Source organism: Microcaecilia unicolor, chromosome 6, assembly GCF_901765095.1.
Source record: "Microcaecilia unicolor chromosome 6, aMicUni1.1, whole genome shotgun sequence".
NCBI lineage: Eukaryota > Metazoa > Chordata > Amphibia > Gymnophiona > Siphonopidae > Microcaecilia > Microcaecilia unicolor.
Window position 1 is genome coordinate 132,013,513 of NC_044036.1, and position 216,291 is coordinate 132,229,803.

At 44.7% G+C, this 216,291-nt stretch overlaps 1 protein-coding gene across 3 annotated transcripts; it reads right to left on the reverse strand.

Moving 5' to 3' along the window:
* Positions 1 to 2,414: 2,414 nt before the first annotated feature.
* SRGAP3 (SLIT-ROBO Rho GTPase activating protein 3) lies at positions 2,415 to 157,706 on the reverse strand. Of its 3 annotated transcripts, XM_030205440.1 has the most exons (24): positions 157,330 to 157,706; positions 66,350 to 66,545; positions 57,414 to 57,576; positions 54,119 to 54,181; positions 52,913 to 53,098; positions 51,795 to 51,923; positions 48,063 to 48,284; positions 45,698 to 45,799; positions 43,970 to 44,167; positions 43,234 to 43,318; positions 41,314 to 41,341; positions 38,213 to 38,315; positions 36,774 to 36,834; positions 36,269 to 36,346; positions 34,839 to 34,973; positions 32,939 to 33,044; positions 29,671 to 29,898; positions 20,875 to 20,954; positions 16,765 to 16,945; positions 15,033 to 15,182; positions 12,574 to 12,901; positions 7,457 to 8,714; positions 4,342 to 7,420; positions 2,415 to 3,842 (listed from the first exon to the last, which is right to left on the reverse strand). In XM_030205440.1, the coding sequence occupies exons 1-22, from the start codon at positions 157,394 to 157,396 to the stop codon at positions 8,295 to 8,297; spliced, it is 3,309 nt and encodes a 1,102-aa protein (XP_030061300.1). In that variant the 5' UTR covers positions 157,397 to 157,706; the 3' UTR covers positions 2,415 to 3,842; positions 4,342 to 7,420; positions 7,457 to 8,294. The 3 variants fall into 3 exon arrangements, with proteins under 3 accessions (XP_030061300.1, XP_030061301.1, XP_030061299.1); XM_030205441.1 differs by lacking the exon at positions 38,213 to 38,315 and adding an exon at positions 37,871 to 37,901 and having other exon boundaries at positions 4,342 to 8,714; XM_030205439.1 differs by having other exon boundaries at positions 4,342 to 8,714.
* Positions 157,707 to 216,291: the final 58,585 nt, after the last annotated feature.

Here is a 216,291-nt window from a genome sequence, read left to right on the forward strand (position 1 = left end):
CAACCATTTATTTAACCATCTGAGAGTCAGTATTTCCCAGTTGCTGCTCTATTGCAGTGATCTTCTGGTCATGCTCTGCAACCTTTTCCTTCTATCCTCTCTGCAAACTTCAGATCAGAAGCCAGCTTCTCAGAAAAATGTTTAATACCTTAACTACATCTCAGAGGAATGTATTAAAGAAAATGGAAGATTATAGAAAAAAAGAAAAAGAAAATGTCAGAACACATTATGTCCATATTACGAGGAAGCTCTTTAGCACATTAGAAAATGCAAAAGGAAAAAAAATCATAAAAGGGTTAATCGACGCTGAAAATTTTGCAAGCTGAGAGCTATTCTAGACAGAGTACATGTCCGTTAGAGCAGTGTTTCCCTGGGTTCATTTCCGGCTGCAGCTTCTTGTGACCCTAGGCAAGTCATTTAACCCTCCATTGTCCCAGGTACAAAAACAGATCATGAGCCCACAAGGGGCAGGGAACGTACCTACATATAACAAGAATGTAAAACTGCTTTGATTGTACCACGGAAAGACAGTATATCACATACCGCTTAGACTTATAGATTTCTCTCTGTTTGATGTTTTGCTTATTTAGTTGTTTTTTTTTATCTATAAGCTCCTTAGCACTGTCACTTCGTTTTATTGTGGTGTGTGATTATTGTAAAGTGCTTTGATACATTGTGAAAGGCGGTATATGAAATAAAGTCAAGAAAACAAACATAGCCTACAAACTACTTAAACAAATCACACAATTACCACAGCTCACCTCTAACTTACCTAACACTTCCCGTCTATCCTCCCCCACCCAATCTTTAAACAGCAAAAATTGTACTTGTCATCATGAAACGACTATGCTTATCTTCTATTACCAACATTCAAACTATAAGAAATGTACCAGTTAACACGAAATGATTATGTCATAACCACACTCTGTAAGCCACTTTGAGCCTACAAATAGGTGGGAAAAGGTGGGATACAAATGCAATAAATAAATAAACAAACATTGCACTGTTGAACTGGCTACAGACACGGAGAAGTTGTCCTCAATTTGCATATAGGAACTTCACCTATCATTATAGGCAAATGTGATAGAGAGAAGTCTGGACATGAAGGATCTCTGCTCTTATTTCATCCTAACAAACTATAGGCTTTATTCAAAAAGGACATTTTCCTCATTTATGCCGAAGCAATTTATTAAGTAAAGTCCTATGTTTAATTTTTTAAACTATGGATTATAAGGAAATACACTTCTGCACCCCCTCCACTGAGACCTGAAATTCTAGAAGTAACAGGCTCTGTATCCTTGTGCCCATCCCCTGAACCCTCCAGTCCTAGAGATGACAAGCTCTGTATCCCCGTGTCCATTCCCTAAGCTCTCCAGTCCTAGTGGTGACAGGCTCTCTTTCCCCGTGTCCATTCCCTAATTCCAGTGGTAACAGGCTCTTTATCCCTGTGTCCATCCCTTGAGCCCTCCAGTCCTAGAGGTGACAGGCTCTGTATCCCCATGTCCATCCCCTAAGCCCTCCAGTCCTAGAGGTGACAGGCTCTGTATCCCCATGTCCATCCCCTGAACCCTCCAGTCCTAGAGGTGACAGGCTCTCTTTCCCTGTGTCCATCCCCTGAGCCCTCCAGTCCTAGAGGTGACAGGCTCTCTTTCCCTGTGTCCATCCCCTGAACCCTCCAGTCCTAGAGATGACAGGCTCTGTATTCCCGTGTCCATCCCCTAAGCCTTCCAGTCCTAGAGGTGACAGGCTCTCTCTCCCTGTGTCCATACCCTGATCCCAGAGGTGACAGTCTCTGTATCCCTGTGTCTATCCCCTGAACCCTCCAGTCATAGAGATGACAGGCTCTTTATCCCCGTGTCCATCCCCTGATCCCAATGGTGACCATCTCTTTATCCCTGTGTCCATCCCTGAGCCCTCCAGTCCTAGAGGTGTCAGGCTCTGTATCCCCCGTGTCCATCCCCTGAACCCTCCAGTCCTAGAGGTGACAGGCTCTGTATCCCTGTGTCCATCCCTTGAGGTGACAGGCTCTGTTCCCTGTGTCCATACCCTAATCCCAGAGGTAACAGTCTCTGTATCCCTGTGTCTATCCCCTGAACCCTCCAGTCATAGAGATGACAGGCTCTTTATCCCCGTGTCCATCCCCTGATCCCAATGGTGACAGGCTCTTTATCCCTGTGTCCATCCCTGAGCCCTCCAGTCCTAGAGGTGATAAACTCCATCCCCCTTGCCATCCAGTGCTCTCTGGATCCGATTCCTTTTCTCCATCTTAGAAGTAATGAAAATGCTGATTTGTAGCGTTTAAGTCCTTGGAAAGTGGACAGAGTGTGACCTCTGTGTTCAGAATGGTGCAGCTGAAGAGCCCCTCTATTCATACATGATCACATGTGCAATGATTCAAAATCATGACTATAATATTCTGAGAAAATTTACACTTTTATTCACAGGATTCTGGATCCAACCAGTGGTTTTGATCTACATGGCATCATCAGCATACATAAGATTCAACCTAATATGTGTAACTGAAAAGGTGTTATTAATACAAGACAGAAAGCATGTGCACAGCCATGACATCAAGCAGTACATAAGAAAAACCTGTCCTCATGTCAACGAGAAACAGCCCAGAAGAGCAGGGGGTCTGCTGCAGCCACGCCGTGGACACAGGAACATGGCGGTTTCGTTAGATACTCCAGGAGTCTGCTTGTTACTGGGTCTAAGAAAGCGCAAACAGCCATCAAGGTGTCAGCAGAGGACTCAGGATTAGGTGCTGTAGGGAAGGAACATCACAGGGTACCAACGTGCACCCGACTAAGAGAGCAGATGGCACAGGGCTGGAAGGGCTCCCAGCTCCCAGGCAACTCTGTCCGTGGCTCAGCACTTAGCAGAGTTACTTTTTACAATGGTGGGTTCCCAGCCAGAATCAGGCTGAGCAAATTCTACTTTATCTCTACAACGTGTAAGGACTTGAAATTCTGATTTCCCTGAGAAAACCAGACGTGCATTAATGCAATGACAGGCGAATTTTAAAGCTGAACTGGCTTGTCCCTATCCCTACAAACCTGGAGTCACATAGGAAAGATATTCAGGGGTGTGGGTATGTTAGAAGGACTTTCACCTGTATTCTCTTCACATGGATACGGTTACCTCAACACTAGTTTAACAAGGTTCAAACAATCAGGAAATTTTCATTCTCATTGTCACAGACCTATTCAAACCTCAGCAGCACTGCTGTGCTGTTTGTTATCATAAACTTGTACCAGTTCTACTGCCCTCTCTTGCTAGCACAGCTGAATTATAAACCAGCACCAAACAACCCTTTTTAATGGCTCAGCAGTACAATTTAGCATCATGCAAGTTCCTTACCTAACTGAAAGTAAATATGCTACAATGGGAGAAATGTACAAGTATTTGGAGTGGGCTGGATATGGACACTGCCCTGCACCCTCCACAAACCTAATCAAGGAAAGACTTGGCTATACTTCTGCATCTCCCAAATCTGCCCTGGCCCTTCTTTTTGTCCCTTCCCAAAAATGTCACTTTTACTGGAAACTCAATACAATACCACATGTATAGAATGACTCCCTGGTGGTACTTTAACACTTAATTCTATTCCATTATATAGAGTCCATGCAGGTTAATATATAATTGTAAGGCCTCTGTGCATTTTAGCAGCTCTGCTCCCCTCCAAAGTGCAAACAGGAGCACTTTTTAAGTGATATAATTAATTTGCATCTGAAGGGCAATAAATGAATAAATGCCAGCATCAGTAAATCTCTGCACTGAGCTTTAGCTGGGTCTCACTTTGGTTTTCCGCCAGCCATACACCCAAAGTGGACAAAGAAAGGCTATGAGGAAAGGCTAACGTGTCTAGGCTCTTCAGCTTGGAGAAAAGGCGGCTGAGGGGAAATATGATAGAGGTCTATAAAATAATGAGTGGAGTTGAACGGGTAGATGTGAAGCGTCTGTTTACGCTTTCCAAAAATACTAGGACTAGGGGGCATGCGATGAAGCTACAATGTAGTAAATTTAAAACGAATCGGAGAAACTTTTTCTTCACTCAACCTGTAATTGGGCTCTGGAATTTGTTGCCAGAGAATGTGGTAGGGGCACTTAGCTTAGCGGAGTTTAAAACAGGTTTGGACGGCTTCCTAAAGGAAAAGTCCATAGACCATTATTAAATGGACTTGGGAAAATCCACTATTTCTGGGATAAGCAGTATAAAATGTTTTGTACTTTTTTGGGATCTTGCCAGGTATTTGAGACGTGGATTGGCCACTGTTGGAAACAAGATGTTGGGCTTGATGGACCTTTGGTCTTTCCCAGTATGGCAATACTTATGTAAACTCTGAAAGGACATTGGAAAGACACTTAAAGGTAAGAGCAAGCAAACTGACAGAGAAAGAAAATGTGAAGAGAGCAGCAGCATAGTGTTCTCCCAGGAAAGAAAAAGCAGCATCTGGGAACTCAAGATCCAATGTCCAACACCGAGTACATAGGACGTGTGCTCCACAGCTGGTGCATTCCCAGAACAGTTTACTCAGCAGCACCCAAATGCCTCCAATCCCTTCCCCCTTCTCCAAAAATGAAAAGCCTTTCCATTGCTTAACCCTTCAAGTACTTATTTCTGAGAGACTGTCTGGAGATCACTGTAGACCTCTGGAAGAGCCATGATGGCAAGATGGCCTTACAACATACCCACAGCACACCGCTGGTTCTGGCTGTACAGGGGACATTGTGCTTTCCCAGTACCTGACTGCTGTCCTCTGCACGGTACCAGATTGGCTGACCCACACAGCAGTGTCCTGACCTCAAGCACAAGAGTATTAACCCCATGGAAGGGAAATAATTTTGAGTTTAGCTCAGGCTTTTTTCAGTTGAAGCTCCAGGTAAATTACATTCAGGTATTTCCCTGTTCCTAGAGGGTTCACAAACTAAGTTTGTACCTGAGGTAATGGAGGATTAAGTGACTTGCCCAAGATCACAAGAAGCTTCGGTAGGATTTGAATCAGGCTTCCCTGGTTCTTACCCTGCTCCACTAACCATTAAACTACTCCTCCACTCCACATACAGGAGGCGCTGTGATCTTTGGTGGTGGTGGGTAACAGTGCCACATATAGGGGGAGCTGTGGTCTTGGTAGGGTAGGTAACACAGTCAGAGAACTCCATACCTTGGGATGGACACTGAAAAGCTGAAAGGGGGCACAATTTAGCAAGCAGTACCAGCTGGCTCTTATTTCGTACCTTTTGTTTTACACCTTACATTAAGGCAGAAATAGAAAGAGATATCTGTAAAGTACATTTATTTACAAAACAGAACAGGCAAGATCCAGGTAAGGACAAAGGGACTGTTAGTAATACAGGCAGTTGTACTGGACCTGAAGACCAAGACACTGGTGGACCTGCGGTCCCATGAGATGTCTTATATCTGTTTCCTGACCTCTCCGAAACGGCAAACTCCAAGGTCTTCTTATTGTGCGTCTTGTGAGAATTATGGACGGCTTCCCAGAGCATTGTCCATATTTTTATTTGTTTTTGGGGGGTTTTGTTTTTTTTTGGAGGGGGGGGTCCTTATAAGCCCAACAATACAATATTTCAGCATCATAAGAAAGCTCTTTCCTCTCTCATCATGTGCTTCTCCTTGGTTAGACTGACACCCTCTAAGAGAGGGTGCTAGGCTCCATGAACTGTACACCTCCATGCCCCCTCCCCAAAAAAAGGTATTACGAAGCTTTCCTTAAAGTTATTCTGATCATCTAATGTTGTCTAGCACTACAACGGCAATCTATCCCAGGGCTGTACAGCGCCACCTTGTGTAGGGATGTTGTAAGGATGCTTTCATGCAATCCTAGTCTCTCTCGGAGTTCCCCACTGCTTCTCTGATACACCAGTTCATGCCCTGTCTCCCTCACATGACTGGGACTGCCCTGGTGCAGAATTCAGCAAAGTAATCACAGAATGAGATTGTTCAGATGACACCTGTACATGCCCTGTGATGCCTGTGTGGCTGGCAGCTGTCTGATCCTCCGCTGGGCTTTGTATGGACTGAGATACTTTTTTAACTGGCCCAACACAAGAATCACCCAAAGAAGGGCTGTATATAGCTTCTGAAATCCAATAGACCCTATAAGGTGGTTGGAGAGAGAGGGCCAAAAGTGTCCGAAAGAAGCAGCAGGTCACTTGAAACTCATTATCCCTGCAGGTGTGATTTCCAACATTTTAATCCTTAGCATTAAAGAATTCTACACATTTCAGGGAGGACAGAAAGGGCAGCAATTGTAGAATAGGAAATACAGGAACAGAGAGGTTATGAAAGGCGCCCCCATTCTAGCCAAACTATTCAGAAAAGCTTATTCAACAAGCAGCTCCGTCACTGCCACATGAATAACCCCACAACCGTTCAGAAACTGAGAACAAACAGCATGTGGCATTTTTAAAGGATCTGTGGATGTGCCCAGGAAGCAGGATTCACATAGCCAGGTCCGGAAGAAAAATGGCTGGTGGTCACACCCTAAAGGGCTGGTGTCCCACATCCCTCTAAGCTGTTCTCTGCTCTTGGGATTCTCAGTCTCAATCTCATAACCTGCCTTCTCCCTGGCCCAAGCAGATTCCAACAAAGACAACCAGTGCCGCAGAGAGTAAGACAATTTTATAAATAGCGCTGACAAAAATGCGTAAGTGTTATTTATAAATGGCGCTCAAAGTTAGGTATCGCGATGGCCGGGAACTGCGGCTACATTTATGCGCTACCACTTACAGCAATGAAACCTTGATGTAAATCTGCACAGATCCCCCTTCACTCTATAACCACACACAGGAGATAAAGGAACATAAGTGATCCACTCATGACCCTCAAATGGATTCTGCCCTCTTCTTTGATCTGCGCATATTTATGCACACAGGGGTCCTTTTACAAAGGTGTGCTAGCGTTTTAGCATGTGCATTAAATGCTAGAGACGCCTATATATTCCTATGGGTGTCTCTAGCATTTACCATGCTAATCATTAGCGCACATTAAAAACACTACCGCAACTTTGCAAAAAGAACCCTCAGCGTTTAATGAAGGCCAATTAGCACCAATAATTGATTTCCAGGGCCCAATTATTTTGGCGCTAATTGGCTTGTTATTTGATTTTTAATGGAGTGGGCCATCACTGCGGGGTGGGAAGTGGGGGTGAGTGGTAGAGGAAGAAGGAATAAGTGGATAAAGAGGAAGGGGCTACAGGGTTGGAAACTATTGAAAATGTTAAAACATTATTGTACCTTTCTATGAGCTGCACCAGCTGTCATCATATTTTGTTAATAAAGAGATTTAAGCTAAAGCATTTTACATAAATCCAACCCATGCTATTCTGTGACAGAAAACACGTGCAGAGAACCACGACCCCACACACAGATCCAAGAAACAGCTATGAGCGTGGGGCTCCTGAGGACGATTGCCTCCACCCGCTGCCAAATAAACCCAAGGGCTGCATCCCAGGATGCTTTACTCACAGTGGGACACCGTGCACTCAAACTGCCTGTTACATAAAGGAGATTTCACAGTTTTCAATCACGTGTAGTAATTTGTAGAGTGGGAAAGAAAGAATCTAACCGCACAACTGTGCTATGCTGTACGGCAGGGTAATCAGCTCCTTAACTACTTGTAAACAGAAAACCACTGTCCACATGTCTAGATGCCCTGCATCGTGCTGCACCATACTGCCAGGGAACCATAGGGCTGTAGTTTCATACTTTCACTATTCTGTCACGAAGAGCGATGGAGTCTGGGTGAACTGAACAACCTTCCAAACTTTCCAACAGTGAAGAATCTGAGCAGAGCTCAACCAGTGCATCAAGTCTTGGGTGTTGGTCTGGTATTGCTCGATATACAGGTAATGCAGACCATCTGCCCCTTTCCAACTACGCTTCCTCCCTCCCCAGGTAAGTCAACACGCAGGATGCTGGAGGGCTCATTTCGGAGGTAACTAAAAAGGAATCGGTAATCATTTTGTTTTATATATATTATATATATATGTATGTATGTATGTATGTATCCATACATACACACATGCACTCACACGCACATACACACACACACACACACACATATATATATATATATATATATGGTATACATTCCAGTGAAAATATATAGAACCATATTATACCACGATACAGTTTTTACTTCCAGCTTATGAAATGTTTCTGCTCACGTGTTCCTACAGAAGTAACACTAGGCCTCCCTGGGAGACCGACTCATTAGTTCGTAAACACTTTAGATCAGAGCATTGGTTACGTATCCACTGCCTGGACACCAGCTACATAGTCCCTGATTTATCAGAGGAATTACTGGGGAAAATCTTTTCCGTGGGGGTCACTGCTGGGCTGCCCACCCCTGAGCTGCTGCTGCTGCTGCCGGATCGGTGCTGCGTCATTGGTCTGACTGGCCTCATGGGTGGGGGTCTAAGCTGAGCACCTGCCAGCCTCGCGGAGAGGGCTGGCTTGAAAGTGGTCATCATTTCTGTGCAGGAGCTGCTGCTACGCCTCATGACGGCGTCAGGGTCCCGTATCATAATGGTGTGAAGGGGGCTGGCGGGCTCCGAGTTTCCTGGCCCCACCTGGGGATTTTTCAGAGGCTCCAGGGTGTCCAGCACGACATCTGGGGCCTGCTTCACAGTATTCTGTCTCTCCAGCTCACGCAACTCATTCAGAGCTGTGCTCATCGTCTTCTCGATGTCCTGCAACCCAGACAAAAAGGTAGGAAGGGATCAGGAGAAACACTTTGTTCTAGACTGATTGTTGTTGGGTTTTGCAGTAATGAATGTCAGCTCTTAATGACCATCTTGAACCGGGTAGGTCTGGGGGTGGAGTTAGGGAAGGTTGGCAGTTATGTGGGTGCTGGCAATATTAAGTGCTAACTTTGGCCACATGACTCTACTGCTCTCACAGCTCCCACACACAATATCAGGTGGTAATACCATGAGACTACCACTAAGACTGTGGCAGCAATCTTGCATCATGAGCAAGAGAGGTTTCTCCTGCCCACCTTACTCACTGGACCACCAGGAATGGTCAGGTAAGCCTCAGGAGGGTCTACTGGGAGGTGGGGGGCTTCTATGTTGGGGGTGGATCCTGGAGGGGGATCAGAATGTGGGGAGCTGTGTCATGTGGGGTGGGGGCTTCTATTGTTAGAGAACTAGTCTGGGGGGGGAGTTAGAATGGGGGGGTCATGTCATGTGGGGGGTGGGGCTTCTATTGTTGGGGTCAGGTCCAGGAGGGAGGATCAGAATTGGAAAGGGGTTCTGGGGGGTGGGGAGGAAGATCTGATATCTTCTTATGCAGGTCTCTGCAGATATCCAGCCTGAATTTTGGCTGAAACTCACATAAGAAACCACTGGGCCAGTTCATATCTACATAGCCCCAGATAATCAATGCTGATGCCCGGCCATAGCCCGACATTCAATATCTGGGGCTAATTTAACTGATGACGGTCAGCACTTAAAAAAAACTACTGACTGCTCCCAGCTCAGTATTGACAGATAAATAACACATTGCCACATAATTAAAGTCTTCACTACCGTACCTCTCCTCACTAATCAAGATAAATTTACTCGGATTCATCAGATGGAAACGTTTTTATAACTCAGTTCCAACCTTGCATCCCTAAGCCTGCTGTTCCAGGCTGGGTGGCATCACTGAAACCATCCTTGTCCTCCATCGCTTTCCATGTACCCCTTTCACTATCAGGATTCTCAACAAACAATCCTCACTCAGTCTTAAACTGAGGAAATACTTTACAGAAAGGGTGGTGAATTTGTGGAACGGCCTCCCGGTGGAAGTGGTGGAGAGGAAAACAGTATCTGAGTTCAAGAGAGCTTGGGACAAGTCCATAGTATCTGTAAGGGAGTGACAGGGAGAGTAGATGACATGGATGGGCAGACTGGGTAGGCCACATGGTCTTTATCTGCCTACATTACTAAATGGACTTGGGAAAAATCCACAATTCCAGGAATAACATGTATAGAATGTTTGTACGTTTGGGAAGCTTGCCAGGTGCCATTGGCCTGGATTGGCCGCTGTCGTGGACAGGATGCTGGGCTCGATGGACCCTTGGTCTTTCCCAGTGTGGCATTACTTATGTACTTATGTACATTATTCTCTGTTTTTCTATGGCCTGGCAAGCAATTCTGTATCTTATTGATGAGAGTCCTGGATGCAAACAGATGGACAGACATACAGACAGACTGCCCCTCAACGATAAGCTCTATCACCTGATGCAAAATACACCTTTAAAAACACCCCTTGAATTTGGACTGATGCACCTTGTTCTCGGCTTCCGCAGCTGGTGTCATGAGTGTTGCAGTTGTCTGGGTCGTGTCACGTCCAAGTAGTGGAATCAATGTTTCAGCTGTTATGCTGTGGCTTTTTTGAAGGTAGGCTATAAGGTCTGTAATTTGTCTTTATGATTGGTTAGGGTTTGAGGTGGGCAGTTTCCTCAGAAAGGTGGCAGATTTTGATGGGAAATTGAGGAAGGAAATTTAAATGTGTGAAGGTGGACAAAGCCATGGGACCGGACGGGATCCACCCCAGAATATTGCGGGAGCTCAGAGAGGTTCTGGCGGGTCCTCTTAAAGATTTGTTTAATAAATCCTTGGAGATGGGAGAGGTTCCGAGGGACTGGAGAACGGTGGAGGTGGTCTCTCTTCACAAAAGTGGTGATAGGGAAGAAGCTGGAAACTACAGGCCGGTAAGCCTCACTTCGGTTATTGGAAAAGTAATGGAAGCGATGCTGAAGGAAAGGATAGTGAATTTCCTGGAAGCCAATAAGTTGCAAGATCCGAGACAACATGGTTTTAGCAGAGGGAAATTGTGCCAAACGAATCTCATTGAATTCTTTGATTGGGTAACTGGAGAATTGAATCATCGACGTGCTATAGACGTAATCTACTTAGATTTTAGCAAAGCTTTTGACACGGTTCCCCACAGGAGGCTCTTAAATAAACTAGATGGGCTGAAGATAGGTCCCGAAGTGGTGAACTGGATTAGGAACTGGTTGACGGACAGACGACAGAGGGTGGTGGTAAATGGAGTTCGCTCGGAGGAGGGAAAGGTGAGTAGTGGAGTGCCTCAGGGATCAGGGCTGGGGCCGATTCTGTTCAATATATTTGTGAGTGACATTGCCGAAGGGTTAGAAGGTAAAGTTTGCCTATTTGCGGATGATACTAAGATTTGCAACAGAGTGGACACCCGGGAGGGAGTGGAAAGCATGAAAAAGGATCTGAGGAAGCTAGAAGAATGGTCTAAGGTTTGGCAATTAAAATTCAATGCGAAGAAATGCAAAGTGATGCATTTAGGGAGTAGAAACTCACGAGAGACTTATGTGTTAGGCGGTGAGAGTCTGATAGGTACTGAGGGGGAGAGGGATCTTGGGGTGATAGTATCCGAGGATCTGAAGGCGATGAAACAGTATGACAAGGCGGTGGCCGTAGCGAGAAGGTTGCTAGGCTGTATAGAGAGAGGTGTGATCAGCAGAAGAAAGGAAGTGTTGATGCCCCTGTACAAGTCGTTGGTGAGGCCCCACCTGGAGTATTGTGTTCAGATTTGGAGGCCGTACCTTGCAAAGGATGTTAAAAAAATGGAAGTGGTGCAAAGAAAAGCTACGAGAATGGTATGGGATTTGCGTTCCAAGACGTATGAGCAGAGACTTGCTGACCTGAACATGTATACCCTGGAGGAAAGGAGGAACAGGGGTGATATGATACAGACATTCAAATACTTGAAAGGTATTAATCCGCAAAAAAATATTTTCCGGAGATGGGAAGGCGGTAGAACGAGAGGACATGAAATGAGATTGAAGGGGGGCAGTATCAAAAAAGATGTCAGGAAGTATTTTTTCACGGAGAGGGTGGTGGATGCTTGGAATGCCCTCCCGCGGGAGGTGGTGGAGATGAAAACGGTAATGGAATTCAAATATGCGTGGGATATGCATAAAGGAATCCTGTGCAGTAGGAATGGATCCTCAGAAGCTTAGCCAAAATTGGGTGGCGGAGCAGGTGGGGGAAGAGAGGTTGGTGGTTGGGAGGCGAGGATAGTGGAGGGCAGACTTATACGGTCTGTGCCAGAGCCAGTGATGGGAGGCGGGACTGGTGGTTGGGAGGCGGGAAATACTGCTGGGCAGACTTGTACGGTCTGTGCCCTGACAAAGGCAGGTACAAATCAAGGTAAGGTATACACATATGAGTTTATCTTGTTGGGCAGACTGGATGGACCATGCAGGTCTTTTTCTGCCGTCATCTACTATGTTACTATGTTACTAACAAACCTTCCCATCCTAAATTCCTGTCAAAATTCACGTTTGTACCAGCGGACTTTCCTACCTCAAATTCCTGCCTTCCTGAGGAAACTGCCCATTTCAAATCCCAACCAATCAGTTTAGAGAAACTAATACATAACGACAAACTGAAGACCTGACAGCACCATGGAAAAAAAGCCACAGAATGACGGCTGAAGCATCGGTTCCACTTACTCAGATGCGGCAAGACCCAAATGAGCAGAACCATCACAGGTACCTTCGTGGGCACATAGTGCTCCTCTTACCTCAGCAAGAGCTTCTGCTTCCAAGGACTTGTGGTCTCCCAGGCTGCTGTGCCGCGTGGACCCAGAGGCTGACCGCAGGGGCTGCCCATCAGACAAGGTCTTCCTGTCAGTATAATTGATGCTTCCAGCACTTCCGAACGTAGCCATCCTGCGTTTCTCGGGGCTTTCCATCCTTCCTCTGCTGAGTGGGATCTTGTGGGGACTGCTTGGACAGGCTGCTGCTCTGGGAGGGGTATCTATGCCAGGACCCAGCCCTCTGGGCGGGCTGTGGGTATCGCCACCACTCCTGCGACGCGGTATTGCAGCTCCATCAGATCGCAGTCTTACCCTGCAAACAATTCATGGCACATGTAGTAAAGGAGCATTTTGTAAGACATTCCTAACCACTAAATAACTTATGGAGGTCAAAGGGGAACATGTGAACCATTCAGAATTCAGTTCCTGAAATAGGAATGTCTACAGATGATATTCCAGCTCCCTGGACTGTTGGGATTTCCTCACAGTTCACTACTGACACAGAAATCAGCACTGCATTACATTGCTTCCCACTAATTATCAGGTAAGACCTAATTTCTCCTCTTCATTTTTAAAGCCAACACTATTTAAATAAAATAATTAAGTGGCGTTTAAATTATTACGGTTGCTCTCACTGCTGAACAGACCCCAGCCAGTTTTCAAAAGGAAATTATCCACAGGGTTCCTAAGATTGTCCCGTAAGGCGGTAATCTGGGTCAGTTCTTGAATTAATGAGTGACGCTCTGCAGGCATCTGCTTAAAGCAATTAATGGTTATGTAGCAGTTCATGAAAATTACCGTTATGGACGAGGATTCTAGCCTTCTTTATAACTCTGCAAGCCGAGCAGCTGACGGCACTTCTCTGTTTGAAACTTGTGAACATGAAGGAGGGATGGGACGATTTCCCTACAAGGAAAGGCTGAAGTGGCTAGGGCTCTTCAGCTTGGAGAAAAGACGGCTGAGGCGAGATATGATAGAGGTCTATAAAATAATGAGTGGAGTGGAACGGGTAGATGTGAAGCGTTTGTTTAAGTTTTCCAAAAATACTAGGACTAGGGGGCATGCGATGAAGTACAAAGTAGTAAATTTAAAACTAATCGGAGAAAACGTTTCTTCACTCAACATGTAAAAAACTCTGGAATTTGTTACCAGAGAATGTGGTAAAGGCAGTTAGCTTAGCAGAGTTTAAAAAAAAGGTTTGGATGGCTTCCTAAAGGAAAAGTCCATAGACCATTATTTCTGGGATAAGCAGCCTAAAATATTTTGTACTTTTTTGGGATCTTGCCAGGTATTTGTGACGTGGACTGGATACTGGGCTTCATGGACCTTTGGTCTGTCCCAGTGTGGCAATACTTAAGAACACTTTTTACTGGGTTAGAAAGAGGAAACTCATGGGTGTGTTTTTTGGGTCCGCATGTGCATGGGATTTTCAAAAGCATGTGCGCTCTTTTACCCTTCCCACAACCCACCTGCACATGGAGCACTTAAAAAGCACTTCTCTCTCCTTCTCTGCTCATATCCAGCAGATTGCCAAGACCTGTCGTTTCTTTCTTTACAACATCCGTAAAATCCGCCCCTTTCTTTCCGAGCACTCTACCAAAACCCTCATCCACACCCTTGTCACCTCTCGTTTAGACTACTGCAATCTGCTTCTTGCTGGCCTCCCACTTAGTCACTTCTCCCCTCTCCAGTCGGTTCAAAACTCTGCTGCCCGTCTCATCTTCCGCCAGGGTCGCTTTACTCATACTACCCCTCTCCTCAAGACCCTTCACTGGCTCCCTATCCATTTTCGCATCCTGTTCAAACTTCTTCTACTAACCTATAAATGTACTCACTCTGCTGCTCCCCAGTATCTCTCCACACTCGTCCATCCCTACACCCCTTCCCGTGCACTCCGCTCCATGGATAAATCCTTCTTATCTGTTCCCTTCTCCACTACTGCCAACTCCAGACTTCGCGCCTTTTGTCTCGCTGCACCCTACGCCTGGAATAACTTCCTGAGCCCCTACGTCTTGCCCCATCCTTGGCCACCTTTAAATCTAGACTGAAAACCCACCTCTTTAACATTGCTTTTTACTCATAACCACTTGTAACCACTCGCCTCCACCTACCCTCCTCTCTTCCTTCCCGTTCACATTAATTGATTTGATTTGCTTACTTTATTTATTTTTTGTCTATTAGATTGTAAGCTCTTTGAGCAGGGACTGTCTTTCTTCTATGTTTGTGCAGCGCTGCGTACGCCTTGTAGCGCTATAGAAATGCTAAATAGTAGTAGTAGTAGAAGTAGTAGTAGGCTGCCCTGGTAGCTTCTCTCTCACAAGTCCTGTGTACTTATGCATGCTACTCAAAATACACAGCCCATGTGCACAGACATTTGTGCAATTTCTGGAGTTCCCGGAACGGCTGCCCTCCTCACTAGCTTAAGCCTGCCACAGAGTTCTTACCGGCCTATCACTCCTCCAAAGCTGTAATCCACGGCGTGATCCGTCGGAGACTGCAGGTCATTCTTGGAAGAAGCTTTGTCATCCAGCAGAGGTCCGCTGCTGGCCTCACTGTCCGCCTTTTGACTGAGACTGTCTGAGAACGCATCGTCCCTAAATGCAAATGAGATGAAAATCAGACAAGAAGAATTCCCACTGAAAGTTGCCCACCGAAACTGCCACTATGAAACGGTGAATTTAAATAAACATATATCCTACTTTAGTGAAAAGCAGGAGGAAATATAAAATTCTCATTCTGTGAGCAGTTTTAGGAATCATTGAGAAAATTCACATTTTCTAAACCAAAGAGTTTCCAAACAGTTGAAGACAAATCTATGAAGAGGCCTATCTGAAGCCTCACACGCTAATTTTTGTTAATGGCTGAGTGCTAATTAGCACATGCAAATAATGAAAAAAAGGGCAAAATCTTGTACACAAAATAATGTGATGATACAGAACAACAAAACAGTGACAAATGTAACAGAGCAGTGATAACTGACATAAAATCAGCAAAATGAGGAAAAATAAAGTACCTCAGATAACCCAAACTGATATTACAATGTCTTACTGGGGTAAGGATTTCATTCATTGGTCCAAAAACCTCATTTTTTTTCCTTCAATTTTTTCTAAATGCAGGAAACACCTAACTTAACAGCCAACGGTGGCCCAACTATTTCACTCAATGGGCTTCTTCTTAGGAGTAGTGTTTGAACTGGAATGTAATAAAAGTTGCACACAGACAAATGCCCTCAAAACTTCAAAGGGCACGTGGTGAAATTCTCGATCTTCAGCGAATCATTTACAAAAGAGAGTACATTTTGACATGTTCTCATACTAGCTTCAACATCATTCAGAAAATGGAAAATCTGCTGTTCTCTGGATGCACTAGAAATGGCCTTAACTTGTGGGAAGACCTGTGTTAAGGGTGACCTAAAGTCACTTTTAACCGCAGCTTAGTAAAAGGACTGCTAAGGGCCACATTCTAGACATGGCACCTAAAAAATCCACGAGGAAAACTTTTCCAACTAAGCATTTTCTATAAGGGGCATCTACCTATAAGTGTCTATGGCTGCAGAAATCACAACTTACATGAAGTTGCATTTATTTATATCTGTTTGGGTGCAGGTGTAAAACATCTGTAAATATTTTACTATTTGGACACTTACATCACAAGTCCTTCCACGCTCCCACCACAATCCAGCCCCAAACACCCCCCACACCCAAGCGATATAAAAACAAAACCTTCAAATCTTCTGCAAATACAAATATCACTGCAAGACAGTGCATTTTTTTCTAGCGAAAAAGGTGCTAGTATTCAAATGCCAGGCCACCCTTCAGGGTGGGGAGATCACTGAGGGACCCACCCCACAATAGCCAGGCCCCCTGCAAACAGTCACAGAATCTATGACAAGGCAGAATTGGTGTATAGAGCCTGAGCTCTTTCATTAAAACTTGGGGACCATGGGTCAATTTTAGCAGACAATGGAAAAGGTGCCAGTACTCAGTGCCCCCAAGTACCCCCTCAAAAAAAAGCCTTGGTGCAAGCTCAGTGAGAGCCAAATACAGGATTAAAGAGGTCCACGCAAGATGGGAAGGCTGATGATGTCATCACAATGACTCTGCTCTGCCGTACTGGCGTCATACCCATGGCAAATCCTGTTACAAACTAAAGGTGGTCATAGCATGCAGTACTCACATGTCCTGTACTACAATGTACTGGTGAGGTATAAGACCGTCCACTCCATTATGTCGACCTTCCCACCAGTCATCTGATGCTCTGTGGTACAGCAGGAGGGACGCCCCCTTCTTGAAGGATAGTTCTCGTGGTGACCGTCCAATATAGTCAAACTTAGCAATGGCTTCAATCTGTTCCACTTCTGGGGAAAAGAGACACAGTATGGACTGATAATTAGACTACACTCTATGCAGTGATCAGACAGTCAAGAGACAGGCCACCCTAGCTAAGGAGAAGAGAGAAGGAGAAAGCAAAGTACAGTGCACAGCATTGACGTAAATGCAGAAGGAAGGCTACGGGCAGATGGGAGCATCACTCCCAGAATTGAGGAAATGTAACTGTGGCATCAGGAAAACAGCAAGCTAGTGTAGAGTTAAAGGAGGCTACCTTGGGGGAATAAGATAAAACATTTTCCATGTTTAAAGCCTATAGGCTTTTCCAGAGACAGTTCCTTTTAATTTAAAACAGGGGCGTATCTGCGTGGGGCCACAGGGGCCTGGGCCCCCGCAGATTTCGCCCTGGCCCCCCTCCCCGCCGTCAACCCTCCCCCGCTGCTTACTTTTGCTGGCGCCGAGGTCCGACCCGCAATCTCCGTTTTTCGTCTTCCTCCGTGGCCATGCTTCCAGGAAGTAACGCTGCAGTGCTGATTCGTTGAATCCAGTTCGGCGTCTGACGTCAGACATCGAACTGGATTCAACGAATCAGCACTGCAGCGTTACTTCCTGGAAGCATGGCCACGGAGGAAGACGAAAAACGGAGATTGCGGGTCGGACCTCGGCGCCAGCAAAAGTAAGCAGCGGGGGAGGGTTGACGGCGGGGAGGGGGTGGAGAGAGGCGGCGGCGGCGGCGGGGGGGGGGGGAGGGAGGCAAAAATGTGCCCCCCCTCTCTGGCTGTGGCCCCCCCTACCGCCGGATTCCAGATACGCCCCTGATTTAAAACATATATATTCCATTCTTTCATCCAAACAGAACATACAGGGCAAATTACAGGGTGCAGCAGGAGCTCAGTTGTGGTTTACTCGCAAATTGGATCAAATATTTATTTATTTATTTTATTGCTCTTGTATCCCACATTTTCCCACCTCTTTGCAGGCTCAATCTGGCTTACAAAAAACCTGTCATGGCATCACCATTACAGGGTACAGAGATACATTTGGAGATATGAAGGTATCTGTCAGGATACAAAGATACATTTGGAGATATAAAGGTATTGGTAATAACAAGGCTAACAGTCAATCTGTTCAATTAATTATAGAAAGAAAACGATCAAAGTAAGAGGATGTGTTGATGTGTTGTAGCACTTGCTGACTTCTTCTCTTTAGTAAGTGTCTCTCTGGGTGTGAGGGATTTGTGAACTCTGGTTCTAGGTATTTATTTTATGAGAGCACATAATAAAACTGACACAAATAAGTGCATTTTTTTTACACTCCCCGTAGGCAACCCTGTTATAAAACCAAGCGCAGTTGACGTAGAGACATGCGGTAGAGTCACACAAGCAGGAACAAAGTGCCCCCCCAGTCACGGGAGACCTCAGGACCACAGTGAGAAGGCAGATGGTCCTTAGTGAGTGAAGGGAGTCCAGATGTCAGAAGGTAAATGACTCAGGTTTGGGGAGGAGTGAGGGAAGTGCTGTAGACACTGTTCAACAACCAAATTAAATGTGAACCAAAAGGAAGGCTATCAGACCCTCTGTCTCCCCTTTCTTTCTCACTGCTCAGACCCCCCCCCCCCTCCATTGCCAAAATTGTAGAAACAGAGAAAATGACAGCAGATAAAGGCCACATGATCCATCAAGTTTGTCCATCCACACTGTCCACTATCCCTTCCTCTCCCTCAGAGATCCTATGTACTTATCCAAGCTTTCTTGAACTCAGATACAGTTTTCATCTCCACCGGGAGGGTCGTTCCACAAATTCACCACCCTTTCCCATGTAGAAGTATTTCCTTAAGATACTCCTGAATCTGCCTTCTTTCACCTTTATCCTATGTCACGTCTGTGGCCGTGTCCACCCTCAGCCTTACCTTCTTTCTGGGGGTCAGCAGCTCTGCTGGCTTCTGTCTGTGTTTGTGTTAGTCTTGCCTCTAGTCTCTGCACTGATTATCTTACTGTCTGTGTCTGTGTTTGTGTTAGTCTTGTCTCTAGTCTCTGCGCTGATTATCTCACTAGACCTCACCTGTGTGGGCTATGCCTCCCTGCCTGGCCAGTTTCCAAGATGGCTTCCATCTGTTCTGTTCCAGCTTCCAAGATGGCTCCTGCTTGTCTTTCCTGTGGGCTCTCTTCCTATGTGTGTCAAGCCTCTCTTTGGGGTCAGTGTACTTCCTGCTTCTGTCCTGCTGCTGGTGACTCATCAGTGAGAGCCTTCATAAGGAAGTGCTGTGCTTGCAGTCAGGGCCTTTGCATGGTGTTATGCTCTTAGGCCAGGTCAGGTTAGTAAGTGTCTGCTGCACTACTGCTTAGCCTCTCTCTGGGTTTCTGCCCAGCTTCTTTCTGTGTCTGTGTGTCTGTGTCTGTTGTCCTTCCGTGGGGGGTCTTCCCTGCCACTGTCTGTCTGTGGACTGTGGGTCCTTCCTGGCTTACCCTGAGTTGGGGTGAAGCCTCTGCTCCAGGCTTACCCTGTGTTGGGGTGAAGCCTCTGTCCCTGGCTTACCCTGTGTTTGGGGTGAAGCCTCTGTCCCTGGCTTACCCTGTGTTTGGGGTGAAGCCTCTGTCCCTGGCTTACCCTGTGTTTGGGGTGAAGCCTCTGCTCCAGGCTTACCCTGGGTTGGGGTGAAGCCTTTGTCCGGGTTTGTTCTCTGTCTGTAAGCGAAGCCTCAGCCTCAGCCTTTGTGAGTTCCCCAGTCAGTGTGTGGAACGGCTCTGGCTTCAGACCCTTGGCCTGTATTCCTGGTTACTCTGTTTGCTCTGCTGCCTGTCAAAGACCCTTGGCCTGATATTCCTGGTTACTCTGTTTGCTCTGCTGCCTGCCCAAGACCCTTGGCCTGTTCTTCCTGGTTACTCTGTTTGCTCTGCTGCCTGCCCAAGACCCTTGGCCTGTTATTCCTGGTTTGCTCTCTTTACCCTGAACCCTGCCTTGCCTAGCCTGTGTGCCTACCCTGCTTGTATATCCTGAGGGTATATCCTGAATCCTGTATCTGTCTGGCTAGTGTGTATTTCCTGGGTGATTATTCCTGTATCCTGTCTCCACCTAGCTAGAGGGTTTACCCTGTGGGTATTCCCGGATTCCCGTTCTGCCTAGTGTGTATGCTGCCCTAGTCCTTGCTCCTGCTAGCTTCTGTACGCCTTGTGTTCCTTGGTCTGTCTTCTGGGTCTGGCTAGTGGCTATGCAGCAGCACACTGTCTGAGTGTAGTTCCTAGTCTAGTCTTCCTCGTGTTTCCTAGACCCAGGGTGGGTCCTCTGGTTCTCCAGTTTCGGCCCTGTCCTGCAAGTCCTGCCAGCCACCTGCACGTTGGAGCTCAACTCTAGTGGAACGGTGGCCAAGCGCAGGTGAAGCGGATCCTGTCCTGCCGGTTCCAGTTGCCTACTTCCAATCCAGAGTTCCTGTCCGGCCCTTCCGTATGCCCAGCTCCAGGGTGGTCTTGCCTGCCGCTGCCGCTCCTCGGCAGTGGCCCAAGGGCTCACGAACTTCAGTTCCGCCTCGAGAACCTAATAGAATGCCAAGGCCCTCGAGAACGCGACAGAATGCAAAGGCCATGAGTCCGGCAAGATCAGCCATCCAGGTGGGCTTCCTGCCCATAGCTTCGTTCCCTATGGACAAACCGGGTGTAATTTTTCAACTACTGGACTGGCCACTTAAGCACAGCTAAGCTGTTTGCGGTTCCGTGGTACCCTGCGTTGCATAAGTGCATCCATCATGCCTAATCACGTGACAATTGGATGCAAAATTTTGCACAACAGATCAGGGGGTTTGTGGATAGCGACACTGAAGATATGGATTAAATTAAACCCAGCGACCAACGTTTAATTTACTCTGGTCACTGTCCTGGCTGAATATTGAACCCTCTGAGCATAACAGTAATGAAAAGACAATCTCTGTGGACCAGCTAATGCCTTTCAGTGTCTGACAACTCACCATCATCACTGGTGTGCAGTTCTGTGCCATTGTCACGATCCATTTCATCAATGGTTCCTGGTTCACTGTGAGGGCTGTCACTGCGGACAAAGAAGAAAAGTGAGAAACCAGCGTCACAAGCATCAAACCGGGCTCCTATCTCAGCCACTCACTCAGAAGCTGACAATAAAAGGAAATCTTTGCTTGCAAGGGCTGAAGATGCGGCCTCTCTGTTCTGCGCTCGCTAGGCGGCCACAGTCCGATGAGTTATAACCAAGAGAACCAGGACTACGTCAAACAGTCAACTTAAGATTGCTCCCTCACATCTGGAGGGGTTTTCTCTACAACACTAAAAAGGTCACAGAGCAGATGCAACATGGCCATCACATATCATGATGGCAACTGACATAGGCATTCAGACGCCTCATACACAATACATTCTAAAAAAAATACCAAAAAACACTTAGACCTGTGTTTACAAAGACGCACTATAGGTATGTTAGCGTTTTTAATGCACATTATATGCTAACTAGTATAAAAGGCCCGTTTCGGTAGGCAATGAAACGGGCGCTAGCAAGGTTATCCCTCCCCTGCAGCGTCCTTCCTGTCTACCCTGCCCCCCCGCAGCCACTCATGTCCTGCGACCCTCCTCTCCCCCTGTCCCCCCCTGCAATGTCCCTTCTGTCTCCCCTGCCCTCCCCTGCAGCCACCCATCTGGTCTCAGGACCCCCTCCCCACCTCCCTCTTCCCTGCCCCCCCCCTGCAGCCACCCATGTCCAGTGACCCTCCCCTCCCCTGCCCCCCTCCAGCCACCCATGTCCAACGACCCTCCCCTCCCCCCTCGGCGCATTACCCAAACCCCTACCCCCTCCCCCCCCAGCACATCACCCAAGCCCCTACACCCCCCCCTTGGGCACATCAACCCCCTCGCCACCTGCAGCCACCAATACTAACGCTGTCCGGCCGCTGCTGCGTCTCCTGTTGAGCAGCAGTGGCCGGTACAAAAAGAAAAAAGCCAAAAAAAGATTTTAAACCTGAAACACACGGCTCCGTAGACAGCCATCTGGCATTGGCTGTCATCTCTGCAGCCGCTGCTCCTCTCCCCTCTGACGTCGCTGTGCTCCTCCGGGATTTTCCTGCAGGGGCAGTGACGTGGAGGGGAGTGGAGGAGCAGCCGCAGTGACGACAGCCAATGCCAGATGTCCACAGGAGAAGCAGCAGCGGCCGGACAGCATTAGTATTGGCGACTGCGGGTGGCGAGGGAGTTGATGTGCCCGAGGGGGGGGTAGGGGCTTTGGTGATGCGCCGGGGAGAGGGTCTTGGGTGATGCGTCGAGGGGGGGTAGGGGCTTGGGTGCTGCGCCGGGGCGGAGGGGCTTGGGTGTTGCGCCGAGGGGGGGGCACTGACAGCTGTTTCCCAGGCAGGGGGAGTAGTAGGGAAAACACGCTCCGCGTGTTTCCCTACTCCTCCCCTTGCCTAGGAATCAGCTGTCAGTGACATCACTGACGTCAGTGCATTCTAAACTGCCTAGCAGACCACCTCCGAGCGAGCCACGGTCCCAGGCACATTAGAACGTTGGAGGTGAGAATTATTATATAGGCTGCGCCTATAGGAATGCATTGGTGCGTTAGCGTTTAATGCGTCCTAACTTTGTAGATGAGTTAAAAATACTAACACCTTCATAAACATACCATTTAGGCATGTGGCAAAACTTAGGCCGCACCTTTATTAATTCCTTTAGCAACATTTTGGCTCACTTAATTAGCTCTAATTTTCTAATAATAGATTAGAAAATAAGTTACAAGAAGTAAAAAAAAAAAAAAAGAGGAAAGAAAACTTTTTGGGAGGTTAATGATATACAGAGCCAATTAAGTGAGCCGAAAGAATTGGCGTGTCTCACCAGCATCTGGCTCAGCTGAAATTGTACAGCCTATACTGAATCTTCCCTTATTTCCTCATAATAAAAATACTTTCTTTGATTAAAATTGGCTTCACTCCAGTTTCTATTGCATAAGGATTAGTGGGATTGATTCTTTTCAGTACTGAACTTTAGAACAGACATTCAGGGGAAGATTTTGGGCGGGGTGTGGGAGGAGTTATGATTTCGGTGTACGTCATGTTTGTCAACTATTCCGTAAACATCTCACTATTGTGGAGATATGAATAAGCAGGACAGGGGACCTGCTAGAATTAGCAGGAACAATATAGGGAACAGGAACAGTCGTCACTACAGTGACAGACCAGGTATCCAGGTTTGCTTCCATCTTGCCTCCATGGAAAAAAAAAAAGCGGTGGAGATGTCAGGATTGCTGGATATCCTCTTGACATACTTAGATTAATATTAAACCAGCTTCTGACTTCTGATAACTCTCCCCCTCCCTCAGGAATCACTGAGGATGACATGGACCAAATGGTGTTGAGCTGCCTGCTAGCCCTGGGTATTCTTAATTGCTCCTGATTAACATACCTTTTGTCATATGGGGAGCAGGGATCTCTAAGAACAAAGGAAGCCAGACAGAGAGGCTCCCATAATTGGGACTTCAAACAGGAGAACCTGTGAAAATGCTCACCTTTCCTGACTTCAAAAAGTAATCTGGAGTTTTGTAAAGGAAATAACTGGGAAGGAGAGAAGTTTTTGATCTCTCTCTGCTCCTGTTCCCTCTCTGTTCTTATTAGGTATAAAGCTGGGGCACTTCTCTCTGTCCAGGGGCACTTCTCTCTCTGTCTCTCTGCAGCAGAGCACAGGGCTCTGCTTGCACTACTTCTCTCTCTGTCTCTCCCCTGCACCTACCCATCTCCAGCCACCAGAGCTCCGGCTCTGGCCCCCCCTTTCTTCCCCAAAGTCTTCTCTCCCAGAGCCCATGGCTTAGCTTTCTTAGGCCCTTCTCTCTATTCCTTTCTCTCTGCACACATACAGTGGGGGAAATAAGTATTTGATCCCTTGCTGATTTTGTAAGTTTGCCCACTGACAAAGACATGAGCAGCTCATAATTGAAGGGTAGGTTATTGGTAACAGTGAGAGATAGCACATCACAAATTAAATCCGGAAAATCACATTGTGGAAAGTATATGAATTTATTTGCATTCTGCAGAGGGAAATAAGTATTTGATCCCTCTGGCAAACAAGACCTAATACTTGGTGGCAAAACCCTTGTTGGCAAGCACAGCGGTCAGACGTCTTCTGTAGTTGATGATGAGGTTTGCACACATGTCAGGAGGAATTTTGGTCCACTCCTCTTTGCAGATCATCTCTAAATCATTAAGAGTTCTGGGCTGTCGCTTGGCAACTCGCAGCTTCAGCTCCCTCCATAAGTTTTCAATGGGATTAAGGTCTGGTGACTGGCTAGGCCACTCCATGACCCTAATGTGCTTCTTCCTGAGCCACTCCTTTGTTGCCTTGGCTGTATGTTTTGGGTCATTGTCGTGCTGGAAGACCCAGCCACGACCCATTTTTAAGGCCCTGGCGGAGGGAAGGAGGTTGTCACTCAGAATTGTACGGTACATGGCCCCATCCATTCTCCCATTGATGCGGTGAAGTAGTCCTGTGCCCTTAGCAGAGAAACACCCCCAAAACATAACATTTCCGCCTCCATGCTTGACAGTGGGGACGGTGTTCTTTGGGTCATAGGCAGCATTTCTCTTCCTCCAAACACGGCGAGTTGAGTTCATGCCAAAGAGCTCAATTTTTGTCTCATCTGACCACAGCACCTTCTCCCAATCACTCTCGGCATCATCCAGGTGTTCACTGGCAAACTTCAGACGGGCCGTCACATGTGCCTTCCGGAGCAGGGGGACCTTGCGGGCACTGCAGGATTGCAATCCGTTATGTCGTAATGTGTTACCAATGGTTTTCGTGGTGACAGTGGTCCCAGCTGCCTTGAGATCATTGACAAGTTCCCCCCTTGTAGTTGTAGGCTGATTTCTAACCTTCCTCATGATCAAGGATACCCCACGAGGTGAGATTTTGCGTGGAGCCCCAGATCTTTGTCGATTGACAGTCATTTTGTACTTCTTCCATTTTCTTACTATGGCACCAACAGTTGTCTCCTTCTCGCCCAGCGTCTTACTGATGGTTTTGTAGCCCATTCCAGCCTTGTGCAGGTGTATGATCTTGTCCCTGACATCCTTAGACAGCTCCTTGCTCTTGGCCATTTTGTAGAGGTTAGAGTCTGACTGATTCACTGAGTCTGTGGACAGGTGTCTTTCATACAGGTGACCATTGCCGACAGCTGTCTGTCATGCAGGTAACGAGTTGATTTGGAGCATCTACCTGGTCTGTAGGGGCCAGATCTCTTACTGGTTGGTGGGGGATCAAATACTTATTTCCCTCTGCAGAATGCAAATAAATTCATATTCTTTCCACAATGTGATTTTCCGGATTTAATTTGTGATGTGCTATCTCTCACTGTTACCAATAACCTACCCTTCAATTATGGGCTGCTCATGTCTTTGTCAGTGGGCAAACTTACAAAATCAGCAAGGGATCAAATACTTATTTCCCCCACTGTATACCTCTTTCAGCACAACCCCAAGGCTTCTCTCTTCCTCTGAACAAACACCATATCCTTTCTTTCTACTACTACTACTATTTAGCATTTCTATAGCGCTACAAGGCGTACGCAGCGCTGCACAAACATAGAAGAAAGACAGTCCCTGCTCAAAGAGCTTACAATCTAATAGACAAAAAAAAAATAAAGTAAGCAAATCAAATCAATTAATGTGAACAGGAAGGAAGAGAGGAGGGTAGGTGGAGGCGAGTGGTTACAAGTGGTTACGAGTCAAAAGCAATGTTAAAGAGGTGGGCTTTCAGTCTAGATTTAAAGGTGGCCAAGGATGGGGCAAGACGTAGGGGCTCAGGAAGTTTATTCCAGGCGTAGGGTGCAGCGAGACAGAAGGCGCGGTCTGGAGTTGGCAGTAGTGGAGAAGGGAACAGATAAGAAGGATTTATCCATGGAGCAGAGTGCACAGGAAGGGGTGTAGGGAAGGACGAGTGTGGAGAGATACTGGGGAGCAGCAGAGTGAGTACATTTATAGGTTAGTAGAAGAAGTTTGAACAGGATGCGAAAATGGATAGGGAGCCAGTGAAGGGTCTTGAGGAGAGGGATAGTATGAGTAAAGCGACCCTGGCGGAAGACGAGACGGGCAGCAGAGTTTTGAACCGACTGGAGAGGGGAGAGGTGACTAAGTGGGAGGCCAGCAAGAAGCAGATTGCAGTAGTCTAAACGAGAGGTGACAAAGGTGTGGATGAGGGTTTTGGTAGAGTGCTCAGAAAGAAAGGGGCGGATTTTACGGATGTTGTAAAGAAAGAAACGACAGGTCTTGGCAATCTGCTGGATATGAGCAGAGAAGGAGAGAGAAGAGTCAAAGATGACCCCAAGGTTTCGAGCTGAGGAGACAGGGAAAATGAGAGAGCTATCAACAGAAATAGAAAACAGGGGGAGCAGGAAGGTGGGTTGGGGGGGGAAAATGAGAGGCTCGGTTTTGGTCATATTTAATTTCAGGTGGCGTTGAGACATCCAGACAGCAATGTCAGACAAGCAAGCTGAAACTTTGGTTTGGATGCACGGTGAGATATCAGGGGTAGAAAGGTAGATTTGAGAGTCATCAGCATAGAGATGGTAGGAAAAGCCATGGGATGAGATTAATGAACCAAGGGAAGAAGTGTAGATAGAAAAGAGGAGGGGACCAAGAACAGAACCCTGAGGTACGCCGACAGGCAGAGGGATAGAAGTAGAAGAGGATCCACCAGAGTGAACACTAAAGGTGCGGAGGGAGAGGTAGGAAGAGAACCAGGAAAGGACAGAGCCCTGGAATCCAAGTGAGGACAGGGTATCGAGAAGTATGCTGTGATCGACAGTGTCAAAAGCAGCGGAAAGATCAAGAAGAATGAGGATGGAATATTGACCTCTGGATTTAGCCAGTAATAGGTCATTGGAGACTTTAGTAAGCGCAGTTTCGGTTGAGTGGAGAGGGCGAAAACCAGATTGTAGTGGGTCAAGAATAGCATGTGAGGAGAGAAAATCAAGGCAGCGGTGGTGAACAGCACGCTCAAGTAATTTGGAGAGAAAAGGAAGGAGGGAGATGGGTCGGTAATTAGAGGGACAAGTAGGGTCGAATGAAGGCTTCTTAAGGAGAGATGTGACCACAGCATGTTTAAAGGCAGCAGGGACAGTCGCAGTGGAAAGTGAGAGGTTGAGAATGTGACAGATAAAAGGAATAAGAGCAGGAGAGATAGCATTAAGAAGGTGGGTGGGAATGGGATCAGAGGAACAGGTGGTACATTTTGAGGATGAAAGGAGAAGTGTAGTTTCCTCAATAGTAACTTCAGGAAAGGAGGAAAGGGAATGAGGGGAAGGAGAGAGAGGGGAATGGACTAGTGGAGGGAGAGGTGGTGAGGTAGAGAAAGCAAGGTTTATCTTTTGAACCTTGTTGTGAAAGAATTCAGCAAGGGTCTGAGGAGATAATGAAGGGGGAGTTGGGGGAGGGGGCACCTTGAGGAGAGAGTTCAATGTGGTGAAGAGAAGTTGAGGATTAGAGCCAAGAGAGTTGGTCAGTTGGATATAATAATCCTGTTTGGCACGTAAAAGAGCAGATTGGAAGGAGGTCAGCATGAACTTAAAGTGTAAGAAATCAGCAAGGGCCCAAGATTTCCGCCAGAGGCGTTCGGCGGAACGGGTACAGGAACGTAGGTAGCGGATATTAGAAGTCAGCCAAGGTTGGGGTTTTGTACGCCTTACAGGGCGGGTCATCAAAGGTGCAAGAGTGTCTAAGGCAGAGGATAGAGTATTGTTGTAAGAAGAAACAGCCTCGTTGACAGACATGGATGGTGCCACAGTAGAGAGGAAGTTTGAAACATGGGAGGATAGAGGTGAAGGGTCAATATCGTGAAGATTCCTAGATAAATTAGATAAGATAGGACGGGACTGGGAGGGAGGAGATTTAAGTGTGAAAGTTATAAGATGGTGATCAGAGGAGGGAAGATCAGAGGCAAGGAAACTAGAGGGTGAACAGTTGGAGGAGAAGATGAGATCAAGACAGTGACCATTTTGATGAGTGGGGGAGGTGGAGCATAGCTGGAGATTAAAGGAGGACGTTAAAGCGAGTAACTTGGAAATATAAGAGTTGGAAGGATCATTAGCAGGAATATTAAAGTCACCAAGGATGAGAGAGGGGGAGGAAGGATCATGGAAGAAGGCAAGCCAGGCGTCAAAGTCACTGAGAAAGGATGAAAGGGACTTATCAGGGGGACGATAAATGACCGCTATTCGAAGAGGCACAGGAGAGAAAAGGCGGATAGAGTGGTCTTCAAAGGAGGAAAAACAGTGAGATTGAGGTGGAAGAAGGGGTTGAAATCTGGAGGAGGGAGAGAGAAGTAGTCCAACACCGCCCCCCACGGCCAGCAGGGCGAGGAGTATGTGAAAATAGATAACCACCATGGCACAGGGCTGCGACTGAAGCAGAGTCATCAGGGCAGAGCCAAGTTTCTGTTATGGCGAGCAGATGGAGGTGACGCGAGATAAAGAGGTCCTGGATATAGGCGAGTTTGTTACAGATAGAGCAGGCATTCCATAGGGCGCAAGAGAAGGGCAGAGGAGGGGAGTAGAGAAATAAAGATGAGGTTAGAGAGGTCGCGGTGAGATCTGTAGAGTTGGGATAATAGTTGGTGAGGGGGGCCAGGATTGGGATTGATGTGATTGATGGGATTGACTAAGCTCCTGAGGATCCATTCCTTCGGCACAGGATTCCAACATGCGTGGGATAAGCATAAAGGAATCCTGTGCCGAAGGAATGGATCCTCAGGAGCTTAGTCAAGATCGGGAGGCAGGGCTGGTGGTTGGGAGGCGGGGATAGGGCTGGGCAGACTTATACGGTCTGTGCCAGAGCCGGTGGTGGGAAGCGGGGCTGGTGGTTGGGAGGCGGGGATAGTGCTGGACAGACTTGTACGGTCTGTGCCAGAGCCGGGGTTGGGAGGCAGAGCTGGGGAGGTGAGGATAGTGCTGGGCAGACTTATACGGTCTGTGCCTGTGCCAGAGCCGGTGGTTGGGAGGTGGGGCTGGTGGTTGGGAGGCGGGGATAATGCGGGGCAGACTTATACGGTCTGTGCCCTGAGGAGCACAGGTACAAATCAAATCAAAGTAGGGTATACACAAAAAGCAGCAAATATGAGTTATCTTGTTGGGCCGACTGGATGGACCGTGCAGGTCTTTTTCTGCCGTCATCTACTATGTTACTATGTTACTATGATGTCACCAGCTGAGAGTAAGAGACGGAGTAAAAGAGATCGGAGGAGAGTAGGAGAGGTGTGGCCACGAAGGCGTCGAAGGCGAGAGGTATTTAGGTGGAATGGGGAAGGCAAACACACACCCAGAGACAGCCTTGTACCATTTACCTGTACTAAGTGCTGTAAGCCTATACATATATGCAAATATAATATACTTTATATATCCAAACTCATGTGGATTGTGTATTCTTTGGGAACCTACTGCCTCTACAAACTCACTGCCTCTGTGAACTGGACCCTGGGACCAAACCTAGACAACGATTGCTGACAATGTTCAGCGGAAGATTTTGGGCGGGGTGTGGGAGGAGTTATGATTTCAGTGTACGTCATGTTCAGGGGAAGATTTTGGGCGGGGTGTCTACGTGTCTTTATAGAACAAGCTAAAAATACACATAGGTGACCTGTTATAATATCTACCCTCAAGGTGTGCTCACTCTGGTTTATTCTCTGATTAATTCGTAACATTCTGGTGCTCCAAAAAGCAAACACCACACACTGTAAAATATCTAGCTGTGTAAAAATCTGTCAGAACATACCAGTAGTCCTCACTGCCGGTCATACATTTCTCATACATGGGCCCCTCCAGCTCCTTGTGGTTTGGGAAGAGGACTTCATGGTGGATAATGATGGTTTTCATGACCTCATTGACATGTGCCTGACAGGATACAGGATCTTGTCCCTCCGGAATGGGCATCAGGGTTGGTCCAAAGCAGATGGCAAGGTTATAGGGATCCATCATGTTTTCATCACTATATTGCGATAAACTAGAAAAAAACACAAGCCCTGAAAATAAAGTCTCTCTGGGACAGTGAGATGTTACAGAGCATTCAGAGAACTGACACTGAGGGGAGATTATGATACCTCGGTGAAGATCTTCATAAAGACGGTTAATAAATCCCAGTCAATCAATAAGGAAAAATGATCTGAGATGCAGGACCCAGCTCATAATGCAACATATTACTGCACACAGCAAGGATATGTCTTATTCCTGTGCAAATACACACTGGGCTACCCCTAGAGAGAGACATGGGGTCAGTTTTTCAGTGGTGGTTACAAGCAGGTTAATTTAAACCCTGGTGCTTACATTAATATAATATATTCAGCAGTGCTGATATTTATTGACTGATTGATTGGTATTTATTATCTGTCTTTATGTCACCACTAAACGCTGTACAGCAGGGCTAGACTAAAAATACTGTGTATCCAGACAGCAGCAGCTGAAAATCGATGGATGCTCTCCAGATAATTCTGAGGTCCTTCCTCCTCCTCACTGTATGGAGAGTATGGGACAGTTAGACAGATTTTCGGCCACAATACCATCCATACACTGGCCAAAAATCGATGGATAGTGAACTTAAATATTCACCTGCCACCGGTCAGACCCCTTTAACAACAGCAATTTCTAAAACATCCATGTTCAGACAAAACCTGCCAGAATATTTAGCCTGCTGGCTTAGCTCCAAATTTCAAAGCAAAAATATGTGTGTACTACACTGAAAATACAACGTTCCAGGAACATTACCAGTGGTACCCATTTAGGCTCTGAGGCAGGGACTTACTGTAACAGAAAACAAAATGCTGTAGGTTGTAGAAATACAAAATTTTGTATCGTATCATATACAGAGAGGGAAAGATTCAACTTTGGAAATTACATGGGTTGTTCTTACCTACAGGATTGGCATCAAATAAGAAAGCAAAATGAGGACCTTTCAATTTAGCCCCTGGAAAATGTATAGAGAATTACACCTGCTTTTTCTCTGTGTAATATTTTTAGCCAAAGCAATGCGCTTAGTTTTCAAAATCCAAAACTATGCATTTTGTTGCATCCCCTTACCTATCCTCACCCCTGGGGACACTGCTGGATATGGATAAAACAACACAATTTTCAAAAATCCTATTTTGGTGGCTAAAATGCTGTTTTACCTCAATATAGTTTTAAAAATTGCTGTCCCAATAAATAATGCATGGAGATTTGAAAATGCAATCTATAGATATCATTTTCCTCCACCGACACAATACTGTGAATGTGTTTCCTTAACACACTTACGTACAATCACTTTATAGAATATGTCTAATTTTATCTGTACTGAGGGCTGCAATTTTCATACCTCAAATGGCTTTGAAAATTGTGCTCTGAAGGGCAAATAATCAAACTAGTCATAGTAAGACAGGCTTTATCTGTGAGATTTGTTGTGATAATCAAAGAAACCCTAGGCAGTTCTGCTTAATTACCCAGTTATTTGACCTTGTTTTCTGCAATTGTTTTATGTGTTTGACTCTCCCAACCTAACCCTACCCTGAGAACCCCTTCTCATAAGAACGTAAGAATTGCCAGACTGGGTCAGACCATCTAGCCCAACAGTGGCCAATCCAGATCACAAGTACTAGTAGTACCATTCCAAGCTACCAATCCCACAGCAAGCAGTGGCTTCCCCATATCCAGCTCAATAACAAACTATGGACTTTTCCTCCAGGAACTTGTCAAAACCTTTTTTTTTAACTCACATACGCTAACTGCTGTTACTACATCCTCTGGCAATGAGTTCCAGATCTTAAACATTTTTCTTTCTTTATTAGGATTTATTTGCTGCCTTTTTGAAAGAATTCATTCAAGGTGATGTACAATAAAAATAAATCAAACAATCAATAGACAATTACAGTAGTAAAAATATTCAAATAACAATACAAAGTATGACATAGTACACTATCTACAATGTCAACATAGTACGTAATAGAACATTTTAATAGCGTAGGGTATAAGCAAAGACGGAACGTTTAGATAGGTAAGTGCACATGAGGTCAGAGATATGATAAAATGTGATAAAATTTGTTGCGTGAAAAATATTTATTCTATTTGTTTTAAAATTATTACTATGTAACTTCATGGAGTGTCCCCTAGTCTTTGTACTTTTTGAAAGAGTAACAATTGATTTACGTCTACCCCGTTCAACTCCAGTCAGTACTTTGTAGACCTCTAAGATATCCCCCCCACAGCCGTCTCTTTTCCTAACCTCTTAAGCCTTTCCTCACAAGAGGAGTTCCTTCCCTTTCTCCCCCCACAAAGACCCCATTTCTGAAAATAGAACAGCATTTTACTCATGGACAGGGCTTTTAGCACTGCCCTCTAAATCTTTCTTTACACCAGAATGTTAATATCAAAGGTGAGAAGGTCTAGTGGAGCAGCTCCCTCATCTCATGCCCAGAAGTTGAGGGAATGCAAAAATGATGCCCGAGGAAGAAATAAAAGGTTGCTTTTCTTCTCAATCCTTTTACCCCCACCCTAAGGATAGGTAAAGAGCAGGGGAGTCAGGGATACCATAAGTGAAACCACCTAGCACAAAAGAAATTATTCAAATGATGATGCAATAAGATATTAGAAAATCACCTTCCCTGTCCTATCTGGGTTAATATTAGTTTGTCACAATAAAGAAGACTAAGCTGGGGGAGTTGAGCTCAATGGTCTCCTTCTTCTCTTTTGGGCTTCCAGTTTGACTGGAACCAGCCTCCACTGGATGACAGCACAATGAACCTTCATTTACAAGTACTGAGGATTGGCCAATGGCTCCTTGCAAAAACCTAGCTGAGATAGATCCTAAGCTTGGCCAATAGGTGTCACTACTGAGCAATGAGCAAGATGCCCTCTAAAAGCCATGAGCACTACATTCACAACATCCCCAGCTCTGGTTGGCCATGAAGTAGAAGACGTGGCCCAGGAATCGAATGCAGGTCTTTCTCATGGCAACGCATAGCATTTACATTGAGCCTCCAGGCTGCTCTAAAGAAGGAAGTGTTGAGACAACTTACTGGTTGAGGAATGCAAAGAGGTATCTCATGACAACCACGACAGCTCGTGGGAGGGTAATGAGGATCTGCTGAATCTGATGTACCTTCTCCAGCGGGTTCTCAATTTCTGTCAGAAGAAAATCGCTGTTATTGGACACAGGTCTAGAAAAACTGCTTTTCCAAGAACTAATTCCTAGTATATGGATGTTAATATACTTTCTATGTCTGGCAACTGCAATACTTTCCTTGTGCTGCACAGTAAAAATATGTATTATTATTTGCTATAAATTTGTGAAGTGTCTGTTCTATAAATAAGAGAGATAATTTATATGAGGAACAACAACATTTTGGGGAAAACAGATTTACCATAAACAAAATGATGAAATAACAGAAGTGCCCTACATACATAATTCAACAGAGAACGCAGAGAGGATGTGGAAAGCATACTAACAGGAAATTCTAGAACCTGCACTATTTTTCAGATATGCACATGGTTATAGTTTATTAAAATGTTATACACAGCCTTTCTTTGCTGAAAAACAAGGCGGTTAACAATGTGCACAATACATAAGTACATAAGTATTGCCATACTGGGAAAGACCAAAGGTCCATCAAGCCCAGCATCCTGTTTCCAACAGTGGCCAATCCAGGTCACAAATACCCGGCAAGATCCCAAAAATGTACAAAACATTTTATACTGCTTATCCCAGAAATAGTGGATTTTCCCCAAGTCCATTTAATAATGATCTATGGACTTTTCCTTTAGGAAGCCGTCCAAACCTTTTTAAAACTCCGCTAACCACCTTTACCACATTCTCTGGCAACGAATTCCAGAGTTTAATTACACGTTGAGTGAAGAAACATTTTCTCCGATTTGTTTTAAATGTGTACTACATTGTAGCTTCATCGCATGCCCCCTAGTCCTAGTATTTTTGGAAAGCGTGAACAGATGCTTCACATCTACCCGTTCAACTCCACTCATTATTTTATAGACCTCTATCATATCTCCCCTCAGCCGCCTTTTCTCCAAGCTGAAGAGCCCTAGCCGTTTTAGCCTTTCCGCATAGGGAAGTCGTCCCATCCCCTTTATCATTTTCGTCTCCCTTCTCTGCACCTTTTCTAATTCCATTATATCTTTTTTGAGATACGGCGACCAGAATTGAACACAATATTCGAAATGCGGTCGTACCATGGAGCGATACAAAGGCATTATAGCATCCTCATTTTTGTTTTCCATTCCTTTCCTAATAACACCTAACATTCTATTTGCTTTCTTAGCCAGAGCAGCACACTGAGCAGAAGGTTTCAACGTATCATCAACAACGACACCTAGATCCCTTTCTTGGTCCGTGACTCCTAACGTGGAACCTTGCATGATGTAGCTATAATTCGAGTTCCTCTTTCCCACATGCATCACTTTGCACTTGCTCACATTAAACGTCATCTGCCATTTAGACGCCCAGTCAGCCTACACACTGTTCTGGAACCTGGTGTAGTTTAATGGTGGACGGACACATGGCTTGGGACTCACAGTTACACATGTAAATTGTAGAATGCTATCATTTGCATGCATGCGTTAGCAATCTAGGAATGAACATTTACGGCTGGTGAGTAAGCTGTGCCTGAAATCCAGGCGTGTGTTTGCCCACGTACACCAGTATTCTGTGAAGAAAGGAGGTGCGCACTTTTCCTTACACAAGACATTACTGGTACCCTAAACACAGGCTCACTGTTACAGGAAAATCCCTCTCAAAGCTTGGCAGATAGTACAGAACTTAGTCAGCTACACTTCTTCCGCGCATTAACTGCATGGCGCCATCCCCATCCCTTCCTTACCCCAACATGGCATTTTCCCTGGGATTTACCAGTCATGCTGTAAGCAACAATAATTCCCACAGAAGTAAATCTGTCACATACTTACTAATAGTGGATATCAGATCCTGAAACCTTTCCTTAGGAAAGAGCGGGTTTTCCAGTCCTCGGAAATAGAGCTTTAGAACGCCAGCTACGGAATTAATGTCATGCTCATTCTGCTCATCCACCAGGGGGTCTTCACCTGGAAAGGGAAATGATATACTGCCTTCTGTTCTTTTTGCAACTACATTCAAAGCGGTTTACATAGTATATACAGGAACTTATTTGTACCTGGGGTAATGGAGGGTTAAGTGACTTGCCCAGAGTCACAAGGAGGGACTTGAACCCAGTTCCCCAGGATCAACGTTCACTTCACTAACCACTAGGCTACTCCTCCACTAGCAACATTCCATGTAGAATCTCAAATAGGGAAAGGGAAATGGGACTTGATATACCGCCTTTCTGTGGTTTTTGCAACTACATTCAAAGCAGTTTACATAGTATATACAGGTGCTTATTTGTACCTGGGGCAATGGAGGATTAGGTGACTTGCCCCGAGTCACAAGGAGTTGCAGTGGGAATCAAACCCAGTTCCCCAGGATCAAAGTCCACTGCACTAGGCTACTCCCAGTGAGCTTGTATACTATGGAAAAGGTGCGGGTCAGGAGACAGCAGGGCCACACATGCGGAGGCTTCATCTCCCTATGTCTCAGGCATGAACTTAGCTCTGAAGCTCTACAGGACAGGCAACCAGTGTACATGAATGTCATTTCTTGTATGGGGAGTTGAAATCAATCCTACAGTGGGTAAAATGCCCAGAGTCCATGATACTAAGCTGACAAGCCTGCTAGATTACAGTGGCTGTGCAAGAGTTAATCCCTGAATTTGGACCCAATATTCAGACCTCGGCAGGCAGGCCCAGCTAACTCCCACGGTCAGTGCCGAACCTGAACATTCAATGTTGGGCCATTTCTGGTGAGCAGTATTAAATATATGGTTTATTTTTAACCAGTTTGAACCAACCAAGCCGATATTCAGCCACTATTTCACGTGATAACAGCCACTAAGTGCTAATATTCACACTGAAAATTAGTGCTTAGCCGACTAAGTACCATTTAACCGACCACAAGCCGTTCATGGCTGGTTAAATGGTTTTCAGTATGGATGGTCTGTGCTTATAATGTGTTGTTGGTATAAAGGAGTTTCCAGTGTGAGACCTCTGTGAGTTGAAAGGTCAAGTGAGGCATCCATTGTTCAGTTGATGAGGCTACAACATGCCACACGTTCCACAGGGAACAAGTGTAGCCTGGATGATGAATTCAGTGTTTAATATGTTTAATGAACTAATGACTTTAAGGATAATCTCAAAACTCCAGCAGCTGGATTTTGTTTTTTGAAATGGGGGAACATAAATCATATTTCTTAATTGTATGATGAGCTAGTACTAAGCTTAAGAGCTTGACTCAAGATGGTTCTTGAATTGTCCTGAGGCTGTACCTCGTTCAAATGAATTCTTGATGTCATTAACTTCAACTTGAGATCCAGGAACTCTGAAAATGCCCTGTTGCTGAAGACCTAATAAAAGAAAGACAGTGTAAGATATGCAGATAAATGCACTCAGGGTTGAAGAGCCTGCGGGAGACCTGGACATCTTCAGTGCCAGTCTATGCGTAGTTCACATTCTACATCGCTAAAGTCCATCCCTAACATCTCCCCACCCACTCTTTCATTTTGCACATGGATAGGGTAGGAGCAGATGGGGACAACTACCTCCCTGTATCACTAAACCTCCAGGGGTGGCCCTCTAATATGTCTGGGGGGGAGGGTTGGGTAAACGTTAGGGGATGGATGGTGGTGGGGCGTCTTATGGATGCATGGGTCAGGTGGGAGGAGCATCCTGAGGGGGGTGGGAGAGTACATCAGGGATGGGGGATCTGGATCAGATGATGTACTTTAATTCTGCTACCCAGGATTCTGATTTAGCTGGCGAGAATGAACTTACCATACAAATTGATATATCGTATGCAGCTTTCAACTACAAGTGGTATCACCTGTCCCGAATCCTGAAAACAGAATTAAGAACTTATTGATATTCCAGTAATTTACATCTTCATCACAATCCTTTTGAAAAGCCAGAAGTTGAATATTAGTAGGGCAAAGTGATTTCTATGAGCACAATACAGGCTTCACTCCAGACCTGGGCTTCCAACACCCTTCCCCAATCATCCTAAGTATTGTAATCTGACAGTACAACTCAAAAGTCAGGACTTCAAATCCCATAATGCTTTGGAAAGGAAAATTCAAAGTCACACTGAAGGAGAAATGTGACCCAGGTATTTATGGAATTATCTGTGGCCAAGCTTGCCAAAGTTGTACATTCTGGACCACCGTAGGTGTGAGACTGCAAATCCCAAGACCCAGCTAAAAAAAACTAAAAGATTCTAATAACTACCATTTCAAAAATACATTCTAGCTAGAAGATTAAAACTGCTTACTGCTGTCTAGTCTAGCTTGTATGTCCCCAGCAGTGGCTCTTCTCAGCCCATCATCCATAAATAATAAATTCTAACCTAGTCTGGGGAGCCCAGGCCACCCTGCTGCAGATGCAATCTTTCATTAAAGCTGTGAGGTACAGGGCATTCTGGGATTTGTAGTCCTCTCTATCCCACTAAGAAAATGAGCTGTAGTTTAAAAGACAGGTGTCAGGAGACAGGTGTGACGCTCTCCTTCAATTTAATATCAAACTATTAGCCAGTCCCACGGCTGCAGCTCACACCGTAAAAGAAAGAAAAGATCACAATATGGAGCTGAATTCATTATTTTATGAGGACCTGGCTGCGAGACACAGTACAAGCAGAATGTTACTTCCAGGTCAGTGAATAGATATGATCTCACTTTCATAGGTAAAGACCATCTGGACCACAGTCAATATAGACTAATGGACCATTTCAATTAACAGAACATGCTTTTCCCCTCTAGGGCAAGCTCCATAATTTTAGGGATCCCGAAGGAAGAAGGTGTGCTTTGAAATATCAAGCCCGAACTGTCTTTCCTAATCTGGGCTCTCTCTCAGCAAAGGAAAGCATGTGTTGTAAATACCTGGTTCCTGGTTCGAGTATTTCTTCTTCCTCTAATAAAAGAAAAAAAGCAAGAGAGCAGGAGAAAAAGAGAAGCCAAAAGCATGAATAAGATGAATAAAGAAAAGAGGAAACCAAAGCAAAACATTTCTGCAGAGACATGAAAGTTTGGAGACCCGTGAAGATCCCCAGCAGGACCTGATGCTCAGTAATAGCGCACTGCAAACCCCCAAATCCCCTAAAAGACAAAGAGACCATCAAAGCGCAAAGGACAGAGGATGGAGGCAGGAGAGTGAGCCAGCAAGGAGACAGGCTGCAGAAGAGGCCCCATCCCATTCCGCATCAGCCTCTCACAGCCAAGTACCTTAATGAACGTTTCCATATTGCCATGAAAGAGTTTATGATTATAGACTGAGCGAGGCCTAGCTCTTCTCATTTTCTGTGGTTTAGGGGGAAGAGATGGGGGCCTGGGAAAAATGGAACAAAACAAATCAACACAACACAAAAACTTCACAGAAAAACGCAAATCTCCCTCCTCTATATCAGCAGATCTAACTTCCAGTTCTTGCAAGGGCCAATGCAGAAAGCCTAGCAGTAGAGCCAGCTTAACACACAGCATCTACTGTGAAATTAGCAACCAAAAATCCAAATTACTGCCTCGTTAAAATCGCAGCAGTAATTTGCAGCTCATTGCAAAATGTCACCCTTCCTGTCAGTGCCTGAGCAGTGACTGGCTCATATGCTGACAGAATGACATAAAAAAGGAAAAATTGTGGGCAAAGAAAATATTCTGCCCCCCCCCCCTTCCCCTAAACCATGCCTCAACAAACCGTCCCCATAACCCAACCCAATCACTTCCCTCCCCCCAATATTTTAAAATAATATTCCTGGAATCTAATGCACTCTACCACCCCTCCCTCCCCTCCTGCCCCAACCCAACTTTAAAAAAAAAAACTTTCTCTGGTGTCTAATGCATCCCCTGAACCCCTCCCCTACCCCCTCGAGGCATATTTTAAAGCGGCAGGAGCGATGCCCCCTTGCTTCTGCCTTTGGGGCTGCCATCTTGACCCTACACTGTACATCCTGGCACCAAGCAGGGTTAGTCTGCCATATAAGGAAATTTTTTCCTTATTTGGTAGTTTCCACCTACACAAGGTCAACCCTGCTCAGTGCATCCCACGATGCACCACATGGGGTCAGGTACCACCATTTTTGAAGACAACAGACTGGAGGCAATTGTAAGTGGGCACAGCGGAAGGGTCAGGGGGTTCACTAGACGCCAGGGAAATTTTTATTTTGTTTTGTTTTTACATTTGGGGTGGGGGATGTGATGGGAGGGTGGGATGCTCTAGACACCAGGGAATTTTTCTTTGTTTAAATATTAGGAAGGAGAGTAGGAGACTGGCCGGATTGGGTCAGGGGTTGCTGATTACAGAAAGCTATCAGGACAGGGGAGTCGGGTCAAGCTATGATGCCATGAACCTGGCAAAAAAATTCTAGCATCAGAAGCCCCTGTTTTTCTCTCTGCATTGAAGCGGAATGCCTAATGGCCTTATCATCCAATTCAATACACTGCTCTCTGCACGGCCTCTCAGCCCTCAGGCACTGATGATGGTGGTCACAGAATAAACTATCACAGTTGTCTTATCCCCTTCCACTTACAACACATGAGTGGAAGCTCAAACCCTACAGACTGCAAGGGTTTTTTAAGAGATCTCACACCCTACCCTCAGCCGAAGCTTCCCTTCCAGTTCTACACTTAGGTTCTCCAACTGTTTCCCAGTGTTCAAGCCTGCAGGGACCAAGCAGCCGTAACATTGTGTGCTGCTGAGAATGGTTGCCACAGGACAGTATCCCAGGCCAACTAGAAGAACCGGCAGAGCCAGGCCTGGAAAAAACCAGGTCACACAGGACCTTTCACAATGCTGAGATCCTGGGTTCAATAATCAGAAGGGCCTTGTATTTAAAGGAAAAAAATACAATGAACAAATGGGATTGGTGTGATGGATCAGCAGTGTGAAAGAGCTGCACTGTGTTCCCTGAGTTGTCCAGGGCAGGGGAGGCCACATAGGCAGCAGTCACAGCACCAGGTGGTGACACCTACTGGTCAGACTTAGGGCCTGCTGCATGTACCATGTTCAGGACTGTCACTGCCATGATTGGGGGTCAAAGGAGCTTTTCAAAAATGCAAGATAAACCTCGAGTAGTTGTGAATGTCTATGTTTATTTACAATTTTCTAAAGCGCTTAACTGATACAGAAAACTCAGCAGTTTATAAAAAAATGGAGGGCTCACAATGCTGTAACCCCAGCAGAGGCCAGTTGAATTTCAGCTGGAAGCCAAAGGAGCAAGAAAAAAAACTGCTGGAAAAGAAATTCTAGAACATTAAAATGTAAAGTGTGTTTTGTTTGTGGTTACTTCTGTCCTCACTGAGAGAGTGTTACAGAGAATCTATGCTTGGATATTTTGAACTCAGCAGGATGCACTGATAAGGCACTCAGATGCAGCCCTCTGGGAGGTCCCTTTCAGCACATCCTGGTGCACAGTGACAGCAAGAAGAGCTCAGTATGGAACATCTTCAAAGACTCATACAGCCATGCGTAGTCTAGATAAACAGAAGCGTTTCCAGGTGCCCATCATTCACATTTACTCACATACCCCCTGATTTTGAACCTCGGAGTATGACAGTATCTTGTGAAAACTCCCTGAATTCTCTATGGGCTTCCAAGCAAACACATAACATTTCAGTGAGGAATCTTAAGGGAAAATCTACTGCAGTATGTCCACAAGTGATTTAACAGTTACCAGAGCCTTTAAGAGTACAATTTTCCAAATCAGGGGTTCTCAACCCAGTCCTCAAGCCAGTCAGGTTTTCCACCATGAATATGCATGAGAGACATTTGCATGCAGTGGTTCCATTGTATGCAAATCTCTCTCATGCATATTCATTGTGGATATACCGAAAACCGGACTGGCTGTGTGAGTTCCAAGCACTGGGTTGAGAATCTCTGCTCTGAAGTGAGCACGGAAAGCAGAAAGTGGTTGGGGTCAGTGAGGTTTCCTGTGAATATGGGAGCTGAACCCTGTTCCTGCTGCTGTATCCCTGGATTCGTGCAAACTTCTGATACCTGCAGAGAGACTGTGTTGCAGCATGCTGATACAGGCTGCCTGAGCACATGCACAGAGGAGCCAAGAGGAACCCTGAGCTAGGGTTACCATATGGCTCCAGAAAAAGGAGGACGGAGCCATATGGTAACCCTACCCTGAGCCCTGCGGTAACATGAGATAAAAGTACCATCTGTGTCATCAACACACGGGCCCCAGTGTAATACAACAGTGTTATCAGTGTCACTAACACGCAAGGCCCACTGTAACAATATTATTATCTGTGTCACTAGCACAACACCCTCTACTTAAGGTTCCCAGGATGTGGGGTATCTGTCAAATTTCTGAGTCTCCTCTTACCTTGTTGTTCCACACTCAGCTCTTTCACCTGCAAAAAAAGCCACAGAAAAATGTCTATTGACGTAGATACTAAACAAGTAAATTCACTGTTTTCTGTTTTGGGGAAGCTCAGTGGTTTCTCAGCTTTCTGCCAGCAGATGTCGCCATTCTGCCAACAAGGATGTCTGTGGAAGTGAACAGGCAGAGGGCCATTGGCTCCATGTGCTGTGCACTCCTGGTTGCCATGTTAGTTGCAAGTGTATTAGGCACTCGAGACAAACCTTCCGCTCTACACCTCCTCATTTAACTTTTAGCCTGTAGCTCCTCCCACTCAGATTTGAAATAATTAAACTCAATAATCAAGATCACCTCAATAGCACAATACTTATAATGATCCTGTAAAATGCATTAAAGTGTAGCATGCACTGATGGCCTTTAAATCAGTGGCGTAGGAAAGAGGGGGGCGGTGGGGCGGTCCGCCCCGGGTGCACGCCGCTGGGGGGGTGTCGACTCTGTTGGTTCCTTGCTCCCTCTGCCCCGGAACAGGTTACTTCCTGTTCCGGGGCAGAGAGAGCAAGGAACCAATGGAGCCGACGCAGCTCCCAGCGACGTGGACTCGGGGGCGGATCGGCCCGCCCCTCGCTTCCAAAGTAACAATGCGCTCCGGGGGGGGGAGGGTGCACACCGAGGGGGGGCGCCGTGCTGCACCCGGGGGGGGGGGGTGCACAGCGGCAACCCGCCCCGGGTGTCAGCCGCCCTCGCTACGGCACTGCTTTGGAGTGTGTGGCTGTGACTGCAGCTGCTCTTTGCTGCCCCCTCCCTGCAGGTAGAAGTAACTGCTGAAGCTTCTCTGAGTTTCTGTGTTGGATAGGTTTCATTGTTTTGCTGCAGCTGCTCTCTGCTACCCTCCAGAAGCTGCTGTCCTAGGTGACTGCCGAGTCTGCCTGATAGTTAAGCCGGCCCACACATTAATGCACAGAAATTATGGTCAATAAACATTAAAAAAAATAAGGTGGTGCCTTACATTAAACTCTGGAATTTGATGCCAGAGGTTGCAGTGAAAGCAGTTAATGCAGCTGGATTTAAAAAAGGTTTGGACAAGTTCCAAGAGGTAAAGGCCGCAAGAGGAGAAAAATTTTCTTCACCCAACGCGTAATTAAACTCTGGAATTCGTTGCTGGAGAATATGGTGAAGGCGGTTAGCTTGGCAGAGTTTTAAGAGGGTTTGGACAGTTTCCTAAAGGACAAATCCATAGGCCGCTACTAAATGGACTTGGAAAAATCCACAATTTCGGGAATAACATGTATAGAATGTTTGTACATTTGGGAAGCTGCCAGGTGCCCTTGGCCTGGATTGGCCGCTGTCGGGGACAGGATGCTGGGCTTGATGGGCCTTTGGTCTTTTCCAGTGTGGCATTACTTATGTACTTATTATTAAGGTAGACCTGGGAGAAACCCACAGCTTGTCCCTGGGGTTAAGCAGCATATAATCTTGCTACCCTTTGGGATTCCGCATGGAATGTTGCTACTCTTTGGGTTTCTGCCAGGTACTTGTGACCTGGATTGGCCACTGCTGGAAACAGGATACACTGGTCTGACTCAGTATGGCTATTGTTAGTTCTATTTTAGGTTAAATTTCTGTGTATAAAATCAATCCCCACTTCCTCCAGAGGAGGTAACACTTCAGCCTTCACTCAACCTATAGGCTCCCCACACTCACACTCCAACACCACAGGTCTTGCAGATAATAGACCCAAAGGGATTGAAAAACAGGCTGCAGTCTTACAGGGCTTTGTAGAGAACCTGATCTCTTCCCATATGTTAACCAGCACCCAAACCAAATCACCCCACAAAACCAGTGCAACTAGCAATTCCTGGGTTCACAAACAGCAGATGAAATAACATCCAAAAACCTGAGCAGCAGCATTCTCTCCTCTCTCACCTTCACCAAGGGTCTGCTTGAGTAAGTCATGCTTAGCTTGCAGCTTGGTGATAAGGTTACTGCCATTCAAATACTCTTTAAACTTCTGAAAGAAAAGAAATGTGATTAGTAACTGGAGGAGAAACAGCCTCCAATGTTGCCCCGAGGAAGGGTGTAAAGAGAACAATGCATGCCAGAAAAAGTTTCTGCTAAAGGCTTTGTTGGCATCTCTCACAAGGGCTCCAGATGTTCCAGGTTCATTATGACCACAGCCTGCATCCGTCTCTTGCCACTCACATCAGGAGCCATCGCACAAAAAACAGTACGAGAAGCTTCACCCACAACATAATCACCTGACTGCAACATCGATGACTTTATTAAAATAATAGCTCTGTTGGTCATTTACATGTTAACCCTGATTCCCTCGTTCATTTGTGCTGTGGCAAGCAAGAGAACCAGTGGAACACCAAAAATATCCCATAAGCAAACAGCCCAAACAGAGCAGGTTTGGTCAAGTTCTAGGAATCAGCCTGACTAGGAAAGAAATTGGAAACAGGCAAAACTCAGAATAATATCAGTGTCATCCAACTGATCCAACATTTCTATACCTGACATATCGGCACAGAACAAGAGATAATGGGGAGAAAGGGATTCTGCCTCCAGCAGTAGCAACAGGGAAAAGTAATACACCACCAACCCTTAACGCTGGAAGCAGTGCAAGTCCCACATACAGAAATAAAGAGAGCAGCTCACTTACTGTGAAATAAAACATTTCTGTCTCCCACTGGTTGGCTCTCCGCTTGGCTATGTTGACTTTATTCATGTATGTCTCAGAAGTCACTGACTTGATGGAGTCTGTGGAACGACTGTGCTGAAAGGCATCCGACACGTCAAAGTCCTCCACCGTCAGCATGTCCTGCAGTGTCTGCATGGTGGCATCCAGAGTTTTCCGCACCTGAGTGGGTTGGAGACAAAGTTAAACCAGCAATCTCAATCTTTCTGTGGCCGTGACCCCATTTGCGTAGATACTGAAGGCACCAATCCCCCAGGCCAATGACATCTTTATAGCAGGCCCATCTAGATGGCAACCTCAACGGTGGGCTTCAAAATGCCATTTGGGGTTAGAACCCACAGTCTGGAAGCCCCGAGTTAAACCATTTGCTAGAGCTGTGCTATGGTTAGATATCTCCAGTACAACAGATGACCAACTTCACTGCTAACTCCAGACTCTGTTCCTTTTATCTTGCTGCACCATATACCTGAAATAGACTTCCTGAGCTGGAACGTCAAGCTCCATCTCTGGCCGTCTTGAAATCTAGGCTAAAAGCCCGCCTTTTTGATGCTGCTTTTAACTCCTAACCCTTACTCACTTGTTCAGTACCCTTGTTTTATCATTCCCACCTTAGTAATTCCCTTATCCCTTATCTGTCCTGTTTGTCTGGCCTAATTAGATTGTAAGCTCTGTCAAGCAGGAACTGTCTCTTACACGTCCAGTGTACAGCACTGCGTACGTCTAATAGCGCTATAGAAATGATAAGTAGTAGTAGTGGTGGTAGTCTTTGGGATTCCGGAATCTTGCTACTCTTTATCCTTATCCCTTATTTGTCCTATTTGTCTGTCTTGATTAGATTGTAAGCTCTGTTGAGCAGGGACTGTCTCTTTATGTTCAGTGTACAGTGCTGCGTACGTCTAGTAGCACTATAGAAATGATAAGTAGTAGTAGCAGTAGTAGTAAGAAGGGTAGAAACAAGCTCCACTCTTCTTAGCGGGGTCCAGGCACCAACCCAAGATAGGAGGGAAGGGAAGCCTGCACTCTTATGCTAGACCTGTTCTGCAGTAGGGCAATGTGTGACCTGGGGTGGAGTAAGTGGTGGGGGGGGGAGAAGGAATGTATGGTCTACTGCTGTTATCATTATCGTGAAACATTTATATAATGCTACAAGGTTAAGCAATGTACAAACACATAGCAAGACAGACTGTGCAATTTACAATCTAATGAAGACAGAGAGAGAAGAGACAAAGGGATAACATGTAATCACAAAGGAGGGGTTTATTTGAAGACAGGGATCACTTTATGCACCTGAGAACAGAGGCAAGAAATCAGGCCTCTGCCCAGCTCACAGATCATATAAGAGAATGAGGAAATGGGAGTAGGTGAAGGGCAGAGTAGGAGGGGATCTTAGGTTACAAAACGGAGACCCATTCTCAACTTCTAACAAAGATCAAGTCACCTAGAAACTGATATTTGGTGTAAACAAATTCTGTTACATAACTAGTTATCTGCTGAAGCAAAGATCAATGCAAATAAGTTAGACCAGTGCCCATGTGGTTCTCATTCTGTGGGAAAATGGAAAGCCTTCATTTCCGGTGAAAATCTCTTACTCAGATTCGTAAGGATTTTGTAGTTACTGAGCTGGTGCAGAAGTGCTTGTCCTAGAAACCTTTCCCACTCCCCAACCCCCTCATGCACACATGCAGCACTCACCTCTTCATTCTCAATCTTCAATGTGGCAAGTCTGGACTGCAACTGATGGTATCGCATGAGCAGCTCTGTCTGTACAGGCTGCTGGGCGCTCACCTGGCACACCTGTGGCAAGAACAGAGCAGGTCACTACACAGCTTCCAAGGACAGAAAAAAGTGAGTCCAGGGGGCATTTGCACATCACCAGGCACAGGGAGAAAGCCTCTGAGCCCCTTGTACAAAGAGAAGGATTACAGCATGAGACCCCAACACACGAGTGCTTTAACCCCATTTTCAGAGGAGGACTCTATCAGATTCCTTTCAAATCACCTGGTCTGTAACTGTTCAGCACTTCGTACATGGCTGGATTCTGCAAACTCAGTGCACAGAGGACACATCTGAGGTCTGGGCATAAACTGACATGGTATTTTCTTCAGATTCAACTGGCAATGTGCAAAAATCTCCTTGACTCTGGAAGGGCAGGAAGGAGGAGTAGGGGAAGATGATCTTGCTGTTGTTGGGGGAGGGTGGAATTGTTATGTTTGCTTTCTATTTCTTAAATAAAAATTTATTGATAAAAAATAATAAAATTTCCTTGACTGATTAGGAAGCAGTTTTCAAACGGGCCACACTCTGTCGTTTTAACCACAAACTTTGTACCATAAATGCCTCTGAACATTTACACCTGTGTTTCCTGCCAGTGCTCTTATGGAATTTGAAAATGGCCATCTGTGGGTGCTATTTACCCCCCACCCCATTCACACTGGAGCATGCCCCTGGGGAAAACCTCTTCCCAATACAGACAGAGCTGGGGTTTCAAAACATGTCTCAAAGGTTCCGAGCAGCTTGGTTTTTCAGGATTCTCCTCCAAGAATATACATGGGATAGGTTTGCATGCCATGCAGTCACAGGGCAAGCAGATCTCTCTCATGCGTATCCATTCTGCAAATTCTTAAAACCCAAACAGAACAATCACAGCTGAAATCAAAACTATATAAATTCCAGATATATTTTACAGAAGGAGAGGAAAGACCTCAAAAGTCCAATACTGGTAACTTTAAAAATCTCATATACCAATGTTCACGAGACTCCATTCTTATCATCGGTCTTAAAAACCTCCTCTGATTTTTTAACCAATCACATGCACAAAAACTTCCAAAATGCAAAAATGTTTCAAGAACAAGACAATGAATAAATCATATGTAAACACTCAGCTTACAAAATACATCCCGACGGAGATCGCCGTTTCACTTGACTGAAGCTTCATCAGGGGATCTAAGAGCATCATTAGTCAGCTTACAGACTTTTTCCCCATGCCCCTAAAGGGTACACTGCCAAATTTCTGACTGAACAGGAGCAGTAGCAGCACATCTCCAGTCACATCCATGGTGCCTCAGGCAGAAACATGGGGAACAGGAGCTGCCTCCACTGCTCTTCCACATGTGCATCACAAAGGATTTAAGTATCCAGAAAGGGAGAACAAGGACAGCAGGGTGAGATATTCCAGTCCCTGCTCAGGACTAGCCTTAGGACTGCAAAAATACCATTTAACATTATTTAGTTTGACACCATTTAGATCTGCTCATTAGATATAAAGTGGCATATTAAGCATAAATAAACAATAAATAAATAAATAAATAATAAGCTATAAATTATAACTATAAACTACTGCAGAGATGAACAGCATCCCACTCGCCTACTTTTCAAGTGCTAGTTTACTACCATATGTCCGGGTGGGGTTTTCACACCTACAGACTTTGGCAGAATTAAGTGCAGGATCTTTTTAATGCATCCAGGGTATGACCCTGTCTCCCCCTCCCCCCTCCCCCACACACACACCTATGACTTATTGATTGCTTTTCTGCTACTGTGTCTCTTCCACTCTCTGTGACTACTCCTCCTCCTCCTCCTCAGTGCCCGAAACCACACTGGGTTCATCACATTCCTGCATCTTGGCCCTTAGAAGAAAATTATCCACTGAAGCCAAGATGGCTCCCCCCACACCACCACCATGCTTTCTCCTCCCATCCTGTTCAAAGTCTCTTTCCAAACTCACCTGTTAGTTATTCCAGCAATGTACCCTGTCCTCTGTCAGCTGGTGCCACCTTTTCTTTTTTTTTTTTACACCCTCCTCCCTGGAACCAGGCCACAATAAATAAATCAATAAAATAAATTCACAAGAAACCCCCTAGTCCCCCTTCAGGCCCATCTGCTATCAGCAGTTTTTCTCTGTGTTGACATTTTTAAATTGCAAATTCCATTACGAGGCTCCATGTCTGTAAGATCTAGCCACACACTGCACTTGAATTTGTAGGTTCTCAAACAGCAAAGCACCCCAGCTGGACAATCTCTGCCTGGTCGGGGCTTAGGTGCCACACATCCTGCCTACCTCGTCTCCCATATGGGGCTGAAACTCAAACTTCAGGGGAGGACAGAAGACCTGGTTACACATGTCCATGATCTTGTGCTTGTCACTCCGAGCATCCAGATTATCCACAGCATTCTCAATGATATCCAGGCCCTCGTGGCGTGATGTCTCCAGATTATATTCTGCTGAGAGATAGGTCCTAAAGGTTCGTGCCAGGCTTGTATGAAATCCAAGGTCACAGCACTGAAAGGAGAAAATAATGCAAATAGAATAAAGAATATCAGATGAAGGTCTGCTCAAAGAAGCCTAATGGACTTTAACTACTGAGAACCAGAGAGACCAGACCCCAAGCAAACAGCAATGTGAGAACCGAGGGGGGGGGGGGGGTCACACCCAAGGAAAGATCAAAACTGAAAACCGGGAGACCACACCCCAAAGAAAAAAGCAATGTGAGAACCAGGAAGGTAACACAAAAAGGAAAGAACAATGTGAGAACCAGGGAAACCACACCTCAAGGAAAGAACAATGTGAGAACCAGGGAAACCACACCCCAAGGAAAAAAGCAATGTGAGAACCCACGGAGATCATACACCCAAGGAAAGAGTAATGTGATAACCAGGGAGACCACACCCAAAAGAAAGAACAATGTGAGAATCACAGAGACCACACCTCAAGGAAAGAACAATGGGAGAACCAGGGAAACTACACCCCAAGAAAAAAGCAATGTGAGAACCCACAGAGATCATACCCCCAAGGAAAGAGTAATGTGATAACCAGGGAGACCACACCCAAAAGAAAGAACAATGTGAGAATCACAGAGACCACACCTCAAGGAAAAAGCAATGTGAGAACCAGGGAAACCACACCCCAAGGAAAAAGCAATGTGAGAACTGGACAGACCACATCTGAGGAAGAAGTGAGGATGGGAAGTGAGGAGGTCCTGCCCTGAGGAAGAAGTGAGGATGGGAAGTGAGGAGATCATGTCGCGAGGATGGAGAGACACTGAGAATCAATCAGTTAGATGTCACTTTAGCATCATTGGCGGATGGAGGAGGAAGCATGAAAATAATTAGATATTCTGTATGATGGAAATAGGACAAGAGCCAAATGGAAAAGCATGAGGAGTTTGTGCAGGGAGGAGTAAAAAGAACCAAAAACATACGGAGCATTTTTAGACTCTTTGCCTTGTACCTAATTATAAACGGTGTAGTAAGCAAATACTTTCAGTCTAAAAACTGTCAACAGGTAGAAAGGCCTCACAGACTTTGCCCCCAATCAGTCCCGCAACACCTCCCTCAGTTCAATACAGCTAAAAGCATTAAGGAATGGAGAAGCTGAACAAATACGCAATAAGACAGACCAAAAGATCATACTATAAAACTAAAATAGGGACTGATTACAAAGGCACGAAGAAACTATACCAACTCGTGAACAAACTCCTAGATACCAACTTGGTCACTACAACGAATACAGACATCCTACCTGCAGATAAACTTGCCTAGTATTTCAATGAAAAAATTGTAAACCTATGCAACACGCTACCTCAGGACAACATTGACATAGAAAAATTCCTTAATGAACTGGACCCAACCTCTGGAGCATACCCGGCTGACCGAACCTGGTCAAACTTTGCCCTCCTGACCGTCGAATCAGTTACCCAGGCGATCAGCAGGTTCTCCAACACTCACTGTAAACTAGATACCTGTCCCAGCTACCTAATGAAATCCGCCCCTGACCGCTTCATAGCAGACTTCACATCCCACCTAAATTACATGCTCCAACAAGGTCTCTTCCCTAAGGAAAATGGCAATATCCTACTCACCCCGACACCAAAAGATACCAAGAAAAAAAACTAATGAAATCACTAACTACCATCCAGTAGCATCTATCCCGTTGGTAGTCAAACTGATGGAAAGCATGGTAACCAAACAACTTACAGATTATATAAGCAAATTCTCAATATTACACGAATCACAGTCAGGATTTCACCCCCTCCATAGCATCGAAACAGTACTCCTAGCCAAATTCAAGCAAGAAATAGCAATAGGCAAAAACATCCTCCTCCTGCAATTCGATATGTCGAGTGCATTCGACATAGTAAACCACAATATATTAATAAGACTACTAGACAAGTTTGGGATAGGTAGAAACATACTCAGCTGGATCAAGGGTTTCCTAACCACAAGAACATATCAAGTAAAATCAAACTCAAACACATCATCACCATGGAAAGCAGACTGTGGAGTACCACAAGGATCACCGCTATCACCGACCCTCTTCAACCTAATGATAACCCCACTAGCCAAGTCCTTATCCAACCAAGGCCTTAACCCTTTCATCTATGCAGATGATGTCATAATATACATTCCTTACAAAACTAAACTGACAGAAATCACCAACGAAATCAAGCTCAGCTTGAACATCATGGATTCATGGGCAAATACATTTCAACTAAAACTTAATAAAGAAAAAACACACTGTCTCATCCTTTCATCCCAACACAGCGCGGACATCCCCACAAGTATCGACACCCCAGCCTGAAAATCCTCAGCGTCATAATGGACCACAACTTAACACTGGAGAGCCAAGTGAAATCCACAACAAAGAAAATGTTCCACTCAATGTGGAAACACGTGAAATAATTCTTCCTGAGGGAAACATTTCGCAACTTGATACAATCAATGGTAATAAGCCACTTAGACTACTGCAATGGAATCTATGCAGAATGCAAAGAACAAACCTTAAAGAAACTTCAGACCACTCAGAACACGGCAGCCAGGCTTATATTTGGAAAAACACGATTTGAAAGCGCAAAACCCCTCGCGAAAAATTACACTGGCTCCCAATCAAAGAACGCATTGCCTTCAAAATCTGGACCCTGGTTCACAAAATTATCTACGGCGAAGCCCCTGAATACATGACAGACCTAATCAACTTACCAACCAGAAACACATCCGAATCAACACGAACACATCTAAATCTACACTACCCAATCTGTAAAGGACTTAAATACAAATCTACCTACGCATCCAGTTTTTCCTACATAAGCACTGAACTGTGGAACGCGTTACCAAAAGCCTTGAAAATGACGTACGGCTACCTAAACTTCCGGAGAACACTAAAAACCAACCTGTTTAAAAAGGCATACCCTACCGATCCAACTTAAATGCCCGACCTCGGCCACACAACAAAACTAAAGCACGTAATGGACATAAAACAACTCTACCGCTCTACGATTCCTAATGTGGCTGTACTATATGAACTGTATCTTTCCACAACATCACACTGTATTTGTTCACACCGGAGTCTGCAAACGCCTCTCCGGTACTATGTAAGCCACATTGAGCCTACAAATAGGTGGGAAAATGTGGGATACAAATGTAACAAATAAATAAATTTGATTCCGGGGCATTAATATGTGGGTAATTTATAGGGAATTTACCCTGGATTACAGGAGTGCAGTGAAGACATGAGGGAGCTTTGTGTGACACTCGCATCCATCACTTTATCAGCGACCCTGTTCGATGCCACATCTGTGTCCACCTGAGCCCATGTGACCTGTCCAAATGGCACCTTTGGGTGAGGGGGGGCATAAATGTAGAAAGAGATGCAAGAATGGCGCAGCCTCAGACAACCCACTAATCATTCACATCAGTTTTCATTGGTGTGTGGCAATGCGGCTGAAGGGTCGGGAATCGTGGGCGGGTGGGAGGCCTTTAATGTTCTGGAAGTAGTGCAGACCTGGTTACTTACATCGATAAGGTCAGAGACATCATGGATATAATACTTGCTCACAGCTGCATTGGTCGCAGAAAGGTTCAGTAAATAATCATTTCTGGCTTTAGTGCACTTCAACTTATTTTCTGAATATTTGGCTTGTCTCTGAAAAGGAAGACAGAGAGCCCTCGGTTAATTCTAGTCTTAATTATGATCTAACATTAAGACACTGCCCTGAGTTCCACAGTACCTTCAACAGTGCAGGGGTTCCCTTGGTACTTCTTTGCAATATCAGCATAGGCTCAAATCTTGCCATGGCAAGTCGAGTCATTTAAAACATCTCCACAATAAGCCCGGGGATTAGGTACCTCCCCGTGTTTCAATGAGTTAACACCATAGCTGAAGCACTCTTGTCCCAAGTCAGCAAGTCCTCATGTCGGTACTAAAAAAGAAGAAAAAGAACTAGGAGCCTTCACACTACAGGTATTCCGTATATAAAGCTTATATCATTGACCCGACACGGGCCGTGTTTCGGAGCTGAGCGCCTGCATCAGGGGTCGTTCGCTTTTTGGTCATCCTCTTTGACAACTGAATCCAAATGGGACCAAACTTTAGTCTGAGCAAAACCAACCGTACAATAATCCCGCCAACCGTACACAGAGTCGTGGCTTCTTGCATACTTCCTTACCTACTATGTCAGAAGACCACAAGAAGCCACGACTCTGTGTACGGCTGGCAGGATTATTGTACATTTGGTTTTGCTCGGACTAAAGTTTGGTCCCATTTGGATTCAGTTGTCAGTGGACGACCAAATAGCGAACGACCCTTGACACAGACGCTCAGCACCGAAACACAGCCCGTGTCGGGTCAATGATCTAAGTTTTATATACGGAATACCTGTAGTGTGAATAAAGATTTTGTCCTGCTTGTGAAGGCTCCTAGAGCTTTTACTTCTTTTTTTTGATTGGATTTTGTTTTGTACTTTGCACCCTCTTTTTTGCTGTTGCCTGGACACATGTCAGTACTGTCATCCTTTCTCTTCACTGACACTGGCCCAAACCCAGATATGACCCTGGTGTCCCTAAGCTCCACCCTAGAATGCCTGTGTGCCCCATTTGCCCTTGAGCCCGCGACATGGAGAAATGAGACCATACCTTTTCCTTCATCTTCTCAATCTTTTTGACAGAGCTGCGTCTCTGGGGACGGTCTTCGAGGCGCAGCAGGTTAACCGGCGCATCCCCAGACTTGCTGATCTGTTTCTCCTCTTGCTTCTCCGCCTCCTTCAGTTTGCCTTCTGCACTGATGCTTTCCGCATGGTACATGTGATACGTTTTCATAACCTACAGTGATGGAGAAACAGCCTCAAAGGAATGTATAGCTGCAAAATCCATCTGGCGGGCAGTGGGGCTGTGTTCAGGTCACATAGACAGAAGACAGAACACAGATCTCTGTATGTGACCTGCACATGGTGCTGGCAGTCTGACTATCTCAGCAGCTTTGCAGGTGACAGCACAACACACAATAGGGTACAAGGCAGTTCAGCGACACAAAACACAGAGCCACAATCTTGTCGCACCTACGAGCTTCTGCAATCCCAGACTGCAGTGTGCCAACAAGAGAGCTTTATCAGAGGAAGCAGATCACAATACCAGCCATCTCTCTCCTCATCCAATTACACTCCCTTGGCAAGGCAGCTGCTAACATCTGTCCCAGGGGTTCTGCTGGGTCACTGAAGTGGTTGAGAGCTGACACATGAACCACATGAGCTGCCACTTCTGACCTTGCCATGGTTGTCTGCTAAGTTTTCCATCTGTTCCAGAGGCTGCACTCAGATTATATCGGCCCAATACTCAGTCCAGGTGGCCATTCAGTCCTGCAGTAAATATTCACTGACCACTAGCTGTTAAACATGTGATGGCTCAGTGGTTTAATTTAGGGTGGTCTTTTCTGTAAACTCAATTAAACCGCTTAACTGTGAGGACATCGGCTAAATATTACTACTGTATATAACTGGGCAGAACCCCTCGCTCCACCCTAACACATAACCAGCCCTCTCTATGTATATTCTATGTGCAGCACCGCTGAACAGACATATTTTTAAAATCCGCAGCCATCATTTCAAAAACCCCACTGGCTGCTCAGACTGAATATTGGGCCACAGAGTCTATGAGTTCAGCTTCTGGATTTAGATGCCAGACTTACAACCATGGAAGGGCCACAAATGCCAGCTCACGTGGTCCTATCTGTATATCACCAGGGTGTTTAACCAGCTTTGCAGCAGTGAGGCTGAGAATCAGTGACTCAGGGGCTGATATGTTTACTGACAACCTCACGTGTATATTACCCTAAGGGCTACTTACTGTGTACAGTTCATTGGTGACTTTCTGCAGTTCTTCGTGCATCTGAAGGCCTACTTCCTTGCTCTGAAAAGGGAAGAGAGTCAGTATAAAACTATTTTCCAAATTCTTCCACAAAACCCAAATCTGTGCAGTTTTGCACTGGCTCCAGTGCCTGTCGCATGACTACAACCCTTCCCTTGGCATGCTGTAAAAATTCATGAAATGAGCATCATTCTCTCCCGGCTGCCAAACATCGGACTCTCTCCTTCCTATGAGTCTCCCAGCTGGATCAGACTGCAAGACAGGTTCCAACTCTTTCAGCTTTCCTTTCTAATGAAAAGCAGAACCTCCATCCAAAATTATTTGAGGGTTTGGAGCATATCCCTAACGTGAAGAGAGGCTTAGCGCTCAGGCATTCCCTCTTCTGACCTTGCCTGGCTCCCTATCGAAATTGCCTGGGTGGAGTGGGGGGGGAGAGGGGGCTGAGTCCACTGCACCTCAGAGACTCTAATAAGAGCCTGGAAGCCATTTGTTTGCTGCTCTTTATGCTTCATCCGTCAGTTTCAGCTCAGGCAGACACTCCCTAAACTGAGAGCAGGCTCCTGAAAGCCAAAGCATCTGAGCCGAGAGCGAATCCAGCTCCACAAGAACCCCCTGCGACAGCCAAGCAGCGCCACACAGGTCCACTTGCGGTTTACAGTCAACACTATATCCTCACTTCTAGATCTGGAGCTTGGTTTTTTTTTTTTTTCTTAGTATCCCTGGTTGCTTTTGAATGCATTATGAATCCTCAATACTCTACCACACTTCAGACCTTGTTATGAAACTCTTTCTGCTGCAGCTGCAGAAAAACATTCTGCTCTGTTAACACTCCAAAGTCAGAACCAGGAAGTAAAGGGAAAGGGGGGAAAGGGAATGGGACTTATATACCGCCTTTCTGTGGTTTTTCCAACTACTTTCAAAGCGGTTTACATATTATATACAGGTACTTATTTGTACCTGGACAATGGGGGGTTAAGTGACTTGCCCAGAATCACAAGGAGCTGCTGTGGGAATCAAACCCAGTTCCCCAGGATCAGGGTCCGCTGCACTAACCACTAGGCTACTTCTCATCAGATCTCCTAGTGAGTCACTCTCCTTTCCCTCCCTCTCCCACTCCAAGAATATCTATCCCTTTCCCCAATCTATCGTCCTCTACCCTCTCTTGCTCACCCCTATACCAGAGGAAGCCCTCAGTGATACACATAAGCTGCTGATGCGCACGGATCTCATTTTTATTCTTTCTAATTCATCAGAATATTGAAAAGAAATTATACATAAAGGTTCAGCAGTGTCTGTCCAACTGTCTAGGGGCAAAATTACTCTCCAAAACCTTAACACAACGGGACCAAATTTGGTGGAGGAAGAAAACAGAGGAACTGATACATTAAGTTAAAAGAAATGGACTAGATCACATTGGTGATATAGTCTCCCCCCCCCCCCCCCTCCAAAAAAATGGGCCAATATATTTCAATAGGAGAAGCGCTGATACATAGCAGATAGGGAATTCTTTCAAACGGTCCTTTACCTCTCCTGTCTTAATCACAGACAGAGAGTGAACACAGATATACACACTCAAATGGAGGTTGGAAAGAATTCCATGAAACAAGCTCCACATGCTTTCCCTACTTTAGGGCATGGCAGACATTTTGAATGTGGAGTCATGATAGACAGGACTCATCTAGGCCACTAGACTATGTGCACATAGAAGAACACAATCTCCGCAAGTTGAAAGCAGCCAGGAACACAGCAAAGATGACACAAAAATAGTCTTAGACAATGTATAGAGGTCTTCTTTATTAAACAAGTTCAAACCAATGTAGTTCAAATCGAATCGACACGGCTGTGTTTCAGCCAATCGGCCTGCCTCAGGAGTCTTAATATTCTTTGGGAATGGTCTGTGAGGTTGAAGTATATAATCTGATACCAAGCAAAGTACTCACTCCTTGTTCAATGCTTAGAAAACGTTGTCCAGGGTCAGCAATACGCGTCGCCTATTGGAGGCAGGCCGATTGGCTGAAACATGGCCGTGCCGAGTCGATTTGAACTACATTGGTTTGAACTCATTTAATAAAGAGGACCTCTCTACATCGTCTAAGACTATTTTTGTGTCATCTTTGCTGTGTTCCTGGCTAGGCCACAAGACTGCCAGGGCTTCTAAACTATAACCATAATATGCACACACAAGCAATACAACGTACTAAGAGTGCATTCACATCACATAAAGTTCATAATTTGCATTGAATAGAAATTCAAATAAACTATCACATGAATTCTAAAAACATTACTTAATCAAAAGCCAGACTGTTGCCAAAGGCCTTTCGGAATAAGAATGTTATCAAGGCTTTTTTGAACATATCAAGAGATTTCATTGAGCACATATTGAAAGGCAATTCATTCCACAGTTTTGGCCCTGCAATATAAAAAATAGATGCTTTATACTCTTCAAGCCGAATTGAGCGAAAGGCTGGAACATCTATCAAATTTGCAGAGACAGAATCTCACCCAGTCTATTACTAAAATTATGCAGCTCCTACAGGACACAATAAAAATGTCTGCTTAGAGAAGATTCATGGTGCTGTTGCCCAATAGATGCCAGTTCTGATCGAGCCACCCTCCAAAATCTGTTACAAATTTACAAAAAATCAGGCTGGAATCATCTCTGAATGAAAGATATCGTATAAAACAGCTCTTGTTTTTCTTAGTTACAGACACCCTGCACATGTATTTATTTATTGCATTTGTATCCCACATTATCCCACCTATTTGCAGGCTCAATGTGGCTTACAGAATTTTATCGAAATGCAAGTGAAAGGGTAACTTTATCTCGGCTCGCTGCTTGTTCATTATCTTTGAAACACTCGGGTAGGGTAAGATCTCTGATCTCACATCGCTGCATCCAGGACAGGCCACTTTAACCTATCAATAGATCACCTTATTAATTCATAAGGCCGTATAGAAAATGCAAACAAACAGGGCTTTTTTTGAGGGGGTACTTGGGGGTAGTGAGTACCGGCACCTTTTCCATTGTCTGCTAAAATGGACCCCAAGTTTTAATGAATGAGCTCAGGCTCTACATACCAAATTGGTTGCAGGGGGCCTGACTATCGTGGGGTGGGTCCCTCAGTGATTACCCCACCCCTTAAGGGTGGCCTAGCATTTGAGTACCGGCTCCTTTTTTGCTAGAAAAAATGCATTGAACAAACTATAAAGTAAACTACAGCGACATATTTTCTTTTAAATCTCTTACAGATAATATATAACTTAGCACACTGACCTTCTTAAAGAGACGGATGACATCCTCACTGATCTGGGAGAGACGGACAATGACATTGTTCATGAAGATATCATTCAGTGTCGCATGGTCTTTGCTTTCCCGTCGGGTCTGGGTCAGTACCAGATACCAGCAGTTCACAGGAGAAAGGAGATGCTGATCTTTTCTGTGCAAAGGTTAAGAAAAGCGAGGAGCGTGACGGATTGTACTGCATTAGGACAGCATGAGGACTTTGAATCTCTCTGACAGCCAGGGCCTCAGGAGCCCAAGCATCAGAGTAATTTAATGCAGTGCACTAAAACAGGGTGTTTCAGAGTCAGTAAAGCAAGTGCAGTGATTTACTCTCTGGTTTTGCTCTGATTTATATTATTCCAGAATTTAAACTTTTGTAAAGCCCCTCTTGTCAGCTGATTCCAAATTTAGAATCCAGTCTTCTGCAAAGGTTCCAAGTAGGCTTCACACTGGTATGCAGAAAGCATGAGCATATCAAAAAGGCAAAACAACAGGAGAAACTCTGTCCTACAGACACATAGATTATGTGGGAATGGAAAGACCAACTGGTCACAAAAATATAGAAATTGTCAGTGGTGTTACAGGTACCATTGACGGACCGGTTTGGTCCTTGAGTAAGTATCAGAAAACTATTGTATCTCGTACCACGACCACCTGTGACTTTAAGTGTATGGTCTATGCTATATTGTGTCCCTGCAATCTTTAGTAGACCCATAAAATATTGTCTTAATGAGCATAAATCACGTATTAATTGTAAAATCATGACTGCACCATTGGTTGCCCATTGGGTACAGAAATTTGATATAAAATGGAAGATTACTGATAAACTTGAATTGAGGTGGGAGGGTTTTGATGCTGATAAGATATCAACGTGAAAGAAAAACGTTGGATTTATCAGTTGAAAACGGGTTAAATTTGGCGATAGACTGGTGGTCTCTTTTGTAAGTAGGGCATTCGATAGGCTGTAGTGAATGTCAATCAATGATGATGTCACTATATCGGTCAGCATTTTGTCCCAGGCACCATTTTGAAATATAATTAAGTAAGAACGAGCAGAGGCTATTGCGGTAAGAGGGATTTAGCGGGAGTTTTCTTATACAAATGAGGGTTTCTTTTTTTTACAAATTTTAAGGTCATTGTGTTCTTTTACACACACAATGCAGGTTCCTGAAACATGGACCATGTTGGTATGGGTCCTTCAGTGATACAATATTCAACTGATCAAGCTAAATAGCGTTTTATTAAAAATGAGAAAACAAATACAAAGTTTGATAGATATATTAAATAATTATGAAAAAGTTGTTGATGACCAATGGCGATCACTGAGTCGCTGGTCTATGTCTCGGTGGGAAAAGAGTCACTGCTGAGGTCAAGTGAAAGACATACTCACTTTATTAATTGTTGGTGGAGGTTTGGGGTTTGTTATTAATTTTATATTGGATACCCCAACCGTGAACTTTTTATAGACTGCATAAAGTTGATTTATCAAAAGGAAAGCATGAGCACAGCACAGAAACGTGAACAACAGATCCTCATCAGCTTCCCGTGCAGGTGTCACACGGATGTATGTACAGTATGAACACAGCTGAAGAGCAACTCATCAAAGCTCCATGTAAAGCATGAACACAGCAAGGACAGCTGAAGAGCGGACCTTCATCAGAATCCTATGCAGGCATTACACAAAAGACACCATGTACAGCATGACAGAATGAATACAGCACAAACAGCAGAGGAGCAAACCCTAGAAAGAAAACTTTTTTTTTAAACAAGGGTGTGGTCATGATAAAAATGTGTCTGCCTTTTATAGAAAAGAAGGCTACGGCCAGAATGAATGAAGTAATTATTAGACATTTCCATGCAAGTAATCTTACAAGTACCAGATGTGGGGACTTCTGGTAAGCAGCCATGGCATCCAGATGTATTTAGCTTAGCTCCACGGCTTCCCTCCCCCTTCCTCTCCACGGTGTGAAGATTACCGATACCCTCCAAACATTTTGTGACCTAAGTGGAACAGGTTTGGATACAGCGTGTTTACTCTGCCATACTGCAGTCATGCCGTAGCAAATTAAACCCAAACCGGGTCCGTCTATTAGAGATCTGTACGCTGCCAAGTCGGCCAGGCAGGCTAAAGATGGCGCAGGCAGCGGTAACATTAGTCTCCCTGGATCCAGCTCTCTGCCGCTGCTTTTAAAGGAATTCTGAGAGGCTGAGATGGTAGATGTGATAATTACGAGGCTGGAAGAGAAAATGGAGGCCTTTTCAGCCTGTTTAGAGACTGTGGAGTCTACAGTTATGGAGCTGAATTGCAAATGGGACAGGGAGCAGCAGGACACCAGAGGTTGGAGAAGCTGAGTGCAAAGCTTGAAGAGCAACAAAACAGGAAGCGGAGATCCAACCTGTGCATCTTGGGCTGGCTGGAGGATTATGAGGGTCCAAACGAGGTTGCCAATGTACAGAAAATGCTTCATGCTTGTTTTCCTGTCACAGTGGCAAGCCCGCCCTTTGTGGTGGAGAAGGGAGCATCGGTTTGACCTGTCTATACTGCCCAGAGTCTTAATTGTTAAATTGCTCCACTTTCAGGAAACTGAGCTGGTGCTAAAGAAGGACAGGCAGGAAAAGAGCTGTAAATGTGAAAATGCAGAGTTACATATATTTCCAGATCTCAGCCTGGCTACTGTGCACCGTTGCAAAGAACTGTGGCTTTTCAGAAAGGAGCTGCAGGAGAAGGGGATCCAGGTCGGGATTTGGTGTACAACCGCCCCTGTCCAGGTACAACAGGACAAACTCATCTGACAGTATCGACTCCCGTTAACACTTCCCTTATCAATTAGAAAAAGATAGGACAAATGTAGGTCAGAATGACAACTGGGATCCTTGTTAAAACTATATGATACCAGAAGGCTCGGTTTTGCTGTATCTTAAAATTTCCAGGCGCTTTTCTTAGAGTGAGAGAACGGTTTCATGTCACCTGTTTCACTGACAAAACCTCAAATTGCTGTCAAAAAGTCAAGACCTCCAAACTGCTTTCTGTTCCTTGCTTCAACGTTATCAGTGTGGAGATTTCTGTGGCCCTGCCAGCCTGTCTGCTCCCCAGTCACCGGTGAAACTGCTCCCTATTACTCAGATAAATCTACCCTATAGGGTTCACTTCCCGGCAGCAGGATCCAGTGATTTATTGGAATAAAATGGATTCAACAGGACGTAATGAAGTTGTTCTGGAAGAAAAGGGCTCCTCACCCTGCAATAATAGACATAAATCTAATACACAGCTAACTTATGATATTCCTCAGCCATTTCTTCAGTTTCCAAGGAAACTGTCACACTTGATTGCAATATTGGGACAGTTTTGTCTGCAACAGATTTGTCTCTTTGGTCTCTTTAGAAGGATTTTAATCTCTTCCCCCCCCCCCCAAAATAAGAAAAATATAACAAATGAGCCATGACCTTGGGCCAGGGTCAACAAATTCCAGGCACCAGGTTGTCATGGCGACTAGAAATTTCTATCTGATGCCTGGGATTCTCGTGCCCTGGTTTGTGGCCTGCTCCTTATGCACCGTGTGGTTCTGTATGAGTCTGAGCCATGGGCTGCACAAAGTCTTGCACTGGTTCTGTGAGATTTGAGAACTGAAAATCAATGTGGGTTCCTGCATCGAGAGGCAACATTCCTGCCCCAGTAGCAGGCCACATACCAGGGCACAGAGGATGACGTTCCTGCTCCAGCAGCAGCCGTAGCAGAGACAGCACGGCGATTGGTGGAGGAGAAGGGTGAGGCTGGATGCTGGCTTACTGGGGTGCGGATTAGAGGAATGAGGAGTTGCTGACTAGCTGGGGTGGGGTGTAGGAGCTGGGAGGTGGCTAATTTTAAGGGAAGAGGGAGGTGGTGGACTAGGGAAGAGAGACTGGTGTTGAGGAATGGACTGAAAGAGAGAGACTGGGTGAAGAAGGGTGGAGGGAAGGGAAAGAGCAAGGCTGAGTGATGATGGAGCAGGAGATAGAGAGTGAAGCTGGGTGATGACAGGGTGGAGTGGGGTGGGGAAAGGAGAGGGCTGCTGGCTTTGTATTTCTGCTAGTGGCCTTCCCTTAGAGATGGAATAGGAAAACAAAAAATCAGGTTCTAGAGGTATTGTGGTAGACCTCAGAAGAGATTCCCTTTCAGTGGAGACCACTCAATGCTGGGGAGCTCATTAAGGAAGGTCTCAGTCGCTAGCTCCTACGTTTTTGGCCTGGATCCTAAATGTAAAGAAAATCTGTCAACGTCTGTCTCACTAATTCATTACAGAACTTCAGAAACTGAAGTCAAGGCTACCAAGAGGTCTTCCAGAAAAACAGTCACAGGGTATTGCCACAACATGACTCCTTCCACTAGACAAATCTTTCCTAAGTGCTCAGACCACGTTGGACCTGAATCTCAGGGTCTAACGACACCCAACTCCAATGCATTTCTGTATGGACAGTGTTCCTGATCCCATCACAGCAAACCCTGCTTGTGTTTAACCCCTTCCTTTCAAGCTGTGCCCAAGCCCAATACCACCTTACAAAGGTAAGGAGTTTCTTAAGGTGGTACAGCCAGAGGTGACTGCTAGAAACTACTCTCTGAAGACGCAGAAAACGAAGGAAGCAGGTGGAGGCAGAAACATGTGAAACAAAGGGAAAACCAAATCAACAGTTTGTCCATTTTGTGTCAAAGCTGTTTTCACTAGTGCTAGTTAGGCCTATCCTGTCAGTGAATCTGAGCAGAGGTGTTGATTTTTCAAAACAAGTGGGGGCATAACACAAACCACCCCTCCATGAACAGTGAAGGAGTTTGCTTAATGTTGAGTGTGCTGAAGCAGCCATTGTTCCTGCAGAGAGGGACCTATGAATCTCAGGACTGATGCCTAGGGTCTTAGAAAGAGCAAGACGAGGTGGTGAAGTGTGTCTGAGCAAAAACATTAATCATTTCATAAAATCCCACATTTCAATCCATTAGCAGCACTTCCATTAGGTCAGTGCAGGACGTTGGTGGGGTGTGGAAAAGCTCACCGACATATTAATCTAGTCCAGTAAAAAGACTTCATCTACTCAAGTAAACCAAAAGGTCTCTGTAGATCAAGCTAAACCAAAACCTAGAAGACCAGGAGCCTGGTAGGACCTTTTCATGGAACCAGCGTCTACATTACATGACTGATCCTGCAGAAGGATGCGTCGATTCAGCCACTAGTTTGGTTGATGGCCTTTGTTACTTGACTGAAATTTCCTCCTCAGATGGTACAGGAAATCTTTCTGTCCACAGGAAGTAATGCCTAAAGCAGCTGCCAGCCTCTCTGACATTCAGAGGCTGCCGCTGACTCTCTCCAGTTTATCCACCGGGTATTCCAATTCCTGCAGCCGGCAGACCTACCAAATGACCCAATGGTGAGAGTCCAGGAAGCCAGACTCTGTAAGCACAGCAACACTGGAGAAACAGAAAGACAAATGCATTTCTTCCTGTGCAGGGCAACAATATCAGAGATGCACAAATTCGTAAAACTGAGAGTAAAAAAAATCAAAGGCTTCCCAAAAAGAAAGAATGAGCAGGAATAACTGAATGATCCAGGGGGAAAGAGGAGAAACAGCAGTGACAGCAGCAAAATATATCATATCCTGCCACCTACCAAGAAACAATACAGAAATTATTAACGCTTAATCCCAACAAAGAGGTCCAAGGCAGTTTACAATCGAAACTTAACCAATACAATCATTGGGAATTACAATATAAAACCAGGGAAAACATAAAATTTTAAGACAAACTAATTCCTAAAAATATAAAAATAAAATAAGTTCATTCTACTTTAATGGCCATATGCAGCATTGTTCAGAATTTGTCAAATAGAAAAGTTTTTAATTTCTTACAAAAGAATAAATAATTCTGTCTTACTTTGATGGCCGTAGGTAAACTATTCCAAACAAATATCGCTTAATATGAAAACAAAGAATTAAACAATCGCTCCAGTAATGTCTCTGTACACTGAAATTCTCTTTTACTGTGGTTTGCACTATTTTGCACATTCCTTCCACTTTTCACTCCAGCCAAATGAACAACATTTGCATATGAGGACTTAGGCTGTGAAACGAGCTGCACCTATAGAGGAGCTGTGACCCCGAGAGACCAGGGTTCAAATCCTACCGACTCTTCCTGCTAGAAGCTGCATCAGCCTTGGGGTTAGGGGAGGGAGAATTATAGTTTATTAAAATTTTATATACTGCCCTTCTTTGTCAAAAAAACTTTGTCAAAAAAACAAGGTGATTTACAATAAAGTAACATAGCCAACAGGGAGTTTGAGAGGAGGGATCAGATCCTAAGTTTCCAAGTTTATTAAAGCTCGATATACCATCTGTGTGGTTCACAATCAGACGAAAATACAATCAACTGATCAGGAAAAGAACACCATAAATTTGATAGGACAGTAAAGAATTTATCCCAATTCAAATGATGCTGCCTAAATCTTCTTTAAAAAAAAATCACTTTTAAGACTATGAGGATTCAAATTGAAGATAATGTGGAAGGGAATTGCAAAGAGTTGGCCCAAGAGTTGGGAGAGGCTTTCATACTTGGGGTGGGGGGGGGCTGATAGCCCCTTATGTGAGTCCTGCATAAGATCTGGTAGCCAAAACCTTTCTGGTCACACCTGGACATTCAGTGCTGGCCTGGCTTTGATTATGTGGTATTACTTAACTGACCACAGTGAAGGCTTAAAAATATGTAGAATATTGACGGTAAATAAATCTAAAGAAAACATATGCCTCTATGTGCTTTTATAAAGTTACCTTACAGCTAGGGTTACCATATTTTGTCCCCCAAAAGGAGGGCACATGCCCCGCCCCACCACACACCCCACCCCGTCCCCTTTCACACCCTCGCTCCGACCCCTGTCACATTTTCCCCTCCCCCCGTCACATACCCCATCGCCCCCCCTCCCATTTACCTTACTACTGCCCTGGTGGTCTAGTGACCTCTTCGGGGCAGGAAAGAGCTCCCTCTTTCCTGCCCAGAGCGCTGCCCTGCATGCATCCTTCCTGTTGCTGATCCTCGGCGCTGATTCAAAATGGCCACCGAGAGTTGAAGTCTCGCGAGGTCACTTCAACTCTCGGTGGCCATTTTTAATCGGCGCCGAGGATCAACAACAGGAAGGACGCATGCAGGGCAACGCTCTGGGCAGAAAAGAGGGGGCTCTTTCCTGCCCCAAAGGCGGAAGAGGTCACTAGACCACCAGGGCACTAGTAAGTAAGGGGAGGGGAGGCTAGCAATCTGCCCGTTTGTCCAGATTTCTGGACAAACGGGCAGGCGGGCGGGCTGTCCTATAGGATGGCCCACCCACCAGCCTGCCCGTTTGTCCAGAAATCCGGAAAAACGGGCAGATTGGCAAAACCCGCCCGGTTGCCCGGACATGCCCTCAAAAAGAGGACATGTCCAGGTAAATCTGGACATATGGTAACCCTACCTACAGCAAGCTGGCACAAGTAGAAGCAACCTCTGACTCTTAACATCTGGGTAGTATCATAACACTACATTTAGCTTCCAAAGATGTGGTTGCAGAACCAGTGGTTCCAGATGCTGATCACGCAATGCATAAGATCAACATTAGGAAGCACCAGCCCTGCAACCAGGTGTGTGGATGTATTCATGATGATGGTCTTAAGGAGAAGGAGGAAGAGGTGCAGTGGGGGGGACACCGTACAGACTGCTGCCACTCAGCCTGCCCACCTCAATTCACCCTTTGGTTGGAGAAGCATAAGGATTCCGGCAGGCCATACTGCACCATCTTGCCAGCGCTATCTGCTGTTTTGCTGCCCCTGAAATTGTGGCATCCTAGGCACCTGCTTGATTTGCATAGTGGTAGGGCCAACCCTGATCTTAGATGCTTTGCTAAGGATTATAAAGTCCAGGTGAACTTTGCTTCCTGGGAAGAAATGAAAACCTTCCTCATATCAACCTGGAGGAAAAATGCATTTCACTGTAATATTCAAAGTAAGCATATAAAACCAAGCCCAGCACCCTTGCAATTCATTTATGGAAGAAATGACGAGTTACACTTTGCATGTCTTTGAGTGCTAGGTGCCTCCAAAAACAGAGCTGGCTCAGGGAAGATTGTTAAAGCACAGATGGGAAGTCAAACGGCAGTCTCCAGCCCTCCAAACTATCTACACTGAAACCCTGGAGCCCTTCCTGCCTGCAGACTGCTGCCATGCTCAGCACGCACCTCTCAGCAGGCAGTTGCCTGGCGCCAGCCCCTGCTGCAGACAGATGTTCTCTCATGTTTGGAAGCCTTTGCTCAGTGCACACAGGCAGAAATCTGATTCCTATTTAGACCATTTGCAAACCAGAAATCATGTCTGCATAGATGTGGTCACCACACTTCCAATTCTGTAGTCTTGCTTCAGACAACAGCAGGTGAACCACAAATGCATTCTGGCTTTATAAAGTTGCTGCCTCTTGAACTCCCATCACAGGTCTCCAGGTTCTGTGAACTCTGGTGACATACCTCACTGTAGAAATGCCTGGGTCAGAGAGCGCCCACCAGTGTAGGAAGACAGATACAGCTTACAAGAGCGCCCCCTGCTGCATGCATAACAGTGCCCATCCACAGAGGTGAAGAGAGAAGGGAAGAGGACAGAATCTGGTGCGCTGGTTTCATGTCCCCATTACTCTCTAAAGGTCACTCAAAATTCACAATTTTCCAGGCAGATGCCTATGTGCAGGGAGACATTTAGCAATGAACACAGAAGAGTCTATAAAGAGAATGTAACATAATTCCTACTGCAAATAGCAGCCCAGTCTTGGCTTATTACACTCCTGAGCTTTCAGTCACTCACCATCTCTGTCTCTACACTTCAGGTTATCATTCTTTGCACCAGCCCTGATCCAGCACACCTGTGAAATCTTTGGTTGTTGGAAGAAATGGACTTACTTGAACTGATGATGCTCACGGGAGCTGCGGATTTTGGAAGAGAAGCGCTCTGCCAGTTTCTCCAGACTCCTGGAATACTCCAGTTCGATTTCAGCCTTCCTGCGGAAGAACTCCTGCAGGTCCTGCAGCAGCTGCAGTCGAGACTCTGACTGCTGTTCCAGACATTTGAACTGCTCCACCAACTGAGCACGGATCTCTGCAGGGAGACAGAGACAAGGGAGGAAAGGTGAATCCTCCTGGGCACAGAACACAGCACATGGAATATCAAGCACGACAGAAAGGGTGAAATCCAAACATATGTGGGAAAATAAAGACTGTTCAAAGTCAACGGATGCCTATTCATATTTAGAACACTGGACTGGTACTGCATGAAGTGCTAGAGCTGGGAACACTGCATCAATAATGCTAAAATTATCACTGCAGAATCAATGTAGAGCTACAAAGCAGTAATTCTACCACATTCCACATCAGAACTTGCAGTGACACAGAACCGTAACCCCCAACACAGGGTATACTGCAACAAAACTGAATGGTATCCCCATTACAGCATATACCACTGCAATGTGACCCCACTGCACAGTAAACTGCAACACCACTCGATGATGTATAACACCAGTGCCAACATCCATATAGTTATGCTCCAGTCACAAAGAAATCTTGGTGAACCTGGGAAAATTGATAAGTTAAAGAGTAGTAAATCACCTGGACCAGATGGTACTGAAAAAACTCAAACATGAAATTGCTGATCTGCTGTTAGTGATCTGTAAACCTGTCATCCGTGGAGGGGCATAATCGAACCGGGTGCCCATGTTTTCCTGCGGGCGTCCTCACAGGACGTCCCCCGCAAAGGGGCGGGGAAACACGTATTATCGAAACAAGATGGGCGACCATCTTTCGTTTCGATAATACGGTCAAGGACGCCCAAATCTCCACATTTAGGTCGACCTTAGAGATGGTCGTTCCTAGAGATGGTCATCCCTGATTTTCGGCGATAATGGAACCCGAGGATGCCCATCTCAGAAACGACCAAATCCAAGCCCTTTGGTCATGGGAGGAGCCAGCATTCCTAGTGCACTGGTCCCCCTGACATGCCAGGACACCAACCGGGCACCCTAGGAGGCACTGCAGTGGACTTCAGAAATTGCTCCCAGGTACATAGCTCCCTTACCTTGGGTGCTGAGCCCCCCAAATCCCCCCCAAAACCCACTACCCACAACTGTACACCACTACCATAGCCCTTAGGGATGAAGGGGGGCACCTAGATGTGGGTACAGTGGGTTTGTGGTGGGTTTTGGAAGGCTCACATTTACCACCACAAGTGTAATAGGTGGGGGGGGGGGGGGGCCTGGGTCCGCCTGCCTGAAGTGCACTGCACCCACTAAAACTGCTCCAGGGACCTGCATACTGCTGTCATGGAGCTGGGTATGATATTTGAGGCTGGCATAGAGGCTGGAAAAATATTTTAACATTTGTTAGGGTGGGAGGGGGTTAGTGACCACTGGGAGGGTTAGTGACCACTGGGGGAGTAGGGGAAGGTCATCCCCGATTCCCTCCGGTGGTCATCTGGTCACTTAGGGCACATTTGGCTTGGTCGTAAAAAAAAAGGAACAAGTAAAGTCAGATAAGTGTTCGTCAGGGACACCCTTTTTTTCCATTATTGGCTGAGGACGCCCATGTGTTAAGCACGCCCCAGTCGTGCCTTCGCTATGCTTCTGACACGCCCCCGGGAACTTTGGTCGTCCCTGCGACGGAAAGCAGTTGAGGGCACCCAAAATCGGCTTTTGATTATGCCGATTTGAGCGAACCTGGGAGAAGGACGCCCATCTCTCGATTTGTGTCGAAAGATGGGCGCCCTTCTCTTTTGAAAATGAGCCCAATAGTATCTCTCAACATATATACCTTGAAAGAAAAGCAGGAGAGGGGAGACATGATAGAGACTCAAAGTACCAGCAGTGTAAGGTTGGTGAATGCATGCCACAGCCTCTCATTGGAAATGGTGAAAACGAAGACAGTATCAAAGAGTATGAAACAAGCACAGAGGATCTCTAAGGAAGAGGAAGAGATTGTAGAGATGAGCATTCGGTGTGGGTGGATAAACTAGATAAGCCATATGGTCTTTTTCTACCATCACATTCTCCCTTTCTGTACAGATTAAGGGGACAACTTTGCATCCATCCCCCAGGCATTACACATCTGACCAGAGAATCATTTTTTCTTACAACTGTTTGTACTGAAGACCTCCCTGCAAACAGCTTCCACATCCAGACACACCTTCATAAAACATGCAGCAATCCATGAATAAATAATGGCCTCCCTCCAGCCACTGTCCTACATTCAGGGTGGACGAATAGCTGCATTAAAGGAGCTGCAATTCAATCCTAACAGTTAGAGGTAAGCAGAGGTGTGAGCAGGGTGCAGAGTTTCATCTGAATTGTAAGGGGTTGTCTGTTTACACTTTCAAATAATCACAGGGTCATTTACAAGTTATGAGGATGTAATTTTAGCCAGACCTGGAATTTAGCCAGGCTAGACACTGGAGAATGATGCTGTAGGAATCTGAACAGGGATCTCCCCAACTGTTAAATACGATTACATGTAACACAGGCTAACAGCACCTGCAGCAAACTCGGAGAATGCACCCATGCTTGAACACCTGGGGGGTAATTTCCAGTACACCCCCTACTTACACAGTAACAGTGACGGCAGATAAAGACCTCAACAGTCCATCCAGGCTGCCCAAAAGTCAGAGTCACTCTCAATTCAGGATGAAATCAACAATCAACAAAGGTCCATAGACCATTATTAAATTGGACTTGGGGAAAATATTTCTGGGATAAGCAGCATAAAATGTCTTGAACTTTCTTAGGGATCTTGCCAGATATTTGTGACCTGGATTGGCAACTCTTGGAAACAGGATGCTGGGCTTGATGGACCTTTGGTCTGTCCCAGTATAGCAATACTTATGTACTAATGAACGTGAGATTATATATTTGATCATGGTCTTTCTTTGTTGTTTCTGGGACACAGACCGTAGAAGTCCGCCCAGCTCTGTCCTTATGTTCCAACTACTGGAGTTGCCATCAAAGTCCACTCCAGCCTATCCAAATCCGTCTTGTTGTTTGCGGGACACAGACTGAAAAAGTGTGCCCGGCTCTGTCTTCACGTTCCAAATTACGGAAGGTTCCGTCGAAACTCTCTCCAGCCCGTCCTAAACCAGATTGCTATATGCGGGACTCAGGCCATACTTGGAAAATGTGTGCTTAAACTGTGTACCTTCATTAATTCCCTTTGAAAATTAGCTCTGTACACTACTGCCACAGGCTACTCCCTCTAGGCTACCTCTCCGAGCCTTCTCTTTTCCACAGACGTACATACTTTATTTACAAAGCAACTATCGCAGGTAATACACAGCCCCCTTTGCATAACTTAATCCAAACTGCATTTCCAACAGGAAATAACATTCCCGCTCTCATTCGGTCTAGCCTTCCATAATACAGGAGAACAATGACCCATCAACTTGCCATTCACTGACCATGGCTTTTGGCTAGTATGACTCTCCACAGACAGGGCTGGCTGGAGGCATTGTGGTGCCCTGGACCCCCTCCCCAACACTACCACTGCCACCATGATCTGGTACCTTCCCATTTCTCTTGTCTGTTCCCCAATCTACCTTCAAACTTGGCTTTACTCCTAGAGATCCCTGGTAACAGCAGCGATTCACAAATGCTGACTGCGACCAGCCGCTAAGCATTCCCTCTGAAGTGTGATTTACAAATCTACATTTAATGGAATGTTCTCTTATTAATCTCCACATTGGTAGAATTCTCTACCTTCAACTGTTTGACAGATATCTCATTATCTCCCTTTTATAAGAGCTCTCAAAACGTATCTTTTTGTTAGAAGAGCTCTCAAAACTTATCTTTTTGAATATTGTTTTATAAGTAATATTCATCTGTATTGAATTTTTCAGGTTTTATTAAAATATGATGATATACCACACAATAAAATAGTAGGCAGTTTACAATTATAAAATACCAAATAAAACAGAATTAGAAAAGAATGCCATTTTCAACAGGAAAGAAATGATAGCGAAAATATAAAGACCATAAATATTGTAAACACACTACACACCATATAACACGTAGCAAACTCCAAGAGTCTCCGAAGATACCCCACAAATGAGCACAAATTTATATAGGGTAATTATCAAAGCCCAAAGGCAGCTGTAAACAAAAAAGCTTTCAACTGGCATTAAAAAGATGATGAATCTGGTTCCTGACAGACCAACAGTGGCAACAAATTCCATAACTTAGGGTCAGAGACCGCAAACAATCTGACTCTAATAACATGTGTTTATCTCCCAGACAGATGGGACAACCACTCAGTTCTGTGAAGAAGACTGAAGTGAACATATTGGAGTATAAGAAACCAATACATCCAGGAGATACTGAGGAAGCTGTGCCGATAAGACCCTATATATCAAATACGGGATCTTAAAAGAAATCTGAAAATTGACAAGCAGACAACGTTCCTCATGTAGGAAGGGGGTTATATCATCATACCTCTTAGAACCAGTCAGCAATTTTACAGCTATATTTTGGACTATTTTGAATATTCATGAGAGAGATTTGCATGCACTGCCTCCACTACATGCAAATCTCTCTCATGAATATTCAGTGTGGATATCTTGAAAACCTGACTGGCTGGGGTGCCTCCAGGACCAGGTTTGGGAACCACTGATGTATTGAAAGAAAGTCAGGAGAGAGGAGATATGATACAGATATTTAAATGCACAGGAGGAGAGTCTCTTTCAATTGAAGGGAAGCTCTGGAATGAGAGGGCACAGAATGAAGGTGAAAGGAGATAGACTCAGAAGTAACCTGAGGAAATACTTCTTCACGGAAAGGGTGGTGAATTCATGGAATGGCCTCCCGGTGGAAGTGGTGGAGATGAAAACAGTATCTGAATTCAAGAGAGCTCGGGACAATTCCATACGATCTCTAAGGAAGTGACAGGAAGAGTAGATGGCATGGATGGACATACTGGACAGGCCATATGGTCTTTATCTGCCTTCTGTGAAACAATCAGAAGAGAAGAAAGGAAACAAAGAAGGAGGGACCTAAGCAGTGTTCTGCAGAGTCAAAGTCTTCTGAAGAAAATTACAGGCCTTGAAGTTGTATTTATTTATTATTTAGATTTTGCTCACAACTTTTTCAGTAGCAGCTCGAGGTGAGTTACATTCAGGTACTCTGGATATTTCTCTGTCCCAGGAGGGCTCACAATCTAAGTTTGTACCTGAGGCAATGGAGGGTTAAGTGACTTGCCCCAAGATCACAAGGAGCAGCAGTGGAATTTGAACTGGCCACCTCTGGATTTCAATACCGGTGCTCTAACCACTAGGCCAGTCCTTCAGTGCTGACAGCACTGAGGTGACCCTACAGAGGTGGCTAATCAAAAACAGCACTGAGAAGGTAACAGATTCACAAGTAGTCATGATATAGGCAGACCTACACAGATGTAATCCAGGAGCTCAACATTCAAAAGCACCAGTAACCCAGAAATTGCTGCTGAAAATCAGTGCAGACCATCTCGGCACTATCCAGAATGCAGATGGTCCATGGAGTTATCCGGTTAGTGGCAACATTCCCACACATAGCAGGTTCAATGCAGCTTACATAGTAAATAGAATTACAAAGTCTTGAAGGAGAATGTTACAAGTTGTAGTAAACATAGTAGTAGTGGGGTTTTGAGGATATGTAAATTGAGCATGGAGAGGTAAACAAAGATAGTCACAATAAAATAAAGTCACAATGTGAAAAAGGTTGTCCTAACGTTATCCAACTAGCTCTCCTGAAACAACATAAATCTCACCACTATCTGGATTGTGCCTGCACTGTCCACTCTTCAGATTTCAACACCAACCACTACCTGGATTCTAACACTGAGTATCTGGATTTATTTCAACTGCAGCAGCCAGAGTTTAAGAAAACACTGACCACCCCGTCTCAATATTAACCCAAAAGGATCTTGGGATGTGACCGTTCTAGGAAAGACAGAGCAGAGAAAAGCTCTGAATATTAGAAGCACACAAACAGCTGCTACAAGAAATGGAAGAATTGTGGGCTGCCCTGGCGAAACTCAAGAGAAATTCTATGTCCGTAAGTAGGAGAATTATACAGACCTCCAGCACAGCGAGGGACGTGAACTAGGCCACAGAAAGAGATATCAGCAGGATGGCAAGGAAAGGGTGACCCGAATCTGCTGGAAGTGAACTGGAGTCTTTCTGCTGTAACATTAGCTACAAGTCACAGAAAACCCACAACAGACGTGCTTCAGATACTCAACACAAGGGTCCAGTACAGAGGAGAGTTCTTTAGATCTGCTACTGAAGAACCCCTTGAAATTCAGTAAGCAGTGGTCAGCATTTTATTCCCAGATATTAAATGATGGGCCATGTCACCGCTATTGAATATCCAGGCATACGTGGCTGGATAACAGTTCTGTGGTTAAGGGCAATATTCAGCTCTTAATCACATAAGTAGAACCACATAAAGAAAGGACAACTTTTTATGCAGTTATCTTAGGCGGTTACGTGTTTAATATCTACACAAGTACAGACTCTGCCCCAGGACCACCCACAAATTAGTCAGTATTGGCTCAGGCGCTAACCATGAATCCGGTTAACAGCTGCTGAATATTTATGCTTAGCCCCAGCCTGGAGCCTTTCTTGGCCATTTAAATTGCTTTGAATATCGGGCACTTTAGGGTCTAATGATCATCGTACAATGTGATTTAACAGTAAACTCTGACCTGAAGTGAACTGGATTTATGTTTCATTTAAAGCACTGTTTGTTTAGTTTATTCTCTATATTTTTCTGTTCACCGCTCAGATCAGCTTTGCCTAGATGTGCAGTTGATAAATCCATTTAAATAAAGATCCTGGAAGCCAGGCGGGTCAGATGATGGCTGACAGCACTGAGGTGACCCTACAGATGTGGGTAATCAAAAACAGCACTGAGAAGGTAACAGATTCACAAGGTAAAAGGGAAAGGGAAATGGGACTTGATATACCACCTTTCTGTGGTATTTTGCAACTACATTCAAAGCAGTTTACATATATACAGGTACTTATTTTTTTTTTTGTACCTGGGGCAATGGAGGGTTAAGTGACTTGCCTAGAGTCACAAGGAGCTGCAGTGGGACTTAACCCGGTCCCCCAGGATCAAAGTCTTCTGCACTAACCACTAGGCTACTCCTAGTGGTTAGAGAAAGAGATTGAAATAAGACAAAAATACAGACTAGAGGCAGGAAATGAAGCAGAAAAAGAGGAGGTAAAGCTTTCTTCAGCTATATAAGTACGAAACAACGATGAAAAGGGAGAAATGAATAAAATAAAGTGAGAACCTGGAATTTGCAGAGGAAGAAATCTTAAGCAAGTTCTTTTGCCTGGGAAAACAGACGTACATAAAAAAGGAAAGCATCACTCACTGTTAAATGTGAATAAATTTGAATCCAAATAGCAGATAAAAGGTTGCTGAAGTATTTACACAAAGCAGATTGGGTAAGGCCATGCGACTCCACAGTGTGTGTCCCAGGGAACTGGCACAACTCAACAATGTGTCGACAGACAGTTAGAAACTGAAAGCTTTACCTGTGTGGTGTTTTTTGACTGGTGGCCAAATGAGGAACGAAGTTTTAAGATGGACAAAAAAAGGTAAAGCAGAAGAGTAAAAAAGGATATTCAGATTTCTTGCTGAATTAGAATTACAAGGGGGGGGGAGTACAGTCCATAGAAAGAAATGCAAAGAATAAGAGAAAAAAGCAAGGATTTGGTCAAAACGAGAAGTTCCCTGTAGTATCTTCCTGAATCCCCTAACAAGTCCTACCGATTTCCTGTACAAAGAATAACAAGTCACACACATAAGCCTTCTCCCTCCAGAATGTAAGCTAAAAAAAATCACTCCGAAAAGAGAATGCACGGAATTATGTTTCACCTCCCCAAGCAGAAGGAAGACGGTAGAAGGTGTTAAAGTGACTTGTTCAACTTCAGAGCCTGCAGGTGTTGACAGCCAGACCAACTTTCCCAGTACACCACAGCAAATCTTCAAAGAAGTGATACATACATGGCCCTCTAGTCACACGTGCACAGATCTGCTAAACCTGTCTGGTTTCAGGGAAACCCCTAAGATACAAAACCAGTTCCTTAAACACAGAGAAACTCACTGCAGAGAAATGACTGCAGTTCACCTGATAGCACTACAGTACCAAGGGAAAATCTACTCACCAAGAGCCGATGGCTGCCTCACAACCAAGTCCTTCATCACTCCCTGGCACCTGTAGCCCTGCTCAAAGGATGACAGAAGACTTGCAGCTTTCTCTTTCGAAGAGTGCGGAAGAATGCTGAAGCTGGCAGCTCCCAGAAAAGCCGCCTACTGCTCACAGAGCTGGCACCCATGTCATAATGATCAACTCTTACTCAGCACCCCGAGGCACCGCTGGGGCTCAGAGGTTTCCTGCTGTTAACGCTCCTCCTCATTCCTGGTAGAAAGTTGGCTGCACTCTGGCAGTACCTGAGAGGAGAGGACAGAAATGATGGGTCCTTCTGTTTCAGGAGAAGGGACCAGGCTCTGCTTCTACAATGAGAACCTTTTGTCGCTTTCCAGATCCATAACCTTGCTCAACTGTCTTGAAATGCAGGCGCTGTTCCCATTTACCAGGAAATCAGCACATAGCAGGACTGAATTAGTGTAGGTTTGAAATCTGTGCGCTGTAAAACTAGCTGCACCGTCACCTCTATAATGGAATGCTCCTGAATGTTTCTATTATAAATCAAAGAAGAAATAACTTTCCCACCCAGATTTCAGAATCCAAAAATTCCTCCAATAAATGTTTCAAATTGTGAACAAAGGCACCTTAGAGACTCTACCTGCAGCTGATCTTTTAAATACATGTTGTACTCTTGCTTTTAACACATAATGGGAAGATGAGTAAGAAGTGTGACTGACTGATAATCCAACCACAGGATATAATCCAGACGGCAGGATACTTCATATACTCCAAACAAGGGAGGAAGGGTACAAAAGGTTTTCAGGTGTCTGGTGAAGCCTGGTAGAAGGGTGGAGAGGAATATACTAAATCCAAATAAATAAATAAAGTTGCAGCAAGAGTGAGTATTGCAATGCTTCACAAGTTCAGGTAGAAGCCAGCGTAGTTAAAGGAAACCATTAAACGGAATTTAAAATCTTGCGCTCGGTTCTTTCTCAAGTCCATTTCTTTCCTTTTACTGGGTAAGGAGATCAGTTCTCTTTTTTTTCTGTTTTACATTTATATTCATACAAATGTTCAAGTTAACTTATTATTATTAGCATTTGTATAGTGCTACCAGATGCACGCAGCACTGAATACCTGACACAAAGAGACAGTCCCTGCTCAAAAGAGCTTACAATCTAAATAATACAGACAGACAAGACAGTTACAGATGAGGGAAGTACTGGGTGAGAAGGAAGGAAGGAACAAGGGAGGGCAAATGAGTAGAGGCTAGGAGCCAAAAGCAGCAGTGCAAAGGTGGGTTTTCAGCATGGATTTGAAAACAGGTAGAGATGGAGCTAGACATATAGGGGTCCCAAAAAAACAACAAGGCAAGCGATCTGCAAAATCCAATATGGAAAAAGAAGCCAGCAGATCAATATAACATCAGAAAGATTTTATTGAAGGTACCGCATGTAAACAAATTGCCCGACACAGGCCGTGTTTCGCCCACCAAGGGCTGCGTCAGGGGCTAATTTGAAACCTTCTGAAAGGAGCAAATCTAAAAACAGAAAACTTGTGGTGTATAATAGATTGGAAAAAACCAGCGCATACAGCAGATGCCTAAAATGATGTGACTCTTAACACAATTCAAGCAGATGCACTGCTGTCAAACCTGCAGTGCATCTGCTTGAGTTGTGTTGAGTTGCTGTATGCGCTGGTTTTTTCTGATGTTATATTGATCTGCTGGCTAGACATATAGGTCAAGGAAGTCGATTCCAGGCATAAGGTGCCGCGAGAGAAAAGGAACGAAGCCTGGAGTTAGCAGTAGAGGGGAAGGGGACAACAAGAGAGATTTGTTCAGTGAGTGGAGTTCACGGGAAGGAATGTAGGGAGAGATGAGAGCGGAGAGGTAATGGGGGGCTGCAGAGTGGATGCACTTAAAGGTCAGTAAGAGAAGTTTAAACTGTATGCAGAAGCAGACAGGGAGCCAGTGAAGTGACTTGAGGAGTGGGCTAGTGTGGGTATAACGATTCTGGCGGAAAATAAGTTGTGCCGCAGAATTTTGGGCAGAGGAGCAAGATGGCTGAGTGGAAGACCAGTGAGAAGTAAATTGCAATAGTCCAAACGAGAAGTGACAAGGGTGTGGATAAGGGTTCTGGTAGCGTAATCAGAAAGGAAGGGGCGGATTTTGCTAACGTTGTAGGTAAACAAATGACAGGTTTTGGCAATCTGTTGAATATGTGCAGAGAAGGAGAGAGAGGAATCAAAGATGACTCCAAGGTTACGAGCTGAGGAGACAGGGAGGATGTGAGAGCCATTAACAGAGATAGAGAAAGGGGGAAGAGGGGAGGTGGGCTTAGGGGGGAAATGAGAAGTTCAGTTTTGGTCATGTTTAGCATCAGATGGCGTTGAGACATCCAAGCAGCAATGTCAGACAAGCAGGCTGAAATTTTGTCCTGGATTGAGGTTGATATTTCAGGGGTGGAGATGTAGATCTGAGAGTCATCTGCGTAAAGATATATTGAAAGCCATGGGATGAAATCAAGGTACCAAGTGAAGAGGTATAGATGGAGAAAAGGAGGGGTCCAAGGACAGAACCCTGAGGCACACCAACTGAAAGTGGGATGGAAGTTGAAGAGGATCCACCAGAGCAGGGGCGTAGCTACGGGTGGGCCTGGCTGGGCCCAGGCCCACCCAATTTCAGCCCAGGCCCGCCCAGCGCCAGCCCCAGCACCCATTGCCGGCCACTGCTGCTTTTCCTGTTGAGCAGCAGGGCTGGCGCTACAAAAAGAAGAAGCGCTAACGGCGCTAAGGACGAGAAATGTTAAAAAAAAAAAAAAGCGCGGCACCGGCAGGCACTGTCTCGTCTCAGCAGCCTTGAGGCATTGGCTGCTGAGGCATTGGCTGCTGGCTCGCAGGCTCCTCCCATCTGCGGGAGGAGCCTGCGAGCCAGCAGCCAATGCCTCAGCAGCCAATGCCTCAAGGCTGCCGAGACAGTGCCTGCCGGTGCCACGCTTTTTTTTTTTTTTTAAACATTTCTCGTCCTACGGTCCTTAGCGCCGTTAGCGCTTCTTCTTTTTGTAGCGCCGGCCCTGCTGCTCAACAGGAAAAGCAGCAGTGGCCGGCAATGGGAGCTGGCGCTGGCATGCAGGGCGGGCCTCGTCGAAGAAAAGAGGGAAAACATGGAAGGATGGGGAGAAAAAGAGGGAAAACAGATGGAAGGATGGGGAGAAAGAGGGAAAACATGGAAGGATGGGGAGAAAAGAGGGAAAACAGATGGAAGGATGGCAGAGAATGAGGGAAAACATGGAAGGATGGGGAGAAAGAGGGAAAACATGGAAGGATGGGGAGAAAAGAGGGAAAACAGATGGAAGGATGGCAGAGAATGAGGGAAAACATGGAAGGATGGGGAGAAAGAGGGAAAACATGGAAGGATGGGAAGAAAAGATAGAAAACAGATGGAAGGATGGGGAGAGAAAGAGGGAAAACGGATGGATGGGGAGAGAGACTCTGGATGGAAGGATGGGGAGAGAAAGGTGAGAGACTGGAAGGATGTGGAGAGAGAAGGGACACTGAACAGAAAAGGGTAGAGTGATACAGAGACACTGGTTAGAAAGAGGGAGAGAGACATTAGATGGAAGGATCAGGAGAGAGGATAGATGGATGGAAGGATGGGGAGAGAAAGAGGGAAGACGCTGGATGGAAGGGTAGGGAGAAAGAGGTGACACTGGACGGAAGGATGCAGAAAGAAAGAGGGGAGACTACTGGAAGGATGGGGAGAGAGAGGGGAGACTGGAAGGATGGGGAGAGAAAGAAGAGAGCTGCTGGATGGAAAAGGAGAGTAGTGAAAGACTGGAGAATAAGAGGAAGGGGCATGGGGAGAACAAGGGTGAGAAAAAGATGAAAAGCCATAAGTAGATGAAGGAAATTAAAGAATGGATAGTAAGAATGAATTAAATCAGGACAGAGAGAGAGGCAGAAAAATATTGAAGAAAGCAAAGAAAAGGAGAGAAAAATGAGAAATGGCTAGGAAACCGTGGCAGAAGAGTTAAGCAAAAACGAAGGAAAGCAGAATCTAGAGACTGGGAGCGACACAATGAGAAAAAGTAAATGGCCATACAAGAAAGGTAAAGAAAATAATTTTATTTTTAATTTAGGATAAAGTAATATGGTACCTGTGTTAATGAAGTTTCAGAGACCAATACTTCCTTCCTTAGGTCAGGCGAGGATACCGTAACTGCATTATACTGACCTGAGGCAGGAGGTTTTGGCCTCTGAAAGCTCATTGAAAAGGGTGTTAGGCTATTAAATAAATTTTCTGAAATCTGATGCACTGAAAAGCAGCACTTTACCCTGTGTGACAAATGCATCTGATTAGCGTGACTAAATTTTGCTGGGGGAGGGGGGTAGAGAGAAAATTTTGTGCCCACCCACTTTGGGTTCAGGCCCATCCAAAATTGGCAGTCTGGCTACGCCACTGCACCAGAGTGAACACTGAAAGAACAAAGTGAGAGGTAAGAGGAGAACCAGGAAAGAACAGGGCCCTGGAATCCAAGTGAGGACAGCGTATCAAGGAGTATAGTGTGGTCTACAGTGGCGAAGGCAGCAGATAGGTCAAGAAGGATAAGGATAGAATAGAGACCTCTGGATTTAGCCAGTAGCAGGTCATTAGAGACTTTGGTAAGTGCAGTTTCAGTAGAGTGAAGAGGGCGAAAACCAGATTGGAGTGGGTCAAGAATAGGTTGAGAAGAAAGAATGTCAAGACAACGGTGGTGAACGACACGTTCCAGTAATTTGGAGAGGAAAGGGAGAAGGGAGATGGGGCGATAGTTGGAGGGACAGGTAGGGTCATGTGAGGGTTTTTTAAGGAGTGGAGTGACCACAGCATGTTTGAAAGCCATAGGAACAGTTGCAGTGGAGAGTGAAAGATTAAGGATGTGACAGATGACTGGGATGATAGTAGGAGAGATAGTGTTAAGTAGATAAGTAGGGATGGGATCAGAGGAACAGGTAGTACATTTAGAGGAGGAAAGAAGAAGGGCAGTTTCTTCAGTAGAAACTTCTGAGAAGGAGGAAAAAGAAGGAGAGGAAGGAGAGTAGGGGGTGAGGACTAAGGGAGAGAGAGGTGGGGAGGGTTTGGATGAAAATTCAAGGTTAATCTTACTTCAAAATTATACAATGATGACACAATCAAGGAAAAAGAATTATACAGGAAACATCATATCCTCAATCGGAAGAAAAAAAGAGGAGGAGAATCAAACAACCAGAAAAACCAGAAGAGCTACAGATCACTTCCTTCTATGGCAAAGCAAAAAAGAAAGGGTAAAAAACACAAACAGGACAAAACCTCTACGCAAATCCAACAGGAACCAAGGAGAAGTAAAGGATGAGACAAATGACAGCCAACCAGGGAGCTGAATCTTAAAAGTTCTTAAAATGAAAGCACCAGAATGTGGACCCAACACGGGCCGTGTTTCGGCACATGCAACCGCCTGCCTCAGGGGTCACAATCAACACTCTAGTGGCTGAAGCAGTTAGTATGCAACACAGCGAACCAACTCTGTAAGCAACTGGTCTTGTAAATCCCTTGTACCGTTTAGAAACAGATTTAAACACAACATCAACATGAGCTGTGGCGGCTAAAAGTAACACAGCTGATGTGCAAACTGAGTGGTTCGTTTTGGTATGAAAAATCAAAAAAAACACAGAACTGTGCTTGGCTGTTTGATCCTGTTGTGTTTATATCAGTTATATGACTCACTTTTGGGTCTCCAAGGTGTATCATGATGTTCCGGTCTACACATGAAGCAACCCTCGTCTAGTGGCGCATGCTCTCCACCGCAGTGCGCCTCTCCCAAAGAGCTCCAACATTGACTGACCAGGTGGGACAAGAACCCGTCCACAGCAGGAAAAGTACAGGTTTTGCCTTTCTGCTTCCTCGTCGGAGTCACATTTGTCCACCTGAGCAAACAGCAAACTTGATGGAGCTCTCAACACCAATGGGTGCCTAACAGACATCTTCCTCCACCTCCCAAGGAGCTCATTTCACTTTCCTCTTTCATCTTTTAGTCCTCAGCACATAACCTTGTATACTTTCCAGAAACAAACCCACAGTCATTACTTATAAAACTAGACAATCTGAGATAAGCCAAAAAGATACCTATCTAGAGGTACTCTGCTCTACCCTCCCCAGGAGTACGTCAAGCTCCATTTCTGGCTGCCTTGAAGTCTAAGCTAAATGCCCATCTTTTTAGGCTGCTTTTAACTCCTAACCCATGTCTGTTTTATCATTCCCACCTTAATTAATTCCATTATCTCTTATTTGTCCTGTTTGTCTATATGATTAGATTGTAAGGTCTGTCGAGCTGGGACTGCCTCTTACATGTTCCGTGTACAGCACTGAGTTCGTCTAGTAGCGTTATAGAAATGAAAAGTAGTAGTAGTCTTTGGGATTCTGGAATCTTGTTACTCTGTCATTTGACCTTATTTGTCCTGTTTGTCTGTCTTGAATAGATTGTAAGCTCTGTTGAGCAGGGACTGTCTCTTCATGTTCAAGTGTACAGCACTGCCTACGTCTAGTGCCGCTATAGAAACGATAAGTAGTAGTAGTTTGCTGTTAGATTTATAAAAAATGTTGGAGTTGGAAGTGAGTGAAGTTACCCACAGTATATACATTTTTATTTAAATCTCTTTATTAATTTCAAATTAAACAAAGATACATCTCTTTGAATAGATACATCCATTTCAAGCTTCAAAGAACATATAAAGAATATTATCACAAAGAAATTTTCTTGAAAAATGGAATTATAGTCCACTAATATAAATGGTGGATTCAAGACGGTATAAAGCCAAAGGAAGTTAGCATAAAAAATAAGTAAATTAAAGTATACTAGCAGTGGTTCTTTAAGTATTTTCGGGACTTGGTGTTTGGGTTAAGGCCTGGTTCCTCTTCATATCAAGGAAAGACCGCAATTGTTCAGGTTCAAAAAATATATTTTTTTTTTTCCTTAAATATCAACATGCATTTACACAGAAATCGTAACTGGAATATCGCCCCAATTGTAAGAGATTCCTGTTTCATATCCAAAAAATTTTTTCGCCTCTGTTGTGTCCATTGTGCAATATCTGGAAATATAGAGACCTTGCTTCCTTTAAAATCCGGATGAATATTTTTGAAATAAAGTCTCATTAAAGATTCTTTATCTTGTAGGAAAACGAATGTTACAATTAAGGTTGCTCTAGTCTCTGTATTATCCATTGATTGCTCCAGAAAATTTGTTAAGTCCAATTTCTCAGGTAAATCAGGTTTAGAAATATCTTTTTGTGAGGAAATCTTCATTTCCAGATAATAGATTTTTTGAAGTGGAGGTAATGATTGTTCGGGGTATTTGAATACCTCTATCAAAAATTTTGCAAACATATCCTTGGGAGTAACAAATTTAGATTTTGGAAAATTTAACAATCTTAAGTTCAGGTTTCTTGATTGATTTTCAAAATTCTCTAGTTTCCTGTGAATTATTATTCGGTCCCCTGAAATTAATGATTGTTGTTGAGAAATTTTTCCTAATTGTCCTTCCAAGTCAGTTTGGTTTTTCAACAACCCTTCAGTCTGACTTTTTAAAAAGTTTATCTGATTTGAATTATTCAAGGAGACAGTAATGAATGAGGTACAGACCTTGTGGAGAGATTCTAAAGCCCTCCAAATCGTCTCCAGTGAGACCTCGTGAGGTTTAACCAGGGGCTGCATCGCCAAAGCACAGGAGGTAATTTCCTCCTGTGTTGCTGTTATCGGCGGTTCCTCCATGGTTTCCCCCTCCGTTATCCTGGGCAATCGCTGGGCTCCCTGCGCCGATCCTAGAGTTGAATTTGGTGTCGCTATTGCCTCCGGAGTGCGCCACTCCTTCGATCCTGTTCTGTCTTCGACGGTCGATACAACGCTTCCGGGTGCACGCGGCGGCGTTGGGGTCAACGGTCCCAGCGGGCTGAGCGATAGATCGCTCTCCTGAGCAGGGCTCTTCCTTTCCCCGCTAATGGAAATGCCCGCTCTCGGAGTAGAAACCTATACATTTTAATTCTTCACTGATGAAGTGTTACGATCAGCGTTGTGACAACTGACCCTAATCCTATGGACAATTTGCCTTTTACTTTTCGTTCTTTTTATACTGTACATATGTGTTAAATACTGAGGGGCACATTAAAGGCACTTTTTCTCTTAAAGTCCCCTGGGCTCCAGGAATCTTTTTTTTACCTGTGCCTGACTTTTTATTCCTTACTACAGTGAGTTTCTTTAATCGGAGGAACAACCCTGTGTGCCATGAGTTAAGGCTGAGAGGAGAAACGAGTCAATTTGGCCACAGACATAGGAGCCAACTTTTCAAAATTATTGGGGGTGCTAAGCCCAGTGGAAATAACCCTTCCTTGGACACATACAAGTAATTTTCTCAATATTGGGGGTGCTCAAGCACCAACAGCACCCACAGAGTCGGCTCCTATGGCCACAGACACTGCAATTTGAATATGTTCCCACTTCAGGGGTGACCCTCAGCCCCATTACACGAGGGGCTGTTTTATTCCACATTGTTACTAATTTGAATATGTCCCTTCTTCAGGGGTGACCCTCAGCCCCATCACAAAGGGGCTGCTATGTCCTAATTTGAATATGTCCCCACTTCAAGGGTGACCCTTAGCCCCATTACACGAGAGGCTGTTTTATTCCATATTGTTACTAATTTGAATATGTCCCCACTTCAGGGGTGACCCTCAGCCCCATTACACGATGCAGGTGCTATGTTCCTATTGTTACTAGTGCACATTGTTGCTCAGGAGGGCACCTACCACAGTGCTCATCAAAAAAAAATAGTGCACTATAGTGAACAGTAGTGTAAAACCACATAAACTATTAATGAAATTAGCCTCAAACAAACATTTTTAAAAATGAAAAACCCCAATTTTATTGCCTGATGAAAACCTGTGAGGAAAGGGTATGAAGAGGGGTTTTACAGCTTTAGAGAACTGTAATCAAAAACAGTGCTTCAAAAATAAATGGGATTTTGCTGGCACGATATTTAGTATCAAGTTATCTTCTGTTTTATCCCACGATTGATTTTTCTGATGAGGCCGTGTGCTGGACAGTCCCTCACAATGCGTTTTATACTTCACTATTTTCTTATTGACTGCTAGTCTCTGAATTTAAACCATATCATGATCTCAGCTGGAAGTCTGCAATACCCTTTCCCTTTTACCCTGTCCCCTAACCATAATCCTCCCCTTTCTCCCTCCGTCAGGGAACCATGAAACAGCTGAACTGTAGGACATTCTGCTCAGTGTAGCCCGCACTTCCTTGAATCCCACATAGGCGCTTATTTATATCCAAAAGCAAAGGCCCTAATTAGAGAGGAGAAGAAAGAAGAGAGGTTTTCAGTATTCCAGAGATGGGACTGCTCCTGTGTCATTATCTGGAGACTGCGTCAGGGAGTGTGAGTTTTTTTCTCGACTTGATGTGTGCTCTTATCTGCTCTAATCACTTCTCAGCTTCAGGAGACAGCAACCAAAAGAGGAAATGGCCCAGTGGTTAGAGCAATGAGCTGTCACTTCTGCTACAGAGGTTGTAAGCTCTTTAGAGAAGGGACCTATTATTTCTAAATACTAATACCCACTCTACATCCACTAGTGCTATAAAAATGATAAGTATTATAAAATAAAATGCCTAACTTAGAACCAGCTTCCTCTCAGTCTACAGCTACACAGCACAGGAGAGAGCCCCTCACAGACAGACAGACTGACAGGAATGGAGAAAGAATGTGTACGGATAAGACACATTAACCCAGGGGCAGAGACCAAGTGAGTCCTCAGGAAAATGGATCCCCTTTATTGATCCCAGTCTGAAAATTACTGAGTGGAGAGGAACAGCTAGTCATGAATTGCTTGTTTACTCTTTCCAATGAAGCTACTAAGTAGTACATTTAAAACAAATCAGTCAAAATATTTCTTCACTCAATGTGTAATTAAACTGGAATTTGTTGCCAGAGAATGTGGTAAAAGCAGTTAGCATAGCAGGGTTTTTAAAAAAAAGGTTTGGATACTTTCCTAAAAGAAAAGTCCATAAGCCATTATTAAGATGGACTTGTAAAAATCCACTGCTTATTTCTAGGATAAGCAGCATAAAATCTCTTTTACTGCTTTAAAAATTCGATATTTAAAAACATTTATTTACTGACAACCATCAACAGTTCTTGGCAGTTTAGAATTTTAACATATGAAACAATTCATAGTAGTTCCATGGAAATATTTTTAAAACAAATAGGAGGAAATTTTTTCACTCAACAAATAGTTAAGCTCTGGAACTCGTTACCAGAGGATGTGGTTACAGTGGTTAGCATATCTGGGCTTAATGAAGATTTGGACAAGTTCCTGGAGGAAAAGTTCATAGTCTGCTATTGAGACAGACATGGGGAAAGCCACTGCTTGCTCTGGGATTGGCAGCATGGAATGTTGCTACTCTTTGGGATTACATTTGAAATGTTGCTACTCTTTGGGATTCACATGGAAAGTTGCTACTCTTTGGGATTCCACATGGCCTTGTCAAACTATAAGATGTTACACAGACACAATGTGATGCTTAGTAAAAGTGACTTACAACATCTCACTCATACTGTGAACCAATCAGAACAGAACCAATTAACAAAAGCGCAGTGGGTTAAACCCACCCGCAGTGATATTTTTCCAAATTAAGTTAGCATTTAGGAAAGGTGTCAGACACACAGCCATAAGGATGTACATTTCTACTTGGAATAGAAAGAGAGCAAACAGTTCTGCACCCAAACTGCTCCAGAGGAACCAGCCCAACCAGAGAAGGGGCATAGACCCACAAATCCAATTCAACCCTGGGTCTCTACTTTTGCATACATACTGGTGGTGCTGGAGACAACAGATAACTCAGTACTGCACTGACACAACCCAGTTCTGATCCTGGTGACCCTCCGCTGAGCTCTACAGTCCAAGAGGTCACAGGCTCTGCCTCCCTGAACCCATTCCTTCCACCCTACAATTGTAGAAGTTACAACTTTTGTAATCCTGCACCTAGTCCTAGAGATCAAAGGGCTTTGTATCCCTGTCCTCACTCTCTTAGTCCTCCAGTCCAGTCCAGTCCTCGTATCTCTGCATCCATTCCCTGAGCTCAGCATTGTTTAATTTGGACCCAAGATACCAGGTCCAACCCCCAAGAATTAACCATCTAGGCTCTTAAAGTGACAACAGCCTTTCCCCTGTGCTCCACATTCTGCTGGAAACACATGTCAAGGCTCAGTGAAGAGTCTTCCACGTGCATAAGAGAATAGGAACAAGAATGTATTTAATCAGGATCATAGCCCGACACATTTTTCTTTAATCTTTCACGAGACACTCAAATAGTTCTTCAGACCACAAGTATTTTCTTGTAGAACATTACTACTTAAAGGTTTATTGAAAGACCTACTTCTGTGAATCTCTCACACATGGTATTTCCCACAAAAGTGCTGATGGAGGAGCTCCAGAATCATCTGGTTCCTCCTGAAACCATGTTCCCACAGTACCTTACCTCCCTATGCCCTGGTTATTTTGAGTTTCCCAGACCACTTCTCACACCCACTGAATCTGGCAAAGCCCCTGACAGCATCACAAAAACACACAGATGCATGCAAGATGTTTTTTGTGGCACCCACTTCACAAAGCCTGCTGCTAGGAGAGTCATACAATTTCCAGAAGTCAGCACAACACAGGTGCTAGAGAAATATAGGAGAAGTACCCCACTAAAGATAATATCAAAACTACACTGCTGCAGGACCTACAGGGTAAGGAAGTAGCACTCTGGGTCAATCTGGAGAGAGAATAGCAAATGTATTTGCTTGCTGTAATATACAGGCAGTGCATTTTTCCTAGCGAAAAAGGTACCGATATTCAAATGCTGGGCCAGCCTTCAGGGGTGGGGTGATCACCGAGGGACACACCCCACAATAGCCAGGACCCCTACAATCAGTATCAGAATCTATGACAAGGCAGAATTGGTGTGTAGAGCCTGAGCTCTTTCATTAAAACTTGGGGACCATGGGTCAATTTTAGCAGACAATGGAAAAGGTGCCGGTACTCAGTACCCCCAAGTACCCCCTCAAAAAAAGCCCTGTATACAGGCTCCATCACAGACAGAAGTGGGCATTCAAAATATAGCTGTGAAAGGGGAAGTACTACTAATAGGTGATTTTAATATAACAGATATTCATTGGGGTATTCCAATTGCAGGGTCTTTTAGAAGCAGAGAGATCCTGGATTCTCTACAGGGGGAACTATTCCAGCAATTGGTAATGGAACCCACGTGGGATGGGGCCATATTGGACTTAGTGATTACTAATGGGGAGAGTGTTTCTGATGTTAGAGTAGGTGATCACCAGGTGGTGTGGTTTATTATTATATTATTAACTTAGGTGTGGAGAGGGTGATCAGAGAATTGGACCAAGGGAGAGCGCTAGATGTGGTGTATATAGATTTTAGCAAAGCCTTTGACACAGTTCCGCATTGATGACTAATAAATAAACTGAGTGACCTTGGTCATGGCCCTAAAGTGACCTACTGAGTTAGGAACTGGTTGAGTGGAAGGCGACAGAGGGTAGTGGTAAATTTAGCTCATTCTGAGGAAAAGGATGTTATCAGTGATGTGTCGCAAGGTTCGGTACTTGGGCCGGTTCTTTTTAACATTTGCTGAAGGGTTGTCTGGTAAGGTTTGCATCTTTCTGGATTGTTCCACAATCTGCAATAAGGTAGACACCCCTGATGGTGTGGATAACATGAGGCATGAGTTAGCGAAGCCAGAGGAATGGTCTGGAATTTGACAGCTTAGATTTAATGCTAAGAAGTGCTGGGTCATGCATTTGGACTGCAAAAACCCAAGGGAACGGTACAGTTTAGGGCGTGAAGAACTTTTATGCACGGAAAAGGATTGGGACTTGGGTGTCACCTTATCTGTTGATCTTAAAGTGGCCAAACAGGTAGAAAAGGTGATGACGAAAGCTAGGAGGATACTTGGGTACAAAGAGAGAGGAATGGCTAGTAGGAAAAAGGAGGTGATAATGCCCTTTGTATAAGATTCTGGTGAGACCACATTTAGATTATTGTGTACAATTCTGGAGACGCACCTTCCAAGAGATATAAACTGGATGAAGTCAGTCCAGAGGGCGGCTACTAAAATGGTCAGTGGTCTACGTCATAAAGCGTACGGGGATAGACTTAAAGATCTCAATACTGTATGTATACTTTGGAAGAAAGGTGGGAAAGGGGAGAGATGATAGAGACATTTAAATACCTCACTGGCATAAATGCACAGGAGGCGAGTCTCAATTGAAAGGAAACTCTGGAATGAGGAGGCATAGGAAGTGTCACGTCTGTGCTCACCTCGCCCTCTGGTGGCCAGAGCTGGTAGCTGCTATGAACTGCCATAGACTGTCTTGCTGTTCCTACCCGGTCCAGACTTCAGCCCAGCTTGCTTTGTTTGAACCTACATAGCACCCGTAGTTGCCTGGTGATTGCTGCACCTGAGCTTCAGCTGCTGCTGGGCTTATTAGCCATTTTGAAACTCCCTGGCTTGGCCTTTGCATTGCGTCTAAGGCCCTGGTATGTTGGTGCTTGTTGCACTTCTGCTAGTCCAGTGTTTGCCTGAGATTCTTGCCTGTTTCTAGTTAGTCTGTGTTTAGTTTAGGTTTAGGTAAATCTCTCTTATCTGCACCCTTCTCCTCCAATGCTAACTCCAGACTCCGTTCCTTTTATCTTGCTGCACCATATGCCTGGAATAGACTTCCTGAGTCGGTACGTCAAGCTCCATCTCTGGCCGTCTTCAAATCTAAGCTAAAAGCCCACCTTTTTGATGCTGCTTTTAACTCCTAACCCATATTTTATCATCCTCACTTTAATATTCCCTTATCTCTTGTTTGTCTTGTATGTCTGTCCTAATTAGATTGTAAGCTCTGTCGAGCAGGGACTGTCTCTTCATGTTCAAGTGTACAGCGCTGCGTACATCTAGTAGCGCTTTAGAAATGATTAGTAGTAGTAGTTTTGCTTGCTTTCCTTGCCTGGTTTCTTGTTTGTAATTCTGTGTTTAGTTTCTGTTTGTCTGTGTTCTGGCTTTGGGGCTGCTTGCAGCTCTTAGTTCTGTGTCTTGTTAGTCAGTGTTTGTTCCCTGTTTAGTGGCTGTTCTGCAGCTTTCTGTTCTGCCCTTTAGCTTTCCCTTCCTTGCCCAGTCTCCTGCTTTGCTGCCCATGTTCCTCCCTTTCCCCTCAGTCCCTGTGCTGCCTTGCTGTTATCCAGTCCTGCCCTGTCCAGCAAGTCCTGCCGGCCACCTGAAGCCCAGAGCTCAACTCTTGGTGAAAAGTGGCCAAGTGCAGGTGAAGCCTAACTGTTTTCCCGAGATTTGCCCTGTCTCTAGCGTATGGTGGTTTTGCCTGCCACTGCCGTTCCTCGACAGTGGCCCAAGGGCTCACAACCTAGTTTCCAGCCTTGAGAACGTGACAGGAAGAAGGTGAAAGGGGACAGACTCAGAAGGAAATACTTCACTGAAAGGGTGGTGAATTCGTGGAACAGCCTCCCGGTGGAAGTGGTGGAGAGGAAAACAGTATCTGAATTCAAGAGAGCTTGGGACAAGTCCATAGGATCTCTAAGGGAGTGATAGGGAGAGTAATGGTATGGATGGGCAGACTGGATAGGTTACATGAGTCTTTATCTACATTTTTCTATGTTCCTATGGACTGAGGGGAAATGCCTCAACTGTTGTAAAAGCAGAAATTTGGCAAAGAAAAGAAAATATTAATCATAGCCTAATAAAAGATCTATCTAGAGTGCAGATGAGGAAGACTGAAAGCCTCCTCTCTGCCCAAGTGACCAAACGCCTTCCTCATTCATCAGACAAGTCCTGCACAGCAGAGCCCAACTGGGTAGAACCACAGGGTCAAACACAGGATTCAACAACTTCCTTGCAGAGACGTCTCCATTGACTTAAAAATATATAAAATAATCACAATGACTCCAGTAACCTCAGGAGAATTAAACAAAACCACCCCCTGCTCAGAATCACATAATTACAGTCTCAGGGGTTATTTTAGACGCTTCATTCAAAATTTCCACATGGACATTCCAGCATTTACATGTGGAAACAACATCTATGCTCATGTAAGTGATGAATTTAGAAAGGGTTCAGTGTAGAAATTGCACGGAGACGTGGCCTGGGAGAGGCCTGGATAGCTGAAAAGTCTACACATGCAATGTCCCTTTTCTTAATGGGAACATACATGTAGGACACTAAGATTTGGGGATTCACAGCTGCTCCCTGGAACATATAGGTTTTTAAAAAGTGCTTAGTTCAGCCATCCCTGTACGGAAGGGATTAAGGGACAATCCTCCTTAATCCCGTTTTTGACTCAGACTCAAAGAAACAGAATCCTTGCACTACAGATCAGCAACGCGGCTGCGCCAGAGACCGGCGCTGAAGAGGACTTCGGCGGTTGGGGACCTTTGCTGGCGGTTGGGGACCCCCGCCAGCAAAGGTACATGGCGGAAGAGAGTTGGCGGAGGCGGGAGGGGGGATCAAAGGGGTCAGCAGTGGGGGGGGGGCCAGGGTCAAATCTACGGGGGCCCGTGCCCCCACATAACTACACCCCTGCTAAGTGGTAACACATGTGTAAGCTGCTGAGTTTTTTGCACTGGTTTTTCCCTTGTGTATGTTGCAAAATGGCTGCTCCCGCTGCACATGCCGGCAAATCCATGTGCCCTCCAGCAGTTAATTTAGGAAAGGCTCTAAATGAGCAGATCCTTTTCTCAAACACCACCAGAAATAAACATGTCCCAACCTGGTCATCTCAATTCCGATCACTACTCATTCTATACTCTCCCTCGTGTTCCCTCTGATCCTCCCAGCAGTTCCTTCTCCACCTCCTCCCCCCCCCCATTCTATCATATGACTTGGTAACACCCGCACCACTGCTTCTGCATATGTACATCCCAAACTTTGGAACATGCTACCCCATTACATCAAATCCGAACCTTCCTACCCTACCTTCAAAAAGCTCCTCAAATCCTGGCTTTGTAACCAGGCCTTTCCATGTGGGCCCCCCCCCCTCCCCTAGCCATTCTGCCTAATTGTCTTTACTTTTCTTTCTTCCTTCCACCTCTTCCCTCTCCTAACCTGTTGGTATCTGTCCCTTCCATGCTCCTCTGAGCTTTTATTGTTAACCGCCTAGCTGCCATATGGCTACTGTCGGGATATCAAATGTAATAAAATGCAATAAAATATGTTCTATATGAAATGGGGCTCTGCATTTTCATTAGTCACTCTCCTGATGTCATCATCATCTGGAAGTGGGTGGGGAGAGCTCCATGCTCTGATGTCTGTTAGAGATGTGCCTTCATTTAAAATGAGACACAAAACTGTGGATTCTATATATATTATTAAAAACAAAATTACAGAGCACATCCTAGGATATGGATTACTGAGACCAAGTCAGCACGGCTTTAGTGTGGGGAAATCTTGCCTGACCAATTTACTTCAATTCTTTGAAGGAGTAAACAAACATGTGGACAAAGGGGAGCCGTGATATTGTGTATCTGGTTTTTCAAAAGGCGTTTGACAAGGTACCTCATGAAAGGCTACAGAGGAAATTGGAGGGTCATGAAATAGGAGGTAATGTCCTGTTGTGGATTAAAAACTGGTTGAAGGATAGGAAACAGAGTGGGGTTAAATGGGCAGTATTCACAATGGAGAAGGGTAGTTAGTGGGGTTCCTCAGAGGTCTGTGCTAGGACCGCTGCTCTTTAATATATTTATAAATTGATTTAGAGATGGGAGTAACTAGCGAAGTAATTACATTTGCTGATGACATAAAGTTATTCAAAGTCGTTAATTCGCGAGAGGATTGTGAAAAATTACAGAAGGACCTTACGAGACTGGGAGACTGGGTGGCTAAATGGCAGATGATGTTTAATGTGAGCGAGTGTAAGGTGATGCATGTGGGAAAAAATAATCTGAATTATAGCTACATCATGCATGGTTCAACGTAAGGAGTTACGGACCAAGAAAGGGATCTGGGTGTCGTCGTTGATAATACACTGAAACCTTCTGCTCAGTGTGCTGGTGCGGCTAGGAAAGCGAATAGAATGTTGGGTATTATTAGGAAAGGTATAGAAAACAGGTGTGAGGATGTTATAATGCTGTTGTATCGTTCCATGGTGCAGCCGCATCTTGAGTATTGTGTCCAATTCTGGTCTCCGCATCTCAAGAAAGATATAGTGGAATTGGAAAAGGTGCAGCGAAGGGCGACTAAAATGATAGCGAGGATGGGACAACTTCCCTATGAAGAAAGACTAAGGAGGCTAGGGCTTTTCAGCTTGGAGAAGAGACGGCTGAGGGGAGACATGTTAGAGGTATATAAAATAATGAGTGGAGTGGAACAGGTGGATGTGAAGCATCTGTTCACGCTTTCCAAAAATAGGACTAGGGGTATGCGATGAAACTACAGTGTAGTACATTTAAAACAAATCGGAGAAAATTTTTCTTCACCCAACACGTAATTAAACTCTGGAATTCATTGCCGGAGAACGTGGTGAAGGCGGTTAGCTTGGCAGAGTTTTAAAAGGGTTTGGACGGTTTCCTAAAGGACAAGTCCATAGACCGCTACTAAATGGACTTGGGAAAAATCCACAGTTTCGGGAATAACATGTATAGAATGTTTGTACGTTTGGGAAGCTTGCCAGGTGCCCTTGACCTGGATTGGCCGCTGTCGGGGACAGGATGCTGGGCTTGATGGGCCTTTGGTCTTTTCCCAGTATGGCATTACTTATGTATATATGGTGCTAAAAGATAAGCATCGCATTTTGTGCCCAATCCTGAGATGTGTGCACATCTTAATTGCTGACTGACCCACTTAACACCAATAACTGAACAATAACAATTATTTGCATTAATTGGCCTCAACTGGGCGTCACGCAGACATCTCTCTATGTGCTGTAATAGTGCGCACAAAACTCATGGCACGCAACCCAAAAGGGGGAGTGGCCATGGTAGGGGCTTGGATGGGTCATAGGCATTCTCACAGGTAGTGTTTTAGAATTCAGGGGGCCTGCACCTGCACCTAACTTACACATCAGGATTTACACCAGGTTTTAGTATGTGTAAATCCTCGAAACTGAAGTTTGGCGCAGGATTTGCTCTAAATGCTATTTTATAGATGGCGGCAACTCTGCGCAGCGTGTACACAACAGCGTTCCACGCCCATTTTTTTCAGCGACATTTACTGAAGCTAGTCTAAAATGCCCAGTATATCAAAGACAAATCCTTTCACATATAATACACCACATCTTTACATTCTGCACTAAACCACCCTAGGATACAAACAAACAGGGGGAGGAATGATTTCCAGGTCTGTTAGGCTAATATGTTTTTTATGCATTTCAAGAACACAATGAAGAAAGCAGCAAGGGTATTTGGTGGAAAAGAAAACTACAATAGTAAAAAGGCAAAATGAGGAAAGGCTGAAGAGGCTGGGGCTCTTCAGCTTGGAGAAAAGGCAGCTGAGGGGAGATATGATAAAGGCCTATAAGATAATGAGTGGAATGGAACGGGTCGATGTGGAGCGTCTGTTTACGCTTTCCAAAAATACTAGGACAAGGGAGCATGCGATGAAGCTGCAGTGTAGTAAATTTTAAACAAATCGGAGGAAATTTTTCTTCACTCAATGCGTAGTTAGATTCTGGAATTCGTTGCCGGAAAAAGTGGTTAAGGCGGTTGACTTAGTGGATTTTTCCCACGTCCATTCAGTAACATTCTTTGGCCTTTTCCTCCAGGAAGCCGTCCAACCCTTTTTAAACTTCTGCTATTTCTGGGATGGGCGGGACAAATTGTTTGTTCTTTGGCCGCTGTCAGAGACAGGGTGCTGCGCTCGATGGACCCTTGGTCTGTCCCAGCATGGCGATGCTTACGTACTTATGTACTTATCTCACACTAGGTAAACCAATCCTCTGTACTCTAAATCAGAAAACACTAAAGCAGAGATCAAGCTGGGAATGAGAAGTGCACCAGCAAGAAATATAAAAAAGAACTATGGTCAGAGGTCTGGCAGTTACAATTTAATTACACAATCTAAAAAATGGAAGGAAGTGAGGTTCTATAAATATCATAACAACCACTACAGAATATATTCCTTCACATTGATCACCGACATGAAGAAAACTACTGAAATTCAAACAGAGGAAAAGTCTCAGGAAGCCCAGACCAGACTTAAACTTGGTTTACACTGGGCTTAATTGCAACCTTAGGCATAAAAAACCTCCAGTGTCCTTCCTGTACAAGTCGCTGGTGAGGCCCCACTTGGAGTATTGTGTTCAGTTTTGGATATAAAAAGAATGGAAGCGGTTAAGCAATGAAAATGGTATGGGGTTTGCATCACAAGACATATGAGGAGAGACTTGATGACCTGAACACGTATACCCTGGAGAAAAGAAGAGGCAGGGGTGATATGATGCAGACATTCAAATATTTGAAAGGTATTAATCCACAAACAAACCTTTTCCAGAGACGGGAAGGCAGTAGAACTAAAGGACATGAACTTAGACTGCAGGGGGGCCGACTCAGGAATAATGTCAGGACTTTTTCATGGAGAGGGTGGTAGATACCTGGAACACCCTCCCATGGGAGGTGGTGGAGATTAAGACAGTAACAGAATTAAAAAATGCATGGGATAAACATAAAGGAATCTTGTATGGAAGGGATGGAACCAAACAAACTTAGTGACAATTGGATGGCAACACCAGTAATTGAGCAGCAAAACCAGCACTGGGCGGACTTCTACAGTCTGTGCTCTGATCATGGCTGGATAGATTTGGATGGGCTGAAGTGGGGCTTCAATGACAACTTCAGTACTTGGAGAACAAGACCAGAGCCGAGCAGACTTCTATGGTCTGTGCCCTGAAAATGGCAAGGACCATATGTAGTATCCCATCATGTGGTAAAGGTGGTTAGCTTAGCAGAGTTTTAAAAAGGTTTGAACGACTTCCTAAAGGAAAAGTCCATAGACTTGGGGGAAAATCCACTATTTCTGGGATAAGCAGCATAAAATGTTTTGTACGTGTTGGAGATCTTGCTAGGTATTTGTGTCCTGATTGGCCACTGTTGGAAACAGGATGCTGGGCTTGATGGACCTTTGGTCTGTCCCAGTATGGCAATATTTATGTACTTATATCATGACATACGCTATGAGTTTATCTTGTTGGGCAGACTGGATGGACCGTACAGGTCTTCATCTGCCATCATCTACTATGTTACTATGGGGTCCACTAGGAAACACGACCAGCAGAACTGAACACTATGCTCCAGAGGTCTCACCAATTTGACAGGATCAGCTCCTTTTTGCTGCCGATGACACTTCTCCCTATGCATCCTCATATTCCATGCAAAGTCTCACAATGGTAATACAAGATCTTCCATTACAGCTCCTTATTCTGGGCAAGTCGCATGGTGGTTTAAACGAAACTTACCATTAACTCTTCCTCTCCTCCCACATCACCCAACCCAAATATCTTGTGGCTGAAATAGAAACTGCTAAAGTCTCTTCTGCTAAATGTTCCAAAGGCCTTACTAAATAGCAGCTCCCAACAAGCTTAGAGTCCCCAGCTTTTATATCAGGATTTCAGACCCCAGGGCTTATGTCTGTGCGATCATAATGGGGAGTGTGTGTGTGTGTGTGCACACGTATGTGTGTACGTTTCTGCATGCGTGTGTTCATGTACATGAGTATGTGTGCTGACATGTGCATGTGTGTGCATATGTGTATATGTAAGTGTGTGCATGTGTTTTTGTGTGTGTGTGAGTCTGTATATGTGTGTGTGTGTGTTTATATGTGCATGTATCTTGGAACTGAAAGAATAATAAACTCAACCCAAGTGTGATAATATCTCTAAGCATTATGGTGCTGTTCGCATTTTACACGTTCCCTGTTCCAATCGTGTTGATATTGTAGATGTTTATGTTTCTACTACTACTACTTAACATTTCTAGAGCACTACTAGGGTTACGCAGCGCTGTACAGATTAACAAAAAAGGACAGTCCCTGCTCCAAGAAGCTTACAATCTAATGGGCGAAATGTCAAGTAGGGGCAGTCTAGATTTCCTGAATAGAGGTATGATGGTTAGGTGCCGAAGGCGACATTGAAGAGGTGGGCTTTGAGCAAGGCTTTGAAGATGGGCAGGGAGGGGGCTTGGCGTATGGGCTCAGGGAGTTTATTCCAGGCATGGGGTGAGGCGAGGCAGAAAGGGCGGAGCCTGGAGTTGGCGGAGAAGGGTACTGACAGGAGGGATTTGTCTTGAGAACGGAGGTTACGGGTAGGAATGTAAGGGGAGATGAGGGTAGAGAGGTAGGGAGGGGCTGTAGATCGAGTGCATTTGTAGGTTAAAAGGAGAAGCTTAAACTGTATGCGGTACCTGATCAGAAACCAGTGAAGTGGCTTGAGGAGAGGGGTGATATGAGTGTACCGGTTCAGGCGGAAGATAAGACGTGCAGCAGAGTTTTGAACGGACTGAAGGGGGGATAGATGGCAAAGTGGGAGGCCAGTGAGGAGTAGGTTGCAGTAGTCAAGGCGAGAGGTAATGAGAGAGTGGATGAGAGTTCGGGTGGTGTGCTCAGACAGGAAGGGGCAAATTTTGCTGATGTTATAGAGGAAGAAGCGACAGGTCTTGGTTATCTGCTGGATATGCGCAGAGGAGAGGGAGGAGTCAAAGATGACCCCAAGGTTGCGGGCAGATGAGACGGGGATGATGAGGGTGTTATCAACAGAGATAGAGAGTGGAGGGAGAGGAGAAATGGGTTTGGGAGGGAAGACAATAAGCTCGGTCTTGGCCATGTTCAGTTTCAAGTGGCGGTTGGACATCCAGGTCGCAATATCAGCTAAGCAGGCCGATACTTTAGCCTGGGTTTCTGCAGTGATGTCTGGTGTGGAGAGATAAAGCTGGGTGTCATCAGCATAAAGATGATATTGGAACCCATGGGAGGAGATTAGGGAACCCAGGGAGGAGGTGTACATTGAGAAAAGAATGGGTCCAAGGACAGATCCCTGAGGAACTCCAACAGAGAGTGGGATGGGGGTGGAGGAAGAACCCTGAGAATGTACTCTGAAGGTACGGTGGGAGAGATAAGAGGAGAACCAGGAGAGGACAGAGCCCTGGAACCCAAGTGAGGACAGTGTGGCGAGAAGTAAGTTGTGATTCTCAAACGGTTACTCCTGCTACACGTAACCTGCATATACATGTCCATTCCTTGATGTATTTTAGAACAGGCTTGATGTCACATCCCAATTCCAAGCTGCTCTATATGTTCCTGTAAACAGATTTCAAAGGATGCATTTTACAGTTTAACCACAGGGTGCTGCTGTCCCAAGGCTAAACATATTGCCGTAGTAACGTCCTTTACCAGCCAGTAACAAACTATACAGCTGTCAATGGGGTCACCATGTATAACGGCCATTATGAAAATGACAGTTCAGCCACTCGGTTTCACAGCATAATGTGCAACAAAGATAATGATTGGATTCACTAAGAACCAGCCCAACAGGTGGCCCAAAAGGGATCAAGCATACTACTACTACTACTGCTACGAGACGTACGCAGCGCTGTACACTTGAACATGAAGAGACAGTCCCTGCTCAACAGAGCTTACAATCTAATTAGGACAGACAAACAGGACAAACAAGAGATAAGGTAATATTAAAGTGAAGGATGATAAAATAAGGGTTCTGAATAAGTGAACAAGAGTTAGGAGTTAAAAGCAGCATCAAAAAGGTGGGCTTTTAGCTTAGATTTGAAGACGGACAGAGATGGAGCTTGACGGATGGAGCTCAGGAAGTCTATTCCAGGCATATGGTGCAGCAAAATAAAAGGAACGGAGTCTGCAGTTAGCAGTGGAGGAGAAGGGTGCAGATAAGAGAGATTTACCCAGTGAACGGAGTTCCCGGGGAGGAATGTAGGGACAGATGAGAGTGGAGAGGTACTGAGGAGCTGCAGAGTGAATTCACTTATAGGTCAATAAGAGGAGTTTGAACTGTATGCGGAAACGGATAGGAAGCCAGTGCAGTGACTTGAGGAGAGGGCTAATATGAGCATAACGACACTGGCGGAATATTAGTCGTGCAGCAGAATTTTGAACAGATTGAAGAGGAGCGAGATGGCTAAGTGGGAGACCTGTGAGAAGCAAGTTGCAATAGTCTAAGCAAGAGGTGATAAGAGTGTGGATGAGGGTTCTGGTAGTGTGCTCAGAAAGGAAAGGGCGAATTTTGCTGATATTATAGAGAAAGAAACGACAGGTTTTAGCAGTCTGTTGAATATGTGCAGAGAAGGAGAGGGAGGAGTCGAAGATGACGCCAAGGCATGTGGACAATCTCTCACAGAATAATTTCCAACTTATGTGTGTATGAACAAGAGGGTACAAAAAAAGAGAGGAACATTGAAAGAAGACATGTCCAAACTGATATTTCAGTGCATCAATATTTCTATTTCAGAAGATGGATTTGCTTCTTCCATAGCAATGCACTGACCAATTTTTTTTTGTGTGTGGTGGGGTGGGGGGGTTGTTTATTTCCCCAGAACCGCAGTCTGATCCGGCCCATTTTCAAACCTGTGTCTTTTCACCACTTTTTGATCTACGCCAAACTTGGTCCCATTCTGTTAAAGACAGCCAGATATTCTCAACTCCTTATGTATAACTCTTTCAACAATCTGGAAAGACAGAAAAATCATTGTGCCAAGAAAATTAGTTAATGTCTTTTATTGTCTGAGCTGGGAAGTTCCTACTGGTCCTTTACACTTCCAGCTCAATCAGAACTAGAGTTGGGGTCCAGTGCCTCGAGCCTTTGTTCATATCTACCCAGGAATTTCTCCCCTAGTTCATTTCCCTTCCAGCTTACTTCGGTCCAGTCACTGCACCAGAGGTCAAACATAGGCCCTAAATGTAATCATAGGCCCTAAATACAGCCAACAGCCCTCAACCTCTGGTAATAACCAGGCTCCTTTTTCATCAACAGGGCTCCCTCTGTGACATCCCCAACTCTGGCTGACCCATGTCATGTGGACGGTCCCCCCCTCCCCCCCCCCCCGTTCAATTCCCTAATGCTGTGCAGTGTCTTGTGGAAGAGCCTTCTGTATGGTAGTGCACGAGATCTAGAAATCAAACTGGGATATCAAAAGTATCACAGTTAGTGACCCAGTGCTGGGACAATGCATAAACTGGGCTTATAAACCCTTGTTTATAATCAAGGTAAGGTATACACAAAAAGTAGCACATACGAGTTTATCTTGTTGGGCAGACTGGATGGGCCGTGCAGGTCTTTTTCTGCCTTCATCTACTATGTTTGTTCTCTGGGCTCGGCCAATCAACAAGACAGATGGAGACACACAGAACTGGAAGCAGGAGGGCACACCCAATCTACCAGGAAACCCAAAGGATGGGGAAATAGCACCTCCTACAGACAGGGAGGCTCATGCCCAGCACTGGTTAATCCAGGGTGCCTCCTGGCCCTGAAACAGCCCAGCCCAAAATGATCTGGCAGGCAAAGCCTTGAGTTGGGATATGAGGGATGTGCACGGAAAATATTTCAGTTCATTTTTGGGTCATCTTCAGACTTTTCCCCTAATTTTATGACATTTTTCAGATTGTTTCACACATTTGTTTAAAAGTTCTTCACAAGGATTAGAACATTTTAATGTGCATTAATTGACTTAACATATATTATTCATAGGCTCTGCTTTGGGGGATTCTGCCAGGTACTTGGGACCTGGCCGCTGTTGGAAATAGGATACTGGGCTAAATGGACCATTGGTCTGACTCAGCACTGCAACTCTTATGTTCTAATTGATTTAGCACAAACTAACACACTGAATGCACATCTGTACTGCCCGGGGTACCAGCCGGCAGGAAAAGCAGTTTCCATGTTCAGCTGCATGCAGAGAGCCAGCAGGAATCCTCAGTATTACAGCAGCAAGATATGTAGTCAGGCTTCTCTGGGACAGACTGCAGGCACTGCCATGTTAATCTCCTTTTAAGAAAGCTGGCTAATTTTTCTTCTGTGCCAGTGAAAGATCTTGACTCTCTTTTTCTGAAAGACTAGGGTGTGTCCTGCTGCTGCATCCCTCCATTACTCATTTCTCCACCAAGAATAGCTCCAAAATTGTGGCTGGACCTTGGATTCCAGCTGTGGTTTACCACAGCTGTTAAAACTAAGACCATGAGAGCAGGACCGCTGGGAACTGGGGAGAGGGCAGCAGTTCTACTGCTTAGGCGAGGGGATAAATACTGGTGAGAGAGAAGAGGGAGACACAGTGGTGGAGGTGAATTTCTTGTAAATATAAGTACATAAGTGTTGCCAAACTGGGACAGACTGAAGGTCCGTTAAGCCCAGCAACCTGTTTCCAACAGTGGCCAATCTAGGTTACAAGTACCTGGCAAGATCCCAAAATGGTACAATACATTTTATGCTGCTTATCCTAGAAATAAGTAGTGGATTCTTCCCAAGTCCATCTTAATAATGGCTTATGGACTTTGCTTTTAGGAAGCAAACCCCGCTAAGCTAACTGCTTTTACCACATTCTCTAGCAATAAGCTTCTTTGCATGCCCTCAAGTCCTAGTATTTTTGGAAAGAGTATACAAGCAAATCACATCTACCCGTTCCACTCCACTCATACATAGTAACAAACATAGTAAGTGACGGCAGATAAAGACCTGAACGATCCACCCATTCTGCCCAACAGTCTCATTCATTCTCAATTCTAGATTGAATCAACAAGGAACGTGATATTATATACTTAATCGTGGTCTTTCTTTGTTGCTTATCTCCACTCAGCTGTCTTTTCTCCAAGCTGAAGAACCCTAGCTGCTTTAGCCTTTCCTCAATGGGAAGTTGTCCCACCTCCTTTATCGTTATTATTATTATTTTAACCCCTTTGGTGTCTGGAGTCAGGACTTTCAGATTTGCAACCACACCTAGCAATGGAAGGGTTGCAAAGCTGCGGGTTCTGATGAGTTTAGCAGTGCTGTGCTCACACATTCTGCTCCAGGCACCTCCCTCTGCCCAGAGGGATGAAGACAGAGTGAACAGGGACTTTAAATAAGACCTGCCTTCTCCTCACACCCAGGGGGTATGAAGGAGACCTGCTTTTTCCTCAGGCTCTTATCACCCAGAAAGTGTAACATCAGAAGGCACTTCTTCCTGGAAAGGGTTATGGATGTATGGAACAGCCTTCCAACAGTCCACTGGCTTTGCTTGCAGGTGTGAAGCAAGTGGGTGGGGTGGGAGTACACCCAGAGCATTTGGGGGCAAACTGCACAGGTATGTTTCTGGCTTGCGATGCTCCCGCTCACCAGCTTTATATGGTACAGTACATACACACTGCCACCGAAATTGAACACCCTTCAAGGCTAGGGCGAGTGGAGAACTTCCACGTGCCATGTCAAAGGAACTCCAAACTAAGAAGGGGAATAGCACTAGATGACCACAGCAGAGCTGGGACTCACCTAGCACACAGGTAGCATGGTGGTTGTTAGCACAGTGATGGAGAGCTTAGAGCAGGGAACAGGAGTCGGGCAAGTCTGCTACTGAAACTTCAGCTGTTCTGTTCACAGAAAGCAGGGGGCAGAAGCCAGGAATGGACAGCACTGCTCTGGATGGCATTTAACATCCACATTGGTGATGGGACCCTGGAGATCCTGGAATTTCAATATTTCTTCTGATCCCTGCAGCTGGTGGAAGAGAGCCCTGTATGAGGGGCTAATGAGAAGGCCAATTTTTTCCCCCCATCAAGCAGAAATACAGATGTGACCACAAAAATAAATGCAATTTTAAAAAAGTGAGAATGCTGTACTCGCAATAGGACATTCCAGGTCCTGCTTCACTTCAAGCGTTTGATCTCATGCTACACAAAGTATTTGGTGCTCAGACAGGCGTAATCCCCTCTAACTTCCTCTTAACATGCGTTGCTCTTCATCTCCGGTTCTCAGGACAGCCACACTCTAAAGGGTTCACTTTCCCATATAGAACTCGAGTGTAACTAGCTGTGTACACACGCATGTGCTTAGGGCGAACACTCATGCCAGCCAGGAGTGTTTGCACATATCTTACAGTATTATATATGCAAATAACTAAAGATATGCGCTTACTTCGATTATTGTCATTTACATATGTGCGGAAATCACTAGAATACCGGCAGTCACACACCTGCTGTCTAGATTTACACAGCTCCTTCAAGAATTCTTAATGCGCTTTAGACAGAACCATATGTGTTTAGTTCAAGAATCAGGTTAACCTGTGTATTTTGGTTACGATGAAAACACAACCAATTTAAAAGCCACAATTACGAAAGCCAAGGACCATGTACATCCTTTGCATACACACATATATGCAGAGGGGTTGTCATACCCTGGATTTGGTGAGTCCTAGATGTGCAATTGGCGAGAACAGTCCAACCAACAGTAAGCGAACCACCCTGGCTAAAGTAGGCAGAAGGCTTTAAGCTGGAGGCTGACCCCGGAGGCTGGAAACAGAGAACTGAAGCTAAAAGTTGGAGCTGGACCAAGATGCTGGAGCTGGAACAGGATGCTTGAAGCTGGAGAACAGCACTGAAGCTGAAGGCCAGACCAAGACACTGAAGCTAGAGCTGGCCCAGGATACTTGAATCTGGTAGCTGGAGCTGGACCAAGACGCTGAAGCTGGAACTAGACTAGGATGCTTGAATCTGGAAGCTGGAGATGAAGCAGAGTACTAAAGCTGGAAGCAGGCGCTAGAACGCGTCACTGAAGCTGAAAGTGGGAGCAGGAACTGGATGCTTAAGCAGACCTATTACAAGGTAATAGGGATGTGACAGCAGAATCTACATATAGCGCCCTGGCGTCTGATGTCACCCTAGGACTGTCCCGGAAGTGTTGCCCATGGCAGCCAGAAGACCAGTGTCTCCGGGATGCAGCGATCAAGTAAGCTGGCAGGACAAGGCATGACAGGAACGGGAAGAGACCCAACAGCACCACAAAACCCGCTCCCTGTGTGCGGCACTGGGGCCAAGTGAGCTCCGACATGGAGGGGCTGTGACAGGGGTTGGAAGGAATAACGTGAGCTAAGCTCTGTCTGCTTTCTCCATTTGTTGACAAGGCTAGTAGCAGCTCTTTGGTCTAAGAAACAGACGCTGTGATGCGTGTGGCAAACAGTGATAAACCGGGAAAGAGATTTTGAGGAATGTTAGAGTGGTAAATGTGTGGGATAAACACAAAGGAATCCTGTTTGGAAGGCATGGATCCAAGGAAGTTTAGCAGAAATTAAGGGGGCAACACTGCTAATTGGGAAGCAAAGCCAGTGTTGGGCAAGACTTCTGCGGTCTGTGCCCTGATTTTGGCTGAATAGATTTGGATGGGCTGCAGTGGAGCTTTTCAGGGGCTTCGACAACATCGACAATGCCGGGCAGTCTTCTATGGTCTATGCCCTAAAAATGGTAAAGACAAATCAAGATCTGGTATACATATGAAGTATCACTTCATACCATATGTAATGAGTTTATCTTGTTGAGCAGACTGGATAGACCGTACAGGCATAGCCGCCGAGAGGGGGGGGGGGCAGGGGGGACAAAATTCCCCGGGCCCGGGCCTCCAAGGGGGGTCCAACACTGCAGTCCCACCCACCCTCTGTCGTCAACCATCTGCCCCCTGCATTAAAATCGCAGTCTCACCTCCATGAAAGCAGCGCTGCAGGCAGCAGAATGCCTCCCTTCGGCCCTCCTTCCCTCCCTGTGTCCTGCCCTCGTCCGACATAACTTCCGCGAGGGCGGGACACAAGGAGGGAAGGAGGGCCGAAGGGAGGCGTTCTGCTGCCTGCAGCGCTGCTTTCACGGAGGTGAGACTGCGATTTCAATGCAGGGGGCCCGGCCTGGTGGCGGACGGAGGGGGGAGCGGCAGCGGCGACCTCGGGGGGGGGTGGAGCGGGGAGTAGTAGCTGCGGCGATCTCGGGGGGTAGCGGGGTGGCGAGGGCAGCAGGGGCGGGGCCCCAGGGGTGGCCTTGCCCCAGGCCATGCCCAGTCTCTCGGCGGCCCTGCGTACAGGTCTTTTATCTGCCGTCATCTCCTATGTTAATATCCTGCTTATAATCGAACGAGAAAAACGCCCAAGTTCTGACCTAAATCGGGAGATGGACGTTTATCTCACAAAAATGAATAACACGGTATAATCGAAAGCCGAACTTGAACGTTTTCAACTGCACTCCATCGCGGAAGCGTACAAAGTTGACGGGGGCGTATCGGAGGCGTGGTGAAGGTGGGACTGGGGCATGGTTATCACCCGAACAGAGATGGGCGCCTTTCGCCGATAATGGAAAAAAAGTATGCGTTTGTAGCTAGAATTTAGGGCACTTTTCCTGGACCCTGTTTTTTCACGAATAAGGCCCCAAAAAGTGCCCTAAATGACCAGATTACCCCCAGAGGGAATCGGGGATGACCTCCCCTGACTCCCCCAGTGGTCACTAACCCCCTCCCACAACAAAAATGATGTTTCACAACTTTTTATTTTCACCATCAAATGTCATACCCACCTCCCTGGCAGCAGTATGCAGGTCCCTGGAGCAGTTGTTAGGGGGTGCAGTGGACTTCAGGCAGGTGGACCCAGGCCCATCCCCCCCCCCCCCCCACCTGTTACAATTGTGCTGCTTAATGCTTAGTCGTACAACCCCCCAAACCCACGGTACCCACATGTAGGTGCCCCCCCTTCACCCCTTAGGGCTATAGTAATGGTGTAGACTTGTGGGCAGTGGGTTTTGAGGGGGATTTGGGGGGCTCAACACACAAGGGAAGGGTGCTATGCACCTGGGAGCTCTTTTACCTTTTTTTTTTTGTTTTTGTAAAAATGCCCCCTAGGGTGCCCGGTTGGTGTCCTGGCATGTGAGGGGGACCAGTGCACTACGAATCCTGGCCCCTCCCACGAACAAATGCCTTGGATTTATTCGTTTTTGAGCTGGGCACTTTCATTTTCCATTATCGCTGAAAAACAAAAACGCCCAGCTCACAAATTGTCGAATAAAACATGGACGTCTATTTTTTGCGAAAATACGGTTCGATCCGCCCCCTTCATGGACCCGTTCTCAGAGATAAACGCCCATGGAGATAGATGTTTTCGTTCGATTATGCCCCTCCACGTGCTCCATCTCCTGCACACTGAGAACAGCACAAAACACATCAATGTTCTTCTCCCACATCCTTTTTAAGCAGTCAAGATGTGTTACCCCACACAAGGCCTTCTTTTGTGATGTATTAGAAAACTGCCCTCAGACACTGTGACGTTACTTCCAGAGGATAAAAAGCAGCAACACAACAAACACATGGAGACAGAAAATAAATTGCCTACATGAAGCGAAGCAGTAAAACCGTGGTGGGCAAAGTAGTATTAATCAGATGCCTCTTTTTAAATGGATAACTGCAACCATTTAGCTCTTTAAATGAGACACCCTCCCTGTGGCCCAGATGTTTTTTTCGAAAATCATGCAGTCAGCGCTGCTTCTGCTACCGTCACACATTGCTTCAGTGCTTTGTAGAACTGGCTCCATTTTATTTTGGTTTTTCTTTTCATTTTTCATTCAGAAGAGATACTTATCTTCCTAAATATTTATGGCTCTGGCGTATAAGCCTCCCTTCCTATTTCAGGTGTTCTGGAATTTAAACTTAAATAAGGAACATGCAACATTGACAAACAATTTAGTACATGTAGCAGCTCTGCATGTGGAACAGTTCAGACACCCTTTTGGAAGCTGGTTTGCCTTGTATGTAAAGGTTACCATGATACCAACCAAGCCAAGCAGACAAGCCAAAAAATTACTTCCTGGGTCCTGGCTAGGAGCAAAAATCTTTCTCCCCATGGACATGCTGGAAGAACACAAAATCCAGAAGATTAAATTCTGTCATTAGCAACATCCTGCCAGCATCTCAAAAACGTTAGTCTTTACTTTTTTTAATTGTTTTTTTTATATCAAAATATTCTCCATTAGATTTAGGTTGATATATTTAACGCTATTCATCTACCAGAATGAAAATGGTGCCCCCTATGGTTCAGTTAAATTTCCTTTTTAAGATGTTTTTCCTTTTTTTTAGGTATAAGACAACATTTATATTTTTTTCTGGAAGCTAGTTAAGAATTTCATACATCCAACAGAAGGTATCATTTTTCACCATGTCCAATATAATAACATTACTGTATATGTTTATATTGTATGGTTATATTTAATTTTTCTGTTTTTTTATTTACATTGAGTCTAGTTATCTCTTAACATAGTAAACATAGTAGATGACGGCAGAAAAAGACCTGCACGGTCCATCCAGTCTGCCCAAGAAGATAAATTCCTATGTGCTACTTTTTTTATTTGTACTGTCCTTTTCAGTGCACACACTACTTTTTGGGACTCTGCCAGATATTTGTGACCCGGACTGACCAATGTTGGAAGTAGGATGTTGAGCTAGATGGACCTTTGGTCTGAACCACTGGAAAACTCTTATGTTCTCCTGTTAATTTATAAGTGCAAGCCAAGCCTTTTTCCCTGGAGATGGCTGCACGCACAGTTTCTGAAGCTCTCTGATTGTAAGGCACATTGAAATCCTGTTTGGATGAAAGACCGTCAATGCTCAGTCTTGTTAACTCTTCCTCTTTCTCCATCTGCCAAACCCTACTGAAGCATTCTGGTCTCTCACTTGTTCTGGGATTCACGTCTGCAGCAGGAGGCTGAGGATTTCGCTTTTCAAAGTTCCAGGCAGGCAGCACTCCATAAGCCACGAGACTGAGTTTCCACTCCAGCTCAGAGACTGCCAAGTTCAATCTGCCTCTAAGAACAGATGAGATTTTTCTTTTGGGAAAAACTGAATTTCTGGTTCTTCAAGCAAGTGTGAAACCTCATGAATTCCAGCTCTTTCTTAGGCAGATCTGCCCATGCCCTTCCCTCAAGAGGCTGACACAGTATTAAGAGGCTCCTTTATTATTTAACTTAAGCCTTTACAGCAGTGCCATCTTCCAAATGATGTAACCTGGGGGTTTGGTGTCCTGTCACCCTAAAAGGCAAGAAGGCCTGGATCACTCCTTCTGATGCCTTTAACAAAGACCTGCTGCATCACTGCTGACTAAAGGAAAAATGAAAATGCCAATCCTATGACTCCAGCAAGAAGGCTCTGACAGGAGGTAACACTAACGTTACAGGCAGGTCTGGGCCGGCAACTCTTACTGTAACATTTGGCTTTTTTCCATTCTTTAATCTTTCCTCTATAAATCTGCTGACTCAGAGCCCAGCCCACAAGTGTAGGTGAGATGAGATTGGTGATCTCAAGTCAGCATTTGCAAAAGAAACGTCCACAAGGAAAAATCTGTGTTAAAATGATACTTGTGCCAGAAAGAAGATTAGCCATACTGCATGTCATAGTAACATAGTAGATGATGGCAGAGAAAGACCTGCATGGTCCATCCAGTCTGCCCAACAAGATAAACTCATATGTGCTACGTTATGTGTATACCCGACCTTGATTTTCAGGGCACAGACCATAGAAGTCTGCCCAGCACTAGCCCCGCCTCCCCCCAAAGCTCTGCCACCCAATCTCCGCTAAGCTTCCGAGGATCCATTCCTTCTGAACAGGATTCCTTTATGTTCAGAGCGAGAGACTGGCATGACTCCTACAGCCCAACCCAGGGTATGCTGGACCTCAGTCATACTGTCTGTAGCAGGGATTTTGCAAATTATGGAGCTTATTTACAAACACAAGGTAAAATATTTTGCTACAAGAAAGATTACCAGCCAATTCAGTACTGTATGTTAGTGAATCCTATGGTGAAATTTTGCATTCCCAGTCAGATAATGGGCAAAAGAAAATAGGCTTCCCGCCCCCAATCCCTTTCAGAAAAATGTTGCTGGCATCCCCTTCCCCTCAATACTTCCTAAATCCTTTTTTTCTAAAATACTCCCTCCCCCCCCCCCTCCCCACTCCATTCCTTTCATCAATCCATTTTTCTAAAATGTCAGTAGAATCCAGGCCTCATTCCCACCTCCCTCAAACCCACTTGATAAGTGGGAGCTGCAGGGTTTTAAGCTGGGCTCCCCTGATTCTCATCCCCATTAGGCTATTCCTCTTCTCCAAACTACAGAATCCAATGCCCTGTGGACATGCGCTAAGGAAGGCAAAGAGAGACTTTGAAAAGAAGATTGCATTGGAAGAAAAAACACATAGTAAAAACATTTCTAGGTATATTAGAAGCAAGCAGCCGGTAAAAGAATCAGTTGGACTACTAGATGACCAAGGGGTAAAAGGGGCACTCTGGGAAGACAAGGGCTCAGCAGAGAGATTAAATGAATTCTTTGCTTTTGTCTTCACCAAGGAAGATGTGGACAGATACCAGTGCCAGAAATGGTATTCAGTGCTGATGAGTCAAGAGAAACTGAAATAAATCTCTGTGAACCTTGATGATATATTGGGGCAATTTGACTAACTGAAGAGTAGCAAATCACCTGGACTGGATGGTATACATCCCAGAGTACTCGTAGAACTGAAAATGAACTTGTAAAGCTATTGTTAGTAATATATAATTTATGTTTATCAATAAATAAAACAAAATAAAACATGGAAAAGAAAATAAGATGATACCTTTTTCATTGGACATAATACATTTCTTGATTAGCTTTCGAAGGTTGCCCTTCTTCGTCAGATCGGAAATAAGCAAATGTTGGTAGACGGCAGTATATATGAGTGAATCATTAAAGCATTTTAGTGACAGTCTAACAGGATGGGGGTGGATAGGTGAGAGTCAGGGAGACAGGAGAGCAATACAATTTACAAAGCAATACAATTTTATGCTTTGTAATGGGCTAGAAAACCCAGATCTTTGTTAAGTCCTGTCTGGTGGGTGTCAAAATATTTAATCATTTTGACTTCAAAGGTCTTACGTTCCTGTATTGTTTTAACAAAGCATAAAATTGTATTGCTTTGTAAACTGTATTGCTCTCCTGTCTCCCTGACTCTCACCTATCCACCCCCATCCTGTTAGACTGTCACTGAAATGCTTTGATGTTTCAAGCATATATACTGTCATCTACCAGCATTTGCTTATTTCCGATCTGACGAAGAAGGGCAACCTTCGAAAGCTAATCAAGAAGTGTATTAAGTTATGTCCAATAAAAAAGGTATCATCTTATTTTCTTTTCCATGTTTTCTATTTATTATCTTTAAAAGTGGACTAACACGGCTACCACACTTCTCTAATTTATGTTTAAAATCAAGCATTGGAGAGTGGCCAATGTAACACCAATTTTTAAAAAGAGATCCAGAGGTGATCCGGAAAATTATAGAGTGGTGAGCTCTATTTCAAATTTCAAGCTCTTTGTGGCGCATGCAACCTATGCATGCCAAAGGAGCACTCATAAAGAGCAGGTCGTACTCCTTGGGTATATAAAATCCCAGGACAGTTAAAGAGTAGAGAGTTGCATGGAGACAGAAATTTCACCCATCCCCATCCGAACCTGCTAAGATCCATTCCATCCCCATCCATTCCCACCCGTACCCGCAGGAGTCAATGCTATTATTTACTTGCTCACAGTTCTCTCTTTCCTCCCAACCCCAACTGCCTCCTGTGGTTTTTTTGGATGGTATTTACTAGAGTATGACATGGGAACGGGTAGCCATGGTAAACCATGGTAATCCGAAGTTATACTGTGGGTACAACAAAAAGATTCAAGGTTTTACTGTGGGTGCAAGAAGCAATTATTTTCCCACCCCGTGGGAGCAGTAGTAATCCCTGTACCCCGCGGTACGACAGATCCCTACCTTTTACCTCCCCACCCACCATGCTGACATCACCAGAAGAAAGGACCCTGATTGGCCTCTTTTCATGCTGACCACCAGCACCACACTGTTAAACAGCATGTGCCACCACAGTAGCCATTTTGTGGGTTACTTTTCAGTGTGGTGGCTGGTGGTGGTACAGTGGGTTGTCGTACAGTAAAAGTACAGGCTAAGGAGACAGAGTGGCCGTGGGCAGCACAGCACAGCAGGACTGAGGATGGAGTCATACCAGGTCACAGGAGTCAAAACTCAGCCAGAGGACTCGCCCAGGCAGGAGGACTCAGCCCAGAGGAACACGCAGTACAGGCACACAATTGTGAAGACCATGGTAAGGTGCCCCTCCAGCCCTGCCCCCCCCCCCCCAATACACTGGCTTGTGCAGCAGCATGCAGATGATATACACAGAGGAAGTATTATTGGTTTCATCTGTTAAGAGTAGTAATTCATTAGTTCATTTGGAGAGGACGGTTACAGAGATTCTCTGCAGAGAAGGATTTAAATATAAAATCAACTCTTTGAAGCTTCTGTGGATGGGGACAGAGTTCGCAGGGATGGGATGGGGACAAGGACAGAGTTCGCACGGATGGGGCAGGGACCGGGATAGAGCTCACAGAGATGGAGTGGGGACTGGGACAGAGTGAGGATGGGGCCAAACTTTGTCCCCGCATCATTCTCTTGTATTTACTATTCAACCAATGAATATTCCAAGCCCCATCCTGGTGCTCCAACTACCTCTGTCAGTGCATTCCAAGCCTTATTCTGAAGTTGGAGATTTTGACTAAACTCCCATGGGAATCCCATGCCAACTTCTTCCATCCCCTTGGGAATCCCGTGGGTTTTGCAGGATTCCCACAATCTCCATTCCCGTACAGCTCTCTATTAAAGAGCCCCTCTGGGTGAAAGAGGCCCCTTTGATGGGAGACATGTTAAGAGGAAAAAGCTTCATCCCAGACCACACCGCCTTGGATTTCAGAGGGTTCGGTTTCAGGCCCTTCTCAAAAAGCCAGTTCACGATAAGCTTGAGGTAGTGATGTAGATGGGAGAAATTTAAAGTAACCAGGACCAAGATTTGGAACATTATCAGCAAAGCGAAAGAGCTACAGCCGAAGTTCTGAATAAAGGTCACCAACAGAGTAAGAAACAGATTCAATGCTGGTCCAAGCACAGAACCACATAGGGTACGGAGTCAACTAGAAGTAGATGTAGCCAGCAAAACTGGAAAGGAATGGTCACTTAGGTGTGAGGAAACCCACTGGAAGACCCTGTCACCAGCAGCCAATTCATTCCTAGTCAAAAGCCAAACAGACAAAAGTACCAGCCTCAAGATGGCTTCGGATTTCATGGATCAGACAAATTAGCAGGGACTCTGTCCAGGACAAAAACCTGCCTGTCTAGTGCCCCAATGCTCAAAAGTAAACATGGGTGCTAGAGGCCATTAGCGCTGTACTAGCACACGCATTTACCTGCGCAGAATGTTCAAAGGGGTCTCTTGTGGCAAACAATGAATGCAGTAGGTCTTAGCACAGATAGCATTGCTAATGTAGTCAAGCTCATGAAAATGAGGTCATTTTGTATTCCTCCCCAATGCTCAGAAAAGAGCGCCCGGAAAAAAACTGCCTTACCTCTACAAAAAGTAACGTCAGGTCGGAGTAGGCGTTAGGCTGTTGGAAGAGAGGTTCTCTCAAGAATCTTTCTGCAAAATCTGCTGGCTATGACTGATTTTGGAAGAAGAAGGAAGCCCCTGCAAGTTCTTAAGGGCTGGTCGTAAGAAACAGCAGGCTCAAGTGAAAGCGCACACTGGCCTGTGTTTCCAAATATAAGCGTCCGGACTAAAAACAAAAAAATAAAAACACTTTAGGCCACAGGAAACAGACGCCAATGTGTGATTCATGTTCAGGTTTTTTTTTTTTACACAGTAGCCGAGCTTACCGCGGAACTGTTCCGCGCCAAGAACGATCCTCCTGCCGAACTCCCTAATGCTCAACGTTATCAGTGCGCCTATATTTGCATCGCATTAGTGTTGAACATTAGGGCGTTGTTCTTCTGCACTGTTCCGGCAGGTATTTTCATGGCACTATTTGGAACAGCGCCAGAGTTTTGAGCTTCGGGGCCTCATTTTGGAAGCAAAGAGGAGATTAGAGGTAGGATGGAAGTTTGAAGTGTTCATTCAGTCAAGCAAAAGCTTTTTTTTTAAAGCAGTGCACAATGGCATGTCTCTATGCAAGGTTAAAGGCAGACCATGGGAGAGTAGAAATATTTCCAAGGTTGGGGGGGGGGGGGGGGGGTCAGAAATGCCTGCAGGGGAGGGGAAAGGGAGCAGGTATGAAGTAAGGCCCTAAATATGATTCAAAAAATAACTAACGGGGAGAGGCTGGTTCCCAGCTCTGCAACTGTACAGGCCTGTGTACACTGATGGAGCTTTACAAATAAACCCTTCTCTGTCACTGTACAGGCTGACACAGCTTTCTAAATAATCCCTGCTCTGTGACTGTACAGGCCTATGTACACTGATGGAGCTTTACAAACAATGCCTGTTCTATGATTGTACAGGCTTGTGTACACTGATGGAGCGTTATGGTGGGGTTTTTTTCACCTGCCATTTTTTTATATTATTATCATTATTATTATTTTTAATGCACAATACCTGCCACCTGAGCCACTGGACCAACCCTAATGAGGCCTTATAAATACAAATCACCTCTCTGGAACAGTGCAAGACTGTGTACACTGACGGAGCTTTTGAACCAACAAGAAATCCCCTCCTAAATGCTTGTTTGTAATGTGCAGTGTTGTTTCCACTAAGACTGTACAACATGTGCGTCACATGTTTTGCCACAATAAAGAGAAGACTGGCACGTTGGCCCCCTCAGAATTTCCCTCTTTTCTGCCAAACCATTGACTTTGCCTTTAACAGAAAACACTTTCTGCAGCTTTGTCAGAAGACCACTGTTAACCAGAGCTGTGCGTGGTGACCCTCACAGTCTGCTCTAGTGACAAAGTGCTGAGAGAGGAAAGCTGAAACGAATGCAGGCTCCCCACAGGAAGGCCCACTTTTCTTCAAACTTTCTCCTCTCTGAGATGTACTAGATAAAAGCAAGATGAAAGAACTCCACATTGTTTGTACAAGAAAGCAAAACTGAGTTCCACATTTACCCAGAAACTCTGATCACAGTGCAGAGCGACCACTGTGCATGAATGAAATGCACATCACTGGCAGAACAGTTACAAACATAGTCCGCTGCTAATGAATGCTGAAAGCTCAGAGCTAAGAGTGAGGTGTGGGATAGGATTCAGTCTAGAAACTGGTCTGCACATCTATCCAGGAAGACAGCAGCTCAAAGACTTCCTGTGAGCTGGCTGCTGGGGTAGGAATAACTGGAAAGACCAGATGGGTCATTAGGTCTTTTTCCACCACTATCTTATACGTTACTTTTACAACACAGCACTAGCAAAGCAATTCAAAGAAAATTATTTTATCCTTAGAACAAATAATCATAATAGCCTGCTGAGTTATGTTCTGATATTTTTTTTATTTCATACCTCAGAAGTTTTCATGGTTTCAAGTTAAATAAGCTCCTTCTGTTTTACCTCTTCTAACACTAAAACTCTGGGCACTGCTTTGCTGATCATCATGAGAAACCTCCCCCTCCTCTCAAATGGAAGCAGCACACTGACACTGGGGTGCTGCTGTACTGATCGTTATCAGAAACCTCCCTCTTTCTCCTCCATGCAGTTATCACACAGATCCAAGGGGCACTGCTGTGCTGATTATCATCAGAAACCTCCTCCTCCTCCCTCACACAGGTGTCATACTGATACATGGGGCGCTGCTGTGCTGATTATCATCAGAAACCTCCTCCTCCTCCTCCTCCTCCCTCACACAGGTATCACACTAATACATGGGGTGCTGCTGTGTTATCATAAGAAACCTCTCCCTGTCTCCTTCATGCAGGCATCTCACTGAACATAGCATTGCCAGCAAAAGTACAGAATCTTGTGGTTCCATTGGAATTCCACTTGGGCTTCTGCATTGTTGCTCTTTTATCCCTGATTTTCATATGATGCTGCAATCACTGATGTTGGTTTCATTTTTCTGCTGGTTTGTGTTTGCTGTTCGTGCCCTCTGTGTGGAAGAGGTAGTAGCTTTGTTGGACTCAGGATCTCCATTTTGCATCGTAGCTCTCTGAGTCAGGGGCACCTTCCCAGATGCTTTAAGGGCAGAACAGAATTATCTTATTTTCCATGAGCAGTTGAAGATATAACTGTTTAGGTAGAAGGTAAAGTAACACAGTAGATGACGGCAGATAAAGACCAGTCTACCCTATAAGATAAACTCATAGCCTAAGGTAAGATGTGATACTACATATGTATACTTGATCTTGATTTGTGTCCTTACCATTTCAGAGCACAGACCATAGAAGTCTGCCTGGCACTGGCCTATCTGTGAAGGGGGCTGCTGGTCAATGTCTTTTTTTTGTGGGGGGGGAGGGGGGTATGTATTCTTTAGTGCAATGTTTGTTTATTTAATTGTATATGGTTTTTCTGCTAAGACCTCAGATAATTTCTGACCAGATGTGCTGTTTATAAATCCACATAAATACAGCTTGAACAGCTGAAGAATGATCCTCCATCTCTCTCTTGCCCTGTGCAGGTGTTTACTGCAATACACATAAAGCAGGAAGATGGAACAGACAGCTGAAGTGGGGGGGGACTTGGGGAACAAGTGCAGACCATTTATGTCCTGCAATATGGACAAATCTCAGACAGGAGAAAATAAAAGGTGAAAAAGCTTCCGGAGGCAGCTCTCCCAAAGCTCAGCCGCTTGACTTCTCATTAAAATCACTTCTAATCTGAGACACATTTTGCTTTCTGGACTCAGGCAACAGAAGTTCCGCCTACGGGCCTCAAAATAGCAGCTGCCGTCCCTCTGGCTCCCATCCTCCCTCTGTTGCTCTTACTCCTAAGTCTGTTTTCTCTTGAAATCAAATATTTTAGCTCCTTTATTGGTATATTTCTTTGGCATACAATGTGCACTTTTTAAAATGCAAAAAAAAAAAAAAATCAGGGAAACATATTATTAAAGTATAAACATAAATTCTCCAGGTCAATAAAACAAACTGTAAAGATACAAGACCAGGAAGAACAGCTTCAAAACAATTCATCAAACACTACACATTCCAAAACAAAATTGTATTAACTAAAGGAAAACCCATGTGCTCAGTCTAGGACAAAAAGCAAGGATGTGGGGTACAGCTGCTCCCGCTTTTACTCTGAGCAGTGCACATTCCTCCCCCTCACTGGTGCACTAGCATTTTTAGCGTGCGCTAATGCTAGAGACAGCCATTGCAATATTATTATTATTATTACATTTGTACTCCACGCTTTCCCACACAGCAGGTTCAATGCGGCTTACATAGTAAATAGAATTACATAGTCTTGCAAGGACAGTTTACATCTATACTACTACTACTACTACTACTACTATTTAGCATTTCTATAGCACTACAAGGCATACGCAGCACTGCACAAACATAGAAGAAAGACAGTCCCTGCTCAAAGAGCTTACAATCTAATAGACAAAAAATAAATAAAGTAAGCAAATCAAATCAATTAATGTGAACGGGAAGGAAGAGAGGAGGGTAGGTGGAGGCGAGTGGTTACAAGTGGTTACGAGTCAAAAGCAATGTTAAAGAGGTGGGCTTTCAGTCTAGATTTAAAGGTGGCCAAGGATGGGGCAAGACGTAGGGGCTCAGGAAGTTTATTCCAGGCGTAGGGTGCAGCGAGACAGAAGGCGCGAAGTCTGGAGTTGGCAGTAGTGGAGAAGGGAATAGATAAGAAGGATTTATCCATGGAGCGGAGTGCACGGGAAGGGGTGTAGGGATGGACGAGTGTGGAGAGATACTGGGGAGCAGCAGAGTGAGTACATTTATAGGTTAGTAGAAGAAGTTTGAACAGGATGCGAAAACGGATAGGGAGCCAGTGAAGGGTCTTGAGGAGAGGGGTAGTATGAGTAAAGCGACCCTGGCGGAAGATGAGACGGGCAGCAGAGTTTTGAACTGACTGGAGAGGGGAGAGGTGACTAAGTGGGAGGCCAGCAAGAAGCAGATTGCAGTAGTCTAAACGAGAGGTGACAAGGGTGTGGATGAGGGTTTTGGTAGAGTGCTCGGAAAGAAAGGGGCGGATTTTACGGATGTTGTAAAGAAAGAAACGACAGGTCTTGGCAATCTGCTGGATATGAGCAGAGAAGGAGAGAGAAGAGTCAAAGATGACCCCAAGGTTTCGAGCTGAGGAGACAGGGAGAATGAGAGAGCCATTAACAGAAATAGAAAACGGGGGGAGCGGAGAGGTGGGTTTGGGGGGGAAAATGAGAAGCTCGGTTTTGGTCATATTTAATTTCAGGTGGCATTGAGACATCCAGACAGCAATGTCAGACAAGCACGCTGAAACTTTGGTTTGGATGCAAGGTGAGATATCAGGGGTAGAAAGGTAGATTTGGGAGTCATCAGCATAGAGATGGTAGGAAAAGCCATGGGATGAGATTAATGAGCCAAGGGAAGAAGTGTAGATAGAAAAGAGGAGGGGACCAAGAACAGAACCCTGAGGTACGCCGACAGGCAGAGGGATAGAAGTAGAAGAGGAGCCACCAGAGTGAACACTAAAGGTGCGGAGGGAGAGGTAGGAAGAGAACCAGGAAAGGACAGAGCCCTGGAATCCAAGTGAGGACAGGGTATCGAGAAGTATGCTGTGATCGACAGTGTCAAAAGCAGCGGAAAGATCAAGAAGAATGAGGATGGAATATTGACCTCTGGATTTAGCCAGTAATAGGTCATTGGAGACTTTAGTAAGCGCAGTTTCGGTTGAGTGGAAAGGGCGAAAACCAGATTGTAGTGGGTCAAGAATAGCGTGTGAGGAAAGAAAATCAAGGCAGCGGCGGTGAACAGCACGCTCAAGTAATTTGGAGAGAAAAGGAAGGAGGGAGATGGGTCGGTAATTAGAGGGACAAGTAGGGTCGAGTGAAGGCTTCTTAAGGAGAGGTGTGACCACAGCATGTTTAAAGGCAGCAGGGACAGTCGCAGTGGAAAGTGAGAGGTTGAGAATGTGACAGATAAAAGAAATAAGAGCAGGAGAGAGATGGCATTAAGAAGGTGGGTGGGAATGGGATCAGAGGAACAGGTGGTACATTTTGAGGAAGAAAGGAGAAGTGTAGTTTCCTCAATAGTAACTTCAGGAAAGGAGGAAAGGGAATGAGGGGAAGGAGAGAGAGGGGAACGGACTAGTGGAGGGAGAGGTGGTGAGGTAGAGAAAGCAAGGTTTATCTTTTGAACCTTGTTGTGAAAGAATTCAGCAAGGGTCTGAGGAGATAATGAAGGGGGAGTTGGGGGAGGGGGCACCTTGAGGAGAGAGTTCAATGTGGTGAAGAGAAGTCGAGGATTAGAGCCAAGAGAGTTGGTCAGTTGAATATAATAATCCTGTTTGGCACGTAAAAGAGCAGATTGGAAGGAGGTCAGCATGAACTTAAAGTGTAAGAAATCAGCAAGGGCCCGAGATTTCCGCCAGAGGCGTTCGGCGGAGCGGGTACAGGAACGTAGGTAGCGGATATTAGAAGTCAGCCAAGGTTGGGGTTTTGTACGCCTTACAGGGCGGGTCATCAAAGGTGCAAGAGTGTCTAAGGCAGAGGATAGAGTATTGTTGTAAGAAGAAACAGCCTCATTGACAGACGTGGATGGTGCCACAGTAGAGAGGAGGTTTGAAACATGGGAGGATAGAGATGAAGGGTCAATATCGTGAAGATTCCTAGATAAATTAGATAAGATAGGACGGGACTGGGAGGGAGGAGATTTAAGTGTGAAAGTTATAAGATGGTGATCAGAGGAGGGAAGATCAGAGGCAAGGAAACTAGAAGGTGAACAGTTGGAGGAGAAGATGAAATCAAGACAGTGACCATTTTGATGAGTGGGGGAGGTGGAGCATAGTTGGAGATTAAAGGAGGACGTTAAAGCGAGTAACTTGGAAATATAAGAGTTGGAAGGATCATTAGCAGGAATATTAAAGTCACCAAGGATGAGAGAGGGGGAGGAAGGATCATGGAAGAAGGCAAGCCAGGCGTTAAAGTCACTGAGAAAGGATGAAAGGGACTTATGAGGGGGACGATAAATGACCGCTATTCGAAGAGGCAGAGGAGAGAAAAGGCGGATAGAGTGGACTTCAAAGGAGGAAAAACAGTGAGATTGAGATGGAAGAAGGGGTTGAAATCTGGAGGAGGGAGAGAGAAGTAGTCCAACACCGCCCCCCACGGCCAGCAGGGCGAGGAGTATGTGAAAATAGATAACTGCCATGGCACAGGGCTGCGACTGAAGCAGAGTCATCAGGGCAGAGCCAGGTTTCTGTTATGGCGAGCAGATGGAGGTGACGTGAGATAAAGAGGTCCTGGATATAGGGGAGTTTGTTACAGATAGAGCGGGCATTCCATAGGGCGCATGAGAAGGGCAGAGAAGAGGTGGGGAGTAGAGGAATAGAGATGAGGTTAGAGAGGTCACGGTGAGATCTGTAGAGTTTGGATAATAGTTGGTGAGGAGGGCCAGTAATAGAAGGCCTTAAGAATATGTGAATTAAACATGGAAAGGTGTAACAAAGATAGGATTAGCTGAAGGAAAAGAGATTGGGAGGGGTAAGGTGTAGTGAAGATGGGGAAGAAAGATTAGGGGATAAGCATGAAGGAGATTGGTAGACATGGTAAGGATATTATCTTCGTATGAGCAGGAGACATGTGGGTGAACTATAAGGTTAAGTCGGGTCATTAGGGTAAGCTTGCTTGAAGAAATGGGTTTTCAGCATATTTTGGAAGGGAAGTGGTATGGCAGCCGTGTTAGTCCACTTTTAAAGGTAATCAACAGAAATCAAACAAAATAAAACATGGAAAAGAAAATAAGATTATACCTTTTTTATTGGACATAACTTATTACATTTCTTGATTAGCTTTCGAAGGTTGCCCTTCATCGTCAGATCAGAAATAAGCAAATGTGGTAGATGACAGTATATATAAGAAAAACTTTCAAGCATTTCATTGACAGTCTAACAGGGTGGGGGGATGGGTAGGAGGTATACATGGGAACATCAAAGCATTTCAGAGATAGTCTAACAGGATGGGGGTGGATAGGTGAGAGGTGGGTGATAAACATAGCAATACAACTTTATGGTTTATAATGGGCTAGAGAACCCAGATCTTTGTTAAGTCCTGTCTGTTGGGTGTCAAAATATTCAATCATTCTGACTTCAAAGGTCTTACGTTCCTGTATTGTTTTAAAGTTACCTTTCAGGATTCTTACTTTGAAATCACTGGTACAGTGTTCTGGTCTGGTAAAGTGCTGCCCCACAGGGGTAGGAACCCGGCTGGCATCAGCATTCTTCATGTTATGTCTATGTAAATTAAATCTTGTCTTAAGCATCTGGCCTGTTTCTCCAATATAGCATCCTTTCGTTACATTTTTTACACTGAATGATATATACCACATTGGAAGATGAGCATGTGAAATATTCCTTTATGTTGAATATTTTTCCTTTGTGAATGACTGTGGGGTCCTGTGAAATGTTTTGGCATAGCTTGCAGCTAGCTATATTGCAAGGGAAGATAGTCGTTAATTGTTCAGATGGATCTTGGTAAAGCGTTCCATAGCTGGCTGCCCAAAAAGGAGAAGCTGGATGCATAGTAGGTTTTGTATTTAATTCCTTTGCAGTTGGGAAGGTGTAAATTATATGGGTGTCTCTAGCAATAGCACGCGCTAAAAATGTCAGCACACCTACAGCACAGCTTAGTAAACAGGGCCCCTAATGTGGACAAGCAAAAAGCATGGGAATGATTGACTTGTAACATTGGCCGGAAGTAACGCCTAGGGTTTCCCCCACATTGAATCTTATAAAAAAGAGACGCCGCGGCCATATTAGGTGGGATTCCAAAGCATTGGAGACACGTTGCGTTCAAGATTACCAGCAAGTACTACATTTTTAACTATATTGAATTATTTGGATGTTTGGATCCTTTTAGTTTTGCACCATTTTTTGGTTTAGCACTTATGAAATTTGATATATAATTATTATTGTATCGATTTTATTGATTTCTTAGATAGATGTCGTGCACGCCTTGAGACAGCTCACATAGCGAAACTCTGACCACAGTTGGTGTGATTGACTTATTCTACACGTTTGTGTCTACTATGATTTAAAAGTCTAAGTTAAGTAATTGTTTATTTTCATATGTTTGGATCCACGAGTTTGCTTTTCCTGTGAAGCTTTTAGCAATATGAAGGGTTTTTTTATGCCAATTAAGATAATACCCGATTAAAATTTATATTGGGTGGAGGTCTGGGTTCAGAGGCTTTTTCCCTTTCTCATAAATATTCTTCTTGCACTTCACAGGAATATAGTAGTTTATGAAGTACTTTGCAACTTTTGTTGATTAACTCAAGCAAAAAGCATTGCCATCTACTGTATACATACAGAATGCTGGGCTCAGGAAAAGGGTCTTCAAGCCACTCACAGGCAGTGGAACGAAGTGGCCACAAGGACCACGGTACCTCCAATATTTTGCCCAACACAGCACCAGCAACTAGAAAGCTTGGGGACCGGGCTAGAAATTGGTAGAAGAGGCCGAACAAACCAAAAAAGTATCCCTGGAGTCAATGCGCATGGACTTAGTTGGAAAGAAAAATAAAACAGAGAATATTGTAATCTCATATACTGGGATTAGTTCTGGTTACTTCCCCCCCCCCCCCCCCCCATAGCAGAGCTGGAAGGTTACAAAACAGGGTGACACAAATAACAAAGGTGAAAGAACTTGGAGGAGGCACAACTGAGGGGAGATTAATCAGAGATTTACAAAATCATGAGCGAGGTGGAACAGGTAGATAGGGATCAGTTATTCATACCTTCAAACTGTACCAGGACTAGGGGACAATCTATGAAACTAACAGGAACAGATTTAAAATAATTTTTTTTAACTCAATGAACAATCAAACTATAGAATTTGTTGCCAGAGTCAAAAGCTAGAAGGATGTTTAGGTGCATAGAGAGAGGAATGGCCAGCAGGAAATAGGAGGTGATGATGCCCCTGTATAAGACTCTGGTGAGACCATATTTAGATTATTGTGTACAATTCTGGAGACCCCCCCCCCCCCCCCCCCACACACACACACACCTTCAAAAAGATATAAACAGGATGGAGTCGGTTCAGAAGGTGGCTACTAAAATGGTCAGTGGTCTTTCTCATAAAGTTTATTGGGACAGACTTAAAGATCTGAATATATATACTTTGGAAGAAAGGCAGGAGAGGGGAGATATGATAGAGACATTTGCATAAACAGACAGGAGGAGAGTCTCTTTCAACTGAAAGAGGGGGCATTGGGTGAAGGTGAAAGGGGACAGACTCAGAAGTTACCTGAGGAAATACTTCTGCACAAAGAGGGTGGTAAATTCATGGAATGCCCTCCCAGTAAAGTGGTAGAGACGAAAACAGTATCTGAATTCAAGAAACCTTGGGACAAGTCCACAGGATCTGTAAGGGAGTGATAGGGAGAGTAGATGGCATGAATGGGCAGACTGGATAGGCCACATGGTCTTTATTTGCCTACATTTTTCTCTGTATTCCCCAAATTTGCTGCCCCTCCCTTCCACTTTAGATAAATGTGCTTCTCCCCTGCTATCGATTCCTCCTGTAGCTGTTGATTGTATTTCCCACCTATTAGTCACTTATTTTGATTGTAATTTTCACTGCTTTATAGTGAATGACTTGAAAAGTAGTCTAGAAAGTTCCTACAAAAACTAAACAGAACAGGTGAACCAAAGCTGTCAACCTTCATATATAAAAACAGGATGACAGTGAGGCTGGGTAGGAAGTCCCAGCAATCTGGGAGATCGAAATTAACAAGTCACATTACTGCCGCCAACGTTCCAAGATCGTATATAGTTACTCTCACGCACAACCCATGAACCATTACCCACAAGTCAACTCCTGTGCATCCATGTTCTACCTCTGATAAAGCACCTTCCTTAAGGATGTTCAGCGTCATACCAGCTTAGTCTGCAACTTTAAAACATACAATCTCCTTGTTTTAATCATGATTGCTTTTGAAAAGCAATTTACATTAATGTGAAATTGTAAAGCAGAGTTATCACTATGAATAATTAGAACATGCCAAGAAATGCAAAGAGGGATAAATCTGTTAGAGCACAGAAGCCTCCTTGGTAAACACAATTTGCGCTATCGGCGTGTTTCTGATCTGTCTCTTGACACTTGGTGAGGGAGCAAAGATAAGCCAAAGCACAGTATAATATAATTCCATAAAAGGAGAGAAGTGTTATTTGATGTTCCTAAATAACCAGAAAATATATACTTTAACGAAGGGGAGAAAGGGAAGAACAAGAGGGGCAGGAAGGAGAGGATTTCTGCCTCAGTTCCAGTGGCCACACACTCAATAATGACCATGAAATTCTCAGAGTCTCAGGTACTATGATTAAACTCTGCCATTTTTACGCAATGGTCTAAACCATTCCACAGCGGATGCATTCATGACTTGCCCTCCAGGGGCTGCTGTCATACATTCTCGTCACGTTCTCTTGAGCAGGAAGCTGCGATCTGCTGAATGTCCTGCGTGTTGCCAGCAGAGGCTGTATTAAAAAAATCACCAGAGGTTCCTGGAGTCCAGCCACCTTCTGATTGCCAGAGACAGGGAAGTGGTAGAACTTGAGGGCACAAGCTGAGGTTGTAGTGTGGGTAGACTCAAGAGTACTAATCTATTCTGTCATTTCTATTCCGCTTTTTAACTTGCAGGTCACAGAGCAAAGAGATATCCCAACCGGATAGAATTACATTATAATCAATAATCTAATCTTCATAAAAAATATCCATCTAAATCATTTTTATAAAACATAACATAAAGAAATTAACACATACGTTTTTAAGACCTTTCAATAAGAACTGTAAGAAGTAGTTGAGCGAACTCTTGTAGGTAGACCTTTCCATATTTTTGTGCCTCAGAAGGCAAAAAAATGTTCCCCAACAGACTTCAATTGCAAGTTTTTTTTTACAGAAGAGACATTGAGGGATTCTTTTGTTCTTATTTTATGAAGAGGGTGATGGATGATCAGGGTAGATGGGGGAGGGGCAAAAACAGTAACAGAATTGAAAACACATGGGGTAAACACAGAAGATCCCTATATAGAAAGAGGATGGAACAAAAGCAAAACGTATCGACCTTCACACTTTAAACTGGGTGTACAGTGCAGGGGGCATAACCTGCACAAAGTGGCAAAAAGCAGAGCTCTCCTGACCAGTGAGGTCATGGTAGGAGCCTGGTCTCTGGGTGCCAGTGAGGCATATTTTCAAAACACTTAGCCTTCCAAAGTTCCATAGAAACCTATGGAACTTTGGAAGGCTAAGTGCTTTGAAAATATGCCTAAGTGTGTCTTCAGCACTCCTGATATTGAGAAAGCTCCTTCAGGAGCCTCTTCTGGAGGGAAACTGGGACTGGTACAAAACCCCAGCTCTGCTGTATTCTGCATCTTAGGTTCTCTGGCCATTGTGTCATACAGCAAGTGTAAAAGGATCTTTCACTGGGTAAATCCAGAGTACAATAAAGTGATATAGGACAGAAGGCGAAAGAAAGGAAACATCAGTGGAGTACAAGAGAGCAGCATGAAGCCAATGATCCTGGAAAAGGAGAGGATACAGTAATGTCCTCAGGATCTGGCCAAGGGGAACTAGGCAACCAGAAGGAACTACACCCATGACCACATCCAAAATCAATCCAGGGGTATTTCGCAAGGTGTTCTTGGGAGAAAGGAGATGGTGGACAGGGATTCTTAACCTAAGAGTGAGAGTCCAGGACCAAAACGAAAGACTGGAACACTTGGATACTTTTTTATTCTGCTGTTATTGGATTTTGTTATCCACCCCTCAAGCTATCCACCCACTGTTGTCTTTCTTTCATCTCAAGCTATACTTGATCCACTACAATCTGGCTTTCACCCTCTACATTCCAAAGAAACAGCCCTTGCCAAAGTCTCCAGTGACCTGTTCATAGATCCAAGGGCCTTTAACAGATCATCATCCTTGTTGATCTATCTGCTGCTTTTGACACTGTTACTTACCATTTTCTCCTTGATACCACTGTCCTCACTTGGATTTCCGGGCTCTGCTCTGTCTTGGCTTCCTGCTTTTCTCTTCTGTCATGCTTTTAGTGTATGTTTTGGTGGGTTCTCCTCTACTGCTATCCCACTGTCGGTTGGTTTACTGCAGGGCTCTGTCTTGGGATCTCTTCTCTTCTCTCTCTATACTTATTCCCTTGGTGTTCTGAACTCCTGCCATGATTTTCAATATCATCTTTACACTCACAACAACCAGATCTACCTTTCCACAACCTAACAGGAATAAATACAATACAGATTCACTGATACATAAACAATAAATCAACAACCTAAACATTAATATCTGCCCAAAACGTCTAAACCAACAACCTAGCCATAACAAATACAACATAGATTCACCGATACATAAACAAATGATAAGATGCCAATCAAAGCCTCTAATCTAATCAGATTTTCCAACACATCTGCTGCCCCCCAATGTCACAGCCACCATCCACTCCTGGTCCTGGGATGCTCGTTTCTATCTTCAAATCTTCACACCTTTCCAACAACTTTCTAGCTATACAAAACCAACAGCAAGTGAGAGCACATGTATCATGCACTCAGAGTAAGAATTCAAGCAAAGCCTGGCCTGTATTTCCAGCATGAGAACTGGCGCAAAGCCCAGGTTACAGGTCTTTGTCCCAAAGCAGACGGCTTGGAAACTGCCTCATAATTTATTGTGATAAGGTTTTCGGACTTTCATCCTCTCATAAAACGGCCAACCTGCTGAAGCCAAATTAAACAGAAGCTTTTTTCTTAAAGAGGTGTCATAGATCACAGGTCTTACAATAAATCTACAGGATAAATGCAGCTTCTCAAACTGCATTAATTTTACAAACAGGACCACACATGATAACAGTGTGGAATGTCTAGATCCATCCAAACCACCGCTACACCCAGAATACGCTGGCCAGTGGTGGCAGGACTCATCTTCATTCTATAGGAGGTCCCTCTCTTACGGAAGGGATTGAGATGTGGCCGACACTTGAATTTAGCTGGATCTGTGTGGCCTTTCTCTGTGACCCACACATCTCTGTGCAGACACCCTCGTTGGAATCCAAGTTGGAAGTTTTTAAGGTCCAGAAACACGTCCATTTCTTGGAGAAATGTCACTGTCCATGACGTAGCCCCTGGCACTGAGGCGGGTACATTTTCCTTCAGGCCATCCTGAGGTCATCAGTTGAAACAAGCAAGAAAAGTACAAACTGATATACAGAATTCAAAGTGGGCAATGATGTCTCAGTCTGCTCAGAACAGCAGTTTCTTCTTGGATCTGAGGTTTCACACACACGGTGTATTCTTATCAGAAAGACGAAGTTACAACATTTATTCCATCTGCCTCTGCCTCCGACTCCAAATTCATCTGGATTTCCTTCCTGAAATGATGCATTAGTGTCTTTGTAACTTAAGAAGATTCATCCAGGCCTCGCAGGATCTCATCCTGGGTTACTGTATAATGCTTCCTCCATTAGTTTAACCCTTGTAAATAACCAACTGATCTCTTATTGTAATGTGTCCTTGCCTTTCACCCCTCCCCGTTATTTTCTTAAGGATGGTAAGGAATTAAGAACATCTAATGGAAGCAGTTTGGAGCTGCTCTCATTCTATGAAAGATGACGCCAATCTGTGCAGCAGAGGCCTCTATCTCCCCTTACGCAGCTAAAGAATAAATTTCACACTCTCTCAGAAAAAATGGTGCAGGGCCTGCAATGAAAATTATCTCTGCCACCCAGGACTACAGAAAAGAAGGAAGAAAGAAATAACAGACGCTGTCTCAAATAACCTAAAGTTAAAATAAGGTAGAAGTTCAAGAATGCAAGATCAGAATGATAATAAATAATAATAATCCAGCATTTATTTCTCACTTAACCTAACGGTTCTATGTCAATTCATATTTATAAAACCCTCTAAGACATCAATTAGAAAATAGCCTGTCAAATCAACTTAAAGCTATTTTTTTGAATAACCACATTTTTATAGCATGTCAAAATTGCATATAATCTGTCATTTTTCTAATCCTTAATGGTAGATTATTCCATAAATCTGGATCACAATATGCTTAACCCTCTCACAAGATCGATTCCTCTTTTCACAGGGCTTGGGAACATGCAAACAGCATATACCATTCCTGATCTGTTTTGCTGCTATGTGGAAAAGCTCTACCTGCTCCGGTGGAGGGGCAAGGTGTATAGGATCAATCGTGAAGCAGATGGAGGGAAAGAGTAGCCTAACCTGCCTAGATCCTGAGACATCAGTAGGTGTTAGAAAGTCCCCTCTATTTCAAATCGCTCCCCATCATAATTATGAGTTTACCACACTATAGCTGAAAAGTCACATAATGACTCAGCAGGCTGGTTGGTATAATTTAAGAGGAAATAATTTGGGTGAAATCCGGCATGTCTCAGGCACTGATGCAGAAATGATGCATGGGCAGGATGCCAGGGGGAAGGGGAAAGAAGGGTCACTTATGCCTCTTCTCTCATGCTGCTCCATCACTCCAGTCATGTGGGGCACAAAAAAAAGACCACAGAGAAGCTTACTGTCTTTGCTTATCCAACCTTGAATCACTTCTAAATAGAGCTTTGCACAGCTGTCTCCATTAGAACTGAGTGATGGCAAATATCATTAGGCAGGAGTGGGAAAAAGGAATCTTACCTCCTTAGAAAACTCTTCTGTTCTGCTCTTCCCCCTTTTCCAGGGTGATCTACAGCTTGTCAAGACCAGATAATAGTTTTCTAAAATGACCTAAACAAGAGACTGGGGGGGGTGGTGGTGAAAATTGCCTAAAATTGCCACCAAGTGCTCAGTCAGAATCAGCTTCCAATGGGTTACAACGCTTTAGCCTTCATTATTTATTTTATTTATATTTATTTGTTACATTTGTATCCCACATTTTCCCACCTATTTGCAGGCTAGCCAGGGATTTCATCCTATTTGTATGTCTCCTTCAAATGCAACTAGTCCATCAAGGCAGCAATATTTCTTGGCTGGGGCCACATATCAGGGATCCCACAGGGATCTGTGTCCCATCTAGACTCCCTCTCTGAAGGGATGCCTAGTCCACGAACTAAAGCCAGGTCTTACACATATAAGTATACTGTGTTTGACAGGGAGCCAGTGACCTTGAGTTACTTCTTGTTGAAGGACAATGCAGAATTATTAGTTTCAAGCACTATTACATCACTATTCTATTACGATAACTCCTTATCAAATACTACTCATGCTGTACATTAAAAAAAAAAGTGCACTGCACTAAAGCAATGATGTCACAATGGCCGAGATAAGTCAGAGGTCTGAGGTCACAATGTCTTCTACTTTATAAAGATGACATCACAATTGCACAATATTCACATTATATCTATGAATAAAGAACAGATCTAGAGAAACACCCAGGCCGTTACTGGTGAGGTGAGCACCAAGCTGGGGCAAAGGTCATCGCTAATGGGGCTCCAAAGCTTTGTCAGATGACAGGAGCCTCAATAAGATAAAGGGAAAGCTGAGCCACCATTTCCAGTCCCCCCCCCCCCTTAACAAAACAAGTCCTCTATGCCACAATTCCATATCAATGACTGTTTTTTTTTTCTCTACAGCACCAGTTTGCATCAAGACATTAAAATGTTCATAACTGACAAACGTGGTGCATGGATGGGATTGGTAATGCTTGTGACCAGGGCCGCCGAGAGGGGGGGACATGGGGGACAAAATTCCCCAGGCCCGGGCCTCTGGGGGGGCCCGGTGCCACCGCTGCAGTCTGGCCCGCCCGCCCTCCGTTGCTCCTTGGCATTGAATTTAAGCTCCTCACCTTCGAAAGCGCTGCAGGCAGCGACAGACCACTCCTTCCTTCCGTGTCCCGCCCTCGCCTGACATAAACAACCCGCGAGGGCGGGACACGGAAGGAAGGAGTGGTCTGCCGCTGCAGCTGCGCTTTCGAAGGTGAGGCGCTTAAGGTCTGTCTAGAGGGCCCGGTGGCGGGTGGAGGGGGGCCCAGCGACCTCAGGTGGGGGGGCCCGGGGCGGCCTTGTCCCGGGCCTGGCCCAGTCTCTCGGCGGCCCTGCTTGTGACCTGGCTTGGCCACTGTTGTAAGCAGGAGACTGGGTTTGATGGGCCATTGGGTTGACCCACTATGGCTATTCTTATGTTCATGTGCTCAAAACATGGGAAAAGAAATGAGTACATGCTCTAAGTCTTTTCTGACTGGTCTTCTGCTTGCTTAATTGTTTCAGCCCATAAAAATGGTGCCAGTATTTTTGTCTGAAAGAACGGTGCCTGCAAACAGACTGTTTTGAGAGCAAGATAACTCATAAAACCTACAGTTTCCCCTGAAGAAGACAATGTTGGTGAAACGGGTCCCCGTTGGGTTCAGGTCGGAGAAAGAGCATGTTGAAAGCTAATGCTATATTTTTGTGCTATCAGATATTGGTTATCAAGCACATGATAGTTATATGTTTGCTGCAAGTATTGTGAGCGTAGTGACAATTGAAAATGATAATGAAATAAAGTTAAAAAATTTGGGGGGGGGGCGATTTTTGTCAGTGATTGGTCTGAGTCAGTAGGCAGCTGTGGTACTCATGTCAGAACGATGAAGTGGAATGGGTAATGTCCACGGCATAAAACTTGTGACTGCCAAGGCTTTTTTCCCTCCCTTTTGAACAATTTTAAATAATATAGATGAATCAAAAAATTGTGCTCCACAGTATATTAGAGAAAAGAATCGAATGGTGCAGTTAAAATATTGTTTATAGGTCTTTTGGTATAAAGCTGAGCTTCATTGGTGGAATTGTTCAAAGTTTTTTTGTCTTTAATTCAAATATATTCTCACAATAGAATGACAAAGAACTGGAGAAAGAGAGATTATATAGAGTAAATTTTAGCTGAGGACGGTGACGCTAGTATTCAAAAAAAAATCTGAGCACCTAAATTTAGACACCTGATTCCGCCAAAGGCCAAAATATGCTTGTACAAAATGATACGCAGGAAATATCCTCTGTGTACTTTTACGCATGTATAACGTAGGTGTTCCTGGGTATGAAGCTGGGCAGAGTTTACGGTTTGCCGAACAGAAAGAACGTGCTTTTTATACTTGCTGCTGAGCAACCCTAGATATGCACATGCTTGGAGAAAAGGCAGCTGAGGGGAGATATGATAGAGGTCTATAAAATAATGAGTGGAGTTGAATGGGTAGATGTGAAGCGTCTGTTCAAACTTTTCAAAAATACTAGGACTAGGGGGCATGCGATGAAGCTACAATGTGTAGTAAATTTACAACGAATCGGAGAAACGTTTTCTTCACTCAACGTGTAATTAAACTCTGGAATTCGTTGCCAGAGAATGTGGTAAAGGCGATTAGCTTAGCGGAGTTTTAAAAAGGTTTGGACAGCTTCCTAAAGGAAAATTCCATAGACCGTTTTTAAATGGACTTGGGGAAAATCCACTATTTCTGAGATAAGTAGTATAAAATGTGTTGTACATTTTTGGGATCTTGCCGGGTATTTGTGACCTGGATTGGCCACTGTTGGAAACAGGATGCTGGGCTCGATGGACCTTTGGTCTTTCCTAGTATGGCAATACTTATGTACACATGCGCTTCAAATTAAATTATTTTCTCGCATATGTAGCCACAAACACTCATCAATAGCCCAATATTTGAAGCGATTTAAGCGGGCAGGGAAGGCTCCTGCCCATTTAAATTGCCTGTGGCACAGCACTAAATGGGCAGGTCAGGGGTGGCACAGGAGGCGGTGCTGGGGAGGAGCCAGGAACATTCAGTGCCAGCACTCAAATAGCTAAGTGGGCAAATTTAGGACAGTTTTTTTTTTTGTTACATTTGTACCCCACGCTTTCCCACTCATGGCAGGCTCAATGCGGCTTACATGGGGCAATGGAGGGTTAAGTGACTTGCCCAGAGTCACAAGGAGCTGCCTGTGCCTGAAGTGGGAATCGAACTCAGTTCCTCAGGACCAAAGTCCACCACCCTAACCACTAGGCCACTCCTCCACTCAGTTTGAAAGCTGTCCTAATTCTGCCCACTTAGCTATACGGGTACCAGCACATGTATAACCCATTTCTTTTTTAAAGCCCCAGAGCCCCCTCCCAGCCCCCCCAAAATTCCTTTCCTTCCCTCCCCTTCCACCCCAGCTTGCTCACATGCAGAACCCCCTAACCCCCTCCCTCTGGAATCTAGGTAGACCCCCTTAGATCCACCTGATGTCCCTGGTGGTCTGTGGGATCATTGGGGGATGGAGAACAACCTCCTCACCCTGTCTCTTGTGGGTTCCCTAAAGAGCGGCTACCGGAAGAAGCAGAGGGCTTGCTCCTGCCCCCAATGACCCCATGGACCATCAGGGACATCAGGCAGATCGAGGGGGGTCTACCTAGACCGCAAAGGGGTTTGGGACTTGGGGCATGTTCGGGGAGGGGTGGATTGGTGTAGATTTAAGTACCAAGTTAGGTGAATTTTCATCAGAAAACTGAAAATGAGTGCTCTCCACCCCCCCCCCCCCTTCCCTTTTTTAGGATCCTAATTTCAGACTCCAGGTAAACCTGAACTCAATTTTCAAAGAGGCCAATTCAAAGTTAGAGGTGGAGAATTCATTGCCACCTGGACCCATGCCCCAATTATCTTATGAAAAATGCCCCAGAACGATTCATTACAGAATTCACCACCCACTTAAATTTCCTATTTCAACAAGGCTCCTTCCCTTCTCAACACGGCAATATTCTACTTACACCAATACCAAAAACCCCAAGAAACCAGCGAATGACATCACTAATTATCAACCTGTGGCCTCCATCCCTCTTCTAACCAAACTGATGGAAAATAGAGTGACCTCCCAACTTAATGAATTCATTCAAAAATTCTCCATATTACATGAATCACAATTGGGTTTTCGACCTGCACACAGTGCAGAAACAGTACTGCTCATCTTGATATCCAAGTTCAAACAGGAAATTTCAATTGGCAACAAAATACTTCTTCTGCAGTTCAACTTATCCAGTGCATTTGACATGGTAGACCACAATATGACATGGTAGACCACGATATTCTCACAAAATTACTGGACAAACTAGGGATCGGCAAAAACATCATTAAGTGGATAAAAAGTTTTATCACCACCAGATCATATCAGGTCAAATCAACCATCAATATCGCCTACATGGTCATCAAAATGCGGAGTCCCCCAAGGCTCACCCCTATCCCCGATCCTCTTCAACCTTATGATGATTCCTCTGGCCAAATCCCTATCCAAATTCGGCCTTAACCCTTTCATCTATGCTGATGACGTCACAATATTCATCCCTTTCCAATCCAACCTTACAGAAATCTCGGAGAAAATGATCACTGCAATGAACACCCTAACATCCTGGGCCAACGCTTTCAAGATGAAAATGAACAAAGTAAAAACTCAATGCTTAATCCTTTCATCACAACATGCTACTCTGCTCCCAACCACCCTGATCACCCCTGATGTTACAATCTGACAATCTAAAAATCCTAGGAGTAACATTAGACAACCACCTAACTTTGGAAACTCATGCAAAAGCCACGACGAAGAAGATGTTCAACATGATGTGCGTATTGAAAAGAGTAAAACCATTCCTCCCACAGAAAACTTTCCGCAATCTAGTACAATCCACAGTACTCACCCATGCCAACTACTGCAACAGCATCTTCATCGGCTGCAAAGCCCAAATCATTAAAAAACTCCAAACCGCCCAAAACACAGCAGCCAGACTCATTTTTGGCAAATCACGATTTGAAAGTGCAACACCACTTCGTGCAAAACTTCACTGGCTCCCCATCAAGGAACGCATAAACTTCAAAGCCCACACAATGATCCACAAGATCCTCCATGGCGAATCTCCAAGCTACATGACCAACTTGATCGATCTTCCAGCCAGGAAAGGGTCCAAATCTTCTCGAACATATCTCAATCTTCATCTTCCCAATTGCAAAGGCCTCAAATACAAAACCTACTACGCATCCAACTTCTCCGTTATAGGCAGCCAACTCTGGAATGCAATACCTCGACACATCTGAACAACCAAGGAACACCTACCCTTCCGAAAGCTGCTGAAAACTTACCTCTTCAAACAAGCCTACCCAAACAACCCAACTTAATTCTCGAACCTAATCCACACCACTAGCACTACCCATACGCCAATCCTCTCCCCCACGTCTCTTCCTATTGTCCTACTCTATATAACTGGGTTATCTCTGTGATACTTTGCACCATACCTTGTAAGCTGCACTGAACCTGCTATCGAGCGGGGTATAAATGCTATAAATAAATAAATAAATCTAATGGCTATGGCAGCAGACTGAGAACCAGGAGGTCAGGGTTCAAATCACATGGTCGTTCCTTGTGGCCTTGGGCAACTCACTTAACTCTTCATTGCCTTGCGATGGCCAGGGATGGTGCTGGCAACTTGACCCTTCTTACAGCCTGCCATGGAGAACATCACACTTGTGGTACCTCCCACCAGCCATTCGCAGGTCGGAGAATGGAGACCTCTGAGAGAATTCAAAATTAGGTTCCTAAACCCTTTGAAAACTGGCCTGTCAGAAAATAAATCTTATTGTTGACACAGCTTTAACTCTACACATGTTGCCTTCTAGGTCCCAATGAATGTCAACTGAAGCCAATAAGGATGTTTTGTGTTTCAATAAACACTGGAGATCTTTCACCTTAAATTCAAGCCAGCACTTCTGGGAAGTGAGAGGCAGAAAGTTGTTTTCCTTTTGCTTCTTCAACCTCTCCTGCAGGAACTACAAACCTGCCATGAAAAAGCCCTGGAACACCATGCAAGTGAAATGTGGCCTCAGATGCACAATGCCTGAAATGCTCACTTTTGTTCACTTCTCTTCAGCAAGCCGTGTTACATGCTTGTGTACATCTTTACCAGTTAAAGTCCGAGAGAACTGCAAAGGATCCCACAGAAAGAGAAAGTTACATCACAGGTAGGATATAAACCTCCCGGTTGAAGGTGAAGAGGCTCCTAAACAAATACGCAGACATAAACACTGAACCAGCTCAGATGGTATCTGCCACTGTTGTGCTTTAACTGCATTCCTGTGGTATATCCCTGAATACCCAGCCAGGGAAATGCAGAGCAGCCAAAACCCAGTGCTTGAAGCTGGGCCAGATGTCGGCATAAGCTAAACAAGGCACAGTTTAGAGTCTCAAAATCCCCAGGGCCTCAAAAAATTTCAGAATTTTTTTAGATTTTAGAATTTTATATGCAGAGCCGACATCACAATTGAAACAACTATTTAAATACCTTGCTATTAAAAAATGTAAAGGCATATATATGTTTTCGATTTTTTTGTGGTGACCCAATGTCCTGTTTTGGTTCACAACTTTATGAGACCGTCTGGTGTAACTTTTTAACAAGTGGCCTCCAAGCTTTATATTCCTTAGGCCCTCACCAAGTCTAAATCCAGTTCTGGCCAAACCCACAGGAGGGCTCTTTAGCTGTGATGACTCAAAATGTTTTTAAGTAACTGCAGCTAACTTTAGAAGCGTTATTGGCCATACCCAGCTGCTCAATTATAAATTCTACAGAAATGTCACATTTTTGTCTTTTATCATGTATCAAACATTTGTTATACCGCTCGTATTGAGCAGTTTTGATAAAAAGGCACTTCACCATGAATTTACAACTTTAAGACTGCAGGTCCCACTCTGATATCAGCAAGTGCTCAGTCCCTGAAGCTCCTGTGCTTTCTCCTCTCAGTAACAGGGGTACAGAGCTCATATTGATAGGCCCAGGCCAGCGTACCCTGAAACCACAAAACATGGTCTTTATGTCACTGTCATGGTACCTTCTTAAAAGCAGATGAACTGTCCTTCAACACATTAATAATTAGCAGCCTGGGTCACAGAGGGCAGAGTCAGGTGGAGCCCACACTTCAGCTTCTGACAGTTGAAAGAATGGATCTTTAGGGTGCAGATTTTTTGTTTCACTGCTTTGAGCTGAACACTGAACTTTGAAGAAACCAGACTTTTTAAAACAGGAAAAACTGCTTCAGCCAATCACAAGTAGACTTCCAGTCAGTATCCTAACTCTTTCAGGTCTGAGGAACAACCAAATGTCTACTGGGTATCAAAGATACTGAAAGACACTGTGCGAGAGAGACTGTAACACATCAGGAAAATGAGAAAGGCACAGATGGAGAATTACCCAGCTAAACATTGCAGTTCTGAGTGACAATACCAGTTAGCAGTGTAATAAAGTGCTGGGGATGATGTCAGGAATAACAGATGATAACGCAGAAAGGACCATATAATATTATTTTCAAAAGACATCAGCGACCATCCAAAGCACTGTCCACTCATCTGAGAGGTCAACTGTCTCTAGGGAAGGGGGTACTTCAAAGAATACAATTATGAAACATCATTAGGAAATATTTCTGCTTAGAAAGAGTGATTGATGCATGACAGAACATCCGACCCACTGTGGGGCAGAACATGCTACATCTCATCAAACTAAAGTCCAGATGCTGCACTGATGTCCTGCTCCAAGATCCTGCAGCTGTGGTTAATGAAGAATATTCAAAAATCCTCCAGCTTTCCAACCAATCCTTTCCAGAGGGAGCTCTGGGTGCCAATACTTCAGCTATACCAGGACAGATACCAAAAGAGTCAATGATAGGAAGTCCTCTTAGCCACAATAACTCAAGCCTGCCTTTCTGATGGTGTGTTTGGCTTAGTAACAAGAGTCACAGAGTGGAGGAGTAGCCTAATAGTTAGTGCAACGGGCTTTGATCCTGGAGACCTGAGTTCAATTCCCACTGCAGCTCCTTGTGAACTTGGACAAGTCACTTAACCCTCCATTGCCCCAGGTACAAACAAACTTAGATTGTGAGCCTACTAGGGACAGAGAAAGTAGGGCTATAGAAATGATTAGTAGTAGCAGTCACAGGTTTCTGGTGGGAGCACTGGGACCATTTCCTCAGCTTTCAATAATGGCATCACACAGAGCAAAGTCTGCAAAACCCCCAAATTGGTTTTCAAATCAAGGTTTTCACAGATCCCTATAGTCCACTACAAAATGTGCGTTTTAAAACTCCAGCTCTAAAGAGCCATCAAGAGCTCAGAAATCTTTTGCTCAAAACAGCAACTGAGAAGGGCAGCCCTTCATTACACAATAACAGAGGTCGAATCTGACCAAAATGCCCTGCCGGAAAGATGCGGGCAGACTGCAAATAATGTTTTAAGACGCTACTAAAGAAACATTTATTTACATGAGCAAAGAATGAGGTCCAGCAAGCCCCAACTTGGATCACATGTCAACACACACACACACACACACAAATATTTGTTTTGCACTTAAACATGTTTAACACATTAAAATGTTCCTAAAGTTATGCCAATAAGGGTATTTTTCTCAAAATCTTTCAAGTGTTTGCCCTGGAGCAGAAATGTGCCTTTCTCCAGGGCAAACACTTGAAAGATTTTGAAAAAATACCTTTAATGGCATAACTTTAGGAGCAGTTTAATATGTTAAACATGTTTTACATGGAGAAAAAAATGTATTTTATAAAAGTGTGCAGCTGATTACACATTTATAAATGTGTGCACTGCACGTATAAGTATTTGCACTGAATGCATAAATAGGTGACTTTCTGTACCTTCTGAGCAATCTGACACATCAGCTCCATCTCCTCTTCCATGCCCAAAATGTCTGCACCCTAGGCACAGATCTAACAGGTCTGTGTGTAAATCCAGGCCTGTCCCTATTGCCTGCAGTAGTCCTTAACAGACTTGACCATGGCAGCATAAAACACTGGTGTCTCCTAATTCTCCCATTACAATTCAGCTGGAGTTCATTTGTCAGGTGAGTGTTAGTTATTTCATCCCTTATCTCTGGAGCTCTGTTCCTCCTTGCATAAGGGCAATTCAAGTTTCTTATTACACTGCCAATCAGCATCTTGGCAGTTTGCAGACTAATCAGAGAATAAAAAACAAAATTAAATACAATAGTAATAATAATCTGCACATAAAATTAACAGTATACAAATAAATAAAAGCAAAGGCAAAAGAAAAGCAGAGAGAAAAGCCCAGGAGGCTCTGAGCTCCTGTACTGCCCCAGTCCCTTGGAGTCTAAGGTCAAATTGCAAAATTCTTCTAACCTGATCATTACATTTAAAGTCCTCCAACAAGATATAAATACATCTAGATAAAAATATTTATTTATTAGGATTTATTAATCACCTTTTTGAAGAAATACACCCAAGGCAGTGGTGTACAACTATGATTTTAATTCCTTTATAAATGTTTGATGAGGTTATCCCAACATTTTGGTGACATAATACTAAAAACAGCAGAACAAATTGTATCTAACCACCAGCGTCACAGTTTTACATGTAATTCTGGACTTCATTGTAAAGGGGTTATGTGGTCATATTTTCAAATACCACACAAAAGTTTATCAGCTATATTTTGAAGCCTTCCGAGTTGAGCCGATCAAGTACTGTAGTAGTTTAAATGGGTAAAGACATAATGCATGAACCAAATTTCAAAGTGCCAATTTAATAAACAAATTACAAACTGAACAAATAGTTTTTAACTTAAAAAATATATATAGTTCTCAATTCCCAAGATATGAATCAAATATACCCCTAAAACCTCCAGTTGGCTAATCACGTGCACTTGGTCTCCAGAAAAATGTTTCACGCTAAGTGGAGGCTCCGGCGCATAAGATACCTCCTTACTAGAGATTTGTTCCGTACACTTGTCCACTGGCTCGTCCTCTCCCATCTGGATTACTGCAGCGGAATTTATGCGGGCTGCCAGGTCTCATTGTTGAAAAAGTTCCAAACAGTTCAGAACACTGCTGCGAGACTCATCCTAAGAGAACGACGCTTTGCGCACGCCGAACCCTTGCACTTCAAACTCCATTGGCTGCCTGTACAAGAGCGCATTGCCTTTAAGCTTTGCTCCCTAACCCATAAAATCATCTATGGGGTTGCCCCGGATTACATGCTCCCCTTGATCGACCTTCTGCCTAGGAATGCCAATCCTGCTGCTCGGTCCTATCTCCACCTCCACTTCTCGAATTACAAGGGTGTCAAGTACAAGAAGATCTTCACCTCGTCCTTCCGCTACTGGAGTCCTAAATACTGGAATGCTCTCCCGCAACACCTTAAAACTCAAGCAGACCATACCCTCTTCAAGAAGTTGTTAAAGACCTACTTCTTTACTAAGACTTACTCCCCACTTTACACCACTGATTGATGCACCCTCCCTGACCCTTATCCTGCCTAATTTCGCACTGTTAGATAGTGTTCTCCCTGTTTGCTTCTTGTATACATTCCTAAGATTCCACCTTTGTAATTTGTACTTAACTTTCTGTAAGCCACATTGTGCCTGCATGAGTGGGAAAATGTGGGATATAAGCGAACCATAAATAAATAAATAAATATTAATTAGACAAAAGAGACTTGGCTGACTGGGAAATAAGACATTTGGATTTATCACAATTCAAAATCATTTGATTATGTCTAAGCCAGTTGGGAACTGCAGAAAGTTTCTTATTGATATTAATGAAATGATGGGGATTAAATAGATTACTAGTGGTCAAAATGTGGACATCATCATATGTAAAAATGGGGTAAATTCGCTGAATAATACTGGCAAGGGAGGCCAAGAAGATGTCGAACAACATGGGGAATAAGATAAGATGGGTCCCTGAGGGACTCCACAGAGGAGGGGGACAGATCTTGAGACCCTATAATTCTAATGTACTTAAAAGACTGATTTCTTAAATAAGAATTAAACCAGTCTAATGCTGTACCAATGACCCCTGTGTCCAATAATCTGTTTAATATCAGCCTGGAATGGACCAAATCGCAGCCAGCAAATAAACTGAAAGAATTACAACAAAGGAAAGAAGCATTATTTCATTCTACTCAGCCTTAAAGTCAGACTATAGACATGACTCTTTGAACAAGCATTTCAGCAGTCATCTGGTGACCTGTCCAGCAACCAGCCCTCCCGACTCCCACCCACCCCAACCTCAGTTTCAGCTCAGCTGCCTCCCTTCCTGCTTTAATACTGCTTCTTCCACAATTGTAACTGTAAACTGTTCGTTCTCTCTCTCTCTGCGCCTTCATTTTCTAGGTGATGTAAACTGCTTTGATGTAGTACTTGAATGGAAAGCTAAGAAAAGCGTTACAGGAAACTGAACACAACCACTACCACCACTTATATAAATTGTGGGACAATGCTGCAACCCCCAAATCACATTTTCTTCAGAAGTACTAAAAAACCAGCCCAGGCCCAACTAAACAGAAAAGGATCCAGGATAACAAGATGTCTCAGAGAGATGTTTAAAGACCCATTTTACCAACCCTGAGAGCACCTCTTTCATTTGCATTGGATATAATCTGCATTTAAGGTAATGTTGGTGTTATAATCACATCCTAAGTTAGACTGATGTAATTACCTCCTAGAAAGGGCCTGAGGTTTGAATTCAGTCTTATATTGCTGTCTTGTAGAGACACATTCTTCATCATATTACATCTGTGATAAGGTAATGAGATGTTGGGACAGAGACCTCTGAAAAGTGCAGGCCTGCAGAGCACTGAAATTTGCAACTTTTCGACAGTAAAATGGACAACTGATATTTAAGGTGTCAAGGTCCACACTGGAGGGAATAGCATGGCTGGAGGGCGAGTCTCTTCCAGAAGTATCACCCTGGCAATGAGACGAGGGGGAGGAAAACCATATAATTATGAACAGCACCAGACTTCTTTCTTTATATAAAAAATCAAAAACAGCATGAGGAACGAGGCCTAGCTGTCCTTAATCCAGCCCTGACAGCAGCATTGCACGCTGGCTATAGGATATGACACGAACTCTGGATAGTGGACACACTACTTTACCTTATAAGCTGGAGCCGACACTGCCCCTGTTCGCTCCCTCCATGCTGAATGCTAAGAGACAACCCCTACAGTACAGTACAAAATCATTGATGCACTGAGCAGAAAAACATCTAGCAAATGGTCATTTTCAAAACAAAAAAGTTGGATGTTTTTCTGGTTTGAAAATGGCCATGTTCACTACTGGATTTCTGGACATTTTCTGCAAAACATCCAAAATTGGATTTAGACGGCTTATCAAAAATGCTCCTCCACGTCTGTCTCAAAAGCAAAATGTTTGACAGCTTTTTTTATGAAATCAGAACACACTCAAAAAATTAGAGTGTGTATCACAGCTGGGTCACTAATGTGGCAGTAACTGATAAATCCATCTGATTTATTCTTACTGTACACCGCCTTGAGTGAATTCCTTCAAAAAGGCGGCAAATAAATCCTAATAAATAAATATCCTTAAAACAAGACAGATACAATAAAGAAGGGCCGACTGTCCAAGAGACAGGGATAGCAACTGCGCACAGACGCTGCCGTCAATTAATCGAGCATCAATTCCCCTCAAGAAACAAACCAAAAAAAAAAAAAGATAAAGCTTTCAAAACTCCAGCCCAGCTGATCTCTTTCAGGCCCATTAGCCACCATTAAAGTCTGATAACATGCAGGAAGCTTTAGAATAAAAACCAAACCACAATTACTCTGAGGCCTGCCTTGCAAGTGGGTCTGCTTTAAAGGCCCTCTGTGTCTCTCAGATACAGCTGCTCATCCCTCTTAGCATGGCTCCCTACATAGGATTCTTTTCCAGTACTACTTAACAGATCATTTTTCTCTTATAGACACATGCTGCTATCTGTTCCCAGCACCCCGTTCTGAATTATTTATGTCCCCATCACATAAACTGTCTGCAAAAATCCCCTCAGGTACTGGCTATGGCTACCCCTGCCTATAGCTAGTTTCTGCTTTTAGCTCCTCAAATTATTCTGCTGTTCTAGTCAATGCATGCATAATATGGTATCATGTTAGCTGCATCTTCACTCTCCTCTCTGATTCTGCGTGAAATCACAAGTAGGGCAGTCAGCTGTGGCAGGAAAGGCTTGGCTGGGGCATGCTGTTCGTTCAGGATGGCCAGAGTCATAAAAGTGCTAGTTCCATCCTATCAGGGTGATACAGAGTACAAGCAGGGAGGGATCCTTTTCTGACGTTCTTGGTGGGGAGGGGTGGGGGTTGCATGAACAGGGGGAGGGAGTCCCCCTTCTATGGATATTCCATGATTGATGGCATCTCCTCCTCCCTATTTCCCTTGGACCCACCCATTTCCTTAAAATGATATGGTGTCCCCCTGGGCAGTAGGTGTCCATCTGAATGATGGAAATCCAACACGACAAGGGAACAAATAGCCACTAATGATCACAAATAAAAGAGATTCCTGGGCTCAGTCAGCCAAGATAACTATCCTACTATTAATATATATTTTCATTTTCATCTTTACCTTATGTAAGCCATTTGAATCAACTTCTGTGGGACCTTCCTGGAGGTTTCTATTTGAGGGTATTATCTGGGTCTACACAAAGAAGATGAGTCCTGCGGGGCAGGGGACAGAACTCTTTTCAAGGTCTTCACCATTATAGATCCTTGAGGCACTCCACTAGTCACCCTTCTCCCACTGTGAGAATTGTACAATTAACCCTATTCTCTATTTTCTCTTTTAACCAGTTCTCAACATTGCCTGCTATGCCAAGGCTTTTTTATTTTCTCAGGAGTCTCTCAAGAGGGACTTTGTCAAAAGCTTTCTGAAAATCCAGATAGTCATCAACCAGTTCCCCCTTTTCCACGAGTTTTTTTGAAGGCATGAATAACATGGCGGACGTTAATAACACCTTCGTCCTCCATGTTCTTTGCCATTCCTTAGCTGCCCAAAAGTGGTGAAATACCAATGATTGCCTTGCCTTTGTTACATTTGAGGACAAGTGTCTCCTGATGCTCCAAGTGAGTTACAAAATATAAATAAGTGTGTACAGGCCTTGTGGTGAAGTCAGTAGGTCGTTTGTCTACAGCACCTATGACTTGAGTTTGAATCCATACATTAGCATGGGATTTCTGTCAGACAGCCGGCCTCTGGCAAACTCAACCATCCATCCACTTTCGGCCTTAGCCAAGGTGTAAAGATGACTGGGAAGGCAATGGTAACCATCCCGCTAACAGTCTGCCAAGAAACCCTCATGCAGACATTTTCCTGTAATGCACAGAAAACACTAACCAAAATGAAAAAAGTTCAACCCTCATATAGCAGCACCCTAACCACCACATTTTTGTTAAAGATTTTTATAAGTAAACTCTCAATCCATCACTAGAGGAGACTGGTGGGAGACAGGGATAGTGCTGGCCAGACTTATACGGTCTGTGCCAGGGCCGGTGGTGGGAGGCAGGGATAGTGCTGGCCAGACTTATACGGTCTGTGCCAGAGCCGGTGGTGGGAGGCCTGGTGGTTGGGAGGCGGGGATAGTGCTGGGCAGACTTATACGGTCTGTGCCCTGAAGAGCACAGGTACAAATCAAAGTAGGGTATACACAAAAAGTAGCACATATGAGTTGTCTTGTTGGGCAGACTGGATGGACCGTGCAGGTCTTTTTCTGCCGTCATCTACTATGTTACTATGTTAATATAGCAACACCCTAAAATATCCCACTTCATATCGACCCACCCCAAAATCAGGTCCCAAGAGCCAAGCCTTGCATGAAAACAAACCTCCTGCCCTTGCAATAAGGACCAGCGATCACAAAAGCCCATGACTGCATTCATCGCAACCGGACAAGGTCAGAGAGCTGGAAAAGAGCTGCTGGGATGAACACACTGTTCTTCTGTGTAGCTCAGGATAACGGATCACTCACATACCTACCTCCCACCTATTCTGGATGGCCAAAATATGAACATAACCTTTCCACCAAATGTTGCAAATCTAGATTGGTTTTAGTGCAGTCTAAAAGATGCCTAAATCATTGCTGTTTGTGCGGTCGGTGATGGACCTAGAAAGCTGGATCAGCACCTCTCCTGTCTGTATATCAATGTGCACCGGTTGCAGGAATTTAATTTAGACATTTTATTAATTCACTTAACCATCAAGTTCAAGGCGGAGAACAATCACAGACTATATGCAGGTACCTCCTCTGTCCTTAGAGGACAATGGAGAGTTAAGTGACTTGCCCAATATCACAAGGATCTGCAGTGGGAATCAAACGCAGGGACACAGGATGAAAGCCCACTGCACTAGCCATTAAGCCACTTCTCCACTCTTTGCTCCCAGGTACCTGCACAGGAGCCTACACCATGCTCTGGAGGGAACATCTCAAGGAGAGGGAAGAGAGTCTCCTTCTGATTCATGTATTATCTTCTCTGTTGATGCCACAAAGCTGCCAATCTGAGTCACTTGAGATGGTGGCCTTTGTTACCTTCTCACTGGAACCTGAACTGACACAACCTCACTCTGCAGGGCCAGAAGGACTCGTTTTAGCATTTTTCTATATTTTCTGCAAGGCATCTATTTCCTAACCCATAATGTTTCTGCTGCTCTCAGTCAGGGTTTCCCCATTGGCACAGAACCCGAAACTTCATCAGATGTCAGACCCATAGAACTTTATGCGCTGTAGTGAGGTTCTGAGCGTGTCCAGGATTGGTCCCTAAGGGATCCACAGAGATGCAGGGCCATGTGAAGAAAATACAGACATTCAATGGCAGGACCCTACAGGCCTCCACAGGAATCATCTCAGAGACCAATATTCAGTTGTCCTCTTACCTTTCTGCTGGATTTTATTTTCCAAATATATTTTATTAGTATAATGCAAAAGATGTTTGTGCTGGATCTTTGACTGGCCTATCTGATTAAGCAGGACTGCTTGATATGGGTCACAAACATGAATAATATGTTATCCATGCAAGTTGGGACAGCAATATGTGCAGTTCTGCCTAAATGGATAAAGTTATCCATACTGGTGCCATCCGCATACCTCCTGCCCTCAACCCTGAACACTTCCTGGCTCTCCTCCTACATGTGGACATCTTAATGTCTGACCAAAATATATGCACTGGTCAGCTCCAAATTCTGAGAAGGAAGGATCTATGCAGCTGACGCTGATATTGGCCTCATAGCTATGAAATGGAGCCTCACCCGAGTACAGAAAATATTCCAATACTCATTTCTAAGCTTCACATTTTGTACTAGATGCTGACACTGGTCACAAGCTGCATCATACACACAGTACATACTGTTCTCTGTCACAGAATATGACTGTCATTTGCCTGTGAAGATTCTGTTACTTGCAGGAAATCAGTCTGAAAAAAATAGAATCTGAGCTAATTGAGGGAAGCCCTGGATAGAGAGAACCTTTCCTTAAAAGCCGCCATCTGCAAAGGAACAGACATCAGACCCAAGTCCCTACAGGGTGGCAGAGTCTTTAGAACACAACACCACAGACGCACAATATGGTGAGAATTCAAGACAAAATAAAGCCATGAAGTAGTTAAGTTATCCCACGTACAAATGTACACAATGTTTCAGGATGTCCTCAGTGAATATGCATGGGATACTGGGCCTCCAATCTAGGATCAAACTGAGCTGACACATATGCATTGAGGATATCCTAAAAACCCGTCTGGCCTCAAGGTCAATAGCAAAAACCCACCGACAGAGAAAGAGCTAGAGAGAGTCTCCAAACCACCAAGGGAAAAACACAAACGTGATTTTGTGACCCCTGATGTAGGTAAAGCACCGAAATGTGTTGCCTTGGGTCTTCCGAAAGCAGTCAATATGGGAATTAATGCAGTGGAATAGTCAGACAGTCAATTCTGGCTGGGCCTGAGCCCAAAGTGGGTGGGCACAACATTTTCTCTGCCCCAACCTACCCCATGTCAAACTATAAACACATTAGCTAATTAGGATCCCCAAGCTCCGTCAGCTGAAGACTTTCTCTGAAGGTGGCCAGAACTTCCTTCTACCAAGCTTGGCAGGTGGCAGCAATGTCCCTAAGCCACTGATACTGGCACCCCTGCATGCTTAGCTGTCAGTAGCTCAAGGATGCTGTCGCCAACCAAAGAGCCTGGTAGTAGGTTCTAGCCGTCTTTGGAAGAGGTCCTCTGCTGGGGAGGCTTGGGATCCCTACCAGCTATACAGAAAGGGTCAGAACTGGTGTTAGACATGCTAGGGCCCAGGTCTGAAAAATGAGGGCTTCTTTCCCAATCTCCTCTCCTCCCTGCCTTCCCTCCAATTTCCCCACCTTCCTTTACCATCTTACTGAAAGACCCTCACCAATACAGAACAAGGGATCACAAAATAGAAATAAAAATATTCAGGCAAAAATTGAACTGGGAACCAAGTTAAAAACTTAGCATGTATTGCAGTGCTGGAGAAATAAAACAAATGCATTTTCTTTTCTAGTGAACACAGTACAAAGATATTTGCTCTGCACATTTTCCAAAGCTAACATATTCCATTTAAAACATTCAAAATAAAATGCTTTTTTCTACCTCTGTGATGTGGACATTGTATTTTTCTATCATGTTGGTTCCAGTTTCTCTTTTCTGCTTTCCTGTCTTTAGTCTGCTAATTCTCCCTCAAACGGCTGTTGTTCATTTGTCTTTTTTACTCTCACTACATCTGTCTATGACATGTTGATTGTTCCTTTTTAGCTCTTTCCTCTCTTTTTTTTTTCTTTTCTGCCTCTCTGTTAACTCAAATTTCTTCCTTTCTCTCGCCCTTCTGCCCATCCCCCCCGTGCAGCATCTCTCTTTCGGAAAGAGATCCATCCCTACAACTCTCCCTCTTACTTCAATGGGGCAGCGGCAGCGATTTCCACACACTGCCTGCCGCTAACCCGGAACCCTCTGCCGCATTCTGTTCTGGCAGAAAAAGGAAGTAGTGACATTGGGGGGGACGGGATACAGCAGAGGGGAGGCTTCCAGGTAAGCGGCAGGCAACATGTGAAAATCGCTACCGCTACCGGGGAGGGAGATGCAGATTCATGGGAGCCCAGCCTGCTCTCCTGACACCAGTGCTGTTAACGGTACTCTGCTACTGGGCGGGCATAAACCCACTCTGGCCCATCTGTGGCTACGCCCCTGAATTAGTATGGTTAGCACACGGCTACATTAACAGCTAATGCATTCACTTATCATGCACTAATTTACTGCATCAAGTAGAATGGCGTGGACTACGCTTTGAAGTCAATACACAGTACTATGCATTAACCGATATCATGGCAGATTAACACAGATCACAGTTTTTCCGCACTAATTTTTACAACAAACAGTACCTGCAAATTTTTACTGCACATTTGTGAAAGGGTCCTTCAATCTATCTTGGTTGATATTACTGTTTTTATTTGGGTTTATGGTCCTTGGCCTGTGCTTTTGTGTACCCTTCTTTGCAAGGTCCACAGAAGGTTTGTGAAGGTTGGACCATCTTTACCCATTTCACCGATGCAGTATGCCTCTCCGCATTTCTACACTGGGTAATATATATGATATTCATGAAGGATCTGGAATCAATTCTCTTTATTCCTTTGCAGGTAACTGGGGGAATCCTCCGATGTGTGTTGGCACAGTTTGCTAAGTAATGTCTCCTAGGGTTTGGAAGGGAATCGACTCCCCCCTCCCTTCAAGCGTCTGGGATCTACAGAATTCCTTGCAGCTGTGGAACCAGCCACACCACAGAAGGACAACAACACAGACAAATCAGCTAGAGGCCTCCATGCAATGAAAACTGGTCATACTATCAGGTTCGACAATACAAGGACCCTGGAAAAAAGAAGACCATTAGTGGCCCAGAAAAATAAAAGAAACAGTAGTAATAACAAGACAACCCCACAACCTAAAAGGTCTCAACAGAAATAAAGCTTGGAAAGATAAATTTAGCACCCCCAAAAAATCTGACATTGAGGGCCAATGATTTTCCCTGCCTTCAAGAGTTTTTGAACTGGCAGCAAACTGATTTACTCTTTCAAAATGTACAAAGACTAGGGGACACTCAATGAAGTTACACTGTAGCACATTTAAAACAAAAAGGAGAAACTATTTTTTAGAACTCAGCACATAGTAACATAGAGGGGCATAATCGATCTACTTTGGCGGCGGCGGCGCAACGGCTGGCCGGAACCGTATTATCGAAAAAAATGGCCGGCCATCTTTTTTTTTCGATAATACGGTTTAGCCCGGCCAAATGCCAGAGTTCGCCGGGTTTGAGATCACCGGTTTTGTTTTTCAGCGATAATGGAAAAAAAATGCTGGCCATCTCAAACCCGGCGAAATCCAAGGCATTTGGTCGTGGGAGGAGCCAGCATTTTTAGTGCACTGGTCCCCCTGACATGCCAGGGCACCCTAGGGGGCACTTCTAAAAATGTTTAAAAAATACAAAAAAAGCTCCCAGGTGCAGCGCTCCCTTACCTTGGGTGCTGAGCCCCTCAAATCCTCCCCAAACCCACTCCCCACACCTCTACTCCATTACCATAGCCCTTATGGGTGAAGGGGGGCACTTACATATGGGTACAGTGGGTTTTGGGGGGGGGGTTGGAGGGCTCAACACTTAGCACCACAAGTGTAACAGGTAGGGGGGGATGGACCTGGGTCTGCCTGCCTGAAGTGCACTGCACCCATTAAAAACTGCTCCAGGGACTTGCATACTGCTGTCAGGCACCTGGGTATGACATTTCAGGCTGGCATACAGGCTGGCAAAAAAGTGTTTTATTTTTATTTTTTTCATGTGGGAGGGGGTTGGTGACCATTGGGGGAGTACGGGGAGGTCATCCCCCATTCCCTCCAGTGGTCATCTGGTCAGTTGGGGCACCTTTTTGAGGCTTGGTCATGAAAATAAAAGGACCAAGTAAACCTTGCGAAATACTGCTTAATGCCGCTTTTTTTTTTCCATTATCCGGGAAAGCCGGCCATCTGGTAGCCATGCCCATGCCCACCCATGTCCCTCCTTCGCTTCGCTGGCGACACTTCCCTTTGAACTTTCACCGGCGAGGCGACAGGAAAGCGGCGATGCTGTCAAAAAAGCAGCTTTCGATTATACCGATTTCGCTGCTTTTCCGAGATCGCCGGCCATCTCCCGATTTATGTCGGAAGATGGCCGGCGATCACTTTCAAAAATATGCAGGATAGTAACATAGTAGATGATGGCAGAAAAAGACCTGCATGGTCCATCCAGTCTGCCCAACAAGATAAACTCATATGTGCTATTTTTTTGTGTATACCTTACCTTGATTTGTATCTGCCATTGTCAGGGCACAGACAGTATAAGTCTGCCCAGCACTAGCCCCGCCTCCCAACCACCAGCCCCACCTCCCCCCACCGGCTCTGCACATAGTTAAGCTCTGAAATTCGTTGCCAGAGGATATGGTTAAAGCTGTTAGTGTAACTAGGTTTAAAAAAGGTTTGGACAGATTCCTGGAAGAAAAGTCCATAAACCACTATTAAGGTAGACTGACAAAAGGCACTGCTTATGCCTGGGGGTGAGCAGCACAGAATCTTACTACTTTTTGGGATCTCACTGTGTACTTGTGACCTGGATTGAGAAGTGCTGGAAATGGGATACTGGGCTAGATGGACCCTTGCAAATGTTCTTAATGGATGTCCATGTTCCTATGTTTATTTTTTCATACATGAAGGGTAGGAACTGGGGAACCAGGTTCAGTTCCCTCTGCAGCTCCGTGTGACCCTGGGCAAGTCACTTAACCCTCCACTGCCCCAGATACAACAATAGTACAATGTACTACTTAGATTATGAGCCCACCAGGGACAGACCCAGTACCTGTAAAATGAAACTGTAAACCGCTTAGGTCTAAGCGGTATATAAATACTGAAATGAATGAATTTGATGGTTGCTGCATCTGACAGTTGGCTTTCGGTACCCAAATGTTTGTAAATGTCCATTGTTGATTGAGACCGAGGAGTTTAAATTTTATTCTTTCCTTGGAGTAATCTATTTTGAATGTCATTGAAGGATGGAATGTATTTAAAAGAGGTGAAATTATTTATAAATGTATAAAAATTAGTTCAGTAAAAAGATGTCCCCAACAACTCATTCGATGTTGTTTATTTCTAGACAGAGGAAATAAAACAAACACCAGAGATGTTACAGTCTCATCTCTTTCTCCCTGGATTTTTCAACATCTGGAGTCATAAAACTGCAGTGTGATTTGGGTACAAAATGATGCAATAGAGGAACTGAAGTCAGACAGGAGAAAACAAACAGTTCTAGCATTAACAGCCAGCAAAGAACTCATTTGTGCCTGTTTCTTTCATGTTTGGAGGCAACAGCAAAAGACAAAGTCATTAACATCTTGTGGATGGGTTTACTTGGCAGTGGAGTTTCTTTCCAGTGTCCCAGGGCATCTACTAGTGAGAGATGTGTTCAGTTCCAAGGGATTCACTTAAGTCCCCAACTGGGTCTTAGAAATCATTTTTAGCAGAAAATGTATCCATTTGTATAAAAATAATCAAATCTCAGGATAGTTCAGGACTAGTGAAAAAGTCCCCTTTATGCATTCCTTTACACAGGGCCCCCTCAGAATCACGTAATAAATTCTCATTTACAATACATAAGAGCTTCATTTGCTTTTTTTCAGATACACGGACGGAGTCAGCGTCCTGCCGTCAACAACATCTGGCATAAGGCAGAGGAACGACCCTGAGCAGACTCCCACCATGATGTCAGCTCAGACTAAAGGCAAAACGCCAAACGCACTTGTCCACACTTCAGTCACTAGGCTGCCTCTTTTAAATATGGTCAAAGGCATTTCCCTGTTCCTTCTCCAAATAAAACAGAAGGAAAGAGGAAAACTGAGAAGCAGCAGCAGACTGAGGAGTTTCACAGCCCTTTAAAATTCTCCTCCTGTCTTGTCAGAAGGGCTCCTGTCCCAGGAAAGACCCTCGCACCCTTCCCTGCTTACCAACCCCTCGGTCTCTCAGAAACCAGAAGATACCATAATTTAAGGAAATGGCTTATAATTGCCATAATGTGTGGTGTAAGCGTCTGTATTATGACATGTATGTAATAGAATATCTTAGCGTACATTTGTAAGGTCAGTTACATAAGTACATAAGTATTGCCACACTGGGACAGATCGAAGGTCCATCAAGCTCAGCATCCTGTTTCCAACAGTGGCCAATCCAGGTCACAAATACCTGGCAAGATCCCAGAAAAGCTCAATACATTTTATGCTGCTTATCCCAGAAATAAGCAGTGGATTTTCCCCAAGTCAATTTAATAATGGTCTGTGGACTTTTCCTTTAGTTGTTGTGTTTGTGCTGCTAGAGAGGGTTGTGAGAGGATTGTGTGCTATAGATATAACTATTTATATCTAATTATTATTCAGGTCAATATTTAAACCCTGCAGTCAGCATGTTTTTGTTTATGCTATTTTAAACAAATTACACAAGCATCCACTTGTTACAGAAATACAAATTTAAACCAGAGAATCCAGCTATTCATAAAGAAGAAAAATTTAAAAATCCATATTACCGAATCCTTCCTTCTTCCTTACATTACACCACAAATAAGTGGGGAAGTGGCTTCATATTGGAGAAGGAAAATGCCAAAACTAGAAACATATGTTAAAGGCCATTAACACTAATTTACAGCTATTACCATATTCCAGTCTTGTCACATAACAGCCTTCTTGAGTTCCAGGAAAGCTTTCAATTGTTCAGGGGCAACCCCCCCCCCCCCCCCCCCCCCACCGAACCACACCAAACATTTGCATGGCTATACTAGCTCAAAAGTAGCTCCAAGATTGAGTGTTTTTTCCTACGATCTTGTGTTACTTTGGTCACATCTAGATAAATCCATATTCTTTGTCCATGAAATAGAACCTGAGAATGGCAGAAATAAATCTTCTTTACATTATTCAAGTCCTGCTCAAAGACAAAAGAGGGCACCAAAGTAGACCTCAAAGTTGATTCTGAGATGGATTCCAAGAATATCTGAAATATTAGTCAAATCCAACTTCTTTCTTGAACACGGTCAGCTAACGCTTCACCCTGCACTTTCTTCAGAAGACTATTCACATAAAATGCCTTATTTAAAGGGGGAATTAAATCAGAAGAAAACTGCAAAATCTCAGTAAGGTATTTTTTGAACATGTCCAGTGACAATTTTCCAGGGACTTGAGGAAAGTTTAGTATTCTAAGATTCAACCTTCTGTTAAAATTCTCCAACTGTTCAATCTTTCTATGGAGAACTTATCTTTAGTAACCACATTCTGAAAATCTTGGAGAGACAATATCCTTCTGCACTTTTTGGAAACGATTAGAGGAGTCTTCCTTCAAATCATCTACTGCTACAGCCAGACTGTCCATCTTAGTCACAAGAACAAAGTTACCTTTGCAGAAGATTTCTCCACTGTAGCAGAGAGCTCAAGGAGAACTTTCCAAATGGCCTCAAAGAGAAACCGTTGTGGGTGGAAGAGAAACATCCCTCAGAAAATCTAATTTCCACTGCGTTCTTGAAGCAACTCACTACCATCACCCAAGGCCCGCCGTGTTGAGTCAAACAGTGATTGGACAGCCTCCAGCATCCCCACCTGTGACGCTGGACACAGTGATTGACAAATGTCCGAGGGAGACTGAGTGGTATTATGCTCAAAGTAGCAGTACTTCCTTCCTCCCGCTGCGTAGAAGAGCCTTCAACCCCGGTCTGACTAGTTGTAATCCCAGTGGCATAGCGCTCGATCAGCTGCTGTTGGCGGAGGAGCAGCTCTCACAACCCCCTTCCTCTTCATGTGTGGCATTGCAGCTAGGAACAAGAAGCAGGAAAAACGGAAGAACCGCAGAGGAGAATTCGCTCAGCTCATCGGGTACGTGCTGCCATCTTGGCCACTCCACTCACCAATTTTTTAAATATTTTATCTATATTCAGTGCCAGTATCTGTAGATTCCACAGTACTGATACACATATAACGATATTCAGCCACTATCCATATAAATAATAGAATAATAACATAAGATATAGCATCACAGTACTGTACTTAACATCATTCATCCAGTCTGCAGCTGAAAGGGAAGCAGAGGTGAATATCGATTCAGTCCAGTTTTCCCATGAATGGGGTCTGTATAGGAGGTGCCATTCTGATGTGCCCCTCACTAAGCAGCACACTGACACTCCTGAACCAAAGGTTCTGATTCACTGATGAATGCCCTCGGTCATTAAACAATACCTATCCCCTGCAGGTGCTCACCTTCCTTCACTCCCCAGGGCTACAGACATTCCACATGAAGATATCCCTCCCATCACAGACAGCAGATGAGGGCCTAGGTGGAGCCGCCAAATTGCCTGGATGAACAGGCTTTCTCTTCGTCCACAGTCTACACCTCCACCCTCTCCTCCTCAGGCCAGACCTTTTTCATGTGCTGGACAGTTACATGCACATGATCCCCAACTCCTCTGCCACCCCAGTTCTGGTACAAAGTGGAGGAGTAGCTTAAGGGTTAGAGAAGTGGGTGGACAAGCAAGAAAGCCTTGTTCAAATCCCACCGTGGCTCCTTGTGACCTTGGGAAGTCACTTAACCTTCCATTGCCTCATACAAACTTATGAGCTGCTATTCAACCCATGGCAGTCTTCAGTTTTTAAGCTGCAGATTTATGCCTGGATATTCAATTGAGAGCCACATCCAGGCACCAGCCTTGAATATCCAGCCTCAGAACCATCTCCCATAGGTCATGACTGTTCTTACTGCTTCCCCAGAGTCAGTCCTACAGTGTGATCTGCACCCTAGAGAGGTCCCTGTGACACAGTCAGTCCTAGAGTATGATCTGCGTGCTAAAGAGGTTCCTGTGAGACAGTCAGTCCTACAGTGTGATCTGTACCCTAGAGAGGTCCCAGTGAGCCAGTCAATCCTACAGAGTGTGTCAATCCCTAGAGAGGTCCCTATCAGACAGTCAGTCCTAGAGTGTGATCTGTAACCTAGAGAGGTCCTTGTGAGACAGTCTGTCCTAGAGTGTGATCAGTAGCTGTTAATGGATTGAGCTTGAAACCACAATCATTTCCCATATCATCCAGAGGAAGAACAGAAACTGCTAAGCCCTTTTGTAATTCTTCTCCAAAATCAGGCTTAATAGGAAGCTGATTATGCAGCAGATGTGAAGGCCAGAAGGCCAATGCTGCAGTCATGCAGCAAGAAGTTGATCAGCATTTGACTGGTACTTGCTAAATGTAGGAGGAAGGGCTAATCCTGGCACACAGGGCACAGCAGGATGCGGTCTCCCTTTACATACTGCAGCAAGAGCTTTGACGGAATGACTGGCCAGTGGACAAGTGTTAGAGCTGCCAGTTCCAAGTCAAGAAGGCTGCAGCTTTTCACACCCCTCACAAAATTCATGGCAAAAGGGATATCAGGAACTGATTGCAAGTTAAACTTCCTTTCTTCCTCAGGACTCCCAGCTGCTATCTGAAAAGCTTCAAGAGTAGAAGTGCCCGACAAGTACCTGTAGGGATAACACAAGTCCCCGCACCTTCTCCTGTGCCCTATCTTCTGCACTTCACCTCTTATAAGCCACCTGCTTTCTTACTTCAACTTCCAGCCCAGAGGTGGCTAACCTCCTTGCCCAGCTGTGTTTTGTGCCTTTTTGTAGTACCCATGAATCAGTGAGAGAGAAGTCCTGTGTCTCTTCAGGAGCTACAGCAAATGAGAAGACAGTCATTGTCTGTGCTGTCTACATGCCAAAATCTGCTTATGCTGGGGCAAGCTCACTGCTGAGTTGAGTGGGTTCACTGGTCTTCCAAAACTGGACCACCATGCTTGATACATGTTAAGTATTTGGGGCTAGATGAGGCATGTTAAGTATTTAACAGCTCAGGGCAGTTATCAGTGGTTGACTACTCTCAGGTATGCCGATTTCCTTGGGAATTTGCTGACCTTTGCTATAATACCTTTAGATAGTAACACTGCAACATAAGTGTACCATCAGAAGCAAGAAAGTTCCTGGTGTGATGGGCACAGAAATGGTATTCAACCCAGTCCTAGTCAGTCAGCTTTTCAAGATACCCACAGATGAAGAAATGTTTACAGAAATTAGGAAAGCTGGTAAATCGGGCAACACTATAATAATGGGTGATTTCAATTACCCCAATATTGACTGGATAAATGTTAGATCAGGGAGTGCTAGGGAGGTAAAATTCTCAGCTGTAATAAATGACTGTTTCTTAGAGCAACTAGTCCAAGAACTGACAAGAGAGGGAGCTAGTTTAGATCTAGTCCTTAGTGGAATGCAGGGTGTGGTATGAGAGTTAATGGTGTTGTATCCCCTGGGAAACTGTAATCATAACATGATCAAATTTGAGCTGGTATCTGGAGTGAATAAGGAAATCTACTGTAGCAGCATTTAATTTTTGAAAGAGCGACTGCGACAAAATGGGGAAAATTGTTTAAAAGAAGCTAAAAGAGTTGACCGCAAAGTTTAGGACTTTAAATCAGCATGGACGTTGTTTAAAAATATCATTGTGGAAGCCCTGACCAGATGTATACCACATATTAAGAAAGCTGGAAAGAAGAGCAAACGACAGACAGCATGGTTAAAAGGTGAAATGAAAGAGACTATTAGAGTCAAAAGAGCATCCTTCAAAGAATGGAAAAAGGATCCGAATGAAGAAAATAAGAAGCAACATAAGCACTGTCAAGCTAGATGCAAAGCATTGATAAAGAAGGCTAAAAGAGAATATGAAGAAAATCTTGCCATGGAGACAAAAACATAGTAATACCTTTTTCAGGTACATCAGAAGCAGAAAGCCTGTGAAGGAATCCGTAGGAACCTTAAATCATGAAGCAGCAAAAAGGACACTCGGGGAGGGCAAGGCCATAGCAGAGAGATTGAATAAATTCTTTGCTTTGGTTTTTAAGGAAGAAGATGTGAGATATCTACCTGTACGAGAAATGGTTTTCAAGGGTGACGATGTGGAGGAATTGAAAGAAATCTCAGTGAACCTGGAAGACGTACTGAGCCAAATCGACAAGTTGAAGAGTAATAAATCACCAGAACCGGATGGTATACCCCCAAGGGTACTGAAAGATTTCAAATATGAAACTGCCGATCTGCTGTTAGTGATCTGTAACCTGCCGTTAAAACCATCCGTAGTACCTGAAGATTGGAAGGTGGCCAATGTAACACTGATTTTTAAAAAGGGTTCCAGGGGTGATCCGGAAAATTACAAACTGGCAAGCCTGACTTCGGTACCGGGCACAACAGTGGAAACTATTATAAAGAATAAAATTACAGCACACGAATAAAATTACAGAACACATAGACAAACATGGTTTAATGGGACAGAGTCAACATGATTACCGCCAGGAATGCCCCCGGTGGTAGTACTGATTTAGTGCATGCTACCTGCATGTTAGCCCTCCCGTGCCTTAGTAAAAGAGCCCTGAGAGATGTAGAATAGGTAAAAGTGAATCGATTTTTCACTCTTTCAAAAATTACAAGACACTCAATGACATTACATGGAAATACTTTTAAAACAAATAGGAGGAAATATTTTTTCACTCATAGAATAGTTAAGCTCTGGAAGTCGCTGCAGGAGGATGTGGTAACAGTGGTTAGTGTATCTGGGTTTAAAAAAGGGTTGGACAAATTCCTGGAGGAAAAGTCCATAGTCTGCTATTGAGACAGACATGGGGAAGCCTCTGCTTGCCCTGGGATTGGTAGCATGGAATGTTGCTACTAATTGGGTTTCTGCCAGGTACTTGTGATCTTGATTGGCCCCGGTTGGAAGCAGGATAGTGGGCTAAATGGACCATTGGTCTGACCCAGTATGGCTATTCTTATATTCCTAATATGCATGAGCTAGATTTGCATACAATGCATGCAAATCTACCTCCTGCATATTCATTGTGGACATCCTGAAAACCTGACTGGCTGGATATCCCTGAGGACTGGGTTAGAGGATAGCAGCCAGCAGATAAAGAGGCTGAGGTGAAGCCCCTCCCCTATCTGCAGGCTGTAAGTAGCATAAAGGAGAAAGAAGAAAGGGCAGAGAAAAGGACACAGGAGAATCAGAGTTCTTTGCTCCCTGTGCTTTATGTGAACTATGTGAGCATTAAGGGATAGATTCCATACGTCAGGCCTAAAAAATCAGCTCCCAAAAACATACGCCTAGGTGTATTCTATAATGTACGCCTAAATTTAGGCATGGTTTATAGAATATGGCTAGTGTCTGTCAGCGCAACTAAATTTAGTCATGGGACGTTACGCCAAGTAAAGCTTGGAATAAATATCTACACCCAGGGCCGCCGAGAGACTGGGCCGGGCCCCCGCCCTCGCCGCCCTGCCCCCCCAAGATCGCTGCCGCTGCTTCCCCCCCCCCCCCTCCCGAGGTCACCACCGCTCCCCTCCCCGAGATCGCCGCAGCCACTGCTCCCCCTCCACCCCCCTGAGGTCGCCGCCACCGCCACTCCCCCTTCCGTCTGCCACTGGGCTGGGCCCCCTGCATTGAAATCACAGTCTCACCTCCATGAAAGCAGCGCGGCAGGCAGCAGAACGCCTCCCTTTGGCCCTCCTTCCCTCCTTGTCTCCCGCCCTCGCGGAAGTTATGTCAGATGAGGGCGGGACACAGGGAGGGAAGGAGGCCCGAAGGGAGGCATTCTGCTGCCTGCAGCGCTGCTTTCAAGGAGGTGAGACTGCAATTTCAATGCAGGGGGCAGACGGTCGACGACGGAGGGCTGGTGGGACTGCGGCGCCGGGCCCCCCTTGGAGGCCCGGGGAATTTTGTCTCCACTGCCCCCCCCCCCTCTCGGCGGCTATGTCTACACCTAAATTAGGTGCAGACCGGGTTATTCTAGAGCAGTATTTCCCAAGTCCGGTCCTGGAGTAGCCCTTGCCAGTCAGGTTTTCAGGAGATCCACAATGAATATGCATATGAGGCAGTGTATGCAAATCAAGTTCATGCATATTCAATGTGGATCTCCTGAAAACATGACTGTTCTATAGTACTGTGTATAGTTTTTAGAAATGCCCATGATTCACCCATTCCACACCCCTTTCTCAACTATGCGCCTTAGAATTTAAGTGTGCGTAAATTCTAATGCCAATTAGTGTCAATAATTGCTTGTTAATTGGGAATTGCCAGCATTGATTGGCTTGTTAACTAATTAAGTTGCGTGTGCAAATCCAGACTATGACCAGATTTGCGCACGTAACTTAAGTCACACTATATAGATCTGGGGGTAAATGACAGAACGGAGACTTTTCAACAGACAAGCGCAGGGATGTCCTGCAGCCATCAAGGTGGTCCTCATTGGCAGCCCCCTTCCAGTTTCACTGTCCCTTTACAATCAGTCTCAAGCAACTGCAAATGGCTCTTTTTCCAGCTTCTTCCTGAAACTCTTTTTTTCCAGTTCCATTACAGTAAAATCATATCATGTGGGTGGGGGGGGGAAGAATACAAGTTTTTTCCCAGAATCAGTAATGGGACTTTGATAGGCCAAAGGGGAAGTTGGCAGACTTAATCGGGCCTGAGTTAGTTTTCCGGTTACAGATGTGCAGTTTTTATCCCACCCCTCCCCCCTTCACATCATATTTAAAAAGAAAAGGTGCAGGCAAGCTCCACCCCCCTCCCCGCCTGCTCTGCATATTTAACTTCTAGGGAAACTGAAAAGGTATTGAATAGTGGCCGAATGTCCCCAAGCAGAGGATCAGGACAGCCCTGTATTTGTCACATTCACCTCTGCAGGCCCCAACCTCCTCCTGCTGACTAATGAAGCTTCATTTCAAGGCCCCACTGGTTCTACCAAATTCCAGAAAAAGCTGAATGTTAACACAGAAACAGCACTAGGGTTGGCATCTTGGCCAACCCTCTATAGCTGTGTAACCCTCTTCAAGGAGGAAACACACAGGGCGTAAGAACATCCATTTGACCAAATTATATATTGGGGGGCCTGCTAATGACATCTCTGAAGCCATGTGGTGCCAGTTGCGTCATTCCTGAAAGGCCAGGACAAAAGATTGAGGAGCTCAGGGAAAGTAAACAATAGGGGAAAAATCAAGAGGCAGCATCTCGCCGCCCTCGCCCCCGCCTCCAGCCTCCCCATCTGGCACTGGTTGGGGTCTTTTCAGAAGCAGCTGAGGGTGGTGTTGTCCTGGGACCCACGGGGGTCTCAATGCGAGCACAACTGACAGCATGTAAGTGACTTTTAATGAAAGGGACCAGCCTGCTTCTGCTCGCTCGGCTGCACTATTCGCCCCCTCCCCCCCCCCCCCCCAGCCCATCAAAGAGAGCAATAAACAGATAATGATCCCCTTCTACCAGAGAAACTGTAACCATTTTCAGCAAAGCTGTCTAGCCAAAAAAAAAAAAAAAAAGACACCGTTCAAAAACAAGCCCTACTGGAAAGGAAAGTTCTGCAGCTGAGTCTCAAGCTTGCAGAAATCAAAGACCCAGTGCCAGCAGCACCGAGAAGAGAACCACTCATGGATGAAGCCCACCTTTTCTACAGGGCATGATGTCCAATGGGCTGTACATATTGCTAAGCACGAGGAAACATGCCATGCCATGCATACATGTACACACACACACAACAGAGAGAGAGAGAGAAACTCCACCTCAAACAACTACAGAAAGCAGCTGGAGGATAAACAACATTAACCAGGAAGATGAGCAGGTCACCAGGATCTTAAATGCTGCAGCGTCCTTTTCACTCTCCAGAACCCTAAATAACTTCTGCGGTTTCGGCTCCTTTCTCTCTCAAGCTCCGCTGCAGACCGAACACTGCTGGATACAAATAGCATTAATTAAAGAAGCCAAAGCACTTACCTTTCACTTGAGTTTCATATTCCGTGATGATCTCTTTGTCTTTCTTGAATTTGGTTTGCGCTGACATCTTTTGCAGGATTTGGACGAGCGCCCTGGGTCCGTGTTTTTGTGGGAGAGCAAGGTTGGGTTTCGTTTCTCAGCTTCGCAGCTCCACTTTGCCTTGCTTTGGTTTCGGGTTTATGTACGTTTTGCCAATCTGATCTGTCTCACTTGACCGAAGAGAGCCAGGGGATCTTCAGCGGGGAGCGGGGCAGACCCCGAGCCGGGCTCCCATCATTCGCACCTCGTCCCCAGAGGCTCCAGGCGCCGGTGCCTCGTCCCCCTGGCCAGATGCATTGGGCTCCGGTCTCACTCCGGATCTGTGCGCACAGATTCGCTTTTTTTTTACCCCCTTTTTGCTGCAGGGTTGAATTGAGGGACACGTCACATCCCCGGGCTCCTCCTTCCAGGTTTTTAGAAGAACTGACACCGGGTAGCCTAGAGGACACCAGATCGTACTGCAAGGGAGGAGGACGACAACGGGCGCAAGAAAGACGAAGCTGGGGAAACGTGTAGGTGTCACATCAGATAAACGTACATTACAGGAAAATGCGGAGCCATGTTGCAGTGAGGGAAAGGGTTAATTCTGGAGCCCGTTGAGCAGCAGCCTCTTATCTTTATAACCCTCACGAGTTAGAAGTCCTTTTCCGGCACTCATCAGGAGCCTGTCAGGTGTTTTCCTCTTCTGCCCGCTGGAGGCGGTCCTTATTCATCACGTGCAAATTCATTAAAACACTGTAAAACGCTTTTATTGACTAATTATTTTCAAAGCCGTTTCATGCTGCTTATATAGTTCACCAGATAAACATTATAGTTAAAGCTTTTCGCAGATTTTGGCGATTCTGGGATGAAATTCCTTCCCCTGGTTGTTTACTGGGTTTGGATTTAGCTCTCGCTTTTTCAGTAGTAGCTCAAGGTGAGTTACACTCAGATGCTATAGGTATTTCCTGTCCCTGGACCAGAATGATGTTATTCTTACAACATTTTGCTTCTGCTGGCAGACAGACGAGCGTTTCAGGTGCTTCGCCCTTCCCACCCCTCATATACCTAGACTGGGTGCTCGTGTGTAGACAATCCTTCCTACACAGTTGTCTGGCTAGATTCATAAGTGCAGGTACCCTACAGAGTCAAATGTAAAAACCCTCTGTGATATTCAAGGCCTTGAGACAAAACGGGACAGGACCCTGAAGAATAAGCTTAAGGGACATCCTTAACTGTACCCTCAATGCCCATAAGTGAACCTCCCAGGGAGCTCACTCCCAGAGAGGCTACACTACATCTGGAAGCAACGCCTTTAATGCATGTGGTGACTGACTTTCCACTCATTCCATATGTACACTGCTTTGTTTGCTGCCCACCCTGGCTATAACTGAGATCAGTTCCACTTACCTTATTCGACTGTATAGAATTTGGCTCCCAACATTAAATGGCTCCCAGGCACGGACAGACCAGGGTTTCTAGCGCCCCCTACAAACTAGAATTAATTGCCCCACCACCCTACCTCTGGTGCAAGTCTCACAGAAATTTTCCTGCATAGCACAGCTTTAAGTTAAAGATGGGGTCCAGCACAGCAGAAGGAATAGGGTTCATGGCAAGCTTTGCCGCCTCCTAAATTCACCATCCCCTGCTGTGCTTACTGTACCTGCCATGTTGCGCCAGCCTTGGTTGCTCGTTAAATGCTAGTCTAGGCATTAGCTGAGTGATAACTCTGAAGCAAGACTTTGGTAGTGGTAAATGGAGCTCATTCTGAAGAAAAGGCTGTGCCACAAGGTTTGGTTCTTGGTCCAGTTCTTTTTAACATTTTTGTATGTGATGTTATTGAAGGGCTGCCTGGTAACTTTGCCTCTTTGTGACTGATACCAAAATCTGCTCATCGTTAGGAAATCAGTTATCATTCCCATCTGTTCATTGCTCACAACTAGAATCTACCAGATACTCTGCTTTCTTTCACTGCTCCTTTTCTCTGGAGCTGGCTGGCATAAGAACTCAGGGCTGAGACTTCTATGTCCATTTTAAAGCATCTCTGAAGAAGACTCATCTTCTTTCATTGGATGCTGATGTGGCTTTCTTTAATTATCCATCTCCATTTTCTTTCCCTTCTTGGTTTTCCCCTTCCTGTCCTACAGAAATATCGTAGTTCCTTTCCTCCTGGCAGCTAGAGCAGCCCAGTAAGTCTCGTTAAGCCTTATGGATAATGTCTTTATTGGATTTGCAAACCACTTTGACTCTTGTCCTGAAAGGTGGTATAGCAAGTACTGATTAAACATAAACATAGACACCCCTGATTTTCGGAAAGACAAGATTCAAAAGTGCTAAACCCCTACGCGAAATACTGTACTGGCTACCAATCAAGGAAAAAATAGCCTTCAAAATTTGCACTCTGGTCCACAAAATAATCCATGGTCTGGCCCCAACCTACATGACTGAACTTATCGACTTATCAACTAGAAACATCATCGAATCATCATGAACATTTCTAAACCTGCATTACCCAAACTGTAAAGGACTAAAATACAAATCAACATATGCATCCAGCTTTTCCTACATTTGCCCCCAGCTCTGGAACACTTTACCTAGAAACATTAGAACTGTGAACACCCATCTAAAATTTCAAAAATACCTCAAGACTCTCCTCTTCCGGAAAGCCTACCCAGCAGACCCGAACTAATTCATGAAAAATGCATCACATCTTTCGATCTAAGAAATGAACAATACCCCTTCCACATAATCCTAATACTTCAAACTGTACGAATTTTACCACTCCAGTTATACTTAAGTGTACTTCTACCCTTCTCCTACTCTGTATTGTTCACTAGAAGCTGTAGTCCCATCCCCGGAAACTTATCAGCCTCATTGGGATTACTTCTCTCTATATTGCTACTATATATTCATCCCAGAGTTCTATTCTCTTTTCCGGAACCATATCAGCTTCCTTGCACCTACTGTTACTCTATTTTCCACTCTGTCTATATTCCCGGAGTTGGTACTCTCCTCTCCGGAACCTGTAAGCCACATTGAGCCTACTGCTATGTGGGAAAATGTGGGATACAAATATAATAAATAAATAATGGTGTGGATAACATGAGGAAGGACCTAGTGAAGCATGAAGACTGGTCCAGAATTTGGCAGCTAAAAAAATGCAGAGTCATGCACTTGGGCTGCAAAAATTCAAAGGAGCAGTACAGTTTAGGGGATGAAGTACTTGTGCACGAAACAGGAGCAGAACTTGGATGTGATCGTATGTTATCATCTTAAGGTGGCCAAACAGGTAGAAACAGCAACAGTGAAAGCTAGAAGGATGCTTGGGTGCATATAGGGAGAGGATTGGTCAGTAGGAAAAAGGAAGTGATGATACCCCTGTATGAAACTCTGGTGAGACCTCATTTAGAATATTGTGTAGAATTCTAGAGACCTCAGCTTCAAAAATATATCAACAAATGGAGTCGGTCCAGAGGGCGGCTACTGAAATGGTCAGTGGTCTTCGTCATAAAGCGTATGGGGACAGACTTAAAGATCTCAATATATATACTTTGGAAGAAAAGCGGGAGAGGAGAGATATGTTAGAGACATTTAAGATACCTATGCGGCATAAGCTCTGGAATGAGGGGGGAATAGGATGAAGGTGAAAGGGGATAGATTCAGAAGTAACCTGAGGAAATATTTCTTCACAGAAAGGGTGATGAATTCGTGGAACAGCCTGCCAGTGGAAGTGTTGGAGACAAAAACAGTATCTGCCTATTCCCTTCCTCTCTCCTAGAGATCCTATGAACCTGTCCAAGATGTGAAGATGTGACTGTGTTTTTGAAGCAACATTTCATTTGTCCCTGATGCAAGCTCTGATATACCAAAACATGTCGGACATTTATTGTGACATCTGAATGTTTGGACATTTCTTTCTCAATAAAGTTATTTATATCTATGGCAACTGGTTGATACAACACAGGGCAGGGTGCCACCATTTTGAAAAGGGCGGTGCCAGAGGCAAAAGCGAGTGGGCATCAATCTTGCCTTTTTTGAGGTGCTGGTCTAGGAGGCACAGGAGTGCCTGGAGAAGGGTTGGATGGGGGCTACAACACTACCAAGGAATTTGGGAGGGGGAGGGCAGGGAGGGCTACTACACTACCAGGGAATATCTTTTGAATAAGGGGAGGGAGGGGGCAAGCAGGGGCCACTAGATACCAGCATGCAGGAAGAGATGTCCGGTTGGGGGGTGTTTGTAGAGAGTGAGGGGCCAATATATGCCATGGCTCTGCTTTGTTTGTTTTTTTGTAATAATGCATTTTATTGAAGTAAATAAGTAGCATAAACAATAACACACCTTCAGATAAAATAACATGCAATCTGTTTAACAATCATAAATTAACACACTCACACTCATTGCAGCTGCTTTTTTTTAATGTCAACTTTCCAGATAGTGCCTGAGCCAATCACTGCTCAAGCACCAACAGGAAAGGGAATGAGCTGTGGATTACTGCTGTACTTTTATGCACAAGTAATTTGCATACATTGATTGTAACCTGCCACTGTAAACTTTTTTGTGTGCTAATTTCGTGGTAGATTATGGGCTGTGCCACAAGGCTTTCTGCATGGGCCCCTCAATTGCCAGGAGACTGCAGGCATTTCAGTCTCTTCACTCTGCACTGTCAGAGGTCTCTAGTTTTTTCTTGAGCAGTTTTCAGCTACTGACATCTTGCTGTATCCTTTTCTCTTCAGGGTCATCCCATTTTCTACTGTTTTTTTTCCTGCCCTACCTGACCTGCATCAGACCAGGCTTGTCAAAGAACAGATAACTTGCTCTCACCCTTCTGTTCTCTCTCTCCTAAAAGGCTATTTACTTCAGTGCATTAAAATCACTCTAAGACTTTCAGACGTTGCTGTGAAGGTTGAGCTCTTTTCCTTGCCTTGTTTTCTGTATAAGTTAAAAGCTGCTGATCCTGCCACCTTCAGAAAACAGTTTAACGCTTGACTAGTTACTGAAGCTACAGACTAAATTAAGCTGTTCTTTGGTCCTTTTCCATACAGTGTCTCCAGTCAAACTTATCTGCATTTATCTTTATATTTCTTGGTAACCCTCACGGTGATCCATATTTTGAAAACACATCTCCCGTGTTTGGACAGTGTATGGCTTGAGCGTGTAAGCAGGGGAATCATCAGCATCTGGAACTGGGTGGAGAAAACACATGACATCAGTTTGAACTACAGACTCAACCTTAAAATGCCTCCATGTCAGTCCCTGACTGCCTCACTGAAATGTGCTCCAAGAAACCTTTGCATCCCAGTGCATTACAGGCCATGAATAAACTACCTTCAAAGTCCTATAAATGCTGGTCAGGGCTATGGTACCTATAGACTTGGAAAGAAAAAGAGAACAGCAAAGCAACTAGGAAAGAAATCTCTGTACTTGATGATTGTGGCCATAGCCAAGGAATCTCTTCACAACTAATCCATACAATCATAACATTACTTATAGCTGGTTGGTGGAGTGCAGTACACATGATGACATCCGCAGTACTGGCTTGAGTTATTTTCATGAATGTTATCAAGGTAACAGGATGAACATTACCTAGAAGAGTTACCCCCCCCCCCCCCCATTTTAAATGCTGCAGAACTGATGCACCAGGAGATGGAAAGAAAACAGTGCAATCACAGTCCAGTTTCCAAAGACAGAGCAGCGGCCTACGGAGAACTTCAGCCTCTAGCTTCCAGTTGCAAGGACCTCGGGCTCAGGGAGGAATGATCTGCCACCAAGCATGAGAAAAGAAAACTTGCAAACAGTTTGTGTACAGGTGAGACCTTACCGGGCCAAAATCAAGAGAGTTTCTGTCCCCTTCACCAGTTCAGTAGTAAGTGAGGCAGATGCTGACAAAAGGGGGCAGAAACCCTTGTAAAGCTATTCTCTGCCAGGAAAGTTTCATCTGAATCTTTGTGTTTATGGGGGTCCTTCAGGGATTGCTTTCATGTGACTCCAGCCACCTGTGACAGAGAGCAGCTGTGATGAAGCATTAAGCAATCTGGCCATATAGGCAGTAGGATGCCCTCTCATGCACTCAGAAGGCCTCTGTCTTTTGTCTCCAGCCTCCCCCGTCCTTCCATCATCCCTCATTGCTAGGCATCTCAGGCAAGAATTAAAGCCTGGGAAACTGTGACTTCACTGCCTTCCCTGCTCAAAGGCCTTTTGTTCTTGCCGTCTCAGAAACATCTTTTTTTTTTTCTGTAGGCCACAGCAAGTTCCCCCCCCCCCCCTGATAGTGAAGACTTGGGGGGGGGGGGGAGGGGAGAGAGAGAGAAAGAGAGATCCTGGCTACAACAGCAGCTTTTCACAAGTGCCAGATTAGTGTGGGAGGAGGAAAGCCAGGGTTTGTAGAGTTTCTGCTGCTGAAAGCTGTGGGTCCAAAGCTTACCTTCATGGTAAATTCTAGCCTGGCAAGGTTTCTTGAAATGGTCATAAATACTGTGCTGCTGGGTGGGTTTTCATTTGCTGTACACCCTTGGCCATTGACACATAACCCACCCATTCACTGAAACCAGCTGGGCTGCTTTGGCAATTTTGTAAAGTGGGTTTTATTCTTTTTCTTTTAGCTTTTATTAATGTCTTTTTGGCTCCTGAAATAAACACAATTCTAAATTGCAGACAGAATAGGGCTAAAATGTATTTATGAGGACTGCAGTCTGCTTAGTCCTGCACTTAAACCTAACACCTGCCCCACTGTAGTTTCAGGCCCTGTTCCTTGTCTGTGTTTTGTGGTGATAGAGGGCTTAATCTTCTCATTTACCCAGCTATGGAGAGGGAGGTGAGATCTGAACTCAAAAATACTGGACATTTTGGGGATAATTTTCAAAGGGTCACTTAAGGTTAGATGCCGGATGTCCTGGATGGAAATCCCGTGAGCCCTTGGGTCCTACTGGAGGGCGGAGGTGAAGGTGACCGCAGCCCTCCAAAGGACAGCGGAACAACCCCTAGACTTCACCTGCGGTGATCGCCGTTCACCGGGATTTGAGCTCCCAGCTGCAGGCGGCCAACGGGACTTCTGGAACCGCAGGAGTTGGCCGACCGGCCAAGCGGAGGGAGGACTGGGATCAGGCAGCGGACAGGCTGGCAGCAAGCAAGGAGTGTCAGGAACTAGCAGAGGTCTGGGCTGGCAGCAAGCGAGGAGAGTCAGGAACTAGCAGAGGTCAGGGCTGGCAGCAAGCGAGGAGTGTCAGGAACTAGCAGAGGTCAGGGCTGGCAGCAGGCGAGGAGTGTCAGGAACTAGCAGAGGTCAAACAAGTCAGGTCACTCAGAAGAGATGTCTGGAGACAACGCACGGAAGCTTAAGTCCTCTGAGACGAGAAGCCGAAGCATGAATCATGAGAAGCGCTGCTCCTTAAATAGCCCTCCCCATCAGGGAGCCGAGAGTCAGCTGGGGAGCGCAGGGACCATAGGAGACGTCATCCGAGGTGCATCCAGGATAGGCATAGCATCAGACCGGAGGTGGAGCCCCGCTTCAACCAACCAATCAGGAAACCACAAGGCGCAGCCTCGCTTCCCGGGCTCCGCATCCGGAAGAGAAGCCGGCCCTCGAATACCAGCGCCATGTTCTTCAACTTCGTTGACTCGGGCCCAATGGCCGGCCTTCGGGAGCAGCGTGGCCAGGATGGCTAGCGATCTGGAGAGGGAACCAGACTGGCCAGCCAATGGCGCGAGGAAAGGCAGCCAATTCTGGAGTGCATCCTCTGCGGGCGGGCATTGCGCTGCTCAGGTGAGAGGTGCGACAGGCAAGGGACGCGACACCGGGATGATGCATCCAAAGTGCAAATTCTATATCTGCAACTGTGTTAGACTACTAAAATAAGTCCACAGTTAGGCGCCTAAGTATAGGTTGCAAACGCTTATGCTAGCTCAATGGCTGCTCTAAATCCTTAAGCCTAACTGTGACTATTCTATAACACACATGTGTAGGTGCCAGGTACACCCATGACCCGCCCATGCCCCTCCCTTGTGCCTGCCCATGCCCCACCCATTTGCAGCCCCTGCCCTGCCCATGCCCCACCCTTGTGCCTACCCATGCCCCACCCTTTTGCAGCCCCTGACCTGCCCATGCCCCACCCTTGTGCCTGCCCATGCCCCTCCTATGTGCAGCTCCTGCCCTGCCCATGCTCCTCCCATATACATGCCCATGCCCCACCCATTTGTAGCCCCTCCCATATGCATGCCCATGCCCCACCCATTTGTAGCCCCTGACCTGCCCATGCCTCTCCCATGTGCAGCCCCTGCCCTGTCCATGCTCCTTCCATATACATGCCCATGCCCCACCCATTTGTAGCCCCTGACCTGCTCATACCCCTCCCATGTGCACGCCCTCTTGCAGTTGTGAGCTATGGAATTTGCAAGCTCAATTTCTTAAATCCCAACTAAGGGCAAATATGCACATAACTGCTAATTAGTGCCAATCAGAACCAATCTATGGCAATTACTGTCAAACCACGGGAACTGGGTTTGATTCCCACTGCAGCTCCTTGTGACTCTTGGCAAGTCACTTAACCCTCCATTGCCCCAGGCATAAAATAAGTACCTGTAATAATATGTAAACCGCTTTGATTGTAACCACAGAAAGGCAGTGTTTCCTCCCATCCCCTATTTGTTTATTAGCATCAATTAGTAGATGGTTATGAAAATAAGTTACCCATATGCCTGTCACTATTCTATAACTTGTACACATGACTTTGAGCGTTAAACATAAAATTGTGTGTGCAAATTTAGAGAATCAGGGGGTTGCTGTGGATCTAATCAACAGGCCCCTTTTAAATTTTGCCCAGATTTACAGAAGGTGAAGAGATATCTATGCTAAGGAAACATATTCATATTCACTTTAAGCTCTGAGCTACCCAAGAATCCCGAGTTGTAATTGATGCAATGAGCGTGTTTATTAAAATTGATCCTTAAACACCTGAGGTTGTTTTATTTAATGCAATAAAATGTTCAGAAGAGGAGGCAGAGCTTGACTCTGGCACCTGGAGATAACTTCAAACACAAAAACCTGATCCTGCATATTCACATTTGATGTTTATTAACAGATGCTCTCTCCTGTTTTTTCCCTTTTCATGTTTGACTTTGATGGTACAGGAGTGGTTACAAATCATTTTTGCTGTGAATTGTCTCATTTATTTTTGATTTTTCTTCCTGTAAGTCCTTTGAGCTATTTTTGGATTGTCTCTTTTGGTCTGTTTTGGTTTATTCTCTATGGTATGTATAAAATTTTCATTTTAAATTTGCTTATATTGTTGTCACCCTGTGATACAGTAAATGAGACAGTTGGTCTGGTTATCTTCCACCCTCGGTTGTACAAGCTTTACTGCCTGCAGGAGTTTGTTTCTTATCAAGTCAATTTTGTTGTCCTTTTCCTGGTCATCTGTCATTCTGAATAAAACAGCGGACAATTTCCCATACTTAAACCAGAATCCAGGCCCTTCCCCCCTAACATTTCTGGTCCTGATTTTACCACTGCCCTCTACAGACCGGCCAAGTTATCTAGTTCCAGGTGGCAGATTTCGGACCAGTCCTGGATTTCTAACATCCCCATCATGATGCATTATGATTTCAGTTAGTAGAATCGGGGACTACAACTCCCATCTAACTGCGGACTTATGTTCATATTCTAAAGTGCAATTATGCGTATAAATATCCATTTCTTCTGCATTTAGCAGATTCTGTTCTAAAATCCTGGCGAAACGTGAGACAAACTAACCCACACATCTCAATTCCTGCTTCTACAACCTGTCTAAAATAGGGTTGCGCACCTGGGTTTATTTTATTGCTATCTAAGAGCCTTAATATCAGGCAGCCATCTTGGAGTATAATGCCACTTCCTCCCACCACTCTTTTTCTTGTGTGTATTTTTTGTAAAATTACTGTTCCCACTACTACTACTTATCATTTCTATAGCGCTACTAGATGTATACAGCGCTGTACACCAGGGGCGTAGCTACGGGTGGGCCTGGGTGGGCCCAGGCCCACCCAATATCAGCCCAGGCCTGCCCAGCGCCAGCCCCAGCACCCATTGCCGGCCACTGGTGCTTTTCTTGTTGAGCAGCAGGGCCGGCGCTACAAAAAGAAGAAGTGCTAACGGCGCTAAGCACGAGAAATGTTTAAAAAAAAAAAAACACAGCACCGGCAGGCACTGTCTCAGCAGCCTTGCCTCAAGGCTGCTGAGACAGTGCCTGCCGGTGCCGTGCTTTTTTTTTTTTTTTTAACATTTCTCGTCCTACGGTCCTTAGCGCCGTTAGCGCTTCTTCTTTTTGTAGCACCGGCCCTGCTGCTCAACAGGAAAAGCAGCAGTGGCTGGCAATGGGAGCTGGCGCTGGCATGCAGGGCGGGCCTCGTCGAAGAAAAGAGGGAAAACATGGAAGGATGGGGAGAAAGAGGGAAAACATGGAAGGATGGGGAGAAAAGAGGGAAAACAGATGGAAGGATGGCAGAGAATGAGGGAAAACATGGAAGGATGGGGAGAAAGAGGGAAAACAAATGGAAGGATGGCAGAGAATGAGGGAAAACATGGAAGGATGGGGAGAAAGAGGGAAACATGGAAGGATGGGGAGAATGAGGGAAAACATGGAAGGATGGGGAGAAAGAGGGAAAACTTGGAAGGATGGGGAGAAAAGAGGGAAAACAGATGGAAGGATGGCAGAGAATGAGGGAAAACATGGAAGGATGGGGAGAAAGAGGGACAACATGGAAGGATGGGGAGAAAAGATAGAAAACAGATGGAAGGATGGGGAGAGAAAGAGGGAAAACGGATGGATGGGGAGAGAGACTCTGGATGGAAGGATGGGGAGAGAAAGGGGAGAGACTGGAAGGATGTGGAGAGAGAAGGGACACTGAACAGAAAAGGGTAGAGTGATACAGAGACACTGGTTAGAAAGAGGGAGAGAGACATTAGATGGAAGGATCAGGAGAGAGGATAGATGGATGGAAGGATGGGGAGAGAAAGAGGGAAGACGCTGGATGGAGGGGTAGGGAGAAAGAGGTGACACTGGACGGAAGGATGCAGAAAGAAAGAGGGGAGACTACTGGAAGGATGGGGAGAGAGAGGGGAGACTGGAAGGATGGGGAGAGAAAGAAGAGAGCTGCTGGATGGAAAAGGAGAGTAGTGAAAGACTGGAGAATAAGAGGAAGGGGCATGGGGAGAACAAGGGTGAGAAAAAGATGAAAAGCCATAAGTAGATGAAGGAAATTAAAGAATGGATAGTAAGAATGAATTAAATCAGGACAGAGAGAGAGAGGGGCAGAAAAATATTGAAGAACGCAAAGAAAAAGGAGAGAAAAATGAGAAATGGCCAGGAAACTGTGGCAGAAGAGTTAAGCGAAAACGAAGGAAAGCAGAATCTAGAGACTGGGAGCGACACAATGAGAAAAAGTAAATGGCCATACAAGAAAGGTAAAGAAAATAATTTTATTTTTAATTTAGGATAAAGTAATATGGTACCTGTGTTAATGAAGTTTCAGAGACCAATACTTCCTTCCTTAGGTCAGGCGAGGATACCGTAACAGCATTATACTGACCTGAGGCAGGAGGTTTTGGCCTCTGAAAGCTCATTGAAAAGGGTGTTAGGCTATTAAATAAATTTTCTGAAATCTGATGCACTGAAAAGCAGCACTTTACCCTGTGTGACAAATGCATCTGATTAGCGTGACTAAATTTTGTTGGGGGAGGGGGGTAGAGAGAAAATTTTGTGCCCACCCACTTTGGGTTCAGGCCCATCCAAAATTGGCAGTCTCGCTACGCCACTGCTGTACACTTTAACATGAAGAGACAGTCCCTGCTCGACAGAGCTTACAATCTAATCAAGAGACACAAACAAGACACAGAGTAGCAAGATTCCAGAATCCCAAAGAATAGCAAGATTCCGTACAGAATCCCAAAGAGTAGCAAGATTCCATACAGAATCCCAAAGAGTACTACTACTTCTGCTACTACTACTTATCATTTCTATAGTGCAACTAGATGTATGCAGTGCTGTACACTAAAGTAAGAGACAGACCTTGTCCTACCTAGCTTACAATCTAATCAAGACAGGCAAACATGACAAATAAGGGATAAAGAAATTACTTAAGGTGGGAATGATAAAATAGACATGAGTACTGAAAAAGTGAGTAGGAGTTAAAAGCAGCCTCAAAAAGGTGGGCTTTTAGCCTAGATTTGAAGACAACCAGAGCTGGAGTTTGACATGCAGATTCAGGAAGTCTATTCCAGGCGTTAACATAGGCAGCCGAGACCCCTCGGGCCTGCCGGGGATTTGTGATATTTAAATAATAACAGGACTCAAAGTATTTGTTAACATGGCACAACTTGGCTGCAGCTTTATTTTAAATACAAACACAATTACACTGGGTATACCCAAGCCAATCAAACCTTCCATCTTACTAGCCAACACAGTCCGCCGCCATTAGCAAGAATGACCAATCGTATACAGAGCTCTCCGCCGCACAGCAAGGGAGCTCAACCGTAAGCGCAGCTGTCCCAGCTGCCTAGCTTACTCCCTCAGGCTTGGGTACCACGCCAAAGCTGCGACAAAATACAGATATGTTCGTGTCCTCATTATTTCGGGGGGGGGGGGGCTGGGTGCAGGCTGATGCCCAGACGCCAGAAGAGGATGTCTGGGCTCCGCCCAGGGGTTATAAACCCCATCGGCTCCCCACCAACCTCAGTGGGGTGCTGCTGTGCAGCAGGAAAAATTCCCTCCGCACCCAGCTCCCACCCCGCTGGCACCCTTGCGCATGCCCATCGGGGCACGGCACCATGTTAGTGGCGGCTCCTTGCACCCGGGGGCACTGCACCTTGTTTATTGTGCAGCAAGATAAAAGGAATGAAGCCTGGAGTTGGCAGTGAAGGAGAAGGGTACAGATAAGAGAGATTTACCCAGTGAACGGAGTTCCCAGGGAGGAATGTAGGGAGAGATGAGAGTGGAGAGGTACTGAGGAGCTGCAGAGTGAATTCACTTATAGGTCAATAAGAGGAGTTTGAACTGTATGCGGAAACGGATAGGAAGCCAGTGCAGTGACTTGAGGAGAGGGCTAATATGAGCATAACGACACTGGCGGAATATTAGTCGTGCAGCAGAATTTTGAACAGATTGAAGAGGAGCGAGATGGCTAAGTGGGAGACCTGTGAGAAGCAAGTTGCAATAGTCTAAGCAAGAGGTGATAAGAGTGTGGATGAGGGTTCTGGTAGTGTGCTCAGAAAGGAAAGGGCGAATTTTGCTGATATTATAGAGAAAGAAACGACAGGTTTTAGCAGTCTGTTGAATATGTGCAGAGAAGGAGAGGGAGGAGTCGAAGATGACGCCAAGGCATGTGGACAATCTCTCACAGAATAATTTCCAACTTATGTGTGTATGAACAAGAGGGTACAAAAAAAGAGAGGAACATTGAAAGAAGACATGTCCAAACTGATATTTCAGTGCATCAATATTTCTATTTCAGAAGATGGATTTGCTTCTTCCATAGCAATGCACTGACCAATTTTTTTTTGTGTGTGGTGGGGTGGGGGGGTTGTTTATTTCCCCAGAACCGCAGTCTGATCCGGCCCATTTTCAAACCTGTGTCTTTTCACCACTTTTTGATCTACGCCAAACTTGGTCCCATTCTGTTAAAGACAGCCAGATATTCTCAACTCCTTATGTATAACTCTTTCAACAATCTGGAAAGACAGAAAAATCATTGTGCCAAGAAAATTAGTTAATGTCTTTTATTGTCTGAGCTGGGAAGTTCCTACTGGTCCTTTACACTTCCAGCTCAATCAGAACTAGAGTTGGGGTCCAGTGCCTCGAGCCTTTGTTCATATCTACCCAGGAATTTCTCCCCTAGTTCATTTCCCTTCCAGCTTACTTCGGTCCAGTCACTGCACCAGAGGTCAAACATAGGCCCTAAATGTAATCATAGGCCCTAAATACAGCCAACAGCCCTCAACCTCTGGTAATAACCAGGCTCCTTTTTCATCAACAGGGCTCCCTCTGTGACATCCCCAACTCTGGCTGACCCATGTCATGTGGACGGTCCCCCCCCCCCCCCCCCCCCCCCGTTCAATTCCCTAATGCTGTGCAGTGTCTTGTGGAAGAGCCTTCTGTATGGTAGTGCACGAGATCTAGAAATCAAACTGGGATATCAAAAGTATCACAGTTAGTGACCCAGTGCTGGGACAATGCATAAACTGGGCTTATAAACCCTTGTTTATAATCAAGGTAAGGTATACACAAAAAGTAGCACATACGAGTTTATCTTGTTGGGCAGACTGGATGGGCCGTGCAGGTCTTTTTCTGCCTTCATCTACTATGTTTGTTCTCTGGGCTCGGCCAATCAACAAGACAGATGGAGACACACAGAACTGGAAGCAGGAGGGCACACCCAATCTACCAGGAAACCCAAAGGATGGGGAAATAGCACCTCCTACAGACAGGGAGGCTCATGCCCAGCACTGGTTAATCCAGGGTGCCTCCTGGCCCTGAAACAGCCCAGCCCAAAATGATCTGGCAGGCAAAGCCTTGAGTTGGGATATGAGGGATGTGCACGGAAAATATTTCAGTTCATTTTTGGGTCATCTTCAGACTTTTCCCCTAATTTTATGACATTTTTCAGATTGTTTCACACATTTGTTTAAAAGTTCTTCACAAGGATTAGAACATTTTAATGTGCATTAATTGACTTAACATATATTATTCATAGGCTCTGCTTTGGGGGATTCTGCCAGGTACTTGGGACCTGGCCGCTGTTGGAAATAGGATACTGGGCTAAATGGACCATTGGTCTGACTCAGCACTGCAACTCTTATGTTCTAATTGATTTAGCACAAGCATGAGAAAAGAAAACTTGCAAACAGTTTGTGTACAGGTGAGACCTTACCGGGCCAAAATCAAGAGAGTTTCTGTCCCCTTCACCAGTTCAGTAGTAAGTGAGGCAGATGCTGACAAAAGGGGGCAGAAACCCTTGTAAAGCTATTCTCTGCCAGGAAAGTTTCATCTGAATCTTTGTGTTTATGGGGGTCCTTCAGGGATGTTAGTGGCGGCTCCTTGCACCCGGGGGCACTGCACCTTGTTTATTGTGCAGCAAGATAAAAGGAATGAAGCCTGGAGTTGGCAGTGAAGGAGAAGGGTACAGATAAGAGAGATTTACCCAGTGAACGGAGTTCCCGGGGAGGAATGTAGGGAGAGATGAGAGTGGAGAGGTACTGAGGAGCTGCAGAGTGAATGCACTTATAGGTCAATAAGATGAGTTTGAACTGTATGCGTAAATGGATAGGGAGCCAATTAAGTGACTTGAGATGAGGGCTAACATGAGCATAGTGACACTGGTGGAATATAAGTCGTGCAACAGAATTTTTAATAGATTGAAGGGGAGACCTGTGAGAAGCAAGTTGCAGTAGTCTAAGTGAGAGATGATAAGAGTGCTCAGATAGGAAGGGTTGAATTTTGGTGATGTTATAGAGAAAGAAATGACAGGTTTTAGCAGTCGGATATGTGCAGAGAAAGAGAGAGAGAGAAGTCAAAGATGACCCCAAGGTTATGAGCTGATGAGACAGGGAGGATGAGAGTGTTATCCACAGAGATAGAGAATGGGGGAAGAGGAGAAGTGGGTTTAGGGGAAAAGATAAGAAGCTCAGTTTTGGTCATGTTTAGTTTCAGACATCCAGACAGCAATGTCAGACAGGCAGGCTGAGACTTAGGCCTGGATTCCTGCTGAAATTTCTGGTGTGGAGAGAGAGATCTGGGAGTCATCAGCATAAAGGTGATACTGAAAAACATGGGATGAGATCAGAGCACCAAAGGAAGAAGTATAGATGGAGAAAAGAAGAGGTCCCAGGACAGACCCCTGAGGTCTACCAACTGATAGTGGGATAGAAATGGAGGAGGATCAACCAGAGTATACACTAAAAGTGGGGGATGATTCATACTGTTCATGCCACCAAATACATGTGTTATACCTATTTTACAAATTAGTGAAACATATTTCAGATTCTGAAATCACAACATGGATGTCCCTTTTATGACCTAGACAACCTATACAAAATTGGGTTAAAGTTTTTTTTTAGCCTCATTGTTATGCTAATTATATCCAATTTTCTGAGGCCCTCATGATCAAAAGCAAACTCCGGTGCTAGAGGCTGTTAACGTCATACTAGCGCCGGAGTTTGCTGCCCCCCCCCCCCCTCGTCGCTGGGTGGGAGGGTGGGAGAGAGTTTGGCCGGCAGCGGCAACTTGACATTTTCTGGGGGTTGGGGGGGGGGCCTGGAGACCCACCAGACCTCCAGCCCCCATTGTTCGGGCCTTGGGGCAGGGTGTTTGACAGGTTTGGGCTTTTGACAGCCCAGACCTGTCAAACAAGTGCGGGAGGATTGTGCTGAGCATGCTCGGCACAATTCGTCCGCACTTTTACATGATAATCAAAGATAATTGCACTGCTTAAATTTGCATGCATTATCTTTGATCATCCATGCGGAAAAGCCCCGCGCTGTTCCAGCGCTATTTTTAGAGCGCTGTTTGGAACAGCGCGGGGCTTTTGATCATGAGGGCCTGAATTTGGTGAACTTTCTGGATGTCAGAAATTTGCAGTTTAGAGAATCTGTCAGGGGCCTAGTGCCAAATTAGAGACAGTTTCCCATCTGGATGGGCTCAAGCTGAGCAGTCCATTTTCTGTTTGGAACTTGCAATTACCAGCAGTCCAGCTTCTCTCTGGACAGAACTGAAGATTTGTTGCATGTTGCAGGTATTCAATTTCCTGTAAAGAGCTCATAGGCAGTGTTAAAATGAATGCTTTCCCCAACTCTTCCAATTAAATTCTCTCAGACACAACTGATAGGAAGTTTGTTTGGTCTGGCAACATTCCCAGAATCTTCAAAAGAGTCTGATTTCAATCTAAGAATCTGGCAAGTCGGGTAATACCTAACATTATTTAACATTATTCGGCATCACATGATTAATATTCACAGCTTTAAAAATGTAAAATGTTGAGCTATCCAGGTATCTTTTACCCAGGGCTTCTCAGCCCATTCTGTGAGATACGCCCAGCAGTCAGTTTTTCAGGACAGCATAACCCTAACTATCCAGATATTTCGACTGGTGTTTGAAGGTCAGAGCCCGGACTAGCAAAGGCTAGGAGGCCAGCTGGCACTTCAATACACACACTCAGCACACCTCTGTCAGTCAATAAACACAGTTCACAGATGGATGTCTGTTCTAAACCAGGAAGGGTTTTGGCAAAGATCAAATGACTGTATAATGCTTCAGAGCAACTATTTAAACCATTTGTATCCTTTAGACAAATATGAACAATTTAGGCACAGTAACTGCCTTTTAGAATCTTCACTATAATTCTCTATTCTTAGATACAAATCTTAGAGTAAAGCTATATGGTGTTGGAGGCTTTATCTTTGCTGACTTCTGAGACTCTGCCTAATCCCTGCTGCTTCCTTCTCTGACCGGATTATGTATTACCTCTTTTCTCTTTCCACTTTCTGTTTTGCAGCAGGCGGTGGTGGTAGGGCAGGTTCCCCACAACTGTGCTCCCTTGAAACAGTGGCTCTGAGGCTGGTTCCCAGGGTCAGAGGCTGTGCTGGTCAGACCTTTTCTTTTAGTAGAAAAGTAGATTCTGCAGTCTGGAGGTTAAAAGTTAGATGCAGTCCCCTTGCATTAATGAGTAGGAATTGACCAGGGGCTCGGAGACAAAGCTCTGGTCCCTTTGCATTATAGTTCACAGTTGATTTACATTTTATATACTTCCTTCACTGACTGGTAGGTCAAAGCGCTTTACAATTCAAATAAAACATCGGAAAATGAACTCCAGCGTAGAATAGAAAAGAAAACTAAACTACATCACACACACACACACAAGAATAACATAAACCAAAGACACATACAGTTAACAGACATGTCATAAATGCGTCACCTGCTGGTTTCCCCAAACGCTCGCTTGAACAGCCAAGTTTAGCTGGGGATCAGGAACCAAAGACAGAACCTCCCATACACACACTTGGGCTGGGTACTCATAACAGCCCAGATTTTCTCTCCAAGGGAAGTATCCTCCCACCCTGTCAGTCAGGAAGATAGAACTACTACTACTACTACTACTTAGCATTTCTATAGCGCTGCCAGGGTTACGCAGCGCTGTACAAGTTTAACATGAGGAAGGATAGTCCCTGCTCAAGAGAGCTTACAATCTAAAGGTTACAAACTATGTAGTCAGTGTAGGTAACTTACAACTTATGTTGGTCTAAGTAGGGTGGCCAACTATTGGATGAAGAAAAACCCAACACCTGCTCCACTCCATGCCCCTCCCTCACCCTGCCCATGCCCCCCTCCATCCCTTACTAAAGCTACTGTTGCACCCTTCCCCTGCCTCACCCTTCTTGCAGCCAATTGTCCATACTAGGGTTGCCATCTTAAAAGAAAAAACTGCCGTATGTACATACTTTCTATGATTATTTCACAAATTTTATGTAACAGAACCAGAATCACAATAACCAAACCCTGCAAAAAAAAAAAAAAAAAAACACATTCCAGAGAAGTCTACATAATAAAGCATCTCTAGTGTCCAGGACTCAAATAACCAACAACCCTACCTATAAAAAGGCAGAACCTAGAACACCAATATACTTACTACTGGAAAAAAAAAAACAGAACAAGTTCAACAGCTACAGATCCCTACACTGAAACTAAACACTAACCAAATACCTCACAGAAACTACATGCTAACAGAATATCACATCTCAATCATACATGCAAAATACAGAGAGACCCTCAACAAATATGAAACAAAGGACTACATATCAGTAATAAAGATTTGAAGGCAAAACAAAGCAAAACTGAACTGGGAACCTCTAGCAGTCAGACTTTGCATGTACAGCAATACCAGTGAAACAGAAACTGAAATGCAATATATCAGAGATGCACATTTCCCAAAGCTGACACATTTTAATGATCCATTTGTGGCAGAGTTTTATGACTTCATTCAAGATCTATCCTTAGTCCAACATGTAACTCTTGCCTACACATCACGCTGGACATCTTTTTGATGTTCTTCTTACATCATCTAACTCTTCGTTTACACTTCTAGAATGCCCATCTCTATCCATGCCTTGGACCGATCATTTCCTTCTTCATTTTAATCTCCAGGTTCCCCTGGCTCCTTCATTCCTAGTCCCTGCATGTCATAAAAGGAATTTTACAATAGAAAGTCTTTCTATTACCATGCATGAAGCTTCCCTAATTTTCTGCTCTTTCACTGGATGATCAGACTGTCTGGGATAATACTCTGTCTGCAGTCTATAACCACTTGGCACCCTCAGATTGGCCTCTGCTGCTCAAATCCATCGCAGCTCTGAACTTTGGTTCAATCCCACTTTGTGTCTTCTTTGCAGACAACTCAGGCAACTAGAACGTAATTGCAGGAGGAGTAGGCTATCCTCAGCGTTATATAAGTACAATATTCATGCAGTCCACTATAAGCAGGCTGTAACTCATGCTAAACAGATTCACTACGCTGCCCAAATTCAGCATGCTCCCACTTCTGCTAAATTGCATAGCATTCTGCATTCTTTGATTACTACTCCATTAAACTCTTGTACTCAGGACACTATACCTAGTGCAGATGCCCTAGCTACTTATTTTCATTCTAAAGTGACCTTCATGCAACTGGGTTTCAATTCTGTATCACAACAATCCTTCTTTTCTGTACAGACTCCCCTTGTCATATCATCAGATACTGGGTTGCATTTACCTTTCCTTCAGCTATTGCATTCCAACCCATTCTCACTTTGGCATGCTCAACTATAGCCCCTCACAATCTACTACTTTCTGGCCTAGCAAAAACATTTAGGTCTCTCTCTTCCTTACCTTCATTCTATGGTTTCACTCTCCCTTGTTCAGGGTGGTCCCATTTTGTTGGAAGGTAACCTACATTTTTCCAAAAGTTAAGGATCAGAAAAAAGACTTGGGTCAAGTGATTAATTATCAACCCAGAGTCCACTTATCATTTGCTTCTAAATTGGTAGAGCACAAGGTTCATCAACAATTAAATTACCTAGACCAACGGGATGTTCTTCATCCACACCAGACAGATTTCCGTAAACATCAGAGCACTAAAACTGCTCTGTTAGGTCTCCAATATCAAGGTAGTTGTAAGACTGCTGACATGATCTCTCTAGATCTAATGGCGACTTTTGATTTAGTTGACCACTCTTACCTCCTGGATCACCTTCATTCTATCGGTATTTGGGGCATGGCCCTGGGGTGGCAGATCCTATGTAGTTCATTGGCATGGCTCATGTTCTTCGTCATACACCTTGTGGAGTCCCTCAGGGCTCTACTTTGGCTCCTTCATTCTTCAAATTTTTTTGGCCCCTTTACTATTCTGTATGGAAGATTTGGGCCTCACAGTCTTTGCATATGCTGACGACGTTCAGATATTGGCCTCCATTTCTCTCACAGATGCTCAAGCCATTGATTTCTTGAATCGTAAATTGGATCAAATTTCTACCTGGATTACTTCTCATAATCTCAGACTGAATTTAGATAAATGTACTACTATTTTCTTCCACCACTCCAAGGTCAGATTTTCCACTCTGTCCTTAAATATGGACAGATGTGCTCTACCTGTGGTCGATACTGTACAAGTCCAAGGGATGATTCTCGATAGCTCCCTGTCCTGTTGTTCTCATGTGTCTCCTAAGACTTGGACATTTTTCAGCCATAATGGAACAAAACCAAACTATCCAGGACTAAAACTAAGACATTTTGAGCTAGACCTGTTTTTTTAAAATAATGAATAAGGCATAAAAGGGTGCCCTAAATGACTAAAAGTCCACTAGAGGGAATCAGGGATGACATGCCCTTACACACCCAGTGGTCACTGATCCCCTCCCACCCCCCAAAAATGTGATTAAAAATATTACTTCCCAGCCTCAGATGTTATACTCAGGTCCATTAGAGCAGCATGCAGGTTCCTGGAGTAGTCTAGTGGTGAGCGCAGTGTATTGTAGACAGGTGGACCCAGGCCCATACCTCCCCCTATCTGTAACACTTGTGGTAGAAACTGTGAGCCCTCAAAAACTCACCAGAAATCCACTGTACCCACCTATAGGTGCCCCCTTCACCCATAAGGGCTATTGTAGTGGTGTACAGTTAGGGGTAGTGTGTTTTAGGGGCTCAGCAGACAAGATAAGGGAGCAGTGGTGAGATGTATATCTGGGAGCATTTATTTGAAGTCTACTACTACTACTACTACTACTTCTTAACATTTCTAGAGCGCTACTAGGGTTACGCAGCGCTGTACAAATTAGTAGACTGGAGGAAGCAGGAAGAAGCTGGATCAGGTGAAGTCGACTGCAGTGCCCCTAGGGTGCCCCATTGCACTCCTGGGATGGCTTGGGGACCAGTCTACTAAAAATGCTGGCCCCTCCTACATCCCAATGGCTTGACTTTCTATGTTTTTCACTTGGATTTTTTTTTTTTTCAAAAATGGTAAAAAAAAATATACAAAGCGCAAAACCTTGTTCGAAATGGTATAAAAAAAAAAAAGATAGACATTTTCCTTTTTTGAAAAATGACCTTCTTTCCTACATGGATTTTGGACATTTTGTGCAGAATGTCCAAATTCGTACTTAGACATCATATCGAAAATGCCCCTTCACGTAATTTTGTAAGTCTGTGTGCTTTGAAAATGAGCACCAGTATGTCTTTTCTGCTTTAACTGTTTCCCCCATCCCCAGGGGGCATCAAAGCAGTTTACAAGTACAAAATCAATATTAAAAAACAACATAATAATATACAACATCAAATTACAAACAAAAAAAAGAGGAAGGGAGCATAGCAGTCCCCTGGGTCCGAGCCATCACCAAAAGTCTTAGCACACAGAAATGTCTTCAAGCTCTGCTTGAACTTGTGGTATGATAACTCCACAAGCAGATATGGAGGAAGGAAGTACTAAAGTGAGAGAGCCACAAAAAAATAAAGCAGATTTCTTATGATTTAGATGCAGGGAGCAGGTGGCAAAGATTTTCATGTTGAGACCAAGTTGGTCTCGTAGAGTGCATTGGAACGGTACGTTTAGACAAATAAAGCAGAAGACCTGTCAAGTGTGTATTTTTTCCTGTGGGGAGGGTGGGCAATCTTCAAATAGCCCATTTACCTGGTTAGAACTTGCTCTCATCATGTGTATATATACTGAACAAGAAGTATGACCTTCCATTATATGTTTTTAAAGGATTCCTGGAGAGCTGCTGTTGGGGTGATCATGATAGTCAAGTTTAATTATCAAAACCTTGAGGGAGGAGGGCTTAGGCCCATGAGAGTTAATTGGTAGGAAAGGTTGAGGGTTCACTTAGGGGGCCCAGTGCCTTTTCACTGGCACTGGGTGTGATCCAGATTGTTTCACTGTCACCCCTAAAGGCAGGTCCATTAAGCTTATGAAATGCTGGTTTCCTGTTTAAATTAAAGGCTGCATGTATGATCCACTGATTACTTTTTATACAAGAGCAATCATTTGAAGAGGTCTCAGAGGGTTCCCTGCAGGTGTTCTTCTCTGCCCTCCTCCCCAGCTAGAAAAGAACAGAGCACAGCTGATAATGGGTAGTAATGTCACCTTATATTTAGTTAAAGCTTCTCCTGGAGTGAACAGTCAGTCTGCTGAATGAGGTTGCCATTTTATCTTCTAGCAACGCAATTAAGAGGTTATTGAGGTAGACAGGGCACCTGTGTTAAACACATTTACTGAAACTGAGCAAACTGAGCTATGAAAAGTGTTGACTTTCCTTCCAAGTACAGTAAAAACATCCCTAATCTGCTGACATTCTATTTCAGTTATATGGTTGTTTTACAGTGCTATTAAATATTGATATTTCTAATATTGTATCATGTTAATCCTATTCCTTTCATTCAGTTTGCCATCTTTCCAACTTTACCTCATTGATTGTATATATGCTCCACTGGCTTCCTATACTGTGATGAATTCAATTTAACGTGTCGCTGTTGATTCACAAAGCTCTAAACAATTAAATCCCTATGATTATAGCAGCAAATTGACAATGCATTGCCCCCCCCCCCCCCTCCACTTACACACACACACTAATGCTGCGATCAGCAGCAAAGAATTTACTAGATCTACACCATAAGCTCTGGTACCTTTACGGCTAGGAAACACTAATAAAATAGAGCAAGTGTTATCATTTTGCAAACAGCTAAAGGCATAGCTATTTTAAAAGGTATTTTCATCAAATTAGATATAGTAGGGTGGTCTTTTGTTGATAAGGGATCTGATCAGTTTATATTGAGAATAAACCATACCCATGATTGTATGGTCATTTCTTGATAGTTGAGGATCTTCTCTTTCTCTCTACACAATTCACTGGGTAATCACTTGGGACTGACACCTCTATGATCAACGGGAATTTTTTATGTATATTTACCCAAAGCAGACAAATCCCTTTTGGGCAGACTGCATGGGTTATTTTGGACTTCCTCTGCTGTCATTTACTCTGAGGGTAATGCTATAAAACATTTTCCATGGGTAAACTTTGCACGGGTAGTTACACACACAGAGAAGACAGCTGCATGTAGACATTCCTAGGGCACAGTTTGGATGAAGTTATGATGTACACACACAAGAAAATACACACATAAACATACGTATTCGCACCTGTATCAGAGCAGGTGTAAAACTGTACAAAAGCGTTTGCCCACTTGTAGAGATTATTCTTAAAGCCTATTATAGCTAAGCAAACAATCACCTAAGTCATTGTAAAACAGACACATTTCTGGAAAGTTGTATAGGCACTGTTGTAAAATGATCCCCTCCCCCCACGTGTCAATGTTATATTACCTAAGACAATATTGAAAGAGCTGGACCCATCTGTCCCTCGGTTCTTCACTGACTGCAAATGAAAGGGTCACATTTGGCACAAAAGCTAATTGCAATAGGGAGCAATAATCAAGGTTAGCAAAGTTGCTTTCTTCTCCAAACTTGTCTGCTCTTGTAGGGACTGAAAAGCAGAACATGCCTTGGTGGAGAAGCACTTCAGAAGGAAAGATGTTAAATAAATAGGTTGGATTAAAATGGATTCCAGCTGGGGAAAAGCGCAGGTCAAGAGGCAGAACACATCTGCTGAATCTGGCTGTGACTGTGGACTCCCTGAGCCAGAACATTTGTGTAAACAGGGAGGGAGAGAAGCAGAAAGAGACGCACATGTGGAAGGTCATCTTCCAACAGCACCTGGGCTGTGAAGCGCAAAGGCTGCATTTATTTTATTTACCATTTCATACAATGACCACCCATCTATACGTGCCTCAAGGCAGATGCCATTACGTGCACAGAAATGCTGGGGAGATGCACATACTATAGAAAATATGTGCGTTGCATAGCAATCCAGCTCCAGGAAGGCCTATGCATGTGTCAGATAAAAGCACTGAGCTTCTCTGCAAATATATCCTCAGATAATTTCATAAGTGCGCACTTGAGCACTTAAACACTGTCACACACGCACAAGACCCTCGTGGATTTACCCCCAATGGGAATAGACACAGAGCAACATATATGTTTATGTTTATTAAAACTTGCTATACCATCTATTCCCAACTACGGGATCTAAGCTGTTTACAATTAAAAACACACAAAATAAAATATAGAAAGGAACACCATCTTAAGACAGGAAAGGTAAAACACTCATGGGCTACTGATCAGAAACAAAAGCAGGTATTAGAGGCTGTTTGCGCCATACTAGCACCTGCATTTGCTACTGCCCCATGATCAGAGCCCCCCGAGCACTGAAACAACGCGCTCGTGGACTCTGAATGCAACTAGCATGCAAATGCATGCAAAACAAGGCTCAGTGCAAGTCATGCTAACTCTATTCATCCACAATGATCAGCAACCAGCGCGCCAAAGATTGGCTCACTGGCCACAGCAAACCCTACGCCAGCTCAGAGCTGGCGTTAGGGTTTGCAAACATTGGGGAGGAATGGTGAGCCCTGTCCAGCATGCATTTGCATGTTAGCAGGCCCCCATTTTCCCCAGTACAGCAGCCCCCTGCAGGAACCCCGACCCAACCCGCCCCCCCCCCCCCCCCACTGACAGTGGGCTAGAGGTCTGGTGGACCTCCAGTCCCCCTGACCCCCCTGGAACAGGTTCATGGGGGCTGGAGATCCGGTGGGTCTCTAGCCCCCCTAACCTCCCCAGCATCCCCTTAGATGTCCCTGGTGGCCCAGTGAGTCACAGATCAATCCCCCCCACCTGGTGGTCTAGTGGCCCTTCCCCACCCCTTACCTTCAATTGGAGGAGGGAGGTGGCCTCCCTCCTCTTCCACTGGCACCATCTGGAAAATGGCGGCGCCCAGACCTTCCTAGAGCCATACATCCCAGACCAACAAACAAACAAACCATAAAGAACTCTACAATACACCACTTTATGCTGCAGCCCAGCCACCATAAAGAACTCAAGAGGCAAAGCCAAAGAGTAATAGTATAGTATTAAAAGTTCAGAACTAATGTGATCTGGTTGGGAATTCCAGAATGCGGGAGCAGCAAAATAAAAAGCGGAAAGTCGAGCAGATTCTAAGCGGGCCTGATGTGGACCTGGAAGAAATAAATGATTTTGAGCAAGAGAACGGAGAGTTCAGGTTGGAGTACACAGTATGGGCAAAGAAGAAAGATAAGCAGAGACACCAGAATGATTTGCCTTAAAAGTCAGAATCAGAAATTTAAACAAAATCTGAAAATTAATAGGGGAGCGAATGTAAACGAGACAAAACAGGAGTGATATGGTCAGATTTCTTAGATTTGCAGAGAAAATGTGCCACACAATTCTGAAGGGTCTGAAGATGCTTAATTTGTGATTATGGAAGACCTAAATAAACAGAGTTACAATAAACCAATTTAGAAATTAAAAGGGCAAACAACAGAGTATGAACTGAGTCAAAGTTAAGAAAAGCCCGAACAAAGCGCAATGTCTGGAGAGTGACAATGCCAGATTTCACTACATGAGAAATATTTATTTAGATTTTGCTCACACCTTTTTCAGTAGTAGCTCAAGGTGAGTTACATTCAGGTACGGTGGATATTTCTCTGTCCCAGGAGGGCTCACAGTTTAAGCTTGTAGCTGAGGCAATGGAGGGTTAAGTGGCTTGCCCAAGATCGGAGGGAAGGGTGAGATTCAAGGTGGGGGCGGTGAATGGAGGGATGGGTGATATTCAAGGTGGGAGCGGTGAACGGAAGGAAAGGTGAGATTCAAGGTGGGAGCGGTGGATGGAGGGAAAGGTGAGATTCAAGGTGGGAGCGGTGGATGGAGGGAAGGGTGAGATTCAAGATGGGAGTGGTGGGTGGAGAGAAGGGTGAGATGATGATCCAAAGCAGAATGTAGGATTCGGGAGGAGGTATACGGTGTGATCAGAAAGGCCAGGTAAGGGGGATCCAGTGTAGAATGTTTTATGAGATAGCATCAACGCCTGATGCTGAATTCGAAATAAAACAAGAAACCAATGAAGCTGACCTAAGAGGGGCTAACATGGTCAGATCAATGAGCATCAAGGAGCATGACTCAAAAGTCTAATGGAAGTGTTCTTTTCAAAAGATAGGCAGGAAGCCAGGTTACTACAAGCACATAAAGAAGAGTTGCGGGTGGGAGGGGAAGACATCTTAACGTTGAATTTAGCAAGTAAAATGGTGTTAGTTGGTTTAATCCTGAACTGATAATGAATGTGACTGTTGTTGCAGACTGGATGAGCTCTCAGGCATTTATCTGCCATCATCACTGTGTTAGAGCCCTTTACTTGTCCCTTTTACAAAACATCTTTTATGTAATTCCACCCCCATCTTCTAGAGAGGAGTGGGCTACAAAAGTCACCATCATATTACAGCTTCTAATTTACCACCATTATCCACTTACACCTGGATAAACTTTGGTAAAAAAGGAACTTCCCTTCCCCCCCCCCAACAACTTCCTACTAGCCATTATCACAATTTCACTGTACTAGCCATGAACCCAGCCCTCATTGTGTGCTGTCTCCAGATGTGAGACAGAAGAACACAACAATGAACAGAAAGTATGTTCTACATTAACAAATACATCCACCTGCCGCATCATCCGACACATCTGACATAATCAACTCATCACCAGGGGCATAGCCATGGGGGGGGCCTCACCTCGGGGGCCTGAGCCCCTTCAAAATTGTGGCACCAGATGCATGGCTAATGGAGATGCTCATGCCCTGTCAGGCAAAGAGATTCTCCATCAAAACTCCTGCCTGAGCAGCAGGAAATCAGTATGCTCAGTTCATGCATTGAACTACTGAGCACGTGCAGAAGTGCCAGCGCTGGAGGCTGGAGAACCTTTTCGGCTTCCTGACTGCTTCAGCAGTATTGGCTACGGCTCTAGCAGAGAATCTCTTCAGCTGGTGGGGTTTGAGCATCCTTGCCAGCGAAGGTATGATTTTGCCAAGGGGGGAAATTGAGAGGAAATGATTGGTCTTCCCAGTCTTCCCCTGCAGCCCCCAAAAATCAAGGTCTGGCTATGCTGTTGCTCGTCAAACAAAGCATCACTGAACCCCTTCTCTTCCTCACCTGAGTTGCCCGATCAGTATGGCGAACACTGATCACACAAAGCATCATCATGTCCCTTCTCTCAGAAACCATTCTGGACTGGAGGCCACGCAGCTTGGCTCATTTCAGAACAAGTGGACCATGCCCATCTAGGCATCAGTCCCACACAATGATCCCTAAGTCCCATCTGCTTCCTCCTCCCAAGAGCTGGGAACTCTGCCTTCACAGCATCCCCAGCCCCATCTGACACCAACTATCTAGAATTTGAACCAGAAACCTTTAGCACTTATATAAGACACCAGGCAGGCTCCCTGGCTCTGGCTTCTGCACTGCCCTGCACCAGCAGAGGCATTTCTGAAGGACTCCCTGACTCCCGAATGCTATTTCTGTTTGAGTATTAAAATGTGACCTTTAAGATGAAGAATGGAGTGGTTGTCATAGATACAGCTCCCAAGCAAGCTGTTTCTGCTCTTTCAGGAGAAGAAAGATTTCTTCAGAGGCAACATGTACAGCTGAGCAGCAGAGGGTGGCAGGTAGGTTGGTCAGCAGACTTGCATCTCTCTGGTCTGGGTCACTTGGATCTTCCAGTTTTTCAGAATGTGAAGCACTCTTCCTCCATTTAAACAGAACAGGAAGCCGAACGTAGACGGAGCAGAACGGGCAGGATCTGAGATGGGCAAGTGATTATATAAACTTTTTGCACTATCAGGCACTCTGTGAAGCAATACAAACCCTGCAAAAAACCATCTTCAGCATCTACTTGACACAGAGGCCAGTGGTGGCCTGTCTCAAAAACAGAAGGAATGGATGAGGCTGAAGGACCAAGAATGAGATTTTTCTAGCGTGTTTCAGGGGTATAAATATATGTGCTCCAATGAGCAATCCCCTCTCTATGACCTCAATTATCCTCCCCCAGCACACCTGCCCCTCTGGCCTCAATCATTGCATCCCACCCCCACAAAGCAAATGTGGCCCCTTTGGCTTCAATTATATACTTACACCCTTGACCACACCCACCCCTCCACTGAGCAAACTCCCCCTCTAGCAACAATCACCACACCTACATCTCATTTTCCACACCTGAGTCCTGCAACACCATCTCAGCCCTATTCTTCATTTTTTTGGCAAGTGGTACCTGGGGAACTTGGCTGGCCTCCCACTCAGCACCATCCTGAACTGCCTGCTGCTTCTTCAGCTGCGTGTTCTGGGGAGCCTTCAAAGTAGTTAAATGATATCGATTGTATGTCCCCTATCCCGACTGCCCGTGACTAAATTTAGTCACGTGGACGGGCATTCGGTGTATTCTATAAACCGTGCAAGAATATAGGCTTATAGTAGGTGTAAATTTAGAATTATAGAATACGCCTAGGCATATTTAATTTCAGCACCGATTTTTTAGGTGTGATACACAGAATCTAGTCCAAAGCGCAAAGTTGAGCAACCTATTTGTGTCTGCCGCAGACCTATAGGCGGTCAGTGGCCCAACTGTTTGGGGAGGCTAAAGGGAGTGGGGTTAGGGGTGGGGCCAGGGTAGAGCTTAAATCCATAATTGTCTGATAACACGCAGAAAAAATAAATAAATAAAAATAAAAGTCACAATTAATACCTTTTATTAAATTTAGATATTAGATATGTATCATATGTTAAAGAATAAAGTGGTTGCTCAAAGCATATTCTAACCACAATCGCTCAACTGCAAAACACTATGCACAACTTTGTCCAAAAACACACTCAGAACCTTACTGTACCATAAATATTACACTGGGCAGACCTAATACACCAATATACCACCCATACGGAAAATGCAGACTGTCAACAATATGAAACAAGGGATCATATCATCACAATTCTCATGTAGAGCCACAAAACACCCTAATTCATGTTTAATGTGGGATAAAATGCCATAAATAAGTAAATAAATATAAACTTTTAATGTTGAGCACCTGATTCTCAAAGTAGACATATTCCAAACACTATAATGAAAATAAAATGATCTTTTCTACCTTTGTTGTCTGGTGACTTTTTCTGATCATGCTAGCCCAGTATCCATTCTACTGCTATCTGTCCTCAGTGCAGGTCAGGAAGTCATCCTCATTAAATATCTCCCTGGCAACCCAGGACACCTCCAGCCAACCCCCCCTGCTTTCTCAGCAGTAAGGTAAACAAACCATAAACCAATTTCTACAACTGCTAGAGGGCTTTCACTGTAGCTCCTGCTGTGAGGATGGAGGTAAATCAACAATTTAATCCCCTCAGAGCAGCTGGACTCCACAGCTGATCCATTCTGCTGCAGCAGGGGGGAGGCTTAGCCTCTCCAAGCCTCTTATAGTGGGCGCCTATGCGCAGACTGTGATAAATAAGAGGCTGTCCTAGCCGGGGCAGGCCACTAGATGGCGCTGTTCCCCTAAAAATGTCCAGGATGTCCGGGGTAGGCCACTAGAGGGTGCTAGGAGAATAGGTGGAGGTCGCTAGGACCGGGGAGAGCCCTGGGAGGTCCACAGGTGTAGGAGGTTATGGGCTGGGTCCTGTGTAGCTAATTAACCACTTAATACCCCACCTGAGAGGTGAAAGAAAAGAGGAGAGCTGGTAGCTGAAGAAAGAGAATCCCCCTGGAAAGAACTGGCTAAACCCTATGGACTTGTGGTGGACTGTGTGCTCAAGGGAGACAAACAGGCTGGGGTAAGAAGTCCCTAAAGCATTAGTGTTGGACTGTGTAGCCTCAGTACTTAGAGGAAAGGTGTGTTCAAAGAAAGGACTGTGAGTATAAAGAAAGAAAGGACTGGGTGTCCAAGGAAGGAAGGACTGGGTGTCCAAAGAAGAAGTAGGGCTGTGTGTCCCAGTACTGAGAAGCAGGCTGCAAAGCCTGGGGTTAGAAGTCCCCAAAGTATTGAGGTTAATGCTGAGCCCAGAAATCTGTGTGGGGAGGCTCAGTGTGAAGATATGTACATGTATAAAGTATTTAAGCTAGAAGAACTGTGCCCAGGGGCTGGAATAAAGAATTGCCTAAATATGCTGTTGGTAAGACCTGTTTAATTTTGCCTCTGGAGAACCAGGTCACCCTGAGCGTGAAAGGATAACATGCTAATCTACATACAATTTGCATACTGAGAACCAGCTCACCCTGAGTGAGAAAGGGGCCCAGGAGCTTGAGGTTGGATTGCTCAGGATGCTGAGAAAAGACTGTTTGGAGTCCTGTTCAGAGGCCAGAGGCCAGTGAGGCCTGCTGGAGAGTGGGAGCAGAAGCCTCATCTTCACAAGACCTATCTAGTTAGGGCCGGGACAGTCCTTGGACAGGCCGGAAGTTATTTGGCAACAGCTGATATTCTGGACCAGTGTATGAATGGCTACCTGGCACTGAATATTAGTGGAATCGACACAAAAGAGGCAGGTGTGACCCACAAATCATAGTAGTAGAAGAAGAAATTGGACCAGAAAAGATGAAGAAGAGCAAATGTTATTAAAATAGCCCAACGTGGCCATATTTCGCCTATGGCAGGCTGCTTCAGGGGCAGCGACTGTTAATCTGACAACAAACAAATATAATCAAAACATAAATACCTTCATACAATATAAAAGAACATCCAAATTATCCATGCCAGTAACAAAACACACAACAAGGAAATAATAAATAATCAAAGTGTAATAAATAATGGCAAAAAACATTAAAATTATACTATAAATTATCAGATGAATACTGAACGAATAAATAACATACATAACAAAAATCATAAACAGGCAAACCTTCAAAAAATTAAAAGTATCTTATTAGTGCATCAATATAAACATATCTTGGGTAAAACTCAGTATCTCATAGTTATCTGATGCAGGGGTCCACCTTAGGAGTCAGCACTCTAGAAAAAGATCTAGCTGTCATTGTAGACAATACGCTGAAATCTGGCTACCAGTACCTTTCGGGGCTAAATTTAAAACTATATGTTTGATTTTCAAGGTCCTCAGACAAAATGGGCCAGAGTACTTCAAGAACAAGTTAACCGTTTACACACATTTAAGACCTCTAAGGTCCTCTCAAGGATCATCACTATCTATCCCCTCATCAAAATAAATTGTATGATGTGATACCCTCCAGCCAGCCTTCTCAGGAGTAGCCCCCACGATCTAGAATTTACTCCCAAAGGGGCTACATATAACTTGAGACCACATCTACTTCAGGAAGCAGGTGAAAGCCTGACTCTTCTCCCAAGTCTTTAATACATAGGGTGACTGACTATACACTCATTCTGCACCTGGACTAGCTTGCTAACACACTGTAACTTAGATCAGTTCCTTATCTCTTGCTTAACTATACAACGAACCTGCCTTGAGTTTAGCCAACCATCAAATTATCCCAACTGACTCTGTACCATGCATCTTGTTCCCATCATATATCTGCTCTTGGTCCCTCAGCTACATAGTAAACCGTATTGCATACTTATTAGATCTATCATTAGTATTATGCTAACATTGTATTATATCTCTGGTATTTGAATTCCAGTGCTGTTAAATGTGTATGTTTTTGATACTGTTTCACAGTAATTCCATTATTAGGTTTTAATTTACTGTTTTCAAGTTTACCTCATTTATTGTATTTATGTTTATTCTTGGTTATTTTACTATTGTTATGCTGTTAACAAAATTGTAAGTTTTATGTTAAACTGTACCTGCTGTACACTGCCTTGGGTGAATCTCTTCATAAAGGCGGTTAATGCATCCCAATAAGTAAATAAATAAAAATAGCTCTAGCACATTTATTACTACAGCTTATCATTTCCATAGTGCTACTAGTCACACGTAGTGCTGTACTTTCTCTGTCCCTACTGGGCTCACAATCTAAGTACCACTAAGCCATGCTATAGGCACGCTAGTATTTTTAGCAAACACTAAAAATTAATGTGCACTAACACTAGAGACACACACCCATAAAAAACAAAACCACTAGCACACCTTAGTAAGCAGGGCCCTAAGTGATTTGCTTAGGGTCACAAGGAGTTGCAGTGGGTTCTTAGGATGCTGCACTAAACATTAGGCTACCCCTTCCTCCTTTATAGAATTTATAGATTAAAAACCAGACTCCTTCCCACTAACAGCTTTGCTTGCTAATCTAACTTGCTTAGTGTAGAGTTTCTGTGCATCTCAGAAAGGTCAAAGTTCTATTCATTCAAAACACTGAACAAAAACTTACAAACCATAAAACACAATGACGTTAACCACTTAAATGCTATTTTTCTACTGAGAGGAGCTGCAGACAGGCTTTATTAAATGAATTTCTAATTTTAAAAAGACCGTTTTGATGATGATTTTTTTTGTCTACTTCAAAATTTAAAACAAAGTAAACCATTTTGTCGAAGAAGGAATCCCCTCCTATAAACAATACCAAATTATCTTAAAACACTTCTTTTATTTAATGTGTTCTGTCACTGGCATGGATAATTTGGGTGTTCTTTTTATATGAAGGTTTTTATGTCTTGATTATAGTTGTTTTTAATTTTATTTATGTCTGATTAACAGTCACTGCCACTGAAGCAGCCTGCCATAGGTGAAACATGGCCACGTTGGGCTATTTTAATAAAGTTTGCTCTTCTTATTCTCTGATTCATTGTCTTCTTCTACTGAATATTGGTTGTACTGGATAACTTCAGGGATCCATCAAAGACCAGGACATTCAGTGCCAGTAAAAAAAAAAAATGTCAGGGTTTCACATTTTATGAGAAAGATATTGCTGCAAAAATGGAGCCAGGAATTGCAGATGACTATGACCTGGTCTCTGATATGGAAAGCAGTGGATAATATTTAAATTAGTTGTAGAAAAAACAGACTCAGGAATGGAATAGACTTTAATGAACTGACAAATGTAGTCTTCCAGCTCCTTTTATTCTGGGAACAGTGGTTGTACCACCATAAACAAAATGTTTTTCTCAATGTGGAAACTCAAATGCGTGAAACCATTCTTCCCGAGGGAAATATTTAATAACCTGGTACAGTCAATGGTACTAAGCCATGCAGGTTACTGTAATGGAATCTATGCGGGATGCAAGGATCAAATCATAAAGAAACTCCAGACCGCCCAAAACACAGCAGCCAGACTTGTATTTGGAAAAATACGTTTTGACAGCGCCAAACCACTCAGAGAAAAATTGCATTGGCTACCAATCAAAGAACGTATCACTTTCAAAATCTGCATGCCTGTTCATAAAATTATTTATGGCGAGGCACCGGGATACATGACAGACCTCATCGACCTGCCAACCAGAAACACCACAAAATCTGCACGATCATACCTAAACCTCCACTACCCAAGCAGCAAAGGACTCAAATACAAATCCACCTATGCATCCAGCTTTTCCTACCTAAGCGCACAACTATGGAATGCATTGCCAAAAGCAGTAAACACTACGCTCGACCAACTAAATTTCCGGAAAGCACTAAAGACAGACCTGTTCAGAAGAGCATACCCCACCAACCCAACATAAAAATACCTGGTCACTTGTGACACAATGTAAGCAAAGACCGTAACGGACATTACCTGACTCTTCTTCCCCCTTTCCCTCTCTAAGTTCCCCCCAACTGTACCTACCATACATGTACCTCATTCTATCACAATATCACTTTGTATTCATTCATACCATGTATTTGTTCAGACCGGAATTGGCTAACGCCGTTAACGGTTATATGTAAGCCACATTGAGCCTGCAAAAAGGTGGGAAAATGTGGGATACAAATCTAACAAATAATAATAATATTTGCATGTGAGGCGACCATACAGACATACACACTTGTTTGGGCCTCTGGTAGAAATGGAACCTTTGGTCATCACTGGCCCATGGCTTATTTTTACTCTTGTGCTTTGATTTTCATTATTTTGAGCGATGGAGGAGTTGGGGTCCAGCTAAAATGAAAAATATAGTTAATCAGCTGCTACATGCTGCTGAGCACACAATAGCTTTTCTGGAAGTCAGGTCTCAGCTGGAGTTCAGGAAAAGGCAGGTAGCCAAAGCAGCTAATGCTGAAAAATTAACAGAAACGATAAAAGGGGAATTAACTAAGCACCGTACTGGGCCAGATGGAGGCAACAGGCTAATATTTAGTTATCTCACTAGCAGGATGCCTAAGCACTATTCTGCAAATACCCACTTTACTTACATAGCACATATTTACAAGGGGGGATACAGAAGGGTGGAGCATAGGTGAGACAAACGCGGAGCTTCCACTTATTTATATAACTTACAGAATATTGTAAGTCATGCGTGTCTCTGCCACATTTAGGCATCCATTCTATGACCAGTGTTAACCAATACTAGGTTATAGTAACATTCAGTAATGGACTTGGGCACCTCATTTCTGTTATAGAAGAGACATTTACCAGGTGGCCTCAGAGTGCCAAAATGAAGACACCCAGTTACAGAACTGACCCCCTGCTGCATCTGCAAAAAGTTCCGTCCTGTGGGATCTCCTTTATCCACCAGTCCTCTGATCACTGCAAGATGGTCTCTCTCCCATCAGAAACAACAGTTTCAGTGGTTGGCAACAGAGATCCCCCACCCACTGACCAAAAGGAGACCTCTGCACAAACCTCGGCACCAACGCAGTACTTTTCATAACCAGAGACCCCTTGACATACTGGGTTCACAGGCTGCAGGCTAGCCAGATGTCATCAACTCACCCAGCATCTTCTTTCCTGCCCCCCCCCCCAAGCAGGGTGCCTAGTGAGCAGGAATTCTCTTTAGCGGGGGTATTGGGAGAGCACGTCATTCATGGCTGACCCCAGAGTGGGTGGACCAGCTGGTCTTCATTAAGATAAACTTCCCTCTTCTGAGTTTTCCTGACAGGAGGATTAAGCACATAGCTACCTGTCAAATATTGGGGAGTTTTCTGCCCACTGTGATGAACACCAATGACCAAACCTTTAGGGGGACTTTCATCTCAATGAACCAGTGCCCATAATTTTGCTCTCAGTATTCTGCTCCATTGCTTCTCTTGCCATTTCTGCTGCTCTGCCAGTCTCTTGGCTGCACTTGGCCCCAAATACAAAAGCATTTAAAATATATAGTGCCTTGGGATGTTCATGCCAATGTAGGTGCTGTTTTGCCTCACTCACTGAGCCATGAGACCTTCTTGCCACTGTTCAGTCACTTTGCCCTCTGGCTATGACATGAGACCTTCTTACTACTGTTCAGTCACTTTGCTTCTCTCCTGCTTTGCTGTGCTCTTGCTATCACTGGCCACTTCACCCCTTTCACTGTGTCATGGGGTGTTCATGCCTCTTTGTTTTCCCCATTTACTTTAATAGGAAATAAAATACAAACTTGGGGAACAAATTAAACTTTTTCCATGCACATTCCTAGTAAAGTGAATAGCTTCAGACAATCAGGAGCCTCCATCTCTTCACTGGACTGGACAGTGATACAGACGTTGAGGGTCCCTGTGTGGGGAACTTCTTGCACTTCAGACTTCAGCTTGGCTGGGATTCTTAGCATGGATCTAACTCCCTTCCTTCTCAACTTTTGACGCCAGCAGAATCACACTGGAGGTGAGATAATATTCATGCAACTCTGCTGGATGAGTTTTCTGTAAGGAATGCTTTACCACTCCCACCACCCTATACACACTGGATTATATTACTAGACCAGTACAGTGGCTTTTATTCACATTCCATGCTTAAACCAGATGTCTAAGAACTGGCATACCATCCACCCACCAATGGGACCCAAGAGTAACTCTGTGCTTGTTTTCTGTTACAATGGTTTTGCCAGAGGAACAGAGCTGAAAAAAGCCCTAATAGGTGCAATGTACTAAGGGTTACTCCTGCTGTATGTGTGCTCAATACAGAGCATTTTCTTTATAAAATTATTTTGTCTGAAAATCTCTCTGTGCTCTGATATACAGTGAACAAGGCATGAGTAGCTTTTTGGCGATACCTAGGTACCTGCCTCATTGGCCTGGGTCTAGCCCTGGTATAGTGCAAGCCTCTCAGAGCAGACACAACCATGCTGCTGCTCTGTGACCATCACGTCAGGTGCTGAATGCAAATTATGATTTTTTTTATTACTATTTATTTGGATTTAGTGCACATCATTTCAGTAGTACAATACAAGGCTAAATTTAAAACTCTATGTCTGATCTTCAAGGCCCTTAAAGGAAATGGCCCCAAGTACTTGAACAGGATGTCCCTCTACACACCTCCAAGGACACTAAGGTCCTCCCAAGGAGTATCCCTAACCACACCCTCTCCAAAAGACATTACACGGTGTGATCCCTGCAAGTGAGCCTTCTCCAGAGTAGCCCCCACACTCTTGAATGCACTCCCTGAAAGGCTTTGCTTAACACAAGACTATCTCTACTTCAGGAAGCAGGTGAAACCATGACTCTTCAACCAGGCCTTTAATGGAAGAACTAACTAACTTGCTAGTCACACACACACAAGGAGAGACACCGGCTGCACATACTGTAGCAGGACATGTTTATCCACACCTAGCTGAGATAATATTTAATCACCTCTCTGACCTCGTGTGCAACTTTCTTTAAATTAGTCCCCTTATTTTCTAACTCCTCTTACTCTCTTACCTATCTATATGTTCCATCTTTGCTTATACCCTACGCTGTCTATGAAAATGTTTATTCATGTTATGTTGACATTGTAAGTAGTATACTATACCATACTTAGTATTCTTATTTGAATATTTTTACTGCTGTAATTGTCTATTACTTATGTTTGATTTATTCTTACTGTACAACACCTTAAGTGAATTCCTTAAAAAAAAGGCGGTAAATAAATCCTAATAAATAAATATAGTAATGTGAATGATAGAAAAGATGGCGTTTTAGCTAGCCCTGTCCACCCTTCACCCTGTTTCCAGCCCTTTGTGAACATAAGAATAGCCATACTGGGTCAGACCAATATCTAGCCCAGTATCTTATTTCCAACAGTGGCCAATCCAGGTCACAAGTACCTGGCAGAAACCCAAATAGTAGCAACACTCCATGTAGAATCCTAAAGAGTAACAAGATTCCGGAATCCCAAAGTGTAGCAACATTCCCTGCTAACAATCCCAGGGCAAGCAATGGCTTCACCATGTCTACCTCAATAGCAGACTATGGACTTTTCCTCCAAGAACTTGTCCAAACCTTTTTTTAAACCCAGACAAGCAAACCGCTGTTACCACATCTCCTGGCAATGAGTTCCAGAGCTTAACTATTCTTTGTGTGAAAAAAATATTTCCTCCTAATTGTTTCAAAAGTATTTCCACAGAATGTTACTGAGTGTCCCCTAATCTTTGTACTTTTTGAAAGAGTAAAAAATCGATTCACTTCTACTAGTTCTACACCACTCAGGATTTTATAGACCTCAATTATATTCCTCCTCAGCCATCCCTTTTCCAAGCTGAAGAGCCTCTCTAGCCTTTCCTCCTATGAGAAGAGTTCCATCCCCCTTATCATTTTGGTTGCTCTTCTTTTAACCTTTTTTTTTAATTCTGCTATATCTTATTTGAGATATGGCGACCAGAATTGAACACAATACTCAGGTCGCATCATGGAGCGATACAGAGGCATTATAATATTCTTGGTCTTATTTGCCATCCCTTTTCTAATAATTCCTATCATCCTGTTTGCTTTTTTGGCTGCTGCCGCACACTAGGCAAAAATTTTCAGCGTATTGCCTTCAAAGACAACATTGTACAGAAGGATGTTATGTTCTTACTTCTTACGAAATCATTTTAGGTAATTGTTCAATTGACAATCTTAGTAGATTACTGTAACTCATTATACTTAGATGCAGCGGTGAAGTAAATTTCTAAACTTCAGCTAGTTCAAAATTCTGCAGCAAGATTACTTTATCGAAGGTCTCCTTTGCTGCCCAAGTTGCGTTGGCCACCTGTTCAGCCAAGGACCTTTTTAAAGCAGTCTGTTTGTTTTTCAAATCTTTATTTGGCATTTGCCCTGGAGATTTATCAGATAGATTTAGGATTTAAAATGATAGTCCTACTTCTCATTCATGTAATCAATTAATCTTGGTATTTCCATCTGTTAAATCTTTAAGATATAAGGCTGTTTTTACGTGTTCTTTTTGGTTTTCAGCCATTCATCTTTGGAATAGCCTACCTGTTATGATTTGCCTTTAGAAGATTTTTTTTGTCTTTCGGAACGCTCTGAAGACTCGTTTCCTTGAAGTCAATTTGATGAATATGTTGTTGTAATGTTTGTGTTTTAAATTGAGTTGTTCATTGCTAATTCCTGAAGAATATTCAGTGATTGTGTAGTTTGTTACCTCACCTAGAATCCCGTTGTGAGAGAGTTGGCAGGTTATAAGTACCTGATGACATAGCATTACAGATCTTTTTCTTGGGTGCTCACTCCTAAGGTGGACCCTAGCATCAGGTAACTATGATTTGGATTATTCTTTCCAATGTGCATAACTTTGCATTTGTCCACATTAAATTTCATCTGTCTTTTGGATACCCAGTCTTCCAGTTTCCTAAGGTCTTACTGCAATTCTTCACATTCTGCATGTGTTTTGACAACTTTGAACAGTTTTCTGTCATCTGCAAATGTAATTACCTTACTTGACATTCCAATTTTCAGATCATTTGAGAAAATGAGCATTTAACCCTATCCTATGTTTTCTGTCAATAACCTAATCCACAAAAGGACATTGCCTCCTATCCCAAGACTTTTTAATTTTCTCAGGAGTCTCTCATGAAGAACTTTGTCAAAAGCTTTCTGAAAATCTAGATCTACATCAACCGGCTCACCTTTATGTACTTATCTCTATTTACACCTTCAAAAAGGATGCTAAGATGGTATTAGTGAGGAACTGAGGGTATTTAGAGTCTAGTGCAGGTCTTAGCCCCTACCATTATGGGTCCATTAAGCCAGTGATATTTCAGGTAGATCAAGAGGAGAGGGGCATCTCTCCTTCACCCCTCCTAGGAAGGACTCAAATCTAGAGAGTGATCTCCACGAGAGAGACCACACTATCCAGCGTCTGTCTCAGCTTTCTCAGATTTTCCATTGAGATGGTATCTGATTCTCATGTGCAGAGGGTTAACATCCAGAATCAGTACTGGAAGAGTGAGATGTTAGAAGCCTCTAATGGTACATTGGTTAAACGTAATGCATGGTTACAGCATAAGGTTGAGAAAATGGAGAATGCTATCTGTTATTTAAGTCTGCACTTTCTCAGTTTCCCTGTATCAAAATGCAATTTCCATATATGAGGTGCTTAAATCATACCTTATTGAGAATCTACCAGGGCTTGGTGAGAAATACTGATGGTGAGGAGGCTGGGATGGATTATTTTGTTAACCAAAGGCTCCGTTTGACAGATTTATTCCAGACTTCTCTAGAACACTAATCGAGTTAGTTCAGTTGCGTCTTTGGCTTTGGTTTCTGACCGACATATGATTTTGAAGTTGTTCAAAATCATATGTTTTTACATGTGGAATGGTCATGTTTCATGCCTACTAAGAGCCGCACCCAAACAATTTAAAAAAGACCTCACGAACCAAGTAAACTATAGACTCCTACATGGTCTCTTCCCCAAGGAAAATGGAAACATATTACTCACGCCGTTGCCAAAAGATGCCAAGAAAAGCACAATGGACTTAATTAACTACCGACCAGTCGCCTCTATCCCACTCACTACAAAGTTGATGGAAGGCATAGTGACGAAGCAACTCACGGATTACCTGACCAAACACTCAATACTACATGAATCACAGTCAGGATTCCGATCAAATCATAGCACCGAAACCGTACTAGTGTCTGCAATGAACTCCTTCAAAAAAAACAATTGCAACCGGCAAGAACATACTCATATTACAATTCGACATGTCTAGTGCCTTTGACATGGTGGATCATGAAATACTATTACACATACTAGAATACTTCGGAATTGGAGGCCCAGTTCTCAAATGGTTTAAAGGATTTCTGTCCTGACTGATGAGTCGTGAGCCCTTGGGTCCCCCAGGAGAACGTAAGGAATGCCTCAATGTTCCCCCAAAGGACAGCCGAGCACCCCGAGACTTCACCCGCGGTGACCACCGTTCACCAGGGGTTGAGCCCCCAGCTGCAGGTGGCCAATGGGACTTCCGGAACCACGGGGGTGGACGGACTGACCGGACACCAGAGGACTAGCCTCCCAACCCCAGCAGGGGAGAGGGGCAGGCAAGGTGAGCAGCGTAGTCCAGGGACAGGCAGGAGGTCAAGGCAGGCGGCGAGCAGAGTAGTCCAGGGACAGGCAGGAGGTCAAGGCAGGCAGCGAGCAGAGTAGTCCAGGGACAGGCAGGAGGTCAAAGCAGGCGACAAGCAAAGTAGTCCAGGAATCACCACTAGGCTGGAGCCTCATGAAACAGAAGCCGAAGCAATATGCCTGCAGGAGGCTATGCCTTAAATACTACCAGTGATCAGCAAGTGAGCCTCAGCTGACAGGGGTGGAGACTTCGGATGATCTCCCTCGAGGAACCCTTTGGAGTGGTTCAAGGCCGGTCTTCAGGCGGAGCCTTGGTTCCAACCACCCAATCAGGGTCCTCCAGGGCGGGGTCTTGGTTCCCGCGTTCACTAGGCAGAAGAGACGCTGGCTCCAGGTTCCCGGCGCCATCTTCCCTGCCGGTGCAAGCGTGGATTCCATAGCCGGCGATGGAGAACAGGAAGTCACAGTAGGCCGGTCTTCAGCCGCAGTCTCGGCGGCGACCGGCCCTCAATCTTGGCCGGTATCGCCTCGAGACCGGAATGGCCGGCCATCAGGGCGAGGAGCAGGCGCATCGCCTGGCGACGGGGTCAAGGCCGGCCATGGCCGCGGGCCGGCCTCTAGGTGAGCACAGACAGAGTTAGCGAGGGATGTGACAATTCCTCACTACTAGATCTTACCAAGTTATAACGAATACTGCCAAATCACCGCCTTGGACACCGGAATGTGGAGTCCCTCAAGGATCCCCCCTTTCACCTACAATCTTCAACCTAATGATGATACCACTAGCCAAACTCCTTGCCAATCAAAACCTTAACCCCTACATATATGCCGACGATGTCACAATCTACATCCCGTTTAAGAAGGACTTAAACGAAATAACCAACGAGATCAACCAGAGCTTCCAGATCATGCACTAATGGGCGGACTCATTCCGGTTAAAGCTCAACGCAGAAAAAACCCAATGCCTAGTTCTCACCTCCCAATACAATACAAACAATTACTCCACTATAACCACACCTCACTGCACACTTCCTATCTCTGAAAATCTGAAAATTCTTGGAGTCACCATTGATCGAAACCTCACACTCAATACCCACGTGAAAAACACAATGAAAAAAAATGTTCCAATCGATGTGGAAACTCAAAAGAATTAAACCTTTTTTCCCAAGAAACATCTTTCGCACCCTAGTACAGTCACTAGTTATAAGCCACCTGGACTACTGCAACGCTCTGTACGCAGGCTGTAAAGAACAGACCATTAAACTACAAACAACCCAAAACATGGCAGCTAGACTCATCTTTGGAAAACCTAAATATGAAAGTGCGAAGCCCCTAAGAGAGAAACTACATTGGCTTCCGCTCAAGGAACGAATTGAGTTCAAAATCTGCACAACCGTGCACAAAATCATTCACGCAGATGCCCCACTTTATATGTTAAACCTAGTGGACCTACTGCCCACAAACGCCAAAAGATCGGCCCGCAAATTCCTAAATCTGAATTTCCCCAGTTGCAAAGGAGTGAAATACAAACAAGCCTATGCTACGACCTTAGCATACAAAAGCACACAGTTTTGGAATGCGTTACCCAAGACCCTGAAAACAATGAACAATTTAACCAGCTTCCGCAAAGCTCTGAAAACACACCTCTTTAACAAAGCTTACAAAAGTCACCCTCAATGATACAAATCATCCCCCAATCCACCCAAACACACCTAAAACACTTCTCATACAACCTACCCAACATCCACCCATCTAAATCCTCTTCTACCTCAGCTTATAATCAACTGTATTTAAATCATGTCTTGACTCTATCATAACCTTACTCTGTAAGCCACATTGAGCCTGCAAAAAGGTGGGATAATGTGGGGTACAAATGCGATAAATAATAATAATAATAAATAAAGAGTAAACATATTTCTTGATGCTTCTCTTACACAGGAAGCTAGGAGAGAGTTCTGAGCTAGGCATCCAAAAGCCTCAGGATAGGTTTCTTTCTGAAATACCCTAGAAACAATGTCAATTAAGTATCAGGGAAGAAGGTATATGTTTAGTGAGCCTTTACATTTAAAATATTTCCTTACTACAAGTATCTCTTAATGATCTTTATCACTTGATTGGACCCTGATGAGGTAATAGATTATTAGGCCAGGTCTATTTAGAAGATTAATTTCCTCCTTTTTACTTAGATTGTCCTTGTTTGTTTCTCTCTTCGGCTGTTGCTGTAGACTTGTGAAGATACCCAGAACTTTTTCTTTCAATGCCTAATAACAATACTTTATATAGCTGTACTCCCTTTTCGTGGAGCCAACTCTGTGGGTGCTTGAGCACCCCCAATATTGAGAAAAGTCCAGGGAAGGGTTATTTCCATTGGGCTTAGCAACCCCAATAATTTTGAAAAGTTGGCTCCTATTGGAAAAACTTAATACAAATTAAATGAAACAAAACAAAGCAGTGGAGATAGGAACACACATGTTGGGTTTTAAGAAAGACAAGGGCATTACCTTCATATTAATTTGTAATTAGATCTGTACTGAATAACGTATTTTACTATTTAGCTAAATATGAATATGAATAACGGGCATTGACCTTTAACATAACAAATAATAAAAGAAGCAATATGAACTCAGAGATTGAGTGTTTATTTCAGTAGAATTTAGCACAATAGAGCCCCGGATTATTCGCATTTGAATTTAAATCTCTATTTGGCCAAATCAAATTGAATATTTGGTAGAGCCCTAATTTGTTTGACACGACTGACCCAAAACTCAAAGAGCTGTTCATAAAAGCTGGTTATGTACCAGTACCATCTTCCTGTGAATGGAAAGCTGATTGTTTCCCAGAGAAGTAAAAAGAAACAGAGAAAAATCTTAATCCTGCTGCTGTGTCTATGAGCTCTGAATGCTTTTCAGTGCCCTGCAGACAGCAACTACTCTGCCTGTAATAATCTAGTAAAGACAGCGGTGTCAGCAGAGACTGCAGCAGCTCTTGGTCTGCAGCCATTTGGCTTTAAGTATGGTTCCCTAAGGGGCTTCTTACAGGATTCACTGCATTACTGCGACAGCAGGGCATAAGCAGTGCCACCTCCATGCCTGTACTCTGCTGTAATCTCTTGCAGCACCGCTGATGACTATGTTTTGGGGGCAGGATGGTTGATGCACTTTTTCCTCAATGTGCTTTTGATGCAGTGTTCATTTCATTGACCCCCCCCCCCCCTCCCCATCTAGATGTTTTCTCCCTCATTCTCTGCCCGTCCCCCTTATTTTTCTGGGGCAATGCTGGAACTGTTAGGGATGGATCCTTCCCTACATCTAGGGGTCCTGGGACCACACTTGGAAAACCACCAGTATCTTGATGTTCTCTCAGTTAGTGGATTGTGATCCTTCTTGCCCTGGGATCCTGCCAGGTATTTGGAATCCTGCTAAGCACTTTGACCAAACTGACCATTGCCAGATGCAGGAGGGGGTCTTTGTTCTGACCTAGCATGGCAGTTCTCTAGCTCTTAAAATCAGAAGCAATTCCTCTTCAAACTACTTTGTTGTGCCTGGTGGAATAAAAGTGTGTCCCTAATCCTGGATTTGGCTGAGCTGTAACAGGGCAGATGTAAAATGTAAAATTCGCAGACACTAAAAGAGAGATGCAGTGTTGAGGCCACTGAGGGGCAGCCTTAAGGGAAAGTTGTATGTAAAAATAGCATGCCAAGAGAAATTAACACAAATGTGCATCTTATGTGAACCTGTTCTAATTCTCTGCCATGGCAACTGTCGCATAGCAGTTCTGGAAAATGTAATACACACTGCCTAGGGATGGATAATTTAAGAACATCAGAGATTGTCTGGAGTATGCACGGGTAAAACAGACAAAAAAGTGATTGATTGATTGATTGAATGAATGAATGAATGAATAAGAAAGGAGTCAATACTTTACATGATTTAACTGGGCAGGAAACAAGTATAATTTTGACTGCAACTGCCTAGAACCTGCTTTATAAATAAACACGTGTGCAGTTCTTGAATCAACCCTTTAGAGGGGTCATTTGATAAGTAGGTGTCTACTTAAACATTATGCTAAAGAGGGACAGAGGCGCCTTTAGTGTCAGTGGTACAAACTGTACCTACATTGCAGGCCTGGACAATTACAGCTGCTCCAGCAGGTGCAAATGACTGTCCCTAGATTATTTATTTATGCATACATGTAAATTAGCGTAATTTATAATCTATGCATATACTTGTAAACTCCACCCCTGTAAATGCCTATCAGCAAAGTCTTTATTTGCAAATCGATGTTTCGCTATATCCAAAGGCAATAAAACACACATACAGGGCTGGCCCTAGGGTTTCTAGCGCCCTCCTGCAGTCTATTAGTTGGCACCCCTACCCATCCAGGGGTGGGATCACAATGGCTCCGCCCCCACAGTAGACACACCCATTTTAGCAGCCATGGCATCATTGAAAATATTACACCAGTATAGAAGAAAAACAACTTAGCACACAGACCAGGAATTAGGAAAACAGACAGTCTTGCCAACTCTGAAAAACAATGTGTTACAGTGGCGTAGCCAGACAGCCAATTTTGGGTGGGCCTCAGCCCAAAGTGGGTGGGCACAAAATTTTCTCTCTGCCCCGTGCAGGACATCAGCAAACAAATTGAAGAGCAGGAAGGACTGAGAAGACGTCGGCTGGCGGGGAGTGGGATCCCCCGCCAGCAAAAGTAAAGGTAGGCGGCGGCGGGGGCGGGTTCGCCGGGAGGGGGGTCCGGGGGCGAATCTGCGGGGGCCTCGGCCCCCTCAGGCCCCACATAGTGTGAGAAGGAAGAGGCTGTCCTACCCTGGTTAGGCCCCTAGAGGGCGCTGTTCCCCTAAAATGTCCAGGGAGAAGGGCTCGGTGAGTTGCTGAAGGGAGCCAGTAAGGGGAGGTATAGCTGGAGGTCGCTAGGTCCGGGGAGAGTCCTGGAGGTGGAAACAGGTGCAGCAGGTTATGGGCTGGGTTCTGTTTGGCCATTAAACACTTAATACCCCACCTGAGTGGGGAGGGGGAGAGCGAGTGACTGCAGAAGAGGGCTGGTAGCTGAAGCAGGAGGATCCCCATGAGAAGTACTGGCTGAGCCCTATGGCCTGGTGGTGAAAAGACTGTGGGTGTCAGATGAAAAGACTGGGTGTCTAGAACTGTGTATTCCCAAGAAGGAAGCTGGCTGGGGTAAGAAGGCCCTAGAGTACCAAGTATAAGAACTGTGTGTTCAAAGAGGGACTGTGTGTCCAAGATGAAAAGACTGTGTGTCTAGAGCTGTGTGCTACACAGAGGGACTGTGTGTCCAGGACTGAGTTAGTACTGAGCCCAAATGCCTGTGTGAGAGGGCTCAGGGGGAAGAAATCTGTTGGGTTTGAACTGTGCAAGAAGAAGTGTTTTAAGCTAAAAGAAGTGTGCCCCAGAGGCGGGAATAAAGATTTGTATGAGAAAAATCCTGTTGATAAGACCTGACTATGTTTGCCTTTTTGAGAACCAGGTCACCCCAAGTAGAAAGGGGTAGGATACTAATTTGTATAAAATCTGCATACTGAGAACCAGCTCACCCTGAGTGAAAGAGGGACCTGGGATCCTGAGGTGGGAGCTTCATCATCACACAAGCCTCATCATTTTCACAAGTGGTGGCAGTGGTGGGATCTGCACTGAACATCCACGTGGGAGCAGTTGGATTCCAGATCAGACCAGATGAGGGGTTGGTGTGAGATGGAGGTGCCCTTGGAGGTTCCAGAGGTCGTGGTTCCAGAAGCCCGTCGAGGGGGCCAACACTAGCAAAAGCGCTTTGCTCATCTACCCCAGGCTGCACCCCATCGGACGGCCAGGAAGGATGGAGGCCTGAGAAGCTGGAGAAAAGTTCAAGCCGGAGAGGAGAAGGCAAGAGCACTCACCTGAGTCAATTACCACTGGAGAGGATCTATTAAAGCTGGACATTAAGAACCAGGTTTTGGGGACTTGCAGGGGATAAGGGTCAGATAGAACCAGCTGTAAAAAAGCCCAAAACAGTCGCCAGGTGACCCCTTTCTCGGAGGGATCATGGTATAGGTGGGCGCCCAGGGAAAGGGTAGGGCCCAAGCCATGTGAGGTGCTAAGAGAAAGATAAGGGACCTAGGCGAGCTAGGTGACCCCTCCCTCAGAGGGATCATGGTATTGCCGGGCGCCCAGGAGGTAGGAGGGGGCTGCAGGAGAAGAGGGTCAGGTAGTACCCGCTGCAGTGAGAGCCCCTCAAGGCCTAGTGAAGGGGAAGGGCCCGGGCCATGTGATGTGCTAAGAAGAGGATGAGGAGCCTAGATGGGGGGTTGGTGAGGCCCAGGGATAGAACAGGGATGAGCCTGGAAAAGTGTATGCCCTCTTGGAGGAATTGCTGCTCCTCAGTGGAAAAGGCTTAGAGTTACTGAGGTTGAGCAGCAATTATCTTAAGGGTGGGGGTATGTGAGAAGGAAGAGGCTGTCCTACCCTGGTTAGGCCCCTAGAGGGCGCTGTTCCCCTAAAATGTCCAGGGAGAAGGGCTCGGTGAGTTGCTAAAGGGAGCCAGTAAGGGGAGGTATAGCTGGAGGTCGCTAGGACCGGGGAGAGTCCTGGAGGTGGAAACAGGTGCAGCAGGTTATGGGCTGGGTCCTGTTTGGCCATTAAACACTTAATACCCCACCTGAGTGGGGAGGGGGAGAGCGAGCGACTGCAGAAGAGGGCTGGTAGCTGAAGCAGGAGGATCCCCATGAGAAGTACTGGCTGAGCCCTATGGCCTGGTGGTGAAAAGACTGTGGGTGTCAGATGAAAAGACTGGGTGTCTAGAACTGTGTGTTCCCAAGAAGGAAGCTGGCTGGGGTAAGAAGGCCCTAGAGTACCAAGTATAAGAACTGTGTGTTCAAAGAGGGACTGTGTGTCCAAGATGAAAAGACTGTGTGTCTAGAGCTGTGTGCTACACAGAGGGACTGTGTGTCCAGGACTGAGTTAGTACTGAGCCCAAATGCCTGTGTGAGAGGGCTCAGGGGGAAGAAATCTGTTGGGTTTGAACTGTGCAAGAAGAAGTGTTTTAAGCTAAAAGAAGTGTGCCCCAGAGGCGGGAATAAAGATTTGTATGAGAAAAATCCTGTTGATAAGACCTGACTATGTTTGCCTTTTTGAGAACCAGGTCACCCCAAGTAGAAAGGGGTAGGATACTAATTTGTATAAAATCTGCATACTGAGAACCAGCTCACCCTGAGTGAAAGAGGAACCTGGGATCCTGCGGTGGGAGCTTCATCATCACAGTAGCCTCATCATCTTCACAGTAACCATGCCACTGGTTGATCCAGTTTCTCTTTTGAACTTTCCAATCTTTCTGGTATTTCTCCTTCAAGCAGCTGTTGTCCATTTGTCTTTTTCTCCTCTCTTGTTCCATTCCCTCACTTCACTTCCCTCTGACATATTGACCTTTCCATTTTAGCTCTTTCCTCTTTTTTTTCTTTTCTCTGTCCACCCAAATTTTATTCTAACCCCTTTTCCTTTGTTTTACTTTTCAGATATCTGTCAGATTTCCATTTCCTTTCCATACTCTAGCCAGCTTATTTTCGAAAGAGAAAAACACCTATAGTGCGACCTAAATTGGGAGATAGACGTTTGTCTCGCAAAGGCGCCCAAATTGGTATAATTGAAAGCCGATTTTGGGCATTTCCAACTGCACTCCGTCGCGGAAACGAATACAGTTGACGGGGGCGGTCGGAGGCGGAACTGGGGCGTGGTTATCAGCCGAGGAGAGATGGGCGTCTTTAGCTGATAATTGAAAAAAAAGGCGTTTTGACTGCGATTTTGGGTCACTTTTTTGGACCCTTTTTTTTCATGAACAAGTCCCAAAAAAGTGCTCCAACTGCCCAGATGACCACTGGAGAGAATCGGGGATGACCTCCCTGGACTCCCCCAGTGGTCACTAACCCCCTCCCACCAAAAAAAACCCCACTTTAAAAACTTTTTTTCCAGCCTGTATGCCAGCCTCAAATGCCGTACCCACCTCCATGACAACAGAATTTGTTTGATCCTCTCACAGCCTTTCCCTGGGTCAGATGTGGCTCTCTGGTGCAGTACAGGGTCACATCAGCATTGCATTGTGATGGGTGTAGGGTATTGGGCTCCGTGATTTCATTAGCTTGTGTTACAGTCTCACGATGTTGGTAGTTGGTAGGCTCTTCTCCCATGGTGCTTTTCCCTCTGCCTACTGGGTCAGAGTGTGCCCTGTTGTGTTTCCTGTTGTAGTCCATGCGGTAGTGGCCATTTTTGTAAGCCAGTTTTAGTTCCCTTTCCTGTGGTAGCCACGTTAGACAGTTCTTACCTTGAATGTGGCTGAAAGAGGGCATTGTACAGCATTCTGCCAGCTCTGACCTACTGCTAATCTCAGTACCAGGGAGACTCGTTGCCAGTGGGGCACAACCTCTGCTCTGCAGTTAACTGTGAGTAAAGGCGGTTATTCCAATAAAGGACATTTTCGGAGAGATTAGTCTTCAGGTGTCAACTGGTGTGCCAATGTTATATAGCAGCAACCAGTCCTAGAGGCCTGCGTGTATGCAGGTCCCTGGAGCACTTTTAGTGGGTACCGCAGTGCACTTCAGCCAGGTGACCCCAGGCCCATCCCCCCCACCACCTGTAACACTTGAGCTGGTAAATGGGAGGCCTCTAAAACCCACTGTACCCACATGTAGGTGCCCCCTTCACCCCTAAGAGCTATGGTAGTGTTGTACATTTGTGGGTAGTAGGTTTTGGGGGAGGGGGGTTGGGAGCTCAGCACCCGTGGTAAGGGAGCTATGCATGTGGGAGCTTTTTTTGAAGTCCACCGCACTGACCTAGGGTGCCCAGTTGGTGTCCTGGCATATCAGGGGAGCCAGTGTACTATGTATCCTGGCCCCTCCCATGACCAAATGGCTCGGATTAGGACGTTTTTGAGCTGGGCGTTTTTAGTTTCCATTATCGCTAAAAAAAACAAACACCCAGCTCAAAAACATCCATTTTTTCGAAAATTCGGTTCGCCCCACCCCTTCACGGACCCGTTCTTGGAGATAAACGCCCATGGAGATAGGCGTTTCCGTTCGATTATGCCCCTCTAATTCTCCTATTCCCCATCTCTCTACTTCCCCAGCCATCCATTCCCTTCCATCTTCAATCTATTCCCCATTGCCATATTTCATTCCCCTGTAATCACCATCTTTCTTGCGTTTATTTCCTTGCCACCCCCTTGGCCTCTCCCACATGGTTCCACCTTTCCCAGTGTCTCTCTCCCTCCACCCTTCTAGCCCAGCATCTGCGCTCTCTCTTCTCCCCACCTTCACCCCCTCCCAGCATCTTCCTGTCACTTCTCTCTTTCGTCTTGCCCCCCTCTCCTGTGATCCAGTGTGGCCAGGATTTCCCCCACTCCTTCCCTGATGCCCACACATACATCCAGAACCTCTCCCTTCCCTTCAGCCTGCTCCCCTTTGTCTTCCTCACCTCCCCCCACACGTCCAGAACCTCTCCCTTCCCCCACACACGTCCAGAACCTCTCTCTTCCCTTCAGCCCACTCCCCTTTGTCTTCCTCACCTCCCCCCACACGTCCAGAACCTCTCCCTTCCCCCACACACGTCCAGAACCTCTCCCTTCCCTTTAGCCCGCTCCCCTTTGTCTTCCTCACTTCCCCCCACACACGTCCAGAACCTCTCCCTTCAGCCCGCTCCCCTTTGTCTTCCTCACCCTCCCACACACGTCCAGAACCTCTCCCTTCCCTTCAGCCCCTTCTCCTTGCAGGGCGAGCAGACCACTGTCTTCCTCACCCTTTCCCACCCCCGCCGCAGCGCTTGTATTCGACGCTATCGGCGCTGCCTCCTCCACCTCACAGTCTCCGTCTCCTCCCCCCTCCCCCCCTGGCAGCGCTTACAATTTGCTACCGGCGCTGCCTGACATCACAGACATGGAGCCGACGACCTGCCCCAGGACCTTCCCTCTGCCGCGTGCGTTCTTCTGCTCTGCGTAAACAGGAAGTTGAATCAGCGCAGCAGAGGAAAGGCCCCGCCCCCGGAGCAGGACGTTGCACCGCGTCTGTCAGCTGTCAGGCAGTGCCGGTAGCAAATCGCAAGCTGCCACGGGAGTGGGAGATGGACTCGGAGACTGTGAGGTGGAGGAGGCAGCGCCGATAGCGTAGAAGACAAGTGCTACGGCGGGGTGGGAGAGGGTGAGGAGACACGGTGACATCTGGGTGGGCCTGATTAAAAACTGGGCGGGCCTGGGCCCATCCAGGCCCACCCATAGCTATGCCCCTGATGTGTTATCAAAATTTCAGAATCTAACAAACAGATCCCTATTCAGACACTTGGCCTTGCAGTCACACATGTAGAACAGAGATAGCCCCTCTTCAAATTCTTCAAAAATTAACCTGAAATCCTAAGAAGTTAGACTCTGCATGCAGCACAATAGCCTTCCCATTCCCTATAGTCTCTCTTCCTCAGCCTTCTCCCTTCATACCCAACCCTCTTTTTCTCTCTCCCCCCCCCCCCCCCCCCCAGCATCTATGCCCAGCATTCATCCATCTCCCTGTTCCCTCCTCTACATCCTCTCATACAGCATAATTCCTCCCCATCCCCGCCCCCTCACTCCCATTCATCCCCTCATCCATTCCCATTCCCACCCAGGCTCCCTCACTCCCATTCATCCTCTCATCCATCCTCATTCCTCCCCCCAGGCCCACTCTACTACTACTACTACTTAACATGTCTATAGCGCTACTAGGCATACACAGTGCTTTACATTTGCACATGAAGAGACAGTCCCTGCTCAAACGAGCTTACAATCTAGATAGGACAAACAGACTAGCACAACTAACAAGACTAACACCTCTAGTAATCTAATTATATTATCCTGTTTATCACCTTTCCCTCTCTTTTCCCTTACGTTTCTCTGAACATTACTAATTGTAAGTGTACAGATACTATTTGTAACTGACACCCTGGAATGAACATGTCTTACATAACTCTGTAAGCCACATTGAGCCTGCAAATAGGTGGGATAATGTGGGATACAAATGCAATAAATAATAATTAGGACAACTAGCAATGCTTACAGTCAACTGGTCAGACTAACACCATCGAGCACAGCTTAGGATCTAGCTAGGCCAGACTTAATCAGCATAAACTAACATATTCTACAATCTGAGTTGGACAAACTAACAGGAGTTACTGAAGTGGGAATGAGAGATAGGAGATTGGTGATGGTTAGGAATTGAAAGCAGCCATCTAGCCCTCCTGTCCTGTGAGTTGCTGTGTTGGGGGGGGGGGGTGGAAAAGAGTGGGTCAGATGCAGCACTAAACAGCAGCCTCTGACAAAACAAGGGTCCAGGCTCTGCTGTGCTGCCTCTGAGCCCTCTCTGGGCTGGATTCCAGCTCCTGGTTTCACTCTCAATCCCAATGTGTTGAAGGGGTGGCTGCAGAGAATACTATGCTGCTGCTTAGCTCCTGAGCTCAGCCAGGCATAGTGAGTGCCTGTGCTGGAGCCCCTCAGGCTTTCCTTCTTGCTCTGAAGCCGCTTGTCACCAGGGGGGGGGGCAGGGGGCAGAGGTTAGCTGAGCTCCCACAAGTTATTTCGGAGCCAGATTCAGTTGGAGCAGTGAGGTCCTCTGACAAACACAAGGAGGATATTTCTCTGCTTGGGAGGGGGGAGGGGACGGGACAGAGAGCTGACAGCTCCCGCTTTGGAGCCAGACTGAGATGAGCAGCAGAGATTAGATACTGAAAAACAAAAGCCTCAGCAGAGCTTGCTTGCTTGCAAAGCGGCACCCTTGAAGGCAGGCGCCCCCCTGCAGTGCTTACCCTGCTTACCGGGTTGGACCGGCCCTGCACACATAATAAGGAAAGCATACATCTGCTCTCATGTCACTGTGAGGGCATAATTGAACAGGGTGCCCAAGTTTTCCTGAGGGCGTCCTCGTAAGGAGCGGGTAGGGTTACCATATGGCTCCAGAAAAAGGAGGACGGATTGAGCCAGCCGGGTTTTACTTCCATTGCTTTCCACTGAAAGCAATGGGCAATTACTTCCATTGAAAGCAATTACTTCCATTGAAAGCAATGGAAGTAAAACCCGGCTGGCTCAATCCGTCCTCCTTTTTCTGGAGCCATATGGTAACCCTAGGAGCGGGGAAACCGTCCATCTTTCATTTCGATAATATGGTTGGGGATGCCCAAATCTCCACATTTAGGTCAACCTTAGAGACAGTTGTCCTTAGAGATGGTCATCCCCGGTTTTCAGCAATAATGGAAACCGAGGACGCCCATCTCAGAAATGACCAAATGCAAGCCCTTTGGTCATGGGAGCAGCCAGCATTCATAGTGCACTGGTCCTCCTCACATGCCAAGACACCAACCGGGCACCCTAGGGGGCACTGCGGTGGACTTCAGAAATTGCTCCCAGGTGCATAGCTCCCTTACCTTGGGCGCTGAGCTCCCCAAAACCCACTCCCCACAACTGTACAACACTACCATAGCCCTAAGGGGTGAAGGGGGGCACCTACATGTGGGTTTGTAGTGGGTTTTGAAGGGCTCACATTTACCACCACAAGTGTAACAGGTAGGGGGGGATGGGCCTGGGTCCGCCTGCCTGAAGTGCACTACACCCACTAAAACTGCTCCAGGGACCTGCATACTGCTGTCAGGGAATATTTTTAAAGTTTTTTTTTAGGATGGGAGGGGGTTAGTGACCACTGGGGGAGTAAGGGGAGGTCATCCCTGATTCCCTCCAGTGGTCATTTGGTCAATTTGGGCACCTTTTTGAGGCTTGGTCGCAATAAAAAAATGGACCAAGTAAAGTCGGCCAAGTGCTCGTCAGGGACGCCCTTCTTTTTTCCATTATTGGCCGAGGACGCCCATGTGTTAAGCACACCCCAGTGCCGCCTTCACTATGCTTCCAACACGCTCCCAGGAACTTTGGTTGTCCCCACAACGGAAAGCAGTTGAGGACGCCCAAAATGGCTTTCGATTATGCTGATTTGGGTGACCCTGGGAGAAGGACGTCCATCTCCCAATTTGTCGAAAGACGGGCGCCCTTCTCTTTTGAAAATAAGCCTGTGTGTGTACTTAATTGTATAAACAGGTCACACTTATGCATATGTGGCCACAGACATGTGAAAATGACTCTCTAAAATGATCCCCTTCCTGTTGCAACAATTGATAGTCTGCTCTGGCTTTCCATAGATTCACCACCTCTTTTAAGGAAATAATTCTTTCCTCCAAATTATGTTTTCCCCTTAAGTCTGAGATGCCCACTGCTCAGTCGGAGTGTCAGTCCAAGGGAGAAGGTAATGTCCTCTCTGTAAAGCTACCCAGTGTTTCAGGTCACATGAGCTACATATTAATATAAGCATTTCATCAACCCTGGTTATGAATTTGAGAAAGACTGCAGTTTTGGCTGCTGTTCTAAGACGGCATTTTCAGATCAATAGACTGAAATTTTGAGTTTTCTCCTTTCATAATTGCAATACATTGCAGCCTTCGATCTTGTGCTTGTGTTATGCCAGTCGCTCTTCCTGGCTTGCTGTGACTCCTCCTCGATTCTTCTACTTCTGTTACTTTCCATCCCTTGGAGATATTTCTGCTCCACTTCTCCTGATGCTACTTCAATATTAGTGTAATAGGTTTGAGAATGAAATTGCAAAACGAAAACAGAATAAAATGTAATGCTTTCCTCCTGGTACTTTTATTAATAAAAATGTCACATCAGTGTCAGATCTGAGAGACTGAGAGTAAACAGGTGTCAATATCAGTTCCACAATAAAGGCCTGGGAGTAACCCTCTGCCGTACTGAACATTATCCAAGTCGGCCTTAAGATTTATTTCTAGTGTGAGAAAGAATCCAGAGGCAACATTTCCCCAGATGTTCAGTCAATTACAGAGCTGAGAATTTTGCAAGCCAAAACTACTCTGGCCCTGGTTCCCTACCTGTGATGCCTGTTGCTCTTCACGGTCATCCTCTCCTCTGCCACTATTATGTACTTGGTTGAAAAATTACAGTTCAATTTCCCGCACATGAACTCTTCCCCCATCTCTTCTGCATCTAGCTTCATGCCAAATCAGCAAATCTCCAGGAAGCTTTCTGAGAGAAACAGCTCAAAAGCCTTTTAGAAAGACTGTGCACGCACACAGCACTCGAAAATGTGACCTGGTCAGAACCACAAATAAGAAATTTGGAGAATAAGTAGATAGGGGCAGACAAAACTAATTAGCAAGGTTAATTATTTGATTTCCCGTCTTTATGCTTGACTTACTGGACACAGGCATTGTGCTGTAGAATATGTTTCTAATTTGTACATAAAATGTCTCCCTCTAGAGAAGAATCTGTATTTATGCAACTAGTTTAATGGAACCTCTGTGGGCTGCAATACCTTTCAAAAGCCCAACATGGAGGATATAGGGAATGTACTTTCGTTAGAAATGGAAATAGAGTCATCTTCTAAATGAACAAAATAACAGGCTGAACAAAGACCACAGATTCATAGCTCCGCTGAAGTCTCTACCACCTGCTATTGGTCTTAATGAGGTGGTATTTTAATCCCTAGTGACAAGAATTCACTAAAAATCTGTTAATCTTGGTGCCAATCCAGCTCCCCAATGAATCCTACAACATTCTCTAGATCAGGGGTTCTCAGGACACACCCAGACAGTCAGATTTTCCGGATACTCACAATGAATATGTACGAGATAAATTTGCATGAACTACCTCCACTATATGCAAATTTATCTCATGCATATTCACTGTGGATATCCTGAAAAATTGGCTAGGTGAGTCCCAAGGACTGGGTTGAGAACCTTATATCTAAAGAGACAGCTTCTGCAGCTCTACAGTCACATCTTAACCACAAACAGAAAATATTTAATATGTGCAGCTTCTGAAAAATCCCAGTACATTTTATCAACCAGCTCAGCCTTATTCACATGTTTATTCAAACCTTCAAAATAACAACAGATCGGTAAGGTAAGACTACCTTCTGCTAAATCTAAGTTGTCTCTGCCTCATTAAGCCATGTTTGCCCACACAGCCAATAATTTTGTTTTCAGATTAGTCTCTACCATTTTTCCTGGCACGATCTTGTTGGTCTTGTAAAAGTTATCACGACCAACCAATATTCCAGTATTCTCCAGGTATAATACACCTATTAATACTCTGCTCAAAAACTGGTAGCCCTTGAATAGGTCTCAAAGGGGTCCTTTTATTAAGGCGTGCTAACGATTACCATGCACTACATGACAAGATGCCCATAGGAATATAATGGGCATCTTAGCACTTGGTGCACCTAAGTAAAAGGACCCCCAAATCATTTGCAAATAGCAATCTTCTTGAAGCCTGATAAGTACTTCCATTCAACAGCTAGACAGGGTATAGATGTGGGAACTCTACTGATTCTTTGAGGATCTGAGGCATATATTCATATTATTACTGCATTATGGGCACCTCTGCTGAAACTTCAGAATGGCAGATTATGATGATGTGACTTTGCAGACAGGCAGGGGGCTCTCACAGACACCGGCAGACAAGGGGTTAAAAGTAAAGAATTCTTTATGGTTGTGTTCCAATATACAAAAGCTTAGTGCAGTGCTGTCCATATTCTTACCAAACCCTAAGGAAGAAGTTTTACTAAACTAAACAATACTTTAACTGTTCTATGCGGTTTACAATAAAAAAAAAAAAAAGAGGCCAGTTATACCTGGGAAATAACAGTCAAAAGAATATCAGTAAATTAAAACAAAAGAGTGATAACATAACATTGCCAATATAAAACGTATTTCAAAAATGTATCAAACAGCCATGTTTTAAGCATTTTTCTAAATAGCAGTAGACTATTAAAAGATCTAAGAATGCCCAGACGTTCATTGCAAAGTTTTATTCCCATAAAGACAAAAGAGGACTAAGAAATGTTCTTATATCTAAGAAATTTGAAAGACGGAAAATGTAATATGTGAAATATTCTATAATTACATAGTATTACCCTGACAAGGAAGAGTGGCTTCTTGCCACATCCCAAATACAATGTTACTGACCCAAATAAACAAAGTCCAACACAGGTTTGCCTTCAGCCTGGACATACAATATGTGAGTCTTCAAGGTAATTACATTGTCTTCCCCACATAGACTCTGGAGATATAACCTTGAAAGCCACTCTGCTTCCCTGACCCTTCCCAAGGTACTATAGCCCAGTCAACTCCTTGGGAGGATTCCTTCTCTCGCAGCCTTGGGTTCTACACTCTCTCACGGCATTTAACCTTCCTTCCCTCAGAGCCTGTTTTGGCACTTTAGTGCCACCTGTTTTCAGACACCTAAATTGCATTCTATTAGCGCCACTTGCTGTAAGGTGGCTAACCTGCAGCTTCAGTGAGGGACTGTTCCTAGGATTACCCTCAAGATTTTCAACTGTAATTCTAATTTATAGGTAATCCCATCAATTACAACATTGTCAGTTAAATTTGGATTATGAAAATGACTGATAAGCAGAAATGTGGGACCTCTTTTATCAAGCCATGCTAGCAGTTCCCGCACAGCAATGCTGACAGAGCCCATTCAGTCCAGCACCTGTTTAATCTGAGCTGTTATAAACTTTATGGATTACTAAAAAGGTCTAAGAGGAAACAGAACTGAGGATGACAAGCCTCAATCTGCCTACACTAGGGCTTCCAGGGAAAACTCTGTTTTTATTTGCTACATATTATACTGTATTGGGAGTTTATTTGTTACTATTTCAATAATTACAGACTGGCTTCTTTGACAATTTGAATAAACATTTATTATGTCTAATAGTTATTTAATAGCCAGAGTTTTTCTTGCCTGGAGAGTAAAGATTTACTCTTTCGGAGGGTTACTTCTGTTGCAGAGGCAAGACAGAAGTGAACACTTTTCACCTTTATTTACCTTGATTAAAATTATATTCACTATGCTGTTCAGGTACTTAACATTTTTTTTTCTTACACATGCCAAACATTACCCCACATAAAACACACCCACACATCAAATTTTAAATTTTAGAAAATACTTCAATGCATATAGTTCGGAGATCAGTCCATATTTTTACAGTCTTTTCCAGTTATTAGTTATGTTGTTACTAATGTCCCAAGATCTATCAACAAGGCCAAAGCTCCATGCAATGCAAACATCACTTAACGTAATCTTCACCGCTCCAATCCACTCAGAGCTATTGCCTGGTTTCTCACAGTTATTCTTTCCAAAAATATGAGTTCTGTATATCAGTTTACTTGAGATTGATACAATGGCTGGCATAGAGGCTGGCACGACATATTTTTAAAGACATTTTTTGAGGGTGGGAGGGGGTTAGTGACAACTGGGGAAGTAACGAGAGGTCATCCCCAATTCTCTCCGGTGGTCATCTGGTCATTTCAGGCACCCTTTTGTGCATTATTCGTAATAAAAACACGTCCGGGTGAAAATGTCCAAGTGTTCATTAGGGACGTCCTTGTTTTTTTCGATTATGGGTCAAAGACGTCCAAGTGTTAGGCACGCCCAAGTCCCAGCTTCTCTATGCCTCTGACACGCCCCCTTGAAATTTGGACGTCCTTGCGATGGACTGCAGTTGGAGACGTCCAAATTCGGGTTTCGATTATACCGATTTGGATGTCTCTGGGAGAACGACGTCCATCTTCCGTTTTTATGTCGAAAGATGGACATCCTTCTCTCTTGAAAATGAGCCCGATAGTAACCTATGGAACCTTGTAAGTCTAAGGCCTTCTTTTACAAAGCCATGCAGAAACTAGAGGAAGCCCATAGAAACTGAATTGGTTTCCTTTCATTTACTGCACAGGAATTGCTAGAGTGGCTTTGTAAAAGAGGCCCTGCTTTGAAAATTAGCCCTATAATCCTTTCAAGAAAGCCAGCTAATAATTTAACTTATTAATGAAACATACCCACAAAAGCATAGTATAGCCACATTTTTCAATATGGTAATACTAGAGCCCAACTAAGTAACAGGTTATTTTGAGTTAGTCTTCACTGGACCAAATTTGCTTTCCTTGTGCCATCACCATCCAGCTGGATAGGAAGTGCCTTAAAAGGTGGAAGATAAAGAATGTTTTTTTAAACATTAATATCTCACATTATCCCAAGCAAGCTAGGGTTCAATGTGGCTTACATTTGAAAATACAGTGAGACAGAATAATATAATTCAGTAACATCATGGGAGCAAGTAG

What these genes read in the sequence shown, in the direction of transcription:
- SRGAP3 (XM_030205440.1), bottom strand. Translation starts at nt 157,396, where the DNA reads ATGTCAGCGCAAACCAAATTCAAGAAAGACAAAGAGATCATCACGGAA. An exon ending in CAAGAATTCATTTGAACGAG is followed by an intron (nt 34,974 to 36,268) that starts GTACAGCCTCAG and finishes TTCCCTTTCCAG; the next exon opens with GTGAAGACCCCCTGGTGGAT. An exon ending in TTTGGAGGAGTGATAGGCCG is followed by an intron (nt 12,902 to 15,032) that starts GTAAGAACTCTG and finishes AATTGTTTGCAG; the next exon opens with GGTAAGACTGCGATCTGATG.